Here is a 288,358-nt window from a genome sequence, read left to right on the forward strand (position 1 = left end):
TAATTTCCATGCGTTATTTCGTTTGAATTATTTTTCTCTCAATTCTATTACCTTTTCTTATTCGGCCTCAAACTAAAACCTATCACGACTTATGAAAATGTTGATTTGTCGAAAGAACGATTCAAAATACAATGGATAGAAAGCCTTTTAGGCTGCTGGTATAATGTATGGCTCACGTATAAAAAAAAACTAAAACTAAACCGACAAATAAAACATTTAATCACTAAACCTACTCACAAAATTGCACGCGAATTTATTGAATGTAGAGGAGAACATCCGGACATCATCGATAAGTAAAACTGATTCATTGACGGAACCCTCCTCGAAACAGTTAAATTTATCTTACCAAATGACCTCGGAGTCAGCTATACAACCTCGGGCGATATTACCCTGGCTAACTGTCAAAGTCACAAATAAACCTAAAGATTTTCAGCAGTTCTCCCGAAATTCTCGCAACGTTCAAACGCTTTTCACAATGTTATAATTAAAACATGTAAAATTCCACTGCAATAAAGTTTTACAACTACAATTAGGTATTCAAGTAATACTGTCAAGTAAACAAGCTTTATCTTTAAGTGATAACAGCATTCGTGGCCCCGTCTCCCAGAGGAGCGAACGTGTATTCATTTTCATTTTAATGTAGGTTTATTTAAGTTTTCAAGTGGGATAAATAGTGAAATTGTGTTGAAAATGCGGCGAGGCGGTGCGAGGCGCGACCGCGCCGCTCGAGGTTCATGAACACGAACAGATGTGTACCGATTGCCTTCGACAACGCACGTGTTTGTGAGTTCTGTGTTGTGTGTGAACTGTACCAGTGTCGCGAACCCGATCTAAAGGTACGTAACTTACTTTTATAAATGGTTTATGAATGAAGCTCTTTGTTGTAACCGTAGTGAAGTTAGTAATGTATTGATATGTTTGTTATGACGCTGATAAGCGTAATCTACGTTCAATGGGAGTCAAAGTTTAGGTACAATTTATTTTTATGTTTACACGGGTTATCCTTCGTTACAAATAAGTTACAATTGACTATGAATTACGATTGTAACAAAGTGTATAAAGATAATAACAAAGTCTTAACTTATAGAAACTTTTTAGTTTGGAAAACAGTAAATGTAATAAAAAAAACTATTCAGACTTATCGTTAAAATGCGTCAGCTTCCAGACATCCAGTCACGTTCTATATTTAAAGTAAAACGGATCTATAAATAGTATAAATACTTATAGTTAATGGAATTGCGAGAGGATCGAAGCCACGTAAGTGCCATTGCGAATGACACACAACTATTCTGTTCTTATCTCGTTGGTAATTACCAGGAAAATTGCACTTGCTTGTAAAGTTGTTTCCTTTTAATTGATCATTCAGTTACCGACGTTCGTGAGTTTTCAATATTATAAACTGAAATTAATTTACTTATTGTTTTATTTATTGAACGTTAGCGAAGTTCTTCGTTTTAACTCGAGCATTTTGCTTTCGTATGTCCGGATGTCGCAATTCTTAATTGTTTGTCGTGAAATTTTAGTGATCAGAATCTATGATTAAATAAAAAATTGTCTTCTTAAATATTTAGAAATTTTTCAAAATGCGAAAATTGGCATAAAGGACTTAAGCGCCGATAATAAAATTTAAATAGGTACAGTCGAGTCCATAAATATGTATACATTTTATCACATGTTTACATATTAGTGAATGCAATCCCGACTCGGGATTGCAAATTCGAGATCCCGCGGGATTGGAAATATCAATCCCTCGGGATCCCGGAATTTTCGGGATCCCGAGTAGATTAAAAAAAAAGTAAAATTCGAATGAATTAAAACGATAATAACGGCATGTTTGTGATGGTGACGTTAATTAAAATAACGTATTAATAGACAGAAAACAAAAACCTTTATTCTTTAATATTATTAACCAAATCATCATCAGTTATCCTTGGAAATTAACAAAGGTAATCAAAACAATAAGTATAACTGTAATAAGAATCAAATAACAAGGAATTAGAGAGTATTACTAGTGATTTTGAAAGTGACTTCTTAAAAAGCAAAGGGTATTAAGAGTGTTATCTGCTAAATGGCATCTGCAATGTACTCAGCTGCTGAGAATGCCCTCTCCGACTCAACACTGGTTGGCAACAGCGTGTCGAAGCAATTATATGCAAACTGCAAAAATCTCCCCCTTGTTCCTCCACACTCAAATAAATCCATTTCCTTTTTTATGTATGACAGACTCTAATCTGTCTAAGCTCGTGGATACACGTGTAAAGGGACTTTTAGATACTCGCAGAGTTTGTTCTAATTCCTCTTTAAGTGAAATATTAGTTTGTACAGCAGTAGCACGTAAATTCAAATCTTCTGCAATAATTGAAAGAGCCAAGTCATCTTCGTTTAATACTGCCGTATTAATCTCTGCTTAGTTCGGTTCTTTACGATATAATACGTGTGTATCATCGCTGACGACTGCCGCCCAATCCCGTCAATCCCAAACGGGATCCCGTCATATTATGCGTCGGGATTGATCCCGAAAATTTACACGGGATCTCGCGAGATCGGGATCCCGCGGGATCGGGATTGCATTCCCTATTACATATTTATGGACTCGACTGTACCTATTTTAATTCATGAAAGATTTCTAGTCGCAGACAGAACTTAGTAAACTAGTGACTCTCACTCTCAGAGCTGTAGACCTCGCGATAAGCTTCGAAAATACTTAGTTCATCGAGTCGTTATTACAGTGAACTCACTATGGCTTAAGCGCCATAGATTATCGGCGCTTAAGTCCTTTATGCCAATTTACGCATTTTGAAAAAAATTTTAGGTCCTTATTTTCGTGGTTATTGTTGCTTTTGCTAGCCTAGACTTTGTTAGTGTTATGTAAACGTCATAACTTCATTTAAAATAACATAATTTGCTTGGTCTAACTTAGTACGCAAAACCGGCTGCTGGTTAATTTTCATTCTTTTTTAGCAACCGGTATGACACAGATTATAGGTAATTTGCTTACAATAGAGTATCTATTTCCAGGTGGTGGCATTATACTTTCACCATCACTCTATAAATACTAAGTAAAAGTACTTATACTCGTACGTAGGGTTGCCATTATGGCACGTATGGGACGTATTACGTCCCGTATATACGGGACTGTCACCGTATTTAAGTATCCGTCCCATATTTTTCCCGTCCGTTTTGGGACACTCTGACAACACTGTCGAATGTGTGGCATATGCGAGCGATAAAGAGGCATGTAACGAAATTTCGATGAGCCATATGGGACACGCATTGCATGTTGCTGCCAACCACTCTCTTCACAGCATCAGACCATCTCGTGGGTGCTCTTCCTTGAGCACGCTTGCTATCCATTTGACCCAAGATAATCTGCCCTTCTAGGTCATGCTTTTTAGACCGTATGATATGACCAAAAAAGCTGAGTGCGCGTTCTTGACATATTGTAGAGAGCCGTGTGGTGATTTCCAGCTCCTCTATGGACTTATTAGTTCTCAAAGCCATCCAGGGTATGCGTAGGAGTCTTCGCCAACACTACATCTCAAATGCGTCGATTTTTGCCCAGTCGCGACTTTTCAAGCCCCATGTCTCAGCACCGTAAACAAAGATCGAGAAGACCAGAGATCAAGTCAAGCACACCTTTGTTGAACGACGAATGCTTCTGTTCCTTCAGATCTTGTCGAAGTTCCCCATAGCACTCTTGGCCATGCCAGATCTACGGCGTATTTAGTCAGTGCAGCCACCGTCACAGGTTATGATACCAGCGACCCGAGTCACTAGAAATTGCTAAATTGCAAAGCACACACACAGCACAGGCACAGGTGATATTATGGGATAAAAAGTATCCTACGTTTATAATCAAAAGGATTCCAGATTATAACCTACATGTGTGCAAAATTTCACAGCTGTTGAAAGAGGACACCATTAAATTTATTTACAGTACATATGGGGCTACTTTATTGCACTAGTGCGAGAAGTAGCATATTATGTTACTGTGTCGAACATTTAAAGGGCCATATGTACTGTAAAACGTTGTACGATACATGTGCGAATAGGTAATTCGCAACTCGTGTCGATTTAAAACACTCCCTTCGGTCGTGTTTTAATTTATCGCCACTCGTTTCGAATTTCCTATTTTTCGCACTTGTATCGTAATGTACTATTATAATTTATTTATATTTAATTTATTTATTTATTTATTTATCCTCTTCCAGTCGAATCATTTCAAAATTCAAAATTCAAAAATTTATTCTGCAAGTAGGCCTCAAGGGCTCTTTTACAAGTCAATACAACATTTATAGTAACATCATATAGTGACATGAAAAATACATAACAACATTTATAAATACAACAGCCAATACCTGTGCAAACATTACATTATAATAATCTTAAAATAAATAATTAATACAATACAATAGAGATGTATAGTCTCTATGGTTAAAACACATTAAATCTGGAGATGTAAAAGGTCCCCAATGTCAGAGTACTAATACTAATAAAATTTGGAGGTGTAAAGTCTCTCCAAGTGTCAAAATAAAATTTATACTAAATAGATAAACCGCGTTTTGTAAAGGAACTTAGGGATTCCGCCTAATGTTCTCAATTAAGGACATACATCTTCTGATTACGTGATTTCTGGGCAGAAATTACAGAAATTAAAGTATTATTCATTGAAAATTAGTAGGATGTAGTAGGATCCAACGCTGCCAGTAAACATTAGATCACGTTGTAGTACAACGTTAAAGTTTACATAATAATGTGTCAAACGATTGATAATAGATAAAGTCAACAATAACAATTTACTAAAACGTGAACAAACATAGCCACGTGCCAGGGTCACTATACTTGTCGCAAAACTAACTGGCCACTGAGATCATAATGCTATCTCCTTTACCCTTGTTAAGACCATCCAAGAGTGAAAGAGATGGCATTATGACCTGACTCGCCACTTAGTTTTGCGCCAAGTATAACGCACATTATTATATTATATTACCTTTATACACTGGGGACAATAAAAATGAGCCACATTGAATGGAGATTTCTATAAAGAGCGAAATTTTTTAATTGCTCTTCACTTGATGGGACTTGAGGACTTAATGTCTTAAAGATCATGAATACTCGTAGTATTAGTATCTGAAACACCTAGTAGTTTGTATAATACATACATCCAGCAGGCGTATTATAGATGGTTTTATCCACCACGTGATAAAATAACTGTCACTTGTTAACACCGCGGGAAACAAAGCGACAGGTATGTTTTATCACACTGTCACATAGACACGAACGACCATCATACCCGTACTGATCATTTATATTATCCATAAAGAGCTGTAATGGAAATTCGAAATAAGTAGGTATGTACGAAATTGATTAGATAATATTTAATTGCATTGATATTCGAACAATGCGACGCGACGCCGACTTAGTTACAAGTATATTTTAATAGGTACTGTAGGTAATATTTTATTCATAAGACATTTTATTTTTTATTGAAACGGTCGGCTGGAGCCATTAAAAGCCAACTATACCTATAACAACATTAACAACAAGAAAACGAGCGAGACTTACAAAAAACGTTTCTTTTATCCTTGAACTTAATGAGTGGAATTTATTATCCTATATCCTGCCGAAGATTTCAAAAACCTAACGAAGAATGCCAGTTTATATCTGTATAATTGTACATTTTGAATACTTACTGTACTATTTTTTTTAACCAGTGTGTAACCGCCATACGTTAAATAAATAAATAATTATCCTATATCTGTGTTAGTATTTGATTTATCGTTAAACTAAAAACAAAGGCGCCAAGTCTATCTGGTTATCAATCAATCTCTTAATCTGGTTATCAATCTGGACCCGGTCTTGTCCGCGACGACGGAAAGAGGCCCGACGGAATGACCCTTATTCCCTGGCGGATGGGACGGCCGCTCATTTGGGATGCCACTTGTGTGGATACTCTGGCGCCGTCCCATTTGGCCTCTACTTCATCACGGCCTGGCGGTGCGGCGGCAGCAGCTGAAGCTCTAAAGCGCCGCAAATATGGGTCTATCAAGCAACCACATATTTGCGGCGTTTGCAGTTGAGGCTTTGGGACCTTGGTGTCAGGATGCCCATAGGTTATTTAATGAAATAAAAAAGATGCTCCTCGACACCACTCGAGACCCTAGGGCTGGCTCATTCCTTGGCCAAAGAATCGGCATTGCGATTCAACGGGGGAATGTAGCCAGCATTATGGGCACCCTTCCGCAGGGAACAGACTTGGGGGACTTTTTTTGTTAGTTTTAAGTTAGTTTTTATTTATTTGTAATTTATTATATAAGTCATTCTTTTTTTAGTTTCTGTATCTATTAATTACTATTTATTTTGAATTAAATATATTATTTTCAATCTGGTTATATGGTTGAATCAATTTTTTCTTGTCACTTTTTAGGGTTCCGTAGCCAAATGGCATAAAACGGAACCCTTATAGTTTCGCCATGTCCGTCTGTCTGTCTGTCTGTCTGTCTGTCTGTCTGTCTGTCTGTCCGAGGCTTTGCTCCGTGGTCGTTAGTGCTAGAAAGCTGAAATTTGGCATGGATATATAAATCAATAAAGCCGACAAAGTCGTACAATAAAATCTAAAAATTTAATTTTTTTTAGGGTACCTCCCCTACACGTAAAGTGGGGGTGAATTTTTTTTTTCGCTTCAACCCTAGAGTGTGGGGTATCGTTGGAAAGGTCTTTCAAAACTATAGGTACGGTTAACTCACAATTTGTATGGGAGTACAATGAAATGAAATCACGGTACGTTTTCTATTCCTGAAATATCATTTCGGGAGAAATCTTAACAAATAGACTTCGATTTTGATGTCGATCGCTTTAGAATATTATGTGTGTGTGATTTATTACTTTATTTTTGCACTCGACATTGGAAGAGGGATAAATATCTATATGTTTATTAATTAAGTTATATAGGTAATCAGATTGTGAAGCGTATTGCCTCCTAGCCAGTGCTCCTAGCAAATGCAGTTTTGATTGTTGGAATAGTTAAAACATAATTATTTTTCCTACGTGTGGAGTAACATACTAAATATCATGGAGAATGGAAAATATTTGGAAGTGGAAAAACGTTTTGTTTTCTGTTAAACATAATTGAAGTATTTAAAACATTGTGTGAATGAGGCGATATTTGGGTGACTAAGCCACTGTTGCCGCCTTGACCCTACAGTTGACATCATTCTGAGTTTTGGTCACACTTTGATGGGTCCAAGTTTGGAGTCTTGCCCAAAGCGGTGAATATTTTTTTTTCTTTAATTTAAAAATTAATAGTATGTATTGTTACAATACCTACCAATTATGTATTTATTTATGTTAAAGAGAACCAACAGCTTTAAACTTATATTATGACAACAAGATTAAAACAAAAAGCCACACTCACAGACACTCACGGGTACTTAGTTACAAAGTATTCTAAAAAAAGTAATGCACTTACGCACACACACATTTTTGTTTTACTTTTCAAGAAACATTTTTTGATAAAGTGAATATATTCGGAGATAATCGCTCCGGAAGAAAAAAAAAATGTGTCCCCCCCCCCTCTAACTTTTAAACCATAGGTCCAAAAAATATGACAAAAATCGTGGAAGTAGAGCTTAAGAAAGAAATTAAATGAAAACTATAGCGGACATGATCAGTTTAGCTGTTTTTGAGTTATCGCAAAAAGTTTTCCCTTCATAGTAAAAAGACTTACTTTAATTAGGTACTGATTATGCAAATTTGCCTATTTGTTTAACTCGGGTGAAAGGTACCGTTTCATCCCTTGGTTAACAATATACTATACATTAAGCTCCAGTTTAGCTTATTGTGACGGAAGAGTAACTACGGAACCCTACACTGAGCGTGGCCCGACATGCTTTTGGCCGGTTATTTGTTATGGTTTCGCCTGGGTCACTACTTAAATCCTGGCATGGCATTAAATTAAACCCATCATGCGTTTTGTAGTAACACCCTTCCCATAATAGGCCATCTACCAAGAACGATGACATAAATTGGTAAAAGAGTTCTTCTAAACTGCTAACTATTCTCGCCTCCTTAGCCAGCTTATACCCAGAATAACAACAAAAAATTGTTGATTCACCCATCTTTCAAATCCCAATATTCATTAAAATTGCTTTTAATAAACAATTGCTTGCTTAATTGTTTGCTTGGTTTCTGGCAAATAAATAATTTTTATTTCGTATTTGTAATTTGTATAGTTGCTGTTTTCTGAATTATTTTGCTCACTGAGCATTGGATCTGAGAATTTCTGTTTTGCCCTATGGTTGGCTGGTAGAGAATGCCTTATGGCATGAAGCATATCCGCCATTTTATTTTATTTGTATGTGCTTATTTTTTATTGTGCAATAAAGTTTAAATAAATAATAAAAGAATTAATAAAATTATAACAATAATGTTATGTCTTTTGTTATTTTTTTTGATGGAATAAGTTTTTGATAGATATTGCTGATGCTTTAGATTTCACTTCTGATGACAATAACAACTAAACTAGTCTTATGTTGTAAAACTGTTTACTGATTACTCGTATATGCACTTATTATATCTAAAGTGAAAAGATAACAAGTAGGTACACATAGAATTAGCGCTTTAATGCCTTTTGGATTTGAACGATAGACAGAGACATGGAAATCACTCTTTACTGCTGATAACAAATTATATTATATGTATGTGAGGATATAAGTATTACACATATTATGTCGCGTTGCTAACTCGATTTAATAGGAGTAATTTCTGTTTCTGTCTGTTAGGGAAAACCGCTAGCAAAATTGTGATGCTTACTCATGTCTTGTTCCTTCGCAGTTTCCAGTAACATGTTTTATTTATTTATTTATGGTAACTACGGGGGTTACATATGATGAGTACCTACTCATTGTGAAATGATAAATGAAATAATACATATAATTATTTTCATGTGTAGTTATCAAATCATAACCAAAATGTTGCTCGTGCGAATACCCCACATCGTTATTCCATATCATGATTCCGCGTAAACATAATCGAAGTAAGCGTTCACTGTTGTCAAGCTAACCATATGAGAAATCATCTGTCAAGTATTCAAACAGCTGTTATTTCAAATTAACTGCCATGCTTCTTTTAAATCGTGTACCTGTGTCACATAACAATGGCATTTATGAATGACATTCAACTCATAAAAACTTGACCCTTTCATTTGCTGTTTAATCAAACAAAATTATACTTTATTCTCTAGCATTAAGAACTACTCAGGGTGTTTAATACGTTTAGGTAGCGCCATAAGAAAAGAAGACACGATGGTTCAAAGATATGCGTGCAATAGAAAACCCTACACCGCAGACATATGGTTCAAAATGCATTTCTTTAAATACTTGACTATACAAAGTGCATTTAGTATCTTTTAGTTTTATGTGGTCGGGCATGGCTTGGTACTTTTCCATTGAGTCGAGAGGCGAAAGTGAATAAGGTACCGGTTTATTTTTAAACGGGATTTTACAGGTCCGTTTACGAATTTAAACAAAAACGTGGATGGTGGTTTTTAGACTTTTTAGCCGAACAGCTGTTTGGTGAAAGGGGTTTCCTGGCATAGTTTATTGTAATAGGAAGTTAAAATTGCTTTTGTTGTCAAGTGTTTGTCCCAAAAAATGTACGTACCTAGTTTATTGTACTTGTTATGGATATAAACTGTCGCTGTTAAATGTGACGTTTCTGACGGATGAAATTTCACTTTGGACACTGACAGATCAAATCCAGACCATAATATCCAGATCCATTTCATAACGTGTTACTACAATCAGAATACGAGTAACTACGTTTATTTTATAAATAATGAATCCAAGTAATGTAGGTACTGTAATTTTTCAGGTGCTTATTTAGCTGACTTGAGCATTCACTTGTAATTAGCATTCTCGGAAACAGAAGAATGTCCTAGCGTTGTCGAAGAATTCTCCGAATCTGCTTAAAATCTACGAATACTCGATGTTCTGCTCGAGTGGATGCTCAAGTCTATCAGCACCTTAAGAGGAAAAACATATAACATGTTAATAAGTATTAATAGAAGTATTTCTTAGTCAATTAAGACCTAAGAAGGTATTTAATTTATGAATTGATTTTGTCCTGTTAGTGCCAAAGAGGGGATTTCCTTAACATTATACATTTGATGCTAATTAAAACTGTGACTTGTTATTAAAGTATGTATTATACAATTTCTTGTTTTCTTAGAAGCTAATAACGAATAGGTAAACCAAGCTATGAATATGTTTTTGTATAGTAACTAAGTAGTTTTATTGGATTTTTTCTGCCATGTACAGTAGGGTTCAATAGTGATTAGACAAGTTATGAATTAAATAAATAATAATTATATAATATCTTGTACAAAAAACTCGATCTCCTCTTGAATAAACTGTTTGCTGCGCCCTACAGAGTGTCATATTGTATACAATTCTATGTAATAGGTTTAGATACAATGTGATAATATATGCAATAAAGATTATGAGTATGAAATCATTCATAAATTGTCCATGCAAATTTGAACCTGATGGTACCTATAAACATATTTTGCAATAAAACTATATATTGTCATAATTTAAGCAATAGCCACATCTAAATAAAAATATCCGAGTTTATTTTGGACCATAATTGGCAGCTTTTGGACTAGTTTATATTAGTAGTTTCACGTTAGATATTTTTCAACCAACATGAAAAAGATTATGATGGTGGTTTTTGACCAAATTTTTTGAGGCACTGAGATAAACAGATAGACAGAAATTCAAACACAATAATGTTGTCCATTTTATGTAAAGAAGTCGCTTAAAACGTACAGAAAAAGTAATTCTGGTTATAATAGCTAATTTAAATATACCTACTTATTTATGGGTGAGGTCCAAACCAGTGTTTTGCTAATAAAATTACATGTAAAGTCCGTAAAGGTGCGTGTACACGAACGAAATTAAAGTTAACATTTGGATTGTGATATTTAATCGAGTATTTTATCGAGATAACTTAAACCATAGATGCATTATGCTACGCAAATAAATTTAAATTCCGATGGGCGGGTCACGGGGCGCGACTCGAAGATGGTAGATGGACGTCAGAAATCACCAGGTGGAGTAGCCCGCAAGGCAAGCGTCGTTGGGGTATACCATATACAAGATGGGACGAGGATATTAAAAAAACAGCTGGACCAAACTGGCTACATATAGCGAAGGATAGAGATAAGTGGAAGTCGATGGAGGAGGCCTTCACCTAGAAGGGGTCTAATGCACATAAGAACAACGTAAACCTGTAAAATTAGGTTCTAATTTTTTTTTTTTATGGTAGAGGAGGCAAACGAGCAGACGGATCACCTGATGGTAAGCGATTACCGCCGCCCATGGACACCTGCAACACCAGAATAAAAAATAAAATGGGATAAATGGGTTTAAATTATTCACAATATCATGAATTTGTTACTGATTTATGCTAAGAATAAAAGGCTTTTTTATTGTTTTTTTTTATTTATTTAATCGAAAACTAGGGTTTTTCTTCTCTACTTGACAGGCCATTGTGTACAGGGCTTTAGCTGCCGTTTCTCGCAGAGCTTGTTAGGCGGGTTCTTAGCTTAGGTCATCGAACGTTCAAAGACGTTCGTGTACACGTAGTCAGAGATCCGACGACGAGTTCCTTAGCTTGTCTGTTAATAGAATAAACAACAAAGGCATTAAAACATTAGTGTGAAGCAGCTTTAGCTGCCGTTTCCCGCGGAGCTTGTTAGGCGGGTTCGTAACTTAAGTTCAAAAACGTTCGCGTACACATAGTCAGAGATCCGACGACGAGTAGATTAGCTTGCCGGTTAATGGAATAAATGGAGGTACCGACTTTCTAAATTAATAATTAATAATTTAAACATTTCTTAGATTAAAACAGCGACCTCGACTGTTCATGCAAATACTTAATTTTAAATCATCTACCACTTTTTGCATGCTAAAGTTAGATACTTTGTACAATGAACGTCTTACATATGACATAATATTATTTTGTAAATTATAATTATGTAGGTATTTATCTTAGCTGTTGCATTTTGATACGAAAGGTTTATTTATACTGAATCTACTTCTTCCTTCACTTAGTCCCAGTTCTGTCTGGGGTCGGGCCTCTCCGTACAACGGCGCCAGGACACTATCCTGGGTTGTCATAGGGGTTAGGTTCTGGGCTTTCATCTCCCACGTATCATATTACACCGTGTTTATTAACAATAAATATTAATTGAAAATTATTCGAAAATCGATAGTTATCCCTTGGAGCCCATTCAGGGGAAGGAAATAAGGAGATTATCCTTCTGGAGATAGAGAGAATAGCAGACAATGCAGATAATCTTCTAGTCGGTTCTCTGACTTACACAAATACTTGCACCGTTGCACAGCTCCCCAGATAAACAATACCTACTATTAAGGCGACAAGGGTGGAGTGGGCGATGATCGAACGAGATGGTCTTATGTGACTTTCAGTAGGAGTAGCATAGAAAGCGCTCATGTCATACTCTCATTTCTGTCCTTAATCAAAACGCAACATAAAAGTCGCTTGGTGGGCAACAATGAACCTGACCATATTACGTAGGTTGTTTTTTGTATGGTGACAGTACTGTTATAACGTGTTTTTAATTTCGTCGCATTGAGTATTTTCTGCCACGGGCGCATGTGCCAACTCTATAGTATATGTACCTATTTGCTTTGACTGCCGTACAGTACAGTGTCATGTTTAATATCTCAGTATGCGTGCTATGTTTTGTTTCCATCGTCTCGTGTTTTGAGGGCAAGTTAGTAAACATTATGCACGGGCAGAATTTGCATGTGCAAATTGTGCAATGTCTAAAACCGTCAAGTCGATGTTATGTTTTGTAGCCACAATGTAAGGATTGTTTTCACTAATTAGTCTTGATATATTTTTAACCATACGTTTTTCAGCAAGGAAACATTGAGAGTTTTTTTTTGTAGATCGGAATACCACAGTCGCTTTGTTAAAGAACTAGTGTCTACGACATTTTTGGGACCTAGATTTGCTTAGGATGCAAGCAGAAGTGCTAATAACATGATTACAAGATGATTAGATGTTTCAAATAAATTGTCTATTACCTTCCATGATTAATTCTCACTTGATGATGATGGTCTCATCGGAAGATCAGCGCTGGAAGTCGCCAGCAACATGTTGAGATGAGGCCATTTCGTGACACTTTATTCTCACTATGTTCTCTTTTATGTATCTCTATTGACTGTTGGTGTGTTTACGAATAAAAAAGGTCTATTCTATTCTATTCTAAATAAGAGTTATAATGCATAGTGCAGGCACAACATTTGAGCAAATTACTTACTACCTTAACTTTTCATATTTACTCCAATGTAACTTAACCTTAGCGAAAAGTTTTGACAGTTTTAGAGCCTTCATATTATTGTCTATTCTAAGCGCAGCTTTATTTCAATTCATAATAACCGGCCAAGAGCATGTCGGGCCACGCTCAGTGTAGGGTTCCGTAGTTACTCTTCCGTCACAATAAGCTAAAATGAAGCTTATAGTAAATTGTTAACCAAGGGATGAAACGGTACCTTTCACCCGAGTTAAACAAATAGGCAAATTTGCATAATCAGTACCTAATTAAAGTAAGTCTTTTTACTATGAAGGGAAAACTTTTTGCGATAACTCAAAAACAGCTAAACTGATCATGTCCGCTATAGTTTTCATTTAATGTCTTTCTTAAGCTCTACTTCCACGATTTTTTTTCATATTTTTTGGCCTATGGTTCAAAAGTTAGAGGGGGGGGGACAGATTTTTTTTTTCTTTTGGAGCGATTATCTCCGAATATATTACCTTTATCAAAAAATGTTTCTTGAAAACCCCTATTAGTTTTGAAAGACCTTTCATAGGATACCCCACACTCTAGGGTTGAAGCGAAAAAAAAAATTTCACCCCCACTTTACGTGTAGGGGAGGTACCCTAAAAAAAATTAAATTTTTAGATTTTATTGTACGACTTTGTCGGCTTTATTGATTTATATATCCATGCCAAATTTCAGCTTTCTAGCACTAACGACCACGGAGCAAAGCCTCGGACAGACAGACAGACAGACAGACAGACAGACAGACAGACAGACAGACAGACGGACATGGCGAAACTATAAGGGTTCCTAGTTGACTACGGAACCCTAAAAAGGGTTATTTACTTCGGGAATACCAGGCAATCTACCTTAAGTTTGAGGCTTACTTCACTGTTTTTGCAATATACCTATGTATGTACAGGTCAAGTCTTGCATGATAAATTTGACCCACTTCCCAGTTTCCGATTAAACTGAAAATTTGCATACATACGTAAATCGGGTGACAATGCAATATTATGGTACCATCGAGCTGATCCGATGAAGGAGACGGCCATAGGAACTGTCAGCGATAAAAGCTTGTACAAAGATTTATTTGCCAAAAAATTATTATTTCTAACGTTAAATGTCGTCTCATTTTCGAGGAGGTTGAATGCACCCATATTTTCCTTTTACTGCACATTTAGTAGTTTCATTTTCTTGTTTGTGGCAACGTATATCTTGTAACGTTCATTGTCTGGAATGCCAGGAATACAAGCTATCCTGTTTTATTTCTGAAAATAAAATAGCGAAAGCTAATACTTGCAAGGAATGCGGGTTCTAGCGACCGTGTGAATGAACTTGTTGGATGAGTGCGCGACAGTTGCGCCCGCCTGGCGGCTTTAGGAGACATTAGGCCCTTTAACCCATTTAGCGTTAATCACGACACTCGTTTTTCCTCTCCGAAGCATTTCCTCTACATACCGGGAAACCTATGTTATCTGACTAGCTCAGCAGTGAATGTGTCAAGGCATTAATTCTGGCATTACAAATTTATTTATATGAAATTATCACATGATACAGAAAAAGCTTCAGTATAAAACATAAATCTAACGAGTATAATTCTAAGGAGTGTCAATAACTTTAAAGTTGTTTTTTTACCATTAGTAAAAAAGGCAAACAATCTTGAAATAGCGTTTAATTGAAAAATCCTTTTTTTAGGGTTCCGTAGCCAAATGGCAAAAAACCCTTATAGATTCGTCATGTCCGTCTGTCTGTCCATTTATGTCACAGCCACTTTTTTCCGAAACTATAAGAGCTATACTTTTCAAACTTGGTAAGTAGATGTATTCTATGAACCGCATTAAGATTTTTACAGAAAAATAGAAAAAAGTCAATAAATTTTGGGGGTTCCCCATACTTAGAACTGAAACTCAAAAAATCTTTTTTCATCAAACCCATACGTGTGGGGTATCTATGGATATGTCTTTAAAAATGATATTTAGGTTTCTAATATCATTTTTTTCTAAACTGAATAGTTTGCGCGAGATACACTTCCAAAGTGGTAAAATGTGTGTAAAATCTAAATAAAATATATGATATTCATTACCATGCCAACTTCCACCGAAAATTGGTTTGAACGAGATCTAGTACTTAAGTAGTTTTTTTTAATACGTCATAAATATGGAACCCTTCATGGGCGAGTCCGACTCGCACTTGGCCGCTTTTTTTAATCAGTAACAATTCAGTAAGAAAGCAAAATAATGTAAAAGGTCGTACATGATTTATAATTGTTACATATTTGCCGTGACTTATTTATCTAAAGTATTTTTAATGTAAAGACAAATTAAATCGCTTATCTTCTTTATAATGCTAAAAACGAACTATAATGCCAATAATGGGCCATAGTTAGTCGTAGCATAGTGGGACTATGGATGCCTGAGTCTATGGTACAAAATCAAACGTACGAAAACCATCTGTTCATTTCAATAGTATCGTGGTGTTGCTAATTTGAACCGTTATGAATTTGTTCAGCTCTTTTGTTTAAGAAGACGGTGTTGAAGGTAAGTGGGCCGTCGCGCGATAGCCGAGTGTCAAGAACGACAAACAGATGCCGCGCTAGACGCTGCGCAGACGCAAGCCACAATATGGCGTAGATATACACATTACTAGCTCCTGCCCGCGAATAAGGCTGCGTGGAATGGATGATAGTTATTCGTTTTACAAGGGGGCAAATTTATTGTTTCACTGCTCGTGCTAATATTGATGACCCGAGCAAGCGAAAGATGGCAAAATTGAAGAGGTTTGAGAAGTGGAATCTTGAGCGTTGCGAAGGTTTCAAGGCACGATGGTTACACAAACTTTGCCTTCGAGTGAAACACAAAATTTTTCACCATACCAACGCGAGAAAACTACTAACTATGCAAGACCAAAAAATCAAATTAAATCAAATTCAAACGAACGTAATAAAAAAATATCATTCAAAATCATAATTTGTAAGCCAAATATTCTAGCTAACATAAGGAAACAACTCAGAATTGGCATCTGATTACTTTTCCCCACATGTGGATAAAATGGAAAAAAAATTCAACTTTCTGATTAGTTTCTGAACAATTAATAAAAACTATTATATGCCCTTCCCCGGGCTTCAAACTATTTCCGCAACAAATTCCATCTTAATCGGTTCAGCGGGAAGTGTGAAGAGGTACCAGACAGACAGACAAATAGAGCTACTTTTGCATTTATAATATTAGTAGGGATTAGTTAGGTACTCTACTTTTTTTGGTATACAATCACCAAACTCAGTAAAACCACGGGCCCATCTCAATAGTATCGTGATGTTAATTTTAAACGTTATAATGCTCCGTTATTACTCACGTAGGGTTTGCAATCTGGATCCGAAATGTATAAAATTATTCGGATCTGAATCCCGATCTGTGGATCTACCCGTACATATCAGATCCGCCGTACAAATCCTTTTATTCAGCTCTTTTGCTTAAGTAAATCGTGTGCACGATAGCCAGGTGTCAAGAACAACTAACAGATGTGGCGCTAGACGCAGAGCTCAACGAGGGGCTCCTCTGGAGTTGCAGGCGTACATAGGCTACGGAAACTGCTTACCATCAGGCGGGCCGTATGCTTGTTTGCCACCGACGTAGTATAAAAAAAAAAACGCGGCGCAGACATCTCATGTTTGTAGATAATGGAACTGAAGGAAAACTGGAAAATCTGGGGCATTTCGCAAAAAAAATAGCTACCTACCTTATTATTTATTAACCTGCAGAATTCCGTATCATATACCGTTGAATTTAAAGCTGATTTATCAGACGTTATCATGCCAAATATCGGCTTCTTATAGTTCGTGTCATCCACGATGACGCGTAGATTTGTCAAATCTAACCTTTAATAATATGACAACACGAGTTAAGGCACGCGTCTTCGTGAATGACACGATCTAGGTATAGCTTTCCCCCTCCCAAGGGGGTCCCTAACGCCAATGACCTTCGATCTGAATCCCTTAGTTTTCTAATGCATTAACAGCAATGACTATAAGCAGTATAGTGTCCCATATTTTACTTCAAAGTTCATTAAAATTGAACAATTTTAGGCCAAAAAACTGGTTTTCTGGCCATAACGTTTTTGTTAATTACCTAATTTAAAATTAAAATCTCTGACAAATTTTTAGAGACGTCAAAGACGAACACAAATATGTAGATTTCGTATGTAAGATCCTTCATAGCAATTACTAACGAAAATAGTCTTTGTTTAGACAATGTTTATAAAAATCATAAAAAAAAAGTTTTAATTTCCTTCAAAATCCGGCAGGTAAGAATGGAGATATAAGATTAAAGAATCGATCGCCGTTTGTCTTATAATTCTATCTGTAGTGTAGGAGTAACGACTCAAAACTTGTCCAAAATCGATGAAAACCGCGGGGAGCCCCTTAAAACATAGCGTCACAAACCCGACACATTTCTGGACCAGTTTGACATTGATATTCGTTAGCGTTCGCGTGACTTACTTTCTATGCATCTCGTTCGTACTCGCAATTAGTGCGAGCGACATCACCCACAAGAAAGGGATGAGAATAATTTTCCTGGTTCATACTGACTGACAAATTGTATTTGCCAGACTATAATTACAATGAAGAAACAAAACATAAAATTCAAATTTGTCAACGAGCTATGGAGCGGAGCATCCTGAACATCAAACTTAAAGACAAGAAAAGAAACATTGATATTAGAAATAAAACAAATGTTATAGACGCTTTACAACATGCTAAACGCCTTAAATGGAAGTGGGCAGGCCACATAGCTCGCTACTCTGACAAAAGATGGACACTAAAAGCGACAACTTGGAAAGGTCCAGTAGGCAAGAGAAAACAAGGAAGGCCAAAAGAACGGTGGGCAGATGAGATATCTCAAGTAGCTGGTACAAACTGGACAGAGATAGCCAAAGACCGAAGTGTCTGGAAAAATTTGGAGGAGACCTTTACCCGAACGGGACCTTAAATAAAACACCAAATATTCATATACATACTCTTCATAGTTTCAACTATTTAAAGAAACAAATGTTTTTAATATATTGTATACTTTATTTAAGGAATAAAATGGTTTATTATTATTATAATTACGTATTGAACTTGTGGAGCATGCATATAGTTGTAGTACCGAACTGTAGTTGGGAGATTTAACGGTACTTACCTGGTTTCTGAAACATTGACGAGTTATTCTAAAAGATAACGAGCTAAGGGTTGGGTCGGCACTCCTCGCAACTGCCTCTAATGGGGTTTTGCCAGTCGAGGTTACTCGGTACATGTATGGCAGACACGGACATTGGATATTTTAAATATAGGATCACGCATACCGTGATTCATCAAAAATGGGTTGTAGGTACAAGTCAAACAAGCTGTCACTAGATTAAAATAAATAATTAAATATTATAGGACATTCTTACACAGATTAACTAAGTCCCACGGTAAGCTCGAGAAGTCTTGTGTTGTGGGTACTCTTGACTACGATATATTTGATATACAGATACATAAATACATATAAAACACTTAAGCCTCAGGAAAAAATACAGGGCGATTGGAAATTCGACCTATTCCTTGAAAGGGGTTATTCTAGAGCTTATTTAACGCTTTCAGCACACCCGCTACGAACCCAGGACCATCGTCTTCATAGGCAGGGCCACTACCCACTAGGCCAGACCGGTCGTCGCAGGGCGTAGATTTGGACTGATAAATTCTGGTAAAAAAAAAAGATATAACATTAAACAAAGATGGCTGACTAGGCCGTACTACGAATACAACCCTATTACTAAAGGAATAAGGTCTACTGATAGACAGTTAAGAGTGTTGCTGTTTGTACGATATATTATTTTAATAGCAGTACACTGGTACGTACGCTTTTCGGTGAAGGAAAACATCGCGAGGAAACCGGACTAATCCCAGCCTAGTTTACCCTCTGGGTCGGAAGGTCAGATGGCAGTCGCTTTCATAAAAACTAGTTCGCCTACGCCGGGATTAGTTGCCAAGCGGTCCTCAGGCTCCCATGGGCAGGGACAAAAGTTATAGGACGAAGAACATACGTATAATCTAATCTCGTTCGCAGTACTAACTGAAGATCGGACGACTTAGATATAAAGGGAAAGACATTTTATGTTTTAATACATAACTTTGTTACGTAAACAGTTATTGTTTTACTCTTGAACACGCAATGTTAAGTGGTTTTAATTGTAGATCCGAACAGCTGACCGAACCGTCTGGAACCCCATCATCTGACCAATTGACTCGCACTGTCCCGCACAAATATATTGTTCCAATTACAAGCAATTGGACCAGAATAAACTAATGGATATAGCGGCACGGAAATAGAAGTGCTATGGGCGCCATATTGATGCTAATTGATTGTTTTATTAGTGAAAAGGTTTTAGACCGATGGAGAATGTCGGTAAAATGGCATACACCGTGTTTTATTGAATTCCTTTAACTTCGGGGTATCGGTAAGTACGTTTAAGGAAACTAAATGGCACAGTTAATAAATTTTTTTTTTATATATATTTACTTTTATAAAAAAGTAACTAAATGTTGCATATAGCGTTGTTGTAACACGGGTATTACATTTAACTCAACCAAACAATTGAAAACTGTGACATATCAATGTCATTTCGAACATCGATCGTCCGAGTTAGTACTTATGTTTAGTAGTCAATGTATGATCTCGTACTAAACCTAATCATTAATCAATATGTAAACAGACCCTAAGGCAAGTGTACACGTTTGTAAGGGCCTTATAAGATAAAAAGTAATTATTGATTATCTCCTGAATGGAGTTAATTAGAATAACGGTGTCTTTGGGAAAGTAAGGGTCTCCCCAAACCAGTCGACGCGGAGTCGGCTTTCGCCGAGTGTTTTACACCACACTATTCGCATTTAGCCGATCGACCGTCTCCGCGGTCGGACACCTGCGTTTAGCAGTCTCATCCTCCTTGCGGCCGTAGAGACGCCCGATCGCCTGCGACTTGCTATCGCAACAGTTGTAAAGCGACGGTCGGCTCTCCCGTGCTCCGTCCTGCCGTCGAGACGTCAGACAGCACACGTACAGCCGTTGAGTCCGACGAACAGATGTAGGACAGCGGGTGATCGGCAATCGTAAATCTCATTTTTGGAGACTGGTTGTTAGTAACAAACAACCTGAGTTTGAAATTGAACAGACCTGTAAGATTATTTTCCTTGGTAATTGTTACATATTATATAATAACCTGTGATGATGGATATTTTACGTAGACGGGCATGGAAAAAAAAGGCTTACCAGCATTTTTACCGTCATCGGCTCTGTTCGGCCGTCGTCAGCTATGTTCGGCCGTCGAAGACGCTGAACGGCTTCCGCCAGCTCTGACCGGTCCATATCGTAGGTACTCGGCCGTGATCGGAGCCGTTCAACTCTTTCCGGCACCGTACGGCAGTATAAGGAGATTTACGAATGCGAACGTGTGCGGTAGGCTGCAAACAGCGTCGTACGAATGCGAACAGCTTTACGGCAAAACGCCGTTTTCCCGTCGAAAGACGTCGTTTCGCGTGGGCCGAGCCGATTTACGACTTATTCGCTCTTATTGCGTTGACATAAAGCTTTTTCCGTACGCGATTTGCCGAAACGGCGTCGACTAGTTTGGGGAGACCCTTACTTAATTTAAGCTCAGGTATGCACCCTTGAAATTAACGGATATAAAAAACACGGTGTATATGTCGGCGGCCGATCGTCAGATTAGTCAGATCGTAATGTTCTTGTGTAATGTTTTGACGGTAGTCACATTAAACCAATAGATAGGTAGGATAGGTTCGTCAGGTTGCTTCGGATGCCCGAAGGGCAAATTGTCCAGAAATAGGAGCTCCGTTTACTCCGAATATCCCGATCTGTCTGATCTTACGATCGGCCGTCGACATATATAATATTGGGTGGATAAACTTTTTGTGTTATTATACTGTGCCATTATCCAAGGGATAATAGTGGTATAGCTTGTTAGAATACCTGAATGTTGTATCACGTTCTACTAACATGCTTAGTAGGGTGTAATTCCCTTATGTCTCCTCGTGGCACAGTTGGGAATAGGTGTATGTATACATATGTATATCGTTCCCATCTGTTCCCACCTCATTTATCGGCGGCGTTCACGTGGGACGGGGACTAAGGAGAAATAGAACCTAAGTAGATGGCCCATTATTATGAAAATTGCTTGTACTTGTGACTACCTCTACCACAAAAACGGCTACTTTAAGGTATGGTATAATGTTTTGGGGAAATGCCACTGACCGTGAATTGGTTTTCAAGAGTCAAAAGGAATGTTTAAGATCAGTATGCGGTATTACAACAATGGATTCATGTAAAACTCATTTTAGAGAATTAAAAATACTGACAGTTCCTTGTTTATATGTGTATGGAATAGCAACCTATGTTAAATGTAATATGAACGAATTTACTAAATTCAATAGCCTGCGTCATCAGGGAAAAATTAATTATAAGTCATCTAGAACCGCCTTTGTGTCTAAAAACATAATCGGTATGGCCCCACGAATATTTAATAAATTACCACTAAGCATCCTAAAACAAGAAAACATTAAAGAGTTTAAAACTGCATTGTATACATTTTTAGCATCTAAGGCATATTATACCATTCAAGAATATCTCAATGACATACATTTGTAATAGAGTAGGTATAAGTAATTTATGCATGCGATACACATGACATTCTTGAATATTTGCATGTCTTTGTGACGAAACATGTAGTTCCTTTTTTATATGTATGACCTTTTGTACCATGTTTTAGCAAATAAAAATCTGATTCTGATTCTGAAAAACTGACTGGCTGACTGACACTGACTGTACGTTTCTCCAGAAACTTTCTGCCTCGCTAAACTGTGGAATGAACTATCGCCTGCGGTATTTCCGGACCGATACGACCTTCAAACCTTCAAGAAAAGAGCGTACTCCCATCTTAAATGCCGGCAATGCACTTACAACCCCTCTGGTGTTGCAGGTGTCCATGGGCGGCGGTAATCGCTTACCATCAGGTGATCCGTCTGCTCGTTTGCCTCCTCTATCATAAAAAAATGCATGTTTGATTAATTTAATTTTGAAATGACACAGGAATTAGATTTCTTGACAATACATTGCCTTCTTGAAGAATTCTGTACTGGGTGCGTAGACAAGATGCCAATCGTTAACGCTCCGTAGCGAACGAAACGCAACTGTCTTTGTCTCACTAATATGAAAGAGTGATAGAGAGAGCTCTGCGCTACGCTACGGAGCGTGAACGATTAGCATCATGTCTACGCACCCTGTAGTTTTGCAAAATCGTAAAGCTGAGGTGTTTCTTACATTTCTAGTTTTGATATTTCTTATTCAATATTAGTATCTGGGCATTCTTATACAGTCTAGTGTTTGAATAATAAACAAAATAAATAAATAAATGTTATAAGACATTCACTAAATACCCCACTCCAAAGTAAGCTCAATAAGGCTTGTTTAGTGGGTACTTAGGCTATGATATAATTATATAATAATATATAAATACTTAAAGATGTACATAGAAAACACCCATGGCTCAGAAACAATTAATATCCTTGCTCATCAGCTCATCACACAGTTAAATGCCCTTACCCGGATTTGAACCCGGGAACGTCAGCTCATAGGCAGGAACACTACCTACTATGCCAGACAGGTGGTTAAAATTAGTTTTGCTCATGTTATTCGAGACTCGTAATTAAACGTATTTGAGAATATGAATGTGAGTCACAAAATTAGTTTTAATTTTTCTTTATTAATCCTGATGGCTACTGATACTGGATCGTTGAAAGCCCACAATTATTCTATTATTAGTTGAAATTGATAAGATAAGCGTATTAATAGGCCTATTTAACGTTTTAATAGGTATATTACTTGCTTAAAATTTGGCTTAACTACATAATAGGTATTTGATAGGATGGACTCATAAACCCATTATATTACGTAAGGTTACGCAATATATTAGAGGAGGCGTTTTCTCGGAAGACGGAGGCCAAATACACGACGTTTTTCTAGAATTATATAGGACATAGAGATATAGCCCTCCTCGCCGTATCCGACGACGGCGACTCCTTCAACTGCTTTTATTCGGAAACATGGAACGCTCTAATATGACAGATATCAGAGTCTATGATAACAGATAGCGACACCATGTTTTACGCTAATCGATACGTAATAACCCATGTGACATCTGTACCCCTAGTGTAAATTTGATCGACATCAAAACGTGACGAACGCGTTTGCGTTAAGTCTCATTTTGTATAGTTTACAAAACGTCCCGCTTGGCGCGCTCTTTCTAAATCACATACAAAATGAGACTAAACGCAAACGCGTACGTCACGTTTCTAAATCGAATTTATTTACACTAGGGGTACCGATGTGGTTTTTAGTTTTGGTTGGACGTATGTACAGTCAAGATTTAATTTGTGACCCATTTCGAACCTTGTCACAGTGACAATAGTATGAGGTCTCTAGCGACTTTCATGTTGTTTGTAGTGACAAACTTTCATGTTGTTTGTAGTGACAAACTTTCATGTTGTTTGTAGTGACAAACTTTCATGTTGTTTGTAGTGACAAACTTTCATGTTGTTTGTAGTGACAAACTTTCATGTTGTTTGTAGTGACAAACTTTCATGTTGTTTGTAGTGACAAACTTTCATGTTGTTTGTAGTGATAAACTTTCATGTTGTTTGTAGTCACCGTGGTGACAGGGAACGAAATGGATCACAAATTAAATCTTTTGACGTACTAGACTAGACTATAAACATAACTTCCGTCTTTGTAATGAATTTTCCAGGTGCCAACACCTGGAGTCGTATATTACAATTATAAAAGACATTCATTAATAGATGTCACAAGTGTCCATAATGACCTCGTGAGGCGGTAACTCAAATGTTAGAGACGTGGCCAAGTCTGGAGGCGTGCTGGACGAATTCCTGAGACAGAACTTATACGCAATACCGTGTATTTCTAGATTATAAACACAAAATCACGTGAAATTAAATTGATTCACTGCGGACATTATATAAAATTTATTTACCTCATAAAAGAATTACACTGAACGTAAAATTTGTACATTATTTATTATTCTTAGGTACAGTCAGCATCATAAGCATCGGATGAGACGGCGCGTCAAAAGTGTGTACCATTTTCTAAAACACTCAACGAGGGTGCGGAGTGCGGAGTATTAGCGTCGGCAACGCGCATGTACCTCCACTGGAGTTGCAGGCGTACATAGGCTACGGACTGCTTACCATCAGGCGGGCCGTATGATTGTTTGCTACCGACGTAGTATAAAAAAAATTAAAATTAAATAATCATTTAATTCGGGCATAAACCATATAAGTGTTAGTAATAGACTTAAATAATAATGTTAAACTATAACAAAAAGAAATATATCTCTTTATCACTACACTTTATAATACGAAGTCCCTCGCCGCGTCTGTCTGTGTGTATGTACGCGATAAACTCAAAAACGACTGAACGGGTTTTCATAAGATTTTAACCTTTAAATAGAGTGATTATTGAGGAAGGTTTAGGTATTTAATTTGTTAAGGTTTTGTGTAACTTGTGCGAAGCCGGGGCGGGTCGCAAGTGTAGGATAATTAGACTGCATAAGATACTTTTTTTTTATACTACGTCAGTGGCAAACAAGCATACGGCCTGCCTGATGGTAAGCAGTCTCCGTAGCCTGTGTACACCCGCAACTCCAGAGGAGTTACATGCGCGTTGCCGACCCTAACCCCACCCCCCTCGTTGAGCTCTGGCAACCTTACTCACCGGCAGGAACACAACACTATGAGTAGGGTCAAGTGTTATTTGGCTGCGGTTTTCTGTAAGGTGGAGGGATACTTTTATAAATAAATACATAGATAATTTCAGGGTGGCAAATACTTTTGACGCGTGGTTTCATTCGCTACTGTTTATGCTGATGATACCTATTTGAAAGTTAAAAAGGCAGATGTAATTTAGTTTTTTTTACGTAGGTCCTCTGGGAGCCGATTTTTGAATTTCGAGCGCTCGATTTCGTCACTCGAAAATCTGTGGCAAACAGCGTTAGGCTGTTTTTGAAAGCGATAGAAATTGGGAATCTAGTGGTATTGACCACTCGTTTTTAGGGTTCCGTAGCCAAATGGCATAAAACGGAACCCTTATAGTTTCGCCATGTCCGTCTGTCTGTCTGTCTGTCTGTCTGTCTGTCTGTCTGTCTGTCTGTCTGTCTGTCCGAGGCTTTGCTCCGTGGTCGTTAGTGCTAGAAAACTGAAATTTGGCATGGATATATAAATCAATAAAGCCGACAAAGTCGTACAATAAAATCTAAAAATTTAATTTTTTTTAGGGTACCTCCCCTACACGTAAAGTAGGGGAGAATTTTTTTTTTCGCTTCAACCCTAGAGTGTGGGGTATCGTTGGAAAGGTCTTTCAAAACTAATAGGGGTTTTCAATAAAAAAAAAATTTGATAAAGTGAATATATTCGGAGATAATCGCTCCGAAAGAAAAAAATAATGTGTCCCCCCCCTCTAACTTTTGAACCATAGGTCCAAAAAATATGAAAAAAATCGTGGAAGTAGAGCTTAAGAAAGATATTAAATGAAAACTATAGCGGACATGATCAGTTTAGCTGTTTTTGAGTTATCGCAAAAAGTTTTCCCTTCATAGTAAAAAGACTTACTTTAATTAGGTACTGATTATGCAAATTTGCCTATTTGTTTAACTCGGGTGAAAGGTACCATTTACTACACTTTAAGCTCCAGTTTAGCTTATTGTGACGGAAGAGTAACTACGGAACCCTACACTGAGCGTGGCCCGACATGCTCTTGGCCGGTTATTAATTATATTAGTAGAATTTAAATGCCTAAAAGTGGAGATAGTATTAAACGGTGAACACGTAATCAAGCAATCGAAATTCAAATATCGGCTCCGTGGTCCTTCCGCGCGGCGGCGTGGCGGCGTTCTGTTCAGTTTACACTTTAGATATACCAAACCAAAACACCCGATCTCGTCTATGTATTCACCTCATTACCAGACGTAAAATGACGTCAGTTGGCAATAGGATCGCCAGATCCAGAGATTGCGAGGTTTATCAGCGAAATGGGTTTACGAGTGAACCAACTGATTTGTTATGACAGCTCGTCTGGCAGAACAAAAGAGTTTTCAAAATATACGACCCCGTTTGTCCTTAGTGCTACTGCGTTTGGTATATCTGTGCCCCTAGTGTAAATTTAGTCGATAGCGAAACGTGACGTACGCGTTTGCGTTAAGTCTCATTTTGTATAGGATTTTGAGTTTCCAAAACGTCCCGCTTGGCGCGCTCTTTCTAAATCCAATACAAAATGAGACTAAACGCAAACGCGTACGTCACGTTTCGAAATCGAATTTATTTACACTAGGGGTACTGGTTACTGTTTAAGAACGAAGAATTTAAATAATATCGTTTGAATTGGCCTCCTGGTTTTAATATTCTTACTGTCTAATTATAGGTATTCATATTATGTTTAGCGATGTAATAAGGAGCGTGCATGAACTGTAGGGGGCAGCACAGGAGCCGTCAGATTTTTGGCGCGAGGCGTAAATGTGATGCAGTGTTGTCACATCTACCAAATTTTCGGTAGATCTACCTATTTTGTCTGCTTTCTACCTATCTACCTCCCTCGGCCTGAAATCTACCTATTTTTCAAAATGGGACAATTGTAAGCAATTCTCAATACATGTGACGGAACATTACTTAATTTCTACCGAATTTCGATTCGATTTAATGAAAGCTTGCCAAAGAAACAGATTATACAAGCAGGTTTATTACCTACAAACAATGGAAATCCTAACTTTTGTTTCAATTTCTTTAATAAACACGTGTACTAACGTCACAATATTAAAAACTTATAAATAATTCATAACATTTTATACACATTTTTAATCATAAAAATGTACTTCTATTAAGTGGTAGATCTACCTATTTTTCATTTTAAACTCTACCCATTTCTACCTATTCTTGCACCCTGTTCTACCATTTCGCCAAAATTGTATGTGACAACACTGATGTGATGTTTTTTGTTCCGATGTAGCCCACAAGATGGCAGAACCTACTATGCACAAGAAAACACGTGACGTGTAAATGTGCATGTTTATGGTTCCGATTCAGGCCACAAGATGGCAGACCCTCCAACGCGCACTGTACCATCTGTACCTGTAGTATATATGTAGGTACAGGAAGTTTATTGGTAATTAAATAAGCTAGCTATTAGATAAGCAGCTAGGAAGGTTACCAGGCGGAATTGCCCTGAAGAAACTATTAATGGTATGTAGTAATTTTCCACGTCAGATTACTAAGTCAGTAATAAAATTTTATATTTTCCGTCCAGGACAAAATATATCAGTAATTTTATTTTATCTTACAGTCCGTTTTATCGCGGTATATATATACCTACCAAAGAGAATTTGAAATAGAGGTGGATTGTTAAAGAAAATTTTGTTGCCACAGTAAATTAACTGCCATTTTTATAAGTAGACACATGAATAAAATTTTTAGAACGCCATTTGACTTTGCTCCTTATTATTTCACTAATATGTGTTAATTTTTTTTAAACCCGACCCGGGTGCGTCCTTAAACTACGTCCAAAAGAGTGGTAAGGGCATTGTGAATGTCATCTCGCTTTGTGTGGTAGGGCACAGCCAGTGGATGTCATTCCAGATCTAGAGCAGAGCCCAACTGGGGAAGTACCTCCGCCTTACAGAAAACAGCAGCCAAATAACACTAGTCCCTACTCATAGTGTTGTGTTCCTGCCGGTGAGTAAGGTTGCCAGAGCTCAACGAGGAGGGGGGGGGGGGGTTAGGGTAGGGTAATATATGGGCTATAAAGTCGTGTATACATATTTTTGGCATTTTTTTCGTATCAATATTTTCAGACGTGACCGTACTTTATCATTGCAGAGTAAGCTTGGTTCGACTATATTCATCTCAATGAGTAACTCGTCTACATTATGGAAACAGTTTTTTATGTGTCTAGACGCTGCCGATACAGTCGCGCACAGCGGCCTTTGTGAAGTAATAAAATACAGCTGAGTGATAAAAATACGTCGGAAAATTAATGATACTTTTTACGATCCCTTACGAGACAGACGAAACACTTAACGAGCTGGTTAACGGTTTTCAGCCCTTAATGTACCTACTTAAGTTTTTTTATACTACGTCGATGGCAAATAAGCATACGGCCCGCCTGATGGTAAGCAGTTTCCGTAGCCTATGTACTCCTGCAACTCCAGAGGAGTTACATGCGCGTTGCCGACCCTAAACCCCCCTCCCCCTCGTTGAGCTCGGGCCACCTTACTCACCGGCAGGAACACAACACTATGAGTAGGGTCTAGTGTTATTTGGCTGCGGTTTTCTGTAAGGTGGAGGTACTTCCCCAGTTGGGCTCTGCTCTAGATCTGGAATAACATCCGTTGTGCTGTGCCCTACCACACAAAGCGAGATGATATTCACAATGCCCATACCTCTCTTTTGGACGTAGTTTAAGGACGTACCCGGGTCCAAGTCGTCTGAGATAAAAAATTGCAGAGTACGCATGCCTCAATTTAAGAATCTTCTAAACACATGTATACAGTTAAGAGAAGTCTATTTGTACGTAAAATGTCCATAAATATAACGAGAAATAAATGAGTATTGAAGAGATAAAGAGTCTTAACTTTTCGCCTACAAACTGTCATGTAGTTTGGCGAAGCTTTAAAGAAAGTATTGTACATTACATCCTGAGAGAACTCCGTATTAAGCAGCGCCTTTCGACTCTAGTAAAGACCCGCATACTCAGTTTTTTCGGTCACGTCTCGAGGCGAAACAACGACTCCATAGAGCGTCTAGTGGTGCAGGGAAGAGCAAACGGAAAAAGACCGCGCAAAAGGCCACCTATGCGATGGACTGACCAAATCAAATCTGCCATGAAGGGACCCCTGAACGCATTTGCCAGAATGGCCCCCTACCGCGAAAAATGGCGAGAAATCCTACGGCAAGCAACATCTGCGCCTGATGTCAGCAGTTGACCACGACGCTCTGCAACGAGTACAACGACAAAGAAGAAGAAGACATTACAATACTTTCGTTTGAGATTTGTATAAAAAAAAAAGTAGTGAGTTAATGTAAAAACTTAACAAATTTTGGGTTATTTCTGTTCAGAATCACGAGCACTATCGATTTAAGCTATAAAAGAAGTGTCCCACTTTTAATTGTCAGTTTTGTTTGTAAAGTACTTAATACAAATCAATTAAAAAAAAGAAATCAGACTAATGCCCATAAATCAATCATACATGTTGTTACAAAACTGACTAATAAATTTTGTATGGAAAATTAAGGATAATTAAGTCAAAACGGGTATTTTTTTTTTGAAAACCCCCTTATACGCGATTTAATCCATTTCCATAGTTTTACTTCATGAGTAATCGCGGTAACCGAAGACATTATTAAAATGAGTACCTACTCCTACTTTAGAAGTTATCAAAGTACAGAAGAACATACATACATACCGGTCTAATCATAATCTTCCTTATGTATCGAAGTCGGATAAAAAGTGACACGTATACCAATATACAAGACGCCTATAAATTATTCTCGTCAGGATTGTGAAAGGTTTGATTGGACGTGACATAAAATAGAGCATGGCGACGAAGATTAGTGTGGCTTGCATTGTTAATAAAAGGGTTATAGATATTTTACGCAGTAAACTGTTAATCTGGAAATCATGAAAGTTGTTTAATTTCATCAGATGCCCGGCTGTGGGTAATAGGGATATAATAGAGAGCTTTTCAGTCAAGTACCATGTTTAGGCAACGAAGCTTGCTGAGTTGCTAAAGTAAGGTACGAAATTGAAAAGCTTGATTATGTCACTATTGTATACAATACTTGTTCAACGAGTCATCTAAAATAATACTTTTTTTACTATAATAAATTATTCATGAAAATTGGTAATTTAGTAACTGATATATCAGTAGATAAAAATATAGACATAAACGCGCGACTCCCGCCCCGCGTCCCGTGTCCCGCGTCCCGCCCGTTTAGACTTTTCTATGGGCGCGCGGCGGCACCTGATTGGTCAATATTTTTTGAAAGTGGCTAGGTATACAGCGTATCGAAATGAATCTTATAGTTGAGTGGGAGCCCATACATGAAAAGTACGCAATTATAGTTTGATATACGAAATCTTAATTGAACCATTACAGTCGACGAATAGAAAAATAGATTTATAATTGAACACCGTCGTTAGTGACTGTAGGCAGGTACATGATAAGTATGCGCGAACTGCGTTAAGTCAAGTGGCCATGGACAATCTCAAGCAAAAAAACGTCAACGTCAAGTCACGAGACTGCCGCTCTAAGGAATCTGAGATGGATAATTAAAAGGTACTAACTTAAGCGAACCTAACAAGTAATTGTACAGCAAAACAGCATTCTGCTGTGTAAATAAGAATCTTTTGAAGGATGTTTTATTGAGGCACTGGAATGTGGCGGCGGATCTGCTTCTGCTTCTGCTTCTGCGTCAGTAACTGGCAGAAAGTTGCGCAGGATATAAAGGCGCTCGCAGTGCCGTCCACACGTTGACACTATCTTCTTTTGCTTTGCCTTATCCCACATTAGGTGGGGCCGGCTCTTCTTGTCCTTCGGCGCCAAGACGATCTGTCCTGAGTTGTCGGGTTGGGTAGTTAGGCTTTTTCCAATAGTTTGGCCATACTCGTCCACCATGTCAGATGGGGCCGTCCTCCTCGTTTTTTGCCTTCTGGCAGAGCCAACGCTTTTTGCACGACATGGCCGTCGTCTCTCCGCATAACATGGCCGTACCACCTTAGGCGGGTTTCTGTAAGTTTCTCGGAGATGGGGGTGACCTTGAAACTGCCTCTAATAAGTTCGTTTCGTATCTTGTCTATTCTTGTAACGCCACCTGACCATCTAAGCATTTTCATTTCAGCCACATGTAACTTTTTGACGTGCGTTTCTTTGACGGGCCAGCATTCAGCCCCATACAGCATTGCTGGTCGCACTGCAGTTTTGTATACCTTGCCCTTTGTACGTATGGCACACACACACCTTGGTACACACCTTGACACTATATCAACGAGAATTTTTAATAGAGGTGGATTGACAAAGAAAATTTTGTAGCTACAGTAAATTTACTGCCACCGTTCGATGAGGTGTTATGGTCACGTTTTGCGAAGGGACGAAAACTACACAGTGAGGAAGGCTATGAACATCCCGAGCAACCCCAAAGGAAGAGGCAGAAGACCAGCAACCTGGTGGTCCTATGTCGAAAGAGAGATGAGGGCACAAAATTTGACCACGCGGACAACCCAGGATAGACTGTCCTGGCGCCGACGTACGAGGAGGCCCGACCCAAGCTGAACTGGGAAATGGGCTGGACAAAGAAGAAGAGAGACTACCACCTTTCGACACATGATTAAAACTTTTATAACGCTATTTGACTTTGATCCTTATTCTTTCACTGCTATGTGTTAAATTTGTTAAATATCAAAAAGTGGCGATCTGATCAAACTATCATGATATTTGACAATCAAATGACAAATGGGCGCCATGGGCCATCACAACACACAGCCAATATTTTTTTTATAGTCTCGATTAATGTCTGTTATTTCAGCGGGGCCACTTGTCGTATCATAAAAAAGCGGCCAAGTGCGAGTCGGACTCGCCCATGAAGGGTTCAGTACCATTTATGACGTATTAAAAAAAACTACTTACTAGATCTCGTTCAAACCAATTTTCGGTGGAAGTTTGCATGGTAATGTATAGCATATATTTTTTTTAGATTTTTCATTCTGTTATTTTAGAAGTGAAGGAAGCGAAAGAGGTATGTCAGGATCGTAGCAAGTGGAAATCCGTGGTCTCTGCCTACCCCATCGGGAAATAGGCGTGATTATATGTATGTATGTGTTATTTTAGAAGTTACAGGGGGGAGGACACACACACATTTTACCACTTTGGAAGTGTCTCTCGCGCAAACTATTCAGTTTAGAAAAAAATGATATTAGAAACCTCAATATCATTTTTGAAGACCTATCCATAGATACCCCACACGTATGGGTTTGATGACAAAAGATTTTTTGAGTTTCAGTTCTAAGTATGGGGAACCTCCAAAATTTATTGTTTTTTTTTCTATTTTTGTGTAAAAATCTTAATGCGGTTCATAGAATACATTTAATCACCAAGTTTGAACAGTATAGTTCATATAGTTTCGGAAAAAAGTGGCTGTGACATAATCGGACAGACAGACGGACATGACGAATCTATAAATAATAATATATTGGCTACGGAACCCTAAAAAGGAATGAAAGAGCCAAGCCAATTTACTTGGAAACGCGAAACAAAATGATTTTCACGTGAAACCACACACGTGCGGTCTAGACGGGACTCTTGGCACAGGGTGAAGGCCGAATGAAGGTTAAACGAATTTACTTCAAATGAGATATTCGACGCGAGCGGCTATAATGGTCAAGCGCCGAGTTTCATAATTTGTTGAAGGATCGGTTAATTTTATTAATTATAATAAATAATAATAATAATAATAAAAAAAAAAAAAAAAAAAAAAAAAAAAAAAAAAAAAAAAAAAAAAAAAAAAAAAAAAAACCGCTCTGACAATGACAGACGTCTCGTAAACATTTTATTGCTAAAAATATATTTTTATACGTTTTTATTGTTAACCAATTGTGTATTTTACCAACAAGCGGATAATTCACCTACGCATTATGTGGAACCATGAAAAAAATGTGTCTGAAACATGTGGGACGCAAATTAATACGCACGCCACTGACGTGTCATTTGCATGACATAACGCAACACAATATATATACGGTAAATAACGTATAAAACAATGATAACGAGGAGTCGAGCACGTGCAGCGGATTCGAAAAACGCACGACCACCACCCCCGCCCGCCTCGTCCAGTTCCTCGTCCACATCGTCGTCAGGCGACGAGTTTGCAACGGCGCCTGACACAGACGGGTTCAGTGACGAGAGCGGGCCGCCGCCACCGCCGCCACGACCACCTGCGCGACGAGGGCGGCCACCGCTGCCGGCACGCTTGGGGCCTGCGGGACATCCTGCCCCGCCCACGGCTCCCGCTGCCGGTGGTATAGTGCGTCGCATGAGATGGTCTCCGTCCATTAATGAGAATGTCATGCGCGCCTATTATGGGGCTACAGAGGGGGGAACACAATTATCTGCGTATCGTTCAAGAATACTGCCTCTGTTTCAGGCTCTTGAACCTACCATCACCGTGTCGGAGCAACGACTATCGGATCAGGTGCGCGTCATTCAACGGTTAAAGCGGTTGGACGACGCGACTCTTGACCGGCTTCGCCTGGAGGCTCTCTCTGCTCGCGCGGCCTCCACCTCTGTGCGGGATCTGCCCGCCACGACGCCGGATCCGGTGCCCGCACCCGACCTGGCACCGGGGGCGCCGCGGGTCGATTTCAGTACCGACGAGGGGGACTTTGCGAGTCAGAGCATGAGCACCCCTGCTAATGAGCAACTGAGGAGGACTTTGGATGAGGCAATTAAGCAGTATCGCTCCACAACTCACTCTAGGCCACGATTACCACGTCTGCCTATGAATAGACGCAACCTAGCGCTAGTGGGAGCCCTGAACGCTTTACTAGAGCCACACATACGGACTAGTAAAGATTTAGATGATACGCACTCGATCATGTACTGCGGAGCCATCGCGGCGTGCCGTGTTGCTCGAGTCAAGTTTCCGGACGCTGAACGTGCACCTAGGACCGTCGGAGGTGTGCCTGCATGGCAAGCGCGGATCGAGCGACGTATCACCTCGTTTAGGACTCTCATTGCAAAGCTGACCTGCTTCAGGGGGGGCAACAACCGCCCGCGAGTAATGCGCTTTGTGAACCAGGCGTTCGCGGGGACGGATATCAGGCCCCGCGACTACATGGCCAATGTCACAGAGCGCATCGACTTTCTAAAGCAGAAAGTCTATGCATGGGCAAACCGTATTCGCCGCTACAGAGAGCGTGTGGACCGATTCCAGCAGAATCGTCTTTTTCAAAGTGACCAAAGGAAGGTATACAGAAGGTGGGAGGAAACCGACCCTCATGTGTCCGACGTGCGGCTGCCGGATGCTACTGCCATGACTGATTTCTGGCGTAGCATCTGGTCGGTGCCCGTTGAACACACGGAGGGCGAGTGGATAAACGTTGTCGAACGTGAGTGCGAGAATATCGAACCTATGGGGGCTATCACCATCAGCCCCGATGACGTAAGTTGTGCCATCCGTACGGTCCAGAACTGGAAAAGTCCTGGACCGGACGGATTGCACAACTTCTGGCTAAAATGGTTTCGGTGCTCGCACTCACGGTTGGCAACGCAGTTCCAACAAGCCCTCGAGCTTGGTTCCCTCCCTCCTTCCCTAACAACTGGAGTAACCTTCCTGCTCTACAAGTCCGGTAGTACCACGGAAGCGAAGAACTACAGACCCATCACGTGCTTGCCTACACTTTACAAGCTCCTTACATCCATTTTGAGAGCAAAAATTAACGCGCATATTGTCGCTAATAACATTTTGGCCACTACTCAAAATGGATGTAGGGTTGGGTCCCGTGGTACTAAAGAGCTCCTCCTCATAGACATGACCATTTGCCAACAAATCCGGCGGAACAAGAGGGCCCTCTCAGCCGCTTGGATTGACTACAAGAAGGCCTATGATTCGGTGCCTCACTCATGGCTGGGGAGGGTCTTAGAGCTGTATAAAGTTGATACAGCTTTAAGAGCCTTCCTAAGCGCGTGTATGAGGCAGTGGACCACAGTCCTTCGTCAACCAGGAGGCGGGGATGACCACCCTGGCCCGCAGGATTTTATAAGGATTGAGCGAGGAATATTCCAGGGTGATAGTCTGAGTCCCCTGTGGTTCTGCTTAGCTCTGAATCCCCTCAGCACCCTGCTGAAGGATTCGGGACTAGGTTGCCGGCTTCGGAGAGAGGGTGAAGTCGTTTCTCACCTTCTGTACATGGATGACCTCAAATTATTTGCACCAAATAGCCAAGACTTGTTGGAGCTACTGAAAACCACCGAAGTCTTCAGTAGTGCCATCAACATGGAATTTGGTGTCGATAAATGTGCGGTTATGCATGTACAGCGGGGGAAGGTTGTAAATTCAACAAATTTACAACTTTCTGAGACAATGTCTTTCAGATCTATCTCTGAATCAGAAACCTACAAATACCTTGGTATGACACAGTCGTTGGGTATTGAGGACGAGGGTATTAGACAGTCGGTGAAGGAGCGCTTTTTCAGTCGGCTCACAAAAGTCCTTAACAGTCTTTTGTCAGGAGGCAACAAAGTGCGCGCCTTCAACGCCTGGGTAATGCCCCTACTCACATACTCCTTTGGCATACTAAGGTGGACTCAGACCGAGCTGGACGCCCTGGATCGGAGGGTCCGACTACTGCTAACCACACACCGTATGCTACACCCACGCTCGTCAGTTATGAGATTGTACATCCCACGGAAGTGTGGAGGTCGCGGCTTCCTAAACACCAAAGATCTCCACAACCGCGAGGTGTGCAATCTCAGGAATTATTTCCTTAACAACGAGTGTGGGATGCATCGTGATGTGGTGGCAGTAGACAGGAACCTCACGCCGCTCTCCTTGGCAAACGAGAACTGGCGCAAACCTGTGGTACTAAGTACTGCGGATCGCAAGGCGGCATGGGAGAGTAAGGTGCTACACGGGCGGTTCTACAAGGCCCTCACGGGACCCGACGTGGACCTGCTCGCGTCGGTGAACTGGTTACGATTCGGGGACCTCTTCGGAGAAACCGAAGGTTTTGCCTGTGCAATTGCGGACGAAGTGATGATGACGAACAACTATCGGAAATATATCCTGAAGGACGGTACGGTCGACATTTGTCGGGCATGCCGCCGTCCCGGAGAGTCACTCAGGCATATAATTTCCGGTTGTTCTCATCTTGCTAACGGCGAGTACTTGCACAGACATAATCTCGTAGCCAGGATTATTTACCAGCAACTTGCTCTTCTATACGGCCTTGTGGACCGCGAAGTACCGTACTACAAGTACTCACCTGCGCCAGTTCTCGAAAATGGTCGTGCCACGCTCTATTGGGATCGATCTATTATCACTGACAGGACTATTGTAGCCAATAAGCCTGACATCGTGATAATAGATCGATCGCAACGCCGGGCCGTGCTCGTCGACATCACCATCCCCCATGATGAGAATCTCGTGAAAGCCGAGAAGGACAAGTCCAGTAAGTACCTAGACTTGGCTCACGAGATAACCGCCATGTGGGATGTTGATTCGACGATCATTGTCCCGATAGTCGTTTCAGCGAATGGTCTCATAGCGAAGAGTCTCGACCAACACCTTGAGAGACTCTCGCTAGGTGGTTGGATCAAGGGTCAGATGCAGAAGGCGGTGATCTTGGACACGGCGCGGATAGTCCGCCGGTTCCTCTCTCTGCGGCCCTGACCACCGGCAGCTTGGGCCCTGCCCCGCTGCTGGCGGCACCCTAGGTTAGGTTTTTTATAATGTGTTTATATATATTTTGTATTGTTTTGTAAGTGTTTTTATATTTTACTTTTATATTCATATTATAAATGACCTAGCCTAAGACCAAAAATAAATAAAGGAAATAATAATAAAATGATTTTATTTCGGATAAAAAATCCATAGTTGTTAGTTACATTTTTACATTTTCATTTAACTTATAAAATAGTGTTAGGGGAATAACAAAATAATTAACCTAAATACATTGTTATTTTGCTACAGAGTGGAGTTTTGTCCACCGCTGCAGCAGAGGGGAGTGCCACCTGTCCAACAACGCTATCATGATACTGTTAGCGCTGCCCCGCCAGCGGCTAAGTAAAGAGGCGCACCGCTTCCGCATGATAGCCGCAAAGCCGTCGACTTGCGCCTCCGCAAACATCCCGGAGGCGCTACAGTGTCGAGGCAGCCCCATCAGCATCCTGAAAGCGTTGTTGTACTGCACTCGTAGGTCGCTGTACGCCCGCTGCGTATAGACACCCCACTTTTATTAAACTGTGTTGATGACAGTATCCTGTTTTTCGTGTGCAACGAACTAGAATAGTAATACTCTGGAGTTGCAGGCGTACATAGGTTACCGAGACTGCTTACTAACAGGCGGCTCGTATGCTTGTTTGCCACCGACATAGTAAAAAAAAAAACTATAGATGTCTGACTAAAGCTCAATACATATGATCATTGGCCGAGGTTTTTGACAAAGGGGTAAGCTCTTAAAGGCGACTCCAGTTGTTAAATCATCCAAGATTCCGTCGCTGATTACAATAGTGTCTAGCCAAGGTGACAGTCGCTTGCGCTGCGACAACGAAACGCTTTGTGTCTCTCTATCACTCTTCCATGTTAGTATTATTAGTGCGACTGTGACAAAAGTGTAAACAATAGGGTTGTTTCCTCCTTCTTCCTCGCGTTGTCCCGGCATTTTGCCACGGCTCATGGGAGCCTGGGGTCCGCTTGACAACTAATCCCAAGATTTGGCGTAGGCACTAGTTTTTACGAAAGAGACTGCCATCTGACCTTCCAACCCAGAGGGGTAAACTAGGCCTTGTTGGGATTAGTCCGGTTTCCTCACGATGTTTTCCTTCACCGAAAAGCGACTGGTAAATATCAAATGATATTTCGTACGTAAGTTCCGAAAAACTCATTGGTACGAGCCAGGGTTTGAACCCGCGACCTCCGGATTGCAAGTCGCACGCTCTTACCGCTAGGCCACCAGCGCTTTCAACAACAATAACAACAACAACAACAACACAACAATAGGGTTGTTTCAAATTTTTTGAAACGCTTGTATTATGTTCTACAATAACTAAAAGTTGCCCTAAAATTCAACTTTTATACTAAAAACGGCTTTAAATTTGTTAAATTAACAAAATATATTTTGACCATAGATATAAGAAGTAAGGAGATTTATAACGAAGCATAATTTCAACGAGTCTCGCTGTCTCCAACTGTCCCCCACCACATCATTAAAGGCGTGGCCAGACAACTAACTGACGCGCTGTGATTGGCCAAACCGCGCGGTGTAGGAGCCTAGAGCGGCGGCACTAGAGTGAGGACAATTCGATAGAGCTATCGATATTTTACATGTTCTGAACATGACCTTAGAGTTTTGACATTTTTGTTTTAAGTAATTATTGCCATAGACTTAATTTATATTCCTTTAAATTTTTGACCTTATTTACGAGCTAAGAATTTTAAGGTACGTGTAAGGTATATTAGTTGATCCATAAGTTCTCTCACAAAAGTTTTTACTGATAAAATGTAATACAAGCTTTTAATTTAAAAAAAAAATGTACCATGATGCGAAAGCTTGTTTATGCTTAACTAATCAAATTGGTTAAAATTTTAGTCATTATTTGGTGTAATGTTTGTTTAAATTGTTTACTTTGGGATTGTCGTTAGACGCGAGCGCTTCATTAAAAAAATAGTTTCAGTTTATTATAGCATATTTCGTCACCAATTGAAAGCAATTCCAGCATGTTACATAGAGTTATGAAGAACTGCGAAAGCAAGTTATAGTAAATTATATTGTAAGTATAATGCACAATTAAATAAGCTTTTAAATCATATGTACGAATAATAAGGAAAGAGTAATCATAATTATCAGTAATAATCTTTCTGATAGAACTTTTGGATCGACTAAGTATACAATATACTATTATTTTAAACATATTTATATTCTATCGTTATATAAATGAGGCGAACTGTAACTGGAAACATTTTTCTTGAAAATGATCCGAACAAATAACACTTTTCTCGCTCGTAAACCAGTTAGGGCCTCTGCCTGTAGCATCTATCCATTTTTCTTTAATACTGGGATTTTTCGGGAAACTGAAAAAAATTGCAATCATGAACATATTTGATTATACCTAGTGCAGATATTCGAATCGTTGTTAAGAACCTGAATAAAATATACTTATAGGTATAAACTATAATGTTATAAATAAATTGTACTTAATTAAATCAGTTTATTTTTTGGCTTACCTATTCGATTTTTAATCCAAACTAATAAGTAGTAAATTAAACATTAGGTGCATATAAAATAATTGTAAAATTTTACTTGAAAAATAATTACTTTCACACACACTATATCCAAACATTTTTATCGATAACGCTCAAAGATCAATTATATGCACGAGCACCACTCTACTTCGCGGCGTCGGTTGGCGGTCGTACCAAGAAACAATAATGCCCCTGTGAATATCGTTAGCGGTTTAATGCATTGCGCCGTTGCTAAGGACACTACAAATAGTTTTACATGCCCAAGCGTCAATGTAGAATGCATAGACAAATTGTCACGCGTTTGTATGACAACATGGTCTCACTCAGAAAAATCATGTCACTGGATTTATTTGTTAAAATGTGTGGTTTTATTGACTAATACGTGAAAAAAAATGTACTCACATGTGGTATGTAACTCCATGATCCTTATAGTTTTTGGATGCACTCCTATTTCGACACAAAATAACGCTATAATTCGGCATTTCAATAAAATTGACGCGCACATTGTTCAATGACAGCTAATTTGCTACTGTCTTACGGCGAGCCGGTATGGCCACGATGTGGCCATGTCGCGGCGACACGCGCCACGCCTCCGTCAGCCATCTAGTACTTTCTATGATCTGAGATTTTGACAGATGCTTTCGCGCCCAAAACGCTCTTTGAAAATTGTGTGACGTCACAGTTTACGGTTTGACACATAACTACATACATACGTAGAAGATACGAACTGTCAACTGACATTTGTCATTTGTTGTATATCGCCTAACTGTCAACAGTGTCAATCCGAGAGTGACGTCATCAGAATCTTCATATTTTAAATTCAATATTTACAAAAATATGGTTTTTACAGGTCCCCTAATAGTAGTTTAACATGTTCTTATAATCCAAAAGAATTTATTGGGATACAATTCTGCCCTAAGATTTGTAGATGGAAACAACCCTATTGCACGTAGGCTACGCACCCAGTAGTTGTTTAGGTAGCTAGGTATGATATTATTTCCCGTCTTTTATGTTTCAAGTCAGCAGACGGTGACCGCTGTAAAAAACAAATAACCTACCTAATTATAATTATATACGTAGGCTATTTATCTGCATCCTGTTTAAGTCATATTCTGTTTTGTTTGAACCTGGTGACATTTGCTCAACAAATTGTTTTGCATACAAAAGAATTATTGTTATACTGCTTTATTAGTTTTTTCTGAAATATCTTATACCTTTAAACGAGCAATTCTTGTATATATATTTCCGGGATCTCGGAAACGGCTCTAACGATTTCGCTGAAATTTGGTATATGAGGGTTTTTGGGGGTAAACAATCGATCTAGATTAGTCTTATGTTTGGGAAAACGCGTGTTTTCGAGTTTTCATGCGTTTATCTTTCGTCGCAGAATATGGTCGCTAATTTCGTATTTCCGGCCGGACAGTGGCCGTCTGGTCGTCTGGTCCAGCGGGTTAAGACGCGGACTGCTAAACGAGTGTTACGGGTTCGAATCTCGCCCGGTGACTAACTTTTGTTTTTTTTTTATATGTTCAAGTTTATATATAATTTTTTAATTTTTATTGTTTTAGACAAGTTTAATTTAGTAAAAAAATGTAGTTAGAATTATCACCTATACACCACCATATTACAATAAATAGTTATAACCGAGCAAAGCTCGGTCGCCCAGGTACTGTTTATTTAATGCACTTGTGGCGACTTTCAGAGGTAATGTAAATCAGGTAAGCATTAGTTAATTAAACATTCTACCCCTGCCTTAACCCTGGCTCCGGAACGTGCTGCGCTATAACACGAAGGTAAAACATTAACATGGTCTACCCTAGGCACGTGCAGGCAGGCGAAGGAAGCCCTCCCGACAATCAACCCCGGTTTGTCACAGAGGCTGAGACAGCTGAAGAGGCCACAGCTCCGGCTTCTGACTGGGGCCATAACCGGCCACGCCCCATTAAACAAACACCTATTAGCCCTACGTGTTACAGCTAGCCCCCTAAGCAGGGCGTGCAAGGAGGCAGAGGAGACAGCCGCCCACGTCATTCTCGAATGCCCAGGGGTGGTAGAGTACCGGTCACAACACCTCAGTTCACTGGGGTCTCTCCCAGAAGTCGTCGGCAACATCAAGGGTCTGCTAAGCTTCTTGGTAGAGTTGGGTTGGCAAGAGTAATGCCGACAACCCACCACGCAAAATTAGCGCAATTACATGACGACGAGTTGTGGAAACCAAGTCCGCGAATACCTATAACCTATAGTTAATTATACATACAGTATACTAGCAGTATACAAAAGCTTAAACATGCCGTCTGACAAATTCAGAAATAGACGCCTGTGACGTATGTATAAACGTTATGCAAACGTTTCGTAGACTGTGTACACGTACACATTAATTCCATGAAACTAATTTGCCCGACAATGTCAATTACCTACGTCAGATGATCTCATCTTGATTAGTTCTGCATTTGTTACGCTAAACGTTTGAGTTGAGTCTAACCCGTTACCGCATATGCAATCATATATGGCAGTTATAACATTCAACCCTATTGACAGCCATTAAAGTACAAATTTAAATAAAATATTTTTTTTTGACATGCGTTAAGGGGTAGTCCGCAGCAAGCTCAGTTCTCAATACAAACGTAGTTACGCTATCATTTTAAAACGACTAGAGTCTGTTCGGAATACATTCCACGCCTCTTCTTTTTCCGCATTGACTCTATAGGGAGCGTGCAAGAAGTGTAGGAGGCAGCACAGGAGGAGACTGCACGATTGGCTCGAATTCGTGTGCGTGACACCGCTGTACTGGCCTCATTCTTATTGTCCGTAAGGCCCGTCCGTAGATATATGGCAATGGCTGCGGACTCAAAGGAGTCGAGTGTTAACCAACTCTACTTAGTTTTACGAATCGGTTGCTAAAGAATGCAAAAAGCAATGCCGCCAAGACATGACAACCGACTTATTTAGTATGATTACTCCGTATTCAGTGCGTAAACTGTCACACGCTGTTCTACCCAAACGAAATCAATCCTTATTTACATTTAGCTAGGGCTTAAGTTAGATTGTCTCAATGATTTATATGCGTCGTGCTAGCGGGTCAGTATCAGTCGAAACTGGACTTGATTCAAAGCGGATCTCTATGGGTATTTTCTTCAATTGATTCGGTGAAGGAAATTATAATTAGGCCATTGATATTGACAGGCATTTGATGCACTTGGCTGGAGCTTGACGGTAATTGGTTGAATTAAGGTTGACGAATGTGCGTTCGAGTCGGTAAATTATCATTCATTGACAATTTTATTATTAGGTTAAGGAATTGCCGCTTTCGACTTATAGGTTTGAGTCATGTTTTTACTCCTTGTTTATCATTTGTCGAGTTCATAATGTACAGCATGGGGTTCATGACAATATCGACGTAATTTAGGGAAAGCTTCACAAAAATCTGTCAAAAGAATTTGACAAGAAGACAATCATTACTTCGTCCATTTATCGCGTGAAAAAAATGTCCACACTACCGCTGGAGACATTTCCTTATAAGAGAAAAATGTCCACACTACCGGTGGAAACTTTTCCTCATAAGAGAAAAATGTCCACACTACCGCTGGAGACATTTCCTTATAAGAGAAAAATGTCCACACTACAGGTGGAAACTTTTCCTCATAAGAGAAAAATGTCCACACTACAGGTGGAAACTTTTCCTCATAAGAGAAAAATCTCCACACTACCGCTGGAGACATTTCCTTATAAGAGAAAAATGTCCATACTACAGGTGGAAACTTTTCCTCATAAGAGAAAAATGTCCACACTACCGCTGGAGACTTTTCCTAATAAGAGAAAAATGTCCACACTCTGAAAACTTTTCCTAATAAGCGAAAAATCGCATCTCGCTATACTTCGCCTGTCTGACAACCGCCCATGCATATGACGAATCACCAATGTCTAAGGTTACTGAGCACACACGTTTCCTCTGAAGTCGATTGCTCAACGGCTATATCCTCAGAAGCCATATATGTACTTACACAAGCTAAACGGCTGGAGTTCTCGGTATTATTCTTGTAATATGAAACTGAAGATTACTATTATACATATTATATTAGAATATGGATATTATGAGGAGATCCGTAGATGAACTAAAGTCACCGACATAGCCCACCGGTTTAGCAAGCTGAAGTCGCAATGGGCAGGCCACATTGCACGCAGAGAAGATGGCCGATGGGGTCGAAAAGTGCTCGAGTGGAGACCACGGACTAGCAAGCGCAGCGTAGGACGACCACCCACAAGATGGACAGACGACCTTATTCTCACAAATATCTGAACACGCCTCTATTGTCAAGGCGTTAGAGTGCGTGTTCAGATATTTTTGAGCACTTCGGCCGCTCCGATATATCTGATGGTGACAGTATATAAGTTGTGAGAATAGGTACGGGTCCTGTTTTGGACACTGAGTGAGATTAAAAGGATGAACCAACTTTTTTTGTGTTGTTATTCTGTCCCGTTGTCCAAAGGACAATACTGGCTCAGTGGATGGCCTGTTATAGAAATGGCACAAAGATACCACAAAAAATCATATTTGATACATTAAAATACCATAAAATCAGGATTTCAAGAGTGGTTGTCCAAGGGAAAGAAGCAGTAACCATGGCAACGACTGACACTAAAAGGTTTGATGATTTGATTAAACTTTGATCCACCCAAAAACACGCCTGTTAGGACACACTAAAATTATTTGACCTATTTGATAACTAATACACCTCATAGGTATCTGTAGCATCAAGTTACTTATTGTACCTACTAACAAAGTTTAACTGCCCAATTGAAACCATAACTCAACGAAATAAAGCACACCATTGTCACATAATTATATATTTGTATACTAATCTTAGCACGTATTGTACGTTTTGCTTTGCGGTCGGTAATTTGCACTTTGCATTGAGCACAATGGGCCGCCATTTATTGGCTGATGCAAGCGACAATTGTCCGAAGGGCAAAAAACTCGGCAAGTATTAAGGACTGACCTCATTGGTACTTAACGCAGCGTATACGCACGGAAGTCGCAGTGCGTAGCGTATAGAAGGCCTGCCGTGAATACCGAAGTTCACAAATTGCGGGCATCTTATACTGTTACTCTAATTATACCTTGATTGGAGTAAAAGAGAAAGTGCCCGCAATTTGCGAACTTCCGTGTTCATGGTAGGCTCTCAGATCTAGCGAATGAGTCGCGTACTGTGTGCAATGCAGTCATATTAGCTTCGGATTACGATTATTATACATATAATAAGTAAATGAATGTTACAGTTGTCATTTGTATGTTTTCTTTCCTTTTTTTAATCTTATATATACTTACACGAGAATAGCTGCGTAGGTATGTAGAATTTTATTTACACGTAGGTACGCGCGCTCTTCATATTTTTACAGTCCAGTACTGAACTTGTGTCCTTCCTACTGACGTGGTCCTTTTGTTTGTTACAGGTACTAACTACTAGTTGGTTCTTCAACAGACATAATCCGATAGACAGGTAGGGTGGCTTACTTAAGACAAAACTATGATTTCATGATAAGCTGATTTCGTACTCTCACTAACTTATCGAGTTAAAGCCATTCACCACAGAGTTGTGAATAATAATTATAAATAAATCTTTAGTTACTTGAAACCTAATACAGTATGTCTAAGAATTAGGGCTCCTGATATCCGTGATACACGCCGATCCGTAGCTACGGGTTCTTAAGCCCGGCGGTACTAAGATCACGAATTTCACGAACACGGCAAGGTACGTACCTCGTACCTACGTTCGCGTCCGGATTCACGTGACACGCCGTGACCGTGACACGCCATGATACGTAGCCCGTACCTGCGTTCGTGTGCGGAGCTTCGGGCTCGGTTCCGTTGGATAGGTACTTATCGCACGTCTCATAGGTTCGACAGGCCCGGGAGAAAAATAAATAAGGACTAGGTATTATTGAATTGAGTTACCACTTAGTATATTGAATACGGGACGTTCGTCGGACAAACATTTACGTGTGAATTAAACTTAAATTGTATTTTTTGCATCGATTTGAATATAATGGTTATATCTAAATAATTTGGGGTTGTTCTGTTTTTTGTATAACCAGCTATTGATTTTAGTCAAAACTAGCGACCTGCTAGTTGCATTGCACTAATATAATAATAATAAATAAATATTATAGGACATTATTACACAAATTGACTAAGTCCCACAGTAAGCACAATAAGGCTTGTGTTGAGGGTACTTATACAACGATATATATAATATATAAATATTTATAAATACTTAAATACATAGAAAACACCCATGACTCAGGAACAAATATCCATGCTCATCACACAAATACATGCCCTTACCAGGATTTGAACCCGAGACCATCAGCTTCGTAGTAAGTATCATAATAATTATGAACTTAAGCAACGCTGTGCTACTGGTTGTCATTATTAAATCAAAAGAAGACATTTTATTCTGTTAAGTATTAATGAAATGAATGAAACATACTTGTAAAAGCTTGCTACTATCAAAGAATATAACGTAGCCTAAATATAAACAAGGCAATCCTAATTCAAAGAAACAAAAGGGTAAATTTCTGCAAATCTTCGGTAGATATGATAAAGGTAATACAGGTAAACAAATTCAACAAAAACACATGTACGGGGCCACGGAAAAAAAAGTACGCAGCTGCAGTTCTTATCAGTTTCGGACTTTCGGCACATTAAAGAGTACTGTTTATTTCTAGATTGAAGGTAATAATGACATATTATTGTTAGAGTGTTTTATTGTATGACTAACAAGCTAAGCCAACATACCGGGTTTTTTTTGTAGATAAGACGTGCAGACAAAATGAAACAAACAATATACATAAGTAGCTGTGGGCTTTACCTTTTGTTCGTGAAGTTGAAAGAAGTGACCGCGATGTTTTGTTTTACAATTCGTGGTATTTTTTATTTAATCCCGAGGGGGCAGTTTAGAATTTTGAACTCAGTTTGTCATTAGTTACTCCTGACATCACAGTTGGTCTCCTGACACAGTGTTGTGGTATTATTTTAGCAACCCGCTTATTAAAGTAGCCTATTCATTGTAATTAATGTTTTGTTCTATTCATTTATTACTCATTAATATTTAAAAGGACTTACTATTGGAAATAAATTTTAATTCAAAAGTAATGAAACGGAATTAGAGCTATGAATAAAAAAATCACGATACATTTTTATTCGTAGCTCTTAGAGACCGCATCGTATCTTCACACAACGTCGCGGGCGGACCGAACCGGCGTGTTCTTAAGATACGTGAAGCCGTGATCACGCCTACACGGATCTACACGGATTCACGTACCCTAATTTCACGTAGCCGAATTTCACGTGTGGAACGGACCAGAAAACCGTTGCCGTGAAACACGAAACCGGGCGCACGGCTACGGGTTCACGAATCACGGACACGACCGCGAGCCCTACTAAGAATGTGTGTCTCGCGTGAACGTCAGGAAAACGGTGTGTTAAAAAGCATTGTCGTTTGTCGTCTTAGCGACCTTACCTCTGCCTATCTTTCAACTGCGTGATGGCGCGTCTATTAGCGTAACTTACCCAAGGCAAGCATAAAGCGCACAATTTATAGCAAGCATACCGTGTGTACTCGCGGTACATTCTCGCAACGCAACTTTATGGGTTTCGTTTTTATAATACACTTTGCTCCATAAATGTCGCCGTTTTTTGGGACGTGTACATACTAGCGTTTCTGCCCCGCGTTTTCTCGGCGTTTTCATACAAAATTACACGCCGTGGAGTCGAGGCGTGCCGTATAGTATGGAACCGCCGGGAAAACACCGAGCGACCGCCGCTACTGTCAAAGCTCTTGAGGAGTGGTGTGGAGTACTTAACTCCAATCTGCGTCCCTTATTTTTTGTCATCATATCAGATTAAATAAGTCTTATTATGGTACAAAGGCCATGCCTTAGGATGCCACGACTTTCATGTTGTTTGTCACTGTGACAAGGTACGAAATGGGTCACAAATTAAATCTGTTTGACTGTACCTAGTAGGTACTACCTACTGTATATGCCTAAATTAGACGGCGTATGGACAGGTGGTGGCGTTATGGACACAGAGGGCAATGGAGTCACTTAGGTATATTTTATGATTGAATGAATAAAGATTTAATGATTGATTTCTCTGAAACATATGTAAAATAACATTCCCGACACACCTAATATTTGATTAAGTATCAATTATATTAAATTTGTATATAAATATTGTAGATAATGACGACTCCATTTTCTACTCTGTTCAGATTGCTACCACATACCCGTACCACAGAATAAATAATAGTACCTACTACCGTACAGAAATGACACTTCCTACCCAAACCGAAATTTGACAGCGATTCAGGCATTGGCATTATCCCTTTTGGTCATTTAGGGTTGTCAAAATTAAAGACATTATCTTATCTGTGTTCGTGCTCGTATAGGGACATCAAGTTGTGCCAACCCTAATAATTGCTCGGAGCAATGCTGAGCCAAACGGAGCTGGGAAAAGGCGAAAGGAGGAGTGTCGCCCCACTGCCTGTACGCTAGTATAAAAGTGTGACAAAGAACTCTAATCTGTCAAAAGTTTCCATCTTTTTTGCGGCAAGCTCCCCTTAGAATAATAGTACCTATTTCATGATGCATTCCTGAGCTTAAATTAAGTAACTCACTCAAAGAAACTGGTATTCTAATTAACTCCATTTTGGAGATAATCAACAATTTATTTTTATCTGATAAGGCCCCTACGAGCGTGTACACTTGCCTTAGGGCCTATTTACATATTAATTAGTGTTTAGTAGGAGTTTAATACATTTGCTAATAAACGCATACTATCTCGAACGATCGATACTCGAAATGACATTGATATAGTTTGGTGGATTTAAATATAATGTAAAAAAAATTTCGTAAAAAATACTTTTTACGAAAAAAATAGATAAGAAAAACTATGTCATTTAACTTCCTTAAATGTACTTGGCCGTGCCCCAAAGTTAACGTAGTTAAAAAAAAAAAAACACCATGTACAGATCCTTATTGACGCACCACTGCAGAGAAACGAGAGTTGTAGTCTCAACAACATCGCTTCCCGTCATTGTCCACGTTGGCGGTGGGTTGTTTACAATTTCGCAAACACTGGCTCAATTCCGCTAACCGTACTTAGACACGTGTATGCTACACAGAGGTTCTTAAGACGATACATTGTAAATTTTGGCGTCAGGTATTTGGATTTCTCAGTAATTACAAAACTTATGAAAGTATTGTTCGGTGAACTTGTAATTCATGGCATCGGGTTCTTGTCTAGTTGCTGTTACACGATTAGGTAAGTATAATATCAGAGAAAATCGTATCAAAAATGCCTCCTTTTCAAGTATTCAAGCAGTTTATCTGCTTTCATGTTGTATAGTATCTATTAGTCTAAACACACATTTTAATTCCGTTGTTGTAAGTTTTCGATTTAATTTTTTTTTTTTTTTTTTCTTTAAACGGTGAAACCCGCCATTTTGCAGCATACGACCTTATAATAATCTAAGCGCGGGTTTCGGGAAGAAAGAAAGCAAGCGCCGCATTTTTTTATTTTATTCGTTTATTCACACACATTGGTTACTAACACAGTTGGGTGAATCAACTTTTTTTGTTTTGTTATCCTGTCCCGTTGTCCAAGGGACAACAGTGGCACAGTTTGTTTGAAGAGACGTTGTATGCCATTCTATTAACATGCTTAGTAGGGGGCCCATTATGGACATTGGTTATAACGACCACAAAAACGCAAATTTAATTAATTTAAGTACCATAAAATCAGTATTTCAATGAACTTTTGTCCCCTGGACAACTAATCGTAACCATGGCAACGAGTGACGCTAAAAAGTTGATTCTCCCAGTTATTCTAGTTATTGTTGACTTGGAAATTTGCTTTCAACTATTTTTTTTAAGTAAAATAAATACAGATCCGATGTTTATGTGGCTAGCAGCGCCCTCTCGCGTTCTGAAGAATTGATCGCGTTCTGAAAAATATTGTTTAACGATACGCATATACTGTTGCAAGAAATGCAGATTTTTAGGGTTCCGTAGCCAAATAGCAAAAAACGGAATCCTTATGGATTCGTCATGCCTGTCTGTCTGTCCGTCCGTGTGTCACAGGCACTTTTTACCGAAACTATAAGAACTATACTGTTGTAACTTGATAAGTAGATGTATTCTGTGAACTGCATTAAGATTTTCACACAAAAATAGAAAAAAAAAATCAATAAATTTTGGGAGTTCTCCATACTTAAAACTGAAACTCAAACATTTTTTTTCATCAAACCCATACGTGTGGGGTATCTATAGGGGTAGGGGGTTAGTGGGGTCTATGGATAGGTCTTCAAGAATGATATTGAGGTTTCTAATATCATTTTTTTCTAAACTAAATAGTTTGCGCGAGAGTGGCGAGAGACACTTCCAAAGTGGTAAAATGTGTGACCAACTTCTAAAATAAAAGAATGATAAAACTAAAAAAATATACGATATACATTACCATGAAAACTTCCACCTAAAATTGGTTTGAACGAGATCTAGTAAGTAGTTTTTTTTAATACGTCATAAATGGTACGGAACCCTTCATGGGCGAATCCGACTCGCACTTGGCCGCTTTTTTTATAACGTTTGTGGACAAGCTTATACGAAATTGTTGCTACTGCAGGCAAATAACGGCTAAGCGTAGCACTAGATAAAATCAGATGGAAACACTTGGAGAAGGCTTTTACCCAGAAGTACCTCTACAGTAGAAAAATTAAATGAAATTTAAACATAGGTATAAAAACCATAAAAAAATTCTGTATAATTAAGCTTAAATAAATTAATTAAACAGATATACCTAGCAGCCGAGCGCCTCAAACGGCGCAAATATGCATCCATTGATTCCGGTTGTATGTTTGAGCCGTTTGGGGTGGAGACCCTCGGACCCTGGGGACCCGGAGCCCATTGTATTTTCAGAGAGCTGGCGAAGCGTCTCATTGATGCTACGGGTGACCAGAGGGCTGGTTCTTTCCTTGCCCAGCGAATTGGCATCGCCATACAGCGCGGTAATGCCACCAGCCTTCTGGGCACCCTACCATCGGGCGACGGGCTAGCACCCATTTTTTATTTGTAGATATATGTATTTAGATATGTTTCTTTACTTTAGTTATATTCTTTTTTGTATTTTATGCGTTTAATATAAAATTATATCTGAAAAATTAAGTGACGAAATATACAGATATACCTAGGCCTACCACGATTGTACATACTATGGGCACATAATAAATAATAGTTTAATAGTACTTCCGTACATGACACTTCCTACGATACCGAAGTTTGTCAGCGATTCAGGGTTGAATTATGCTGTCCTTTTCTAATGTATGTCACTTTCCCTTTCGGCCGTTTAGGTTTGTTAAAATTGAAGTCATTATCTAATCTGTGTTCGTGCACGTATAGGGACGTCAAGTTGTGCCAACCCTAATAATTGCGCGGAGCAATGCTGAGCCGAACGGTGCCGGAAAAAGCCGAAAGGAGTGTCGCCCCACTGCTATGGGCACTTGGCGAAGATATAGATTGGTACTTAGATAGATAACATGCAAAACTCAGGAATGATTATTCATGATAAACACAAAATAAAGGCCGTTACTGGGATTTAACCCCGGGACCTGCTGCTCCGTAGGCAGGATCACTACCGACTGCCTAGGCTAATTTACTCGTTTTTAGGGTTCCGTACCCAAAGGGTTAAACGGGACCCCATTACTAAGACTCCGCTGTCCATCCGTCCGTCTGTCACCAGGCTGTATCTCATGAACCGTGATAGTTAGACACTTGAAATTTTCACAGATGATATATTTCTGTTGCCGCTATAACAACAAATATTACAAAATGGAATAAAATAAATATTTATGGAGGCTCCCATACAAAAATCTTACTCGTAACTCTAGCCGGGATCGGGGAAAATTTGTGAGGTATGAATGTCGCTATTCTTCCAGAGCTGTTTAATTCAGCGGTATCATTCCCCTCGGCTCAAGGTCATTATCAGCGAGCTAGAAAAATAATTCCAACGTATTAAGAGCATTTTATCACGCGCTGACGCAAGTCTGCCTTTGCATTTACCGTCTGATTTTTTTAGCCAGAGCCAGAGTATTTTTAGAGCGTGCCTGGTGTGTGTCCTAGCTTCTTGTAGTTTTTAGGGTTCCGTACCAAAAAGGTACAAAAGGAACCCTTATCGTGCGACTCTGTCCGTCCGTCCGTCTGTCATATCGCTAAATATCTCGACCTCGAGAACCACTTAAGCTATCGATTTGAAATTTAGAATAGTTATGAACAACGCCAACCCAGACACATTGAAAGTATTTTTTTTTTATTAACAATGGAAAATGCCCAATATGAAGAGGGGGCAAAATTTCAGTCTAGTGACTAGGTCAAGTGGGGTATCATTTGAAAGAGCTGAAATTGTACATTCCAAAACATTTTCTTTTTCATAGAGAAAAAAAATTGATTTATGAAGGAAAATGTGAAAAAAAGACCCCCCCCCCCACCCCCTATCTCCGAAGTTTACCAATGAAAAATTATAAAATTTTTACATAGTATTAACATTACTATAAATTTGACAGGAAAAATATCATCAGAGATCTATCTTGGTAACTTTTTTTCTTGATGAAGTAGTAATGACAAATCCAAGTTTTCCACCTCGAAAGCCCTTCGGATCATTGTGTGTATAATATACAGTACAGCGAGGGAAATTGTTATAACTCGTATCTCTTGTTTATCTTTGATGGACCAGGCTTGTCCTTTGGATCCACAGCACTCCTTTCGGGGCCAGCGTGTGTGCGGTGTGTGGTAGCATTTCTTCGTCAACCTGATCAGGCTGCTCGAAATTGTCATTTGATGGTGGATTATCAATGAATGGTTTCCGGAATTGACAATTGCTGTAGTTGCAAACAGCTGAGCATTTGAGTCCTGCTTTCCTGCAACCACAAGTGCTGGTACAACCTTTTTTGCAGTTACAGTTACTTAGTTCAAAATTTTGCAAACCTTTGAAAAGCCGTATCTTAGAAACTATTTGTCTTACTAAGACTAAATATAGTCAATTAATTGCAAATATCATCTTCTTAAAAGTGTGCATAGTGACTTTTGCCTTAACTCCGGTTCTTAGTAGTTTTTTTTTACAAAAACTGAAAAAAAAACCTAAAGTTTAATGGATTTTCATGTACTTTACAATGATCCCAAGGGCTTTCGAGGTCGAAAACTTGGATTTGTTATTACCATTTCATCACTACCAACATATTAAAAAAACAGAACTACCTCATTTCATGTTAGGTAAAATTTACCAATTCCATGGGCTAAGAAGAGAATGACACGTTGGCTTAATTTATTGAAATCATAAATGAAGCTTAACTAAAATATTAGCAACCATTCAACAATGTTAGTTTAGTAATTAGCGTTAACCGAATCTAATCTCTTGGTATCATCACAAAAGGCTACTGTTTGCTCGGACATGGGTGACGCAAACATTTGTTTTGCTCTTAAGATGGACATTTTTTTTTTATCTTTATTTAACGAGCTTAGTCTAAAAGACGATGCCGCTCAATAGTACACATCGAGAAGTGTTCTTACACTAAAACATTTAAAACCTAAACAGATAATTTTTTCGTCTTCGGATGCCCACCGTCACCATACTGAACAGAGCTCTAGCCTCCCTTGATTGAGGAAGATGGACATTTAAGACTTGAATGGCGTCGCCGTCGAAAATAAATGAAATCAGCTTGAACTCTGCTATTATACCGAGTAAAATATATGTATTTTAATGATGGCCATAATGTTTATTTTGTAGAATGAATTAGAATGTTTTATTTGGTACAAAGACAATACAAAAATACAGAAAAAAACATTCAATAAACTCCAAAATGGTTGCCACTCAGCTTGAGGATAACCAGAAGCTAGCTATTATTAAGTACCATGGTACATGCATGTTACATGGCATGTTACATGTAACATTACAAGCATAAGGGACTAACCCCCTTATTCATAAACGTCTACTAAAGTTGACAAGCGGCTAATAATCGTTTGTCCCTTTCCGACGAATTGGTATGATGGAAAGGGAGAAACGATTATTAGCGTCTTGTCAACTTATTCATAAACGTCTACTAAAGTTGACAAGCCGCTAATAATCGTTTGTCCCTTTCCGACGTATTGGTATGATGGAAAGGGACAAACGATTATTAGCGTCTTGTCAACTTTTGTAGACGTTTATGAATAAGTAAGGGATTACTTTCGTACGTAATTTTACTAAGAGAAGATTTTTTGCAATAACTCAAAAACGGCTGGACCGATCAAGATTGCTATAGTTTTCATTGAAAGTATTTATTAAGCTTTTGTTTTACGATTTTTTCATATTTTTGGATCCATGGTTCAAAAGTTAGAGGCGATGTGAAGTGTATGTCTCAAAAAAAAAAAAAAATTGAATAAATACAATTTTTTATACGATGTCCGAAAGGTAGGAAGAGCTCGTAAGTGATATTCCGACATCTTATTTTTATTCATTTCTCATGCTCTGAAAGCGGGTAGTTGTTGTATTAAAAAGTGTGCAGAAAATAACACGTATCTGATCTAGACTAGAGTACTATATTTTCATTTTTTACGATAAATAATTGTAATTTTGGTTTTAAATGGATTTGTTGTACAATTTTCGTTTGATAATTAACTCCCCATTCCATAAATAACCATGTTATTACCAAAATTGTTAATTAAAAGTACGCTCTAGAAATACAATTTTTATTTTATTAATTATTTAGCCGCGTTTTTTTGTAAATGCATATTGCACATGTATTTTACTTTCTTATTCGTATTCGACAGAAGAGTAGAGTGTTTAACTCGGGTGAAAGGAACCATTTCAGTCTCGGACTATTGGCGTTCTCACTGCGTTCTAGCGCCAAATAACCTCGACAGAAATGGGTGCCTTTCACCCCTTGGTTAACAATCTACTATTACTAAGCAGCACGGTTAACGAACAGCTAGGGATCTATTTCCATACGTTATTTAAGTTTCAATTGGCGTTTTATATCAAAAATTGTCACCTTGTCTAGGCCCCCAGGGCCCTGCTTCATTTGTTTGATAGAATCAGACCAAGATAAGTTGGCAGCGATTTTGACAGCCCAGACAGTGCAAGTGTTATTTTATACATACTTCTATGAAATTATGACGTTTACTTAACACTTGCACAGGCTGGGCTGTCAAAATCGCTGCCAACTTAGCTTGGTCTGACTCTAACAACGGAAAGACACAAAAGCTGTGATAATGATGATGAACTACTATCTGTTCATATGTTTATCATGTTAACAGTAAAATATTCAGTCCTCTAGGGCCTTCACCTCGTTGCGTCAGTAATCCGCAGATCCTTTGGCTTCTTCGAGGTATACGTAATGCTATTTATATTTTTTGCCACTGTCTCGCTTTGTTTCGTAGCTTTGTTATACGCTGTCCTTTTCTTAAATATTTAAGGAATCTGCTATGATATGTGTAAAATAACAACTGTTGTGTAACATTTGTTGTGATGGTATGTTGCCAAAGGTATCTATGAGACCGCTATGAAAAATTGCGTGGACTGCGATTCCCACACATTTTTTAAACTTCTCTTACATACCTCTCTAAACCGTTAGTAGTGCAATTTGCCCGTATGGATGAGCTATTCTTATTTTGTACACTTATCTCTTCAAGTAGCATAGGTCGTTTTTGAATTGTTGGAATTTTGATTTTATTTCAATTAATTAAATTTCAAAGGACCATGGGCAGAAATGTCCCCACCCACCAACAGAAACAAAACATGTCTCATTCAATAGATCTTGGCAATCTGATGATTTGTTACTATGACGAGGATCGCCCTATGTATGGGGTTTTCTTGGAAAACTGTATTTTGTTTTTATATATTTTTCGCTCATTACATTGAAAGTTGCAGGCAGAAGGTTATAGAAACATTATGTTACTGGCAATAATAAACAAACTATGTGTCTTAAAAAAAGAAAAACAAAAATTCGCTTAGGGACAGTGCCCATATAAATTTGCCCATGGTCCAAATGACAATCGGTCGGGAGCCGACGGCCTGCCACTCCAAGGGTTAAGCTGACCACTGATTAAGAAGCCGCCGGACGATATCGGCCTGTCAGTTAGAACAAAACTGTGACAGTTCCGAACAATTGACCGGCCGTTATCGTCCGGCGGACTGTTAGTCAGTGGTCGGTTTTAGTGATTTCCACGGATGTCACCACGACGGAGTTTTTTCACATACACAGAAAATATTGTGTGTAGAAAAAAGAGAATAGTTCGATAGTCTGATCTGACTTTTTCCAAAAAATTTAAGGTAGGTAATTGACAAGCAAAAATGGCTGGCCCTGTACATAACACCTGGCGGTAGCAGGTACGGTCTGAAATGTAATGTGCACAACAATTCGGTATTTAAGTACATCGTAAAGATAGTTTGGGGATTTCATGTAATCATCAGTCATCTTGCATCTGTTCGGGTTGTTTGGTCTACTGGTGCGAAGCGCCAACCCATTTACAATTTCGTGTCTCATTTATGATTAAAATCTGGAAATGTACGTAACAGCTGGACGAACGCCAATATGATACTAACCAACGAATAAATTTAATACGATATTAAACTCTGTTACAATGAAATAAAGTCAGTGTTTATTTGTATACAGCTTTTTGTAGACGTTATACAGCGTCTCGTTTTACAGAAACGCAGACTGGGCTTACGTAAATTGAAGGTTTTTTGGCTAATAATAGAGGAGACAGTTTTTTTAGACTGTGGCGAAGGTCAGCGGAGCTAAAGTTCTTGGGCAGTTTGTCATCGTACTGATTTTGAACGCACGTTTCAGCATAGATACCAGAAGGTACAATCCAGGGGGCCATCTTCACCACTTCGATGGTTGGCAGTCCTCAACTATGCGTTTTTCCGGAAACTCCCAGCCTTGCACAGCTAAACTGTGGAATGAACTGTCGCCTGTATATTTCCGGACCGATACGACCTTAGATTTGACCTTCAAGAAAAGAGCGTATTCCTATCTTAAAGGCTGGCAACGCACTTACAATCCCTCTGGTGTTGCAGGTGTCCATGGGCGGCGGTAATCGCTTACCATCAATTGGTCCGTCTGCTCGTTTGCCTCCTATATCATAAAAAAATTTGCATGATAGTTGCCTATGGATAATACAAACATCAGTTGTCTAAATCTAAAATCATGAATGTGATGAACTTTTCATTTGATCTTTGAAAAGTGTTTGCATAAAAATAGGCACAGTAAATTAAATAATAAATAAATAATATTATAGGACATTATTACACAAAATTGACTAAGTCTCACGGTAAGCTCAATAAGGCTTGTGTTGCGGGTACTTAGACAACGATATATATAATATTATACATATTTATGAATACTTAAATACATAGAAAACATCCATGACTCAGGAACAAATATCCATGCTCATCACACGAATAAATGCCCTTACCAGGATTTGAACCCGGGACCATCGGCTTTATTGGCAGGGTCACTACCTCACTACCCATTAGGCCAGACAGGTCGTCAAATTAAAAAGAATCATTTATTTTAATTATGACAAAAACAGCGTATTGCATTGATTGCAGTAAATAAGAATAAAATAAATCCTAGTATCGTTGAAGCCGGCCATTATTGTGTGATAATTAGTTGTATTAATTAAGTATTATGGGTCAGCGCGATAGCCGGGGGGTCGCGGGATCAGAGGGCCTACCGCGAACCACGTTCGACATGTTGCCTCTATGTCGCACTCGTAAATCTGTACGTCAGTGTGACAGGAAGGCAACACGTCGAACGTGAGTCGCGGTAGGTACTCAGGTCCGACGTGTGAATTTCATATATTTTGCATTGCTTACAATGTAACTGATACTGAGTCTTATTGCCAAGGAAAGATATCCAAGGTCCATCAATGGACAGTTAGGAGTCATACGAACTCACCACCAAAAAACCGCTATACACTACGCGATACAATCGGAGTTACGCTCTTATCTTATCTTAATGCATAATTTTATCTTATTTAATGCATGTTAGTTATAAGATGTAATGTTTTGAAAAGATGTGTCCCTCTGAGACAAGAATGCCGGTTCCATATTGGGATACCCTCCTACAATTGAGTGGGGATTTAATCTTCTCGGGCCAGAGGGTTAGAGCCGATGTAGCTTTATTTGATGTTCATAAGCGCATTGTAATATGCCTACTTAAATAATAAACTATCTTTATCTCATGTTAAAACGGCTTTATTTGGAAAGTAGATAGGTAATCAAGTTACCACAAACTTATGGCTTCGTGTAACGCTATGTAGCTCAACTGACAAATTTTCAATAGCAAGATTGCAGTGCAAAATCTTTACTCGTTTGAGAATTTATTTCTATGCTAATACAAAGAGAAAGATATATAGGTCAGATAAATATGTATTTCTGTAAGTAAATACATATGTTCGCGTCATCCACGACGACGCGCAGATTTGCCAAATCTAACCTTTAATAATATGACGATACGATTCAAGGCACGCGTCTTCGTGAATGACACAAACTATAAGTACCTATGAAATCACAATCTTGAACTTCTTAGTGCAATTGCCTGTTTATCTTCGGAGTAATTACGCAGATTAGATAATGTTCTCATCTAGAACGACTATCACTGTATAATGTCTATCAGCTGGTTGCCATCTTCAATTTGCAGTTTACATACTTTTTTTCGATACCCCCCGTCAGGGGGGTATGAGGGGCCGCACTAATTGCCAGTTTACCGGACGATATCGGCCTGCCAGTTATTCGCAAAAGCTGACAATAGCGAATAACTGACAGGCCGATATCGTCCGGCGAACTGGTTATCAGTGGGCTCCTTTTTCGTGACGCCAAAGCGATTATTCACTCAAAAGCAAAACTCACTGTTAAAGGTGGAAGACAGTACCTTCCTGCTAAACATTACTCACCGTGTTACTGATAAGGAAATACGACTTTTTATTACTAAGGTACTTAGGTGAAACGGCATCAGTTCAGTTCTCACTGGTTTCTAATTAGATTATGAGAAGCACCGGCTCATTACCCTGTTCAGTTGTTTACCTGGCTGCGGCAATTGTCAATGGTTCCTTTTTAGGGTTCCGTAGCCAAATGGCATAAAACGGAACCCTTATAGTTTCGCCATGTCCGTCTGTCTGTCTGTCTGTCTGTCTGTCTGTCTGTCTGTCTGTCCGAGGCTTTGCTCCGCGGTCGTTAGTGCTAGAAAGCTGAAATTTGGCATGAATATATAAATCAATAAAGCCGACAAAGTCGTACAATAAAATCTAAAAATTTAATTTTTTTTAGGGTACCTCACCTACACGTAAAGTGGGGGTGAGTTTTTTTTTCGCTTCAACCCTAGAGTGTGGGGTATCGTTGGAAAGGTCTTTCAAAACTAATGGGGGTTTTCAAGAAACATATTTTGATAAAGTGAATATATTCGGAGATAATCTCTCCGAAAGAAAAAAAATGTGTCCCCCCCCCTCTAACTTTTGAACCATAGGTCCAAAAAATATGAAAAAAATCGTGGAAGTAGAGCTTAAGAAAGACATTAAATGAAAACTATAGCGGACGTGATCAGTTTAGCTGTTTTTGAGTTATCGCAAAAAGTTTTCCCTTCATAGTAAACAGACTTACTTTAATTAGGTACTGATTATGCAAATTTGCCTATTTGTTTAACTCGGGTGAAAGGTACCGTTTCATCCCTTGGTTAACAATTTACTATACTTTAAGCTCCAGTTTAGCTTATTGTGACGAAAGAGTAACTACGGAACCCTACACTGAGCGTGGCCCGACATGCTCTTGGCCGGTTATTATTAATTTAAGATTCTGTGCGTGACTGTTTTTATTACATGTTTGTTCAGAGGCGCTACCGCGAAAAAAGAAAATCGAATTTACTTTTTCTGCATCTCTATCCCTCGAATATGCAAGAGCGGTAGAAAGGCAGATAGCGCCATATCGAGGTTCTTAGGCCACAAGCATATACATAAAATTATTATTATAAATAAAATTAATAACCTTAAATCTTTTTCTCACTTTTATTAATTGATCGATCCTTAGGTTTTTGCTACTTAATATTGGACTAATGCTATGATTATTTACAATGTTGTTATGTTTTCTTGAATATTAGTGCCACTTAATTCTAGTTTTAGTATTAGTTTTACCAGAGGGCCTAACGCGAACCACATTCGACGTGTTGCCTCCCTGTCACACTTACGTACGAATTCACAAGTGCGACAGAGAGGCAACACGTCGAACGTGGTTCACGATAGGCCCTAAGGCTTCACCGAAAATCAGCGTCACGTAGTGTGATCTAGGACTCACTTCGTAACATCAAGCCGAGTGAAGAACTATTAGCGAAATTTTTTGTTCGTTTAAATATTAATTTGTGTATTATGATCTTTTTGTGCTAGAATAATAATAATAAATAATAATTCAGCCTATATACGTCCCACTGCTGGGTACAGGCCTCCTCTCATGCGAGAGGGCTCGGGCTATAGTCCCCACGCTAGCCCAATGCGGATTGGGGACTTCACATACACCTTTGAATTTCTTCGCAGATGTATGCAGGTTTCCTCACGATGTTTTCCTTCACCGAAAAGCTAGTGGTAAATATCAAATGATATTTCGTACATAAGTTCCGAAAAACTCATTGGTACGAGCCAGGATTTGAACCCGCGACCTCCGGATTGAAAGTCGGACGTCATATCCACTCGACCACCACCGCTTTTTTTTGTGCTAATAAACAATTATTATCTTATCTGGCCAATCGCTCCTGCACTACACATCGTTGTAGCAGTTGTACATAAGTACGTAATGCACACAGTCAGCTAGCGTATCTTTCGGAAACAGACGAGATTAACAGTCTGCCCGACGGTATCAACTTTTTGTTCTAACTGACAGACCGATACCGTCCGGGGGACTGTTAATCAGTGGACCACTTAAAATCTGGACCCACCTTTATATATCTCAAGAGGTTAACAAAATACATACGTATGAAAGATAATAAGTTAGAAACTAATACACCTTCGCTATGTCTACGTCTATTCAAATGTAATGAATAATCGGGATCTATATTATCGGAAAATGGTGGAAATACTGGAATAGTACCTACCATGTTTTTTAATCATATCTTATGTTTATGGCCGATTTGGTTTTTATCTCACTGGTTTATAGCGATTTTATTCGCGTAAAAGACCTTAAAACTTTTAAATATTTTCATCCTTATAGATCCTTGTATAGATCTATCTAGATAAAATATTCTTTATTAGCACACCTCAGTAAAAGATACCTACAGTTTTGAGAAAACAATTGATTAATGATAGAGGCAAACAACAGGCGGTCTGATTGCTAAAGAGCGACCTCTTCCTGACAACTGTTGGGTAGCGGAAACAAAACAATTAATCGAAAAGAGTAGGTGTTGCAAAAACCGTTATGAAGCCTACTTTCATACACATAATTTAGGTAAATAAATATACACATAAGAAAATATAAATAGACATACATAATAAATATATAAAACACAAACCAAATATACCAACATATAACAGCAACATATTAACCACAGAGTAAAAAATAACTATTTCAAACACTAAGAGAGAGGCAATGTTCTTTAAGTAGCTTATAATTACGATGATAGGGAGCGTGCATGAACTGTAGGAGGCAGCACAGGAGCCGTCAGATTTTTGGCGCGAGGCGTAAATGTGATGTTTATTGTTCCGATGTAGCCCACAAGATGGCAGAACCTACTATGCACAATAAAACACGTGACGTGTAAATGTACATGCTTATGGTTCCGATTCAGGCCACAAGATGGCAGACCCTCCTTCAACTTCATCAACTTTCAGCAAATAGACCACAAGGGCACTTTTACACGTCAACATGGAATTTACACACAAGCAAAAACAAGCACATCAACAATTAAGTATAAAATACAATTACAAAAAGATTACTAAAATAATAATAATAATAAAAAAAAACAAACAGATACAAAAAAAATCTAAAATTATTTAGAGGTGTAAACGCGCACGGTCCCTGTTATGTATTGCATTATAAAATTTATAAATCATATCACATTCCAACAATACATTAATCACATTTGAACAATAGAAGAATCCCTAGCTTCTCATGTTTTCACACTTAACTATATACGGTTGAATGAATGACGCGAATGAAAGGCCTTGACTCAGCAGGGGGTGGAATAAAAGTGGCTGCTCCAAATTAAGCCGGGCTATAACCATAACAAAGTAGGAGGTTGTCGTTATTTCCGAGTCATCCTCATAATATTACTTGGCATGTCACGCATTTGTCATTGCCAGCGATGATAATCACTTTGATTTGAAAATTCTATCTCAATTAAAATCACATTTAGCATGTAATTTCAGTTAGCGTTTTATATATTATAAACGGTGCCCGTGAGCATTGCGAGAGATTTTAACAGTATATTCCTGATCATACCTATTTAAAGACTAAAATGTCCTATAAACCTTTTTGGGTATCGCCTAATTTCAGAGTTAAAGCCACTTACAAAAAAAAAACATCTGTTAAAACAGATGTATATTAATATTTAAATGCAAGGTAGAGGCAAGGAACAAAATCTCCATATACCAAAAAGTGTCCGACAAAAAACCATAAATAGGTGGCGCTACAATACCTAGAATACTTGAGAAAATAATCAAATCATAGACAGCGCACTACACTCCGTCAATAATGCATAGGTTCTTAGCTACTCTAGCGCTACTCTGGAGAGATTTAGAACTATTATTAATAGCTGACAGCTGGACACTTTTGCAACAATTCTGCCTAAGGAGTTTCTGTTCCTTGCCTCTACCTACCTTCCATAATTTGTTTATTGTTACTTACTATTAGTGCAAAACGCCTTTTTGGTGGCGATGATGGCACTATGGGATCTAGTTCAAATCAAATAGCATATAATCACTACGTGTTTAAATATCCTTATTGATAGATGTCAAAAAGTGACAAGTAACACACTTTGCAATAAATAGGTTTTACAAAAAAGTTTAATTTCTTTTCTAAGTTACAGTTTTACAAATAGTATCAACATTTTATGAATTAACTAATTTATTTATTTATTTTGTTGAATGTTTTATGTTGTTTGTTGTATGATCCCAGGTGGTCGAAATAAATGATAATTTAATTAACCTTTTATGTACAAATACATAGAAAAAAATAGAAAAAAAATCAACATTAAATAAATGAATAGTTTAAAAAACACTAGAAAAACACGCTTTTATAAATGCATTACGTGACCTTTCTCACAAGTCCAAACCCGACCATGATACGATATTCCATCATGGAATGCCAGTGCCTATCCTCCGGCTTCATCATCAGACCTTTAAACCTAACAAATCCAAACACAGCTATGATATGATGTTCCATCATGAAGTTCCAGTTCATATCTTCTGGCTCCATCATCAGATCAGTTGGACAGTACCATATCATTGTATTGTCATCAGACAAGTATATATGTGTTGCCAAACAAATTCACACCTGATTTATTTTATGACATTCTACGTAAATATATATTATCAATGAGAACATTACGTTACTCATATAGATAGGTATATAAAATGATTGATCGGAAAATCTTATCATCACTTATCAAATTGATAAACCGTTCATATAAAAGGCTAGCAAAATAATATTGAAGCTAGTGCATTTTTTATGCATTGCTTTACACTTCCAAACGCGATAGCTGTCGAAGAGGTATGTTTCTTGATGGTTGCGTTTCTTGAAAAACAGTGACTCTAAATACCAAACAGGTGGCTTTACTCCCACTTACAGGATATCTATAGGTAAAGTTGCGTGTGGTAGGCAATATTAAACATTTTTAAATGTTACTATAAGGTTAATACGGTCAAGTGTGACTGTGGGGTAAGTGTGGCTGCCCTTAGCATTGGAGCCTGGGCTATAACCGCGAAAATCGAAGTTCGTCAATTCCTTGCATTTTCTTTCTGATTACGTCTTAATGAGAGTAAAAGAAAAAGATCCCCGCAATTTGCGAATTTCTGTTTTCGCGGTAGGCCCCTGTTTACTCATTGATTAGTGTTTAGTGAGAGTTATTCATTCATTCATATTTGCCACTAAATGTACGATCTTGCACTAGACATTTGTGTCAGCGTGCTTAGGTACCTACACTTATCCCGAGCCACGCTTACCCGAGACATATAAATTTGTTTGTAAAAATGTCACCAACACGATATATCAATCGATAATGATAACGTTTGTTTGTTATCTTTCACGGGAACCATTAATTTTTGTGATTTATTTAACAAACATTAATGTCCACAAGACTAATGGTTCCGAAAACGAAGGGCCTTGGTTTCGTGACCTGTTTTAATAAAGTCGTGTCCCGTCCACCTCTAGGGCAGTAAACGCATAAAAATGTGTTTCTTATTTGCATCGCATTCTTCCGTTGGTAAAAATAACATTTCGGAAGATTATGAGATAGTATTTAATACAATCGTGATATAATAGAGAGCTTTTCAGCCGATTTGAGTACCGTGTTTAGGCAACGAAGCTTGCTGAGTTGCCTTTGTGAGGTACGAGATTGAAAAGTTTGATTATATCATTATTGTATACAATACTTTTTCTACGAGTCATCAAAAATAATATATATATTTTTTACTATAAAACCTCAATAAGTACGTACCTAATGAAAATTGGCAAGTATTTGAGTAGACAAAAATACATAAACGTGCGTCTTCCTTGTTTATCTTGGAGGATTTAACAGGAGAATCTCATCAGATCAGGACCAGGAGGATCAGAAGTCTGTAATTTTCTGTTCAAAATAGTCTGCCGATTTTTTGCGGGGGAAAGGCACGTCAAATGTATGGCTATTTGTACGTAACGTACAAATAACAATGTCAGATAAACGTCAGTGACCGTCAATCCAACCAATACATATGATCATTGGCCAGAGCTTTCGGCAGAGGGGTAAGCTCTTAAAGGCGACTCCAGTTGCTAAATCCTCCATGTTGTTTATTTATTTGTAACTCCTCTGGAGTTGCAGGCGTACGTAGGCTACGGAAACTGCTTGCCATTAGGCGGGCCGTATGCTTGTCGCCGACGTAGTATAAAAAAAACTTTATTGCACAATATATAAATATACAGCAATGTACAAATGGCGGATATAATTAGGCTGGTACTGACTTCTAAAGTTCAAACTGATTAACAAATTGGCGCCGGCGCTATGCTTTCAGTGTCAGGTCAGCGAACGATAAAAAACAAAAATGTTTGTATTTTTTTATTATCAACGATAGAATAAAACGTTTGTGTTGCCACAGCTAAAATACCGAATCCCCTAAGTGCCTTTTTATGATATTGTAAAAGCTACATTTATACTCTGGCACACACACTTTTTTAGTAGAAAAACGCGGCAAATTATAAAATGTAGGCGCAAAGAATTAACTTCCCATAGAAAATTTGAATTTCACGCCTTTTTCTACTAACAGTGTTTGAGTAAAAAGTACCTAGGAACTAAAATTATATAGAATACAATATTATCATCGAACCATATGTTTATAAATGTTTTTTCTTGTTTCAGATTTTAATCCTGCTGGTCGCCAAATTGAAATGTTGCACTTTTCGAAACTTTAAAGCTTCATGTCAATAAAGTTTCGACGGTTCAGGAGTAGAACGCGCGAAGCCAAAGAAAGTGACCATTTCGAAAGTGTGAAATCGAGGACTAGCCGGTCCTTGATGAACCCGACAACTTACAATCCTTGCGCCCTTACACTTTGTATCTCCAAAAGGCCTTGTCGCTACTCAGCTAGGGACCCAAGATTAAGACAATCTTCAAGAGAAATCAGGATCTCTTCGACGTAGAAAGTCTGTCCGGGTGTCAAACCCAAATTCGGTAGAAATCAACGTTCCTTAGAGGAGTTAATTAGAGCATTGAAGTACGTACTTAGACCCGTACTTAAAACAAGCTCGCGTTGAAAACTAATGGACTCGCAAAGAGCCCAGGCAAATGGAATTCCAGGGAAAGAGAAAGCATTCAAGTATGAACAAAAAGTACCGTCTGAAGAGGAGAAGACTACGTCTCCATTGCTTTACAAAGCCGACAACATTAAGTATATAGATGCAGCAGATGACGAGAAGTTGAATAATGACGACAAACGTGATAGAGATCTAAATACTGTCAATTCCATGAAAACGAATCATGTTCCAGATAGTTTGGCTGTGTCCTATACTAAGAATGAAAAAGATGAAGATGCGGTTTCCACAAATGAAGGAGTTAAGTTCTTGGGGTTGGGCGATACGGACAGTATTTGCTCGAGCAAGCCGCCCGAAGAGCAAGGCCCACAGATACCTGACGGTGGTTGGGGATGGGTAGTAGTATTTGCGTCATTCTTGATCGCGACCGTTGCTGACGGTTTAGCCTTCTCGTATGGATTAATCAACGAAAAGTGGGTGAAGCACTTTAACACGACCGAAGCCAAGGTTTCTCTGATCGGAAGTTTGTTCATATCTGTCCCACTGATAGCTGGACCTATAATGAGTGCCCTTGTAGATCGATATGGATGCAGAAAAATGACTATGTTAGGAGGCGTAGCGTCTACTATTGGATTTGTAGCTGCAGCAGTTAGTAACTCTGTGGGAGTTCTGTACGTGACTTATGGTCTCATGGCAGGTCTAGGAATGGGGCTCCTGTACGTTACCGCTGTTGTATCCATAGCATATTGGTTTGAGAAGCGAAGAAATCTGGCTGTTGGACTTGGCTCCTGCGGCGTTGGGTTCGGAACATTCGTCTACTCACCGCTGACAACGTTTTTATTAGACTACTATGGATGGAGAGGAACACTCCTGATATTGGCTGGCACAGTACTTAATGTGTGCGTATGTGGTGCTATCATGAGAGACCCTGAATGGTTAATTGAGGAACAGAAGAAAAATAGGAAATTAAGTAAAGCGAAAAGAGCGTCGAGTTCAATATCGATTTCTGCTAAATCTGCTAAATCAGGTGGTGGCGAGTCAGTATATCCTGGTGCAGAAGAGTTGAAATCATTGATGAAGAGTGGGGAGACACCGGAATATATACTAACAGCACTAGTAGCATCAATAGCGGAAGCGGAACAAGTGGAAGCGACGACCAAAATGAATGCCGATCTATCACAAGCCAACAAAGTTAGCTCTGTCATAAATTTGCCAACATTCTTACGACAGAGTGAAAAGGTATTATTATTTACACTTTATTATTCACCAATTAAATTTTATCTATTGGGATAAATGTCATAATTAGAACTTTACTTTTGTTACAGGTTCCAGTAGAAGTTCTAGATCAACTGTCAACGAATAAACGTCTTTATAACATCATACTACAAAACTATCCATCACTTCTCGCTTTAAGAAGCAACTCGGAACAAAAGCTACCAATCGAACCGGCTGCAGACGTATCTAAAAACAAGCCAATTAAAATGTCAATGAAACTGAAACTGAATAAAAAAGAAAAGAAGGACTTTGAGTCAAAACTGGATATTGTAAGGGAGAAACTATTACAACCTATTCCAGAAAATAAGCCCGCCATTATAGCTCCTAGAACTGACCGACAGGATTGGTGGAATTTAAAGACAGATAATCACTACTTAAGAGGTATCAGAGTACATCGTAATTCTATTATGCACAGAGGTGCCATGATGAACATTGCGAAATACAAGCTACGCGCGTCTTCATGCCCTGATATTTATAGGAATTCCATGTGGTCAATGGAAGAACAAGAGGTAATTATATGAAATTTAATTTAAGTAGTTAGAAAATTCACGTGAGTATAGTTAACGTCCATATAATGGACGTGGCATTAATGATGAGATGTAAATCATGAATACTGTTAAATAAGTATTTTATATGTGTTTTTAAACACTGGCAACAGTTTACCATAAATAAGGGTCAACGAGCTGCTGCTCTTTTTAAAGAAATGGCGCCTTACAGTCAATGAAGGAAAATAAGACATACTTAGTTTTAATTTGCTAATTATGCTGGAACCAATTGCTGTATCTTTCATTAAACACGTCGAAAACATGAGACATTCATTTGATTGGTCCGTTACGATTTAAGCTGTTTATCTTGCAAACAAGTCCTTTACTCTCGGTTATCCCTGTCCGTCTTTTTGGAATCTTCACACCAACGAAAAAATTTGAGCCAATTAATTCCAAAATTGTTCATTCTGATTACTTCAAAAGCAAGAATTGCTTTAAAAAATATTAACCTATGGTATTTTCAGACTGACGGCTCGTGGGGAAGGCGTTTAATCGACGCATTGAACAAAACCTTCGACTTCAACATGTTTACCGAGTTCCATTTCCTTATGATGAACATCTCCACCCTAGTGCTGTTTATCTGGTTCATCGTGCCGCTGTTCTACCTGCCTGGCTTCATGGAGGAAACTGGTTACTCCAAGTATCAGGGGCCAGTTATGCTCTCTGTGTTCGGTGTAGCCAATATTATCGGTATTGTAAGTATAATTTTAATCTTCTAAAATTATTATCTCATTCTGACCTTTCACGGATACCATACGTAACAACAAACATTGGAAAGAACTCATAAAATTTGTCAATCGTATTTGCTTGCAACTTATTTCAAATTCAATCTGGTTTTCCGTTGTTTGTTGATGTTACGGCTGTTACGCGTGGTGAGGAAGAATTTAACAATCAATTTCAATGTTCATTTATAAAAATATATATTGAATATAAAAATCTAAAACTATAGTGGCTCTGTGAGCTGTAGACCTCTCGAGCGTAACTTAAAAGGTATGACTCCGTCATTTTGAAACATATCCAAAAGATGAATCGACATTTTTTTTTATTTATCTTCGAATCTGCTCACAAAATTTCACGAGAACCGGTTGAGAAATGCGACCTGTAGACTCTGTAGAGTAGAGGCTGTAGAGGAGAACATACGAAAGCATTTTTGCTCAAGCTAACGCTTTTTATTTTAACTCTGGGTGAAGAAGATGAAAAGTACTTCTTATGAAATAAGAAACCTTTATTTTCCAGGCGGGTCTCGGCTGGATGGGTGACTTACCATGGGTAAACATCACGAAAACCTACGCGTTGTGCCTCATCCTCTGCGGCGTGTCCATCATCATGTTTCCCGTCCTTATACGCATCATGGATCCGTTGGCACCACACAGCTTCTACATAATAGCAGTAAACGTCGTGATATTCGGGCTAACGTTCTCGAGTTCCTACTCGTACACACCAAGTATTTTGGTGGAGCTGATCGCACTGGAGCGGTTTACAATGGCGTACGGTCTGGTGCTGCTGAGTCAGGGTTTGGGGCATCTTGTTGGACCACCTATGGCTGGTAAGTAATAATCGATATATGGATATATCAGAAGTACGTCTAATAACCGTACCTAATGTATCGAAACGCAGAAAAAATATCCAACCAGCCATTTCATACTAATAACGAAGTTCCTCTTTAAAATACTTTCTTTTGTTTCTACGTAACGTTTCAGTAAAAATAGTCACAGAGGGAACCACACCAATCTTTTTATATATAGGTAGATATGTATAGATCGTGTCATTCACGACAATGCGTGCCTTGATTCGTAATGTCATGTTATTATTAATAACTTATTAAAGGTTAAATTTGGCAAATCTGTTATCGCGTTATGTCAATCGCGTCAAAAAATAATTTTTACCTCAGCAGCTCGAACAAGCCTACTTTCGTCATTCCAGGGAGTGTCGAAAGTGCGACTTTCCTCACTCCAGGGAGTGAGACAAAGTAGCTTTTTTATTTTAGTGAAGGCCATGCATACAGGAATAAAAACTTTACTTGATGTTGAATTTTCTTAACCTTTAATGTGTTCTCACTACTGAGGTGAAAAATTGTATGTGTCACACGAGAGCAAAGTTATTATACATCTCGTGTTTTTGAGTCCCACGCAAGAAAAGCTAACTTTCCTATCTTGTTGCACAAATAACTTTTCTTTTATTTTTTCCTCATCAGAACACGATACCTACTGAATACCTTTACACAGATCACCACTGTTTTTGTTACATCTTGTATGGCAACGAATGAGTGATAACTAGAAAAAGATATTTCACCCATTGTAATGTTAAACATTTCGTTATTCCAGGTGGCTTGAAAGACAAGACCGGATACTGGGACGCCGCATTCTACGTGGCCGGCGTTTGGGTGATCATCTCCGGCATTTTGGTCGGCGTGATCCCTTACACCAAGAATTTCCGGATTTGCGGCAACGCTCCGCTGGCGAAGGATGTTGCTTCGGAACCTGATCCAGGTGTTAGGATCATTGTGCATTAAACGAAGAGTGAACGACCGTGTACTTTGGAGGGCCTACCATCTTGTGACCTAAATCGAAAACTTAAACTTGTCATGCCAATACACAGGTGGATAAGCTCAGTGGGAGCAGCAGGCAGCCACACGTACAGAATGGCGGGCTGCGATAAATGCTAAGATAACCGAATTTGAATCCCAGCGGCGCTTGGAGCTGGATGCCAAGCGTGACGAAATAAAAGCCAGATCACCTGCGGCGATACAATATAATTATATAAATGGTGTGCTCACATGCCCGCAATGTTCGCGAACTTTTACAAACAAGATCGGGCACACCAGCGACAGCAATGGAGTCGATAGCAGTCGCCGTGGCCGTATCGGCCGTGGACTTATTATTATTAGCAGTTTTCTCCAATAAACAGTGGATTTATGTGCTCCTCCTTGCGGTTCACGCATGCCCCCTATACTTGTGTTAAGGATTCAATGTTTCTTAGATCTTGCAAGACAAATGGCATGTGATTTTAGATACCTAATTGCCGGCTATGTAACAATAACGAATTCAAAAGATCTATGAAAAGCTGCAAGCATAATTTTTGAGCCATTGAGGGTTTACTTTACATTGGACTTTCATACCGTTAGTATTAGAAATCAAATTAGCTTGAACCCTAATCGGATCAATAACCGCTTGCTACAACCGCGAAAATCGAAGTTCGTCAATTGCGGGCATTTTTCCCTGTCACTCTAATTACGTCTTATTGAGAGTAAAAGAGAAAGATCCCCGCAATTTGAGAAATTCGGTTTTTGCGGTAGGCCCTCTGGGCTATAACCGCGAAAATCGAAGGTCGTCAATTGCGGGCATTTTTCTCTGTCCCTCTAACTACGTCTTAGTGAGAGTAAAAGAGAAAGATCCCCGCAATTTGCGAAACTCGGTTTTCGCGGTAGGCCCCCTGTGACTGTATTTACTTATCGCACATCGCATGCGATTATCGGTGACGTTTTTAGAGGTAATTTTGAGAAATTGAGGTTAAGAGTTGTATTTACCTAGCCAGAGTTATTTAAATTTGTGATGAGTGTGCCTTAGAATTATATGTCATTGGAATTATTTATGATGATCTACATACTTAATTTGTATGTTATAATTATAGCTATCATTTATGCTTAATTTAAGCACTCCGTGATTTTAGTTACTATCTATAGATAGCGTTTGGTATTGTGCCTATTATTTTAGATACTTATATATAAAGAGTCAGACCGGGCTGAGTTAGCAGCGATTTTGATAGCATAGCTTGCGCAACTGTTATTTTAAACGTCAAACTTCTATGAAATTATAATAATAATAAAAACATTTATTTCAGACAGAGCCCATACAATCTTGTTAGTTAATCTTAAAAACTAATTATTAAAGTAAAATAAAATAAATAAATAAACATAATAAGCACAACAAACGGTCAGCAGTGTTTGACAACATGCATGGACGTCCACCGGGCTAACATAGGGTTGTCCCAGCGGTTAGCAAACACGCTCCAGATGCGATTGGGACTGCCGCGCAGACGGGACATGAGCGAGGCACACCTTGAGGCCTACCGCGAAAATCGAAATTCGTCAATTGCGGGCATTTTTCTCAGTCACTCTAATTACGTCTTAGTGAGAGTAAAAGAGAAAGAACCCCGCAATTTGCGAATTTCGATTTTCCCGGTAGGCGCCCTTTTCCTCATGACGGCCGCAAAGCCGTCTGTCCAGCAGTGGCAGCATGGTTCCATTTTAATCGCTTCTCACTATGGCCGTCACTTTCGCACTTACATACTTGTTAGAACGTGACAGGCATGGTGACAAATGATAAAGAGCCGACCATCTTAGCCCTACTGGCTAATTATGACGTGTGTGTTAACACTTGCTAAGTCTGTGCTTTCAAAGTCGCTGCAAACTTAGCTTGACTCTAGGGAACTTTAAGGAATCATGATCATGTTTAAAATTCAGTTTCTGAAATTGAATGATTCCTGGATGCATATCATTGTTTTAAATTTGGCAAGTAAAACATATACCTACATTATACCTAAGTTTCGTATTAGATACATAGTTTAAAATAATGCTTGTGAAATAGAGCGATTAGTTCAAGGGCAAAGAATGAGTATTTTCATTGCAATTTTACGTATTATGTGTGTTGGTTTTGTATTTTTTAACTTTTTGTAGCAATCTTTCTAGGTATTACAATAACATAGGTTCTTCATTGTTCTTTTGAGATTGTTGTATTGAATGATTATGAATCCGAATTAACGTTAGCTATAACTATTTTTAGTTCAAGGGCGAATTACATCCAGTCTTTCCGATATCGGGCCCGAAGTTAGTCCCGAATTCCCGATGTCGCGTCGGATAATCGTCTTCCGTTTCACAGAATATCAGCACATATATTTGTACCGTGAAAAGATGGTTTATATGCAAAAATATCAAACACTGAAAATTTCTGGCAATTTACAGAAAAGTTTTTTTTATATGTAAAAAATTGTTAACGATGGTGCTGTCAATTTACTGAAACGGAAAATACTCTTGCTTGGACCCCGACGACGGGACTGAGGACCTACCGCGAAAACCGAAATTCGCAAATTGCGGGGATCTTTCTTTTACTCTCACTAAGACCTAATTAGAGGGACAGAAAAATGCCCGCAATTGACGAACTTCGATTTTCGCGGTTATAGCCCTGACATCAGTGATATCGGGCGATAGCGAGAGTGAATGTAAATTGGCCTATCAAGTTCGTCCATAGGAGATTGGTTTATTTCAATAAAATAAATAAATAAACTTGCCATTTTAAACACCGATTTTGTAAACAAAGAATTTACTTTTTATGAAAACTGCTTTTAAAGTATTTTAGATAATAGGTTTGTTGACTCTACTTACAAAATATTTACATTAGTTGTAATTTGATTAACAATTTACTACAGAATTAAAGTTTGTCTTTGCAAAAAAAATGTTTTTTGTTCCGAAAATTCCTTTTAAACTATCCCATCAAATTGACGGACAACTAAAATAATTTTAGCCGGCATTCCGTGTTGCCTCTCTCGCACTTGTAAATTCGTACGTATTAATGACAGTAAAAGAAAAATATCCCCGCAATTTACGAATTTCAGTTTTCGCGGTAGGCCCCCAGGGAGGCAACACGTTGAACGTGGTTTACGGTAAGCCCTCTGAGAGGATTTTTCGCAGCTTTTTGGGGAAATTGACCCCATCTATTTACCTTACTACTTATTTATAAAGGGCTTCACAGACCTTGCAACAAGTAAATGCAACGAATTCAATCGATTGATCCAATGACGCAATCTATCGAGGCAATGAAGCTAGCAGAATAAGGCAATTTATAAAGCGTACTTTTTTTCTACTGTGAATCTAATTGGTTTGCCAGACAAGAAGTTAGATTAAGAAAGAAAACATAAATCTAAAGGGCTGCGTTTGTGTCGTTCAACACATTGCAACGATAGTATGAATATACTATTATCGTTAAATATTTTACAGGCTTTTATTTAACTTGCAATGTACGTAAAGCAGACCAAGATAAGTTGGCAGTGATTTTGACATGCCAGATAGGGCAAGTGTGACCTGTCAAACTTTTAATAAGTTATGACGTTTATTTAACACTTGCACAGGCTGGGTTATCAAAATCGCTGCCAATTAACTCGGGCTCTATGTTTGTGCGGCCAAATCTTTCAAGTTAAATTAGACTCAAAGTCACGGTTTAGTTCGCCCATTAGTGTTATTAATTACCAGTCTGTGTATAGGTTTCTGGTTACCTGGAATAATAATAATTTGATTTTGAATGTTCCCTCGGATTTGTTTTTGACAACAGAGTGAGATATAGAAATTTGACAATAGAAAGTATAGTCAGAAATGTTAGAATGAGACAAGTTGACAGAGGAGTTGTTTCCATTAAGTAGAAGTAAAATCTTGGAAAAATCACGATCTAAGACAAATTGTTACATCTACTGAGCCCCGTTTAGCTAGGTTTAAAACAAATGAAAAACGTCTCTGCCTAGTGATCCGTCATGGCTTAAAGGACTAGCATCCAGGCCATAATTATTATAAATAAAAAGTGATCTGCCAAGGACGTCAAAGTCAATAGTCATAGTTAATAAAAAAATTCAAATCAAATGAAATTGTAATTTAGGAAAACAAAAACATACAAAATTACGTGTTTGAATATTACAATAGATATAACAAATAAATTGCTGTTCATTTTGTGTTACTAACTGTATAGAGGCTCACACAATATTTACTTGGCTATAAAAATGCACAGGTAAGTCGTCGCATAAAAACAATCAAATGAAGATCAATGTACTTATTGATAGTAGTTTAATAAACATTCTTTTGTTTTAGAATAGTACACTTGGATTTAAAAGGTGCACCGTTCAAAGTACATTATTTAGAAAAGGTACGTACGTTATTTTCTTTTGTTTTTAAGGTTTAAATTGTTCTCTATGTGTCCGTCAATTGTAGGTTCTTGCCTATCTTGCCGGCGTTTTAACTTTTAACGCATTAAAGGCGTCCGCTAGCTGGCGCGGGTGGATGGAGCGGGCATACGCACGCGGTAGCCATTGTAGGTAAAATCCGTCGCACGCGTCCGCGCCAGTTAGCGTTGCTCATACTATTTTACGTTAACCGCTCACTCGCTCCATGCAACCGCGCCAGCTTGCGGATGCCTTAAGTCCTACGGACGCGATGTCGTGTCCGCAATCACGGTTAAAATTCGATTCTAAATGTTACTGCAATTTTTCTCACTTGGTCACAGTGGCGTTGCGTGCCTTGGCGGGGCCTCGTATAAGAATTTGTTTGGGGGCCCTTGGGAAGGGTAAAGATTTCTCACAAAAACGCACGTTGGGGCCCTGGCCCGAGAGCCCCATATAATTAATACGGCAGATAAGGCGTAGCTACGCCCCTGCTTGGTCATAAAACTTTACAACCCTCAATTAGTTCATTTGTTTCATTCTTTTTTTGCAAATACATAAGTCAAATATGAAAAATTCAGACAAATGTTTAATACCTAATTAAGGCTTGTAGCGCTATTATGAATACCACCACTCTGTAACCAGTGGCGGATTTGCAACCTTGGCCACTCCATGACCCTTATTAAGTACTAGCTGCCCTTTTAAAACTGCATCGTCAAAATTATTTTTAGATTTTAAGATTTTTACTTTTGTATGTTAGTTTGTAAGGTTAATGCCTGAAAGTAAATGATATTTAATTTAATTTATTTAATTTTAATTTTCTCAGCACCTTTCTAAGTGGTGTACCGAAAAAAACTGTAAACTTCAAATGAAAAAACTGATGCGCTTGAGAACATACTAAGGTTTTTACATTAACTACAATAAAAAGCGTCTTTCCAAGTCTGTCTGACCGAAGTTTCGGTTTCGGCAGAATTCAGCAAAAATCATGTTTCGGCTGAAGGTTCAGTTTCGGCACAAAAACTGCCGAACCTTTCGGTCGCACCGAAACTTGTGACCTTGGACTTTCGTATCTATTTTTTAGTGTAAGGACTTCAATTTACTAAGCAGACACCCAAAACGGATATCTAAGTGGTCTACAAACGTTTTATTATTATAAACGGAACCCAACAATATAGAAAAGAGAATAGATTTTAAATAAATTGGTGATTCAAAATATACTCAGATGCGATGCGATATATTTTTGACATTCATTTGTTTATTGTCATTCGTTCTTCTTCTAATGTTTTAGCTTTGTTTTTATGCGATAAACACAGCATTGAACGCATGCGTCAAGGGAATGTAGCAAAACTGACAATACGCTTATCACTTCGTTTACCACGTAAAACAACCTAAGTGTCAATTGTTATAGTGTCATTAGATTATCTGATGTAAAATGGGTGAGCGGCAAACGCATTGCGTTTATCGCATGAAACAACCACGCGCTTAAGTTCTTCTTCACAATGCCTCAGTACCTACTTACCACTCATTTTTGAATTCATTAGCCCCACTGTCTGACCAGCTTAGTGTGGCGCTTTTCAAACCAGGCCAAAATCAAGTAGGCATAGCATGCTTCTGATGGATGGTAATGGTCGTTATTCGATATATTATTTTCTGTAAAAGTTGCTACCAGTAAGTTCCTGTTGCATAATAGAACGCACTTTTTAAGCCACTGGAATAAACAGGGTGACAGACAAGATCTTTTTTCCAGAAATTAATCTGTTTTTTATCGATTTCTCCTCATATGGTACATTTTCTTCTAAGACAATGTTGGGGCCTTGTTAAATTACTTAAGTCATATTTTTCGTACATTTTGTTATCCATTAAAATGCAACGAGATTATTTACAAGTTTTTATTTACTTTCACCTGACCGTTGTCTGTTTGTAATCAAATCTTGCAAGTTAAATTTGATCCACTTCCCGGTTTCCGATTGAGCTGAAAATTTGCATACATATGCAAGTCGGGTGAAAATGCAATATTATGGTACCATCGAGCTGATCTGACGATGGAGACAAGAGGTGGACATAGGAACTCTGTGATAAAACAACGCAACCTAATTGTGTTTGGGGTTTTTAGAATTTGCTCCATGAGTATTAGTTGCCTGTGGAAAGAAAAGTAGTCAGCGATAAAAGCTTGTACCAAAAATGAAATTTTTGCCAAAAACTTATTTTTTTAGTAAAATCCAGCTACCTGCCACGATTGCTGTCTGCAATTTTTATGGGATTTTTTGGACTTTTATAGGTCCCTATATTTTATATTTTTCTGATGTTTTAAAATGTGCCTACCTACGCTAACCCTTGCTTTCTTAGGAATTTCGCAATCCGATATTTTTAGATTTTAACAGCCGCATGACAATAGGTACTTCGGTTTGTGGATTGGCCGGGCCGCTTCTGGGCTGTAAAATCTTCAAGTCTAGAGGTTGTCCAATTGTTTTATATTATCAGATCAAAAGAGGTGTATGAGTGTCTGTCTGCTCAGTAAATTGAACAGGCCTTATTGAAGCTTGGTTGCTTGTGACCTTCAAAAATTTAAACTAGGGGTAGGTACATTTTTTTTTAACCCTTTACCAGGCCCCGAAGAACCAGCGTGTCTTAATACGTACTTTATATGCTGTTGCAACCGTATTGAACGCCTTGTAAAAAATGTATTTATGAAAGTCGGAGATCTTCCTTTAAACCAGAAATAAAAATGTGGGTTACGGTTATCCCATCGCCTGTCTAAGTAATGAACTGTCATACTAGATTTTGTCTTATTATATTCTTGATCAGGCCAAGGGATATATTCCACCCACATCTTATATCGGTTATAATAGTCAAGGTTTAACTCCAAATCTCCTACGAAACATTATATCAATCACTACTTACTTACGTGAGTTTTTATGACATGACAAGACAATTTACCGGGCCATGGGAAAAATAGCTCCCACACAGTTAAACTCTAATAAGGCCATGGGATAATGTCAACCCACATCCTAATTCTGGTCATACACAATAATGCATGAATATTTAGCAATGTTTACGATTACATTAGCTTTCAACACTCAAAATCTACAAAATATCGAAAAATTGTTCGACCTATGTACTTCTGTTTCATAGAAATTATGGAAAGTGTTCGAATTTCTCCGTAGTTTACTGAAATTAGCGTTCAAGTGAATTTAAACGGCTGCCGAAGATATATTACGCGATTTAGAAGCGTGTTCTGAATGAAGATCATAAAATAATATTTTCAGGGATTGACAAAATATTTTGTAGGTGGTTTGGAGTTAAAACCTGACTACGGTAACCGATATAAGATGTGGGTGGAATATATCCCTTGGCCTGGTAAAGGGTTAATAAACTCGTTTTATTTTGTACCACATATGCAATTAAATATATTATGGGTATAGGTATTTATTTTTTCATAGGTCGTTACCTATTGGACTTTTGTTGGGCCGTTGCCCAATAAAATTTTGTTTTCGGTTTCGGCTGAAACTAGAACCAAAACCGAACCGTCGGTTTAGGTTTCAGCTTTTTACGGACCCATTTTTCATATTTGCCTGCATCAGCCCATCACCTGCTGATATTGTTAATGTTTTTTGGCTGTTTCATTCTTCTCTTTTAATACACTTTTGATTTGAGCCCAATTATAGTTGAGAGAACGGCCCTGCAGGACGTTTGGTGATCTTAGGCCGGGGTCGTTTCCACCCGCCGCCCGCGGCCGACCGCGGCCCGCCGCCCGTTTTCGCCCGCCGCGTGGGCGACGCCGCACGCGGCGGGCGAAAACGACCACTCCCGAGCATTCCCGAACATACCATTCAGATGCCGCGGGCGGCGGGCCGCTGTCGGCCGCGGGCGGCGGGTGTAAATGACCCCGGCCTTACTCTGCTCTTCGTCAATTACCAAATGCGATTTTTGTACGAAGGAAATTGTACTTATGCATTTCGACTTAGCTTAGAATTATGTAACGCAAATTTTCGGTTACTTGAGCTATTCTAACCTTGGTACGAAGAACTGAACTGACTTTTGTCGTAGTTCGTTCCACTTTAGGCGCATATGTACCCCAGTTTTGACGATATATATACGACAGGCATGCTTGGTTTTCGCAAATTCTATTAGCAATCTTTCTGATGGGCCTAGGGTTACTTGTTCCTGTAATAAATAACTAATTTAGTATGTTGTCTCGAAGAGGCAGACCTCTTCGAGACAACATACTAAATTAGTTATTTATTACAAAATGCACGAACGTCGAGGTAATATCAAATGTTTCGAAATCAAGCATATAGGATGTCACAAATTTTCTTGCTATTTGGAAAAGACCAATTTTCAGTGATCTCTTCTATTTACTTTTTGTAACATCGCACAGCATAAAACCAGAATTATTTATATTGGAATATATAATATAATAATAAGACTTACTATCGCGGTAAGAAAGTTGTAGTCATCTTGCTTAGAAACAAAATAACAGCCGTTTGAAATTTACAGTTTTTTTCAATACAGGCCTGATATAGACTGCCACCCTTAATATCTAGTGGCCCTAGGCCCAGGCTTACTCGAGCCTTAGGGCAAACCCGCCACTGTGTGTAAGTATGTAGGTGCACAAACAATATACATTTAGTTTATTCAGTACATTTTCATTTACTAGGTGATACTGGCAGCAAAATCATGGGGAGCAACGGGCATACTTCTAGAGTGGGAGGACACATTTCCATACTCCGCAGCATTGGCAGACATTGGCAGCGTCCGTGGCAGCGGGGGCGATGGGATGTACAGCATAGAAGAAGTTCGGCATCTTCTAAGGTTCATTAAAGATCATGGCTTGGAGCCAGTAAGTTAGACATTCTATTTTACTTGTCCGTTCCTTTTAAAGATGTAAAAAAACTATGCTTTTAATCTAAACTTGTTATCAACCTTCTGATGCAACCATTTAGCATGTTTACACTTAGGTGCAAAACTGTCCCAATAGTAGAATCTTAGTAGAATGTGGAGGGGAGGGGCACATGATTAATACATAACAGTACTCCTTAAAATTTGGGAGAGTTTTGCACCTAAGTCGGTTTAAAGAATTTTTTATTTCTCATAAGAATTTTTTACAATTCACTTACATGAGAATTAGGAGTAAATAAGTTAACAATGTACGGGTGAGCGTCTGCATGCATATTTACATTCACACAATACTAACAAGTGCCTTAAATTACCTTAAAATATATACATATCTACAGTTTTCATTTAGTGTAACTACGCAAAAGGCAAAACATTATTTCTGCACTAAATGCGGGTCATTGACAAACAACAAACTCATTAATTTACCTTAGTAGGATTAATCTTAGGTGTAAGAAAATAAATCTAGCCATACGCGACCATATAAGTGTGCCTAGTATGTACCTAGTTGATGGGTATTTTTATTTTTTGATAAAAGAAGGACATAGGTAACTGTTAGTACAAACATGTCATAGATAAACAGACATAGTCCTTATTTATTCTTAACTTATAATATTATTTTTGTTTTTAAATCTTTATTAAAGCAGTGGGGCTAAGATGGTCGGCTCTTTATCATTTGTCACAATGCCTGGAAGTTCTAACATATATGTGAGTGCGAAAGTGGCGCATGACATAACAGGTGATAACAATGTGACCATGATACCACTGCAGGACTAGTATTTTGGGACTAGCACACAATTTGTGGTAGTAAAGTCAAGCAGGGTTGAGATAGGACATTTTTTTTATCTGATTTTTATTGAAGCTTTGGACACTCTAGGTTAATATGTCAGCCTCATGCGTGCTTTGATAGTTCTCTACTCAAGTGAGAGACCAATAAAGTGGTATACACTGATTGCTTCGTCTGATAAAGGCTCTGCCAACCAACCATTGATCTGACCATTTTGCATGGAGCCCAAACTATCAATAATTCTTTTTTCTCAAGTCCGAATTCCGGACGCAATCCAACAACACGTGAGACAATTCATCAGGCTTCTGACAGTCTACACACAGTGGTGATGGTTTAACACTCATCATACGCAGAAACTTTTTTGTAGGGATGTGTCCGGACCGGACTCGGAAAGCTGAGACTAATACTTTTCTAGCGAGTTCAGAGTATCCACAAGGGTCTAGATTGGATTGTTCTGTACCAGATTCCTACATCCCTCGACGAAGATTGGAAAATGGCTATTAATTTAGAAGAGTTTTCCACACAATTTCTATTCACATACTGATAAGTGATAAATTAAACCACAATAACAATTTCCAGATCCAGCTCGTCCAAACCATTGGACACATGGAGTTTGTGCTAAAGCACCCAGCTTACCATAGCCTGCGAGAATTAGCTCGCTCTCCGGCTGTGCTGTGTCCGTCCCGGCCTGAAGCCCTACAGCTGGTGAAAATGATGCTGGACCAGACGTTGGAAGCTCAGCCCACGGCAGAGTACCTACATATTGGGGCTGACGAGGTAAAGGACATACTATAGCCTTCGTGAATTAGCTCATTCCCCAGCCATGCAGTGTCCATCCCGGCCTGAAGCCTTAGAGCTGGTGAAGATAATGCTGGATCAGACGCTGGACGCTCAGCCCGCGGCGGAGTACTTGCACATTGGGGCAGATGGGGTGAAGGTTGGATACAACTTAGGCAGTTGGTAAGAAGTTATTTACAATAATTGATTTTTATTAAGAAAAAATTAAATATCTCAGACAATTCCCTGAGTTCATTGGTAGAATAACTTTATAAAAATTGTAACTGATTACTGGTTTTCAATAAGATATAGTTGGTGTCATCCACGATGACGCGCAGATTTGTCAAATCTAACCTTTAAAAACATGACAATACGAGTCAAGGAACGTGTCGTAGTGAATGACACGATCTATATTCTGCCATAGGATCCTCATCAACCACTAACAATGTGGTGTCTTTGGCCTGAAAATGTTAGTGATGCAATCCAGAAATGTTAGTGGTGCACTCCACAAATGTTAGTGGTGCAATCCACAAATGTTAGTGGTGCAATCCACAAATGTTAGTGGTGCAATCCACAAATGTTAGTGGTGCAATCCACAAATGTTAGTGGTGCAATCCACCAAATAGGGTAGTAAGGCTAGTTACCAGTAACTTGTCAAAACAGCTCTTTATGAAACATCAAAACGAATTTCAAGCTTGTATTTAACTTGCAATGTATGTAGGTTCAGGTCAAATCTTGTAAGATCCATTAGACCCATTTCCCATCAATTGATTGAGCTTAACACACATGTAAGGTGACAATGCAATATTATGGTACCATCAAGCTGCTCTGATGATGGACAGAGGTGGTGGCCATAGGAGCTCTGCGATTAAACAACGCAACGTAGTTTGTTAGACTTGTATCGATGAGTATTAGTTGCATATTGAAAGAAATGTACAGTCCCCTGGCATAAAAGTTTGCATCAAATATGATATTTGACAAAAAACTGACCCGGGTCTAATCTACGTCCAACAGAGAGCTAGGAAACTGGGAATGTTATCTCGCTTTGTCTGGTAGGGTATCAGCACAGCGGATGTCATTCCAGACCTAGAGCCTCTGGGCACTTCCAACTGCTGTGGAAGTACCTTACCCTACTCATAGTGTTGTGTTCCGGTAAGTAAGGTTGCTAGAGCAACGAGGGTGCGGAGTGTTAGGGTCTGCAACGCACATGTGACACCTCTGGAGTTGCAGGCGGCTACGGTGAACGCTTACCATCAGGCGGGCCGCTTTGATTGCCGTCGACGTAGTATAAAGAAAATCTTTTTTTTTTCAGGTGTGGCATACTGCAGTATGTCCTGACTGCCAGAACCGAGCTGCCAACAACATCCACAATACTGCGAGCCTGTATCTGGAGCACATACGAGAATTAGCCTTATTCCTTAAGCAGAAGAGGCCAAATTTGACTGTACTTATGTGGGATGACATGCTGCGGTCGGTTAAAGCTGATACTTTGATTGGTAAGTATAGCAAAAGCATAGACTGAGAAATAGACCGCGAGCCAGGAACAGATTTCCATGACCAATCGCCTCCCGGGCGAAAACTCTTATAGTGGTTAACGGCTATGTATGATGAACCCTCGTGGATGTCAGCAGCATAAAAGCGGCTCAGGACAACCTAAACATTAAAGGGTTAAAGTAATTGCTTCACGTTCAGATACATACTGTAGTTATATAAGCATTTCGATTATTAACTTACATCAATTGTATTAATTCGTTTCCAGCGTATCAGCTAGGAGAGCTAGTACAACCGGTTGTATGGCAATACAACGCCATAGAGCACTTCCACATAGACCCGTCACTGTGGGAGAGCTACCGACAAGTGTTCCCGCAGCTCTGGGCCGGCTCTGCTTTTAAAGGGGCCAATGGCAGTTGTCAGGTGACTACACTGTGTTTTATATCATATCAGCTAGTTCAGCCAGTAGGTTGGCAACACAACTCCATGGATTAGGTACTTCCATATAGACCTGTCACTGCGGGAGAGCTACTGGCAAGTGTTCACATCCTTCCACAAGCTCAAAATATTACCGAACATTCTCCTCTCGTCTGAAAGTTAACACCGACATTGGCGAATTCACCCTGTGCAAATTGGCAGGGAGTAAAAGCCAGAGGGAAAAAAATAAAATAAAAAAAGTGTTCCCGCAGCTCTGGGCCGGCTCTGCTTTTAAAGGGGCCAATGACAGTTGTCAGGTGAATACACTAAGATAAAGATTATCTTTATACCTACAAAGTTTATGTTTCAAGTAGGCACATTACAATGCGCTTATGAACGTCGCATACAGAGCAATGTTGGATTCGCGACTTTGAGCGTTTAAATTCAGGAATAATATGTGATTGTGTATTTTTTTGCGTTTATAAACACCAAGTATTGACGACCGGTTTGGCCTAGTGGGTAGTGACCCTGCCTACGAAGCCGATGGTCCCGGGTTCAAATCCTGGTAAGGGCATGTATTTGTGTGATGAGCATGGATATTTGTTCCTGAGTCATGGGTGTTTTCTATGTATTTAAGTATTTATATATTATATATATCGTTGTCTAATTACCCTCAACACAAGCCTTATTGAGCTTACTGTGGGACTTAGTCAATTTGTATAATAATGTCTTATAATATTTATTTATTTATATTTATTTATTTATTTAAGTATGTATCTCCCGTCTTATGGGCGGACGTCAGCGGCAGTAGCAATACGGGTTTAAATGCGGATGCGTGTTGCTGATGCAGTCCGGCTCGTTCCTGTACCTGTTAGACAAGGACAACATTAGTGAAACTCGGTGGTATATTTAACAATGTTGGAACACTAACGGGAGATTTTATTTTAACAAAAAAATTATGAAGACCATTGTGGCCAAGTTTCAAAAATTTTTTTTTTTACCCAATACAGATTCTAAAATGGTATCCAGGGCCCGTACTTTTCATGCCGTTGACAGAAAAATGACGTCACACTACATAGAGTATGATTCCAATTAGTATTTTCGTAATAATTAATCATTTATCAACCTCTATAGGTAAGTTATACATATACTTGATAATGAGTACAGAAACGTCTAACTGACTTTCATCTTATTGTCACTCAAATAAATAATAGACTATTAATTTATTAAATAATACATATTTTTGATTTTTAACAGCGTAACAAGCTTTTATTCTCGTAACAAGTATTTATTTTGATACCCGTCAATAAGTAAATTATCTAAATTTGTAGTATTGTAAAACAACTATCTGTATGTTAAATTACGTCATTTTTGCGTCAACGGCATGAAAAGTACGGGCCCTGGGTATAACGCATGCTATTTACAACTTTACAAAATATATTGCTTGATTGGTGATTAAAGCGAGATATGGTGGTAGCTATGAAAAAATAAACAAAAGTTCGATTATCTCAAAAACGACGAAACTTTTACTATACTTAGTCCGTTTTTTTTCATATTAGAAATTTTATAACCACAAAAATAGTGGTAACCCTTTCCTCCAAAATAGAATCTGAGTAACTATGCACTGCATATAGTGTCGTTTACATATTATAGTGGCGCAATATTAGATATCATAGGAACTCTAACTAATATTTCGGAAGAAATAGTACATTTCAATGCAAATGTGCAAAGTGTGTCATTATTTACGAGTCCCGAGATGTCTTTTATAAGCCGTAAGGAACAAGTAAATAATGTACACACGTACATTGAACGACGTTTTTTAATACATTTGCGAAAAAATCACAATAAAACAAATATTTGTTACGCGAGTATTACACATACAGACCTCACAGTTACGAATTTTCCCTTGAACTAATTTTCTAATTTTCTATTTTTTTTTTCATCATACTTGTGAGGAAAAAACTAAATTTTAAGCGAAATGATTCCTAAATAGTATTTAGGAATCATATTTATGGTCACCGTATTTAGTAAATACGGTGACCATATTTGTCATTGTTGACTGGTTAGGCATCGAAGGCATAGATCTATCCGGCATTCAGCCACGATTGAAAACTGTGTCAAAATACTTTAAACGGAAATTAAATTAATCAAATTAAATAATTTTAAACATACACAAAAAATAATTTAAAAGTAAAACTCTTTTATACCTCCTTGCGTAGAAATTGATCAGATGATATAAAAAATAGGCCAAGTACGAGTTGGACTCGCGCACGAAGGGTTCCATACCATTATCTAATAATAACTTTTTGTATGGGAGCCCCCTTAAATATTTATTTTATGCTGTTTTTAGTAATAGTTTTTATAGCGGCAACAGAAACACATAATCTTTAGGAATTTCAACTGGCTAACTATCACGGTTCATGAGATACAGCCTGGTGACAGATGGACGGACAGGACAGCGGAGTCTCAGTAATAGGGTCCCGTTTGACCCTTTGGGTCCGGGGTACGGAACGGTTTTAGGGGATTACGCTCGTGGGCATAATGCTATCTCAGTATGTTGGCCTACAATAACACCGTTTACGAGCAAGTGTGATGAAAAGTGACTTACGCGTTAATCCTCGAGATGCCCCTCGCGTGTATAATGAATTTATCCTCGTCAACTAGATAAGTCATAGACGCCTCGTAGATACCGTGTCCGGGGCCCACTGCTATCTGTAAACACATTAGGGGTCATCCATAAATTACGAAATACAAATTCTTTATTCGTCAACCATAGATAATATTGAATCAATTACCCGATTGTATTAGAAATGCAACTTCCACTGAAGGAGTCAAATCTAAACTAAAAAACCGGCCAAGTGCGAGTCGGACTCGCGCACCGAGGGTTTCGTACAAACCTGTAGGTATATAAGTAAAAGCTCACCCATCCCGACAATCGAGTCATATCAATTATTAAAAATATTTGCGCTGACTAGACGCCGACGTTCAAAAGACGCTAGAATGGGGTAGTCTTTACGAGTGCAAATAATGTCAGACATAATGTAAATTTTTCCTTATTATTTGCTATTAATTTCTCTTATCATTTCAATCATGTGTCGAAAGATGGCAGTAAATTTACTGTGGCTACAAAGTTTTCTTTGACAATCCACCTCTATTTCAAATTCTCTATGGTAATAAGGTCCCTTTTTATCCTTTGGGTAAGGAACCCTAAAAACGGGTGTTCTTGCCTCATGAACTCTTCCCTGTAATATTTCTTCCATTTGTACATTTTTCTTTATTTGTGCAATAAAGTTTAAATATATAAATAAAGCTGATAAGTCAGACAGTAGCATATAGTGTCGAGGAATTTTCATATGATCGTACCCATTGTATAAAAATCAGTCAGTACCATGCAGATGCTTTTGTTTTCACCAGATTGCGTTTCACCAGAGATGTACATGGATGCGTAGCGATGGTATGGAGGACCAATAGAATCGCTTCATGCTGAGGATAGGTAAATAAAGTGATTCTTATTCAAATACAAATACAAATTGTTTATTTAACAAATATAAGTTTAAACAGTGTTACATGTTATACTGACCTCCACACTAGGCATAGCCTGTCTCGTAGAGGAAATAATAAGATTAACATATTTTAAGCATATTCTTCTATTGGTTCTAAAAAACACATTCCACGCTAAGCATATCTCTGGTAAAAACGCAATTTCAAACAATGCTAGGCATCATCACACTTTGTCAGACATCCTCAATGTCAGGCATAGTACGAGTAAACCAATGTCAGCTAGCTTAAGCTGAATCGTGTGCGGGGCAGCAGCAACGGCCTTCTGAGGGAGTTGGCAGAGCGCCTCGACTCTCCTCTCACTCGCTACTGGGTGGAAGTGGCGATTGGCAGGGCCAAGTAGAGCAGGTTCTCTGCCCTGCTTGTCCCTGGCAATACTTGTACTATTTATAGTTTCTATTTTCCTCCGTGAGCTTCTACGGATTATCGTCTTATCTATTGTTTAAAAACCGTAAAGGCGCGTGCCACTATGAAAAAATGGTCAAGCCGCATAGGTAGCGTTTATTGAATTACTACTCTATTGAGCACGGAATAAGATTTATTATGAACTAATACAGAATTCTAACAGAATAGCTGTCTGATCTCTATTGGTGCGTCTAAGGTAGGCGACTAAACGCTCTCAAACCAGCTTAACTTGTGACACTGCGATCCGAAACAAAGATACGTATTCGAAGACCTCGCTTGCACTAGTAATGCGAGTGCACGGCTAGCTAGCGCCAAGGAAGCAATGTTATGTTTCTCGAGGAGCAGGTAAAAAACAGGGCCGGATTTTCACACAAATATATTTGGGTACGAGTATCTTTTTTATTTTATTTTTTGCTTTTGTTTTTGTACTGTGCCACTAACATAGTTATTAAGATACTCTGTAACTAACCCTATATGGATCAACCTGGTCTGAAATAAATGTTTTTAATTTTATTATTATTAAGTTAGTATGACTAGTATGATAAACCTACCTTGGCTTGATAGGTCTCTTTGGTTACTTGAGTTTTGGCGTCGAAGTGCCCCACATAACCGTCAGCATCACGATTCTTCTTGAACGCTAGCAGCCGACTGTTGGCGCGCTGGCGGAGCACCCACGACGTCGACTTCAGAGTTCGGGGGATACAGAGGTCCCTGGACCAATTTCATGATATTACTTTTCGATTATACCTAGAATCGGATCTAGCTAATTCTGCACAGGTTTTGCTGTGACCTAGTGAGAAAGTGTCATAGAAGCGAGACCATCTTTGGGCCAAACTGGGTTTCTTGTTTCCTATTATTGAAATCTTACTTCCCCAGTTTGACTAAATTCACCGATAGATGGCGTATAATACCTCAATATTTCAATAGACGCCTTATATAATACTACATGCAAAGTTTGATGATTTTGATATCAGTATCATAAAAAGGAGAAAACAAAAATAATTTGGTAATTTATTTTTCATATTGTGTGGAATTATAGGCATTTATTTCTTATCATAAAAAGGTAAGGCGGGTTGTTTCAAACATGTTCATGTGACCAGCTGACGGTCTTTTCACCGCGACGCTGACGGGTTTTTTATTCACGCCTTTACTAGAAGTTAGGTAGGTATGAAATTGATGAACTTACACTTACGAAAGAACTATGCACTGATTTAAACTTTAACACGGAACTTAATTGCCTATAATTATTAAACATTAAGTTTTAAAATTTACCTCCGACGTTTCGAGGATGGCGTGGTCTCGTCTTAACTATGATCTGTGCTCACTTACCCAACTGTAGCGACGAGAGAGTTGATGTAGTGGAGAAGCGCGTGCGCAGCCTTCTCGTAGAACGGGTCGTCGCTGGTGACGTTTTGCCACGCGAGGCAAGTGCACCAGTGCGGCTCGATGCCTGCCTCGCTGCAGGAGCGATTGCGAGGGATCTAATAAAATCAATTTTAATTTTTTTTCAAATTCTAATTTTAGTTCAAAAGTAAATACTATTTGTACTTATTTTTCATACTGTGTAAAACAGTTTAAATAAATAGTCCGACGTCCACCGGCCAATACGGCACAGGAACTTAAAGAAAGCAGTTTTAACATCAAGGATAAATGGAGGGAGGACTGGATTGCTAACTTGCCCAGGGCATCCCATGCCAGCTACGATCCTACCAGCAAACCGCAGGGCTTTTCGGCTCCGAGACGGCAATGGTGCCAACTAAACAGACTTCGCACTGAAAGCGGGCGATCCGGAGAATTTATGTTTAAGCGTGGGTGGCGAGATACACCGAAGTGCGACTGTGGAGCACCTGTACAGTCCATTTACCACATTGTCCATGAGTGTCCAAAAAGAAAGTACAAGGGAGATCCTCTGGAGTTACTTAAGCTAAGCGAAAACTTAGATATTAATTTGTAAATTTGTAAATTCAATCGCTCATGTTGTACGGTATTATTTTATACGGAAATTGCACAGAATCAGATAGGGTGTTTAAATTACAAAAAAAAGCCTTACGTATATTAGCAGGTGTACATCCCAGACACCCGTGTCGACAGCTCTTTAAGAAATATAACATAATGACGCACTACTCTCTCTATGTTTATGAAATTATTATGTTCACACGCCGCAATATTTATTTATTCAAACGTGTAAACATGCCTGGCAGAATAACCCGCCAGACCGGCCGATTACAGTCCGTGCCGCGGCACCTCGCGCTGCTCGACAAAAACCCACGCGTAATAGGCCCGGCGTTTTATGAACGTCTACCCGCCACTCTCAAAAATGAATCATCGGACGAATTATTTGGTCGCCGATTGAAGGAACTTTTATTGACCAAAACGCTGTATTCTGTCAAAGAATATAAAGAATAAAATGCCAATTATTTGATTTTTAATATTATTTATATTTATAAATTATTAATTAGTAAATTCTGACATTGCTCTATTCTTTTTTTGTCCCTATTATTGTATTATTAAATTTTTTGACTTTTTGACATTACCTAGGTTGTCCTAGCTGTATTTTTTATTTTTATATTCTTAATAGCTTTGACTAATATTTCTATTTATAGAAAGTGTTTTTATATTTTTTTATTTTAATTTGTTTATTGTTTTATTTTATTCCGATTCGTAGTTATTATTATTATCTTTATTCATTTAATGTCTTAGGTTAGGGTTTTTTATAATATGGATATAAAAGTAAAATATAAAAACACTTACAAAACAATGCAAAAGATATAAACACATTATAAAAAACCTAACCTAGGGTGCCGCCAGCAGCGGGGCAGGGCCCAAACTGCCGGTGGTCAGGGCCGCAGAGAGAGGAACCGACGTACTATACGCGCCGTGTCCAAAATTACTGCCTTCTGCATCTGACCCTTGATCCAGCCACCTAGCGAGAGTCTCTCTAGGTGTTGGTCGATACTCTTCGCTATGAGACCGTTCGCTGACACGACTATCGGAACAATGATCGTCGAGTCAACATCCCACATGGCAGTAATCTCGTGAGCCAAGTCTAGGTACTTACTGGACTTGTCCTTCTCGGCTTTCGCGAGATTCTCGTCATGGGGGATGGTGACGTCGACGAGCACGGTCCGGCGCTGCGATCGGTCTATCAGCACGATGTCAGGCTTATTGGCAACAATAGTCCTGTCAGTGATGATAGATCGATCCCAATAGAGCGTGGTACGGCCATTTTCGAGAACTGGCACAGGTAAGTACTTGTAATACGGCACTTCGTGGTCCACAAGGCCGTATAGGAGAGCAAGCTGCTGGTGAATAATTCTGGCTACGAGATTATGTCTGTGCAAGTACTCGCCGTTAGCAAGATGAGAACAACCGGGGATGATATGCCTGAGTGACTCTCCGGGACGGCGGCATGCCCGACAAATGTCGACCGTACCGTCCTTCAGGATATATCTCCGGTAGTTATTCGTCATGATAACTTCGTCCGCAATTGCACAGGCAAAACCCTCGGTTTCTCCGAAGAGGTCTCCGAATCGTAGCCAGTTCACCGATGCGAGCAGGTCTACATCGGGTCCCGTGAGGGCCTTGTAGAACCGCCCGCAGAGATGTGAAAAATAGTTTATAAAAAGTATTTAAATACAAAATACAAATACTTCCTTGATATACTATTTCAAATGCAAAATACAAAATAGTTTTCAAATTTGTATTTAAAATACTAAATACAAAATAGGTATTTTCAAAATGCTTTTTTAAAATACAAATACTTTGCTATAAAAGGTACTCTTAAATAGTGAATACCTAGTCTGAATTAAAAAGTTATTATTGCTCGGAATTTACAAGTTGGAAAGGCTTTCTTTATTCTTTAAAATTAGTGTGTATATCAGTCCTCTAGAGTGCAAATTTTGTGTCTCCTCATGTTTACCGGTTGAATGGACTTTTAAGTGATGGTGTTTAACGGTCAATTATTAAAAGCATTAATTTAGATTTGTAATGTTTTACAGCTAGTATATACCTCTCGTTGGTTGGTGAAAACGTCTCGTTTGTGTTTCACCAGGGCAAAAAAGTTTGTTTACCTCTCGTGCCTTGAAATCCTTGCAACGCTTAAGATTCCACATTTTTAATCTCTCGCTACGCTTGTGGTCATTTGCGGCATTACTAAACAGATTCACCAGTTCCATGTTAAAATAATAAATAAATATTATAGGACATTATTACACAAATTGACTAAGTCCCACAGTAATAAGCTCATTAAGGCTTGTGTTGTGGGTACTAGACAATGATAAATATTTATAAATACTTAAGTACATATACATAAGGTCGATATTTAAACGATAGATACAATAACAGCTTCGACAAGAAAACATAACTAAGTATGTAATAATAGTATTAAGCAAACGCGGATCGGTCCGCGCGATCTCGCCAACTATTACATAAACCCTAGAGGTTTTCAATAGTGGCTTATTGTGTTAAACCCTGTTTCAAAAAATTCATAGTGAATAAATACACAAAAAAAAAAAACAGATAACACCCATGACTCAGGAACAAATATCTGTGTTCATCACACAAATAAATGCCCTTACCAGGATTTGAACCCGGGACCATTGGCTTCATAGGCAGGGTCACTACCCACTAGGCCAGACCGGTCGCCATAAAAGAATGAGAGAGTTGCAAGGATTGTAACGTCAGAAGAGATTGTAACTTCTACTTACTTCACCTAATAAAAAGTATTTTGTATTTTGAAAATAGAAAATAAGTCTCAAAAACTATTTGAAATAAAATACAAAATAGTTTTCTTTAAAAGGTATTTGAATACAAAATACAAAATAGGTATTTTGCATTTTGTATTTGCATTTTAAATACAAGTATTTCAAATAAGTCACATCTCTGACCGCCCGTGTAGCACCTTACTCTCCCATGCCGCCTTGCGATCCGCAGTACTTAGTACCACAGGTTTGCGCCAGTTCTCGTTTGCCAAGGAGAGCGGCGTGAGGTTCCTGTCTACTGCCACCACATCACGATGCATCCCACACTCGTTGTTAAGGAAATAATTCCTGAGATTGCACACCTCGCGGTTGTGGAGATCTTTGGCGTTTAGGAAGCCTCGACCTCCACACTTCCGTGGGATGTACAATCTCATAACAGACGAGCGTGGGTGTAGCATACGATGTGTGGTGAGCAGTAGTCGGACCTTCCGATCCAGGGCGTCCAGCTCGGTCCGAGTCCACCTTAGTATGCCAATATTATTATTGTTGTTATTATGTTGTGACGATCTTTTTGTGAATGCATTTTATTTTGACATGTAAAATATAATGTATATTTCCAATAAGAAATATATGAAATTATTTAATTATTTATTTATTTAATTGTTTTTTATGTAATTATTTGATTTTTAATATTATTTATATTTATAAATTATTAATTAGTAAATTCTGACATTGCTCTATTCTTTTTTTGTCCCTATTATTGTATTATTAAATTTTTTGACTTTTTGACATTACCTAGGTTGTCCTAGCTGTATTTTTTATTTTTATATTCTTAATAACTTTGACAAATATTTCTATTTATAGAAAGTGTTTTTATATTTTTTTATTTTAATTTGTTTATTGTTTTATTTTATTCCGATTCGTAGTTATTATTATTATTCTCTTTATTCATTTAATGTCTTAGATTAGGATTTTTTATAATATGGATATAAAAGTAAAATATAAAAACACTTCCAAACAATACAAAAAATATAAACACATTATAAAAAAACCTAACCTAGGGTGCCGCCAGCAGCGGGGCAAGGCCCAAGCTGCCGGTGGTCAGGGCCGCAGAGAGAGGAACCGCCGCACTATCCGCGCCGTGCTCAAGATCACCGCCTTCTGCATCTGACCCTTGATCCAACCACCTAGCGAGAGTCTCTCAAGGTGTTGTTCGAGACTCTTCGCTATGAGACCGTTCGCTGAAACGACTATCGGGACAATGATCGTCGAATCAACATTATTATTATTATTATTATTGTATCTCCTTGGATTTCACGGGCCTATAAATCCCGGTCTTTTGATAGGCTTGCATGGGGATATAGATCCAACACGTAGAGGCCTCTTGGAGAGCTTTAATGTCATGTAGAACGCCTGCTGGAACCCGTTCACGGGCGCAACAATAGACACCAATGAACCGGTCGCAACAGGCATTGGGACTATTGTAGTAAAGTGAACAGTATAACGGTCTATGGATTGAAGTTTGGGAGGACAATGAGACTGGGTTATTGCAAAGACGTCCGGACACCTGCCATAACAATGTTTTCACTAGTTATCGAGGCAGGCGGTGACTCGCCGCCCACTAGATGGGCCCCTGAAAATGCCGTCCTGAAGACGACCAGGAGCAACACCGGTGTGAGCGGCTCAGGGGTGTCGAGAGGTGTACGCCGCTTTCTATCCAGTGGCTGATAACAGCCACTGTGCCAACTCGCGTCTTATGCAAGTTTTCACTTCCACCCCTGAAGCATTTAGCTCTAACGACTCCTCTCTGGACGGCCAATGAAGGCAAGCCAAAGCTGAGAGTCCTGCGGGTCCCCTTGGGGTCCACTCCGACCGACGAAGACACGCCGGAGACGGAGACCCTGACCGACTCTCGGGAGTACTCGGGTCCGTGGGGTCGTTACTCCCCAACAGCTCGCCACAAGCTGCCCTGCGGTTATTATTTTATTATTGTTGTTATTATGTTGTGACGATCTTTTTGTGAATGCATTTTATTTTGACATGTAAAATATAATGTATATTTCCAATAAGAAATATATGAATATAATCTAATCTAATCTAAAGCGACCAAGAATTGAAATATGCCATACGACTAAATAAATAAATAGTTATAGTTAGGGATCCAGAGAACCTTGTCGTGACATAACAAGCTAAATATAACTTTTTAACCTGTGTCATAACACTCATAACGTTGTTGATTGTCAGTGTACTGTCCTGTTTCCTAAACTTACAGAAGGGACGCTTTACAGATAAATACTCGTACATTGACCCGCTTGTTACTATCTCTTTTGCTATATCGCTAAATTATATTGCTGTCAAACTCGCACAGTGACATTGACAACCGACATCATGTGAGTGCAATAGAGATAGCAACAGCCGGGTCGATGTACAAAAACCTATCTTAAAAGCGTTTCTGCTTTGGTAATTAAATCTTAAATGTTACTAATAACTGTAGGCCTTCGTTGTTGTTGAAATAAATCGCTATATAAAATTGCAACACGAAACAAGCTCGGCTTGAAATATGTCCTGACGCCATGTGGCAGCACTAAATCGTTCACACGGCGTCTAAGCGGGAAAATCTCGTCTTCGACATATAGCCCTGTGACCGATTTTGAAAGTTGCCATACAAACAATGCTGTCATTACGATAGGTATTCGATAAAATCTCGTATACGGTATAATCTAGCCTTATATTCTTTCACACCGGCTATGTATCTGAACGAAATCGTCTGTACTAGCTCTCTCTACATTTCGGTCGTTACAAAAATTGAGTTAGTACAGACATTATTTACCTGCTTTTGACCGGTCGAACTGTCGTTTTAATATTAGGGTATAGAAACGCTTATTTAGATTTACCGGCTCCAACATAGTTAATCCTCTAGCGTAATCCGCCCCTCGGACTTTATACGGATTCCAATGCTGCTTCATATCCAACACGTCCAGTATTGTAGCATGTAGATCGTGCGCTGTGACGAGCGCGCGCGCGTTAGCTTGGAGCGCGCGTTGCGCGAGCGGCCGCGCGCGCGTAAGACGGTCGGGGAGGCGGATTGCGAGGAGGGGAAGACGCTCTTCGAGTTTGCCTTGGAGTGTGTTGCGGACGTCGGCGAATCTGGGAAAGAAAAAATAATAAAAGGAACACTTAATAACAGAAAAAACTGCGAAATAGTTATGATATAACTAGAATCACCCATTGCGTTCCCGGTTTTTTATTCATATATAAGAAACTCGTTTTTAAAACGTTTCGTTTAAGGCACGAGATACTAAATAGATTTTACTTAGTGACGCTACAAGTATATGTATTACCTAATCAGTTAATTTTAACTTGATAGACGCGAGAAAACTTCTATGTTATTATTCTGTGCTGGAAGTGGAATAAATAATGAACAATTTAACGTTAAAAGGTAGGTCCTATCAAAGAGAATTTGAAATAGAGTTGGATTGTGAAAGAAAACTTTGTAGCCACAGTAAATTTACTGCCATCTTTCGACACATGATTAACACTTTTAGAACGCCATTTGACTTTGTTAAATATCAAAAAGTGGCGCCTTCTTACCGGGCATCGGCTAGAGGTTGTGATGCCATCGCTCGAAACGATGCCGCCATACTTTTGGCCTTTGATCTATTAGATGGCGCCACTTTTTGATGTTTAACTTAACACATATCAGTGAAAGAATAAGGATCAAAGTCAAATGGCGTTCTACAAGTTTTAATCATACAACATAACATAACATAACATAACACATTCATGGTTGGGACTTCCTAGCAAGTATGTATAATACCTGTGACAGGAAGCCCCGCTCTTCTACATTTGTCTAGTACATTTGTCGAAAGATGGCTGTAAATTTTTACTGTGCCTACAAAGTTTTCTTTGACAATACAATCTCTACATTCTCTATGGTCCTACCTAGTTCCATGGTCTCCCATGACAACTATAAGCGTATCTTCCGCCTTAGACATGATGCTACGCAACAACGCAGCGGTGTCGTCATCGGCGTTATCAATAAAATTAAAGTTGTCGTGAGAAATATCCGCGATGAACGTGAAGATGAAACGCTTGCCGCCCAACTCCATGAACTAGAAGGGAAAAAAATATTAAAATTGAACATGTTAATGTCGGCTTTACCCGATTTTAATACAAACTATATTATAGGCCTGTCATATCGAACAATACAATCGCGAACTACCCGTTTTTTTCTTTCTTTCTGATTTTTTTTATGTTGTTAACCTTTTGAACGCCACGCCTAACGCACGCGGCGCGTAATCGTGAACCTTGTCGGTACGCATGAAGGTTGATATTGGGCTGTAGCCGCGCGCGTCATATGACGTCTTTGGCGGTCAAAAGGTTAATACCACTACCTGCAGTTTGCAATTTGCAGCTTCAACAAACCTGTCGATAGATTTTGTGCGGAAAGGGAAGAGTCGTGGAATGTATGAAGACCAATTCACGACTCTTCTCTTTCCGAACAAACTATACCTTCGTACTAATTACGCGGAAAATTTGATTGTAATATAGACCTTTTGTCTGTGTACTATAGTACTAATTACAACATTTTTTTTCCGTAATTAGTGCGACTGTAAACTAGGTATCGATGTGGTAACTTTGCACTACTCGAGAAGCCGCGAATATGTAATACTTGTTTTGGTTTTCTGATTATAAGTCCTAAACTATGCGATTTCATCAAAAAGCTCATAATTAGCTCTGTAGGTTCAGTACTTAGATATACAATTTTATCCAGTATAGTGAAATTTTAAGACTTGAAATATACATTTAAAACAATCATGCCACAACTGTTTAAAATTCGTGTTAAAAGTGATTTTTTCAAAATTATGTAACATTTAAAAAAAAGGTATGACACTTCGCTTAAAAAGTTCCTAAGTTCAAAAACTTTCTAAAATTCTTTACATTGTTTACCTAACATTAAACCAATGGTACGGGGAGAATTTCTTAGCGTAGCCAATTCTAGCGAAGTTTCGCCGGTGCGTGCGGTATATAACATTTTATGCTCCTTATGACCTCAGGAATGTGTGGTTAATGTCGGATTTAATTGGCCCACGGTGTAGGTATATTACTAGAAAACTTTTCGCATAGGCATTATTTAAATAATTCGTAACATCTTACCTGCTCAGTGATATTTATCATGACTTTAAACTGTGGCGTATCGCCCAGACAGTAGTACTGTCTCCCTACGAACCAATGGTAGGGGGAGGGCCTCTTGGTGAGGTCTTCCATCAAGATGGAGCGGAGGTAGTGGTCGGCGGGCTGGCGGCGGAAGCCGTTGAAGCGGTATTGGAAGGTACCAATGTTAGGCATGTCTTCGAAGTAGGCTGTGCGGTACCTGTAAAAAAAACAAGTTTACTCGTCATGCTCGCAAAATTGGAGTTTGAGTCGCATGTAAGCGGTATAATTGCTTTTTAAGCTCTAGTGCATAAAATAATCTATTACTAGGGCATAAAGTAGGAAAGTAAAAAATAATATCGACAAAGAGAATTCGAAATAGAGGTCAGAGAAAAATTTTTAGCAACGTAAATTTACTGCCATCTTTCGACACATGATTAAAACCTTTTTGAATGCCATTTGACTTTAATCCTTATCCACCAGCGATTGATAATAAACATAGATGTCGAACTAGCTCTGCAAAATGACCCCACACACATTGTGCCGAAGCGGGCGGGGCGTCAACTTTGTGCCGCGGAGCTATTTAGTTCGCAAATGGCGGCCCGTTGTGACAGTCGTCGTAAGAAGTATTCAAATTATATCTTTAATGAAAGAAATGTGCCTTATTGTGCGGATAAATGATGTGCTAGTCGTTCCAACAAACACTGGAAAAAATATGGGATTACTTTTCACGTATAGTTTAGCTAGAATCATATAATTTTGATTTCTCTTGATCACAACAGGCTTTATATGGGGATGATGTTATGCATTTTAAACAACCATTGATATTAAGAAAGTTTCATTTTTAATTTGTTCAGGTTGTTATTTTAATAATTTAAATTTGTGATAGTAAATACGAATCGCCGTTGTAGGTGGAGGTTTTTTATGTGTACTTTCTTACTTAGTCCCGGTATCTCGCTGCTATTTATAACTTTTCGTTAAGTTCGCGGACGGCTGGACCGATTTGGCTAATTTTGGTATTGGAATATTTCTAGGTCCAGGGAAGGTTGGAAAAATTGTGGAATGAATGCGAGGAAAATAGTAAAAACAATAATGCTATTTTTCTCAAACTTGTAATGAAATGTTGACATGACTTACTTCAAATTAGATCCGGAAATACTACATATCAGGTGCGATGAGTCAATATGATATATAGCCTTACACACCTAGGCCTGTAAGGCAACCTTCTTTTGTTTTTAAACGTCAAATTATAGCACATTTTTCTTTTTTCTTTCTTTTTTGTGTTTGTTAAATATTCATTCGGGGCTTCAAAGGGGAACAAAAATTTCATTATTTTTGCGCTACGACGCACGGTTTAGGAGATACAGCCCCATAAAGTTTTTTTTCAGTCATGCAGAAATCTTTATAGGGCTGTATCTCCTAAACCGTGCGTCGTAGCGTAAAAATAATCAAATATTTGTTCCACTATTAATAACCCGAAAGTAATAATAACAAACATCATAATCAATCATCATCATCAAGACTTAATTGCCTTTAAACACGTGCGACAAACGAACAAATAAAAAGCCTTTAAAATAAAATAATAAATTATCATACAAAAATATTGCATTTAAAACTAGTCTATATTGCATGAAACCGTCTACCAAGAGCTGGTTCCCATTGACATGTATTTTCAAGTGACAACGCTACAGCCAATCACAGTGCCTCATTTTATAATAGACCAATCGTAGTTCGGGTGTTTTAAATTGGCTAATCATGGTCAAATGAAGTTTCGTCGAAGAAAACAAGACCTGAACTTTGACGAGTTGCAATTGGTCCGTTATTAGTATTGCGTGTTTTAATAGTGGGACCACTTTTACGCTGATATTTTGTTTGACGTTAGTCTTCTATGTTTTTTTCGTTCGCTGTTATCCACTTTTTGATATTTAACAAATTTACCACATATCAGTGAAAGAATAAGGATCAAAGACAAAAGGCCTTCTGAAAGTTTACAGTAATGTGTCGAAAGATGGCAGTAAATTTACTGTGGCTACAAAGTTTTCTTTGTCAATCCACCTCTATTTCAAATTCTCTTTTGATATGGAGCAAATATTGGGGCAAAGTGACCATTTTACGGTATGTATTTTTGCTGTTCTTTTTTCACTTACGCTATTTTGTTATACTGAAATAAGTAATTTAAAAAAATCTATTAAGTATGTAATTTCATGCTCTATCCCATTCTAATCGTAGTGTGATACGTTTTGACATAAACTAACCCGTCCTGCTTCAACTTGTAGAATATGAAAGGGAAGGAGTCCAGAGTGCCGTTGTTCTTGCTCTTTCTAAAGTCGGGTAGTTCTAGCTCGTTCTTGCCCGTGAGGATTGGAAACAGGGCCGCCGGTGTCCCATCTCCCAAGATGTTGTATCTAGAGTAAAGTGACGTTCCCAATTAAGAGTTGGATCTGTAAAACGGCTGCTTTTCAGAAGAAACGATCAAAGTTTGCCAAAACAGAAAAATATATGAAATCTATTGTTAAATAAAATAATACTGCGAAGAGTTTCAAGTGAAAGTCGGTGTTCACCAAGGCTCGGCAATCAGTCCTCTCCTATTCAATCGCGTGATGAACCACCTAATGGCACAGTTACAACGGTCCCCACCATGGGAAATCGTTTATGCTGATGACAAAGTGCTTATAAGTGAAGACCTTACAACTTATTGTGGAGACATGGAGATACACACTGGAGAGAGCCGGACTACGAGTGAGTAAGACGAAGACGGAGAATATGCATTGCAATATCAGTAACACCAGCTATAGCGCCAGCGTATGCTTACAAAACCATGCGTTGAAAAAGTTTCCCACTTCAAATACCTTGGTTCTATTATCTGTGACGATGTGTCGTACAAACACAGGGTGGATGAAATGGAGAGAACTGACGGGTGTGCTCCTGAGACAGTAGAATGCCAGTAACCATCAAGGGCAAAGTATATAAAACAGCAGTGCGCCCAGTGATGACGTATGGGGCTGAATGCTGGCCACTCAAAAGCAGCAGGAAAATAAGATACACTGCTGAAATGAAAATGCTTAGATGGGCCGGTGGCGTTACGAGGTTTGACCATGTCAGAAAAATCTATATAAGGGGCAGTTTCAAGGTGAAACCTATCCAAGAAAAACTGGTAGAAAGCCGGCTGAGGTGGTTTGGCCATGTGATGAGACGACCGTCAGAACACATGACCAAAAAAGTCCTGTTGCAGCTCGGGGACCAGGTAGACCACATGCAACCTGGATGGCAGCTGTACGTAAAGATATGAAGCATGGAAAATTAAGACCAGAGGTGACACAGGATCGACCGACCTGGCGACGCATGATTAGAAGGGCCGACCTCAAGTAAATGGGAAGGAGCCAGGCAACAGAAGTAAAAAAAAATGTATTTTAGCACTTACGCCTCCATGACAGTAAATCCTAGCTCATTCAGCAGCCGCCAGCTTTTCTTCATCCGCCTGATGAAGCCATTTCTGGCCGTGGAGTCAAAGCCGAATAAGACGACGTTGAAGGTATCCTCTCGCCCTGGCGGGGAGGGGAGCGGCGGGACAGGGCGGAAACCTAGTGTGTTCCCAGACCAGTAGGCTTTGATGCTGAAAAAGGAACTACTCCTAGAAGGAGGGTGTTGTATATTAGAAGAATTAACTAGTGCTTAAAATAAAGTTTATTTTAAGCACTAGTTAATTATATAATAAAATATAAGCCGTTCTGTCCTTTATGCAGTGCGTTGGCTATGAAATAAATTTAAAACAAAGTACGAGATAGCCTATTTTTCTGTGATTTTGGGGGTTGGTATTATATAGTAAACGTTGCTCAGTATGACCTACATACATATCTCGCAAATGTGGGTAAAGGTAAAAGACTATGTACAAAATACATGTAGAAAAAATATACCTGTGTTTCCACGTTCCAAAACACGAGACCTTCACATGGTCACTCTCCTTCAACTCGTATATCTCATCTCCCTCTATTTTTTTAGGAGGTCCAAAAGTATATTTCTGGTCGCTCTGGTACAGAATGTCCCAGAATGTACATGTTATGTCTTTGTACTGGTCTTTTATAGCGTCTACTACTCGGCATTTCGAGTGCTGGAAAAGAAAACATAAGTTACGCGCTTTAGTCTTAAGTGTCGAGAGAGTCAGTCGGGGGTTCGAAACTCGGTAAGAGAATTTATTTACGTGAGTCCATCCTACTAGCCTAAGTGTAATAATAACTCAAAATTTACTTCGCGGCTTCAAAGGATAGCATGCAATTTTTTATCTATGTTAGAAGAAGAAGTAATCGTTGGCGTTTCACAATCTTCAAATACACTTGACTGATATATAAAGTGCTAAGTTTTGCAGGAAGTTCTATCTGGCAGTTACTTTTTTGTTTATTAGCTATCCGATACTTTACTCAGACTTTGTGAAACAGAGCCTAAAGAGAGCTATTCCTAGCTGATGTAGTAAAAATATACTGACATAGCATTTGACCCAGTCCTGCCCTTGGCACTTGATCTTCGCTAACTTTTTGTCGAACTGTGTGACCTCCTTAGAAAAAGGGTCCAGCTGCGGTATTTCGCAGCCCTTGCCCTTGTCCAGTTTCAAGGCCTCTTCTATCTGGTTCTCTATAATTCTGGAAATAGGTTTAAAAAATAGCTTCTCAATTATGGAAATGTAATGAAATATTTTTATTTATTCATAACATACAGTTATAATTCAATACAAATTGGGAAATTGAAGTACATTATATTATTGTATCGCGACAGGTAAATTGAAAAAGTCTTGATAATTATAAAAAATATTCTCTTCGAGCTACGACTTCAGTCTAATTTTAAAGGACGGATACTGCATTTCTCACTGTGCTTGGCAACCGTTTATACACGGAAGGGACTAGATCGGTGATGGAGCGGCCCTGGCAGTAGGCGTACTCACAGTCGCGCAACACGTTCCGAGGGAACCAATACTCCAATATCCTTCTGTTCAGTCCGACCTCTAAACATTTGCTAGGGCCTGGCACTAGTGAAATTGGGCGGTATGACTTCACGGTAGATTTTTGGCCTTTGCCTTTGTACAGCGTATATATATTTCCTTTTTTTAAGCCATCTGCATCACTAAATAAAATGCGAGTGTACGAAAGTAATAGCGAAACCGGCCTGTTTAAGAAGGCTAGCGGAGAGTCCGTATATGTCCGTTAGAGCCCGCCTGCCCGCTGCTTTAGAGGCAATCGCAGTTTTCAGAATGAAGTTAATTTCTGCGCGCGTAAAAGGTAGTAATCTGATCGAGGTATCGTAGCATCGTGCCACTCGGCCATGTCAGGGCAAGCGCGTCGCAACTCGCGCTTTACAGCGTGCACCAGCTGCTGTTTCGACTCGTAGGGTTTCCCCTCGGTGTCACGAAGCACGTCCGTGTAGTCAACACGCTTGCGTGGCTTCCTGGCCAAATCCATTTTTATAGCCCTCCACATCGCCTTGTATTTTGGCGTTGCTATTTATGAAAGAATTAAAAAAGTCCATCCGCTTATTGATTTATTGCTATATGAAACTTGTAGTTTGGCTACAGTTTCGCTTATAGTCAAGTTACTGGGGTTATTTTTTGTGAATTGCATATAGTCAAATAAAAGTAACTTAAGATTGTAAACTTAGGAATCTATCCATGGCCTGTTATTTGACCCTTTTCTAGGCCGCACCAATCTACAAGGTTTTCCAAAAAATCTAAATATATTCCAATTAATCCAGCTTTGATGATTCATTTGAAGACCAGTAACATTTCCTGAAAGTGTAATCTAATTTGAACCTTAAATCGAAATGCTAAAGCTGAAATTCTAATGGCGCGTATGTAGTCGATAAATAGTACTATGCCTGGAAGGGTTAAATAAATGTTGGTATTTTTTATTGGAATATATATTTAGAAGGTTGACTAGTATGCATAAAACCGTTTCAGTGAATCGTCTACAATCGCCCTTATATCTCACTCAAATACTTGCCAGCCGATTGATGCCAACGCGTTTACAAAAAAGATCTTATGAATCTTATGATTATAATTTTAAACTCGCCTTTTTATCATCAACGGTTCCGCAGGCTGTGCGACGAGACGAGGCGCGATCAGTCGCCGAGCCATATGGTTGCTCAAATTAGTAGCAGTACACACGCACGCCGCGGACACACGGACGTCGCGGATATTGGAGTATGCGTGGTCTAATAATGTGGCACTATCACTTTCGATCTTTGTAGCGTGCTCCACGTTCTGGCTGAACCCATAGACGGATAAAATATCACTCGGCTGTCTTTTAATGGTTGCTTTAGATTTAAAATCGATATTAATGTCACCCATGATAATAGCTGTTGGTTTTTCATAATTAATTTTGCTTAGGAGATCATCAAACATCCTTAAGTATTCGCTAAGACTAGTAGTTTGAATGATATATGCCTATTTACAAGAAGTACGTACGGACGTATGGCGTACACATCAAACAATTGTTTGTGGGACAACTCGCAGAAAAGGCGATAAATTTAAAATGGATCTCCCATGCAACAATTGAATTTCGCGACCTTTTTCTACTGTCAAGTTGGGTGTATTTGAGTATAGTTTAAGGCCATTACTTCAACTTATTCGTTACCTCCTAGTAATATCCAGGTCGGTAAGTACAGTGGGTGAGTCATGGAGATGGAGGTAGTACAGCGCGTACAAGGACGAGACAACGAGCAGGATGGCCGCGTAGCGGCGGCGGCGGCGCCAGCGTCTAGAGAGCAGCGCCATCTGGAACCATTCAAAATATCTAATAAAGTGTCATAAGGTTTTCTACTATTAAGAAACTACTAAGAAAAAGAGTGTATTATTGCAACATTTGTATGGCTTTTCTTTTATGCAAAACAAGATTCGTAGCGATGGATGTGAAGAGGGGTTTACAATATACCTCGTTTGTTTAGCATTGGTACACGATCGAGCAAGCAAGACTACACGATCTTGACGTGTCTTTTTATTGAAGAACGCTTTAAGAGGCTGTCAATACCGAAAGCGCGCACACTGTCTATTTGTATCGGAGTAAATGAGATAGCACTGTCGCATGTTACTGGGCCTGGGCAAGGGAATAATAATAAAAATATTTAAAAAAAAAAGTGGATTATTAGTGTAATATTTTACTCAACAGCGGTTTAGGTATAAATGTTTTGTAATTGTGATTTTAATTGCAGACCCATAAGTCAAAACAATTAAGACATAGAACCGTTTAATTGTGATTTTAAGACCAATCTTTGCAATTATTTTCTATCGAGCCGATTTCGTTCAATCATGTATCGAGTACAACCACGGTCTTTGAAATATAATTAATATGAACATATATTTTTCTTACTTGACTAAAATAAATAGTCTTTCTTAAAAAAACTGTTTAAGTAACATCAATTTCAAGGACATTGGGTGTTGACAGCCTCTTAAACAAATAATTATTACTTATGAAACCAAGACATGTAAATAAACATGTGATATTTGTTTGTGATAAGATTTATAACACTTAATGGCAATATTTGTAAATTGATAACAATACAATAAACATATATGCTATATAATCTAATCAAATGCTAGGTAATCATCATTGCGGTAGCGGCATTGATATTTTTGACCCACCACATTGCTAGGTTTAAAAAATTGCTGACATCCTCTTCTCTCACTGACTGATGACATCTGCTTTGAGTTTGTTTCATTTGTGAAGTTTAATCTTTACAATGTAAAGTTTATTACTCCCTTATATTGTAGTCTTTAGTTTAGATAGTTGCTTGTTCACTGATTTTTTTTCACTGTAGCTATGATATGGGACTGAGTTGACATATGCACCCGTAATATTAATATTATTGTATAATTTCTGCTGTTATTCTTATTCCTATTTTTGTGTTTGACATTGTCTTTTACATTATTGTTAATTGTAACCAATTTCATTGTTTTTTTATTTATTATTATTATTTTTTGTTTAATTAATGATTATAATTGTACTTATATTTGTATGACTTGTCAAAAGTGCTTATTATTAAGCCTACTTGAATAAATTATTTTGAAGTTGAAGTTGGTGATAAAATAATTTGTAACATTTCCGCTTACTTGTAAAGCATGCTGTGTACACTTGTTTTGGATCTCGTGCCAGTTTTTAAGCCATAATCTGTAATCTGTTACTCATGATATTGTATGATATCTATTTAGTGTACCTAATAAAGTAAAATAAAAACAAAAAACTACATATTTGCTGTGGTTTCTTTTTAAATAGATTTTTTAATTAAAATCGCTTACCTTCTTTCTAATGCTAAAAAAAACAAGTACATATAGTATCCGGACGAAAGTTCGGTTTCAGCATAAAATTCATGTTTATAGGCTGAAGGTTCGGTTTCGGTAAAAAATGCCATTAACCTTTCGGCCGCGCTCAAGCTTTCTATAGTGATAAATGAATTCTAATGATTTTCTCTTAAGGACAACCGGACGGTAACAATTTTTCGCCAATCTGATTCAATTGCCTGATCAAATCAGGCCGTGAGGACACAAACGACAATTTTGCTCGCATATTTCGACCGCCGATTATGACCGATGTTACCGATAAAATGGAGGTGAGGACGCAAGAATAACAATTTGTGACGCTAGTATTCGCGTTCGCGTAGAGCGCTCTAATATCACTATAAATCTAAAAGTGGTGATTAAATTGGAGATTGAGGCCAATTTATATTCTGATCAAATCGGTCGGTTTGATCATCCCGTCTGGACTGGCCTTTAATTATCAATTAATCAAACATTTATTCAGCAAATAGGCCACAGGGGCACTTTTACATGTCCAATTTTGAATCAATGAAATATTAGATACTTTATTAGAGATGTATACAGTCTCTAAATGTCGAATTACACAAAAAAACCCTGTGAAAAAAATAATACGAGTACAAACAAAAAATACAAGCAATTATCACAGTCAGACAAGCACAGCCAATTTTTAATACCACTTCCATGAATTAAAGGTGTTTTATTGTTCATATAGCTAATAATTACAGCATTGGACATTTTTGCAACGTTTCAATCATAAATAACCATAAATCATTTATTTTCGTAGTAAAAAATTACATACAGACGTATATATGTTACAAAAAAAAGGCTAACACATATTAACATTGTTTACTACGAAATGGACTCGCCTCAGCATAATGCTGACCAGAAGGTCAGCGCTGATCTTCCGGCGAGACCATTTGTGGGCCACGATCCCAACTGTACTTTTTAACACGTAACATATTAAAAATTCTAGAAATTATTTACCTGACGATGCGGAAAGATTGTCCACAACCTTTTATACGTGTTTCTCTATCACGAAGACACGTCAAAGTCAGTTAATAAGTCAGCTGTGTCACCGAGTTCTAATTTGCAGCCAGTTCTCACCACGAAAACAACGAGAAAAGAAGTGCGTCTATTGCAAGTCTAATGGTCTTGGAGGATTTAAAAACTGGAAACGCTTTGACTGTAATTTTCTGTACAAAACAGTGCCGAGTTTTGCGGGGCAGGGGCACGTCAAATGTATGGCTATTTCTACGTAATGTACAAATAGCCATGTCGGATAAACGTCTGTCCATACAATACATATTACCATTGACCGAGCTTTTCGACGGCGTCTCCAGTTGTTAAATCCTACAAAATAATAGTAGAGAAGGAGCTTAAGAGGGGATTTTCGGAGTTACAATACAATATCTTTATTTCAGAGTACCAGGTTATAAAAAATATAAAAAGAAATATTTATCCTAAATATTAAAAATAAACTTAATCTAATAAATACCCTACTCCTTTGCTTTTTGATACTCGACCGCGTCAGATTAAGATAAGGGGGTATCCTTGCATCCTGTTGAGTACCTCCACCATATATGAGTCCTTAAAACAGAGCCGTACGTCCAGGACAGAAAGTGTGCTTTTTATCATCCTAAATTTTAACCTAAATTATTTCCGTTGTCGCTTCTTCACTTATGCAACTTTAAAGATTAAATAAAAAACTGTTAGATATAGAGACCCCTTTCTTTCACTAATTTCACTAAACCTTAATATGTGCATTTAAATATATCTAAGGACGGGCCTTACGGGCAATAGGAAAAGGGCCAGTGCAGCGGTATTACGAATTCGAGCCAGCCGTGCAGTCTAATCGTGTCGTGTGGTGCGGCCTGCCATCTGGTGACCCCTACTCCATACTACAATGTTACAAGCGCTTGTTAGGTTTGGCAAAACTTTAAATAAATCAATAAATAAATATTATAGGACATTATTACACAAATTGACTAAGTCCCACAGTAAGCTCAATAAGGCTTGTGTTGAGGGTACTTAGACAACGATATATATAATATATAAATATTTATAAATACTTAAATACATAGAAAACACCCATGACTCGGGAACAAATATCCATGCTCATCACACGAATAAATGCCCTTACCAGGATTTGAACCCGGGACCATCAGCTTCGTAGGCAGGGTCACTACCCACTAGGCCAAACCGGTCGTCTTTACTTGAAATGTTTTTGGTTGGATTTATTTTTTACTATTGTTACAGATACTGTCCCCAGTTAGAAGGTACGTCAGCAATCAAGAAGCATGGAGGATGGAAGTAAAGAAATATAGTCACAGCATCAGCTTTGCTGGAATCATTCTGACTGGCTGGTCAAGGTTAGTCTTAGTGTAGTGCCTGAGTGGACGCTCGAGTTGGGCGTGCAGCGGGGCGTGCGGCGTGCATGTTAAACAAATGCAAACGTATAGGAGCGGCCTTAGTGCACTCCCGCGCCCCGCCGCCGCCGGCTATCGTCTCTTCGCGCACCGGTACCTAATTCCTCCATCAATGTACGTTGTTTAATTTGGTGTCGTCTTTATAATTTATGAACCTTCGTCAACTCCCAGTCTTTGCCTTATTAATTATAAGTTGTACATGAGGTATGTTAAAACTTTATCAACGCGTAAATCTTGGTAGCTTCGTTGGCACGCTACATGGTTTCCTGTTGTCGCGCGACAGCCCAAGAGAGTGAATTTTTACACCCAAATATTTGTTCCTGATTTATCAGTATATCGTTAGTGCCCACAACACAAGTCGTGTTGACCTTACTATGGGACTTGGTCAAGTGTAAAATTGTGCTATGATATTTTATTATTTTATTATATTTATTTTTCTATGACCTTGTTAGCTGTAAGTAATGATGTGCTGTTCCCGGATTTTTTTTCCTTGGGGGGGGGGGGGGAATTATTCCCGGAAACGTTGCCGGGATTATCTAGGGGAATTTTGAAATTGTGAATAGATATATGGCATCTTGAACTTTTTTAAAAACATTGAAAACCGTATCCAATCTGCCAAAGTAAATTCCCTATACTGCATGGAAAATTTCCCATAGTTACTGGGAATTATTCCCCGGCCAAAGTAAAATGTTATTTACAATAATACGTCTGTAATCAATAAAAACGCTACAAATGATCACAGTTAATATCAGGGTCAAAATAAGTTGAGTACTAATAAGAATAGTGGAGTTCCGTAAGCTTTTTACTAAAAACTCTTGTATATACGATTATTTAGGACGGGTTCTTGTGAAATATTTTGTATTGCATTATCAAAATATTCAACAAAACACTGTAGCCATTATTTTTTTGCTGGTCCCAAAAAAACTGTTTTTTCATTGTATTAGTATGGAGATAATTTCTAAATGGCAGGCACTTCGGGGCCTTAAAGTGATGGCGTACTAGTTTTTAGAAAAATACGTCATGTATATGTACATAATTATATGTATTAGTCTATCTTTTATACATTATATGAGTAGTAGTATTTAACTATTTATATATTTATAATATTATTTGACTTCACGTTTAATTTTTTTCCTTATTATTTGTTATTATTTTTTCCTGCACCAACATACACAAATGTTTGACCCAATAGTAGACTGGTAGAGAATGCCTTTTGGCATTAAGTTCGTCGTTCGCTTGTCGTTATAGCTAGCTTTTATTAAAATTATAATTCACTTAATCTATATTTGGGGAATATTCCCGGGAACAGGGGAAATTTCCCAGGAATTTCCCATAAGGGAATATTTCTTGTTCCGCGTTCCCACGGCACATTAGCTGTATGAGGTATCGCCAACAAACTGTCTCGCAGTTTGGCGAATATTTTGTTTTGTAGTACACATATTTTATATTTTAATGTTATAATAAAATAAATTAAAAAATGTTATCTAGGCCCCTACATATCAATAAGTTCTGTTCCAGGTTTGACCACTACGCGACGTTATGTGAACTGTTACCAGTTTCGCTGCCAAGTCTCGCGAGCTGTCTAAAGGCCTGGACTATGGATGACAGGTCTCTAGGTATATACATGTCAATAACTATTTATTACCTGGGAAATTGAGTGGAGCGCTGCAAATGTAGACTCGAGAGTTGTTAACCCAGCACGTCGTCTTGCCGGATTTGATCTTCCTAGACAGCAATGGTGCCGTTTGAACAGACTGAGAACGGGACACGGCCGAAGCAACTACTTTTTGCACAGGTGGGGATGGAAGGACTCGGCATTGTGTGAATGTGGTGAAGAGACCCAAACCATGGAACACATTATCCAGCGCTGTCCTCTGCATTCATACTCTGGACCACCGGAAGACCTACTATATCTCACAACCCATGCAGCTGCATGGCTGAACACACTGAATGTTGACATTTGACCTTATTATGTTGTAATTTTTAAATTTAATTGATTGCCCATATATTATCTACTTGTGCCATACGACTAAATAAATAAAAACTATTTATTGTACAGTCAGCTGCATCAACTGACCCCCTCTGCGTATAAATTTGTTTGCAGGGGGAGTTCAACTCTCTCTTCAGCTGACTGTACATCTTAACCCTTTGATCTACGACTACGTAACGTTGTGTGAACTGCTACTGGTATACCTGCCAAGTCTTGCGAGCTGTCTAGGTAATGGTCTGGACTGTGGACTATGAACGACATTAGACTTAAATCCTTTTATATCGTTTATGTAACTGCGTCGAAATATCGGGAGCTCATAAAAAATATAATCAAGGTTCACATTCTGGGCGATTTAAGTGTAGTGAAATTAACCGTGAATCATTTAAAACTTATGAGCGATATGTCTATAGGTATACATGTCAATAACTCTTTACTTTGTATCTTAAAGGACCTCAAACAGAGAAATAAGTAATCATAGAGTGCTCACTCCATACACAGGTTTTCTTACCAAAACGCTTATTATTTTCGGAGTCGACATCTAGCGTCGGGTAGCGGATTTATCAGTACCGCTACTTGACACTAGATGTCACGAGTGTCGCGACTGACGGAAAGTGTATCGGTCAACAATTTACAACTAATTAATTAATTTACGGTTAATCCGGTTATAATATTAGCTGAAAATTGTTGAGCATTAGACTTTACGTTCGTCGCCACATCTATTGTCAAGTAGCAGTACTGATATTTACGTTACTTGACGCTAGATGTCGACTACACAAATAATAAGCGTTTTAGTAAGAAAGCTGAGATGTCAAGTAAGCATTCTATGCGTATTTATTTCTCTATGCCTTAAATAACAACAAGGAGAGGCTACACAACAGATGGCTTTATCGGTAAAGAGCAGATTCGAATCTGTTATTTTTCTGTACTGTGTATTGATTTAAATATTTACTTAATTTCAGAGTCAGTAGTAAGCGAAGTATTACCCCCAGAGCAATGGCCGGGTTCGGATCTAGCACGGTGCGTGCACTCCTTCGTCGTGCTTCGAGACCGTGCCAACATCATAATACACGGTGATCTGTGAGTTCATTTAATACCACATTATTTACTTAACTTTTTAAGACGTCGACGCCCGGTAACGATTTTAGAGCAAAAATGTAAGATTGATATATTTAGCCGTTGAAATTGTACACCTTTTGTTACGTAATATCTAAATAACAAGTATTGGTTTCTATTAGCACGTCTTCTGATTTTAATAATGAGGTCGCAAGCGTGCGTCCCCGGTAATATGTGACAAGAAGAGACAGTTTTTAAAAATTCATCAAAAAATTATGGTGGTAAATTGTATAAAATAATGTATAAGAACAGTTTCAGCAAATGCTGTAGATTGTTTAAGTATCAAAATTACGTTGAAATTAAGTAGATTTTCAGAGATATTGTCACCCGTCTAACTTTCATTTACACTACTTCCAATTTATAATAACAAAAATGTAGTTTAGTACAGGATATATGTAATAGAAAATTAAGCATTTTTAGCAGTCCAAACTTTACGAAATTTACAATTAAGATCGACAAAAGCAGTGATCGAAAAAAAAATCATTACCTACTAATTAAGTAAAACGGTTTTCAAAAAAAAAAAAAATATTAAAATGAAAGTTGAAAAGACGTGCTAATAGACACCAGTACTTGTTATTTCTAATAGTTAACAAAAGGTGTACAATTTCATCGACTAAATCTATCAATTTAACATTTTTCCGACTAAAATCGATAACGGCCTCTTAACTGACGCGTTTGGCTTACAACGCAATATCAATCTTCTTGCATTCCGATAAAGTTCAAGATGACGCGCAGTGCACAATAGGCGTGGCGGTCAAAGGGGATTTATCGCGTATAATTTGTTGAAAATTCTTTATTTACAATGAGAATGCATATAATGGATATATACAGAGGATTACTATAACTAGCTTATATTTAAAATAGGCCATTGAGGCATTGTGCCAAGGATGCTGGTGGCATTTCCTCGTTGTATCGCAATACTGATACGTTGTGCGAGGAAGCCGCCAGCCCTTCGGTCACCCGTTACGTCAACCAGATGTTTTGCGATTTTTGCAAAAAACTTGTGCGCTGGAAGCCCATGGACCTAGAGTTTCAACGCCAAATGGTACAAAATGGTACTCTTTACCGAGGCTCTTATATTTATTACGTTTCAAAATTTCGGCGCTTTCCGCCGCTGCGCCCGCTTACAATTCAGCTTTAAAATTACCTTCGACTTTAAGGAGACGAGATTGTTCAGGAGGATAAGACAAACATCATGACAATATTCATAAAAAAAATTTTTTTTTTCTTTTTTTCTTTTTTTTTTTTTGGCATTTGCCAGTTTATTAAACATTTGTTTATTATTGTTTCAGAGTAAAAACTTGGCTGAATCCGTGGCAAATAGAAAATGGATACATAAATCCCGTCCAAGTAGAGGGCCTAGCCATGACCGTCCAGCAGTGAGTATTCTATACTACCTATACTACTCGTATTTATATCTTTCACACAATCCACAGTATTTTCAGAATTTGCAATGGGCTTTATGCATGAAAACAATTTTTCAAGTTATCTATTCGGTAATCGTACATTGTGTAACGAGGGGGGTAAGTGAACTACAGTTTTGAATTTTAACCCCTCAACTTTTAATAGCTTCAAATTGTCAGCCAATAAACGACCTTGATTAAATTTTTCCTTCATTTTTCGTAGTATTGTTAGCAGTTCTATAAATTAGACAAGCTTTGAGTTGTATAAAATTGTTTTTTTTTTGTATAGCTTTGTGTGAACTTGCGCGTAAAGTTTGTCATATTGTTTATTCCTATTCTATCCGTACTTTGGCGTTGTATTGTTACCTAAATCTGCATAATCTTTTTGTAGCTGTTGGTACTCCTTAAAATAAATAAACACGTACATATTGTTGGGCTCTACTATTAAATAAAACATCCTATTCCAGGTTACTCCTAGAGCTAACATCTCTCCAAACCGACCTAACTCGGACCCTATACGCTCTAACGGGATCCCGAAGTGCGGGTGAATGGCTGAACACGTTCCCCGCGCCCGTGCTCCGACAACTGACGGAGCTGCGCGACGTCGCCGCGGCGGCTGCGAAGGCAGATGCCAGCGTCAGTCCGAGGCCTAAGCACTGCCATTTGATGTCCCCCACTTAGGTATTACTGCCACTCTTCTAGCGTTGACCAGACTGCCATTTGATGTCCCCCACTTAGGTATTACTGCCACTCTTCTAGCGTTGACCAGACTGCCATTTGATGTCCCCCACTTAGGTATTACTGCCACTCTTCTAGCGTTGACCAGACTGCCATTTGATGTCGCCCATTTAGGTATTACTCCCACTCTTTTCTAGCGTTGACCAGACTACCATTTGATGTCGCCCACTTAGGTATTACTCCCACTCATTTCTAGCGTTGACCAGACTGCCATTTGTTGTCGCCCATTTAGGTATTACTCCCACTCTTTTCTAGCGTTGACCAGACTACCATTTGATGTCGCCTACTTAGGTATTACTCCCACTCTTTCCTAGCGCTGACCAGACTGCCATTTGATGTCGCCCACTTAGGTATTACTCCCACTCTTTTCTAGCGTTGACCAGACTACCATTTGATGTCGCCCACTTAGGTATTACTCCCACTCTTTCCTAGCGCTGACCAGACTACCATTTGATGTCGCCCACTTAGGTATTACTGCCACTTTTTTTACCGGACCAGATTTCATGGCTCTAAGGGAATTTTCGAAAAATGAATAAATGAGTAAAGAGTGAATGAAATGAACGAATAAGTTACTAAAAATGATAAAGAAATAAATGAATGATGAATAAAATAATAAAAAATGATAAATAAAAAATGAATGAATGATTGATAAATGACAAATGAATAATAAAGTTCCCGAATGATGCCCAATAAGGGTGAATGAATGAATGACGAATGAATAAAATATGAATAAACGAATTAATTAATGATAATAATTCTAAAACCCCTCCAAACCGACGACTCAACCCGAACCCTGTATGCGACAACGGGTTCCCGTAGCGTCCGCGCATGACTGGGCACGTTCCCCGCGCCCGTGCTGAGGCAGCTCACGGAGCTCACGCCGCCAAGGAAGATGCCAGCTTTAGTCAGTGGCCTCAGCACTGCCATTCGATGTCGCCCACTTAGGTATTATTGTCACTCTTTTTAGCGTAGTCACGAATTTTTCATGGCTGTTTAAAAGACCCCACACTAGTGTCCCTCGAGCGTCGGCGCTATTCGATGCAAGGTTAGCGAAACTGCGCAAACACCTTTTTCCATATCGCTGACTAGACGCAGACGCTAAGACGCTAGTGTGAGGTGTCTCTAAGGGCACCTGGGCTTGAATTGAGTGATTAATGAATGGGATTTTGTCGATACTACTCAGTAATCACCTACGGCCCTTCGTTTTGTACCGGATTGTGGGTCGGACAGCGACAGCTGCGAAGGGTGATGCCAGCGTCAGTGAGGCCGAAGCACTGCCATTTGGTAGCGCCAACTTAGGTATTACTGGCACTCTTTTTCCTAGCGGTGTCCAGATTTATTCATGGCTCTCTAAGGGAATTTGGGTCCAAACGTCAAATGAATGAATACGTGAACGATGAATGAATAATGATTGATGAGTGAAATCGAATGAATTATAAATGAACGATAAAATAATGAGTGATTGAGGGAATGAAGGTATCAACGAATAAATAACTGAACGATGAGTTGTGAATGAATGCTTTATGAACGATGAATAAATGAATGATGTGTAAAATATCGAATGAATAAATGAATGATAACCTAGTGGTTGTAGAAGCACTGCCATTTGACGAGTCATACTTAGATATACCACGGTTACTTTTTCTAGCGGGAACGTGAATATATCTGGCCTTTATGTGTTCAGTTAAGAATACAATTTAGTACTTAATAATGCAAATGCATTTTTTTTTGTTTACTATTTATTGACTACCATGCATGCGCGCGCGGCATCGGCCAGGATTGACGGTCCCTACTTGTCACACTGTGAGGGATTGCGTTCCCATCAGTGTTATTTTGTTTTTAATTTAAGTCTCGCAGTATAGGTACTGCATTTATTTCATCTAACCAAGACACGTTAGTAACACTTACAAATTAAGGGGTTAGTAGGTAGGTACTAACCCCTTAATTTGTAAGTGTTACTAACGTGTCTTGGTTAGATGAAATAAATGCATTGAATTGAATTGATACAATTTAATATGCATGTCTTTATCGGTTCACAGGCTGAGATGGAAGGCGTGCGCAGAGAAGCCAACACGTATGCCAATGAAATAGAGGTGTACCCCGAGCGGAGGCTGCCCTTGCCCGTGTCACGGGACGCACGCAGAGGCAACACCCGCCAGGTTATACCTGAAAACTATTGAGAGGTCATAGAATAATGAAATCTGTAACGTATGTATTAATCAGCATCATAAATAGCGGATCAGACTACGCGTCAAAAGTATCTCTAACAGCTTGACAAAAAAGATAATATATGTCTCTATATATACAGGAACCTAATGAGGAAGCTAATGAAGGGCGACCTTCCAATATCGCTAAAGCGTAAACCCGTTGACACGTGTATTCTGCCTGTCCTAACCTACGGTGCCCAAACATGGTCGCTCACTGAGAGTCAGAAGTACTAATGGAAGGTTTGCCAGCGAGCAATGGAGCGCAGCATTCTAGGTGTCAGAAGGCCGGATCGCATCCGGAACACTACATTGCGCTCCAGTACACGCATAGCTGACGATTGCGCTCCAAAACACGCATAGCTGACGATTACGCTCCAAAACACACATAGCTGACGATTGCGCTCCAAAACACGCGTAGCTGACGATTGCGCTCCAACACACGCATTGCTGACGATTGCGCTCCAACACACGCATTGCTGACGATTGCGCTCAAAAACACGCATAGCTGACGATTGCGCTCCAAAATACGCACAGCTGACGATGGCGCTCAAAAACACGCATAGCTGACGATTGCGCTCCAAAACACGCATAGCTGACGATTGCGCTCCAAAACACGCATAGCTGACGATTGCGCTCCAAAACACGCGTAGCTGACGATTGCGCTCCAAAACACGCATAGCTGACGATTGCGCTCCAACACACGCATTGCTGACGATTGCGCTCCAAAACACGCATAGCTGACGATTGCGCTCCAAAACACACATAGCTGACGATTGCGCTCCAAAACACGCATTGCTGATGATTGCGCTCCAAAACAAGCATAGTTGTCGTAGGGGCGAAGACCGTCAAGCTGAAGTGGGACTGGGCGGGTCACGTCTACCGCGTGCATCCGGATAGGTGGGCTAGTATAGCCACCAAGTGGATGCCGCAAGTTAAGGCCAGAAATCACTGCTAAAAGTTATGTACTTCAAGCCATTTGGATTTCCTACCTATATAAGCTTTCTGACGTATTATCTGTAAGGAGAAGAAACAATATAATTCCAACAGTTCAAATAAACACAACATATGCGAGTAGACAATTTGTTTGTAAATCCGTTAAACTATATAATTCTATTAATAAACATTTAAATATATTTCCATTGCATTATCACATTACGAAAGTAAAAGGATAATAACAAATGTAGATTTTGGACCCGGGTATGTACTACGTTCAAAAGAGAGGTATGAGCACTGTGAGTGTCATCTCGTTTTGTGTGGTTGGGCACAGCACAGCGGATGTGAGTCCAGATCTAGAGCAGAGCCCAACTGGGGTAGTACCTCCATCTTATAGAAAACTGCAGCCAAATAACACTAGACACTCATAGTGTTGTGTTCCTGCCGGTGAGTAAGGTTGCCAGGGCTCAACGAGGGTGCGGAGTGTTAAGGTACGTAACGCGCGTGTAAACTCTGGAGTTGCAAGCGTCTATAGGCTACGGAGACTGCTTATCAGGCAGGCCGTATGTTTGTTTACCGCCGACGTAGTCTATAAGAAATATTTATATCTATATGGATATTTATATTTATATGGATATTTGTTCCTGAGTCATGGGTGTTTTGTATGTATTTAAGTATTTATAAATATTTATATATTATATATATCGTTGTCTAAGTACCCTCAACACAAGCCTTATTGAGCTTACTGTGGGACTTAGTCAATTTGAGTAATAATGTCATATAATATTTATTTATTTATCTACTTTGCAGGGTAGAAAATACTTTTAGCATGTTGTTGAATCGGCTACTATTGATGCTGACTTTACTAATGGTGCTCCCACAATAGCCGTTATAAAATTTTACATAAAATCGTGTGACAGGGGCAACATAATAAATTACTATCAATACTATCATGATGTCCTTGTCACACGACGTTATATAACATTTTATAACGGCCAATGTGGGAGCACATTAGTGAAAACGACTGGATATATTATAAATAAATATGATTAAAGAAAATCTAAGATCTTCGAAGCTTTAATTAAAACTGTAAAAGGACTATTAGAGTAGTTTTAAAACTTTGCCAAAATTCGGTGCTAAGTCAAATTTAACTTTATTTAATTTTGTCGAATTTATCTACATACCTATTGTAGTTTAAATATTGTAGAAAAATGTATATTTCCTAGTAAAAATGTGTATAACGTTTGTTTAATGTTTTAACGATCAAATATACTACCGTAAACCTACACAACTATAGTCCAATACTGCAACTATGGTCCACAAGTTCGAAAGGAAATTAAGTATCTATACCAATGTTCCTTTTGGCTTACTCCTAGTTTTACCTTCCATTTATAAACATCCTTGCCTTAGAACTACAAAAATATAGTAGAATACACACCTGAACGAGAAAAAATTAGTTTATTTGTGGACCATAGTTGGGAGCTTTGGACTATAGTTGGGTGGTTTTACGGTACATATGCAATTATGCAAAATACGAGTATTGGTAGCATAGTAACTAGTGTAACTACCTACATAATTTTGTTAAAATGATGCATATACCTATTTAGACTTGTAGACAATCTCGATGCATTGCTCTAGTCTGTTTGTGTGACATGATGGGCTCGGCTAAAATCAATATTGTTGTATTTTGTTAATCTGTAAAAACAATTGGTTTACACAATCATTATTATGTTGACAAGGCGTTTAACATTTTCCAGTGAGGTCGGCCGGTCGAAGTGTTTACAGATGGCGCCAGAATTTTACCTAAAAATCCTACGAATAGTGTAATTTTTTTTTATGGAATTGCCCTTAAAGCTTCCATAGAACAAAACTAAGAGAGGAATCTATGCTGGCGCCATCTATAAAAACTTTTGACAGTTTCCAACCCCATTGCAGTGCCATCTGCATCGTTTTTTTAGGGTTCCGTAGCCAAATGGCATAAAACGGAACCCTTATAGTTTCGCCATGTCCGTCTGTCTGTCTGTCTGTCTGTCTGTCTGTCCGAGGCTTTGCTCCGTGGTCGTTAGTGCTAGAAAGCTGAAATTTGGCATGGATATATAAATCAATAAAGCCGACAAAGTCGTACAATAAAATCTAAAAATTAATTTTTTTTTAGGGTACCTCCCTAAGAAAAATAATGTGTCCCCCTCTAACTTTTGAACCATAGGTCCAAAAAATATGAAAAAAATCGTGGAAGTAGGGCTTAAGAAAGACATTAAATGAAAACTATAGCGGACATGATCAGTTTAGCTGTTTTTGAGTTATCGCAAAAAGTTTTCCCTTCATAGTAAAAAGACTTACTTTAATTAGGTACTGATTATGTAAATTTGCCTATTTGTTTAACTCGGGTGAAAGGTACCGTTTCATCCCTTGGTTAACAATTTACTATACTTTAAGCTCCAGTTTAGCTTATTGTGACGGAAGAGTAACTACGGAACCCTACACTGAGCGTGGCCCGACATGCTCTTGGCCGGTTTTTATATATGGAGTCGTAGGTATTTAGATAATTATTAGCAATTTGGTCGGACTGTACATACCAGACAATTAGTAAATTAAAGGTTACATTATGAAAGATACCGATTTTAGATTAACATTGCCCCATACATACTTATTTTGTCATAAAATAGATTTACTAACTAAACACCAATAAAGATCTTATACTATCAAAACGGTGTCCTTTAATTAACCCGGAATGAAGTAAAACCTTACTAGAAATATGATTTTTTCAAAAAAGATCAGTATCATCAATATCTGTGCCGCTATGTTTTGGTTTTTTGGTTATTTTATTTTGAAAAGACTTACAGCTCGAAAATAGCAAAACCGGCTCAATTGAATTGGCTGCAAAAAAGGCGCAGTATGCAAATATGACAACAAATATCCAAAAAATAAAAACATAGCGGCATAAATTATTTCTTCCTCTTGCATTTTCCAAAATTTCATAATGATTGGTTGCGTTTTGGAGGAGGAAACAGTAGAGAGCGAAACCTCGATAATCGAGTTTTTTGCGTGGGAATTCTAGTCCGAGCTGAAAGTTGTCCTTATCGCACGCACGCACTCCCGCCCACCGTAGCGCGACAGAGACATTATAGCTTCTAAAATTCGAGATTTGAAAAGTTGCTCAGTTAGGAATTGCTCTTAAGAGGGCAAGAGGGAGGGAAACAGAGGACGTTGAGGGTATAATAGCGTGTTTTAAACACGGGATCCGCTTACCTCATCATACATGTTGAATTATCATGTTAATTTGAAATGAATACCTGAAATGAAAGGGTCAAAGACGTTTGAAAACACCGGCGTCTTTTTAACCGACTAGAAAGGAGGAGGAAAGTTTTTGTTTGTCCCTAGCTGGTCCCGTTTTTGTCAAAACCCAGTTCTGATGATGGGATCAATGAGAAATCCAGAAATCCCAGAGAACCCATCAACAAACCAAACATTTTCATGTAATTTGATGAAGTGGAACTGCTGATGATGACCAGAACGGAACTCTTTAACAACGCATATTTCACTTTTAGCGATTTGTCCTCTTCGTTATGTTTGTTAAACAAGTAAATTCTGAAGGAACATTTCTATTAAGGTCTAGTTCTGATTCTGACGATGGGCTCCATGAGGTCTAACTCCTCAAATCTTGATGGCTTCAGACCCATCTTGAAACTTGAAACGTACCCAAAACTTAAAAATGTTTAGTGACATGACAGTACGGCCAGATAAGAACGAGTCCTGCAGAATGATGCATCACTCGTAAGAAAAATAAAAATGGAAAAATAAAATTAATCTTTAAAAAAAGCAAAACCGACTTCAAAAATAATAAAATAAAATACGAGGGTGGATTGAAAAATTCGCGGCCTGAATATTAAAAACAAAACAGAGGTTTATTAATTTATTTTTATTTTTCTACATAGTCCCCGTCGAGTTGAATGCACTTGTTCCATCTGGATTCCAGAGCCATTACACCACTTTTGAAGAAGCTTTCCTCGAGACCTTCAAAATAGGCATCCACCTCAGCTTGGACCTCGGCGTTGCTTGAAAATTTCATACCACCCATATGTTTTTTTTTAAATTGGGGAACAGATGAAAGTCCGATGGTGCTAAATCGGGTGAATAGGGTGGGTGGGGCAATAATTCAAACCCACATTTGGCAATCTCCGCCATCGATTTTAGGTGTGAACACGTGCATTGTCCTGGTGGAAGATAACTTTCTTTGTCAACATTCCAGGTCTTTTTATCTTCAGAGTCTCGCGTAATCTGCGTAATAACTCGCAATAATAGTCGGAATTTATAGTTTTACCTCTCTGGAGATAGTCAACCATTATTATTCCCTTTGCATCCCAGAAAACAGCATACATATAGTGATTTTTGTATTTTCTGTAACAAATCAAGCATTTACATTTAAAAAAGTGACATTTGATGAAGTGGAACTGCTGATGATGATCAGAATGGAACTCTTCAACGACGCATAGTACACGTTTGGCAATTTCTCGTCTTCGTTGTGTTTGTTAAGTAAATGAAATTTTAAAAACAAATTTTTGGCAAGTTCGAGTTCTGACGATGGGGTCCATGAGGAATCGAGGGAACTCTTCAAATATGAAAGGCATACATATAGTGATTTTTGTATTTTCTTTAACAAATCAATTACATTTAAAAAAGTGACATTTGATGAAGTGGAACTGCTGATGATGATCAGAATGGTACTCTTCAACGACGCATAGTACACGTTTGGCGATTTGTCCTCTTCGCTGTGTTTGTTAAGCAAATTAGATTTTCAAGACAAATTTTTGTCAAGTTCGAGTTCTGACGATGGGGTCCATGAGGACTCGAGGGAACTCCTTAAATGTTAAAGGCATATATATAGTGATCTTAGTATTTTCATTAACAAATCAAGTATTTACATTTGTAGAAGTGAGATTTGATGAAGTGGAACTGCTGATGATGAACAGAACGGAACTCTTCAATGATGCATAATTCACGTTTGGCAACTTGTTCTCTTTGCCAAGCAGTTAGGTTTTCAAGGCACATTTTTATATTTCTATCCTATTTAGTTTTTTTAATAATTATCTGGTGCTTTATTTCATGCATGCTGTGAAATAATTTATCTTAAATACAGTCGAATACCCTATTGCGGGTATCTTACCAGTCAATCAAAGGGCAAATCTGAAATGTGTCAAGGTGGGTGCAGCAGCAGTCCTTTTTTACATAATTAGGCGTAGGACGCTGTCTTTTTTATTTCATTTTATGAAATCTAAAATTAACAATAATCGTTCTTTCACCGGTCTCTCTCATTGAAGTCGGTTTTTTTTTCTTAAAAGTTATCTGTTTTATGGTTCTTTCTATACAATAAAGTGTTTTACTACTACTACAAATGGTTATAATACTGGTTCTTTCTTTTTTATCGAACTACAGCAGTAGGGCTAAGATGTTCGGTTCTTTATCATTTGTCACCATGCCTGTCACGATCTAACAAGTAAGTGTGACAGTGACAGACATAGTGACAAGCGATAAAAATGGAACCATGTTGCCACTGCTGGGTTGGTATTCGGATTGACGGCGTGTTGACGCTTTTAAGATTTGGTTTGGCACCAAATTCAAACATCAGTTGCTGGCACATATAAAACGAGATGTTATTTTTATTTTATCCTTTTTCCTTTTTTTTTTAAGCGGTGGTGGCCGAGTGGATATGACCTCCGACTTTCAATCCGGAGGTCGCGGGTTCAAATCCTGGCTCGTACCAATGAGTTTTTCGGAACTTATGTACCTACGAAATATCATTTGATATTTACCACCAGCTTTTCGGTGAAGGAAAACATCGTGAGGAAACCTGCATACATCTACGAAGAAATTCAAAGGTATATGTGAAGTCCCCAATCCGCATTGGGCTAGCGTGGGGACTATAGCCTAAGCCCTCTCGCGTATGAGGGGAGGCCTGTGCCCAGCAGTGGGACGTATATAGGCAAAATTATTATTATTATCCTTTTTGAAGTCGGTTTTACATTTTTTTAAAGATTAATCTGTGAACATTACAAAAGTGAACGATGTGGATAAAAAAATTTTTAGAACACTTTTAGTTTTATCATGTAACACTTGTATCCTTATATGTATTTGTATGTCATGTAATAAAAACTAGGTAAGAAAATCAGTTTTTAAACTCCGATTATTTTATGATGTCCACAGAAAATACGTATAACATTACTTCATCACTACTAAAAAGTTGACCCGAATATTAATAAGTAGGTAGAATAAATGTAAAGTTGTTAGCCTACTTCTCCTGACTGTTGACCCACTTCCCCAAAACTTAAAAAGTGCTAACTTCAACCTCCAAAGTTGGAAGGTATCCAGTGAAACTTGTAATTAAGCGAGTTAATCGCCGACGGCGATAGAAGTTTTTAATTGACTTTTCAGCGCTCGCGCACCTCGGCTCATTAATCTCGATCTCCGACCTGATAATTGCAGATTCAACACTCCAGTCCAAACTGGAGGGCGCAAATAGGGAGAAGTTAAACTAACGGCCGTATTCGAATAATGCTCCTAAAATGTCACAGTTACGATACTGATCTGTCAATGTCAAAAGGGATGTTTTGCTACCTCCTAGTGAGTATTATATTTTTTGTTTGCTACCTACTCGTAGACTGTAATGCTTGAATTAAGAATTCGTATAGCAAATTATAATTGCGGAATTTCAAACGGATTTCGATTGTGTAGTAGTGTTTTAGGTCGTTTGTCAATTTGTGAAACATACCGGGTGTTTCCTGTAACACGAGCAAATAATTAAACCATATATAGTACTCCTAAAATGATATAAATTTTGATTAACAACTTTAAAAAATTATGAAATCTTTAGAGTTTATCTTTTTCATACTAATTTAATATTATTTTCAATGTACGCTGACATCAGTGTGTTTGACGTTGCTTGTCACGCTTTAAACGTAACAAAATTCGTAATACATTGCGTCTTAGAATTAACTTCAATGTGTAATAAAAATTAAAACATAAGTTATTTTTAAAAGTTGCTGAACAAATGTTGGTGAGTTTGAGGAGTACAGCCTACATTTTAATTTATTGCTCTTGTTACAGGAAACACCCGGTATATTAAAGTGTATTTTTTATTACAATTATGTCCGTTTTTGATGAAATACTGTGTAAACTTAATGAAATATCTAACAGTTATGTTTGCTCCCTAAACGAAGACATAAAGGTCGCTTCCGACTGTATAGACAAGTTTGCTGAAGAATATCAGAATGGACGCGGGAAACGGGACCAATGTTATTAAAGCTTAAACGCTGTATTGTTATTTAAAAAAGATTTCTTACTTGATGGGCTGCCTCTAACGCAGGTAAAGATTGTATATATGTATTCTAGTTTAAGTTCTGCTTGTGTTTTAACCTTATCCAAGTCTTATTTGTACGTCACTGGTTCTTGTAACAGAATGAGGCTTGGGTTAGGTTCCGACCCGAAATTTAAGAACGCACGATTGTTGCAGCCCTTTCTTCTTGTTTAAAATTGAAGACTCCTTATTTCTTGACAATCGCTGCTGAAGTTTTCATCTGCTTGCGCCTGGTGGGCCCGCGTAGCCCTCAGTAGCACCTGCTGCCAGGATTCATCATTTGGCTCGATGAGGATTCAAGAACGTTAAGGCCAGTGACGATATTTTATTGTACTGACAGATATTAGTTTATTTTATTGTACATATTTTTACAATTATATTTTTACTATAAGAACCTGTTTTCATTTAGTTATTACCGCATTAGTTAGCCGGCTAGAATATATGTGAGAAGAATTCACACAACCGAAATTTGGCGCTATTGCTGAAGATATACAACAACAAGCGAAAAAAATATATATAAACAACCGGACTGGTCGAATCCGAACAGGAACTTACGAAAACTATGAAAGGGCACCTTGAGTGACGCTAACTCCGAGTCGGACGAGAACGAGGGATTGAACAATCCACGTGAGAACTACAACCAACTATTCTATAAACCTCAGAGCAATGAACGCAACTCAAATCGCAGTCAACATCCCTTCGTATTTATTTACACTAGTATCTATCTTCCTTACACTGGGCACGATGTCTGGTTCTTCTACTCCCGTCAACTTCTATCCTTGACTGCACGAGCCCCACACTCTTCACCTGTATTATTGGCTCACCGGTGTCTCGGGCAGGAGGGCCAGTTCATTCATTCAGTGATTCTAATACTTTATGGGTTTGATGTCAACGCACTTTCGAATTGGCCTGTAAGTGCCATCAAGAGGTATTGATTGACACACACACACACACACACACAGATTATTCTAGCTTTAGGTATGACTTTTTGAACCCCACGTTAAAAATATAACAGCTACTTTTCCTTAACTAGATATAATCGAATGTTTCGGGGTTCTTCCCCTACATTTCCTTCCTTAAATACAGCCTTAAGACATAGGTATACGCAACTGTATCACGGCCTCATCAAGTTGCCATTTATAAATATATAATCAGATAATAACCCACCAAGAATACCGTATCATTTCATACTTGCACACAACGACTTAACTAACACTCCTTACCACCGGCCTTCAGCCATTTTACTTTAAAACACCGCCATTGTCCCAAAGTTGTACCTAATTATCAAGCAATTTATAAATAATACCTTAGTAGAAGCTAATAAGGATGTTTTTTCATCATCAAGCCTCCCACGTTATAGACTGTGTGTGTTGTCATACATTTATCGCTTGACCGCCGCGCGCGGCGGTAGTGAGTTGTTTCTTATCATGGTCAATTTCAAGTCAATAATGTTGTCAACGTTTATATCAGTGTTTATAATTTTAACCATTTTGGCGAGTATAAGCGGAGATTGGGTGTTTAATAGTATATTAAATCATTCTGTTACATGTAAGTATCATATAATACATATTACCAGCTTTATTAGGATTATTAACAGTCAAGTTTGCTAATAGTACATTACGATACAAGTGCGAAAAATAGGAAATTCAAAACGAGCGGCGATAAATTAAAACACGACCGAAGGGAGTGTTTTAAATCGTCACGAGTTGCGAATTACCTATTCGCACATGTATCGTAGGTACAACGTTTTACAGTACATATGGCCCTTTAAATGTTCGACATAGTAACTTAATATGCTAATTTTCGCACTAGTGCGGTAAAGTAGCACCATATGTACTGTAAAGTTTATTTAGGTGTTTATTTCAGCCATCTTAGGGGATTATTAATTGTTTTCTGAGAAAAAAGTGGCATAATAACATGTTTTATCATCGTTTTTCTAGGAATCAAAAATCCAATGTTGTTTTATTTGACAGGTGTTAATCGATGAGTACTTATGATGATTAATAACGTAAACGATTAAGGTGTAGTCAAATATTTAATTAGTAGGCAAGTATTAACGATACCAATTAATCTGACATGTCCACCTGCTACATTCTCGCTTATTTATCTTCAAATATCTAAACCTTAAACTTCTATATACTTATTTAAAAAAAAATATTACTTACATTAAAGTTTGCCACAAGTAACTATAATAGAAGTAAAAAACCTGGAACTATAGGTAGTAAGCATAGGTAGTTTATACCTAAAAAAAAATATAAACAATCTGTTAAATTAAAAATGATTGTTTCGACGATTAAAAAAAAGAAACGTGCTTTAATAAAATAGGTGCGTGTGGGGAAGATTCGAGCCTTATCGGTGTATTCCCATCTGTGCTCGCCTCACGTGACCACCGCCATACAAGAGGCGGGCACAGATGGGAATGACTTGTATGTAGCACCTATTCCCATCTGTGCCCAGTGGGGCCAGATGGGAATACACCGCTTTATCGCCAAAACAAAAAAGCCAATTTTCAAACAAATAGCGTTTTAATCTGTCAAAAAAGGAAGAGCCATATTAATAAAATCCGTACTAGGATTATTGCCCATGTGAGTAGCAGAACAGTCCCAGTGCGTTGACGCACGGCGACGGGGAAAAACTGTGATCTATCTGACAATTTCTTCATACCTACTATTTGGCATCTGTCAACAAGCATAAGGCGGTGCGATAGTCATGCAAAAGCAAATATCTTGCCAAATGTTACTTGATAAGGTTAAACACAGACAACCACACCATACTTTAAGTATATTTAACACGTTCACTGCGGGTTGAGTCAAATCCGCCTCAATCTCGACTTTACGCTGGTGCGGGGCTAAAAGTTCGTGTTATCTCTCTCGTGCGGGAACTGCTGCCGTTTAACTACAAGGCGTACGACAGAGTCAAATATACATTTCTTTATGTTTTCCAAAGCCGGACTCGTTGGTACAAAAAAAAACGTTTGAGGTCTTAATAAGCCTCAACCGCACTAGATATATTTTATTTTCACTCAGTGCGGGTTGAGGTTTATTAATGTCTCAAGAAAGTGACCTCAAGGCCGCACTGAGCGGGACGCGGGCGGCGCGGGAGTTGACCGCTTCACGTTAGTGCGGCCATAGTTATCGATATTGAACCACGCGTGTTTATACGTAAATAATAGGTATAACCTAAAAACGACAACGATCGTGACCGTTGGATAGGTTAAAATAACGTACATTTGTACACACGTAACCGAGACATTCATTTAATTTAAATACTAAAATTTAGTCTTAAATTTAATCCTTGACTTTGTTAACTTTCTAACAAAATTTTAATACAATTTGAGAGATTGCAGAAAACTGAAATAATTGCGGGACATTTTATGGCCCGCATAGCATGTAGAAAGAAGTGGTTTACTTATTTGCACAGGCTTGCAGTCTGTATGTTTGATAGTTCAGAAGTTGTTTGTAAAAATGTGTGAATTCCCTCCTTATAGTGTCATCCACTGGGCCGCTAACCTTACTGGGATTCGAACTCGAAATAATAAATACAGGGTGTAACAAAAATGGTGGGGATCCGTTTAAGGGCATATTCGGTATCGTGTTCTGATCAGGAAAAAGTAGAAAAAAAAAAATTTTGACGCGAAAAATTTTTGGACTTTGCATGGAGGGTTGGCCGACTCGGACGACCTGCCCCATAGAAAAAAAATTTTATGCCCTTAAACGGATCCCCACTATTTTTGTTACACCCTGTATAGCATAAATGCATTAGATTAACTTAAAATGGCGTCTGAAATATTGTATCGAAGATGGTCGATGAGATGATGATCATCGATAGTTTAGCGATAACTGCCATTCCCTTCACTAGACTTAGATAAAATTTAGTGCGATTTGAGGCCTAAAAGACCTTAAAGATTCTTTAGGTATTTTTTCTTAAACCAAAGGTCAGAACCAAAGGCGAAGCTAAGGGTATTTTAAGCATTTAGTGACGAATGTATAGCACATAACAAAAAACACCTATTCCGAGTACAGGCAAAGTAATGAAGAATTTAATTACCTACTGAAATTCGAGGTCGATTAGGCCTCACTCGCACTGAAAAAGAGCTTAGGTTTGGGCTGATTCGATCTCAACCGCACCAGTTGAAAGTTCTTTAAGATTTGTCCCGCAGTGAACGTGTTAAGGAAATAAAAACAAGATTACCTACATATACACAAGAAGACCTCTTATTTCCTTTGGTAAAGTGCCCTTCAATTTATGCTAATACATTAAGATATAGCTTCAGTCACTGACCGTTCTTTTGATTGAGGAAGTTCTATCTATGATATCCATGATCCATGTCCGATTTGTACAGTCGCCATCAAATATATCGGAGCGGCCGAGGTGTTCATAAATATCTGAAAAGGCGTGTTCAAATATTTGTGAGTAACACTGTTTGTGAGCACTTTGACCAGGAACTGGGGTCCCAAACTTTCCTTATTTGTTGGCCACCCTTGCAAGTCTTGCAACTCATGCCATTTCATTTCTAGAAACGCAATCGGCCCCTCGGTTTGAAAATATACATAATGTAGACTGAAGTTCCGTTTCCCTATTATCTGTTCCGACGAGATTAATACAGACAACTCATTGTTTTGAAGTACTTAGGTACTTTGCACAATACAGGCATTTTGCTGTATCTAAGTAATATATAATTAGTTTCAAAAACGTGCCGTCTGTCTGGAACAGAATGTCTACACAGAACAGATGACATAATTATTTCATGCTTTTCCGTCTCAGTGCACTCAGTTACCTAGTTATAGTGTCAAGTGATATGTGACCTTCTTACATTGTGATAAGGTTTACAATGCTGACTCACGCACAGCTGCAACAGACATTGGGTTGCATGTAATTGTTTACCGTATTTTCGCGCAACAAATTCTAAATAAGCATATACTTAAATCATATTATAAACTAAACTTAATTACTATAAGTATAATATATAGGGCTGTAATTAAATAAAGGTCATTACACAAATAAAAATACAACTTAACAATAATTAAGAGTATGTAAAGCCCAGTTAAAAAGCCCCCCCTCCCCGAGTAGTCTTCGGCGTAAAAGTACCCATCACCTAGCCGCGTTACCGTGTTGAATGGCGATGCACCAGATACCCTGCGCGGGCGTCAGACCCCCTCTCCCTAATTCGACGTCCCACTTCCCCAATAAAGGCAATAGCCTCCGACCTCCAGCACCCAGTCGTCTCAAACGCAAGGGGCACAAAATAATAACTACTGCAAAATCAGTAGCGGCACCAACTGTCCGTCCTGTATACTAAATATAAGTGTAAGTATATAAGTAATTTAATATAAACTAAGCATGTATAAACATCTACCTACTGTAACCCGCCCCAGGTTATTCCCCACGCCCATCACGCTCGCTGCGTTGCCACGTTGGTTTGCATCAAGGCCCCTTTCTCGCAGGTGTCGACCCAGCTCTCCTTTCCTTCAGCGCACCAGCACCTCGAAGTCTTGACAGCGCGGGGGCACGTATAAAGAAAAATTTCAAAACCAGTTCAAAATCGTAAAGAGATGAATATGGATCAAAACCGGTTAAATAACCAAATCGTTATCATGTACTAGGGGCAAAACCTTTTAATTTCGGTTTCATTCGTAAAATCGCTATTCATAAACCGGTAGGAGAACATTTTCATAAAGTTCTTTCCAGATTAATCGGTTTAGAACAATAAAAACCAGTTTTTTCCTATACCGCCGTCTCGTCGCTCGTCGAATAAACTGGTATATTTAGGTTACAATGGAATTCTTGAAACGTTCTTATGAAAATTCGGAGTAAAACCTTGCCAAAGTAAACCGGTATTTACCTAAATTTTTAAAACCGGTCCCGTATCTTACAGTCAAAAGGATCTCACAAAAAAATTCGGGAATCAATAACAATAGACAGTTATTTCTTCTCTGATATTTTTCACTGAAGCTATGATATGGTGTTAAATTAATTTGTAACAAATCAATTTAACACCATACAAACAAATGCGTTTACTCGTAAAGCATTCTGTGTACACTTGTTTTGGATCTTGTCCTAGGTAAGCCATAATGTGCAAATTTTGTATGTTTCCCATGATATTGTACGATATCTGTTTAGTATACCTTATCTTCTTCCTCGCGTTATCCCGACACTTTGCCACGGCTCATGGGAGCCTGGGGTCCGCTTGACAACTACTCCCAAGATTTGGCGTAGGCACTAGTTTCTACAAAAGCGACTGGCATCTGACCTTCCAACCCAGAGGGTAAACTAGGCTGTTTAGTATACCTAATAAAGTAAAATAAAAATAAAATAGCTTTCTAATAAATCACGTTACCAGTATAAATTCAGTCAATTTGACTGTATAAATATATAATAATATGGCTGTAAATAATCGTATAGATACTACTCAAAGGTCGCATGTCGTAGTTGACACTGGCTGACCTTACATCGATCGGCACTGATACTCAGTTGTAGTGATTAAAAATTTGAGAGATACGCCCGATTCAGACCTAACAATTTGTTAGGTTTTAATGTTATTCTGATACGTGCGACTGTGTGCACGTTTCCCCTCGCAAAAAATGGCAGAATGATTTGTTGTAAGATAGCGCTTGGGCTCCTCCCTTCCAACGTATCGGGAGCCGGTGTTGCTCGAGCATAAAACCGATTAGAAAAGAAAATTAAACGAATAAAAACGTTTATCGTTCCAAAAACTCGTTATTTGACTGTACAGCGAATAAAAGAAAATATTTTACGGAAGAATATAAAGTGACATCACAAAAATTGTGACTCCCCCTCCCGCTTGTCACAACATGTCACATTTTCTTGACCCCCTCCCTCCCCCTAAACATGTGATGTAATTAACGTATGACTCCTTGGTGCATGCGATATGAAGTGGAAGTCGTGTGTGAGATGCGCGCCAACGCCAATCACCTAGACGATCGTCAAGGTATTATCAAAACCACTGTCGGTTGTAGTGATTAAGAGGTAAGGGGACGGCCGCTTTTGCATGCAAACGTAGTCTCCATAGAAATTATATTTTTAGATAATTTGATTAAAATACATCAAATTAAGTAAAACCATAGATGTGGTGGATATTACATGTAACTGTCATCCAAAGAGGAAAATGAGAACTGACTCACAGAATAAATAATAGTACTAACGTACAGAAAGGAAACTTTTTTTTTATGATAGAGGAGGCAAACGAGCGGACAGATCACCAGATGGTAAGCGATTACCGCCGCCCATGGACACCTGCAATACCAGAGGGGTTGTAAGTGCGTTGACGGCCTTTAAGATGAGAGTACGCTAATTTCTTAAAGGTTTGAAGGTCGTATCGATCCAACAAAACCTCAGTTTGATAGCGATTCAGGGACGAATCGTGGTTGTCCCTTTCTAACGTATGGAACTATCCCTTTCGGCTATTTAGTGTTATCAAAATTCATGTCATTATCTTATCTGTGGTTGTGCACGCAAAGGGACGTCAAGTTTTGTCAAATTGCTCGTAGCAACGCTGAACGGAACGGAGCTGAGAACGCCCGAATGCACTAGTTTCCCCTCACACACTACGTTTGTATGAAAAGGCGATTTCGCGCTGACGTTCACTTTTGTCTTAAAGATTTATGAAATATTTGATGAGCAAGTATATTATAGGGCTTCGAAAACCGAACTTTGTTTTAAGGTAGGGGAGAGTGAGGTATTGGAAACGGCGAGTAAATTGGTAAATGGGAACATCATTGACGTAATATTTAACGTTTTAACTTTGGAAATTGTTTTATATAAAAAAATAAACCTTGAGGTAAAAAAAATAACCTGAAAAGTGATACTAGATCTCGTCAAACTCCTACCTACATGTTGGTAGGGAGAGCTTTAATAAGGATAAGACTTCCCAGATGCATTCGTTCGAGTATTCTTGGGCAATATTACACAGATATGGTTTTTCCCCAGCCACTTACTGACCATAAACGGTAATACAACATGTTTTTTAAACAAACGAAATAAAAAAAAAAGCAACTCTGTACCATTTATTCATGATTCAAATTTAATTGGAGGTTATTTGGACCGCGGGACACTTGAGGTTGTTGTGATAGCTCCTTTAAACTTGTGCTACAAATATACAGTTTTATTTGGAATATACGTCAGTAATAATAAAATATAAGCTCGGACGGAAATAGCATACATAATAAATAAATGAAGCCAGTAATAGAATAGATGTCAGACAGATTTGGAATTGAGACCTTTTGTTGACCTTTTGAAAATATATCTAATTTAGATGTTGGCGGGTAGATAGCTACTGTGTAGGAGTTGGCGAGTAATTAGCTACAAAACAGCTAGAGTATTTTGATTTTAAAATCAATTAGAAATAAGAACGGAAACATCCGATACGATTTTCAAGCGTCGATTGAGACTATTTGCTGGACAATCCATTATATTCAATTAGTGATTTTTTGACATGACTTTATAATCTATTTTGCCATATTTGACATTGTTTTTTTTTTGTTTCTTATTGATTTTATTTTATTTTTATTTATTATTGTTTTTCTATACATTTTGGTTCAGCGATCCTTTTCAGGAGAAAATTTCCATTTTATAATTGTTGCTATCTGGATTATGATGTTCTTTTTAGTCATTATTAGAATTTATTTTTGACGATCACAATATAGATTCATGTAAATTGACATTAATGTAATTTGTAATGTATATAATATTGTAGTTAATGTATGTTGTGTAATAAATAAATCTGAATCTGATTAAGGTTTGGTTTGATAGTTTATTATTTGATAGTTTATTATTTGATAGTTTATTATTTTATTATTCGCGCAGATTGGTGCGCGCGAAATGCACACGGTTCAAACCCCGGCTCGTACCAATGAATTTTTCGGAAGTTTTGTACGAAATAACAGTCGACGATTTTTGATATAACCGCTAACCTAAATTAGACGTAGGTTTTAGTGCTATAAAACAATTCTGAAAGTTTTTTTTTTAAATTAGACTTAACTACCAAAGCATAATTAATTTTTGAAAATATTTCGAGTTACAATGTAACTCGTACATCATGGTCACTTGAGACAGTTGTGATTGTGACGTCGCGTCATTAAATGTGACATTTTCAGTTATAAAAAAGTAGTGATACAACATGGCTTGCTGAATTATTTTTTATGAAAAAAAATACCATTTTTTTATAAAACCTATTAAAGTGTGTTCATTAAAGCCTAAACTAACTACCCTTTGATTATGTGGTCGTATCAAAAATACACGCTGTATTTTAAAACTAAAAACACTTCAAATCACATTATGGTTGCGATGCATTTAGCAATCCCGCAGTGTCTGGGAGCCGGCCTCGGAACCGCCGAAACTTGACACCCTTCGGCCAAAACTCCTCCTTGTTGATGGTAGCTTGACGTTCAGTCGCAACGCTCACCACAAACGAATTAAAATTCGCATTGTGTCAAGATTCCAACTTCGCAACCCTCAGGACGAATCCGGACTTTACTCTTACATACTTTACGATGTCATACGATGTCATGTTTATACGTAGGTCCAAATTGAGAGTATTTGTTTCGTTTGATCCATTAAGTAGATTTAATTCTTTACTTTTTCTATTCCAGGTGATCACAACAAAACTCTAAATAGAGATGTCTCCGGAGTCCAAGTATACTTCTACGACTTCAAGAACAATTATAACAATAGCTACCCCATTGACACCGCCGCAGAAGAACTCACCAAATCTTACAATCTAGACGTCACCAGAAAACTAGTATTCTTCGTCCCTGGCTTCAAGTCAAACATAACCAGAAAAACGGAAGAACTAATCAGACAAACTTTTAAGGATGTACCAGACACCTATCTTATCATTATAGATCATTCTCCGTATACTTCCCTGGTACACGGTAAATCAGACAGCTATAGTTACGGCAGAGCAGTATCTCATGTGTACTATATCGGGAAAGCATTAGGGAAGTTCTTAGCTGATTTGAGGGGTAAAGGATTTCCATCTTCGAAAATTCATTGCGTCGGCCATAGTTTGGGAAGCCAAATCTTGGGCAACGCTGGTTATGAATTCAATATGCTGACTAAAGAAAAGGTTTGGAGGATAACTGGGATAGATCCTGCTGGGCCTTGCTTCTCGAACAGTTTTATCGAAGAGCAGATACGATCAGGGCTTGCGGAATACGTAGAGGTATATCATTGTAATGCTGGCGGATTAGGAACAACGAGTGTGTTAGCTGATGCGGATTTTTTCCTTAATAAAGGATATAAGCAGCCTGATTGTAACGAAGGACTTATACCGGTGAAAGGGGACTCTGACCAAGCGAAATGTAGTCACAAAGCTTGCGTCACGCTCTGGGCTAAGACGGTTCACCATCCCGGAGCGTATTTGGCGTGGGCGTGCGATTCGTATAAGTCTTTCTCAAAAGGAAAGTGTGCTGGAAATGAAGTTACTATTGCTGGATATTCAAACCCTGGGAACGCTACTGGAGTGTTCTATGCGTCTACTGATGGATATGGAATTTAAAATGATAATATGTGTTGGGAAACCGATTTGTCAAGAAAAAGCCGGAATATATGAAAAATATAGGCGCGTAGAAATTTGACATTTTGAATTTCACGTCTTTTTCTGCTGAGAAATTGGTTTTCCAGACTTTAGTTTATTTCTTGATTACGTAGACTTTAATCTACTAGAGACTGATTGTTGATTTCCCTTGACATTAAATACTACCGTAAAATGCTTGATTAAATTTACAACTCGTTTATTTGCATTATTTCCGTTCAAAACAATGTAAAACCTTTTAAAATGCCATTTTAGTTGCATAGTTATAACAATGTTTTTTCTCCAAACAAGTAAGGTCACGGCCATTTGGTCATTTCCTATTACTCGTAGTATTGCATTCGCGCGGCAAGCACCTCACAAAAAATCACAAATGGCTAATTTTAGTAGGTATTTCTAAATACATATTAATACCTATAGTACTGCTAGGACTAACAAAACTAAACGATAAGTTGCTAAACAATTATTTTACCCGTAATTTACTGTTTTAATTTAATAATTGTAGACTTTAATTTTCACAATATTCATTATTTTTATGTATGAAAAAGCCAACATACTTTTCACGATTTTTGGATTGGTCCCATAATACTATAAGTACGTCAGTTTAGCGAATAGAATTGAACACTATATTTATAACCTCAGCCCCGTGCTGAGGGACACGCTATATATGTCGGCGGCCGATCGTAAGATCAGGCAGATCGTGAAATTCCTAAGCATATCGTAAAACGTGAAAATCTTGGTCTTGTTCCCTGAGTCCACGGAGCCCCGCTCTTATTAGTTTCTGGATAGTTTGCCCTTGAGCCATCTGAAGTAACCTGACGAACCTATCCTACCTATCTTATATGACTACCGTCAAAATATTACACAGGAACATTACGAACTGCATGATCTTACGACCGGCCGCCGATATACATATAAGGATACAATGATATAGGAGACGTGCACGTGACTCGTGACAAATGGCGAACAAATGATTAATCGATTCAACAAAAAAATTAAAGATAGAAGAAGTTAACAGGTAGGCTATTTAATTTTATGGAATTAATTTTGATCATTAGTTAATCAGTCAGTTAATTAACGCTTTCACGTGTCTCGTCAAGTCTTTCCCTTCAAAAATAACAGATTGCTAGTACACGCCTGATTACGTTTACTTACGTACTCTTGATAAGTAAAAATACAAATGGGAAATATAGGTACAAATTGACTTATAATTCGTGAGTCAACAGCAGATTTTTCTATTAAGTTTCTGCGGAATTTACAAATAATTACAGAGAACAAAGTAGAGGGTATTACTTACAATCCATTCGCTTTTAGATTAACTGGCAGTTAAACAAGAAATTTGATTTCCATTTACCAATATTTATGATCAGAAATAATTATTAGTCAATTATGAAGGTTGAAAAAAAATTAGGATTTATATTTCACTCTATATTCCCTGTAAATGCGGCAGAAATATGGAAATGACTTGGTCGGGAATGCAATTATCGGCGGGCACTAGTCCGCGAAGCGGAAGGAATCTGAGCATTAAATTAAGACCAGGCTCTTATCGTAGATATTTGCTGTTCATTTTATAAAATAAATAGGTAGGGTATGTTATGTAGTTGCAGGATAAAATTAGTTGTTTAATGTATTACTTATAGAGAGGATAATATTCAGGTTAATTGGCTAGGGTAACTTCGTCGTATTGGCAAACAAAATAATCAGTAGAAAAAAGCACGGAATTCAAAATTAATTTGGTAGATCATTCCTTTGTGTTTATTATTTTTAAATCCTCTAAGAGCGCCAAAATGCTAGGTGGGCTGACTCCAAATAAATTGGGACAGTAACCAGGACAATGAAGATTGTTTTCTTATAACTTATCTAGATAATGCTAAGTACCTACCTACTTATTACACGATAATTTTTAATTCTAAATTTGGATTCATAATTACGCATGTAAACTAATTGACAAAATCAAATCCGCAGCGTAGGTTTCGTCAGGTGGGTACAGTCAGCATCAAAAGTAGCGGATGAAACAACGCGCCAAAAGTATCTGATATTCCGGATAACTTTTCCAAATATAGATAAATTTCTAAAACTCTCATTCAAAAGTATATCTTTTACAGTCTTAGTTGTTCAATATTGACGACATCACTTTTTGTTAAGCAATTACAGAATGGTGGATACTTATGAAGCGTTATTTGATCCGCTACTTTTGATGCTGACTGTACAACTATAAATCAGCTACCTACTTATTATGTTAGTTTTGTTGTTTAACATTTATAAGAATACACTTTTGTTTCTTTCGGACGGTCGAAGAGATAGTTCAGAGCCGGAAACCGCTACCAACGCAGGCCATCTTCAGCGGAATAACATCATCAAAATGACTCCTGCCTCATTGCGAACACTGCATATCGCACCCAAACAATTTTTTTTTGTTTAATTTTCGCTGTCGCTGAGGTATGATGTAGGCCTTATCATAATTACAAATGATAACCGTCTACAATTTTAAAATTTGATTAGTTCATAGGACGGTTCATAGTATGCTTATGCCTCTATACGATGGCCCAGCGCTGGACCAGCGAGATAACCATGCGATGGTTGAGAGCACGCACTATGGAATGGGCCACGTGTAGATGCGCGCGTACCATCGCTGGCCCACTGCCTTTGATGTGCGGACGAAAAACCCATCCCTCCGCGCCATAAGTCATCAGACACCATTAGGTAAACTTTCTACACGCTGGCGCATCTTAGTGGGGCAGTATGATGGCCTATCGTGTAGAGAATATGTAGGTTGAGACAGAAAAACATTACATAAGCCCAGGTGAGTTAGATTAAATTTGGCTTGCGTTGAAAAAGGAATCATAATGATGTAACAGAAACTATGGTCATTTGGGTTTTACAACCAAATCAAATAATACGGTAAACGTAACTAAACGAACATGATGAACATTTACGTTTTCATTTCTACTATTTTGGCAACGGATTCCTGAGATAATTCTCCATAAGTACTACAAATAAACAACAACTTTAAAATAGCTAATGACACAATAAAAGTTAAAATTCAAAAATTCTAAATTCAAAAATTTATTCTGCAAGTAGGACTCAAGGACTCTTTTACAATAAGTACATAATTTATAGTCTCATCGGAAGATCAGCGCTGGAAATCGCCAGCAACATGCTGAGTATGGAAGGTGGAGGTAGGGAATACAATTTCCATAGGTCGAACTGTTGCAAAAGTCTTCAGCTATCAGCTGAAATAATTGTTCCAAATCTCTCCAGAGTAGCGCTAGAGTAGCTAAGAACCTAGGCGTTATTGACGCAGTGAAGTGCGCTGTCTATGATTTGATTTTTAGGGTTCCGTAGCCAAATGGCAAAATACGGAACCCTTATAGATTCGTCATGTCCGTCTGTCTGTCCGATTATTTTCAAGTATTTTAGGTATTGTTTAAGGTTTTTTGACGGACACTTTTTGGTATATGGAGATTGTATTCCTTATTCCATAATGCTGAGATGAGGCCATTTCGTGTCACTTTACTCTTTATACGTTTTTCTTATATGTTCATTGTCTTGTTTGTGTGTTTACGAATAGAAATATTTTTATTTCTATTTCTAAAAGCTGAAACGCCAATGACATCCACACTTCCCGATATCAGGCCCGAAATCAGTCCCAGATTATCGTTTTATATTTCACGGAATATCAGCACATCGTTAAAAATATTTGAAATGTAAAAAATACTTTGTCCCTAATTGTCAAAAATGTTCAATGTTTGACATTTTTGCATATGAACAATTTTTTTAACATTTAAAATGTTGTTAACGATGTGCTGATATTTGGTGAAACGGAGAAATACTCTTGCTCGGGCCCGACGTCGGGCTTGGTATCAGGCCTGATAAAGTGTCGATGTAATTGGCACTTAAGCTAACGCCATTTAACAAAGCTTATCTTTTAATAATAAACAGCCACAGAAACAAATCTCAGTCGGAAAATAAATTTAATTCCAAGCAATAAACCAAGTCCAAGTTCTGTCGATTATGGTCGGCATTGTAAATAAAATAAAGCGTTTTCCTTTGTTGGCTTAATTAAGTCGGTTAGAGATTCGGGGCTGTACGGAAAAGGACCCATTACTGGATAGTCGAGAAATAGGTGCATTCCGGATTGGGCCTTTATGTAAAACTTGACAGTTAAAAGTATTTAATTAATTTTTAATGAACTCGTTTTGAATAACTATTTAACTATATAGTAAAACAGGTATTTATGATATGATATGAAGTCGCAACGAGTGGTTATAAATTTAAACACGAGTTGATTACCTATTCGCACGTATATCGTACAACGTTTTACAGTACATATGGCTTTTTAAAGTTTCGACATATGCACGGAAAGTGCTCATTCCCGCATGCGTGCGCGAAAGTAGCACCATTATGTACTGTAAATATTTATTATTTCACTATAAGTACCTGCTGCTATATTGAGACCATAGTAAATATGGAGTGTGGAATTAAGAGGAGTGACATAAGAGTATGGTAGAACTGTTGCAAAACTGTCCAGCTGTCAGCTATAAATAATAGTTCCAAATCTCTCCAGAGTAGCGCTAGAGTAGCTAAGAACCTAGGCGTTATTGACAGAGTGAGGGGCGCTGTCTATGATTTGATTTTTTTGTTCACGTAGTCTAGGTATTGTAGCGCCACCTATTTAAGGTTTTTTGATGACACTTTTTGGTACATGAAGATTTCTTTCCTTACCTCCACCTTCCGTAATAGTAAATATTGATTCTTCTTAAAATGGATCTTTTAATTAACCGGCGTGCATGAAGTGTATTTTGAGTAGAAATTAGTATCTTCAAACTCGTATGCATGAATAGTTATCAAGTTACGGTGGAACATACATACCTATTTATATTATTAGGAATACACACATATAATGATACAGAAACCTCGCACATCAGCGCATGTTGTATAGTTAAACTAACTTTAGATATGTTGTGGATAGAAGAGTGGAAATATAGTTTTTCTTAATTACCTGTTTGTTTGTTTGACGACCTATCTGGCCTAGTGGATAGTGACCCTGCCTATGAAGCCAACGGTCCCGGATTCAAATCCTGGAAAGGGCATTTATTTGTGTAATGAGCACGAATATTTGTGCCTGAGTCATGGGTGTTTTCTATGTATTTAAGTATTTATAAATATGTATGTATTCGATATATATTGCTGTCTAAGTACCCACAACACAAGTCTTATTGAGCGCACTGTGGGACTTAGTCAATTTGTGTAGTAATGTCCTATAATTTGACGACCGGTTTGGCCTAGTGGGTAGTGACCCTGCCTACGAAGCTGATGGTCCCGGGTTCAAATCCTGGTAAGGGCATTTATTCGTGTGATGAGCATGGATATTTGTTCCTGAGTCATGGGTGTTTTCTATGTTTTTAAGTATTTATAAATATCTATGTATTCTATATATATTGCTGTCTAAGTACCCACAACACAAGTCTTATTGAGCGTACTGAGGGACTTAGTCAATTTGTGTAGTAATGTCCTATAATATTTAGTTATTTATTTAAAATGGGGCAATATTTTTATGGTTTTGCGGGAAAATCAACAATTAGCAACTCTCCGTGCTTTGTCAACCAGCTGGAGGCCTATTAATTGCTAATAATGAGATTAAAACAAGATTAGGGGAGAGCGGGGACGAACGTAACGTCGGGTAAAAAATAACAATTGCTCTGTAGGTTTAGGCAAAAGTCAAAACACCATTTTGTTGCCATAGGTGATCGCCCCCCTCACTTGCATTCAGTCGAAACGCACGCGATTTTTAAAAAAGTCCCTCCGTTAATTAAGATACTAATGAACAGAACATGAACTGAATTTATATATGACTACATTTATATCATCTACTTAAATAATAACGGTTAACCAGAAACTAAGATAGAAGGTAAAGTACAAAATGTTACGTTTGATCGGGATCTCCCCTACTTAGTAAAGAAGGCCTTGATTTTCCTGCGAACCAAAAGGTTGAAAATAAAAACATTTTTTTTTTGTTTTTCTCAGACCATCCGATCCATATTTATCAGAAAAACCTACGTCCCATGTTAGTACTTATATAAAAACACTTATAACTATTAAGTACTTTGTACATAAACATCCCTGCGTGCAGAGAGGACCACGGGTAAGATTATTTAGCCCTGCCTATCACCACCTCAACCCAGTATTTTGTGAGGCGGCAATTTGCACATTCGGACAGTCCTCAGTACGTAAGTAATATTTTTATTCGAATTTTCCATATCAGACTAGAAAATCCTCCTTTCCCGCAAAGTTGTATAATGGTGTTAAATAAATAGGGTGACGGCTTATCTGCCCGAAAACAATGGCGGAAAGAAATATATTAGAGCCCCGGGACAGGCGGGGGAACAAAGGGGCAGAACAATGCTACTCGACACGCACCCAAGTCGGATGGCGATGTAGGCATACAGTTAACTTCCTGTAACCTTAATTTTACAATCGGCCCGATTCGAACATTACGATACGTCGAATATTAGGTCTAGATACGATATCTTTTTTAATTTCCTGATAAATCGGCGTTCGGTTCCCAAATTCAAATATGCCTAGTACGAGTATAGCCACAGAATAAGTAGCACTACCGTACAGAAATGACACTTACAAAACCGAAGTTTGACAGCGATTCAGGGACGAATCATGTTGTCCCTACTAATGTATCCTATCCGTTTCGGCTATTTAGGGTTGCCAAAATTGAAGTCATTAGGTTGTGCACGCAAAGGGATGTCAAGTTTTGCCAACCCTAATAATTGTCCGTAGCAACCCTGAGCCGAGAATGCCCGAACGCTGCAGTGTTCCCTTTAGGCTACTGGTATAGCGTATAGCGTAGTGGTGGATTTGCACGTTGTAACACACAAGTAAAGTTAACGCTCTTTAGGGCATACTGTCATACTTTTTACACGTGCAGTCTGTGGGCAACATTTACGCAAAGGGCCTATAACACGCTGAGAGTTCAGTACAACATTTTTTTTTATTTTTTTTTATTAAAAACTGATCGGCGATTGGCTCTAGTCACACCTGATGGAAAGTGAAGACAGGGCCTAAGATGGAGCTCACCGATTCAGTAGTAGCCTATTCACTCTTGCTTTAAAGAGACCGAGGTCATATTTATCAGGGAATACAGAGAGCGGGAGCGCATTCCATTCTTTCCATTCTTTAGCATTTTCTGAGGATGCTGTTGCAACTGCCGAAGCATTGTAGAGTTTCGGGCATGTTTGCAGATGCGTATTCACTGATGCAATTTAAAAAAGTGGTATACTTGGGTAGGTATATGGCTTGGATGCATGTCAAAGGAAAGATTTCAGCGAAGTACAAGAAAGTAAAAAAGTAAAGTAAAGGTTAACTCGACTTCAACATGGCAATTAAATACAATTTTAATTTGCTGTTTGATTTATATCAGGCGCACTAATTATTTTACTACAACTATCATCATTATATCAATCTTTAGCCTTGTCGCAAATATAAAAATAGTTTTCAATCCGATTAGTGTACAGATGCAACTAATACGAATATACATATGCGCCGAATATTAAAAAGGTATTTGTATATTTTTATCGAATTACCGAAAATGATTGAAAAATATCAAATGATAAAATATAAGTTTCAATAAACTTATCGAGCTAGGGTTCGAACCGACCTTTGGAAGTTGCAAGTCTATAAATACGCGAAGAACGGGTCTCTATAGTTTCCCATAAAGTTTTAAATCATAATGTATTGTTTGTCCGCATTTTCGTTAGTCATAATTTGTTTTTTCTCAGAAACCCTTTTCAATATTGCCATAAACCCTAACCTAACCTATCTATAGGATAACCTTAGGAAAATCCTGAGAAGTTAACGGTTTCAGAATTATGACTAAAGATAATCTGACAATCATTACATTATCAATAATTCTGTCCAACAAAGGTATCCAGCAAAAAGGAACTACCAAATTATGCCCCACCTTACTCGTCTTAGCATTCCTCTATCTATTCCTGAGACATACTGACTGAATAAGCTCAATGTCCAAGTTACCTTTCCCTAGTGCAGTTTTAAAACCACTACGAAGAATACCTTTCTGTCGCACGCAGTCGTAATTCACCCCTTCCGTGACTTATGGCCACGATTTATTCTTCTTATTCAGAATATCTTATGGAGATTCATAAATTGAGAGCAATATCTCATCTGGGACAGTGTTGCTGCGGATTTTTGTCATATTTCATTCCTTGTGATTCGAGAGATGGAATGACGTGTCATTTGAAATGTTTTTTGTCGTGCGTAGGCATAGTGCCGACGGATTCATAGCTCCCTAGCCATAAGATAAATGATAATAAAAAAGGAAAATATGATTAAATAATATGTTTGAGTATGTAATATAAATATGAAGGAGATTCTCTGATTCTGTGATTTTCTGGAGTGTAATGTTATCTGGAACGTAGAAAGTAAAGGACTCATTAAATGGTCATCTTTGTTAAGAAACTGAATTAGTCCTAATAGTTCCAGTTCCCCTATGGCGTGGCGGGAATAAGGACTTTCCGTGCCTATATCAAAAATGTAAAGGCCCATATATACTGTAAAACGTTGTACGACACATGTGCGAATATGCAACACTCTCTTCGGAAGTGTTTTAATTTATCACCACTCGTTGCGAGTTTCCTACTTTCCGCATTTGTAACGTAAATAATTATTTTGAAATAGTTTTTACCGTATTTAGATCAAATCATAAGACTAGCAAAAAGTCTTGAAGATGAGAATCAACTTGAAAGTTGAAAAATGCGTAAAAACTTAAGAAAAATGTGTCGTTTCTAAGCAAAAAGTCTTACTTTGTCGCTTGCCACTAGACTGCTTTGATGGCTCCTCTTCACGATGGCCCAGCGCTGGGCCAGCGAGATGGCCATGCGATGGCTGACACGCCACTACACGATGGCGACATTCAGTTACGATCTATTCGTTTTCCAAGATGGACGTGGGAGCATTAGCCGCTGCAGCAATTTATCATTTATTTATACGCCATGTACCAACCTTTTCTTAATCTGCACAATAATAAAGTAATTAAAAAGAAATGACGTAGAAGATTATGGTGGATGTTATCTATCCATCGCAATAAATAAATAAATAAACTACTTATTATGGGACAGTATTACACAAATTGACTAAGTCCCACAGAAAGCTCAATAAGGCTTGTGTTGTGGGTACTTAGACAACGATATACATATTATATACATATGTATAAATACTTAAATACATAGAAGACATCCATGTCTCCGGAACGAATATCCATGCTCATCACACCCGGATTTGAACCCGGGACCATCGGCTTCATAGGCAGGGTCACTACCCACTAGGCCACACAGGTTGTCACTTAAGTCAATTTAAATTTGTGCAATAAACTCTTCAAAGCTTTGAAACCCTACTAAAAATCATTACTTGTCTCTTCCTTAATGTGCCGCTGTGTAGGTATATATTATTTATGTATATTTAGATATGTAGGTATAATTTATGTATGTATATTTAGATATGTAGGTATCTAATATTAATTTCTTTTATTATTGGTAGTACCTGGGCGACCGAGCTTTGCTCGGTTATAACTTTTTTATTGTAATATGGTGGTGTATAGGTGATAATCTACATAAACTTAAAAAGTAAAATGTGAACTGACAATTATTATTATTTACAATCGATTTTAACCTTACAGCACTTGTCACAGAGTAACGCCATCTATTGTCAATTTCTCTTATTACTTACATAGGTAATTTTTTTACTAAATTAAACTTGTCTAAAACAATAAAAATTAAAAAATTATATATAAACTTGAACATATAAAAAAAAATGTTAGTCACCGGGCGAGATTCGAATCCGTAACACTCGTTTAGCAGTCCGCGTCTTAACCCGCTGGACCAGACGGACAGTAGCCGGTAACACGGTAGATTAGCGACCATATTCTGCGTCGAAAAAAACCCATGAAAACTCGAAAACACGCGTTTTCCCAAACATAAGACTAATCTACATATATTGTATACCCCCAAAAACCCCCATATACCAAATTTCAGCGAAATCGTTAGAGCCGTTTCCGAGATCACAGAAATATATATATACAAGAATTGCTCGTTTAAAGGTATAAAATATTTATTTATTTAAATTGTGAATGTACTGTATATACAGATGTCTGCGTAATGTATAAGTAATTTTCCTAATCCTCTTATTAATTCGTGCACTATTTGTTATAAAAACTATTTTTTTTAATATCCTGCTACCTTATTTCTATAGTTTTGGTCTTTATGTTTGGGGTTCCATGTTACGCTTTCTCCCCGATATAACTCTAAAAACTTTATTCTTTCGTGATGCGGCCACATACTCGTCATTTTTAATCAAAATAATACACAGCACGAACGTCCTCACTCGACCGCGTTCGAGCACGCACTGAGGGATGGGCCACGTGTAGATGCGGACAGCCATCGCTGGTCCACTGCCTTTGATGTGCGGACGAAAAACCGACACCGCGGCCATCCCATCGCCATCCCGCGCGCCATAAGCCATCCGACACCACTACCCGCTCTACACGCTGGCCCAGCTTAGTGGACCACTATGATGGTCCATCGTGTAGAGGAGCCATGACAGGTCAGGTTATTCGTATACAATGATACAAGCAAATCTCATCCTTATGGTAAGCCACAAACGACCCTTTAACTAGATTTAGACACAAATATTGATTATCTAAATAATACTATCCACTATTAGCTATACTTACATTTAATAAAATATAAATAATTTATTCCATTAATAGTTACAATGTAACGCAGGTATTCATTAAGTATATTAAATATTCAAGAAAATTAGTATGGGAAGGCCTTGGTTGGTTTTAAGGCCATCTAGCGTCATATATTGGTAGTAAAGTATAATTATTGAATTTTATATGCTGTCATTTATTTATACCGTATGTACTTTTGACGATTCTAAAGAGATTGTAAAATCCTACTTGAAAGATATTACTTTTTATTTTACTCTTTACTCTAAGTAAAGTTAACATAGAGGATAAATTGCAATTTGGGTGTAATTAGTTACAACATACACATCATATACAATAATATTTCATAGTACAAATATCTCAAGACCATTATTAGGTACACTCAATAATATGTATATCCACAGCCTCGCAGCCCATAATAATCCTTCACTTTCCAAGCACACCGTACATCCCTCGCTACGATTATTTCACACCATTAAAACCTACGAATGGGGAATTCCCGAAATTTATAGGTACAATAAGTACCGACCGAATTACTTGGTGCATAATGAATGCATCTAGCAAACACACCACAGTCCACAGTACAGGCACAGGAAGAAACTAAATAAGGAATTATAATGTAATTCCTATATGTAAAACATAATAAAACACTTAAACTAAAAACTTATAAATAAAAAATATGGTCTAAGTCGAAGCCGCTCGATAGGGTGCCCAGAAGGCTGACCGCATTGTCTCGCTGGATGGCAATACTGATCCGTTGAGCAAAATATTGGCCAGTACTCGGGTCACTATAAACCTCCATAAAGCGCTTTGACCGCTCCTCATAGAGGCGACGCGCCCTTGGCCCCCACAGCCCCAGAGTATCCACCCCAAACACCGCAGATGTAGCTACTACTTAGTGTGACTTTCGGCAGAGGATGCGGCCGCACCAGCACCAACTTTGGTGCTTGGAATATGGGATGGCGCCAGGGTATCTACGCAGGTAGCGTCCCAGACAAGTGGCCGACCCATACTCCAAGGCACCAGCGTTATTCCGTCAGGCCTCTTGCCATCGACCCTGGCCAGACCGTTGGGCTCGAGGACCGCCGATACCTTGGCACTGACAAGGGCCTTTCGGATGACGTCGTTGAGGCTAGCGTGGAGAGGGATCCTCCCAGCACTACGGGTGCATGAGAGGCCGTGGTGGCCCAGATTATCCACCATAACTCCGCATTGACACCGGTGGGGATTGTTTGTTGATGCCCCTATTCTGAGTATTTTTTTTGGATATTTATATTATTAATTTATTATATCAAAAATTCAAAAAATATTAAAGAGTACTAATGACGTCGATGAGTTATAAGTTCGCCTTTGTACTAATGACGAGTGTTTTGTATTTCCTGTTCTACCCCTAGTGTAAATTTATTCGATAACGAAATGTGACGTACGCGTTTGCGTTAAGTCTCATTTTGTATAAATAATAAATATAATCAATAATAAATATTTATAGGACATTATTACACAAATTGACTAAGTCCCATAGTAAGCTCAATAAGGCTTGTGTTGAGGGTACTTAAACAACGATATATATAATATATAAATATGTATAAATACTTAAATACATAGAAAACACCCATGACTCAGGAACAAATATCCATGCTCATCACACGAACAAATGCCCTTACCAGGATTTGAACCCGGGACCATCAGCTTCATAGGCAGGGTCACTACCCACTAGGCCAAACCGGTCGTCAAGATCGTGTATGGGATTTAGAAACAGCGCGCCAAGCGGGACGTTTTGGATACTCAAAATCCCATACAAAATGAGACTTAACGCAAACGCGTACGTCACGTTTCGCTATCGAATAAATGTACACTAGGGGTTCTGTTTTCTTTTTTATACAATAAAGTGTTTTTTACTACTTACTTCCTACTACTAAAATTAATAATTATTTTAACATTCAAGATTTACTTATTAAAGCATCATAGTCCAAAGTTTTCATCGAAACAGCAACATATTTTATTTGATGCATTGGAGGTTTCATTTGAACGCGCTTTTTGCTTTGAGATTTTTAATTTGAATTCATTTCCAAGAAGGAAATATTGAGAACTTGCAAAAACAAATGTACACGGTGAACACCCCGTTATTGGGTTTGGCTTCGGAGAAAGAAAATCATTTTACTACAATTTTTTTTTTCGTAAACAACCCTGTTTCTCGTTGTTCAATACGCCTCCGTATATAGGTACAAAATTGTATCATATTTGTTTGAGAATATCAGAATAACCTTTCCTAAATACAATTCACGTGGTTCAACTTAGGCGAGATGCATATGCATATTCGATGCATAAATTTAAGGCACAGATTACTTCGTTATTAGATGGCGCATACAATACAACGCATTTGGTATTCTGGGTAAAAACGTTTTATATTAATATTTATTTTGTAAAGTATCATTTGCATGTTTTATGTGTGATTAAGAATGGCAAATTTATTTGTGTTTGAGAATAAACATGGGGCAATATTATTACAATGTTTTCTATGCAAATAAATAACTGATAGGTACAATAAAATTCACGAATATCTTTTCAAGTCAACGTTCGAATACACGCCCCCAAGACATTTACAATAAGGTTGGGAAAATATTACCTTTGGAATGTTGGTTTATAAATGAAATGGGCTGAGGTTTTTCACCTTCCACTTTTCCGAGCAGGACCATCTTTTCCAAATTTTCATTACCTCTACGCATATGGCCAAAGTAAGAAAGGAACCGGTGTTTGCATATAGTGGACAGCCGTGTTTTGATGCCGAGCTGTGAGAAAATTGACGCATTTTTGCGCCAGGCTATCCAGGATATCCTAAGCATTCGCCTCCAGCACCACATTTCAAATGCGTCTATCCTCTGTTTTACTCCGGCGATTATTGTCCACCTCTTCGCTCTGTACATGAAAATACACATAACACATGTACATTTAACATACTTATACATATATTCATTGGAAATAGTAGCTACCTACAGTTATATAATATCCTGTATTTATGACCGAATTTAGTCCACTTTGTTGTGGAGCCTTAACTTGCTCCGGTTAACAGTCACCATTTTACACCGAAAGAAATGTTTGCATAACAGTAAAAAAGAATATTATTATAAATCACGCAACTTACGCAAAACTTGGGACTTGCGAACTACGTGTTACATCGGCCAAGAGGTCGGTTTGTAAGTACAAAATCGATTTTAAGATATTGATAAAGAAATATTTCTTTATTACTTAGGTTGGTTCAGTTTTTAACCCCTGACGCAAAGAGGGGTATGGGTATGGTATGTTTGACGCCAATGTCTGTGGCAGTATTTACGTGAAAGCGGTGATTGTTTGATAGAAATCGATCCAGCAGTTTGAAAAGTATCAGCTATATTCCAAAAAAATTGGCACATAATGTAGGTTTTATTTTTTTATTGAATAGTTATATTTTGAATTTTTCAATATGTAAGGCAATTTTTTTTTCAATGTAGGAGCTTATCGTATAAGTATTAAACCAGGGACCCGGCAGATTTCGTTGGCGAGGGCGGGATAACTTTAGACTCCTTTTTGAGAGACTGGCCAGTTGTAGCTCAAAACTGGGACGAGTGGAAAAAGAGTGGGGAGGCCTTTTTTATTATATTTTTTTTATTAGGAGAACAAGCCTTGTCCAGCAGTGGGACACAATAGGCTCGTAATAATAATAACGTATTCTGTACGAGCGAGAGCTTTTAGCTTAAGGGAGAGTAGGTTCAGAAAACGGAGATTTTGGATCACAATACGGCTGAAATAAATTTATTTAGCCATCTTAAGGCCTTTCTTGAGGGACTGTATCAATTCAAACCCTGAGTTTTTGATTTCTCGCTTTGTGACTCTCTATCACTTTTCCATATTTAACGACAGTGACAGATGCAATTCGATCGCTACGGAGCGTAATCGATTTGCATGTTGGCTACGCGGCCAGTTTTGTTTCTTTTCGTTTGCCGTTTGTCGATGTAAGATTATCATCTTGAGCCCCAGCTGCTTCACGTGGTATTTTCTATAACTAGACGAAGTTTCATACGCCTAGGCCCGGATTCGGATTTAATGCGGCATCTATCGAAGTTAATCAACGATCTAACAGAAGACGTTACCGAATGCAGGTGCATTTGTGTTAAATGTGTCCGTGAGAATGCAGTCTGCAGTCTTGAGTGCGCGGTCTATGTAATTAGAGAATCCTGGTTTGTTTACGACACTGCATTGTTTCTATTTTTTATTATTAGAAAACATTTGGGTATACATTATGGGGTTCTTCAAAAAAGGAGTGTACAGGTTTTTAAAAGGTCGGCAATGCGCAAGTAACACCTCTGGAGTTGCAGGCTACGGTGACTGCTTACCATCAGGCGGGCCGTATGCTTGTTTGCCACCGACGTGGTATAAAAAAAAACATTTATTTGACGCAACACAGGTGTATATAAAAACATCAAAGTTGTTAATTGGAGCAACCCCGAAAACGCAAACAAATTCAGCCATTTCTAAACGTTTTTTATGAAACAGCAGAGTTTTTTTTATGAAAAAGCAGAGTTTTTTTATGAAAAAGCAGAGTTTTATATGTAACAGCAGAGTTTTTTTGCGATTGCCTCATAGTTTATTTCTTTATTTGACAACGACGTGAACGTACATGAACGTTTAGTATTTTTTTTTATTTAAAACTATTTTTACACAGCTTTTTTGATGTTTTAATTATTTCCTTAGGCGAAGTTGGGCACCAACAGTAAAGTTAAGAAGTATTAGAACATAGTAAATTATTTCAGGAAATATTTTTATTTGTTTTTGTATTTCAAGTAGAAAGACTACTATATAAATTATGAAGTGAAATAAATGTCATATACTAAGAAAAAGTGACCGTGACCTCCAGTGCCCCAGGCTGGAATCGAACCAGTGTCCTCTGCTATCGCGGCAGGTGCATGAGCCACTCGGCCACCGGGGTCACGGCGGCATTGGTCGAATTTTTCCAAGTATATGCATTTCTTACTGAAGGCTTATGGCGCCCGAAGGTAGAACAGTATGGTTAGATCTTCTAATTTTACTCCGGTGACTGACGGCCCGATTCGAAGAATGAAATACGATAACGATAAGATCTGGTTTAGATAAGTTCTCATTTAGATATCGTTTGTATGTCGTATAATTGACAGAAGCAGCTCGATTCGGGCAACTAATGTCACTTTGACTTTAGAAATATCGTAGATAGATCTTATTGGGATCACAGCGGAATCGAAATAAACGTGAATTTTAACATGTCGTTTAGTTATCGATCTTTTAGAGATCTTTCCAAGATCTTAAACGTGTCTTTATCATTCTTCGAATCGGGCCGTGAGTGGCTCAGGCACCTGCCGCGATAGCAGAGGACACTGGTTTGTTCCAGCCTGGGACACTGGAGGCCTTGGTCACTTTTTCTTATTTCAGTTTTTATTTCAGTTTAGCAAAGTTAAGGTTTCTGACGGCAGATGATTCCAACGATTATTTAAATTGATAGCAGGGTTTGGACAGTTTAAAATGTAACTTCCAAATACCTACATTACATTACAGTATCAACACGATGTGCACATAATAGTTTCAGATCAACCCTCGGGGCGGGCGATGAAATGTTATCTCGAAAAAGGCTTAAGCGCCTGAGTACTGCAAAGACACTTAGTGCTTTTTGGTCGACATTGTTTGGAGTAAAGTTTAGTTTGGGTGAATATTCGATGGAACTGCTATCGAGCAGCTACATGTGGTTATTATTCGGATAGTACTACTGTTTATGGCATTATAAAACATTATATGAAAATAGATACACACAAAAGTACATTACGATACAAGTGCGAAAAGTAGGAAATTTGGAACAATTGGCGATGAATTAAAACACGACCAATGGGAGTGTTTTAAATCGACACGAGTTCCGTATTACCTTTCCGCACATGTATCGTACAACGTTTTACAGTACATATAGCCCTTTAATTTTCGACATAGCTACGTAATGTGCTAATTATCGAAATAGTGCGGTAAAGTAGCACCATATGTACTGTAAAGATATATATATATATATATATATATATATATATATGAGATAAATAAAGTCTAAAGTGGCTGATAGACGGGCGAGTAAGTTCGCGAACTTATGGCTCGACGACTTTTTTCGCTTGTAAAGTACGCGTACTTAGGCTCACACACGAGCGAAAAAGGTCGTCGAGCTGTAAGTTCGCGAACTTACTCGCACGTCTATCCGGGACTTAAGAAAAATACGTGCCTCGAAAATAGAAAAATGTGCCAAGAACAATTTATGCTTGAATAGATGGCGTTGCGATATACCTTTGGCCTGTACTCGAATATATGGCGACACCGTGACGTGGGTCAAATTTAACTTGCAAGATTTGATTAGGTACAGACAAAATTTAAAAGTGTAAAGATTACTGCCTTGGGTGTTATTTGAAGTCAGGGCCTCTGAGTAATTTTTCCACTTTTACATTTATTCTAAACTATGCTATTAAGTTCGCAAAAGTTTCTGCTTTTTAAAAATTAATTTTTACCTATAGCAAAGAGAATTTGAAACAGAGGTGTAATGTCAAAAAAAAATTGTAGCGATGTAAATTTACTGCCATCTTTCGACACATAATTAAAACTTTTAGAACGCCATTTGAACTTGATCCTTATTATTTCATTGATATATGTTCAATTTGTTAAATATCAAAAAGTGGCGCCATCGCTCGAAACGATGCTGCTTACCGTTGGCCTTTGAGAAACAACTGGACAGGTGAACCTAAACAAAAGCTTTTAAAAAGAAAATTAATAAATAAATAATAATAAATAAATATTATAGGACATTATTACACAAATTGACTAAGTCCCACAGTAAGCTCAATAAGGCTTGTGTTGCGGGTAGGTACTTACGCAAATATAATATATAAGCGGTGGTGGCCGAGTGGATATGACGTCCGACTTTCAATCCGGAGGTCGCGGGTTCAAATCCTGGCTCGTACCAATGAGTTTTTCGGAACTTATGTACGAAATATCATTTGATATTTACCACTAGCTTTTCGGTGAAGGAAAACATCGTGAGGAAACCTGCATACATTTGCGAAGAAATTCAAAGGTGTATGTGAAGTCCCCAACCCGCATTGGGCTAGCGTGGGGACTATAGCCCGAGCCCTCTCGCACATGAGAGGAGGCCTGTGCCCAGCAGTGGGACGTATATAGGCTGAATTATTATTATTATTATTATAAGTATTTATAAATACTTAAATACATAGAAAACACCCATGACTCAGGAACATTATACATGCTCATCACACGAATAAATGCCCTTACCAGGATTTGAACCCGGGGCCATCGGCTTCATAGTCAGGGTCACTACCCACTAGGCCAGACCGGTCGTCTGTACAACAACTAATAGTAGGGGATTTCGCATTCGCGTTACAAGACGGCTCGTTACACGAACAAATAGTTGCCCAACTTTATAATGAGCGGTCACTCGTATTAAAGGCGTTTGGTGTGTTTTTGCACTAATTGGACTGTTTGGACGGTTTCAACTAAGCTGGGGATTTAATTATACGCTGTTATGAATCATTAGTTTTGATCGAGTTCAGAAATTAAGCTGTGCAATTATATGTACTACCCTGTTAAAAAAAATAAAACATTTATTTCAGACCTTGGTCCATACACTGTTAGTATTAATATTAACTTAATTTTTTAATCACACTACAAAAGAAAGTTTCGTCATACAATCAATTTAATATACAGGATTTTTTTTAACTCCGTTAACTCCGGGGTATAGCTAAGTATATTAAAAAACTCTAAATGGCATTAATTAATTTTTTGGGATAATTACGTCTTGGTGAAAGTAAAAGAGAAAAATCTCCTCAATTTGCGAATTTCGAGTTGTGCGGTAATCGAATTGTAATAAATTGGAATTATCGATGTATCTTATATGTTACTGACAATTGAATAAAATCTTGAATCTCTGTATTGTTAATTTTAGGAATTTTCCATGCAGGAGGTGTGCATGGCGGGCTTGCAAAATAAACTTGTATTTCCCGTTAATTTCACGTGGGGCCATGGCAATTTGCCGCTCCGCTGTTCCCGGTATAGGCAGAGAGCTGGGTTCTGATAAATGTGACATTTGAGAGAAACACCACCCATCTATGTGAGTTTTACTCGTGTGTAAGTTAGTAAATATTCTTTATGGTGCACCATACTTACAGTTAAAAATACAGGAAATGAAAAAACACTTAAAAGCTAGGTAACAACGGGCGGTCTTATCGCTAAGAAGCTATCTCTTCCAGACAATCTTTGGGTAGTAGGAAACCATGAACGTGTGTTGTGAATACCTTCTGATATTAAGATGGCTTTATTACTTCTTAAGCTCTTAAAGTTGGTGTTTTAGTCGCGTGTAAGCGACATAAAGTATCGGCCGCACCACTGCTCAAAATACGGTGACGGTTTCATAGAGAAATAAGTAAGCATAGAGTGCTGAAAAATACATTATTTTTTTTACCAACGTGCTTATTACTTTCGTAGTCAACATCTAGCGTCAAGTAGCGGATTTATCAGTTATAACCGGATTAATCGAAACTCTATTTTTAACTCCTTCTGCATGTTATCTTCTTCCTCGCGATGTCCCGGCATTTTGCCACGGCTCATGGGAGCCTGGGGTCCGCTTGACAACTAATCCCAAGATTTGGCGTAGGCACTAGTTTTTACGAAAGCGATTGCCATCTGACCTTCCAACCCAGAGGGTAAACTAGGCCTTGTTGGGATTAGTCCTTCACCGAAAAGCGACTGGTAAATATCATATGATATTTCGTACGTTCCGAAAAAGTCATTGGTACGAGCCGGGGTTTGAAACCGCGACCTCCGTATTGCAAGTCGCACGGTCTTACCGCTAGGCCGCCAGCACTTCTGCGCGCTTCCTTCTGCATGTTATACGATACTCGTATTAGTTGTAAATTGTTGAATAATACAATTGTCAGTCGCGACTATCGTGACATCTAGTGTCAAGTAGCGGTACTGATAAATCCGCTACTCGATGCTAGATGTCGACTACGAAAGTAATAAGCGTTTTGTTCTAAAAACTAATGCATTGAGTGAGCACTCTAGGCTTACTTATTTCTCTATTATGGTACGGAATCGCAATGTCATGCCGCAATGTCATGCCGCAATGTCGTGCCGTCACGATTTTACCGCATGCCGTCCGCGCCGCTGATCAAAATACGCTGCGATTTTCCGGGGCTAGCTCTCAGTCTATTAGGCATGGGACTCTGTATTGGATATAATATACATTACTATAATGTGGAGTCACTTAATAATTTAATATTGAAGACATTCTTCGAGTCAAGTAGGCTAAATTTCTGTGCCATGCAATATTCACCCATTTGAAGTTTAGTGACTTACAAATGTATGAATCTCATTAAGTGAAATTAAAATTCTTTAACCACAAATGTAGTAACATTGCTACAATATAAACAGTAGGTATTATCTAAATACCATCTTTTGTGAAATATTATTTAGGCTATTTTTTTTATATTACATCGGTGGCAAACAAGCATACGGCCCGCCTGATGGTAAGCAGTTTCCGTAGCCTATGTACGCCTGCAACTCCAGAGGTGTTACATGCGCGTCACTCTTTTTCTAGGCATGCCTAATATTTATTCGACCATGTTAAAAATCATACTTACCCACATTCATACAACTTAATCGTTTTAGTTTTAGATGCCCTATAACAAAAATATGGAAAAATTACTCACGCAAGAACATTCCCGGTCCGGGCCGGGGCATCCGACGCTTCGTTTTCTATACAAAAGCGTCACGTGATCACCGAATACCCGTCATAGTGAAGTGTCGGAAGGCGCCTCGAAAAAGCTTTTATTACCTCTACGCATATGACCAAAGTAAGAAAGCAACTGATGTTGGCACGTGGACAGCCGTGTTTTGATGCCAAGCTGTGAGAGAATTGACGCATTTGTGCGCCAGGCCAACCAGGGTATCCTAAGCATTCACCTCCAGAACCACATTTCAAATGCGTCTATCCTCTGCCTCTCTCTGGCGATTATTGCCCACTTTTAGACTTTTGACTGTAATCAGATACTTTTCATCGCGAACTGTAGAGATTTATCTCTATTTGGAAAAGTATTCCAGGGTTGCAGATATTTTTAGCGCGTTGTTTCATCCGCTACTATTGCTGACTGTACCTATATGTCCTGTTTCTAGTCTCGTAGTCTCATTTCCTGCCGCAGTATGTCGCTGAGTCCTATTCAGGCACAGGACAAATTGAAACGTTGTCGAACTGTTTTTATGGTTGTATTCATTAACGTAGCTTTTTGGTATGTTATTACTATCACCCAAAATACTCTCGCCTCGTTTCCACAACCACGGTGTCCTAAACAGCATTTGACCTTTAAAAAATGTGTGATGTCAGAATAAGAAAAACTAAATTTGTGATATCTACCACTTAACAGGTGGTAGCCATGTAAATATAACAGTATTGATAGTGGTTCTCTAGTAAAAGGTAGTTTAATAGTTAGACGAACACAGTTTTACGCAACGAATTCTCAAAAAAACTTATGGAGGGAAATGCTTGGAACACAATTTTTGACTTCGCTTCGTAACTTTGTTTGGACTAGTTAGGAGATGAACACATAAAAAGGGTGTCCTGTCGTTTGGCCAAAAGATGTTTAGCAAATTGACACTTGGCAACCAACTACTGGCAAAATTATATTTTAGAAAATCATTTTTTTACAACAATATTTTTGACAAATTATTCTTATTACCAAATAATTAACTAATAAAATTTCATTTCATAACAGAACTTTTTGACAAATGATTATTTAACAACAAAGTTAACAAATAAATCTATCATTGGTCAAAAAATGTTTGCTAAAATGTATTATTTGACATGTGTTTCTGTACTAATAAACTGTAAGCGAGCCAGACCTGTCGGGGCAATCCGACTCGGATAGGTTAGGTTAGAAGCCTTAGGCTTCGAGGTTTTTTTATTTTATTTAACAACGCGAAAAATGTAAGCAACGATTGCTTGCTTGTCTTGCAACTAAGTAACTTACCTCAAAATAATCTGGCCCAAATGAAAATTGCAACCATGCAGAATGATTCCCTGAAAGTTTGGTGAATGTATAAATTTGCTAAACATATTACTAGGTGACATGAAAAATATAAAATTGATACTTTGTATTTTGACATATTGTAATAATGTATTATTTACTAAATGAATATTTGTCAAGTGACTTTTTGTAAAATGATACATTTGCGGAATAACATATTTGCCAAATAATACTTTGGTGAAACGTTTTTTGTAAAATGAAAATTTGCCAACATTGTTTTGGTTAAACATTAGTGAACCCATAAAAAGTTACCGGCATAAAAAGATGTCTTCGCTTAAATATAGTAACAAATCACTCACTACCTATATATTTGTGAATTCCGACCGGTTATATACTGACCAGTCGCCACGTCTTTCCCTGCGAGGACGTTTGGTGCCTTGGTGGCGTGTAATGTAAGTTATTTTAGTTTTAATTCTCAGTGACATTCTCTCACAAAGGAATTTGAGATTGATTTGGAAAACTTAACAAAAATGAGAAGTTGTACAACAATGCTTTATATGACATCCGCTTGTATGACTTGTTTGTGACTTCCCATCGATGTCATATCAAATATCAAATATCAAACATTTATTCAGCAAATAGGCCACAGGGGCACTTTTACATGTCCATTTTTACAAACAATAAATTAAAAAAAAAAAAACAATTACAAATATAGAATCTATGAAATAATAAATACTTTATTAGAGATGTATACTGTCTCTAAATGTCAAATTACACAAAAAAAAACTATGATAAAAAAATAAAACCATAAAATACTAAAATTCTTTAGAGATGTAGAGGGTCGCCAAGGCTTGAATTCTTATATAAATAATTAAAAGACAAAAAAATTAAAACAGACAAGAACCGAATGAAGTGTCTCACGTTAATGTCACTCAAAAGTAAAGTTACATACTTTAACATAACCTGTACCCCGTGTAAGCTTAAACAGACCGGTCTCCACAAACAGCACCCGTTCACGAGTATGACGTGTATCTCAGCCATCGCCTCCCTCAACCTTCATTCGGGAAAGTGGCGACCCGATCAACGACGCCACCGTAAGTAAAGACTTTTAAGCGAGCATGACATGTTCAAGCTGCCGGGTTGTATTAATATAAATATAATAAAAAAATTGTGAGATACAACATTTGTGCTTGTAAGTTACATTAAAGACGGCATAGCGCCACATAAACGCGACTACATATTATTCATAAGGAGTGCCTACCTATAAAACTAAATTATAAATTTAAATTGACTTAGAGATGTACAGGTCTCTAAGTGTCCAAATCATTAAAATAGGTATTAAAATAAAATGAAATTTAAAATAAAATAAAATCTTAGAGGTGTATAAGGTCTCTAACTGTCCAAAACTAAAATAATACAATCAAACGAGAACATGATGTTCTCTTGTGTCAGTTCTACTGGACGCTAGTATGGTTATTTCACAGGAAGAAAACGAAAACACTATTACTGACATTTTTATCATACTATCAAGATCAAGCTACTGGCTTAAAGGCATCCTTATCATCTATGAAATCATTCACAGCATAATACGCCTTACTTAACAAAGAGCTCTTAACGTGTGACTTAAATTTGTTAAGAGGCAAATTCACTATATCAGTGGGAACTTTGTTATAAAAACGTGTACAGTTCCCGACGAAAGACGTACTAACCTTACGGAGGCGGTGGGCGGGCACAGCAAGTTTATGCTTGTTTCTAGTGTTATAGTTATGGATATCACTGTTAAGCTTGAATTCGTTAATGTTTTTCCGAACATACATAATATTCTCAAGTATGTATTGAGATGCAACGGTAAGAATGCTTGCATCTTTAAATTTCTCTCTTAGGGATACTCGAGCGCCCAGTCCATAGATGGAACGTACAGCTCGCTTTTGCAGTACAAATATTGTCTGAATGTCTGCCGCTTTTCCCCACAACAGAATTCCATACGACATAACACTATGGAAGTAGTGTTAATAAGCGGATTCTAATAATTGTTTATCAGTAGGGCTAAGATGGTCGGCTCTTTATGCTGCGTGTCATGTTTATAACCAATAGGTACAGCGGTGGCAGCATGGTTCCATTTTTATTTCATGTCACTATGCCCGTCACTTTAGCGCTTACATGCTTATTAGAATGTGACAAGCATGGTGACAAATGATAAAGAGCCAACCATTTTAGCCCTACTGAATGGCAGACGCATTTGCTCGATTTACAAGAGTAATAACAAAAATGACCGCACCGTTAGGGGTACATATTAATCCGTACGATCCGTACCCACTCCTATTGAACATAGGCTTTCGTAATTGGTCATGGTACCTTTTGGCATTTTATATGATGTCTATTGAATGGCTGTAGGTAAAGCTAACAAAAGGTATAGACAAGGTTTTAAATATCGACACGGACAAAGTGCCAAAAATATGTATATACCTTTTTTTTGTTTATACTACGTCGGTGGCAAACAAGCAAACGGCCCGCCTGATGGTAAGCAGGCTCCGCAGCCTATGTACGCCTGCATCTCCAGAGGAGCCACATGCGCGTTGCCAACCCTACCCCCCCCCCCCCCCCCCCCCCTCGTTGAGCTCTGGCAACCTTACTCACCGACAGGAACACAACACTATGAGTAGGGTCTAGTGTTATAACGTTATTTGGCTGCTGTTTTCTGTAAGGTGGAGGTACTTCCCCAGTTGGGCTCTGCTCTAGATCTGGAATGACATCCACTGGCTGTGCCCTACCACACAAGGCGAGATGAAATTCACAATGCCAATAAAGAGTATTCTATCTATCTATCTAATGCCCATACCCCTCTTTTAGACGTAGTTTAAGGACGTACCCGGGTCCAAAACTTTAATGTATTGCCTATACATTAAAGTAGTGTGTACATATTTTTGGAACTTTGTGCGTGGCGATATTTAATACCTTGACTGTACCTAGTCGGTACCAAGCATTACTAGTCTTACTTTAGTAACAAAATATGGTATTACTAAAAAAAACCCGACAAGTGCGAGTCGGACTCACCCACCGAGGGTTCTGCACTTTTTAGTATTTGTTATTAGCGGTAACAGAAATACACCATCTGTGAAAATTTCAACTGTCTAATTATCACGGTTCATGAGATACATGGTGATAGACGGACAGAGGGACAGACAAACTGACAGACAGCACCAGCACCCTTTGGGTACGGAACCCTAAAAATGTTACCCCCCTTATTAAAAATTTAACCTGACCAATTAGAGTGAGTAGAAGTTTTGTAAGTATGTAAAATTAAATAACCTGTTAAAGCGAAATACACTTTTTTATGCAGCTAAGCATTTGTGCGGTTTTACTTACAACTTACAATAGACAAAGAATTAGCCGTTCGGGGCCAGCTACCAAACGAACGACTTACTAGGCGATGATAAACACGCTTAAATAAATAAATATTTTATGTAGCATATTTATAACAGATGTTTATTCAGTAACCATAATTTTATATCCGCCACATCATAAAAAAATTTATAACTCAAAAACAAATATTCCCACTAAATATAAAATGAATACCCGGACTCGACTAGTTAGACTGCTAACCTTATATGATATGTATATACTAGAATTAGGATGCCTTGTACGCAAACTTCCACTGTATTTCAAAATAACGTCTACTAATAGTAAATAATAAATATAATAATAATAAATATAAGAGCCTCGGTAGAGAGTACCATTTTGTCCCTTTTGGCGTTGAAACTCTAGGTCCATGGGGTCCCAGCGCGCACAAGTTTTTTGGAGAAATCGCGAAACGTCTGGTTGACGTAACTGGTGACCGAAGAGCTGGCGGCTTCCTCGCACAACGTATCAGTATTGCGATACAACGAGGAAATGCCGCCAGCATCCTTGGTACAATGCCTCAAGGGCCTATTTTAGATATAAGCTAGTTATAGTAATCATCTGTATATATCCATTAAGTATATTGTTATAGTAAATTAAGAGCAAGGGATGAATTTAAGCTGCAGATACCACTATGTAAGACCTCTTTGTTTAAGAAAAACTGCTATATAATGAGTATTCTTGTGTATAATAAGTTGCCATATGAGATAAGACAATTACCTGACAAATTATTTACTACCGGATTACACAAATGGTTAAAGGATAAATGCTTTTATTCCTTAAACGAGTTTCTGGATTATTCTGTTAACTAGATGTATTATATAATTCTGAATCAAGTAAAGTGACATTAAATTCATAGTTAAACTCTTTTCTGTAATGTTCGTATATAAATTTATAATGTTCGTAATATTTAACTACGCGACTTGCATGTCATGTTAATGATTTGGTATTATTTAGTTTTGACATTGTAATGAAGGGTTTATTTTTTTTCTCTAGCTTTAAGTTTGCATGCCATATTTTTTGGCTAAACATGTGATACTAAATTAATTTACTTTTGACATATGTATGCAATTACCATGTTTAAGCAAATAAATATTTCTATTCTATTCTATTCTATTCTCGAACCGAGGACCTTCAGCATAGGAGGCAATAGCAACTTTTCATTTCACTATATTCTATCTATTCGATTTAATCAAATACTACTTTCCGCTCAATAAATAATATTTCTGTTCAATCTAAAAATGGAGTCCCGAGAGTTTTCTCAGCGTCGATGAAATATACATAAACGATATTCACCCGCCATAAATGCTTAATGATGTGGCTCTATAAAATATTCGTATTTTGGTGACTGTATTTATTTCTGGAATTTATTGATTTGATTGAAAGGGCAATTAAATTACGAGTATCACATTTATGTCGGCCTAGCGAGTGCTGTCAGGAGCGGCGCGATAGTATCTCGCCGACGCCGTACGAAAGAAAGGGACGTGTAGTCCATCTCGCAGGGGAGATACTCTGTGCTAGGTAGGCGGCTAAAGGTAAAGAACATTGCTTTTAAGAATCTCGCTTAATAATGACGTCGATATCGTTTAAGAGCCCATCAACGTGCTCACTAGCGCCACTGGAAAATAATTGTGATTCTTTAAATTTAACGATAGATATTTAAAAAAGGGGGCCGCTACGTACTGTATTTTGTATTTAAGTACCTTTTGAATACATCATAATAGTTTTTACAGTACATATGGGGCTACTTTATAGCACTAGTGCGAGAAGTAGCATATTACGTTACTGTGTCGAACATTTAAAGGGCCATATGTACTGTAAAACGTTGTACGATACATGTGCGAATAGGTAATTCGCAACTCGTGTCGATTTAAAACACTCCCTTCGGTCGTGTTTTAATTTATCGCCACTCGTTTCGAATTTCCTATTTTTCGCACTTGTATCGTAATGTACTAATACGTTTTAGCGTGCTGGGCTTGTAGACACTTATTCGCCAGTTCATTGAAGTAAGCTACCAACACGTTTTCCAAGAAAGACTGGGCGTTTTTGCTGATTTTCGATTGAACAGATTTTCCAATAAAAGTTTCCCTTTGGTCCGTTTTCATAACTATGGTTTTCGTAACTGGCTGCCAAAGAAGATTAATTTTTCCTGTTTCATAATTAATTATCAAACAAGAATTCACTTACTACGAAATTCACGTGCATATTTCCATATATTATGTCGATTGGCGTTTGTCGATAAATTATTGTTATTTTGTCTACGGCCGCTTTAAGATGCAGCAGGTTCAGAAAAACGGATTTAAAAAAAAGTTGTAGCGCTTTTTTGGACCACAATACGGCTGCCATTCATTTATTTATTCAGGTAATTACAAAAACTATATCTTTACTTACTAAGTATCCATGGCAGGAGAATTTCGCTCGATGGAAAAAAATCAAGAACATAGGCGCAATAAAATGCACTTTAACGATGAGTAACAAATTATGCACAAAAGCTAATGAAAATGAAAATTACTCCTAAATATTAGCAATATCATGTTTGAGGAAACGTATCGATTTCTTTTTTATTTAAAAAAATACATGATATCCTCGTTTCCGGGTACGCACTTCAATACGCTTACTGGGCAGAAAACACGAACTTACTGGGCCTTTAATTAGTTTATACCTATATTACAGTTTACAGATGACCGGGCTTCACTATTTACTCTTAAACCATGTATTACGTATAAAACATTTTAATGAACCGCTTAATTTGAATGATGGTCAACATTTAACACAGTAATCAGAATCCTATTTGCACAAATGTTCAAATAGCGAATAATTATCAAATCGCAGAAGCTAAATAAATACAAAATCCTAAACCTCGATGTTGACTCTGAATTCTAAAGTATATTAAAGCGTAAAGTCATATAAACGCTGTTGTGAATGCCTTTATACGACTATTTGGTTCTAAACGGGCAGTATGAAAAGCTTGCTATTATTTCGGGAATCAAAAAGATTATGCAAATAATGGTTGGTTTCGTGGAAATTAATTTCGAAGCCAAATAATAATAAATTACTCTCCGCGGAACAGAGATGTAATCGCCGGATTAATGTATCTTCGCAAATAATGTTACGGCCATACAGTGTCTACTTTGCGATTTAATTAAGGGTTATATAAAACGTATTTCAAACATATTTATGGTCAATTTTACACAGATTTACCCTATACTAAGTTAACGTAAAGCTTGAATATTACGCGACATGTTGGTATTAACTTTAAGTGAGTTAATTGTAAATATTTTATGAAAATAAGTTTCTAGTTAAGGTACAGCCAAGTGTAAAAATATGGGTATCATACTCAAAACGCGTAGTACCATATTTATTCGATACTTATTTTTGCACTTGACTGTACCTACAATTGATAATACATACCGTGAACTCTAGGTAAATATGGTTGACAAAAATTGGTAAAACATATTTTATAATTCAGTTACTGAAACTGGGTCGAGCGAAACAAAGTTGTGACCAAAAAAGCGACCAAACAACGTGTGTGGCAAAACTTTGTTGAAAATGTTTTAAAATGACGATCCATTGTTATGTTTCGCTCCTTTTAGGCGAATTAGGTCACTTTCGAGGTTGGGTCACGTTCTGTGGATGTCACTTTCAAGGTAGGTCATTTTCTTAGTACGTCACTTTTTGAGGAAGTCACTTTCCACTTTTTCAAAAGGCGAGCTGTTGAAAAATGCTCCCACGGAACTGGAACTCCCGAGAGTCAGTCAGGGTGTCCGTCTTCGGCGTGTCTTGGTCGTCTCCGCTCTGGCTCCAGTCCAGAGCTGTAAGGAATACATGCTCCAGGGGTAGAAGTGTGAAGAGGAACTAAGTCGCCAGTAACTATGGAGAAAGCAATTTGCTCAATAATAAATAATCATAACCTCAAATTTTACAATTATCTACGATGAACAAGCGTGATTGTATATTGTAGGCACCTTGACTTTATTCAAGTTAATGCACAAGCTTATTTAATATGTTAGTATTTAATGGTTACAACAGAAATTTCTCTTGAAATAGCTACGATTCAGAATGTAAACAAACAAGATGGACGATCCACATTCCACAGATAAAACACAGATGACACGCGATTTAGGAATAATTCGAAAACAGTGTAGGTAGCCCGCGATTTTTCATATTTGCCGCGTTTTGCTACTGACAAGATTTGCTTGACTAAGTAAAGGCGGCAAATTTGAAAAATCGCGGGTTAGCAACACTGTTTTCGAATAATTCCAAAATCGCGTGTCATCTGTGTTTTATCTGTGGAATGTGGATAGTGAATGACAGCCATCATGTTTGTTTACATTCTGAACCGTTGCGCGTTGCAAATTTCTGCTGTCACCACTAAATACCAATATATTGTATTGTAGTGACCCTGCCTACCAAGCTGATGGTCCCGGGTTCAAATCCTGGTAAGGGCATTTATTCGTGTGATGAGCATGGATATTTGTTCCTGAGTCATGGGTGTTTTCTATGTATCTAAGTATTTGTAAATATTTATATATTATATATATCGTTGTCTAAGTGCCCTCAACACAAGCCTTATTGAGCTTACTGTGGGACTTAGTCAATTTGTGTGATAATGTCGTATAATATTTATTTTTTATTTATTTATTTATATTAAATAAGCTTTTGCATGACCTTAAGCAAAGGCAAGGTGCTTACAAATTACAATATACAATCACGCTCGTTGATCGTAAATATTTGTAAAATTTGAGGTTATGATAATACATGTTTTGTTTCGAGGTACAATGCTGCTTTTCTTTTTTTTTAATGTAATAGGCCGCAAAAGAGCAGACGAGCCGCCTGATGGGAAGCAGTCATCGCCGCCAATGGACATATGCAACATCGAAGGAGCCACTTATGCGTTGCCAACCTTTGAGAACAATACCTTTCATACCGCAATACCAACGCAATACTGCTTTTTGAGTGTTGCCCTAGTGCACTTGGGTGTACATTGCTACTGACATACTTTGCTTGAAAGACTATACAATTATCTATCGAATAATCGGGCAGGGAATGTCTGTTCGTTGTGGATATCCCTGAGAGGATGATGATGAATTATCTATTCATCCTCACTTTCTCGACACGTGGCAAACCAAGAACAAGAGGGCATCTCGCTCGTTTTTTCCCAGAACGTGCAAGTTGTGGAATGAGCTACCTTCTGAGGTGTTTCCCTTGCGCTATGACATGGGGTTCTTCAAGAAGCAGGTATTTAGGGTTCTCAAAGGTTGGCAACGCATAAGTGGCTCCTCCGATGTTGCTTATGTCTATGGGCGGCGATGACTGCTTCCCATCAGGCGGCTCGTCTGCTCGTTTGCAGCCTATTACATAAAACAAATCTATCTTCTCTTCTATACTATCTGATTCCTTCGTACTTATCAAAACTTGTGTCAGTGATCCAAACCACAAAAAGTAACCCGCTTACTTCAGCGTTCCATATTTAAGTGCTATCCCAACTTTATTATGTAAAGTGGAAACCCAGTCGCTAAATTATATCCGGCTCCGAAACACGAGCATGAATTTAAACGTAATCCTTAAAATATTCTATTATCTGTATTCTGTACCTGCATTGGGTACTAATGCAGTATCAAATTTTGCAGGCACGGTAAGGTTGGCTGGTATTGGTTGTCAGTGAAACGAAACTGTGGTAAAAGCAAGCCATTTCCAAAATTTGGAAAATAGAATCTTGAGCGTTGCGAGGGTTCTAAGGCACGACGGTTAAACAAATTTGACCACCGATTGAAACAATTTTTTTTTCGCTACACCAACGCGAGGAAAATACTAACTATGAAATACTAAAAAAAATAAACCATATCAAATGTACATGAACGGAATAAAAAAAAACATTCAAAATCATCATTTAAAAGTCAATTCTACCAGCTAAACACAAGGAAATAACTCAAAATTTACATCTGATTACTTTGCCCCACATGTGGATAAAATGCAACTTTCTCATTAGTTTTTGAACAATCAAGAGGGCCTTTACCAGTTACTGTTGTAAAAAAGATTTTTGCACACAGCTTCGTTTAAGACAGAAATTAAAACGTCACTATTTAAATCTGGGTTAAATCGCCACATTGTTATATTACAATATCATTTATTTAAATATTCTTTTGTGACCGCGCTTCGTTTGGTATTCAAATTGTATTTTGTTATTAAAATTATAACAGCTTTTGCTTTGTTTTGCAAGAAATTAGTGTATTTTTGCATATCTTTAAAAGCCCATGCCTAATCCATTTACATTAAGGGAAGTTTTAATTAATTTCGAACGGGCCTTATAAAGGAATTTATTAAACCAACAAAACAGGGGGCCTACCGCGAACCACGTTCGACGTGTTGTCTCTCTGTCGCACTTGTAAATTCGTGCATAAGTGTGATAGGGAGGCAACACGTCGAACGTGTTTCGCGGTAGGCCCTCAGTTCCCGTTGCTTGTCGTGCTGTTTTGTTTCTTTATGGTGTATTTTGTCATTAATTTAACAAAACGGGTAGCTATTGGTAAAGGATGTCTTATCATGATTTCTGAGGTTAATCTCTAATAGTTTTCCGATAGATGGCGCTGTATACAATTATACTTATTATAGGTAATTCTGATCAAATCTTTCGTTTTTATAGTTACACGAGATAATTCAAAGTTTTTACGCTTCTCTCGGTGCGTGAGTAAAACGAACTTCCACTTGACCGGTTTTTTTTAATAATTTTACTTTGTTATAATTGAAATAATGTTATCTGTTTATCTATTACATTGCTAAAAGTTGTCATACCAAGAATATAGAACATGGAGAAGTAGAAGTCTAAAGATAAATCGCAGCAAGACGAAGGTTATGATTATAGATCGAGCTAATTACCGAAAAAATACCGTTCTCGTTCACATACAAAAAACACCGGTTTCCGATCCCTGAGGGCCTACCGCGAGCCACGTTCAACGCCTCTCTGTCGCACTTGTAAATTCGTATGTACCTATGACAGGGTGGCAACACGTCGAACGTGGTTCACGGTAGGCCCTCAGGGATCGGAAACCGGTTTTTTTGTATAGGAACGAAAACGGTATTTTTTCGTTCTTCGTTAATTTATTCATCAACTGAGTCCTACATTTGGGGTATAAAAAAAACTGTAATCGATGTTTTTGCAAAAAAACTGGTTCCAATCCCTGCCAACAACAGCTCGTCCGAAGTCACTAAAATTGTGAATTACTACGTCGTTCAATCATATATCTGTGCATGAAATCAAACGGCGTATGGCTATCACCAGATCCGCCATGGATCGGCTCAGAAAAATATCCGAACAGATACATCACAAAGACTACTAAAATACGACTTGTCGGGGCATTAGTGTTTTCTATATTTCTTTATTCGTTGAGACGTGGACTTTAAGGGAAAGTGAGGATCTAATCTAATCTAAACAGCGATTTTCTTATACTGATTCAGGAGACGTGAGCAGGACTAAGCCTACACAATGAGTAAATGTTAATGAATCGTTCATCATCATATTTAAGTAAAACAATCTCGCTTTATTTCTGTTATTGACAGTTGAGACAGTCGATTTAGTTAAGCTATTCTGCCTAGGTAAAATTGAAACGGGCCTCAAATTAATGTCTTTTTCCGTAATGCGTATGTATTTTACATAACATACTTTTGATCATCCACGATGACGCGCAGATTTGTCAAATCTAATCTTTAATAGCATGACAATATGAGTTAAGTCACGCGTCTTCGTGGATGACACGATCTATAGACTGTAACATAATAATTATGTGCAATGGTTTTCCCCCGGGCCCAAAACCAGCGGTCTCCTTTGTTGTAATAGCGGTGGCAGCGGCAACGCAAGTTTACATGTAAAGTCAATCAGATACATGTCAGATGATAAACAACATTGCGTTCCACATCGTTGTCGTAGAGGGCGCCACTGGAAGTCATTCTGCAAGCTGATGCACCGTATTACCCCATCCACAAACTCGACGAGTGGCATGGGAAGGAAGGGAAGTAGGTACATACGTAGTGTGGCCACGTTACTCGTCATCCGCCACAGTACTTCCCTGCCTTCTTCCCTCGCTACTTCCCATGCCACTTGTCGAGTATGTGGCCGGGGTGTATTGTATTGTAAGCTACCCACTAAACTATTTGAGTTAAGTACCTATAGGATAGGTAAGTTTTAAGCATGCGTCAAGGCGATATAAAACAAATCATATGAGCTTGAGATTTCGAAAAATAATTTAACCGACATCTCAATAAGGAACTCTTAATGACGATTATTACCTGTAGTTGAATATTTGTCTATTGTTTAAATAATGGGAACATTTACATACTATACTGTTAGAAAAAAAAACGATATTTATGTAGTATACAATACCTACGCAGTCTTACTTATTTACTTGTCTTTGCGCTCACGTTACCGCGCTATGATGGCACGATCGAACGTAGCAGTGAAACGTTTTAGTACCCTGTCGCAGCTACTAATATGACAAATTGGAACCTCTCCCCCTTTATTAGGTTACTATGACATGGTACCAAAACATTTAGTTACTTTAAAGATTGAGTACTAAAAGACTCTTAAAGTAGTTACTGATGCAGTTTTGCAGTGACATTGCTGCCCCAAATGTCAAAATTCATGTGGCTGATTTTTGACATTTGCAGCAGCAATTCTGGGTATTTATTTAGTCACCTGCAATAATTTACGGGCTGAATATATAAGTCAAACTGAGCAACTTTTATTATGGGACAAACCCGGAATCGCGAAAAAAATGGACTCCCATTAAAAAATGTCAAGGTCATGCAGGCAGGCAAAATGTATCAATCAACCAAATTATATGCTCAGTATAACCTATATATTCATATTCATAATATAATATTACATTCCCCCCCCGTAATTTTTTTAATTTTTTTTTTATTAGCCTATTTGTGTATCCCACTGCTGGGCAAAGGCCTCTCCTCTAGCTTTCCAATCCTCCCTGTGCTGAGCAAGGTCCCGCCAGTCCCGCTGAAACGCATCCAAGTCGTCCCGCCATCTCTTTCTCGGTCTGCCTCTGCCACGACTACACCGGGGATGCCAGCTAGTGGCTATTTTAGCCCATCTGTCATCATTCATCCGGCAGACATGTCCAGCCCAGTCCCACTTAAGCCTGGCGGTCTTCATCCCAACATCGACGACACGGGTTTTGGAGCGAAGCTCTGTGTTCCTCACCCTGTCAGATCTTCCCCCGTAATTATATTCACCCGTAAATTAGTATTTAAAGATAAATTCTATTCTCCATTCACTGCACACTACCACATTAGGTAGTTTACTGTATAATAAGCTATCGATATTACACTTTAAACACTATTAATGAGCAAAAAACAAAGGAATTAATCACGAGGCGTGCCTATCAAGATGGCGCTCGAACCGGAAGCCGGGTTGATACCTGAATAAATAACATTTTTATTTAAGTATTTATTTAACACATCCCCACACAATTCCAGACGTGGAATAGAAATTTGTTTGATAGGAGCCACTTTAGTTTTGGACGTGATCAGTGACACGTGCAGCTTTCCTTCTTCATCTACAGTCCTTAAGTACACAACGGCAGCAAACGCTTCATTGGAAGCGTCGCAGAAAACCCCTAAAGACCCGCAATCCCTAAAGAATCCCTAAAGTTTTGCAGTCACATTGGATCTAGCGTTCTTCCACCTAGGCAGCTTGGATTCGGTAAGTTGGTTTAGACTTTCTCTGTAGTTTAGCCAATCAAGTGGTAGTCGTAAAGATTGTATGACTATATTTTGTGAAAGTTTTAGTATTAAATTTGATCTATGAATTATATTCATCAGTATTATATATGGAAAAACAATTACAACATCAATAAATTGCTCTGATAATTAGATTAAGATAATTATATGTAATACTATCTTACTATTTATTCATAAGTGCTTGTTGCTAGGCCTACATGAATAAAGTATATTTGAATTGAATTGAATTGATTGACCAAGCCTGTTGCGGATTACAATATTTATTTGTAAGTGACGAAGCCTGTACCTGATTTGTTTTTGTTTCCACTTGACAAAGCCTGCATTGCTGGTTACAAACTATGAATTAACGACTTGTTTCTTTTTTTAAATATCTGAATCACCCATAAACGTCGCATTGGCGCCCATACTAGGTAGAAATGAGCTGAGCACTACTGAAACAAGTCCTTAGCATTTTTTAAGGCCAACATTTCTATCCTCACCACTTAGATGGTTGGCAGTCCTCAACTGTACGTTTCTTCAGAAACTTTCTGCCTCGCACAGCTAAACTGTGGAATGAACTGTCGCCTGCGGTATTTCCGGACCGATACGACTTTCAAACCTTCAAGAAAAGAGCGTACTTCCATCTTAAAGCACGGGAACGCACTTACAACCACTATAGTGTTGTTCATGGGCGGCGGTAATCGCTTACCATCAGGTGATCCGTCTGCTCGTTTGCCTCCTATGTATTATCATTAAAAAAAGGTACGTAAGAATAAGTTTACTAAATAACGTCCAGCACTAAATGTGTTAATTATGACAACACAGGACCAGCATAACTCGCCTTATTTTGAACGTAGCGAGCCAAGTGCACTAAGGCCTCTTCACACGAGCGTGCCGTGACATTTTAATGAAGCTGTGTGGACGCCCCTTAAGTGTGTGGCTTATGATGGCTTAATAATGTAGGCTGTGCGGCAGGAGTTTTATGTTTTGTTATAAATAATTAAAAAGGGTTGTTAGCTTTAAATATTGAAATATGTTTACTGTTTGACAGTTTTGATGTAGCTTTAACTAAACTGCGGGGCCTACCACGAAAACCGAATTTCGCTAATTGCGGGGATTTTTCTCTTTTACTCTTACTAAGACGTAATTAGAGTGACAGAGAAAAATGCCCGCAATTGTCGAACTTCGATTTTAGCGGTTATAGCCCTGTTGCCCAGGTGGCAGCTGTAAATAATAGTTTTAAATCTCTCAAGGTGGCGCTAGGGTAGCACAAGGACATGACATGAGCTTAGACGTTATTGACGGAGTGAAGTGCGCTGTCAGTGATTTGATTTTTTTTATCAAAGTCAAAATTCTGTTCGCGACGTATTGTTGCGCCACCTATTGGAGGTTTTATGATGGACACTTTTCATTCTTCTCCTTACCTCTACCCTCCATAGCTTTAACCGTTGTTATGGAAAACTGTGCAAAACAGTAACTAAAAAATAATAATAAAGCATTTGACATCTTTTGTCAATTTTTGATTGGCCTTGTAAAATATGCCTAAAAATTTGATGATATCATGAATTTACGATTAGTCGACGATATACTCTATTTATGTTTTATCACATGGTTTATTCAGTTAAGCGTGCCTCCAATTAAGCTCTCACATATATTGCTTGTATATACCTTCAACCTTTGTCTTTGTATTGACACAACATTACAATGTATGAGCAACTACTCAAGACGTTACATATTGGTTGTACTAGTTATGTGTAATGCACACAGACCATAACATTGAACTAGATGTCACAAGAAAACCTCAATTGCATGAAAATAAAACGTTTTAATTTTTTAAACTTACGTAACAGAAGGAAATGAAAAATCAAATACCTTTAAATTCAGGCCTAGAGGCACATAGATAAATACACCTTAAAATTATTACACAGTCCCTACAACCACACCCTAATACCCTATACTATTATACTATACTATACTATACTATACTATACTATACTATACTATACTATACTATACTATACTATACTATACTATACTATACTATACTATACTATACTATACTATACTATACTATACTATACTATACTATACTATACTATACTATACTACTAAGTATATGACCTATTATTACTGTAACGTTACGAGAGCAATTTAAGAAAGTTTATGTTTTTATTTGCATTGTAACAACAAACAATTGAATTGGAATGCATTGTATGTGAGCTTTTGAAGTGTTCACATAGGATATATGTCCCAGAAATCAATAACAATAAAATATATATAATTGAGTCGCTTGTGAGAGAAAACAAATATACTAAATATTAGTACTAGGGAGTGCTCGCGGTACTAGTTTTCTATACAAACACATTACCGGAACCGGGAATTCCCGGTTCTCGCCAAACAAAATCAGTACCAGGAGCATTCCCTAATTAATACAGTTTATGTGGTATGAAATAATAAAATTATCCTAAAATATATCTTATTTTGATTACATAACACCAAATACGTACGATGTTTTGTTGCGTCTAGTTCAATATAGTCTGTGTTACAGCAAATAATCAGCGCTTCAGAAGTGCCTGCGGGGAGTAAGTATTCAAGCTATGCTCAAATTATGGCAATATTTGTATTTGCGGGGATTAGGGCGTCTGTTATGTTGTGGCTGGAATTAATAAAGCTTGATGAAATTACGTTTATAGCATCGTTGTGTACGTTATAAAATTTAATTTATTTATAGACTAATGTAAATGTACGTACAGACAGTTCGACTATAATTATGTAGTCGTTTATTTGCGCCGAGTTTGAGAACGTTTTTTTATTAACAAAAATCTTTATTAATAAAAACTAGGAAATTGACATGGTGCTTTTAATTGCAAGAACGATAAGTAATTTTGATGTAATTTTGCAAATTAATTAAATTTGTTACAGTTTATATGAATACAGTAACTTACACGGCTTGGCGTATATAACTTTTACAAATGTATTTTGTACAAAAATCCTGCACACAGTATTTCTTCTTCCATTGTTTATCTTATATTATTTTTACTAATATTATACATTGTCTAACGTGAAAACTGCAAGATAAAACCTGCCAATATCGAAAACTAAGCTGCAAACAATTCCACACTCCGTATCTTTCACCATAATAGTCATTGTAGTCGTTAAAATAAAACGTTAGAGCTCCATAAAACAAACCAGCAACTTGAACGAGCCACTTACCCAACAACTTAACTACTTGAGCTGCGGTTGTTCTATTCACTAACTCACATCTACTCATCTTATGATCCATCCCTAATAAAACTAGATCTGGAGCTTCATATAACATATGTGCAATCGTAGTTCTTACGTACACTGGTCCGCATGAGTATTAGTGGTCTATAAGTATTGATAGTGTGATCGTCATGAGAAAGAATACTCACTAGTGTTATTCAAGTTTTGCACAATGTTTCTCTTACGTCGGTAAGATCCTTCTATTCTATTCTTTTACAAAATTATTTAAACATTTTTGTACTTTCTGAGAAGAAAGTAAAACTAAACATTTCTTTGATGAAGTGTATTATTGTAGTCTCTTTTGACTTTAATTTAGGTTAAATAAAAATAAACATAAAATAAAAGAAATATAATTCTACCTTGCGACCTTTAGCGGTTGGATCAGTATGTCCCATTTAGCAAAAATCTCTTTAAACTGAGAAAATAGCTGAAACTTTAACCATTACAATAGCAGTTAAACTCCGAAGTAATGTTAACAAAACGTAAAACAGGACACTGGCTAATAAAGAATAATGGTTGGTGTAAAAATGCCTCTTTTAACCGAAACGTCGTAACTAAAGGTCATTACGAATTCGCTGAAATGCCTTTTGGACTACAAATCGTTTCAACACGGCAATGTTGTTAAGGTATAAAGAGTAATTAACGCAGTTAACTTGAATTATAGAGGAACTTTTTTAAGAACGGTTTGATGAGTAATGGCATAGAATTCGTTTCTTTTCATACTCGTTAGAGAGCTTGCAGTCAGCGTTTCAACGTCGTCATTAAAAGTAGACTGAGGCTGATTTTTAGCGAGCTGAAAAATCTTCGTACCTGCGCTGATCTGACATAAACGTCAGTATGTCTGAACCAAGAATTTTTTTTAAACGTTCAGGGATAATTTGCTATCTTACATAATCCGCTCATTTTCGTGAAAAAAATATGTATTTCATATGAAGAGTTTTCAGTTATTGGGCCTATTATAATATATATTAGATCAATTGAGATAGTTCGTCATTGGATATAAAAGTAAGATTTTTTTATGTTATAAAAGTAAATGAATTTTTCCATAAAACTGATGCCGGTATTGTCCGTTGCTTTGTTTGGAAATATATTGTGTTTGCCATCCAACCGGTCCCGGGTTCAAACCCCGGTAAGGGCATATTTTTTCCTGAGTCATGAGTGTTTTTTTATGTATATAAGTTTGTATTTATCTATATACGTATGTATATCGTCGCTTAGTACCCATAGTACATGCTTTGCTCGGTTTGGGGCTGGGTCGATCTGTACAAGATTGTCCCTTAATATTTATTTATTTATTTATCACAGAATGTAGAAAAATCCAGGCTTCATAATATTCCCGTTTTTTTAATACATGGGAATGACATAAACCTATACTTTATAATGCAATGCCTCCTGTCAATGTACACAATATATGCTCGTTTCTCCCGTTCTTCAAAGGCTTACAAAAACAGAATTTTTATAAAGAAATATTCAAAATTCAAAATCTCACGTTTATCATAAAGTGGTTCTATATATACGGCATATACGTAGTGCGATGTGGCGTTACTCTGTCGCACTAAGTGCTCAGTGCATTCCCTGGCGATGCATATTTCTTCTGTTTTTAAAAAATATGGCATCTTCTGTGAACAAAGGAGTGTTTTAGTGCTGCTTTAGTAATATTCTGTTGAGTGCTGCATTTTTGAGTAATTGGAAAATTATGTAAGGAAGTCACTTTAAGCGACATGTTTCAAGAGACAAGAAGGCGCCACTTTTTAATATTTAACAAATTTAACACATATCAGTGCGTTCTAAAAAATGTAATCACGTGTCGAAAGATAGCAGTAAATTTACTAAGGCTACAAAGTTTTCTTTAACAATTCACCTCTATTTCAAATTCCCATTGGTATTGCTAAAGCTATAACAGCCAAACATTTTTTATATCTTATATACCTTTGAAATTTCGAGATGCTTCAACGGCGAAGTTCTATTCCATTTCATTTGAAACCCCATCTGACTGTACGTCACGTAACCTTAAAATGTTCCTCGTTCCTTTAGTACAGTCCGCTACATAAAACTTAATAATATAATAACAATTCAGCCAAGTGAAACAGTTGGGGGAATATGATATCGGCTTGGGAATTTTTATTTCAGTTAGAGATATTACAGGAAAGTTTTCAGTCTAACTTAAGTCTTTGTGAGAACTAGAATTTTTATTTGATACTTTATTTGAGTTTTAGAAGTCGTTTTTTTTTCTTAAAAAGATTTCATATATTTCGTAGAATGTTTTAAATAATAAATACTAGGGATAGAGAAATACAAGCAATCATAATAAATAAAAAATAGTCATAATTTTTACGAGTATTATTTCATAACATCTACTACATGGCTCCTCTACACGATGGTCCAGCGTTAAACCAGTGAGATGGCCATGCGATGGTTTAGAGCACGTATTACAGAATGGGTTACATGACTTACGTGTAGATGCATACGCCCCAACGCTGGCCGGACGAAAAACCGCCATCGTGGCCATCCCATCGCCATCCCGCCGCGCCATGAGCCATCCGATACCACTACCCTCTACACGCTGGCCCATTTCAGTGGGCCAGTATGATGGCCCATAGTATAAAAGAGTCAACAGACAGATCCATCTTACTTCCATGATACAGGGAAATACGTACCTACGTTATAGTTTTTCTATCAATTAAATCCATAATGACAAATTTTGTATCCCGCAAAATGACATCGCTCGAGGTTTATCTTTTATGATAAATAAATATGTTGTAATATTTTTTAATATATTGTTGATAATTTTCATAAAACTTTGGTTTTGTTTATGATATGTTTTGTTTCAGTATTAGTAGTATTAGGTATACGCTGAGTGAAATACTGGCCAACCTTGTGATCAATTGTGGTCCTGTGTTGTCTACAAGTAAAATCATGGGCTAAACTAGCCACGGAGTGGGTGACACAACGTAAACGCCGGCATGGCCGGCCTAAGAGGAGATGGCGGGACGACCTGGACGCATTTCTCAGCAACTGGACGGATGCTGCAGTTCATCGGGAAGATTGGAAGTCTAGGGGGGAGGCTTTTGCCCAGCAGTGGGACACTTTATAGGCTCGTTAAAGAAATAAAGTGCCCTTATTTTTTGTGGTCGATTTTTGTGCCACCCTGTGACTATATACATATTTTCCAAAATTCTTTACATTTTTTGAGGCATTTGGGGCTCCGCCGTGAGGGCTAAGTGCACGTAGGCTCTACAAGAGTAGGGTAAGGGTGTAGCGACGTGCTTTGTAGACAACACAGGGCCACAGTTGACTAGAAGGTTGGCCAGTATTTCGCTCAGCGTATACCTACCTAAGCATTGCCATTCAACGTGGAAATGCGGCCAGCCTTCTGGGAACACTTATTCCCATTGACTCTTATTTTGTTCATTTTAAGTTTATTTTTATCAATATACCTAAATACCTAAATATACACTAGGTAATGTTGTTGTAGCTTATCTCCGACGGGCTCTAGATATAATGATAGGTTTATGACGCAAAGGGAAATGCCTCCAATTTTTCCGATAAGATACTATTTACATTAGCCTTGATGACTCATACAATTTATTATCAGCCGCAGATGTAGCTAAGTTGCGAGTTGTTTATTTATTAATTTGTAGCCATTTTTACTCTTATATAAGCGCTGGTGGCCTAGCGGTAAGAGCGTGCGACTTGCAATCCGGAGGTCGCGGGTTCAAACCCCGGTTCGTACCAATGAGTTTTTCGGAAGCAAATGTACGAAATATCATTTGATATTTACCAGTCGCTTTTCGGTGAAGGAAAACATCGTGAGGAACCGGACTAATACCAACAAGGCCTAGTTTACCCTTTGGGTTGGAAGGTCAGATGGCAGTCGCTTTCGTAAAAACTAGTGCCTAATACGACAAATCTTGGGATTAGTTGTCAAGCGGACCCCAGGCTCCCATGAGCCGTGGCAAAATGCCAGGACAACGCGAGGAAGAAGAAGATAAAGGATGACTCGCGCTAGAACGGCCCGGGTCCGAGCCAAGGCGTCCGAGACTCCATTTTTCTATACAAAGCATCACGTGAACACCGATCCGATCGCATCATAAAAACGAAGTGTCTAACGCCTCAGCCCGGACCCGGACTGTTCTAGCGTCAGTCTTCCGTATTCGAATCATTTTGAACACCTCGCCTCGCTTTTTATCTACCTAAAAACAGGTTTGGCTATTGACATCAAATTACTCGTATAGTATAGGAAAATATTAAAGTATAGGAAACACATGACAATGACGATTACATTATCAGTTTCCTCGTTGGGTAAACTAAATTCGTAGAACTTTGTATGGTCATTTCCTGCCATTATTTGCTTACGTTTTTGTCACATTTATTCACATGTACGAGTATTAGAGAGGCCTTAAAAGTTGCGTCAACGACATAATTTTTCATAGTTCTTCATACCAAAATTGCCAAAAACCAATAATTTATATCTACGCTAAAATAATTTGTCGGTATATTTTTCCAGACATATTGTTTTTTTTTAATACTACGTCGGTGGCAAACTAGCATACGGCCCGCCTGATGGTAAGCAGTCTCCGTAGCCTATGTACACCTGCAACTCCAGAGGAGTTACAGTTGTCGACCCTAAACCCGCCCCCCTCGTTGAGCTCTGGCATCCTTACTCACCGGCAGGAACACAACACTTGAGTAGGGTCTAGTGTTGAGTGGTACTTCCCCAGTTGAGCTCTGCTCTAGATCTGGAATGACATCCACTGGTTGTGCCCTACCACATAAAGCGAGATGACATTCACAATGACCATACCTCTCTTATGGACGTAGTTTAAGGACATACCCGTATATCCATTTAATAAACCTATCTGAGGAACTGGTAAATTTATTAACAGACAACTATCGTAAGTCAATAAATATTTTTAGGACATTTCATAAAGAAGAAACATGCTAGAAAATGATATACTGGCAAACCAATAAACAACAATAACACCACAATAACAATAACAATATTCAAACCGCGAACATAATCTTATATTAGAGATTTTGCACATCAATGTAAATAGAATAAAATAGGTATTTAATTTCTTTGACATAAACAGATATTTTCACTTCGCATGCTCGTAAAGTTGGTATTTAAGTCGCGTGTTTATGCTCTAGAGCATAAAGTAAAATAAACGATTATTGACTTATCGATAAAGTCCAAAATCTGCCATACAAACTGCCACTGCTGGCTTATTTTATTTAGTCTTGAATCTTCTTCCTCGCGTTGTTCCGGCATTTTGCCACGGCTCATGAGAGCCTGGGGTCCGCTTGACAACTAATCCCAAGATTTGGCGTAGGCACTAGTTTTTACGAAAGCGACTGCCATCTGACCTTCCAACCCAGAGGCTAAACTAGGCCTTGTTAGGATAATTCCGGTCACAATGTTTTCCTTCACCGAAAAGCGACTGGTAAATATCAAATGATATTTCGTACATAAGTTCCGAAAAACTCATTGGTACGAGCCGGGGTTTGAACCCGCGACCTCCGGATTGCAAGTCGCACGCTCTTACCGCTAGGCCACCTATATTTTCCTCACAATCGACATTTTATCCTCGACCTATCGTAAGCTGGGACCGATAAATTCCCTGGGATGACTTATAATGGGTCGCTTTATGCCCTTGTTGTATAATCTACTATTTTACGTAAGCAATAACTAGCAATAAACATTTACACCGGCCATTTATTTCATAACGTACACGTTCCCACTTAAGCCGAGTATTTCCCGGTTTATCTCCAGGAAGAATTAAAGGAAACATCACGTAGGTTTGTTTGATTTTAATTAAAAAACGCCCGAGGGGCCAGTGTAAACAGTTTTAATGCTTTCAACTTTAAGGAAACCGTTTTATGTTGTAGTTTTATAAAATATATCTTTAAAGTGGTATGAAAGGGTAATTAACGCTCTAAAACAACGCCATAAGCGCTTCCACGCAAAACAGCTTGAAGAGGGCCGTAAATCCAGGAAATTAAAAGAAAACAATAGGTAGATAGACCATAGTCATAATAGCATTGATACTTACTCTGTAGGTATAGTTTGACACGCCACTTTCGTCAGTAGAAAAAGGCGGCAAAAGGAAGTGTTGTCCCCCCATAGAAAATTTGAATTTAGCGTCGTTTCAACTGACAAAGTGATTTTGCCAGAAGACAGGTATGTAGTATCGTGTTCCTGATGGTAAGCTTCAAACCCCCAGTTTTCCCCTAGTGACGATGATGGCGCAGTTAAAAAAACCCCAGGAGGGCACCAGCTACGCTAGCGCTGGCGAATCCCTCTCTGGGCTTCCAGATTCAGGTAATATTATACCTGACCTGCTAGTATGAGTTGCGTTCTCGCGCGCGACTCCATACATCTAGCGTGACTTCAACTATGGATTGGCGCGCGAGAACGCAATTCATGGTGGCAGGTCTGAGCGTGGATGCCGAGACTAATCGGACATTGGGATCGGGAGCCTGATTCAGATTAAGCAACATAATACGGTTTTGATCTTATTTTGATTCGACCTTGAAGATTGATTGATTGGTGCATTCGATATGAAGTCAGAGTCATGCCTGAAATGCACGCTAATCACCAAGACGATTGTCAAGGTCTCATTGAAACCAGTTCAACATTGTTAAATTAGAATCGACCTCCTGGTCAGTTGTAGTTAGAAAGATGTGATCTAGAACAAATAATTACAACTTTTACAAGTTAAAAAAGCTTTTTAACCTTTTGAATGTGAAGAACACCTAAAGGCGTCATAACTTGTCGTGCCCGCAGCGCCAAGGACAACTATGGGTGTTATGGCGGACGCTGATAAAGTAACCTTCACACTTTCAAGTAAGGTTTAGGTACTCCTTTGCGCCCGGGAGCTTGGCGTTTGAATGATGTTTGTGTTTATGACATAAAGCGTTCAAAAGGTTAAAATGAAACCTACTAGTTTGGTACTTTGGTTACTTTATATAATATATTAAAGAAAGTTTAACGAGACGTTTGGGAATATCGGTCTATATTTACCTATTCTCGATGAAAGATAAACATACAATATTCAATATGCCGAAGTTACGTAATCAACAATTCAAAATTATACATATTCTACACTCTAAGCAAAGCAAGGTCATGCGTGTAACCTTATAATTGCTCTTGAACTTGTCAAATTTGCCCTTATTTTACGCTTGTCACAAGAATCTATTAACACCCTTCATCCCCTATAAATAAAGCTCAAATACCGTAACAACATGTTTGCCTCAGGGAATCCCCACGAAGCGTGATTAATCTAGTTTTACCAACACTGTGGCTGAATACAAATCATGTATTATTTACTCGAAAATCACGGTTACAGTAGACTGAGAAACGGTATATTGGAGCAATACCTACAGAATAATTATTAATGTCGAACTTGTATTTAGTTACACTGTTACTTACCTACTGTTATAACATTTATAACACTTCATCATTGGGTTTAATTTATATTTGAAATTAGAACTATTTACAGGGGGAAAATAGTGAGAGTCCTTTCTTTAAGATCCAGTACTACAACTGGGTCATTCTCTGAGAATATGTCTGCGAATGCGTCTAATTGCAACGGCTCTTTTCATACATTTTGTATGGGTCGCTTCAATTGAACCGCAAGCATATTTTTTTGAGAATGACTCCACTATGGTCCACAATACATCATTCAGTATCAATACCAATCATTATTGGTTTCTTCTGAGTTATTCCATCCATTACATACAAATATTTTGCCTTAGATGTACGAAATTCAAAAAATATTCATGCCTGATATTTAGGTTAATTTTTGGACTATATAGTAGGGAGCGTTTTGGTTACTATAACTATACTTAGTTGGTTATAGTACACTCAGGAAAAAAAGACTGTTAAAATTTCTGCTCCAAATATCTTATTCTCTAAAATTTTAACATTATGGTGCTGTAGTACTCTGCAGCAAACGTGGTTAATCTTTTAGTGGTGGATCTTATTCTTTATTTTCACTCTACTATTTTATTTGAATTATCATCGTGTCGTTTTTATCCCGGAATTTCCATCTACAAAATTCTTCTTCAGAAGAATATTTCCTCATAACTTACTATAAAGCAAGTCTTAACTACCTTGGTCTACACTAATATTTTGTATTGCTTAGTTAAAAATATTGATATATTTCCTTATTTTATTGCTTATCTAACTTTATAGATTCAAATTATACCCTTCCGTAGAGAAATAATAAATGCCAGTCGCATTACCAGGGTTCCAGAAACCAGCCTGAGTGACATCATCAGGTTGACATTCACCCTTCTTAAACTCTTTATACGAATCGCACTTCCACGCTAAGAACCAGTCACGATGCTTCACCGAGGCCGTCCATAATGTAACACATGTTTTGTGACTACATTTGGCTGCTTTTGAAGAGTCGAAAATACCTGGTATCAATGGTGTTCCACATTCCGGTTGGGACTCGCCTTTTTTGTTCACAAAGAAGTCTATATCAGCCAAAACGCTTGAAGATCCTAATCCACCAGCGTTACAATGGTATACCTCGACGTATTCAGCCACTCCGGATCTTACTTGGTCTTCAATTACGCTGTTGGAAAAGCAAGGTCCAGCGGGATCTAAAGCAGTTATTCTCCATATTTTTTCTCCAGTTATATCAATGAAGGTCTGGCCTGTATAACCAAGCATTTGTCCACCTAAGCTATGTCCTATACAGTGTATGCTTTGTGGTGATATGCCTCCTTTTCTTAAATCAGCTAGCATTTCACCTAACGCCTTTCCTATATAGTACACATACTGAACTGCTCTTTCGTAGCCTTTTAAGTATCCTGGCTTCTCATTGGTATAAGGAGAATGATCAAGAATGATTAAGTAGCTGTTCGGGAAGTCTCTGAATGTATCTCTGACGCGTTGTTCAGTGTTTTTGTTGATATTGGACTTATAGCCGCCCACGAAGATGATGAAGCGTCTCATGATGTCGAGGCCTGAGTAGTTGAGGATACCGTCGGCTGCTTCGGCAATTGGAAATGTGTTGACTTCATTTCTGCTGAAGTCGTAGAAATAGACTTTGACTAAGCTGACGTCTAGATTGGTGTGTTTATCGTGGTCGCCTGGGAACAGGTGGGGACAAATTAGTTTATGGCTAATAATATTTTGAAGAATTGTGGCGAAGATTAGACAATTGTTGATCAATCAATCGGTGTGGATATTTTTACTATGGATTTTGTGTATAATTAATTAGACTAGAATTCGAATCATAAAATAGAAAAAATTAGAATTCGGGAAAAATATTGAAAATAATTGCTAACGGGAGATAGAGAGAGAAGATCCGGAAAAAATATAATAACGAAAAGTAAGAAGTCTGTATTCAGGAATAGATACCTAAATAAAGAAAATTAGATAGATATTGAAATATACGAATGACACAGCAGATATGGTTAATGAAAAGTACATTAAAAACTGGACAACAAGTACGAGTCGGATTCGCCCACCGATGGTTCAACAGAAATACATTATCTGTGAAAATTTCAACTGTCTAGCTATCACGGTTCAAGACATACAGCCTGGTGACAGACGGACAGACAGCGGAGTCTTAGTAATAGGGTCCCGTTTCACCCTTTGGGTACGGAACCCTAAAAATCGTATCTCGTATTCGATTCATTATCAGGCTTGTCCTGAAATTAGTTACATTCTAACTGGAAAGGACTTGATGCCATGACAAGCAACACAAACATACCTGATAATAAACAAAAATCGCACGTTTGCATTTTCTGCCTTTAGATATAACTAGGGTTGCCATCTCTAAAATTTGGAAACCAGGACAAGACGCATGAAAACCTTGGAGTTTAGAGTCCAGAACCCGGACATGTCAACAGGTTTTTGAAACAGGTTGTGCGTGTGTCGCGGGCGGCTTAAGACTTTAAATTTTTAAATCCGGACTACAAATGAAGCCCCCCCGGACGCTCTCCGGATGCCCTCTAAACTAGGTCAAATCCGGGGAAACCCGGACGGATAGCAACCCTAGATATAACCAAAACATATACATATACTTACATTTGATATATTTCGAGTACAGCGCTTGATGAAAAGGCCCATACTTTTCCAAATCGCCTCTGCCTAACGCACTTGTATCACTAATATAGTTCACAAACAACACACAAAAGATGATTTTGTTCATGATTTGACAACGTTATCTGCCGGTGATCTACTTGCAACTGAAGTACAATGAGATCAACAACTGAAGAGGACAGAGAGCTAAGATATTATACAGACGCACCTCTTATAGATAACGAATGCACCTAGGAGAAGTACGTATATAACAACCAGTGATTGGGGTTTTGCCACACCGCAGTATATCAAGTTAAAATAGTCATACTACGCCTTTAAGCTCGCGATACCTTTAAAGTGATCGAAAAAAACACTTTTTTTGTAGATAACATTTTTTAGAAAATATATACAGTTATTGAGGTTATTCACCCCTAGTGGCAAGCAAAACCTTGATCACTGATATCAGCTTTTGCGTAAAGGAAACAAAAAAAAGGTAATAATTACATAAATGAGATGAACAACAGATAGAACAGACGCACCTCTTAAAAATGCGAATGCATGGATAGCGAGAGTCGCTTACGAGCGATTACCGATTACAGATCACAGATTGATTACGATCTGTGATGACAAAATGTGATTACGTTCATTAATATAAGAAAACAGTGAAGACGAATATTTCAAATATAAAATCTTAAAGATTTGGAAATAAGATTAGGTAGGGGAAGATTGGCACCATTCATACACGGGGAAGCTTCATACAGTCACTACAACCGCCTGTTAGAACGACGTATTTACTACGGCTTTGCGTGTGTGAGTAGGCTGAGGCGGCCGTCAGTTGTCAACGAAGTTAGCCGCCAGTGCGGCCATTGCGAGCAATGCGAGAGGAAGAAATGTGTTTTTGCACGCTCAGAGTAAATATTTTGTCGATGTTTCCGGGTGTTTCGTGGTTATGTGAAGTGCCAAATTCTATTGGATTATTGCTAATTGGTAAGTAACTACGATCACGATAATGATAATGTATCTTTTTTGTGGGTTTTAATACATGATTTGTGTGTGGATAAAAATCTTTCATTTTTGACCTTCGGGGCAGATTCGTACGCCTACTGATGGGCACATTCGTACGAATAACTAGCAACCACCGTACGCGTACGAATGTGCCCTGCAACTGTACGAATATACCCACACGTACATGTATTAACAGGTTTTTTTTTATTTCAGAAAATACGCAGTAATGGTGCGGAGTTACAAGAAAAAAAGAGACTAGGTCTACATTAATAAATGAAGAAAATATGTCCTCTGCAATAAAAGATGTTTTGGAAGAGAAAATGTTTTACAGAAAAGCAGCGGATAAATATAATTTTAAGGCCTCAACTTTGGAGAGTCGGGTAAATAAAATAAAAGATAAACATGATGATGCTGGCACGAGCCGCACATATCAGTCTAAATTCACCAGTTATCAAGTATTTTCTCAAGAACAAGAGTCCCAATTAAACGAATATATAGCAAAAAGTTCAAAAATGCATTAGGTAAGAGTTCACAATATTACAAGTCAGAAAGCTGGCATATGATTATGCTAAAGTTCTGAAATGTACCTATCCGCAAAAATGGGATGAAAGTGATGAAACTGGACTCTAATTATGTCTGATACAGCAAGTAACTAGAATATTGATCTCTTATTGACTGATTCGGTTTAAAAATTCGTATAGTCTACACCATGTTGTGTATTTTCTACTTATTTATTAATTTTTCTAAGAAATGAATATGTTTTGTTGATAAAAAGTTTTGTCATTTAGTTTATTACATCGTTGCTATTTTTAATGCCAATGAATACGAGTTTTGATAATTACTTTGCTATTTTATTTTACCTGTACCTACCTACCAACCTACCGGCCGAATGTTCCCCTATCTATGTACGAATGCACCCCTATAGTGGGGTAGTTTCGGACATTTGACAGCTTTTACTAAAATGCATTTCATTCATTTATTTTAAGAAATAATGACTCCATATATTTTTATTAGGAAGCTGAATATATGTAATTTGATATAATCACCGATTATGCAATTTATCTTTGATATTAGAATTTTTAAAAATCAAAATATAAAAAGTGTACGAATGGTGCCAATCTTCCCCTACTGTGTTTAGGTAAGCTTCGTAAGAACTATTATATAATAGGTCTGTCTGTGTCAAAAGGGACGGTTTTGGTTGAAGAAATGTCACTTTTGACATTGACTGATCAGATCCACATCTAACCCAAATCTAATTTGACAACCTCTTATTCAAATTGGAATACGCCAGTTAGTTACACAGTCAAGTGTCTATTTATTGCCTACGGTTGAAATAAAAGAAAGAAAAATAAGGTCGTCTATGAAATTTCCCGCAGACGGATTTAGCTGCAAAAATTTATGAGAGTTTTATTTTATTTTATTTTATTTTATTTTAGTATATGGAAAACCAACAGCGCTATATATATCTAGAACTTCCAATAGAATTACAGAGCCAATTTTTCTACAATTTTTTTCATTTCTTCATATTATTTGTTGGTTGTTGTTGTTGTCTCTTTTGTTACCTTCCGTGTATTATCTCTTGTTATGCACATACGCTGCGTAAATGTCTAACACTACATACAATCCATCATCACTACAATGACTAACATTACCTTTCCGTGAGATGACGCCGGTTAAAAACAATCATTCAATGAAGAACTGCATTTGAAATTGAAACAGCTTAAGTCTATAGAAAATTTATAGATAATACGTCTCTTGACGATTCTATATAGAACCTTGTTATGTAACTATTAGCTTATTAGATATCAAACGTCATCTGGAGGCCAATTCGAACATACATTTTGATGTCGAAATCATATAATTTTGTTGTTTTGTTGTGTCTCACTCGCGCCAAAATGTGTATACAAGTACAGTCGAGTTCACAAACATCTTTACTTGCCCACGATCCAAAAATATATTTACATGCCTTTAAGATTTGAGAGTATCTAAAGGTCGTGTAAATATATTACAGAAATTAGAAAAAAACTTGTAAATATATAAATACTAAATAAATACATATGATAGGACATTATAACACAAACTGACTAAGTTCCACAGTAAGCTCAATAAGGCTTGTGTTGTGTGTAATTAGACAACGAAATACCTATGAAATATACACATATTTATAAATAATGAAATACATAGAAAACTCCCATGACTCAGGAATAAAATATCCGTGCTCATCACAAGAATAAATGCCCTCACCAGGCTAAAGGCTTCATAGGCATGGTCACTAACCACTAGGCCAGGTCGTCGAAAAGATGTTTGAGAACACGACCATTATACTAGTGAAAAGCACGCGCGAATTTTTTTATACCACGTCGGTGGCAAACAAGCTAACGGCCCGCCTGCTGGTAAGTAGTTATCTTAGCCTATGGACGTCAGCAACTACAGAGGTGTTACATGTGCGTTGCCGACCGTTTAAAAATGTGTACACTCCTTTTTTGAAAACCATACTAGCCCCTCGAGAAAACCTCTGCAGATTGATAACAAAATGACATTATTTTTGATACTGGTTTAAGTTGGAATTGCCCTCCTACTAGTTTGGCTTGAACATGCTAATATCAGCATACTTAAGTGACTTATTGTAGTCCTTATCCCATTGTAATAAGTGCCACGAATGATCAAGTAAGTATGTCAAGGGTACAATACAGAAAGGTAACGTATAACTACATATAGTGAACTATGAGTATCGCATTTGTACTGCCTGCAATTTGACGACCGGTCTGGCCTAGTGGGTAGTGACCCGGCTTATGAAGCCGATGGTCCCGGGTTCAAATTCTGGTAAGGGCATTTATTAGTTTGATGAGCACGGGTATTTGTTCCTGAGTCATGAGTTTGACCGAACCCGTTTTTTCTAAAAACAGTATAATTTTGGGTCACCAAGCAAACCTAATCTAATCTTCTCCAGGATAGTTTTTTCAAAAGTTTGGAAAATTTAACGGTAACGCATTTTGTCAAATGAAACATCGATTAAACATATTTAGGCAGGTAATTGATTTAATGTAACATTTAAATAATTATTCCATTCCGTTCTATTTATAAGAATAACTTTAACGCACAAATTGAGAATACTGTCATAATTAAAAGTTGAAAGTATCAAATTCTCTGGCAGCAATACAGAAATTTCCACTCACCGACGAACTCTCCAATCGTTACAAGTGTAACAAGTTGGTAGACGTCTTAATAACAAAGGATCAAGACTTGTTAGGATAGTTCGAGATCCTCACTACGCTACGATAGTGCTGCGCTAAACCTGGTATCGATGAAATAAAACTATGGAAACGGATTATATCAAGCATCAATTTTACATATTCTTGATATTTCGAACCCTTTACAGCGTATTACAATGTGCAAAACATACATACAAAAATAATGAAACAAAAACTATCCATTTTAAGGCATATTGCATACATGCAAAATAGGGTCATGTCATAAGGCTAGTTATACGTTACAAATATTTTAAGTATAATACATAGACAGAGACATAGATTTTTTTTATTTAACACCACATTGCAAAATGTTTACATGCAATGCTACAAAACATTACAAGCCTTAGAATTCTTATGATGCTAAAAAGGAGCGAACCTCAGCATGTGTAACAGTATCGATATGTTTTGGAATAAAACAATGAAGCTGGCGTTCATTTAATATATAGGGTAGTGAAGATTGGACTATATTTTAGTGATGTGATAATATAGATGTTTCAGATAATTAACAGGGAAGACATAATATATTTGACACTGTCTATAACTTGATTAGCGGCTTGCCAAACGCGATGAATTGATTTAGTCACATGACTGTCTTCAAAGAAAAAATCGTAAAATCTCCTGTTTTTGAAATGGACATTTTTTTTGGTCATTAAAAAAGCTAGAAGCGTATTTATAATGAAGGCATTTTATGGCTAAGATACTTTTCTTAGCACTGGATGTCAGTGTTTTTAAATATTGTTTCCTTTTTAGCTTGATTATGATACAATTATAGAGATATGTACAGACCTACGTGTAATCAAACGAATGATGGTTTTATTGGAAGTGTAATTTTACGAAACAAAACCTCCAATTAAGTCTCGATCAAGGATCAAACCAACATATATTTGGAAGTGCAGAACTTATCGATATCAATGCCCACATCCTTATAAATGTATCAATGGTTATATCACAGCATCACCCCCTCTACATTGCTGCTTCTCACACAACTTTTACCTTATACTGCTCACAGAACGCGCAATGTATCCAATAATTTTAGGCTACGAGCTAGCCCCGGAAAATGTTTGTAATTTTTAGAACAACCGAACCCCTCTTGTAGAGGGTTAAATGTGGTATTGTGGCTAAGTAGCAGGTGTCAAAGATATTTAACACAAACCAGGGCAGTTTTCGTTACCGTAATGTCGTTGCGCGCTATTCGCAGTCCCGGTGACGAGGAACCGTGCATTATTTGGACAGCGACAGCAAACTGGACATATTCCACAGCACCGAAACTAGGTTTTTGACAGTTGTTAGTAACCTATACCTAGTCTTTAACCTATATCTATAATTACTATTTAAGATAATATATATATGATATAAAGATAGGCTAGTAAAACAAAAGTTATTAATTAAAATCTTAGTGATATATTGTCTTTCCTGTATATTTAAGATGTGTAGCCTAACCGTAAGTATATATAAATAAATAAAATAATGTTGTCATACGAGTACTTTCTGTCTCACTTAGGTCTAGTTGCACCAACCACAGTTAGTAGACTGATCAACATGACTCAGCAGTGCACTATGAAATGTTCCATTGCAACCGACCTTAAATGTATAGTAGTTGTAGTATATATATGAGTATTAAACATTCAGCCCGATACGAACAATGAGATACGATAACGATAAGTTCTGGTTTAGATAAGTTCTCATTTAGATATCGTTTGTATGTTGTATAATTAATAGAATCAGGCGTTACTTTGCGGAAATCCATGCTAATTAAAACAAGTAATATTACTTTGCTAATCCGCGAGAAAATAACGTGTTAGTCAATCAGTGCTAACCCGTTATACTTACTTGCGTATTTTTACATGCAGTTAATGTTCCCACCCTCCCACCGCAAAAATAAATACGCAAATAAATATAACAACCCACCACCAAAAGTACAAAACTCGACACGTGTTTCGCCTCTCTACGAGGCATCCTCAGGAGATGTTGACGGTATGACACCCGACAACTGACTGAGCTGTCTAGAACGGTCGGCCATATTTATACCTTGACCAGTCCCCCTACTGTGCAAGTGTGAGTGAGATGGAAAAATTCGTAATAACGGCGATGACGCAACATTCAACTGTTCGTTAAGAATCATCCCCCTATTGTTGTACCTAATTATTTCCAACTGTTCCAGAACACTCAAACGCAATCCTTTCTCGCAAACATGTAAAATATCAAAAGAATGATTCTCAGGTAAAGCATGGCCACTGTCTATCAAGTGCTTCGCAAAATTTGACTTTTCTGGATGGTTGTGTCTGTATGACGCAACATGCTCCTTATACCTGGTAGTGAAATTACGGCCTGTTTGCCCCACATACACTTTATTACAATTATCACAAGTAAGCTTATAAACTCCAGATTTTTTTCCCTTCTCAAGCTTATCTTTCCCATTGCAAAGTTTAGAGTGCAAAGTGTTGTTTGTCCTAAAAGCCACAGGAATGTCGTTAGATTTTAAAATTTTGTAAATTGCATCTGACAATTTGCCAACATAAGTTATGCTCGCTTTGTATTTCTTAATCGGCTCAGAGGATCGTGCAGCATACAACATATTGTTGACTATACTATTTCGCTTTTTTCTGATGATTCCATCCACAACAGACTTATCATAGCCATTCGAAACTGCTAAATGATAAATATTATTTAGTTCAGCTCGATAGTGTTCATCAGAAAGAGGCACAGTCAACATCCGATGCACATAACAATGAAAAGCAGCCAACTTATGTTGCCATGGATGCGTCGAAGAAGCCGGGATAACCGAATCAGTATGTGTAGGCTTACGGTAAATTTGGAAATGATGCCTATTATTCACTCTCGAAATTGTTAAATCCAGAAAATTCAATGAGTTGTCTTGCTCCAGTTCCTTTTTAAACTTGATTTTCGGATGCTTACTATTAAGTTCAGCAATAAAAGCATCCAGTTGGCCCATGCTCCCCATCCAACAAATAATCAAATCATCTACATATCTAAAATAATATAATATATTATTATTGCCTACAATGTGCTGGTTCTCAAAATGGTCCATAAAAATATCCGCCATTAAAGGACTCAGCGGAGAACCCATAGCCAAACCATCACTTTGCAAATAATACTGTCCCCCAAATCTGAAATAATTTTGTTTCATACAAATCGCAGTAAGATCTATCAACTCATCTACCTCCCCTGGATGCAACCGTTGCATTTCAAAAAGACCCCTAAGAATATCCAAAGTATCCCCATATGGCACATTCGTAAACAAACTGTCTACATCTAATGAAAGAAGGACAGCATTCTCTGGTATGTTAATATCTTTTATTTTCTCTATTAACTGCAAGCTATTCTTCAAACAATATTTCGGCTGGAACTGAGACTTCTGTCTAATAATACAATTCAACCTCTTAGCTAGATTATAAGTTGGAGCACCCAAGTAAGAGACCACTGGACGAACCGGAATATTATCCTTATGGATTTTTGGAAGTCCGTAAAGAAAAGGAGCTCGTGGATTCATAGGCACAACCATGTTCTTTTGATGCTCGGTTTCAAAAACAAACATAGAATTTTTTATTGCATGTCTGAGATCTTTCTGGAACCCTGGAGTTGGGTCCCTATGCAAGCTCGAAAAACCATCACTTTGAATAAGATCTAATACTTTCTGATTATATTGTCCCTTCCCCATGATCACAATGCAATTGCCTTTGTCCGCTTTTGAAACCACCAGATCATTGTCTTGCACTTTCTGTTGTATAGATCTCAGCACCAAAACATCAGAAACAGCACCCTCAGCCTGTGCTGGACTAGAACTCTTAATAACATTAGCTACCATGGTCTTCGTATCTACATCACCACGGCCCCGCACTATTGCAACCTCTGAATCCACTGCTAAATTCTCTAGAGTTCCCTGAGTTATTTTTGGCCGGAAATTATATTTTAATCCTTTTCCTAAAAGCCCAATTTCATTCTCAGCAAAGTCTACATTAGTTAAATTCTTTACGCGAGGATGGAAATCATGGTGTGTTGTTGGTTCCATTTCCCTCCTCCTTAAAAATGAACTAGAACTTGACTCTGTTAACCTATGCAATTTATTAAGCTGGGTGGTATACATCTCGTGTGCAAGTTCAGAAGCAAAGTACCTCGCCTTTTGATCCAGTATATCGAACTCGAGATTATGCAACTTAAACGAAAGTTCTGAATATAACACCTTAAGATGTAATTTCAAATTATCTCTCACGGAAAACCAGTGGCGAGATTCTTCGTTCAACCAAATTCTCTGAGCCCCATTAACAGCCAACCTAGCAGCCCTAGAATTACTACTACAGCGAACATGGATGTAATTAGGAACAACCTTCAAACGCTTGCACTGTTGGTTAAACCAAACATTCTGGACAGCTGCACGATGTTGTTTAGTTAGTTTAACGTAAAGTCGTGCCTGTTCGGCTACGCAAGCCGTTTTCAAATAATTAATAGAATCAGGCGTTACTTTGCGGAAATCCATGCTAATTAAAACAAGTAATATTACTTTGCTAATCCGCGAGAAAATAACGTGTTAGTCAATCAGTGCTAACCCGTTATACTTACTTGCGTATTTTTACATGCAGTTAATGTTCCCACCCTCCCACCGCAAAAATAAATACGCAAATAAATATAACAACCCACCACCAAAAGTACAAAACTCGACACGTGTTTCGCCTCTCTACGAGGCATCCTCAGGAGATGTTGACGGTATGACACCCGACAACTGACTGAGCTGTCTAGAACGGTCGGCCATATTTATACCTTGACCAGTCCCCCTACTGTGCAAGTGTGAGTGAGATGGAAAAATTCGTAATAACGGCGATGACGCAACATTCAACTGTTCGTTAAGAATCATCCCCCTATTGTTGTACCTAATTATTTCCAACTGTTCCAGAACACTCAAACGCAATCCTTTCTCGCAAACATGTAAAATATCAAAAGAATGATTCTCAGGTAAAGCATGGCCACTGTCTATCAAGTGCTTCGCAAAATTTGACTTTTCTGGATGGTTGTGTCTGTATGACGCAACATGCTCCTTATACCTGGTAGTGAAATTACGGCCTGTTTGCCCCACATACACTTTATTACAATTATCACAAGTAAGCTTATAAACTCCAGATTTTTTTCCCTTCTCAAGCTTATCTTTCCCATTGCAAAGTTTAGAGTGCAAAGTGTTGTTTGTCCTAAAAGCCACAGGAATGTCGTTAGATTTTAAAATTTTGTAAATTGCATCTGACAATTTGCCAACATAAGTTATGCTCGCTTTGTATTTCTTAATCGGCTCAGAGGATCGTGCAGCATACAACATATTGTTGACTATACTATTTCGCTTTTTTCTGATGATTCCATCCACAACAGACTTATCATAGCCATTCGAAACTGCTAAATGATAAATATTATTTAGTTCAGCTCGATAGTGTTCATCAGAAAGAGGCACAGTCAACATCCGATGCACATAACAATGAAAAGCAGCCAACTTATGTTGCCATGGATGCGTCGAAGAAGCCGGGATAACCGAATCAGTATGTGTAGGCTTACGGTAAATTTGGAAATGATGCCTATTATTCACTCTCGAAATTGTTAAATCCAGAAAATTCAATGAGTTGTCTTGCTCCAGTTCCTTTTTAAACTTGATTTTCGGATGCTTACTATTAAGTTCAGCAATAAAAGCATCCAGTTGGCCCATGCTCCCCATCCAACAAATAATCAAATCATCTACATATCTAAAATAATATAATATATTATTATTGCCTACAATGTGCTGGTTATTAGACAGAAGTCTCAGTTCCAGCCGAAATATTGTTTGAAGAATAGCTTGCAGTTAATAGAGAAAATAAAAGATATTAACATACCAGAGAATGCTGTCCTTCTTTCATTAGATGTAGACAGTTTGTTTACGAATGTGCCATATGGGGATACTTTGGATATTCTTAGGGGTCTTTTTGAAAAGCAACGGTTGCATCCAGGGGAGGTAGATGAGTTGATAGATCTTACTGCGATTTGTATGAAACAAAATTATTTCAGATTTGGGGGACAGTATTATTTGCAAAGTGATGGTTTGGCTATGGGTTCTCCGCTGAGTCCTTTAATGGCGGATATTTTTATGGACCATTTTGAGAACCAGCACATTGTAGGCAATAATAATATATTATATTATTTTAGATATGTAGATGATTTGATTATTTGTTGGATGGGGAGCATGGGCCAACTGGATGCTTTTATTGCTGAACTTAATAGTAAGCATCCGAAAATCAAGTTTAAAAAGGAACTGGAGCAAGACAACTCATTGAATTTTCTGGATTTAACAATTTCGAGAGTGAATAATAGGCATCATTTCCAAATTTACCGTAAGCCTACACATACTGATTCGGTTATCCCGGCTTCTTCGACGCATCCATGGCAACATAAGTTGGCTGCTTTTCATTGTTATGTGCATCGGATGTTGACTCTGCCTCTTTCTGATGAACACTATCGAGCTGAACTAAATAATATTTATCATTTAGCAGTTTCGAATGGCTATGATAAGTCTGTTGTGGATGGAATCATCAGAAAAAAGCGAAATAGTATAGTCAACAATATGTTGTATGCTGCACGATCCTCTGAGCCGATTAAGAAATACAAAGCGAGCATAACTTATGTTGGCAAATTGTCAGATGCAATTTACAAAATTTTAAAATCTAACGACATTCCTGTGGCTTTTAGGACAAACAACACTTTGCACTCTAAACTTTGCAATGGGAAAGATAAGCTTGAGAAGGGAAAAAAAAATCTGGAGTTTATAAGCTTACTTGTGATAATTGTAATAAAGTGTATGTGGGGCAAACAGGCCGTAATTTCACTACCAGGTATAAGGAGCATGTTGCGTCATACAGACACAACCATCCAGAAAAGTCAAATTTTGCGAAGCACTTGATAGACAGTGGCCATGCTTTACCTGAGAATCATTCTTTTGATATTTTACATGTTTGCGAGAAAGGATTGCGTTTGAGTGTTCTGGAACAGTTGGAAATAATTAGGTACAACAATAGGGGGATGATTCTTAACGAACAGTTGAATGTTGCGTCATCGCCGTTATTACGAATTTTTCCATCTCACTCACACTTGCACAGTAGGGGGACTGGTCAAGGTATAAATATGGCCGACCGTTCTAGACAGCTCAGTCAGTTGTCGGGTGTCATACCGTCAACATCTCCTGAGGATGCCTCGTAGAGAGGCGAAACACGTGTCGAGTTTTGTACTTTTGGTGGTGGGTTGTTATATTTATTTGCGTATTTATTTTTGCGGTGGGAGGGTGGGAACATTAACTGCATGTAAAAATACGCAAGTAAGTATAACGGGTTAGCACTGATTGACTAACACGTAATTTTCTCGCGGATTAGCAAAGTAATATTACTTGTTTTAATTGTTGTATAATTGACAGAAGCAGCTCGATTCGGGCAACTAATGTCACTTTGACGTTAAAAATGTCGTAGATAGGTCTTATTGGGATCACAGCGGAATCTAAATAAACGCCAATTTTGACATGTCGTTTAATTATCGATCTTTTAAAGATCTTTCCAAGATCTTAAACGTGTCTTAATCATTCTTCGAGTCGGGCCGATTATCTACCTTACTGTCCAGGACCGTCGTCGCACCTAACTGGTCGTGCTTTTGGTGCCTGTCGTACCATGCTTTCCAGTGAATTTCAAATTGTCTGTGGGACGATAACACTTCGCGCCTACATTTTTTAATGTTGCCACTTTTCTAAACGGAAATGGCTTAATAGACTTTATGTTATTTCATAATCCATATAAAATTATCTTGTTATTTTTATAAATGGAAAATTTCTGAACCTAGCTCTTTTACCATTTCGAGCACCTCCGGTGTGACAGTTTGAAGGATGCCCAGAAGTTTTAATGAGTATCGCATTTCATTACAGGTATGCGGTTGTATATATGGACCGTGTTTCTGTTGGAATAAGAACTAGTTTTGAATGACTGAATATGGAATGAAGGATATATGGAAGTTTCAAGATCGGCTGTTTTGAGTGGATGAGAGATAGCAATGTAAAAGATGCTGCAAATTAAGAGTGCTGTGTGGTTAGTGGATCTATTATTGGTAATGTACAAGTAAAGAATCGATGGGAATAGATTTTAAAATGAGAGCTATGAATTCTTATTGCTGTATTTGGGCGGTCGATCGTCCTATATTACCAAAACGTATTATCTCGAATGAGCTGTTACAAATATTTAAGCCTTAATACTATCACGATACAATTGGTTTTTAACGATTTTGTTATTTTTGCACGTGTCTAAGATGGAAGTTGACGGCTTGTCATAAAAGAAACGAAGGCTTTTGTTTAACTGATTAGGATTTGATTCGAAAAAAAATTCTCAGAAAATTTGAAAATAATTAGCTGGCTATGGATGAGGTCGTGGTGGCTCAGTTGGCAGAGCGCTGGAGTATCGATCCAGAAGCCGTGAATTATTATTCTAAGCTTAATAGCATCGTCGCAGACGGTCTGCTTGTTAAAAATTAATCTCAGAAAATGTTAATTATACAATAACTTTTAAAACAAAAAGATTCTCAATATAGGTATAACTTGAGAACTCTTCAGTAACAATTTGCTAACCCATACTTAACTTTTTTATCAAGTAGATGCGTCTGCAAGCTATACATTTTTTATTAAAAATTAAAAAATAAATAAACAATAAACGAAAAAGGAAAAATGGGAATGAAAAATTAGTGAATGAAATAAATTTTGTTACTAGTGAATTCTCAATACGACTTGGAACTTGAGACTTCCGTCTCGTTAAGACAGACTATTCTATCTGTAGATGTCGCTATTCGCCTTCCTAAAACGTTTCGCACGCTTCAGTTCAGTTGGATAAGAGCGATTGGAACAGTCTTCCAAAAAGTCGGAAATTCGAGTATGGCCGAAAGCGGTGAATTTTAAATTATTTTTTAAAACTAAAATAAAAGTTACTCAGTGCCAAAATTAGCAAGTGAGAATGATGACGTAGAAACCTTATCAAAGAGAGTGGCGTAACTGGTGACCGAAGAACTGGCGGCTTCCTCGCACAACATATCAGCATTGCGATACGACGAGGAAATGCTGCCAGCATTTCAGCTACTTATAGTAACACCATTTATACATATATTCATTATGTATAATGTTATTTGCTGTTTTTTATGTGTTTAGATTATATATATTCTCTTTTGTTTACCTGTTATTTTCGTATTATGAACAGAGATCAAATTCGATCATGTACATGTTGATAATTCTATAGGTCCTCGGGAATAGAGCCTTTGTAAGGTTGAGTAGGCTTGAGTTTCGATAACAGATTACATAATTATGAACAGATACGTTACTATAAAAACAAAAATTTCATGTTTCGTTGTCTGATTTATTCTTGGTAAATATTTTTATTTTTATTTATTTAATCTTTATTGCACAATACATGAAGGTATAAATGGCGGACTTAATGCCTTAAGGCATTCTCTACCAGTCAACCAATGGGTTAAACCAGAAAGATTAAGTAGGTGCAGTGTCTTTTAAAGTAAATGAGTTTGTAACCGAGACTATATATGAATATAAACTATATATTGATAAACTTACACATATACTTAATACAAATAAACATACATATATTAATACATACATAATTATACCAAGTGTGAATCATTAAGTTGATGAAGATGAAAGTTTGTCAAGGAAATACTTGCGCAACATGCGCTTGAATATCCATTGTAAATTATAGTTATGTTGCTAGTATTTTAATGATTCACGAAGTTAACGTTAATTAACTTTTATGTATGTATGTGGTGGTCAAAACTTGTGGGTTCAACCCTCAGTTGTCAGAATTGCTCGTTCAAAGGTATAAGATTATATGTTATTATTATTTATTTTGCGTTTTTTTTACAATGATTTTTGCTCCTCTATACAGCTATAGAGGAGCAAAAATCATTGTAAAAAAAACGCAAAATAAATAATAATAACATATAATCTTATACCTTTGAACGAGCAATTCTTGTATATATATATATATATTTCGGGGATCTCGGAAACGGCTCTAACGATATCGATGAAATTTTCTATATGGAAGTTTTCGGGGGCGAAAAATCGATCTAGCTAGGTGTTATCTCAGGGAAAACGCGCAATCCTGAGTTTTTATATGATTTCCGAGCAAAGCTCGGTTTCCCAGATATTAACATATGGGACAATCTTTCACAAATCGACCTAATCCCAGTAAGCTCAATAAGACTTGTGTTTTGGGTACTACATGACAATATACATAGTAAATAGATATAGATAAATACTTACATAAAAAACACCCCTAACTCACGAAACTGTGACAAACACACAAATAAATGCCCTTACCAGGATTTGAACCCGGAAACTCCTGCTTCGTAGTTATGATCACTACCGACTAGGTTAAGAGGCAGTTATAGATGACTAGAAGTTCAGACAGGATCCTTATCATTTAAAAACCAGGTTGAGCAGCTAGCTATGTCTAGATCGGTATATGTATATTGTTATTCTTGTAAAATTGATCTAATGGACACTCGATATCGGTCTCGTCTGTCATTGCCTTTTAGTTCGTGAAGCTATCGTATGCAGCTGTGATGTTCAGCGAAGGTATGGTTGGACCGGACCGATACAGTGTTATGTGTACGATACTTGATTTATATAAATCGTTATCATATTCTTATTTAACCATTTGATCACTCTATGTTAACTATGTCTTTCTTTTTCTTCTCTGTTACCTTTCGTGATTTTTTATTTCGTGGCACTTTATGCTTTCTATGTTTTTGTTATATTATGTAATTTGTGCTGTTTGTGTTTACGAATAAAATAATTATATTCTATTCCATGTTCCAATAAGTTTTAAGCGAGTTTCGCGAAAACTTATTTATAAGTAATAATATTCAAGCTTAATCAGTATAATTTTTTTAAGCTGGTTTAAATCATACCTCTATGAAAATTTACGTTTGCGGTGGTATGGGCACGTCATGAGGCGAGACCAGGGCCATATGACGAGAGCAGTAATGCAAATGGAGGAAATGAAGCGAGGCAGAGGCCGACCAGCCGCCACCTGGAAAAGCACCATCGAAAAAGGCCAGCTAATAATGTAGATGCAGTGACAACACAAAATAGGTTGTGACGAAAATGTACGAGGAGGGCTGACCCCAAGTGATATGGGAATATAGCCAGGAGAAAGAAGAGAAGAAGAGAAGAAAATTTACGTATGGTGTGAGCACTCTACGTTACTTATTTCTCTATGGAATGGCGTATCTTTTGTAGCACAACGTAATCTGTTATAGTGCCAACTCTTGCTGAATATCCGATTTCACTGCGAACAATGTTGTATCAAATCTCAAAAACGAAATTGATGGATTGGATGTAAGTACCCTTACGGAAATAACATAGGGGATATAAATCTATTTACCGAGGTACTTTTGTTCTGCGGAATTTATTTCTGAGTTATGGATGTTTTCTATGTATTCGAGTATATGTAAGTATTTACATACATCTATATTTTATGCGTCATTACCATAAAATGGAGTTGGGCGGGACATGTTGCTAGGCAGAGTGATGGCAGGTGGACTAAAATGTTAACGGAGTGGTGGCCGCTTTCGGATGAAAGAAGCCCCTGGCGTCCGTTGGCTCGTTGGGTGGACGACATTCGGAAGATTGCAGGTCACTTCTGGATGAGATTAGCTCAGGACCGGGATAAGTGGCATACTGGAAGAGAGGCCTATGCTCAGCAGTGGGCGATAAAGGGCTGATATGATATGATGAAGATGATATTTTATATATATCGCACACGCCTTATTGAGGTTACTGTGGACCTAGGTTAGTTTATGTAAGATTGTTCTATAAGTCATTTCACTAACTACCATTTTGTACCATTTGGCGTTAAAACTATGGACCTAGTTCCATGGGTTCCCAGCGTGCACAAGTTTTTTGCAGAAATCGCGAAGCGTCTGGTTGACGTAACTGGTTACCGAAAAGCTAGCGGCTTCCTCACACACCGTATCATATTGCGATACAACGAGGTAATGCCGCCAGCATCCTTGGTACAATGCCTCAAGGGCCTATTTTAGATTTAAGCTGGTTATATTAATACTCTATATATATACATGATGTATATATTGTTATTATAAATACAAAATATTTTTGATTATTATTTGTGTTATCTATTCAACATTTCCAAATAGATATACCCAAGGCCAAAAGTATGGAAACAAGGTTGTTTTCTTTAATATCTCATAAATACATAAATAAATAAATATTATAGGACATTATTACACAAATTGACTAAGTCCCACAGTAAGCTCAATAAGGCTTGTGTTGAGGGTACTCAGACAACGATATATAATATATAAATATTTATAAATACTTAAATACATAGAAAACACCCATGATTCAGGAACAAATATTCATGCTCATCACACGAATAAATGCCCTTACCAGGATTTGAACCCGGGACCATCAGCGTCATAGGCAGGGTCACTACCCACTAGGCCAGACCGGTCGTCGGTCGGCTCATGTTTCTGTCTTTTTTTTATAATTGTAACGTAAAATTTACATTAAGCAACCACAAAAGGTTAAAAATACTCGCTAAATATCAAAACATCCTAAAATATTGTCATCTTAAAATAATATAAAAAAATTTGAAAAATAATCATAATTATACCCTTTTACATACATACATACATACATATAATCACGCCTATTTCCCGAAGGGGTAGGCAGAGACCACGGATTTCCACTTGCTACGATCCTGACATACCTCTTTCGCTTCCTTCACTTTCATGACATTCCTCATACACGCTCGTCGGTTTAGGGTGCTCTTGACCTGGCCTTTCTTCAGGATTTCCCCGATTTGATCAGAGAAAGTCCGCCGAGGTCTACCCCTTCCAGCTCCCTCTTCTACTTCTCCCTTATACACTCTCTTTGTTAACCTTCTTTCACTCATTCTTCTTTCTTTCATTATACCCGTTTAATTTCTTTGAAAAATGTTGAACTGGTAAATATCATAGCCACAACTTGAGTAATTTGAGTAATTTACTTTTAAAATGTTCTACTATTATATTTACCATTTTGTTTCTAATGAGTTACATCCCTTAAAAATCACACTTTTCTATTAAAATATAAGCTGTAAAGCTTTTAAGGGCTAATTTAAATTAATTAATAAATATCTTGTTTCAGATTTAAGCTGAAACACGTGTAAAAAAGAAACAAAGGTTATGATTATTTTGTCTAATTAATTTGTACTTATGAAAAAAGCTTTAAAACGTATTGATCTATAATCGAAAAGTACCTTTTTTTTTCCTTTTTTTTCAATATTTTCAATGAAAATATTAGGCTATTAAGATGACACCTTGTGCTAATATGTTTATATAAATAATTTACCCTAATTATATTTTAAATCACAAATTAGATGTAAAATATATTATAAACTAAGTTAACAAAGTGGGATGAAAAGCTGATACTTAATTATTTTATTAATAAAATTCGGGTGTTATTATTGTATTTCCACGAATACATATCGGCAAATGCATTCAGAACACGTAAATAACAACAATCAGTCCACGTTCGCTTAATACTACTGTCTGCGTGCAGCGTTATATCAACAGACCGGTGGCTGCATTGATGCAGAGTAGTGCGATACAGAGAGATTGTGAGTAATATAGCGTACAGTACCCCTAGCGTAAATTTATTCGATAGCGAAACGTGACGTACGCGTTTGTGTCTCATTTAGTATGGGATTTAGAACCAGCGCGCAAGCGGAACGTTTTGGAAACTCAAAATCCCATAAAAAATGAGACTTAACGCAAACGCGTACGTCACGTTTCGCTATCGAATAAATTTACACTAGGGGTGCTGTACTCTGCATGTATTAGTACAGCTGTCATCCATGTTTCTATGTTTAGATCTGCTGCATTTTGTAGAAATGTTGATTATGTTTTATGTTTTCCTATAGATATAGGTAACAACTGTGAATTGTAATTTTTTGTATTAATAAATTGATTATGAGTATGACTATTATGATTTTTTGCTGGTTTAAATGGCTACTGCAGCTTATGAACGCTTCCAGGGGAGTCACAAGCATGTTGCCTACTTTTAAGTAAAGGTCCACTATGTCGAAGGTTACGGGAAAATACAGACTTCGAAACTTTACTTACCTATAAATAAATAAATATTATACGACATTAAATAAATAAATATTATACGACATTATTACACAAATTGACTAAGTCCCACAGTAAGCTCAATAAGGCTTGTGTTGAGGGTACTTAGACAACGATATATATAATATAATAATAATAATATATATAATAATAAAGCCATTTATTCCATATTTCGCATATATACATCTAAATTTTGTTAGTTGGTTGTAGTAGAAAGAGAAAAAAAAAGTACATAAATTAATTTGTTAGTCTTAATGCTAATGAAATATGGACCCCTTCTGGGTAAAGGCCTCCTCCATCCTCTTCCATGCCTCCCTGTCCTTGCCCAGCTTAATCCAGTCGGCTCCTGTCGCTTGTGTGATATCATCAGCCCACCGCCTTATTGGTCGGCCAACATTTCTTTTTCCCGTTGGTCCCTTCCAACGCGTGGTTTCTATGGTCCATCTTCTGTCCTTGAATCGTGAGATATGTCCAGCCCATCTCCACTTAAGTGAGAGCGCGTGCCTGAGAGCATCGGTGATTTTTGTTTTTTGTCTAATGCTTTCGCTCCTTACTTTTTGAATTCTTCTAATTTTTAATATACTTCTTTCCATTGCTGTTTGGCTACATTTGATTTTCTGTTTTATTTCGTCTGTAAATGTCCAAGTTTGGCAGGCATACAATAGGCAAGGTAGTAGACATGTGTCAAATACAGTCTTTTTTAGGTGCAAACTGTAGTTTCCTTTTAGGATTTCTTTCAATGTCCAAAATTTCCTCCAAGTTGCGTTTATTCTTCTTGTTATTTCCTCTTCATTGCTAGACTTTTTGAATGACAGCTGTTTTCCCAAATATATGTAGTCATTGACATATTCTATGTTGTTTCCCTTTATCACAATGTGTCTTTTGCGATGGTTGGTCATAATCTTAGTTTTATTCATGTTCATTTCTAAACCAATTTTTGAGCTTTCGTAGTCGAGTGAGCTCATCATTTCCTCAAGGTCTTTACCAGTTTCAGCAATTATAACTATGTCGTCAGCGAACCTGAGATGGTTCAGAAACCGTCCATTTATCCGCACTCCCTTATTTTTCCATTCTAATTTCTGAAAGATATTTTCGAGTACTGCGATAAAAAGCTTCGGAGATAGAGGGTCCCCCTGTCTGACTCCTCGTTCTATATTTATTTCATCTCCTAGTGTTTCCAGTCTAACTCTACTTTTACTGTGCGTGTAAATATATTTCAAAATGTTGATATATTTTTGGTTAATATTTGAATGTTGTAGTGCGTTCCATATTGAGCTGTGACTAATGCTATCAAAGGCTTTGCTGTAGTCTATAAAGGCCAGATACAGGGGTGTATTAAACTCTCGGTGTTTTTCAATAATTTGATCTAATGTTTGTATGTGGTCTATTGTGCTATAGCCTGATCTAAAACCCGCTTGTTCTTTTGGTTGCAGGTTATCAATGTTGTGGGATATTCTATTTAAAAGTATGGATGAGAAAAGTTTGTATATATTTGCTAAAAGGCTTATGGGTCTATAGTTCCCTATATCTAGAGGGTTTCCTTTTTTGAAAAGCAAGATTATATCCGATGTACACCATTGTTTTGGTACGGTTTCTGTATCCAATACCATATTGAAAAGTTGGCACAACTTGGGAACTAAAATAGGTGCTCCCATTTTTAGGACTTCGTTACACAATCTATCTGGTCCGGGGCTCTTGTCAGCTTTTAGCCTTTTTATATGTTTATAAACTTCGGAGTCTTCAATTGGTTTGATGCAGTTAGTATTACTTATGCGAGATGTTTGTGCCACTGTTTCAGTGTCAGTTTGGCTCTTGTATAATTCCTTATAAAAGTTAGTTGCGTGGTTGATTATATCTTCCCTTGACTTTGATTCCTTCGAATTTTGTTCCAATTTTTGTATCCATGTTCTGTGTGTTTTTAATTCTTTGTCTGCTTTTTTGGTACTTCTGAAGTTCTTGATATTTCTTGATATGATTTCGTATCTGTGGTTACTATAGTCCTTTCTGATTGATTTATTGGTTTCTTTATATAGTCTACTAAGTTCCTCTTTCATGTCTTTAGTTTTATTTTTTGTTTGGATTAGTTCAGTTCGCCTTTTTATTAGTTGAGTTGTGCCATTGCTGAAAATTTTATGTTGACCCGGTTGAGTACAGGTTTTGGGGGGCAAGCTCTCTGTTATGCCTCTTTCCAAGATGTTGTAATAGGTTTGGATATCAATGCAGTCTGGTTCTATGTTTCCAATACATGCTTGTAGATTTTTGGTGAAATTTTCGATTTCTTCTTCTGTTTTTGGGATATTAGATGGTGTTGTAAAGTTTTTTCTACTCTTTTTAAGGTGACATAGAACTAGAGTAGCTCTCACTAGTCTGTGATCAGATGGGAATTTTATATTACTTAGAATTTCAATGTTAGTTATTAGTTTATGGTTGTTTATCATTATAAAATCAATTTCGTTTTTGACATTTTGGTTGGGAGATATCCATGTCCATCTACGGCTCTCTTTCTTCCTGAAAAATGAGTTCATTATTGACAGCCTATATTGAAAAGCATAGCTTACAAGACGTTCACCTCTTTCATTGCGCACTCCATAGCCATGTTTGCCCATGACTGGGTAATGATCCGATTTGGGGCAGCCAATTTTTTTTTTTTTTTTTTATTGGGTGTTTAATGGGTGTTTTCTATGTATTTAAGTATATATAATATATAAATACTTAAATACATAGAAAACACCCATGACTCAGGAACAAATATCCATGCTCATCACACGAATAAATGCCCTTACCAGGATTTGAACCCGGGACCATCAGCTTCGTAGGCTGGGTCACTACCCACTAGGCCAAACCGGTCGTCTATACAACTTTAGATACCTTCTTACAGGACAAATAACAGTAATTATGGCTGTGGTCTTCTTTAAAATGGAGGTACTTCCTCATTGGGGAGCTTCAGATGCGAGGAAGTAGTAGATTGTGCAACGAGGGGGTATGTGAAATATTAGAAATGAGGGTGTTAATTAAAGGGAATTAAAGACCCGAGTTGGCAATGTTCTTACCCCCGGAGTACCCCCAGAGTTACATACAATATTTTTCATCACACTTGCGAAGAAAAAACTATTATGTGCAGCCTTTCGCCTCCCCTACTCTGTGCTGTCATTCTCATTGTCACAATGTGTCGAACGGGCTTCGACAGCTCTTCGTCGCCATTTCGGAGGGGAGGGGGGACCGGCCAATATTGATGGCGCTATTGTACCCCCCCGTTTTAACTAGATGCACTTTGTTCGAGCCCAACGTCCCGATTTTGCTGACGCGTGATGTGTTTCTCTTTCCCACCAATCTTACCTGACCTCTGCCTCCTCTTGAAGCTTCAGAATTCAACTCGGTTCAGGGGTACTTGTAAGGTTTATTGCGGGTCAGCAGATACTGGACATGTCAGGCGTGTTAGCTATTTTTTGTCTGCGGATGACTTGAGCGTTCCGCAGTGAAAATAAAGTTGATTTTTGTGTGGTTTGAGGGTAGTTAGAAGTTGGTACGGCTATTATTTCGTGACTATTGAGAATGAGCTGTCGACGGTGACATATTGTAGGCTTTTCACTGTTCAGTCGCAAATTGAACCCAGGAAATGCAGTGAACTGTATTTAAACCTGAAATTAATCAATGCCGGTTTGATTCATTTGCATAGTAATTTTGCCACGAATGGGAATAAATTGGGAAATTTTATATGTTGGACGGAATTCACGGATTTTTTATTTGGGATTTATAACAAAATGTTTTCATAATATTAATAAAACCGGCCAAGAGCATGTTGGGCCACGCTCAGTGTAGGGTTCCGTAGTTACTCTTCCGTCACAATAAGCTAAACTGGAACTTAAAGTATAGTAAATTGTTAACCAAGGGATGAAACGGTACCTTTCACCAGAGTTAAACAAATAGGCAAATTTGCATAATCAGTACCTAATTAAAGTAAGTCTTTTTACTATGAAGGGAAAACTTTTTGCGATAACTCAAAAACAGCTAAACTGATCATGTCCGCTATAGTTTTCATTTAATGTCTTTCTTAAGCTCTAATTCCACGATTTTTTTCATATTTTTTGGACCTATGGTTCAAAAGTTAGAGGGGGGACACACATTTTTTTTTTCTTTCGGAGCGATTATCTCCGAATATATTCACTTTATCAAAAAATGTTTCTTGAAAACCCCTATTAGTTTTGAAAGACCTTTCCAACGATACTCCACACTCTAGGGTTGAAGCGAAAAAAAAAATTCACCCCCACTTTACGTGTAGGGGAGGTACCCTAAAAAAAATTAAATTTTTAGATTTTATTGTACGACTTTGTCGGCTTTATTGATTTATATATCCATGCCAAATTTCAGCTTTCTAGCACTAATGACCACGGAGCAAAGCCTCGGACAGACAGACAGACAGACAGACAGACGGACATGGCGAAACTATAAGGGTTCCGTTTTATGCCATTTGGCTACGGAACCCTAAAAAGGGTTTAAATATTTTACAGGAAATATAATTAATTATCTGTGGTTGAGCCGCATAATATTTCATCACGAGTGGACGTTTTCGAGTGGTAAATCTCGATACGATGTCGTCATACTTGCTCCGAAGTCCTCATATTCTATACACTGTTGTTTTCCCAAATGTCCGGGACACCATTGTCCCGTATATGGGACACTGCATAAATGGGACGCGTCAAAGAACAGCTGTAATTCAAAATACCTAAAAAGTTACTCCGGCCCGTTTTTCCACAATTGAGTGTTTTTTCTCCCATTGTTTACAGCGTTTAGCCGCTTTTGATGTAACAACATTTATTCCAGATTTCATTACGCAGAGCCGGCTCGAAGTGAAAGAAATTAATTTACCGTGAGTACATTACCGAGTTTGTAATCCTCTGTTTTCTTTACAGCGATTTTGGTGTGGCGTTAGTTCAAGCGGAGATTTTTAAAGTACCTATTTTTTAATTATTTGTAGAACGTGATGGAAAATTAATAAATGCTAAAGTATAACAATACTGATCTGTTCATAATCCCCCTTTTTCATCCCATGAACTAGAAACGTCCATACGCTATTGGCTCTAGCTGCGTATACGCCTCCCAAATGTCCGGGATAACATTGTCCCGTATACGGGACACTACACAACAGAGATACGTCAAAGAACAGCTGAAATCCGAAATACTTAAAAAGTTACTTCAGTCCGTTTTCCATAAATAATTATTTTTTCTACTATTGTTTACACAATTTAGCCGCTTTTAATCTAACAACATTTATTATATATTTCATTACGCAAATCCGGCTCAAAGTGAAAGAAGTTAATTTACCGTGAGTACATTATTGAGTTTGTAATCCTCTGTTTTCTTTACAGCCCGCGTAGCCAACGTGCATATCGTTCACGCTCCGTGGCGAACGAAACGCAACTGTCACAGTCGCACAAATATAGAAGAGTGAGAGAGAGATGACTACGCTTCGCTACGGAGCGTTAACGATTATAACGTTAGCTATGCAACCAGCGGTTTTGTGTACTGCTAGTTCAAACGAAATTCAATAATTTTACTACTTTCAATCCAGGATTTGAACCCGTGACCATCGGTTTCATAGGCCCACTAGGACTGACAGGTTGTCAAATTCGTCGTAAATTATTATGATTCTAGTAGGTACGTCAAATTATCAGCCACCGTGTACAAGTATATAAACCTTAAAAAATCAGCTCGGACTTGTAGTTTATTGCGTAATGATAATCCAGTAAATAATTGAATCTCATTTGTAAATAAATAAATATTAACGCTTCAATCTCCATCTGTAAAGCGTCAAACTCTGGATAAACCAATTCTATTTTATCTAAACGACACTGTAACTCCGTTATTTGTAACTCACTTAATTTTTCACACGTTTTAGCCACATTAATGTAAGTATTAAACAAAGTTAATTTAGCCTTTAAACTGCCACGTTTCCTTAGTAACTCCTTTAACGTGTCTGCCATTTTGAATCAGACGTAAATTTAAAAATGCAATTACCTATGCGTAAGACAAGTGTGAACACTAACGAGTTAAAATGCAACTGACGAGAACAAAGAAGCGGAGTAGATAAGCAGCTGCGCGCGAAATGTGATGATTTAGCAAAAAAATTATGTTACTGAGGCGAAGATAATAAGCGATGGAGACGGCTTTTTAATATGTAGTAGGATTTTTATAACAAAGTTGATATGAAGTTAAGCTATTTTATTGCGACGAATTATGATTTTGTATGAAAATGAATTATTTGTGCATGACACGTATAGAGCTATTCTTAATTCCAAGAAAAATAGGTATAGAAGGGAAATTGAAGGAAATTGGAACGAACTCACTCTGTCTAGTCCTACGTATTCAGGTGATGCAATGTACTGGAACTGAAGTCCTTGATGTCTTGATGTGGTGGAAGTCCAACGAACGCTTTCCTTATGCCGGTAAACGCTGGGACCCCTTGTTTTCAACGTCTGTTGCGTGTTCTTCCTAAGCCGAAGAAACTGAAGACAACGAAGACTGTTGCGAAGATTGGTCAAAGTCCACTTCCACGATGAACCCGTTGTTGGTCATGTCTGCCCTTGTCTTGAAGGCTGCGAAGGACCATATGTAGCCGCCATGCAGGTCAGGATCTCGACGACTTAAATAAAACTTCGATTTATAATGAAGCGAAGTATAATCTTCCAAAGGGTACTGATTTACAAGGGTTCTTGTCAAAACGGTTCAATGTAGAAAAGTGGGTGTTGATAGTATGGAGGATGATGAAAGAGTGATTTGCAATATTTGATCAGTACAAAAGGTTTAGATTTAAATGCTTCTAATTGGCCGCGATACAGATTATGTGGAGCGCTCCTATTGGTGCTTTTAAAAAGCCTCCGAATACTAGCCGAGCCCGACGGCTGCGTTTAGCTACTGCATTGATTTTTATATAATAATAAGTTGCATTCGCAACACAGGACATTATTACACAAATTGACTAAGTCCCACAGTAAGCTCAATAAGGCTTGTGTTGACGGTACTTAGATAACGATATATATAATATATAAATATTTATACATGAGCATGGATATTTGTTCCTGAGTCATGGGTGTTTTCTCCCATGACTCAGGAACAAATATCCATGCTCATCACACGAATAAATGCCCTTACCAGGATTTGAACCCGGGACCATCGGCTTCGTAGGCAGGGACCCACTAGACCAAACCAGTCGTCAAAATTTATGCTAGAGAAATTCGAGGTGGATCAATTTAAGGCACTAAATTTTCGAGTTATAAACGCTTCCGCTTCCGCCTTCGCTGCAACAGGCGCTCCACCCTCCCCGCATACCCTTCAGCATAAACGGTATTTTTCCCGTTTTATTACAGTTTGCTTTTAGGCGCGATTTCATAGGCGCGCCTGTGGGCAATTATGTTCCGGGCTGCAAATCTCTATCTTATCTTTTGCGTGAGTAACATATAAAGGAGCTCGTTGTATATCAGCATAGCCCAGTTTTTCGGGAGAAAAACGTACAACTGCTAGAGATTTATTAATATCGACTTAAGTGTTATCGATATCGATAGCAAGCGATTTATAAATCATAATAAAAAATCGGCCAAGATCATGTCGGGCCATGGTCAGTGTAGGATTTCATAGTTACCATTCTGCCAGAACAGGTCAAACGGGGGCTATTATTAAGTATGATGTGCATTACAAGGAGTACCTTCCCAGCGCTTTCCACGTCTTTTTACGTGTGAACTGAGCCAACTAGACCTCATCCAGGAGTAAAATAATATTGATGATTAAAATCTATATTCAATATTAATTAAAATTGAAATTGTGTTAAATTTTTGCATGCTAGTATTATTATATATATTGTACTTTGTAATTGTCAAAATTACACCTGTGGACACGAAATATGTACTTACTGTATGCAAATAAAGTTATTATATGCTCCTGAATCCCAGAAGTGATGTTTTGTTTTTTAATTTGGAACCATGGTCTTGTTTAGTAAAACTTAAAAATAATGTGTGGAATTTGTCCTTTATAAAGGCCTCTGGGACTCAGGAGGCTATTATATTCTATTCTCATCCATAGCTAGCGAATTTTTCCACCATATGGGTCTAGGGGACCCTAGCGCCCTAGCGACATGTAGTTACTGTCCGAGCTAGAGTCAAAATGAATATAGAAAATAGCATAAAATATTAAAAATATCAATTTTCATAGCATAGCAAGACATTTTTTAGGGAAATATTTAGGATAGCCTAAACATTTCGCCCATTATAGCCACTGTCTTGAAAGTAGACCGAAGCACTCTGTTTTCCATTATTCCGATTTAAACTCGACACGAGAAAATTCTTTTAAGGATCCTTTCTGAGGCAATGCGGTCCATTTACTACCAACACTACGAAACAAATGGAACTGATCGAGTTGTGGCTATTCTTGCTTGCTTTTTAGGGTTCGTCATGTCCGTCTGTCTGTCCGATTCTGTCACAGCCACTTTTTTCCGAAACTATAAAAGCTATACTGTTCAAACTTGGTAAGTAGATGTATTCTATGAACCGCATTATGATGTTTACACAAAAATAGAAAAAAAAACAATAAATTTTGGGGGTTCCCCATACTTAGAACTGAAACTCAAAAAATCTTTTTTCATCAAACCCATACGTGTGGGGTATCTATGGATAGGTCTTTAAAAATGATATTGAGGTTTCTAATATCATTTTTTTCTTAACTGAATAGTTTGCGCGAGAGACACTTCCAAAGTGGTAAAAAGTGTCCCCCCCCCCCCCCCCCCCGTAACTTCTAAAATAACAGAATGAAAAATCTAAAAAAAATATATGATATACATTGCCATGCAAACTTCCACCGAAAATTGGTTCGAACAAGATCTAGTAAGTAGTTTTTTTTAATACGTCATAAAAATTAAAAAATTTTTTTTTTTTTCATCAAACCCATACGTGTGAGGTATCTAGGGATAGGTCTTCAAAAATGATATTTAGGTTTCTAATATCATTTTTTTCTAAACTGAATAGTTTGCGCGAGAGACACTTCCAAAGTGAAAAAATGTGTGTAACTGTAACTTCTAAAATAACAGAATGAAAAATCTAAAAAAATATATGATATACATTACCATGCAAACTTCCAACGAAAATTGGTTTGAACCAGATCTAGTAAGTAGTTTTTTTTTAATACGTCATAAATGGTACGGAACCCTTCATGAGCGAGTCCGACTCGCACTTGGCCGCTTTTTTTAAAAGACAATTTGCCGGTGCCCTGTTAACTGCTAATTTGTAAACCTTATTTGCAAAGACATAGATTCCGCCAGTATTAATTTAAAATAATATTTTTCTTAGCTTACACAAACTATCATGGCGGCGGCCGATCGTAAAATCAGGCATATCGTTAAATTCCTAGGCATATCTTGAAACGTGAAAATCTTTGTCTTGTTTCCTGAGTCGACGAAGCCCCGCTACGTGGGGCTCCTATTTCTAGACAGTTTGTTCTGAAGCCTAACAAACCTATCCACCTGTCTATTGGCTTAACGTGACTACCGACAAAACATAACACAGGATAATTACGCTTTGCCTGATTTTACGTTCTGCCGCCGACATTCACATAAACATCACAAGAGACAGAACAAATCTTTTTCAACTTGTCGACTTTAATGGTTGAAAAGACTTCATATACCAAACTGTAATCGCATACTGTTGACTATGGGCTCCCGATCCAACTACAATGACTTTTTACGAAGCGCTTTAGTCAACTGTAATGAATTCAACCAATCACGTCTCGCCAAAGGATAGAACAAAAGACATAAACGCGCTCCTATTTAATTAAGAAGTGCGGTGATGTCTTTTGTAAGCACTATCTTTTTATCTACTGAAATACATACCTAGTTTTGTTTAATTATTTAAGTTTTATGGTTGAAACAGTACTATTTTAGTAGACGCGTAGAAAAAGAATTGTAGATAGATAGATAGATAGATAAGATAGATAAACCATTTATTCGCTTGCCACAATACACACAAATAAACAAAATATAATACAAACAATAGTAACAGCAAAATAAAAATTAAATAAATAACAAAAAGCATCAATAAAAGGTAATGTGTGCTGTGTGCGTTGCAGCAAAACAAAAGGGTAAGGGTAAGGGTAGGGTAGGGGGGTAAGGGTAGGGGGTAGGGGCATTGTATAAAGTAATGAATCAAGCTTTTCGATCTCGTCCCTTACTTAGGCCACTTAGCAAGTTTTGTGGCCTATATACATGGTAATCGACTGCAAGTTCTGTATTATATCACGATTATAATTATATAAAATACGTTTTTGGTTAGCCCTTTAATAAGACCAATTTATCGGTATAATGAAAACTGTTTAAAATAGGTAGTTTTCAGAATATATATTTTTAGGGTTTCGTAGTCACCTAGAAACCCTTATAGTTTCGTCATGTCCATCTGTCCATCCGTCCGCGGCTTTAGTCCGAGATCGTTAGTGCTAGAAAGCTGCGATTTGGCATGGTTACGAACGGTAAAATAAAAACTTCAAAATCATCGTTTTAGGATACCTCCCATACAAACTGATATTATTTGTTTTTTTTTTGTTTTGTCCCAACAGTGTGGGGTATCGTTGGATAGGTCTGTTAATTTAAAACAAATAAGGGTCTTTCAAAACCAGTTTTTGATAAAGTTCATATTTTAAGAAATAACCGCTCCGATAGAAAAAAAGAATGTGTCCGGCCCTCTATCTTTTTAACCATGGGTCCAAAAAAATCGTGAAAAATAAGCTTAGTAAATATGTATTTTCAATGAAAATTATAGCGAACATGATCGGTCTAGCCGTTTTTGAGTTATTGCAAAAATCATCTCTTCTTAGTAAAAAGACGTACAAAAAGCTGCGAAGGTATTCTTTATGCTTGTACATTATACTTACTAATAGCCCCCGTTTGGCTTTTTTTGACAGAATGGTAACTACGAAACCCTACACTGAGCAATGCCCAACATACTTTTGGCCGATTTTTAAAAATAGGTTTGCCTTCGATGGCCGCCACGTTCAGATGTTCTAATAATGAGTTTTCTTATTTCCGTCTAATTCAGAAGCAATTAGCCGCCTGCGTATCCGGCTAATTAGGACGTTCGGGAACTTTTTTAATTGGACTTCTGCTTGTGGCACATTGGGAGCAAATTTAATGGCCATTTAATAACTTGGCTTCATTGCTGCCAAAAATTTGCATGTTCAAAGTATTCTTCATTGGATCCTACTAGCTTGATTCTGATTTAAGGACTTAAAGCCAAAAACACACAATACACTTGACATGGTCGCCATAGCGGCCAGCCGCTATAACAACCGCGTCAGGCGGCTAGCCGCACAAACGAACCGCCTAAGCGGCCAACCGCTAGTGCGTAAGAGGCCTCAGTGCGTCTCCATCTTAAAGCCACTTTTGCCGAGCCCTTGGTAATCTGGACTTATTAAAATTAATCCCAGAATGGCAGACGATTCAAACCTCAGTAGCTGGCTTAGTTTGTCAAACGACGCTAAGTTAGTCAGATTAGGGAGTTACCGATAGTAAGGGAATTATAATTTTATGTGTAAAAATTAAATTTATTATTTTTCTTTGGTCTTATTTACTTTTCGAAGCGTTGGTAGCCTAACGGTAAGAGCATGCGTTTTTCAATCCGGAGGTCGCGGGTTCAAATTCAAAACCCCGTACTACGCAACAAAGAGTTTATCGGAACTTATGTACGATATACATTATACCTATCATATGATATTTACCAGTCGCTTTTCGGTGAAGGAAAACATCGTGAAGAACCGAACTAATCTTGATAAGCCCTAGTTTCCTTTCGAGGTTGGAAGCTCAAATGGCATTTGCTTTCATGAAAACTAGTGCCTACGCCAATTTTTGGGATTAGTTGCCAAGCGGACCCCAGGTTTCGATGAGCCGTGGCAATAAGGTGGAAAAAACGCTAAGGAAGAATAAGAAAATATGTTTATTTATTAATCAGGGCACTAGCACTAATTTTATTAATTTTAGTAACATTGCAATGTCATCGAAATTTAGTAGCTTTACTAAATGTTAGCTCAATCAGACACGGCGAACTATTTCAAAAGTTAGCAAGATTGTAAAACTAAGTACAGGTAGTTCTAGAAAAATATTTTTTTTATACCACGTCGGTGACAGACAAGCATACGACATCTATGATCAAAACCCGCCATTTTTTTTGTCCAAGATATATTTGAAAAGTTCCTAATTGTTTTTAAGACAACTAACTCTATTTACAACTAAGTTTATTTCTTTCGCCCCATAATTGGGTAGCGAAATTCGTTACGGACTTTGCGGTTCCCTGCCCGCGTGTTCCCATAGCTGTCGAGACTCGAGAGAGCCGCCGCTGTTTGTTCGTGTCATCCACGACGACGCGCAAATTTGTCAAATCTAACCTTTAATAATATAACAATACGAGTCAAGGCATGCGTCGTTGTGAATGGTACGATCTATATCTGTAAATTTTGTTGATAAAACAAAACGAGTGACATTCGACGCCGCATTACTGCCGCGATTATGAGATTATGACCTTCAATCCGTCATCCATCTTTTTGCCCAAATGTTGCGTTGATGCCGCTGCCAGAACCGGCTTTATTCTGCTACCAAAAAAGTAGCTTTTTATTATAATTTTATGATTAAACATACTGTTGGTGACTGTTATATTGGTAAACCATAGTTACGAATTATTGTGTCAAGTTGCCACTTCGCCATCTGGCAAAATGATATCATGCGAAAAATTGTTTGCGAAGTGACTTTCGGCAATGATTTGATGACGTAGGCGTCGTCCGAATACTACGCGACTTCGCGATTATCGCGCGAACGCACGATCAAACATATTAAACTCGAATAGATGTCTTAATTGACAATCGCGCCACCAATTAGGACACCTATTCGAGTTCCATATGTTTGATCGCGCGTTCGCACGAGTAAAATTCGCGCGAACTTGCGATAATCTTGTAGTCGCGTTGTATTAGGACGACGCCGTAGATGGAGCTAGTACCTGTCGCAAGTGGATGCGTTCAGTTTTAAGAGGCCTTGCCGTACAGTTGCAATCGTGGCCCACAAATGCTCTTGCTGGAAGATCAGCGCTGACTTTCGGGTCAGCATTATGCTGAGGCGAGCCCATTTCGTGGTAAACAATGTCAATTTATGTTCTAGTCTTTTTTGTAATATATATACTTCTGTATGTAATTTAAGTTTTACCACGAAAATAAATGATTTAAGATGATGATTAAGATATACCTTCCCCAACTTGTACGTTTGATGCCTTGCCACTTCTAGGACCCTGGAGTCTTCAACTCGCCTGTATTTAATAAGCTGTTGAAACAGCACCTAGATGCCATCGAAGTCGATAACCGTATTACAAGAATTGGATATTTAGAGGCCACCTGTCACTTTGAGATTCCATTATTTGAAAACGGGGCTTGTTGGTAATTAAGTTTTACAGCGCTTACTTATACTTAATTTGACTCCCCTCTTAATAATAAATCTATCTAATGTTAAACATTGTTTAATTTATGTAAAAAAACATCAAATGTAATATGATTTACTTTTACATCAATGCTTAAATCATTTTATTATATATAATTCAATTGAAGCATCACTTTCCCTTAATTAGTATTTTTTATTGGTTTGAGTAAATATTGTTCTTATAATAAAATACAACGAATACGCTAGGTCAATGCGGAGAAATCCGTCATAGGGTAAATTTACACGAGCTTTCTCGAACAATAGTACAAAATTGATAATTTAATGCACAAAACAAAGATTGCTTTTAGTTTCAGCAATCAAAAGAAGATAAGCTTTTTTGTACGGTTGAAAAAGAAATAAATATACGCTCGTGAACGGAATCGTTCCTATGACGGATTTGGCCTCATTGAATTTAAATCAAAAATACAACCCTACTTTGCACACACAGAAGCTACTCTCAATAACCTATTTCTTTGGATTCTTATTTATTATATTCCGCAGAGAACGAGCTCACATGCACTTGACACTAGCCTTCCCACAATAAAGCCATATTGGATTTTAGGTTGGATCCTTTAAAACATATCGTTCATACATTGCGTCCACAGATTACCTCATGTTGGCGCAACATAAGTACCATATAAAGACCAGTTGAGGACACATGACGTCACGGATCCCTGGGCTATAACCGCGAAAATCGAAGTTTTTTCTGTCACTCTAAATATGTCTTAGTGAGAGTAAAAGAGAAATATCCCCTCAATTTGCGAATTTCGGTTTTCGCAGTAGGCCTCCTGCTCCGCGTAGCTACATTAAATTGCACCATACAGCCGAAACAGCTATACATATTTTTATATAGATTATACAAATACCTAAACGTTACCTACTTGTATCTAGTTATTATCCTGGAGTTTCTTCATTCTCATCAGAAGAGCTTAATTGAGTACATCTCAAGTACTAGATGACTGGAAGAATCGGGCACAGGACAGGAGTGGAAGATGAAGGTCTTCCTTGCCTCTTGGCCTACATTCAAGATTGGATCACCAAAAGGCCATCATGATAATGATAAATGTGACATTCGTGTGGCGACTACAGCAGCAATACTGTTGACTACTGTTGATTCCGACTACACTAGTATTACTGCTACAGTATTGCAACGTGACATTACTGCTGACTGCGTTGCTGCCGCAAATATCAAAAATCAGAACAGCATCATTTTGATATTTGCGGCAGTAATGCACTAGACAGTAATGTCACGCTGCAATACTGCTGCCGGTTGCATTACTGCACGAAACGTCAAAAAGGTAATTTATGCCGCCATTGAACAAATATTTAATTAGACACTGGATGCGGCACATCATTAGAAAGGTCTTTAAAAACAACTATAAGGTTTCAAACATTTTTTTTTGATTAACTTAAAAGTACTTGTGAAAATATTCGCTTTGAATCCAAAAAAATGCCTCCCCATCTAGATATCAAGCGGCGCAAATATCGAAAACTTATTGATACTAGGACATACTAGCCAGGATTCAAATCTACGATGAAATTTTTGTTAGGTCGCGTAAGATTTGTTTTTAAAACTTGCAATAATTTATATCAATACCGTGCATAGAAAAGGGATTTTTTCTAGCAAAATTGAAAATATGACTAAATCTTCAAACGTCGTTGAAAATTCAATATATTTCAATTCTCCTTAGGCAAATTCGAAACGTTTCCTATCAGTACACATACCACGAGTTTAACGCAGCCAAATCAGATAGCGAATCATCTCACTCGCAATGCATCACGCTCGAATTGATATATAATACTAATTTCTGCCCGCGACTTCGTCTACGTGGAATAATGATGATGAATGATAAAAACTATTCTATGTCCTTTTTCGGGCCTCAAATTGTCTCCATACCAAATTTCATCTAAATCGGTTCAGCGGTTGAAGCTTGAAGATGTTACAGACAAGCAGACAGGCAGACGAACAGAGTTACTCTTGCATTCATGACATTATATATGAATGACATTATATATGAGTGAATGTTTAAACGCTGCCTGGTTTAATTTTGATTAGAAATACACTGAAAATATTAACCATACAAAATAAATCGAATCGCAAATGTAAAGCAACACACAAGTTACGACATACTGGCCTTTTATATGTAACTGTCAACGCTTCTTGACAGTTACTATAAAAAAAAACTCGTTTCTCGTAAGGTAATGTTGTCTCGGTAAATTTTCAAAAATGAATTACGTGGTCATAATTAATTGTAACTCAAAAGACCTTCATTTATGATTACACGGTACGGTTTAGTTTATCGCCCGTATTGGATTTACACACTGTACCTATAGCAGTAGGGAGTGGTGCGAGCAAGAAGCACTGCGAATGACTTGACTCAATCGTTAGCGTTTGCGGCTTTAGCAAACTCATGGTAAGGACTCACGTATCAAACGTAACTCGAGACAAATTCGCAATATTGTGCGGTATTTCATAAATCGAAGGGTGAAACGTAACGGGGTGAAATATAGCGGGGTGAAGTATTGCCGCGTATTTCAGCTGCAAACCAAATGCAACGTCAAACGGCGATACGGGGTGTGAAATGTGGAGTATCGAGCGTTCGTAGAATACACACGTTACCTAGATGGAGCGTGGGTACTAACTAACACTAAGTAATTATAACTTTAACACTACACATTGGAAAACTTATTCAACTTTGTATTAAACTATTATGATCTTCACACATTATTATTTACGCAAACAGTACCCCTAGTGTAAATTTGATCGGAATCATAACGTGACGAACGCGTTTGCGTTAAGTCTCATTTTGTATAGGATTTTGAGTTTCCAAAACGTCCCGCTTGGCGCCCTCTTTCTAAATCCAATACAAAATGAGGCTAAACGCAAACGCGTACGTCACGTTTCGAAATCGAATTTATTTACACTAGGGGTACAGGACTGAAGTCTATACCTAAGTATATAAAATTGCCATAGTTAAATTAGAATATAGAGATGTGAATTATGATTAGATTTATACAATGCGTTGAATATTTTAATTAAATAAAATATGCAATTTGAATTAAATTAATTATAAGAACATTAAATCAAATTATATAATATAAAACTATGGAGTTGATTAATACAGATATTAGTTATTTGTTCTAACGAATACAGGATCAAAAACGAGTGCATTTTTGAACGTTTCGTAACATAATCCCGGCCTTGAAGTCTAAAAGACTTCAATTTGTTATGTCAACGGAGAGGGTAGATGTTGTTGACGACCCGTCGGAAGATCATCTCTCTTTTTATGTATATTTTTGATTGGCGTGCGGCACCATCGCTGGCAAGGATACCTGGAACGACTCAACCGAGTTGCCAGAGAAGAAGAAGAAGAAGAAGAAAAGGCTTAATCCTTCACGACAACCAGAACGTCTTTCTGGAGTTGTCCTGTGAATGAGTGCCAAAAACAATGAGTTAATGAAGTCCTAGAGGCAGTGATTTGTGGGTGAGGCATGAAATCTGTAGATCGCCCTGTGAGGAAATTGGTAGGAGTTAAGGGACTGAAGTTACTTTGGACGTCTGACATTGAAGTCCGCGGCCTAGAGATAAAAATTGGATTTGAATCAGTAGTGCAACTAGTGTAGTAATACGGCGGAGGTATAAACCGCTGAACTGTGGTGAGTACGCCGATAGGTATAGAATATAAATTAATTTCTTCGGTTACTTCCGATGACGTCGATGCATTGCCAGATAATTTTGTCTGCGGCTTACCCTGGCGCGCATCGGTGCAAGGCTGCAATATGTGACATTATCTATGAAAAGGGACCTTATTGTCGATGGCGCTTACACGCAGTGCGGTACGCTACGCAGTGCGGTAGCGCGGCGTTGTGTATAATATGGGAGCATCGTTGACAATAAGGTACCTTTTCATAGATAATGTCATATATAAGCATGTTTATATAAATCTGAATGAAGTTCTAGGTGCGCTGCTTCCATTGCTAGACACACAAATGCATAAATATTACTTTTTTGGTTGGAAATCATGACTGGACCTGCATAATCGGCACCAGTGTCAAAAAATGAATATTCTCATGCCACACGTTCCATTTATACAGTTGTCATTCGTTTAGGATTCGTTCTACAGCCGGCATGTAAGGCCTGAGTGGACGCTCGAGTCGGGCGTGCAGCGGGGCGGGGCGTGCGGCGTGCATGTTAAACAAATGAAACTCATACTGGTGTCCTGAGTCGACGCTGCTCAAAGCGAATGCCGAGCGGGCAAGTTTGCGGGCAATGCGGCGTCGAGCGGGGCGTCGCGGAGAGGTTCAAACCCGTTTGTGATTTGCAGCGGCGATAAGAGCGTGCAGTCATGTCGTGCAAACAAATAATTATTGAAATACAATATAAACCCAGCATTTTGGCTATGATTACAAAAATAGACTGTTTAAATAAATGGAAGGTAAATTAAAGTATTTATTTTCACTTTTAATCCATTGCTTCTTAAGGTTTCGTATAAAGTGGGAAATTCTCAAAACCGTCTTCTTTGCTTCACTACGACACTGGGACCTTGCTTTGTAGAAAAACGACACATTTTGAGCCATGAAGTCTCTTCTAAAAAGAAATCAAGAATGTCGTCCGACGTCGATGCCATGGTGAATGCGACCGATTCACACGAGCGGTGAGCGTGCACTGAGGCCACTCGCTGGACGCTCTATCTCACGCTCGCCCGCCCCGCTGCACGCCCCGCCGAACGCTCCGCTCCGAGCGTCCACTCAGGCCTTACACTAGTGTTGTCACGATATAGGATCTACGGGAGGTAGTCTGTCGGCTGGTATGTAATTTGAGTATTTTGTCGCGTGTGCTCAAAAAACCAGGAGAAAAATGGCTGACAGAGTAAATCGTTTGGCTAGTGGGGATGTTATTTGTAATTTTTGAATTTAGTTACTAGGTTTGACAGATGACCCAAACTAAGCAAAGCTTGTACTATGGCTAATAGACGACGATATGCATACTTAAATAGATAAATACATACTTATATACAGAAAAAACACTCATGACTCAGGAACATATCCATGCTTATCACACAAATAAATGCTTTTACTGGGATTAGAACCCGGGACCATCAGCTTCATAGGCGGGGGCTTCCAACTACGCCATACATGTCGTCAAACCAACTTTTTTGAATAGCGCCATTTTGTGTATTGGGTTACATTCAAAGTTGAAAAATTTAAACGTAAAGTCAAATAACATCAAAAATAATAAAGAGAGAAAGAGATAAAGAGAGATTTATTATTCAAGTAGGCATACTACAATGCGCTTATGAACGTCAAATGAAGATACACCGGCTCTAACCCTACACTACACCTCTGACCCGAGAAGATTTAAATCCCCCCTCAATTGGAGGAGGATATCCCAATATGGACCGGCAAGAAACTCGGCGGAACTCATCTTTTTAAAACGTACAAATAATATAAGAAAAATACAATATAGATTACTATGGAAATCATGCAATCGCATACAGTAGCTATTTTTCTTTATATAAATTTGATTAAAAATATATATGTACATCAAATTCTTACAAAAGTAAAAGAAAAGAAAATTAATAAATAAATGAGAATATACATTGCTATGAAATACCTACATAAAATATTTGAACACATGATTTACTTGCTTCTGAGCTACTCATTTTTATTACAGTTTGTACATATTTAAATACAACTAATTACATTATTTTTGTTACAACCTGTATATTCCGTCGCAGTAAAAAATAGCTTGTCCTGCCCTTAATATGACCGGCGTGATTGTACCCAAAATTTAATTTCACGAACCAGCCCATTCATTGCACGTTACTTATTCTTAAAAAATGTTACCCATTCATCTCACAGTTATTAAAAACCTCATACCAGTGACCTGGAAGTCTATATAGCCACCAGAATGAGAAGAGCTGTCTTACCCGTCTTCGGGCTTCTTGGTAATGATGTGGGCGGGGGGCACAGAGGGGTAGGTAGGGGTCTACGAGTTTTGGTCATTTTTATAGCGTGGGATTGATGATGGAGGTGGTGTGGTGTTTGGGTCAAACACATTTTAGAAAACTTCTGTGAATTTGGTTACTTCTGTGGACAAAACAACGGAAGTTAATGACCCTAGTACTTACATTATGTCTCATTTTTCTTATTTGAGTCTCAAGTACTGAAAAAATGTATCCCGCCTGTAATGATGTACCTTAAAAAATTGCTTTTGGTGTGTACAGGAAAGTCGCGAACGAGTTAAGCATACTATAAACTGGGTATGACCCATTTTCGTTGGTATTTTGAATAACATAAAGCTGTATAACTATTGTTTAATTAAATTTTTCAAGTGTGTTTATTGTGAAAAATGAAATATGTGAGAAAACTTCAACGCTTCACTGGATCTTAATGTTATGAAAAATATTTTTAAATAATTTGCTGTTATTAACCATTTCTATTCATACCGATTTTTTTATTATTGTGAAATCCTGGATCCTCCACTTTCGTCTTCGTAGAAGAATAACAGAACCGTTTTTCTTCTACGTATCGAAACAAATATGATTGTTCGTGTTTTTTTTTTTATTAAGCCACGGTAACACTGTTTAAGTAGGGACTCCTGATACAAGGATTCTGCCAAACATGCGTCTCTGACCGTACACAAAAGTCATATAAATTTTATTAAATGCTTAACTCGTTCGCGTTTTTCCCTTAGACATTACAATCTTAAGGGAATCTAAAGCAATTTTTATCCCGCAGGGAACAGGATTTTGACATTTCGTCACCGAGGTCATTGACGTTATTGACCTTTCCAAACATTGAACTGATACGCGCAAAAAACCATCTACTTAAGGAGGAATCTTGGTCTAAAAAACTCCCTGACAACCGGAATAAACATCTCTTTTGGCAACTTTGTATATGTACCAAAGTCGCTACATTTTATTGTGTTGTCCACACAAGTGACCATTTTCTAAATTACGCAAAAATAAATTTATGAGGTAGCACCTCATACAGCGACTCCACAGCTTCAGCCCGACCTCGGAACGTCATGAATAACTGAGCCATCAGTGATTGTGCTGAAATATTAAAGGCCCATCCCGCGCCTCTCGTTTTTATTCAACGTGTGTTTGATACTTTATTAGGTTTATTACAGAGCGTATCTTGCAGATATTGCAGATTACATACATAAGTAATGTCACTCTATGTTGGCATGATGTAACAGTGACGTCGCGTCACACAAATCCTGAGGGCCTACCGCGAACTACGTTCGACGTGTTGCCTCTCTGTCGCACTTGTGAATTCGTACGTAAGTGTGACAGGGAGCCAACACGTCGAACGTGGTTCGCGGTAGGCCCTCTGGGGCTTAGTAAAGTGACATTCGAACATATAACTATTATTACGTATAGACCTGACTGAGTTGTTGTTGTTTTGACATCAAACCGGAGCGTGAAGCTAGCAACCTACACGCGTAAGCGCCATGAATTTTACGGCGTTTACGAAGTTTTGGTCACGTGGTATAATAATAATAATAATAAAGTTTATTGCTTTCACATTGGTGTTCATACAGATGTTCTTAATGAATAATATAATGTTTCACAATATGACACCCTGTAAGGGTATTGCAATTTTATCTAACACTAACACATGAAACAATTATAACATACCTACAAACTACAGAATACACAAAAAAAAGTAGTTTATAGTATACCTATGCCTATTTATGGTATTTGTTATCATCTAAATATTCTTGTAAAGAATAGAAACAATTATTTATTAAATAAGTTTTCAAGCTATTTACAAATTTATCATATTTTGATTCTATCGCTATTTCTTTAGGAAGACTGTTGAAAATTCTTACAGACATGTTATAGGGACTTTTGTTACTCATTTGTAAATTACTGGCAGGAAGGGCAATCTTGTTTTGATATCTTAGGTTCAGGTTGTATAGGTTGCGATTGCGACAATTTAATTGTTTGGTATAACTCAATGCATTCAGTTTGTCAGTTATAAATAATAGTTCCAAATCTCTCCAGAGTAGCGCTATTAACGGAGTGAAGTGCGCTGTCTATGATTTGATTTTCTTCAAGTATTCTAGTTATAGTAAGCGCCACTTATTTAAGGTTTTTTGATGACACTTTTTGGTACATGGAGATTCTATTCCTTACCTCCACCTTCCATACGTTCGGGCGGGCCTTTACATAGGTTAGGGACATAGGTTAGGGAATGCAAAATAACCGATAACCGAGTATCGGTTTTGCTCTCGGTTAAACTCGAACTCGAAACCGGAAATCGGTTAAAACCGAGTAATCCGAGTAGGACCTAGCTAAACTGGTTATGCAATACTTACCCTATGGAATGACTAATTTAGCTAGAACCACTTACTAAATGGCTCGTACGTATACATTGATGACACTGAACCATTACAGAAAGATATTTAAAAGTAGTTCATGTGACTGCTACATAATAAAAAAACATTTAAACACGAGTGGAGGTTTATGAAATGAACAAAGGGAGTTCCAGAAAAAGATCACGCGAGTGTTTATTCGCTAATTATGTACAGTCATAGGTACATAATATAATTCGTGTCTGGATGACGCACAGATATGTCAAATCTAACCTTTAATAATAAGACAATACGAATCACACACGTCGTCGTGAATGATACGATCTGTATAAAAACATAACTCTCCTTCTGATACAGTCGGTTATAAAGCAGCGTGCATCTTCTTATGTAACATACATTAAAGAATAAACAAACACGTATTTCTCACGCATTGTCCACCATGTTTACGAGACGAGAATTTCTCTCTACACTACACAAACAGCCATTTAAAAGCTAGTTCAAATATGATACTTATTGTACAGGAACACGGTACACAATTGAATGTATTTTCAAATGGCACTTGCGGTTGTTATTCACGTTGTGCAGTACTATTGTCTTCTCCAAATCTGTTGATGTCAACTACAATGCGTAACAGTTTGTCAGTAACCACGATGCAATCAAGAGAGTTTGTTCTGGTGCTACTGGCTATGCAGATTGTTATTTCTGTAAGTATTTTTGTAGATGTCTTCTTCTTTTTGTCGTCTTCTTCATGACCGAGGGACATGACGGCTGTGAACACACTTCAGCCGTGCTCTCCAAGCCGCTTTCTCTTGGGCTCGGTGCATGCTAGTTTGTAATGTGGTTTTAGTGCCTGAAGGTATTATCTCCGTCCAAAGCGTAGCCATATCTCCATTCCTACGCTTCCTTGCCATGCGGCTAGTGATCATGAGCTTCTCCAGAACAACTGGACCTGTTCTGTCTATCTTGGGCCTGGTATATATTAGCCTGTAATATGGCTTTAGTCTCTTATGTTATTATGTCCGTCCTAGGCGTGGCTATATGTCCATCCCTATGCTTCCTTGCCATGTGGCCAGTGATCATGAGCTTCTCCAGAACAACTGGACCTGTTCTGTGTATCTTGGGCATAGTTATATTTTAGCCTGTAATATGGCTTTAGTCTCTTATGTTATTATGTCCGTCCTAGGCGTGGCTATATGTCCATCCCTATGCTTCCTTGCCATGTGGCCAGTGATCATGAGCTTCTCCAGAACAACTGGACCTGTTCTGTGTATCTTGGGCATAGTTATATTTTAGCCTGTAATATGGCTTTAGTCTCTGATGTTATTCTGTCCGCCCAACGCGTGGCCGTATGTCCATCCCTATGTTTCCTTGCCATGCGGCCAGTGATCATCAGCTTTTCCAGATAATTTGGTCCTGCTCTGATCAGACGGGCGAAGAAACTAAGTACACGTTGGGTGAAAACAGTTAAAAGCCTCGGTTTGAAGTTGAGTTCTTCGAAAATAGACGCATTTTGTAAACGTTTGGTCCTTTTAAAGTAAATACTTACCCTTCTAAGATGTTAATTTTCAATACTTAATTCCTTCTTTACAAATCATTTTAAGTACTTGAGTCAGACAAAGCTAAGTTGGCAGCGACTTTGTTAGCCCAGCCTATGCAAGTGCTAAGTAAATATCATCGTTTCATAGAAATTTGACGTTTAAAATAACACCTGCACAGTCTAGGTTGTCAAAAATGGCGGTTTCGTGGGAATCTGCCGAATCCCGCACCAGAACAGGTGGCGCAACCGTAAACTGCATCGTCAAAATGATATTTATATTATAAGATTTTTATTATTGTATGTATAGTCTGTAAGGTATATATGGGCCATAGTTCTGCCGTCCTATCACTAAAACCTATCTAACCCACAAATTATAGTTTTGAGATATGGGCAAAAAAACGTTCAAACCCATATCTCCAGAAAATGTGTACATTTATTCCGGATTTCTTTTATGCAAAAATTAAAACTAAATTTATCCTTACTTTGTTTGAAAACCATTTTCTCAAATATTATATTATTAATTAGAAAATCACAATTTTGTGTTTTAGTGTTGCAAATAATTACTAAAATATGTGCGATATTACTCCTAAAACATCGTTAAGTATACCTTAACCGTTCTTTAGAATTGCATAACATATAAAAAATAACTAAATAACGGCCAAGTCAATTTACGTGTTTATAGTATCGTAATTGTGAATTGTGTAATAAACAAAACATAGCTTAATAACAGCAAAGGTACTGAACAATTTTATAGTATTTTATTTGTTAAAATATTACCTATAAAACATTTGTAATAAACACGTTATTGGACTGTGACCGTTTTTTAGCTATGTAATGACTATACATATTGAAGTAATTTGTATGCATTCCTATACTAAAAGCCCGTTAAATGACGAACTAGTAATGCTCACTAGGTTTAAGTCTTGGAAATATTCACAAAAAAAGGTTTATTGTATTAACAAAATCATGTTAACCTGCATTATACTACAAGTACTAAGTTTTAAGAGAAATTCAATATGTTAAATCACATCTGTATCGTATATGTATTTATTCGCATGCAAAAATAAAACCAAAAACTTTTTTTAATGTTCGTCTCGTCTAAGGCCGTTGGAAAAGACGATGCGAGCCAAAACATGATCCTCCCTCTAATTGACCTTATTGATCATATCATCATATGTATCCTCGATAGCTCTATTCTTCTTATATTTTCCAGTCGCTTTGGTAAGATGCCGTTAGAAAGTCCAATTCCTTCTCCTTCTCAAACTACCGCTCTATTTATTTCCATTTCTTTGTTTCCTCTCTAAAGTTCTTGAGTGTCTTTTGTACATAAACAGATTACCGTTTTGAACAGACATGCGCTCACGAACCCATATTAACTCGGTTACCCTACTCGGCTTGTACAATTATCGCTCTTGTAAAAATACTGCAGATATAGTATATCACGGTGTTATCATTCTTGGATTTCAGTAATGCTTTCAACACGGGTGACTTCGACATCTTAGTAGGCATATTGCGTTCTCTTTTTGATATAAAAGATTTTTTTTGATATAAAAGCATCACTCCGCAGAGTTCGAAACATTACGCCACTAAGATTGCATTAGCTCAATCCCTCTTACTTACTATATTAGTTTATGCTGACACTTGCTACTTAGACCTTTGGAAGACCAACTCAATATGTTTGAGCAATTCCAGCAACTCTCTATTAAGTATATAGTTGCTTTTTAAATTAGATCATGTCTTCGTAGTGACCATGTTCTCGTAGAATCAACTTCATGTAGAAATCCACTACCGACGTGAATCATTGGTTTATCGTTCCCCATTTTTGTATGTAAATCGTAGCACTTACTTTCGGTTTTCGGTTTTTTTTTTTATATAAGCATGCATCCATCAGTCACCGAATAAAAAAGACAACTTACAGCGCACGGCGCATTGTTAAACTGTCTGCCTTACGTAATAAAATTCAAGGGAATATGTTTTACACTTAGCGGGGTTTTAGCGTGGCATTGTTGGTTGGCCGTGTTTAACTGTTGTATTATTATTCTTTTTCTCAAACATAATTACCCGTTAAGCACACTAAATAGGTTTTAGTGATGTATTTGCTACATGAATCGCAATTAAAGTCTTTTACACAAACGGTTAAAGAACGTTAGCCATGTTTAAGCATAGTAACTGTTTTTTTGTGTAGTATTTAATAAAAAAAATTGTACTTGATAAAACATATTAATAGTTTTTCCAGGTAAATGTGTTTTAGCTATGTATAACGTAAAAGATTAATTAAAATAAAAAACTGGCTAAGCGCTTTTATATTACTTATAGAAGAATAATGTAGGTTTGCGATTTTATAGTATTGAGAAGTATCAAATTATAATGCAGTTAGCGTGTTAGGTCGAGTCTGTATCTCCGTAACTACAACAGATAAAAATATGATTCCAAGACCAGTCGATAGAGAATTCTTTTCTCTTTTAGAATATTTGTCCAAATGAAAACTGGTATTATGCAGCTTTGAGCGGTTTTAGAGATAGGACGGCAGAGTTGCTATGACTCTATTACATTTGTGAATTCCATTTCCATTGTCCATTAAGATAGAGTTATATCCGTGGAATATAGTAATATTTTAATATAAAATTACTGCATCAATATCATGTTTTTTTAACAGAGGCAGTGGCCCGCATCAGAAGAAAGGAAGTCAGTAAAAGTTCGGAAATCAACCTCTGACAACACCAAATACTACCCACCTGGTTCTGAAAACAAAAGATGGGTATCCAGAGAGCCGGGATATCGAGAGCTACGTAAAAAGGTACTTATTACGTACAAAGGAAAACCAGTGCTGTCGACCAGTCTACTATATACTGAGTTTGGTCCCCGCGGCCAACGTGACTCAGTGAATTCAGATTACTTATTGGTCAATAATGTACGATATCCACCGCCCGGCTGGAGTGAAGTCGCACCGGAGAGAATGTTCAATATGCCTGTACGTCATGTTATATGGCAGAAGCGATGGGGTCAGTCCGGGCCGTACTCAAGTGTAATCCGACTTCAACCGCTCGGTGGGAATCGTACTGACGTTAATACTTAATGTAATGTTTGTACTGTTATCATATTTCTGTAACTATTGACAATATTTGAAAATAAAGTGATTTGAAGTTGAAGCTATGAATAAATATTTTTTTTAAATATTATAGGACTTTACATAGAGAGTCCTATTCCTAATAATTTGTGATAATCACACAAATAAATAAATGTCCTATCATATTTATGGAACCAGTGAAGCGAAGATCTCCGTTTCGGCTTGGCAAGAATGCTTTCGTATGTCCGGCTGTCCGATCTCAACAAGTCGTGTTTCTGAACCGATTCTCGTCAATTTCAGAAGTCTTATAATTAAATAATTTATTTGTTGTATCAGTTTTACACGATTTTAAAAATGGCGCGGGTAGAGGTCACACAAAGACTAGTTGGTATATGCACATATAACGTATAAGTAACATGTTTAGTAATTTAAATGTAGTAATCGGCAAACTTTCAATGAATCTATTTATAGGTATATGAAAAAAAATTGCGTGTTCAGTTTCCTTACATTTCTACTAAAACTTAAAATACATACATAATTACAGAAGGCACTGGTAACATTTTTGGCACAAAAAAATAAAAAATTTCATTGTTCTAATGTAAACTGTACAATAATTCTTATTTATATTATTAATTAAAAGATAAAACAATAAACAAATTTATACCTAAAACAACAATTAATTGATAATGTATTGTTTTATTCAGCCATCAGGACATTTAACACCACTTAGACCGGATGATATGGATACCGACGGAGTAGTCTCAGTTGCAGTTGGACCCCCACCTATAAGACCTAAATTCGACAGAAGCAAGGCCATACGCAACCAAAACAATAATAATAATACCCTCAACAAAAGAGCACCTAATAATAATGCTGTCAACTTCGTAAAAGATATCCTCACACAACTGGGAAGAGAGTTCCTGACACACCAAGTAAATGAAGACTTCGTATTTGGACAATACATCGGGAATTCCATGAAGAATTTAACAAGTGCTTTGAAACTTAGAATGCAACATGAAATTTTAGATATAATAGTTAAATATCAGAGAATCAACAATGGCGATATAGCGAAAGAAGATATCAAACCGAAAGAAGAGGATAAGAATAAAGGGCCGAAATATGATAAAACTGAGAAAAAAACGACAAATGAAACAGAAGAACCGTGGCCGGATTTTTCAAACTTAGCAAAAATTGTTGGTTAGGGGAAAGCTCTAATACTGTAATAGTATTAATAAGTAATAGTTCTTTGAATAAGAATTAAAGAAAACCCATCTCGGTACAAGGTCGAGAAGAATCTAAAACCATTATAAAGTACGCAAATTTACAAATAAGAGACAAAAATCCTGTCTTCTCTAGCAAACAAAGGACGCTAAGCACAAACAGTTTATAAATTAAAAGCGTAATTGCTGTCCCGATGACGAAAATGATCAACGCCTGTGCGAGCGAGGCAGCACTATATTTATGTACGAATAATAGAGATAAGAAATGGCATGTCAATGTACGAAATTCTTCCTAGTGATTTTAAAGTAACACAAAAATATTTAAGTACATTTTAATTTAATTAAAATGTACCTATGTAATGTTTTAGACCAACACACTTCAACTGTTCGATTTTAGTTAAGTAACTGAGCTTTACCAAAGAGAATTTGAAATAGAGGTGGATTGTCCAAGAAAACTTTGTAGCCACAGTAAATTTACTGCCAACTTTCGACACATGATTAAACTGTTAGAACGCCATTTGACTTTGATCCTTATCCTTACACTGATATGTGTTAAATTTTTTAAATATCCAAAATTCTCGCCATCTAATCGATCATAGGCCATTTTAATCATGTCTCAAAAGACGACAATAAATTTACTGTGGCTACAATGTTTACTTTGACAATCCACCTTTATTTCAAATTCTCTCTACTGAGTATTAACTTCTGTTGCTTTAAAACATTATTAAATCAATGTTACAAAGTCATAGTTTAATTGATAGTGTTAACTCGATTTAAAGTCCTAAGCAAATGCCTTTAATATCGATAATCGGATTGAAAACCTGTTATTTTAGGATGAGAAACTTTTGTCGTTTGGATACTCATCCTAATCGTATTATGTTGCGTCCATTGTGTTGATTTAGGTCCACAAACTACACAGACACCACATTAGGAAGCATTTATGAAGAGCGCATAGCTACTAGGTCACTACACATCGCGCTCCTTGAGAACCATGCACGAAAATTCGAATGTACAGTCAATCAATATATTTATTTTCTGACCCATTTCTTACCTTCGGCCCGATTCGAAGAATGAAATACGATAGCGATAAGTTCTGGTTTAGATAAATTCTCATTTAGATATCGTTTGTATGTCGTATAATGTATAATTGACACAAGACAAGCAGCTCGATTTTGGCAACCAATGTCACTTTGACGTTAGAAATATCGTAGATAGATCTTATTGGGATCACAGCGGAATCGAAATAAACGTCAATTTGGACATGTCGTTCAGCTATCGATCATTTAAAGGTCTTAATCATTCTTCGAATCGGGCCGCTTGTCACAGTGACAATAGTATGAGGTCTCTAGCGACTTTCATGTTGTTTGTCACTGTGATAAGATACGAAATGGGTCACAAATTAAATCTTTTGACTGTACACTGAAATCATAATGATATCTTAATGATGTAATTTAGTTATCGTGCGTCTCGCTCGCGCCAATACATGTACGGACAAGAATAGGTCACCCCGCCACGGCAGTATCCGTCCCAATTTCTCTCCAATAATGCCATCTTAGGAATACTAGACGTCTATGTCATTTTATGACATCAACGAAATAGTATTTTTTACAATCGTGATATAATAGAGAGCTTTTCAGTCGAGTACCGTGTTTAAGCAATGAAGCTTGCTGAGTTGCCTAAGTAAGGTACGAAATTGAAAAGCTTAATTAAATCACTATACAATATTTTTTCTGCGAGGCATCTAAAATAATACTTTTTTTACTATACTCGTACAACTTAAATAATGGAAATTGGTAAGTATGAAATGTAGACAAAAATGTAGTACAAAAGACATAAACGCAGGTATAGGTAAAAAACATAAGTAAGTCACCTGTTGTATGTAGTTGTGACGTGTTCGAATAGACATTTGTTTTGTTTGTGTGTCTCTTTTAAACATGTATTGTCTATTCGAACACGTCACAACTACATACAACAGTACCCCTAGTGTAAATAAATTCGATTTTGAAACGTGACGTACGCGTTTGCGTTTAGTCTCATTTTGTATGGGTTTTTGAACAGCGCGCCAAGCGGGACGTTTTGGAAAGTCAAAAATCTCATACAAAATGACACTTAACGCAAACGCGTACGTCACGTTTCGCTGTCGAAAATATTTACACTAGGGGTACTGGTGACTTACTTAAGTTTTTCACCTACACGTGATTGGTTAAATTCTTTATAGTTGACTACTACAGCGTATCGAAATGAATATTATAGTTGAGTTGGGAGCCCATACATGAAAAGTACGAAATTATATCATGGTATACGAAATATTAATTCAACCTTTACAGTCGACTAGTAGAAAAATAACCACAAAAATTGTACTCCTTTCAAATCTTCACGATTCATTGAGTGGGTATTTTATATTCTTTGATTTATTGCTCCGCCGTACCCAAATGAAATAACTAACAAAAAGTACCTAAGTTTCATTTTCTCAACATGAGATATTTCTCTTACATTCATTTTTTTTATTAAGAAACAAAATTTATTAAAACTGAATCATTTCACGTGCAAGAAATTTCACGGCTATTTTATTGAAGCATGCTCGTTCACTCGTATACCGCGCTTCGGTTCTCGTCTTTACGATCTTACTTTAAAAAGGACTTATATCTCACATCCCCAATATACACTTACGTCTTTTACACACTAAAGTTGACGTCAATAATATCTATACATTTATTTCCTTAATACAACGGGATAAGGTGCAAAAGAGTTGACATAATTGTGACGGCGACGTCGTGAAGTATTCGGTGTGCATATATCGCAGGTTTATGGTGGCAGATGAATTCGCTTTGAATACTTACTAGTTCTTTTGGTTTTTTACCGTGAATCTGGAATGTCATAAAAATCGTAAGTATTTCACAGCTTTTATTAAGAGGAAAGTGGAAGACCGCTTCTCTAACTAACGTAGTCCCGATTTTTCTCTTTGAATATTGAGTTGACATTATGGATAATATTTTTAACCATACAATGTGATGTAGGTACTTGTATATTTTACACAGTTATATCCCTACGCTAGACTTTTTCGATTCTTTAATTAGGTATTATAAGAGTTAGGACCGAAAAACAAAACGATCGATGAATATTTTGGAAGCTCCTAACATTGATAAAAAAAAAAAACGAAAAAGTCAAAGAAGAGGCATAGCGGCAGTGGTCAGTGAGATCAACTCAAGGGATCCTTGGAAGCCCTGGTACCCTTACATGATGATAAGTCTATAACATAAAAACAAATAAAAGGGTAGGTAGGTATCAATATGGTTAAGACCGCCTAATTATCAGGTAAGACCGTCTGTAGCCGGGCTTGCTTGTAACTCTTCTAAGAGTTAAAAGTATGAAGTATTATTATTTTTTTGCTTCTAACTCTTGCGTTTGTATCTACACATACTCCATTAACAAAAGGTTGATAGGAGAGAAGAAATGAAGCTCTTCCTTTCTGACTGTGTCTGAGTAAAGTACATAATAAAATACAAATATAAGAGTTCCTGTCCCATAATGATATAATAAACCGGTCTTCTCCGTATAAATCATTTTGTGATGCATGTAGTTTTGTTAAATTTTATGAATTTATATTATGATCGTCGTATATTTATTTAATAAATAAATGTTAATAATAATTCAGCCTATATACGTCCCACTGCTGGGCACAGGCCTCCTCTCATGTGCGAGAAGCAGGTTTTTTTTTACCAGAATGTTTTTTTTTTAAATGTGTTAAAAGAAAAAGAAGAAGAAGGTGTTGCAGAAAGAAAATTCAGAATTTGAACCTCATATGAGTGCGTGCCGCCTCTACAGTCACCAAACCCGTTGTCTAAACAGCAATGCTTAAATCGTCTGCAATAGACGCAAAGACCTGTGGTAACATGATCGTATTTTTAGGCAATTTTTGACGTACCTATCTTAAAGTTCAAATTGGGCCGGTAAGCAATGCAGGTGAACCGTTAAGTGCATAGAGATATTTACGAGGACAAAGACAGGTATAAACCGGTTTACGGCCAAGGACTGTAAAACGAGTTAACGGTGCATTAACTGAGGCCAGGAATCCAGCCATGTACTGGGTTTATGGGACGGAAGAGTTATGTCGTAGTTTTCGATCGGGATTCTTGGGTTATTTGTGAAAATATCGGAGCAAAGGTAATGTTTATACAGGTAAAATTACGGGTAATATATTTGTGTTATTTTATTGTTTAATGCAACCCAAATAGAAACATAGTATAAATCTAAAGAACAGTCCTGATATATGTTATGTTTAATGGGCGTTTTCTAAAATTTATACTACGTATTTTATATTTCTAAAATAATGATAAAAACCTGATTTTTACAAATCTAGACATTATTGGGCTCGTTCTACTTAGAATGGACAGCATTCTCCATCCTACCACAAAAAAAAATGTGTACCAAAATTATAACCGTTCCATTACGTCACGTTTTAGTGTCCATTTTTTTTCACTTTTATTGTGCGTGACGTAGTGGAAGATACAATTTCCATACAAATTATTGAGACATTTTGTTTTAGCATCAGGTTTGAATATGCTAGTGATTCGGAATTGAAAGAACACATCAGGATCTGAGATGTCTTCAATATCTTTTTTGGAAAAAGCTCAAATAGAGGTCCCGTTTTCATGTCCAGAGTATTCCAACCACATTTTATGTAGGTACGATTATTGTGGATAAAAGTGGATTTTGAATTCTTCCAAGATTCACATTAACAGATTTTTAGAGTTCCCGTACACACATATCGATTTTCATGACTTGTCGAGATCCTTTGTCCTATTTCAATTTTATTATACGAGTACTAGCGGTCGATCACGACTGCAAGAATCATTGACTATCACCACAATGAAACATATTGTTGCATTGGTCACTATTCGAGCTATGGAGGATGGCGTAGAGGTATGTTCTCTTATGGGAGAACTGTAGCTAAAGTGTCCAGCTGGCAGCTGTAAATTATAGTTCGAAATTTCTCCGGTGGAGCTTGGGTAGCACAAGGACATGTCATGAACTTAGACGTCATTGACGGAGTGAAGTGCGCTGTCAGTGATTTGATTTTTTTATCATAATCAATTTGTTCGTGATGTATTGTGGCGCCACCTATTTGAGGTTTTTTGAGGGACACTTTTCACACACATAGATTGTTTTCCTCACCTCTACCCTCCATAATTAAGCAGTGTTCTTAGGTCCTCACTGTCAACCAGATTGTTGTATTTTATTTACTCTACCTTTAAAGTGACATTCGGATCGCAACATAGAATCGTTAACCCTTTATAAGGCACAGGGAATATTCTTCCCACCAAACGTTTGAGTGTTTTTTTCTGAAACTATTGCACCGATCGGTTTTTTATCTATGGTAACAATATTTGTGGACATCCCCTTAAAATGATTGGTATACGACTTTAGAACGGTCGTTATATGTTTTTTTTAGTCTGTGGCGGTTAACGAGTTGAAAACAAGTGAATTTCGGCACCAGTTGATAAATCTTTATGCATCTCAAATTTCCGGGACTGTTTCAAGGTATGTTGCTATTTTGTTTATTTTCTAATATGTATTTTACTATTATTCACTCATATTTTTTATTTGGGATTAGAAAGTTTTTTTTTATTTGCTTTTTTTGTGGTGGTAAATATATTCCCTCTGCCGGTGTGAGCGTTACGGATGGTGGTAAAAATATTCCCTCTGCCCGTGGAGTGGGCATGTCATGCATGGTTTTTTGCGTGTTTCATAATATTCTCAGAATGAATAGAAGGAGCAAAAGAATACTCAATAATTTAGAGATAACTAATGAATATAGAAGATATTTTTGGCCTCGTTGACAATCCCGAAGTGTCCGATGATAATTTAGAATCGGATGAAGATGAGGTTCAGTACAGTACCGCGAAACTTGCAAGGAGTCTTGAAAACTATGAAGAGTCAAATGACGGGCCTATGGCACCAACACCGAATACCGTCTAGCAGCTCAATACTTGAAATCTAGCCTTGCAGTGCTTCGTCCATTCAGCTTCCACCTAATCCAGTATCCCAATCATTACATTATGATCGTCCTACGGGAGTAACAAGAGTTGACGTTTTATCTAGTACATCGGGTACTTAGCAGACCTCTCAATCAAGGAGAAGATCTCCAGTTAATGTCTAAGATGATGCGGAAACCGAAGACTGAGACGGCGATGAAGTAAGAATCTTGGAAAAAAGTAAGTGAACATCATATTGGCCAACGCCTAGTTCCAATAATGATGCTTCAACCAATGTTTACCAGCCGAATAAGACCTGTAACTTTGTTTCAAAAATCTTTACTGACGAGGTACCTATTCGAAAGAGAGAGAGAGAGAAAGAAACAGAGACAAGACAAGAGGTCTAAAGTGTCTTGCCAAAAATGGGGAGTGGTGTAAGTTGTGTTGTGTATAACACCATGCTTCGCTCCATTTCACCAGGAGTAGGGTTTTGTACCTACTGTAGCAGTGCAGAGTCAGGCAGGCAGAGGGAATATTGTTACCACCGTGTTTTTTTTATTTTTTTAAATATTTTTTTTTATTTTGTGAAAAAGAAGAAAAAAACTAATCTAGAAACATAAATAGTTTTATTGTATCACCCCTAGATGCTTATGCCTTATAAAGGGTTAAGTAAGGTGACATACCTACGGATGCCTTGATACTGCAGCAGCCCGCTGTATCAGCAACGCTGCAGCCTGCAGTCACAATCGGAATGTTACCTTTGCTGTTGCAGCATTAACGCGGTCAATATCACTGTAAATTTCCTTTTCCATTTACTTGGTCATTGCCGCATTGTTCTTGCAATTAAAATTTTCAATTTTATTTATTTCGTTTTACTTTATTAGGGACACTAATATTATAAGAAACATACAATTTCAAATCCAATTCAAATGATAGTTTTTGATCAATTTGCACTCTGGTTTTGAAGGAATAGTAAAAAAATCTAGTTCAACAATAAACAACGAATATTTGTTCTGGCTGAATTAAACTCCAGGCCACACAAATCTAGATTTATTTCTAAACAAATATAAGTATGACCTTATTTATTCTACTTTGCGATAACGTTCGCGAGATATAGGATTTTTTCGCCGGTTGGGTAAGCGCCATCTGTTAGAATATTGAGTAAACATATCAAATTAGGAATTTTTCAACACGCTTGCTCAAAACGGCGTTTTTATTCCACCGATTTTTGGCTCATAATCCTAGATATTCAACACGCGTGCTTTTTCAGTATATTATAACACTCGTGCTATATATTTATGGAAACGGAGCCTTCTTAAATTAGTCAAGTACATTTTACAACGTGGACTGGCGGGAGCCGGCGCCCCGGCCGCCGCCGGGGCGTTACACACATCGGCTTTCTAATTGCGCGGTCGCTTGCTGCTCGCGCGCACAATATCGCCTCGTGTGTAATGAACAACTTAGCACACTTTGTACGTACTATGTACTATTATACACCTTTAGTTCTACGTATTGTTATCGTTACGTTAAGGAACTGATCAAACTTCCACTGTGTTTGAACCTCCAAACTCGTTATTTAATCAGAATTCATCGCTGTGTTAATTAAATTTTAACAGTTCAGCTGTTAACTGTCTGAAAATTGTCCAAGTTCTGAAGGGCCATCGCTTCATTAAAAGTTTGCTATCATTTATTCATTATTTTAAGTACCGTCCACTTTTAAGCTTCGCTATATTTGGGTTCGGCGATGATTATGATAAAAGTGCATGGCAACTTTATCAATGAATTCATTCATAATTTTTCCATGCAATTTCGTAGCTCACTGTACATCGCAAAGTTAAGAGAATCTAAAGCTTATTTTTATGCTGAATCTTTTAAGACAGTTTTTAAGACTCGCATTTAGCTCGTTTAATAAACTCACACTCGTATTTGAATGCATTTCATTATGTAACAGACACATAAACAACAATTATATCACGTTTTTATAATCGAATGAACTCCCTTCCGAAACAATTTAATTTAAACCCTTAAGGTTGTAAGTGTTCCCGCTCAGCAAAATGTAAAACCATGAAACCCAGATGGAATTTACACAGTACGCATAAAACTTTTAAGTGGCATCATTTGTATTCGCGCGAAATTCAAGAGAAATGGATACACGCCGCTCTAGTGCCATCAATTTAGCTGGAAACGTCGTGTTCCTTGATTTCAGGAGGTTAGAGCTGTGCGCGTGTATTGTTTGGTGTACTTTGCTTTTTGGTGCTCTGACGTTTACTTACACAATAAAAGTACAAAGCGACCTGCAAGTCGACACTCCGTTGAGAAGTGTCATGGTGGACGTGTGCCTGGCAGAGTACATAATTAAAAATAGTCGTGGCACAACGGAGCCTAGACGTCACAGATGCTTTTAAACTTTTAAACCTAAAGACAAGTTTTCGCCATATTTTATACATAGCTTTTATATAAGTATGAGGTTTAAATTATGTAGAAGTAATATTGTTCGTGTCATCCAGGATGAGACGCGCGATACGAGTCAAGACACACGTCTTCGTGAATCACGCGATGTATGTTGAGACTCCCTCTGGTCGCATCGCATAACAACCTATGTCATATTTTTAATTGTCATAACACTTTATGCATAAAATTGTAAGTAAGTCATAAAAACCTTTACTCAGAATTATTCCTGAGCATAACTGGGTTTTTGTCATAAATGAGTTGTCATAATTTTTTTAGTCATAAATTTAATTCGCATAAAATTTTAGGTTAGGTTCGTTAGGTATGCACAAAAAATATGTGACAACTGCTACGTATGTCATCAAATATTATGGCTAAAAATGTATGACACAATATAATATGACTTTTCATTTGTATACGCAATGATGATTATGACACAAGTTGTTATACGTATCAAAGATATGACTTAAAGTTGTATGCAACCCAATATGGATTCGATGTACACATATATATTATCATAATGTCCGACTGTCCTTGACATGTTAAGGTAAATAAATCCCTCTAATTTTAATTGACTCTTTTAAAGATTTTCTTTTAAAGAAGAAGAAGATATAATAATATATTTTATATGATAAGCTAGATTTGACTGAATAACTTACTTAATATTATAGGTATTATTTATTTATTTTATCGTATGTCATTTCAGTTACTGGATTTAAATTAAATATTAATATAGAGATTGATGTTTGCACTCTTCAGATACTCGATGGCCCTTTCGCTGATGTTCGCGAGGGCTTCAATAAGTCCCTTGTATTTAGTGAATATTATAGGTATTTACATTTTTCATTTCTGCTCGAGTGAAGGAATACGTAGCTGATGTCAAGCAATATCGACCAAAGTCTGCAGCTTAGGATAATGTCATGCACAAAGCCAATCACTCAATAAAATTTGATAAGCCTTTGATTTTCGCAAGGAGATTGTATTGTATTCCCAGAATGTTGTGCAAGGCCATTGAGATTAAGAAATATCCAGACTTTAATAGGAAAAATTGCTTTTCTGTACCACTAGCTTAGGATTCAGTGGTCCAGTCCAATAAAGAAACAAGGAAAAGGTGTGTAATGTTACTAATGTTTAATATAATTATTTAAAAAAAAAACTATGAGGCACTTGCCATAATGCCATTTCATATATGTAGTATTACTTGTTAGAATGTCATTATTACTATACATTGATTTTGTTATATTATGATTTAATCTAAACCGTAATAGATATAATGCCCATTTTGTATAATTTTTTAAACTGGTTTAAAGACATATTGTATTTTTTTTATACCACGACGGTGGCAAGCAAGCATACGGCCCGCCTGATGGTAAGCAGTCACCGTAGCCTATGGACGTCTGCTACTCCAGAGGTGTTACATGCGCGTTGCCGACCCTTTAAAAATCTGTACACTCCTTTTTTGAAGAACCTCATACTGTAGACCCTCGGGAAAACCTCGGCAGGTAGCTCATTTCACAACCGGAGCATGCGCGGGAGGGTATAATGGCTTTTGTTATATTATATTATTTATATTAATATAACGTAATAGGTTATACTATACAAAAATTATACGATGCTAACTTAACCTAACCTACTTTTTCTGGAAATTGTCGATTTATGTCTATTGAGACCTACATATAATTATATAATGTCACTAATTAGACCAATATATTTTAGAGTATGTAATAATTATGGCAGTGTATATTAGACGAAGTCTAAATATACCCTATAATGATTATACCAAGAATAACGTTATGTATGTCGTTGATTAGGTAGTATAGTAGTATGCCTATTATTGCGATATTCAAAATGACGATATATCAAACTATAATATATGAAAAGTAATTATAAAAAATGTAGTGCACCCTAAAATATTATTAATGTAAAACTAGACTATGACATGAGCCTATTTTGCATATTCGTAAGGTGACAAGCAAAACTCACTATTTAGTACTGCAATATTACTACTAAAATAAGGTTGATTTTTGTTTAATTATTTTTTTAGTAATTAGTGACTTTTGCTTGTCACGTAACGATATTGTAGCAGAGTGTAAAGCCACCTTAATATATAGAGTGTGACGCCGCCTTAACAAAATAGTCGCTGACAGCTATGACATTGAGTCCGGCACTTTCGCTATTGACACCTACACGTACTGCATCTCGCTCTTTTCCTAAAATATGTTACTATTTTTAAGTAAAGGATTTATATAAAATACATCACCATTGAAGACTCTAGACGTTGTTTTATTCAATAATAATACAGATATAACCAACCTGAATACTCACATTTTGTATATAAGTAGCAGTTTTTGCATATTAAATAACAAACATAAAAACTAAAAACTGTCACAGTTGTTACATTACCAAAATAATATCCGCATTCTACGACAAACGCCTTGCTCTCAACATCTCATTTCCACGCGCCGTCTGGCAAACTTGCACAACTCGAAAACAGATTTAATTAGATTCCCTTAATTGAAAATATGCTCGCATTAATGTACGTAAACAAGAACAGTCAACAGGGAATAACGGCACATATTACGAGTCAGCGGGCGGTGAATTTCAATGAATGAATTAATTTGTTTTGCTGTGTAAGAGAAAATAATGCGTGTGTACGTATTTTTATTCGTATAATCCTGAACTAGACATGACAGTCTGTACCACTAGTGTAAATTTAGTCGATAGCGAAACGTGACGTTTGCGTTAAGTCTCATTTTGTATGGGTTTTTAAATAGCGCGCCAAGCGGGACGTTTTGGAAAGTCGAAAATCTCATACAAAATGACACTTAACGCAAACGCGTACGTCACGTTTCGCTGTCGAAAATATTTACACTAGGAGTACTGAACCCCTGAGGGGTAGGGGTTGAGGGGTACAGATTGTTTACTTATGGTATGGTACAGTCAGCATCAAAAGTAGCGGATCAAACAAGGTGTCAAAAGTATCTACCATTCTGTAACAGCTTAACAGATGGTTCTATATGTCGAAAAATTAAGACGGTAAAAGATATACTTTGAACGTCAATTTTAGAGATTCATCTATATTTGGTAAAGTTATTCGGAATATCAGATACTTTTGGCGCGTTGTTTCATCCGCTACTATTGATGCTGACTGTACCTAGAAGTACTGAGATATTTTTAAAAGTAATACGGCCCGATTCGAAGAATGATTAAGGCACGTTTAAGATCTTTAAAAGATCGATAACTAAACGACATGTCAAAATGGACGTTTATTTTGATTCCGCTGTAAACCCAATAACATCTATCTACTATATTTTTAGCCTCGAAGTGACATTGTGTGCACGAATTGAGCTGCTTGCCCGAATTACACGATAAACAAACGATATCTAAATAAGAACTTATCTAAACCAGAACTTATCGTTATCGTATCTCATTCGAATCGGACCTAGTTTTTTTTATAAGAATCGTCGACATCGCAAATAGTGTGTCGTTATATTACAACATTAGTTACTGACTGTTCTCATCCTTAAACATTAAGATACTAATAATTAATACATAAAGAAGTTTAAGATACTTTCTGAGCATAACAAGTTGTTCATTTTTATAACAAGTTACCTGACGAAACTTCAAGCCTACTCTTTCCAGCTTATAAGAATTACTTGAAAAGGTACTTGATGTTGAAGGCTTATAATAATAGAGCCAAGGACTACCTGACAGACAAACATGCGTGGTCCAAACTAGAAATTATAACAAAATCGAGTAGGTAGCAATTAAAACGTTGTATTATGTCTAGGATACTATACTAGGTGACATAGTTCAGGTAAATTACACAAATTATATTTTTTAAGTTAATGCTTGTTAATTATAAGATGTAATGTTTTGAAAATATGTGTCCGAGTTTCTTGCTGGTCCCGTATTGGGATAACTTTCTTCAATTTAGGCGGGATTTAAATCTTCTCGGGCTGAGGTGTAAGGTTAGAGCCGGCGTAGCTTTATTTGACGTTCATAAGCGCATATGTAAACTTGAAAAATAAAACTTTATAACGAAGCGGATATTAACTTCCTATACAAGTACCTATTATTCACCATTTCTGTATTTCTCTAGTATCAGAAAAGGATCATTGTTGACCCAGGAACACAAAGTACTAAACCCTCTTAAGTAAGGGTTCCAACCCCTTTGTCGTATAAATTAATTTGCCCACGTCACGTCTAGATACGTCATCGTGGTTGAGCCGTTGAGCTGTTTAAACATATATCGAGGGTCCCTGGCTAAGCCCTAGGTCCTCAGGTCTATAAAGGGTGAATATGGTGCTAGAATTGAGCAGTACTATTAAGTTAGTATCAGAAAATATTTGTATATATTTTGACGACCGGTCTGGGCTAGTGGATAGTGACCCTGCCTATGAAGCCGATGGTCCTGGGTTCGAATCCTGGTAAGGGCATTTATTTGCGTGATGAGCACAGATATTTGTACCTGAGTCATGGATGTTTTCTATGTATTTAAGTATTTGTATATCTTGTTGTCTGAGTACCCGTAACACAAGCCTTTTTGGCTTACGTGGGACTTAGTCAATTTTGTGTAATAATGCCCTATAATATATATATATTTTTAAACTCAACTGGTATTTTAACACTAAAATCAATGGCATCGATAAAAATAGTAGGCGAAAACATAAACAATTACCTAAAGTAAAACTACTTGTTCGTGAATAAGGTACTTATTGTGTTAAAAAAAAGTTGGTATGTCTAGGTATGTACAAATAATTTTCATATAAGTCAATTGCTTATCTATTTTAATAATTTTATCAAAAAGCGGTGATGGCCGAGTGGATATGACGTCCAACTTTCAATCCGGAGGTCGCGGGTTGAAATCCTGACTCGTACCAATGAGTTTTTCGGAACTTATGTCGGTGAAGGAAAACATCGTGAGGAAACCTGCATACATCTGCGAAGAAATTCAAAGGTGTATGTGAAGTCCCCAATCCGCATTGGGCTAGCGTGGTGACTATAGCCCGAGCCCTCTCGCACACGAGAGGAGGCCTGTGCCCAGCAGTGGGACGTATATAGGCTGAATTATTATTATTATTATATTATCAAATTGGGCTTAGGTACCGTGATAACTGTCATCTTAATACATATTTTGCGTTTTAAGGTTATAAATTGTATGAAGATTTTTTTATACCACGTCGGTGGCAAACAAGCATACGGCCTGCCTGATGGTAAGCAGTCACCGTAGCATATTGACGCCTGCAACACCAAAGATATTGCATACATACGTAGGTAAATATTTTTTGATTAATTTATGCAAAACTAATATAAACTTAATTTTACAGAGGAGATAAACACATCTTAATAAAATCATACTCGTATAAATAAACGTTCATGAGTTTAAAAAAGCGGCCAAGTGCGAGTCGGACTCGCCCATGAAGGGTTCCGTACCATTTATGACATACCTATTAAAAAAAACTACTTACTAGATCTCGTTCAAACCAAATTTCGGTGGAAGTTTGCATGGTAATGTACATTATATATTTTTTTTTAGTTTAGGGGGGTTGGGGGGGACACATTTTACCACCTTGGAAGTGTCTCTCGCGCAAACTATTCAGTTTAGAAAAAAAAGATATTAGAAACCTCAATATCATTTTTGAAGACCTATCCATAGATACCCCACACGTATGGGTTTAATGAAAAAAATTTTTTGAGTTTTAGTTCTAAATATGGGGAAACCCCAAAAAATTTTTTTTCTATTTCTGTGTGAAAATCTTAATGCGGTTCACAGAATATCATCTACTTACCAAGTTTCAACAGTATAGTTCTTGTAGTTTCAGATAAAAGTGGCTGTGACATACGGACGGACAGACAGACAGACATGACGAATCCATAAGCGTTCCGTTTTTTGCCATTTGGCTACGGATCCCTAAAATTGCTGAGATCAAGTTCTATTCTAGATAGAAGTATATGGAAAAAGAGATTTTTTTTATAATATATAACCATATAACTATGAATAAACGTTTCTAAATTTACTACCAAATCACCTTCACCGTCCCTTAGGCGGCGTTCACACGAACATTTTTATCGTTATTAAACACCGCCGGTTTAATATAATCGCTTAATCTTAGCTTTTGTTATTAAGCGTTTAACACACGCGTTAAATTGACTGCTTAATAAGCTGAGCTGTTGATTAAACCATATTACTTTGAGGGGCGACGCATACTGAGATGGCGTCTTATTATGAGATACTGTGAGAAAAGTTAGATGGCAAAGTCTTTTGATAATTTATTTCATCAGAGTGTGATCCTGCTAACGCTAGAGTCTAAAACAAGCGTACATAATATTATAACAAAGTTTTATATTATTGAACGAGCGAGCGAAGTTCTTACATTCAACATGGATGACACTGCTCGCTAGAGGCACAAACCGGCATTTCGATGTTTTTAAGCTGAACTATCAGAGGATAGTTTGATGGACAATAACTTCAGTAAATGTGTTCTAATTTAAATGATATTAGGTAAAAGTTTAGTTGAGAGTATTATATGTTAGTCATTAAATTATGAGCAGCCTTGATCGCAGGGTTATGGAGCTAGAAGAGCCCAGAAGGCCAAAAGGCTATTTTGTGAGGGGTATTGCTATTCTGGTCAATTCCTTTGCAAGAAAGTATGAGTGGACATAGTGCAGATACATTGGTAGGGACCGCGAGTTCTCAGTTCGGGGCAACTTTCATTTTAAGCTTATTGACTGAGCGCAGGTCCGGAAGTGGAAGGTCTCCATTTCAGATAAGGCGAAAAAGAATTCGTAACCCACAACCCTCCTTCTACAAAAATCGAAATTCTCAACGGATTCTCAAGAAATCTTGTGAGATTCGAAGATTCCATAGTTTTTTTTGTCCAATCAGTTTTTGGGGTCTTTTTCAAAATGGCGGAGCCATAAATTGAATAAATGAATGATTATATTACATTCGTTTATCATTCCGATTCGTGTAAATCCGTGGTCTCTGCCCACCCATCCGGGAAATATTCGTGATATGTATATTATTGTGTAATGGAGAGAAAAAAATAATCTTAGTGCAGTTTGCCGGATGGGATTTAATTTGAAGTTTAAACCCTCAAAATATACTACTAAAAATACCTAAAGAAAAGCAAATCTTCAATCCAAAATCAATTCAGCTTTGCGATTTTGCACGGTTTATGTATGAGAGTATCTACAATGAAAAGTGTCCCTTTACTGAAATTCAGTGAATATAATCTTTTAAAACGGTTTATTTACTTTTCAAGCCGATTCCAGACCACTTGTGTGTGAATGAAAAGTAGGTGCACGTTGTCCTAATCCTAACCAAGCTATAAAATAGTATTGTATACAATAGAGATATAATAGAGAGATTAAAAAGCTTGATTATATTACTATTGTATACAATTTACTTTTTTATGAGTGATGACTCATGTGTTTTTACAGTAAAAAAAGTATTATTATGCTATACTACTTTTTTTACTGTAAAACGTAAAAATTAATGATATTAAGTATCTCGGTAGACAAAAATATAGTACAAAAGACATAAACTCCGTGCCCTACGCCCCGCGCCCATTTAGTATTTTCTATGGGACCGCAGCGGCACGTGATTAGTATTTTTTTAATAGTCGACTACAGCGTATCGAAAAGAATCTTATAGTTGAGTTGGAAGCCCATACATAATAAGTACGCAATTATAGTTTTCTATACGAAATCTTAATTCAAGCATTACAGTCGACCAGTAGAAAAAACCTTTTATAGACTTAACGCTACTTAAAATGGCTTGAAGAAAAAAGCTTTGTACTCGTACTCGTAGCTAATGGGCTTAGTTTAGGGCATATGTTTTACCCTCCCTTGGATGGAAAAGTTTGCATGAGTACTTTTCAGTACATTTAACTTTTCATTTTCGTTCGAAGAATTCTTTTAGCGACTTTTAAAAACAACTTGTGTTTATTTTTATTATACTTTAATGTTTATTCTAAGATGTAATATATTGCGAATTTCGAAGTAACGTCAATAACAACGATAATACTTACATTGAAGACATTTTTTTAATGAAAAATAAGAAATCTAAAGACTTCATAATTTTTAAAAGTCATTGAACGAAAGTGTCAACGTTTGAGGAGTACAATATTTGGTTTAATTATTTGCTCGTGTTACATGAAACACCCGGTATAAGGTATTTTAATAATATTATTGTCAACATTCCTGCTACATACAGGGTGATATTTTAAGTTGTAACCACCAGCCGTACTCTGCGAAGTGTACTTTTTCTGTGGTTTTGAACAATTTTTATTATAAGACAAATGCAGAAATCACGAAAAAAAAAAATTTGGCTGTCCAATAAAAATCAGCGGCATCACATTAGCCGGAATGTGTAAAATAGTTTTTTTTTGTGATTTCGGCACTGGTCTCATAATAAAAAATGTTCAGTATGACCTATAACGTCACTACGCAAAGTATGGCTGATGGTTGAAATTTCACTCTGTTTAAAGCGGGATCTTTTTTTGCCGCAATATTGTAGGTTGCAGTTCTCCTTTTTAGGGTTCCGTAGCCAAATGGCATAAAACGGAACCCTTATAGTTTCGCCATGTCCGTCTGTCTGTCTGTCTGTCTGTCTGTCTGTCTGTCTGTCTGTCCGAGGCTTTGCTCCGTGGTCGTTAGTGCTAGAAAGCTGAAATTTGGCATGGATATATAAATCAATAAAGCCGAAAAAGTCGTACAATAAAATCTAAAAATTTAATTTTTTTTAGGGTACCTCCCCTACACGTAAAGTGGGAGTGAAATTTTTTTTTCGCTTCAACCCTAGAGTGTGGGTTATCGTTGGAAAGGTCTTTCAAAACTAATAGGGGTTTTCACGAAAAATTTTTTGATAAAGTGAATATATTCGGAGATAATCGCTCCGAAAGAAAAAAAAAATGTGTCCCCCCCTCTAACTTTTGAACCATAGGTCCAAAAAATATGAAAAAAATCGTGGAAGTAGAGCTTAAGAAAGACATTAAATGAAAACTATAGCGGACATGATCAGTTTAGCTGTTTTTGAGTTATCGCAAAAAGTTTTTCCTTCATAGTAAAAAGACTTACTTTAATTAAGTACTGATTATGCAAATTTGCCTATTTGTTTAACTCGGGTGAAAGGTACCGTTTCATCCCTTGGTTAACAATTTACTATACTTTAAGCTCCAGATTAGCTTATTGTGACGGAAGAGTAGCTACGGAACCCTACACTGAGCGTGGCCCGACATGCTCTTGGCCGGTTATTTATTTTAACCTGTAAGAGTGTTCCACTGCTGAACAAAGGAGGAGGAGAAAGAGGGGAGCTCTTTCTCCCCATTTATTTATTTATTATTATTATTATTCAAGGCTAGAGTAAATAGGTATCTCATAGGTGAGTGTGCTCCACCGTAGACCGCATCATCACTTACCGTCAGGTGTGATCGTGGTCAAACGCCTGCCTATCCTCCGTAAAAATAAAATGTATCAAGGTCGTCCCGCCATCACCGTTTCTGGTCTTCCACTGCCCCGAGATCCATCCTGTGGGACCCAGTCTGTGGCTAGTTTGGTCCAGCGCTCGGGGTGTTCGGAGTTCTCCTATTGATGAATATAAAATGTTGGACGTGGTGTACTGGGCCCGGTATGGCCTTGTGTGACGAAACATTCATTTATCGAAAGGAAAACTATAGGGTCCCAGCGCGCACAAGTTTTTTGTAGAAATCGCGAAACGTCTTATTGACGTAACTGGTGACCGAACAGCTGGCGGCTTCCTTGCCTCAAGGGCCTATTGTAGATTTAAGCTAGTTATAGTAATCCTCTGTGTATATCCATTATGTGTATTCGGACCACGCTAAGTTTTAATGCCAAGTGCTACGTCAAGTATGGAGCTTATATGGATATGTATGCATTATTACTACCAAGTTTGTGCAAAGTTAGAGCGGTCACTGTTTCGACAGTGAATATCGGTCTCCAAAAGCAAATGCTTGAGTCACCTACTATAATAATACCCAAACTCAATCACTATTGATGTGTCTATAATATTTGAAAAGTTTCCTCCAGAATCCCATCATCAGCTTATCGTTGATGGTTATGGCACCAATTGTGGCAGACTCCTCATGCCAATGTTGATACCCGAGGAAGCAAAAGATTCCAAAATTGTTCGAATTTTAAGCGTTGCGAGGGCGAACGAATGAATGAAATCCCATCACGGACCGAAAGGAACTAGTTCCTCTTAAGCGCTCTTAATCGGTCTCGGTCCTTTAGTTCAGTAGTCGGTACGTCGGTACCTAGTAACAAATGGGTCGGGAACCAATGATCGGAAAAAAAATGTGTCCATCCACACCAATGAGCAAAATAACACGTTAAGAAAATATGACGCTAGTAATTTATTATTCATAAGCGTCAAATCCATTAGGCAACAGGATGGAACAATTCAAAATTTGAATTTAATTACTTTGCCATTCATGTGGATAAAATGCAACTTTTTCATCAGTTTTTGAAGAATAAAGAAAACGTTTACGAGCTGCCCGCGTAGCCAACGTGCCTATCGTTCACGCTCCGTGGCGAACAAGACGCAACTGTCACAGTCGTGCTAATAAAGAAGAGTGATAGAGAGAGAGATGACTACGATACGCTACGGAGCGTTAACGATTGTAACGTTGGCTACGCGGCCTGGTGTGATGCAAAAAAAATCTTAGGCTAATTATCTAAACACGAGAATCATAATTATAGATCAAACAGCCTCCGAAAATTCTTTTCGCGGCTAATGAATAGTTTCTATCCCAGTGTACGTCGCACTTATCCCCCGCTACTTTCGCCACGCCATTACCCCCTGGTTAGTGCTAACCCCGACTTACGAATATCGGATATTAACCTGATACTTAATTGCGTTTTGCTATACAATGTAAGGCCGTGGGTGCTCGTAAAATGAAGGTGTAAAGTTGCATTTCGGTACTTATTAGATGAGAAACGGGTGTATGAAAGTTTAGAATTTAAGGGAATCCCCAAGGCCAATATGACCTGCGATCTGAATCCCTTAGTTTTCTAATATTTTTTGTAGCTTATCATATTAACAGCAACGGCAGCAATATAGTTTACCATATTTACTTCAAAGTTCACTGTCTTCGAGATATTTGGCATCAAAGTTGAACAAATTTAGGCCAAAAAACTGGTTTACTGGCAAGTAATGGCCAGTTGTGTTAATTAGTTTAAAATTTAAATCTCTGACCAGTTTATAGAGACGTCGATGATGAATTAAAATGTGTAGATTTCGTACATGTCAAAAACCCGAACAGCAATCGAGTAACGGAAAAAGTGTTTTTTTAGACAATGTTTAGAAATATATAAAAAAATAAGGGTTGAGATCTTTCAAAATCCAGCAGACCAGAATGGAGATAAAATATTAAAGAACCGATAACCGTTTGTCTTATAATTCTATCTATAGTGCAAATGTAGGAGTAACGACTTAAAATTAGTCAAAAGTTGATGAAACCGCGGGGAGCCCCTTAAGAGGACTTAGTGATTAGCTTTATATAGTTCGTGTCATCCACGACGACGCCCAGAATTGTCAATTCTAACCTTTTTAATAATATGACATTACGAGTCAAGGCACGCGTCTTCGTGAATGACACTATCTATATGGTATTTACTTAAGAGTCCATATGCCCTATAAAATCACTGTATGAGACTGCTTGAGTTCATATAACCAATGATCGAATGGTATGTTAATTTAATATCCGAAAAGTTTTACAATTGTTTAGCGCAGTCAACATTTCCATTTTGGTATATGTGTGAAAGTTTAGTTAAAGGTTCCACGTCGTCGACTCCCGCTCCACACACATAAAATTAGATTTTTTAATATGTTTTTATACTTTGCAAAGTAATGACTAAATCTTTTGAGTTGAATGTTTGTTTTATCGACCGTCTGAATATCGATGTTTAAAAAACCAATCCCATTGTTGCATATAAACTTCATGTTTATATGCAACAATGGGATTGATTTTTCGCCTTTTAAATATCTGCTCAATTAATCTCAATATAGCGAAACAATTAAAACTATTTGATTAAAAATAAGTAGAAGTTATCATTTCATTTTCATTTAGGCAAAATACTACGAACGTCGAACATCCCAATACAGACGTAATATTCTCAGAATAGCACCCCAATCTAACAGGCCAATTCGAATTTTAGTTATTCGATCTGTGACCGATATGATACTTATCTGTCAGTGCAAAAGTGACGTTTTTGGTTAAAGAAATGTCACTTTTGACACTAACAGATCAGTATCATATCGGAAACAGATCGTATAACTAAAACTCGAATTGGCCTGTAAGTCCAGAGTGCCATTTCGTGCAAAGGAATAAGAACGCAAGGATTATGAGTTCCGAACGTTTTTAGGGTATTTTTTCTATGCGGATGTATTGAGCCATTACCGCAATGGCGTACTACTTTTAGCGGAGATGTTTATCCGCCGTTTTCTTTTATTGAGAGCTGTAATAGGTGGTTTGCTAAAAGTTTCTTACTATAACTATTATATTATATACATCCTCCTTTTGAGGCCAGGGGCTTGTTGAATCCTGACATTTTTTGGACAGTCCTTTCTAATTGTATATAATAATAATAATAATAATTTATTAATATTTTATCCCATAGCCCAGTATTTAGTCCATCGCTTCACCCAATAGCTCAGTTCATTTTAGATTCCATCAACCCTCAAATAGTCCTTACACCCTGGCGGGTGCTGCCTCTGCGTGCGTCCCATGACACGGGCAAGGGCAGCATCCGCTAGGTGTACCCCTTACATTTCATTAAAGTGTCAAAAGGGCCTCTACGTGTTGGCTTCGGCTCCGCGCACGCCTCCCAAAGATCCGGAGCACCATTGTTCCGTGATGGGAAAGACATACAATAAATAATAATAATAATTTTGGACACGGCGCGTATAGTACGTCGGTTCCTCTCTCTGCGGCCCTGACCACCGGCAGCTTGGGCCCTGCCCCGCTGCTGGCGGCACCCTAGGTTAGGTTTTTTATAATGTGTTTATATATTTTGTATTGTTTTGTAAGTGTTTTTATATTTTACTTTTATATCCATATATTATAAAAAATCCTAACCTAAGATATTGAATGAATAAAGATAATAAATAGTAATAATAATAATAATAATTCAGCCTATATACGTCCCACTGCTGAGCACAGGCCAACGTGGATTGGGGACTTCACATACACCTTTGAATTTCTTCGCAGATGTATGCAGGTTTCCTCACGATGTTTTCCTTCACCGAAAAGCTAGTGATAAATATCAAATGACATTTCGTACCCTAATTGAATTTAATATAATAATTTTTATTTTACTGCTGGTGACTTCCAGCGCTGACCTTCCGATGATATCAAGTTCCTGACATGTCTAGGAAAGTCCTGACGTATTGGAAACCCTACCTGAGGCAGTCTATGGTTGCCTGATATAGAGACCACTGTACAAGTACATAGGGTACATACTCGTAATTGTATAAAATGTAAGGGTACCTTTTTTATGATATAGGAGGCAAACGAGCAGACGGATCGCCTGCTGGTTTTTTTTTTTTATACTACGTCGGTGGCAAACAAGCATACGGCCTGCCTGATGGTAAGCAGTATCCGTAGCCTATGTACGCCTGCAACTCCAGAGGAGTTACATGCGCGTTGCCGACCCTAACCCCCTCCCACCCTCGTTGAGCTCTAGCAACCTTACTCACCGGCAGGAACACAACACTATGAGTAGGGTCTAGTGTTATTTGGCTGCGATTACCGTCGCCCATGGACACCCGCAACAGTAGATGGGTTGTAAGTGCGATTTAAGATGGGAGTACGCTCTTTTCTTGAAGGTTTGAAGGTCGTATATGTCCGGAAATACCTCAGCCACAGAGCTGAAAATTTATGGAACAGCGTGTAATTATGTGTTATTTTGAAATATTTATAGACCTATTTCAAAAGGCACTGTATTTGCAATACATAGACCAGTTAGTGGAGCTTCGATAATCCGGCAATCCCTTAAAATCGGCTAAAGAAAACGACTGATACTGCCGAAATTATGTTTCTTTCACGACAAAGAGATCGTGTACCTATTCAAAATTAAGTAAGTACGAAGTTATCAAGCAGAAGAGTTCTTTAACATTATTTTACATTATTTTATTACATCATTACATACATACAATCACGTCACGCCTATTTCCCGGAGGGGTAGGCAGAGACCACGGATTTCCTCTAGCTATGATCCTGACATACCTTTCGCTTCCACCGCTTTAATAACATTCCTCAAGCACAAGTTTAGGGTGCTCTTTTCGATTTGATCAGAGAAAGTCCAGTGAGGTCTGCCCCTTCCAGCTCCCTCTCCTACTTCTCCCTTATACACTCTCTTTATTCTTTCCACATGCTATCATTAAAGTGATTTAACACCATATTTTGCAGATGATATTTTAGATCCTCTGTAATCCGTCAACGGCTGGTTTATTGCCCGTCCGCTTGAGCGAGGTTCTACTATACAATATTTTATTGTAAATGTATATGTATAGTGGAGCCGTTAACCACGTATAATAAGATGAATTTCATCGACAAATCACCCCCATACCTATGTTTTTTCTCACTGGACGTCGATCTCGATACCTCCCTCGCGGGAGGTATGAGTGGCCGCCTCCGCCTTTCAGCTGCGGCGGCTGTCGCGGGTCGCTCCCCACCGACCGGTGGGGAGGTCTATTGGCCGTCATTTGGGGGACGGTGTGTGCTGCTGGTGTTTATCTCAACCATTTTAAAAATGCACCCCTTCAAAGTTTTATGGAGCCAAATACGACTGCACTTGGTTGATATATAGCATGATCTGTCCATAACCTGTCACACATAAAAAATAATTCGATAGCTTATGAATTATTATTAATAATTTGTATCTCCTTGGATATCACGGGCTTATAAATGCCGGTCTATTGATAGGCTTGCGCGGGGACATAGATCCAACACGTAGAGGCCCCTCGGAGAGCTTTATTGTCTTATTAATTTCAAGCATAACAACAACTATTAAACATTAATTAATTTTCTTTGAGTTTAATAAGCTCGGAGTGAATGGAACAAGACAAAAGTTCCACAGCTTTATACTTGGAAGAGCTTTTTAATAGAGTCCCCGTAAGTCTCAAGTCCTGTTAAATTTTTCAGAAACCTGTACAGCTTAGAAATAATTTTAATACTTTCAGTTCCAAGAACCAGTCGGGGCTCATTTTGTATTTGAAATGGGGCGCTTGGCACTGAAACTATTAAGTAATTTGTAGAATATTTTCTTATAGGTGTTCTTCAGGGCCCGTTTTCCGATACTTATATTACTTAGTAACACTTTGAGCTTAAATGCACTCGGAACCGCCATGGAAATTTGCCTTCGTTTTCGTCTTTCTGGTACCTATTGTACATTTTGCTGCACTTGTCACCCTCTTTTATATATTAAAATATTTAAAGTGTACTCATTCCGATTCCGAGGCCTCGTAAGAGTCCCGTATCGTTATTTTTCGTCACTACCTCACCGTGCCGTGAGTGGGTAATTTGCGCGCCTGCTGCCTTCCTTGGATGTGGTAGCCGATTCTCAGGCTTCCTCTCAGGAATTGAACCCTGTTTCCCCGTTACCCGTGACTCTTATCTACTCAAAGGTTAACTGGAAGAAATCCCTCAAAGCGATAAGTTCGTCTGTGTACTTCTTACTAATTGTATGTTACTTTTAATATGTATTTTTGTACATTAAAGAGTTTACTATTAATACTACTGAAATTATTACTAAAGATTACCGTACGGTGATAAAGGGAACGTGCATTAACTGTAGGAGGCAGCACAGGAGCCGTCAGATTTTTGGCGCGAGGCGTAAATGTGACGTTTGTGGTTCCGATATAACCCACAAGATGGCAGAACCTACTATGCACAAGAAAATACGTGACGTGTAAATGTACATGTTTATGATTCCGATTCAGCCCACAAGATGGAAGACCCTCCAACGTGCACGGTCCCTATAGTAGGATTTTTAGAGATGATTTTTCATCTCGGGGCCTTATTTGTTAAATAAAAGCCTTTGTTTCTTTTATGCAGAGCCGTCTTCGGCTCGTGCCAAAGCAACAATGTCGTTTAAAAAGCAACTATCATGATGGTGTTAAGAGGCTGTCAATACCTAAAGCGCGCACACTGTCTATTTGTATCGGAGTAAATGAGATAGCACTGTCGCATGTTATTGGGCCTGGGCAAGGGAATAATAAGAAAAATATTAAAAAATAAAAAATAAAGTGGATTATTAGTGTAATATTTAACTCGACCACGGTTTAGATATAAATGTTTTGAAATTGTGATTTTAATTGCAGACCCATAAGTCAAAACAATAAAGACATAAAACCGTTTAATTGTGATTTTAAGACCAATCTTTGCAATTATTTCCTATCGAGCCGATTTCGTTCAATCGTGTATCGAGTACAAGCACGGTCTTTGAAATATAATTAATATGAACATATATTTTTCTGACTTGAGTAAAACAAATAGTCTTTCTTAAAAAATTGTTTAAGTAACATCAATTTCAAGGACATTGGGTGTTGACAGCCTCTTAAGATTCATATTTATGTAACACCTTAATCGGAGAACGATCTTCTCGGGGATGCATGTAATGTGACATTTTTTGGAGATAACGGAACGTGTGTTCTAAATGGGCTGTTTTATGAATTTGAACCATATAAGTAGGATGGTAAAACTCATTTTTAAACGGACTTTGTTCCGTTCAATTAATTATGACGGGGTTGTATAAGTATCGCACCAGAATTAACTAACATGCACGAATTTTTGGAAGATGCCAATCGATTTTAATTCCCGTGAGTTCAAACGTTTCTAATCCCTAAACCTGCTATCTACTGCACAGTCGCCATAAAATATATGGGAGCATGTAAGACGCTCAGAAATATCTGAACACGCCTCTATTGTCAAGGCGTTAGAATGCGTGTTCAGATATTTTGAGCAACTCGTGCGCTCCGGTCCACTTTTCTTAAAACTTCTTAAGGTTTTTTTGTCAAAATGTAAAGATAAAAACATAGTTAAAACGCATTTTGGCAGAATTTAATAAAGTAAATTACTTAAGGTAAGAGAAACATAGTTTATTCTGTTTGAGATATAAAAAAAAACAGTTTAGACAGTTTAGTAGCTACAGTAGTCTACAGCGGCATACTTTTTTTTCTCTTTATTAGGGTAAACAGACAGCCACTACAAGTAATACTTACAAAAATAATTACTATATTGTTTACAATACGTGTGACCCACAGCGATTACCACTGATTGATATAAATTATATTAATTCAGAGCGAAAGCTAAACACCGACAGTCTTAAGGACTCTTGGTGTCAACAACAATATAGAATAGTTGGTTATGTATTTGGTAGGTACATGAAATACGGTACAAGAAACTAGAAGAAGTACTTAGTTTATACTTACTTCACTTCCAATTATACGCGAACAAAATCGCCGGAAAATAATTTTCCAGCATCATCTCAATAGGATATAGGTATGTGTCTGAAGCAATACCAAATTCAATCACTGAAAAAAATAAATAGCCGAACTGGTTTTGTAACTTTACTAAATAACTAAACTACGGTTATAAGAAAATAAACTTTGCATAAATTTACAAAACTTATTTTGTAGTGTATAATAAATACCTGAACACTGATAGCCAAACACGGTTTTGTAACATATAACACATAGTTCGCAAGTCCCAATTTTTGTGTAAACAGTAACCAAAATGTTTGTTACAGTTATGCAAACATTTCTTTCAGTGATACTGCGTAGTGCGTGGAATGATTGAATCCAGTACATCCAGCTGTGGTGACTGTTATTAATTAGTCCGCTTGCTATGCATGACCAATCATATGCTTGGGTGGTTGCGGGATTGGTTATTCCGTAGTCAACGAAGCAATTAAATACCTAGAAACGGACTAAGAATTCTGCATGACAAAGTGAAGGCTCATCATTACTGTCAAATTTTTATGAAATTATGACGTTTTAATGATATTCCCTTACGTTGTTCTATTCAGATCGGTACGAAGAACGCAAAGTTAGCTTAGATGGGCTCTATGGATATATTATTTCAAATTCTCTTTGTTATTACTAAGCATCACTGAAAAGTACTCTACTCAGCTAATGATATTAACGATCATGATTTAAATGTTTTGTTTATTATAACACAGAAAACGCGAAGCCAGCGTTATCGCGCGATAATGGCGTCGTCGCTGTTTAGTTTACTGCCTCAGTAAATCACTTGAATTGTTGAATGTGCGTGGAAAGACGCGGGCGGGAGCAAGTGAGAGGTGACAGGCGGTAAAGGCCACAGCGGGAAGTAAAACTGGCCGTGTAGCCAACATGCAAATCGCTTACGCGAACTGTCGCACTAATATCAGAATAAATAATAGTACTGCCGTACAGAAAGGTAACTTCCTCTTCTTCCTCGCGTTGTCCCGGCATTTTGCCACGGCTTATGGGAGCCTGGGGTCCGCTTAGCAACTAATCCCAAGATTTGGCGTAGGCACTAATTTTTACGAAAGCGACTGCCATCTGCCCTTCCAACCCAGAGGGTAAACTAGGCCTTATTGGGATTAGTCCGGTTTCCTCACGATGTTTTCCTTCACCGAAAAGCGACTGGTAAATATCAAATGATCGTACATAAGTTCCGAAAAACTCATTGGTACGAGCCGAGGTTTGAACCCGCGACCTCCGGATTGCAAGTCGCACGCTCTTACCGCTAGGCCACCAGCGCTTCGAAGAAAGAAAGAAAGGTAACTTCCTACAAAACCGAAGTTTGACAGCGATTCATTCATCACTTCATCAGTGATTGTCACCTTGGCTAGGCCGGCTGGAATGAACACATGAAAGAAAAACTTAGGTTATTTAGGGGACCATTCAGAGGAATATCCTCCCGCGGACGCTCTGGCTGTGGAATAAGCTCCGTGCCAAGGTTTTCTCGAGGGGCAGTATGGGGTTCTTCAAAGAAAGAGTTTATAGGTTTTTGAATGGTCGGCAACGAGCATGTACCGCCCCCAGTGTTTCAGCCGTTCATAGGCTACGGTGACCGCTTACCAATAGGCGAGCCGGGTGCTAGTTGTCACCTACGTAGTATGAAAAAACTTACCAGGCGTTTAGTATTATTAGGTCAGCTTGAAATGTAAAAAGATGGATATTTTTTAACCTTTTGAACGCCAAGAGCCACTAAAGTGGTCGTGTGCTGTCGTGCCTACCACGCCAACGACCACTAAAGAGGTCATGGCAGACGCTGTCAAAGCAATTTTACTGTTGACAGATAAGGTTTAAATTCGTTTCTCAATAGTTGACATATTGGCGTGTATGCCACATTTTGATGCGAGGGAGAAAGCGTTGAAAAGGTTAAAAAAGAAGTAAGGAATAAAGTATAGGAACGACACTTGAAGAGTTCTCTTTTGAAATCGAAAGCGCTCTAGTGGTCTAATGAATACAAGAAATCATTATTTTCTAATCCATCACTTGGACCACAGGCTCCCGGCAACGCGATGCAGGCCGCGGCCGGAGCCATTTGTTAACTTTGCGTTTAACTATTTGGACAGCCCCCGCCAGATCTTGCGAGCCTGCAAAAACACTGGCCGAGAGCCTGGTATCACTTTACATTAAGTATACGAGAGACCACGCCAAGTAGGTACCTACTTTAAAAATACTGTTTGACAGAATAGAGTTATTAAAACATTTTTGCGACATTTTAAAAAGGTACTGTGTGCTTGTACAATGTTATAATATTACGACAAACACAAATAAATGTCCGCACCGCCTGATGGTAAGCGACCATCTCAGCCAAGGAACGCTTGCAATTTCGTAGAAAACAAAATTTTTGTAACACGAGAGTGCGTTATCAACCCTTTAAATAAATATAAAAGTACCTATTCATTGAATTATTGTGTAAGCGCAATTTTTTTGTTGATTTGTATTTAACTTACAATAACATTATAAATAATGGATTTATACAAAGGATTACTATATCTAGCTTATGAGCTCATAGTCATCCTTCTAAAATAGGCCCTCGAGGTATAGTATCAAGGATGCTGGCGGCATTTCCTCGTTGTTTCGCAATACTGATACGTTGTGCGTGGAAGCCGCCAGCTCTTCGGTCACCAGTTACGTCAACCAGACGTTTCGTGATTTCGCCAAAAAACTTGTGCGCGCTGGGACCCCATAGATCTAGATTTTCAACGCCAAATTGTACAAAATGGTACTCTAATACCGAGGCTCTTAATTTATTAGGTACGTTTCAATATTTCGGCGCTTTCCGCCGCTGCGCCCGCTTTTACATTAGCCCGTTGAAAGTGGGAAGGTGCCAGTGTGTCTACTACTATCCCACATCCCACACTAACATCCGACTTAAGTTCCAAGGAACTAAGGACCCCCCCATCAGGCCTCTTGCCATCATCCCTGATAATGCCAGTCGGCACAAGAAGAGCAGGCACATTGATGGTGGCAAGAGACCGACGGATTATGTCATTAAGCGACGCATGGTCTTGATAATTTAACTTTTGATCAACCCACGTCTTTTGAACTGCAAAAATAGTAGGTTCCTAATTAGGTATACAAATAATCATAACAAAGGAAAGTTGGAAAAAAGTTCGAGTTCATAAATTCCATTCGACATAATTCGGTGTTTAAAGTTTTTAATTACTTACCCCCTTATTCATAAACGTCTACTAAAGTTACGATGCCGCTAATAATCGTTTGTCCCTTTCCATCATACGAATACGTCGGAAAGGGACAAACGGTTATTAGCGGCATTGTAACTTTAATAGACGTTTATGAATAAGGGGGTTATTGATTAGCTTATATTTTGTGAATTCTATAGGGCGTGACTCAATGCGCGAAAAAGAGCATTAATTCCAGTAAGATAAAAAGACTTCAAAATCATGGAATTAGTTTGTCAAGTAATTGTTATTTTTTTAACTTGGTCTTTATTTTGAACAGTCAAGGTTCCAAATTATATGTTTGTATAATAGGACAAATTTTATGATATCTTTAGATGAATCTGAATATATGACTTGTAAGGTTTTCATATTAGTTATAGAATTTCTAGTAGTTTGTATGAAATTCTGTGTTCACCTTACCCAGCGATGGAAATTGGCAATATCATAATAATGTATGTAGGTACCTACCAGCAGCAGTCGAGATTTTACATAAATATACCTATATTTATGTAAAATATCGACTGCTACTCAACACCCATCAAACAAATGTGAAATTCATATCCATTTCGATTTATTGGTGACATTTCTGTGTATGAACTTTTTGCTCGTGTACATTGTAGGAACATTAACTACCGATGATAAATTGCGACTGGGCCTGAGGGCACATCTGGGTGCCGTGACCAGGATATCTTGGACCCTGAATTAAATAAGGACAAATTAGTAAAAGGGTCCAGTTTAAAATAGGCGGTTTGTTACAAATTTAATAATAACAAGCTTGTATTAGTGATATGCATTGAAGCGTTTTTTATTTGCCATCGATAATATCGATGATTTTAGCTGTAAATATTTCATATTGAAACGATCGTTGTCAAATATTTAATATATATACACAGAGTAAACTCAAAATAATAAAGTTTTAGTATGGGTTCTGATTATTATTAATTATTTATTCTGTGAAATAGTGATTAAAGATAGAGGCAGACACCGCCTGTAGGTCTTATCGATAAAGAGCGATCTCTTCCAGACAATCTTTGGGTGGCGGAAACAAAAGCAAAAAGAGTAGGTGTTATCAAAAAGGAAGTTCAGTGCCATTTCATCTGATGGATAAATATCAAGCTTTGCCATAGTCAAAAATAGACTTAATACAATTACCTACTTATATTTCAAAAATATAATTATAAACAATTTATTTCAATTAAACTTCTAAAATTTATTTATCTTACATTAAAGGATTAGTAACTTGCCAGCCAAACAATTCTAAAGTTACAAAATTAATTAAATTACATAAATTCAACCTAACTATACAATAAGGTAAATTGTAGCATCCAGTAATTACAACTAACACAAAATTATTTTGCAGTTAAAACGGGCAACACTCAAATCAATTTCAAGTAAATTTGTATACAAAAATGTTAGTGCAAAAGTTAGCCAGCGGTAAATGTAAGTTTGGTTTGTAATAAATATGCGGTCATTTTAACTGTTCGTGTTAATGCAAAATGCACCTTTTAATTAACCGTTGTAGTGATAAGTTATGTATGAAACCTGAAAATTACTCGCAGCTCGTTAATTATGATACAGGCTGTTAACACGTTTTTAGGGCAATCATGATGTAATTAGTTTGTAGTAAATGTGGACACTGATATGTTTGACTCCTTTAATTTATAACAACGTATTTTCATGATACTTATAAGTATACAGGATGATTCAGGAGACGTGAGTAGGATCAAGCCTGCATATTCAGTAAATTATCAGCAACTGTTTCGTACCAGTATTTGTGAGATTAACGTTAATTTAATTTTTACTGTTAAAAAAAATGAGTTTTATTTTATTTACGATATTTATGGTCACCCTCTTTGTTTTATCCATAATAGGTGATACATTGAATGTCATCGAAGAGTGTGATTACTTTTATAAAATCGTATCTCACTCAATCAAAGTGCTGTCATAACGGTTAAAGAGGTTTTATCTTTGTTAATTAAGTGTTGTAGGGTGTCCATGATTGTAGATAATCAAATTTGTCCTTAACAAAAAGTTAAATAACAGATAAAAAGCGTAATTGTTTTACTTAAATATGATGGTGAACGAATCATTAACATTTACTGATTGTGTAGGCTTAGTCCTGCTCACGTCTCATGAATCACCCTGTATATTAAAATTTAACATAACATTGCATAAATAGTTCATTAAGTCACCAATGATAATAATATATAAGTAGGTAGTTATACTTATATATTGCGAGTATTATCTTTGTTATAACAGATTAAAAATAATAGTAACAACTAGATCACCTTTTTTTTCTTAATTAATGCATGTTAATTATAAGATGTAATGTTTTGAAAAAATGTGTCCCGCCGAGTTTCTTGCCGGCCCATATTGGGATACCCTCCTCCAATTGAAGGGGGATTTAAATCTTCTCGGGTCAGAATTGTAGGGTTAGAGCCGGTGTAGCTTTATTTGACCTTCATAACCGCATTGTAATATGCCTACTTGAATAATAAAATATCTTTATCTTTAGACATCAACATGCATGTGCATTGTGCATTAAAAAAACATGACTAAGTAAAACACTTTTATAGTATTTCTTGAGGGTACTTTCAATACCCTCAAGAAATACTTTCAATTAACAATTTCGGTAAATGTATCGTTATTCATGTATTGGGGAGTTAAATAATAGAATAGAAACTGTACAACAAGTCCATCAAGTATCAAATTTTAATTATCTGTCGTAGTATAAATTAAACAAACGTACTGGGAAAGTAAAATGCTTTAGTGCAGAAACGTATCATTTTCTGCACACAATTTTGAAAAACAACGACTCACTTTCAGGGTATGAGAAATGAAATAGTACATTGTGCAACGAGGGGGGTAAGTGAACTTTTGGATACGAGGGTGGTAATTCCCGACAGCCGGAGGCTGAAGGGAATTAAAGACCCGAGTTTGCAATATTCTTACCCCCGGAGTTACACACAATGTTTTTCATCACACTAGGGAAGAAATAACTAAATTTTAAGCGAAATAATTTTTAAATACGGTGATATATCAAACATTCGTCCGCCATTTTGTAATTTCTTGGCAGGTGAGGCATCGAAGGCACAGACATTTTCGGCATTCAGCCACGATTGAAAATTATGTAAAAATATTTTAAACGGCTGTTAAAGTAATCAAATTAAATAATTTTAAACGTAAACAAAAATATTAAATTATAAACGTCAGTATTTTAAAAGTAAAACTCATTTATGCTACTTGGTTTGTATGAATAAGTGACATCATTTAAAAAAAAGCTATAGCTGCTATAGCTTTTTCTTTCACAATCTCTAACTCCCGCGGGAACAAAATAGGCCTTTGTCCTTCAGCACACTTGCATGAAATAAGATATTTATCGAGCAAGTGTGATGAAATAGTTATTTGTACAACGAGAGAGCAAAGTTTGATATTTCTTCGAGTGCTTGTTTTGAGTCCCGTGCAAGCGAAAGATTCTATTATCTAATTTAGAATCTTGAGCTCTAAGGGACTCAAAAGCGCACGAGATGTAAATAACTTTGATCTCGTGTAGTACACAAAATTGTTTCACGTCAGTCAGCCATCAAAAGATACAACCTGAAAAAATGTAATCCGTCTTCATCACTATTTCACTCATGTTTTCTGAAGGTATTCTAACAATTAACTTTAATTACCGCAATAAAACAAAACGAAAGAAATTTCAATAAAATGATACGAAAATAATGAATTAACGAACATCAATTGACACTTCAATCGTCAACTTTTTTTTGTTAAAAAAAAACTTTGTAGGATACGGTCCGAATTGCGGATACTACTATTTGTCAACTATAGTAGAGATCGTTAAAAGTCGTTAAGTAGAATTATTTACTGCGTAACAATTGCGTAAATTTGTATAAGTATATTGTTTTGATTGTATAATAAAATACGTAAAATATGGTATTTTTATTAAATTTTAAACTTTTATTTCATTAATTAATTATTACGAATGAAGACTCGTAGGGTGTATTGGAACGTTGCGGTCTGACTTATTTCGGGGGTCTATTATAAACCGTCAATATATCGTTGAATTACGTATGCACTTTTTTGTCTCTTTCTTTTTGCTAATGATGTGAAAGGGACAACAACATAGAATCCTAATACTTCGAACTTGTATTAGACCCCGCACGTTGAAATGACATTCGAATATGAAGGTCACTTGAATGTTATTTTGTCTCACTCAGTGAGCAAAATGCGATTTTGCTCACTGTTTTTAAGCAGCAGATTACCCTTGTTCCAGCTGCTGACGTGAAAAGGTATTTTAACTTAGACTTGATATGATAATATTTTACAATTGCATTAGCTAACATACAAAAGTACCACATTTTCTAAATGCTTAATTAACTCGGTGTGAGAACCTCGAAAGATTTTACATTTCCGTGTTTCAAAATGTTCCTGAAACTATTTACAGTGACGAAATATCGACACACTCCATATAAAAACAGTAAGGCAAAAAAGTATATCACCCTCGGTAGTAGTAACATATTTGCGGCGTTTGGGTTGAAACCCTGGGGCCGTTGGGGCTTAGCACGCGTCGTTCTATGAGGAGTTGTCAAAGCGCCTTATTGAGGCATCTGGTAACCAGAGAACTGGCCTATATTTCGCTCAGCGGATCAGCATTGCTATCCAGCGGGGCATGCGGTCAACTTTCTAGGTGCTCTACCGAGCGACCAGGATTTAGGGCATTTTTTTATTTGTAAGTTTTTAGTTTAAGTGTTTTTTAGGGTTCCGTAGTCAACTAGGAACCCTTATAGTTTCGCCATGTCCGTCTGTCTGTCAGTCTGTCCGAGGCTTTGCTCCGTGGTCGTTAGTGCTAGAAAGCTGAAATTTGGCATGGATATATAAATCAATAAAGCCGACAAAGTCGTACAATAAAATATAAAATTTTTTTTTTTTAGGGTACCTCCCCAACACGTAAATTTTTTTTTCGCTTCAACCCTACAGTGTGGGGTATCGTTGGAAAGGTCTTTCAAAACTAATAGGGGTCTTCAACAAACATTTTTTGAGAAAGTGAATATATTCGGAGATAATCGCCCCGAAAAAAAAAATGGGTCCCCCCCCTCTAAATTTTGAACCATAGGTCAAAAAAATATGAAAAAAATTGTGGAAGTAGAGCTTAAGAAATACATTAAATGAAAACTAAGACTTACTTTAATTAGGTACTGATTATGCAAATTTGCCTATTTGTTTAACTCGGGTGAAAGGTACCATTTCATTCAATATATTCGGAGATAATCGCCCCGAAAAAAAAAATGGGTCCCCCCCCCTCTAAATTTTGAACCATAGGTCAAAAAAATATGAAAAAAATTGTGGAAGTAGAGCTTAAGAAATACATTAAATGAAAACTAAGACTTACTTTAATTAGGTACTGATTATGCAAATTTGCCTATTTGTTTAACTCGGGTGAAAGGTACCATTTCATCCCTTGGTTAACAATTGACTATACTTTAAGCTCCAGTTTAGCTTATTGTGACGGAAGAGTAACTACGGAACCCTACACTGAGCGTGGCCCGACATGCTCTTGGCCGGTTTTTTTATTAAATACTTTGGCAAAAATACATATAGAGTGATCAAATCAATTTAAATACGAAACTTCCGTAAGACACAGACATATTCAATATATGTATTTAAAGAGTCACTAACGTGTTTCAAGACGAAGAATCTAGGACTTAAAATACGTGAGAATCGAAATCCGTCAAATCAATATACAGCTTTCGATTGTAAATCCATTCAATATGTAAGCGAATAGACTATCACACACGTACACGTAGTCACGGTGTTTATAATTACTTAATTTGATTAATTTAATAGCCGTTTAAAATATGATTATACAATTTTCAACCGTAGCTAAATGCTTGATGGGTTGTGCCTTCGATGTCTAACCTGTCAACAATGACAAATATGACGGAGGGATGTTTGAAATGTCACCGTTACTCCGGGGAAAGAATATTGCAAACTCGGAACTATAATTACCCCCTCGTTACACAATGTACGGTAGTACCCTGGACTTGAGGACTATATGAAAGTAAGGTGTGATAAGAAAGATCTTTTTCTCAAACTTGCTATGAAATGATGACATGACTTACGTCAAATTAGGTCCGGAAATACTACATATCAGGTGCGATGAGTGAAGATGATATGTAAAGGAATTTCATACTGCCTTACACACCTAGGACTGTAAAGCAACCTTCTTTTGTTTTTTAACGTCAAATTATGACACAACGTCTTGACATCCAACCATCAAATAGCTTCAGTTAGCTTAATACGGTGATTTGTTGTGCATATTCGTGCTGGTAGAGTGGCGAGCCGAGTAGGTCGCCACAAAACAAATTGACTATAATTTTTTGTTTTAATTGCAAGTTTGAGAAAAGCACTATACATATCTCGGCGAGAAACTGCAACCCTACGTTTCCCGGCCTCTATACTCGTAGTAATGTACTATTATTTCAATAGTTACAGGTCTCTTTTATTTCCGCTCGCGTAGAAATTTTTACTGCCACAGCTTGTGAAGTTTTTATTGTAATTTTATATTCTTAGATTATTTATTTTGAACTGTTAGCGGCTGTTTTAATACAAAAAAGTCCTTAATATCCCAAAAGTCCTAGAGGCTTAATTGCAAAATATAATTTTGAATTATGTATTTAAAATGTTTAACATTTTTTTAAAGTAGGACTACTGTTCTAATATGTCTCCTATTCGTAACAAGATATCTCGACCCCAGATGAAAGGGTATCAGATTTACGTGAAAAGGTATGATGTGAAGCCGTTGGCTGAATAGGCTTACTCCTTTTCAATTTCTATTTCAATGTACGTTTTCAGAGAGCCGTAACTAAATGCCGCCAACGGTCTATTACCTATTTACGGACAACACTACGTAGGTACTAAAATGTAACTTGAACGCCTTTTAAGTAAGTATATAACACAAGCTTTAGCCAGTGACTTCGTTTGAGTGAGATGATGATGATTAAAATAAAAACTCTCATATGTCCTACCTCCGGGCTCATGGAGATATTTCCATATTAAATTTCATCTAAATTGGTTCAGGGGTTTCATCGTCATCATATCAGGCCTCTCTTCTAGTACGCCACTTATCCCGGTCCCGAGCCAATCTCATCCAGAAGTGACCCGCAGTCTTCCGAATGTCGTCCACCCAACGAGCCAACGGACGCCAGGCACTCCTTTCGTCTGAAAGCGGCCACTACTCCGTTAGCACTTTGCCCCACCTGCCATCACTCTGCCTGGCAACATGTCCCGCCCAGCTCCATTTTAATTTGGTAATGACGTGTCCGACGTCTTGCATCTCGACATTCCTCACTCGGTCTTGAAGTTTGATGCCGAGTATGGCGCGCTCCATGGCTCTCTGTGCCACTCGAATTTTATGCACAGTCTCCTTAGTGAGCGTCCATGTCTCGGCACCGTAGGTCATGGTGGGCAGGACACATTGGATAAAGAGGCGAGTTTTCAGGCATTGTGGAATGTTAACGGGTTTGAGGATGTCCGCCAGTTTATTGAATGCCGCCCAACCCAGCTGGATCCTCCTGGAGATCTCCTTCCGTTGGTGTGTTTTGTCAAAAGATAGAATATGTCCAAGATACACGTATTGCTCGACCACCTCCAGTACTTCGTTCCCAACTATAATAGTTGGAATCGATTCACCAGAGATGTTCGTCATAACTTTAGTCTTGGACATATTCATCTTAAGACCAATCGTCAAAGAAGCATGGTAAAGGCTTTCAACCATGACTTGAAGCTCTTCCAGGGTCTCGGCGAACAATACAATGTCATCGGCAAATCTGAGATGCGACAAGAAGACACCATGGATATTGATACCAGTTCTGTCCCATGCAAGCGTTTTTATCACGTCTTCTAGTACCGCCGTAAAAAGCTTGGGTGAAATGGTATCCCCTTGACGCATTCCCTTTTTGATGGATATTGGGTTGCTGAGTTTGTGAAGCCGGACTTGCATTGTTGCCGAGCTATATAGCTCCCGGAGCACATCCACGTAGCGATTGTCGATTGAGCAGCAGGGGTTTATGCGTCAAGAAGTAACAGACAGACAGAGAGATAGATGCAATTTCGTATTTATAATAACAGGGATAGGTGTTATAAACAGTAGGTATATAGGCTTTATAAATTACCATTCTCGCCCGTGCAGTGAGATTTAATTTATTGGAAGAAAGTGGGTCGTTGTTGTTCTAAAAAGTGTACAGAAAATTATACGTTTCTGCTCTAGAGAACTGTACTTTTTTAGTACGTTTTTTCTCTTTTTTTACTAACTAAAAACTAATACGAAATGAAATTAAAATACGTCTAAAAGGGCCCTTTGATCGCATTATTTAAAATGATTGAGATGATGATAAATACTAGAGATAACGTATACATAACTCCTACACAGGATTAAATATACTTATTTTACATAAACTTCGTTGTTAAAAACCGCTTCCATTCTCACCCGCCATTTTCCAACAAATATTTGCTCACAATTTCCAATAACGGATCAATTTTTCATTGTTTAGTTCCATATCCAGCTCAAACAAGTTTGTTCTCGTAACTTTACAAAAACATCTGCCATGGAAGGGAAACCAATCAATTTTTGGCAATGTTTATGTTTTGAAATAACGAAGTTGTTGAGTACCCTATAAGTTATTTATCTATAAATTAGTTGTTTGTCGGTTTAACTTACGTAGTAACATCATCATCATTAACAACATTATCTTTAATATTCATAAAGATAAAAGGTACTTATTCTTGACGATCATAAAACGTATACGTACTACTGTTTCTGTTTAGCCTGATGGTTGACTGGTAGAGAATGCCTTTAGGCATTAAGTTCGCCATTTGTACTTTATTTGTTATATTGTGCAATAAAGTTTAAATAAATAAATAAAATAAAATACGAACATGTAAAGATGACATAAGCAAGAGAAGAGGAAATCATTGTACAAATGGACCCAGCATCTTCTTCTTTGCCTAGCCTTTTCCCATGTCGTTTAGGGTGCTCAGTTCAGCATAATGGCCCATTCGATGATATCATGACAGATATATTGCAGATGACTGTTGCAGCCTCAGGTAGAATCAGGATGAATATTGTGGGGAGGTCGATCGCAACATCTGCGATGCCTGAAAATTCCTATACCAGAGGGCCTTTTCGCTATCTGCCTATCGCTCTAGCATATTCTAGTGATAGAGAGGCAGATGACGAAATTATGTATATCGATTTTCGCGATAGGCACTCGTAGCACGTATTATGAGCGTCCGAAATAGGAGGTCTGGCAGTGCAAAGTCTTGGCCTAAGTTCATTATTCCATTATTCTCTAGGGACACCTTCTTTGAGTCCTCGACGCCACTCCCGGGGTCTACCACATAGATGGGATCGTGTCTTGCAACAGTGCTTGAATCTAAGCTTAGGGCGTCCAACCTGCATCCTGGCGTTTACGATTTGGTCCATAGGTATAGAGTCAGTGCGGAAAGAGATGAGTCATAGAATGTATGGGGTCCAATACAATCTACGACTTTTTCTCTATTGGGAATAGACTCTAGTGGTTTTATTATTAACACGCTTATATCACTTATATTAACAACAGTCCCTTGACGTGAAACATGTATTTCATACACTTTTTTTTTTGTTCTTTGAGACTTGGAGAGCCTTATTAATGGGTATTATTATCTTTCTCAGACCGTGGGGACCTTACACATCTCCAAACTTAATGTATTAACCGTGGAGACTATTACGTCTCTGTAATATTGTATAGTATACTTGACTTGTTGGATACATACTAGTTATGTGTTAAGTAAACGTCATAATTTCATAGATGTTTGACGTTTAGAATAACACTTGCACTATCTGGGCTATCAAAATCGATGCCAACTCATCTTCGAAGATGTATTTCAGACTACAGTTACATATATTCAAATTAATCTATGGTATTATGGCAAGGTTCTAAAACCAAATATAAAATAATATAAGGTGTTTTAAAAAGTCAAAATATAAGTTATTTAAAAAAAATTGCTGAACAAATGTTGGTCAGTTTGAGGAGGCCGTATGCTTGTTTGCCTCCTTTTTGTAACGTAGAGCAGAATACGTCACACTAACTTCTCCCAATAATAGTAGTGTCGATGTCTAAAACGCTTTTCTGGTATGTCGGCGACTTTTTATCCAATTTGTTGTCTAGACATTTGTCGGGAAGTGAATACAGACTCTGTAAAAAAGAAAAACGACTGCGAAAACTTTCCGTATACTTTTTATTTTTATAGTAAACATTTTTTCTTGGCTCAATACTGAAGGGAAATTCCTTTAATTGAATCTTCATCGACAGAACGTCAGCTGGTGTTTTCTCTGGTTATTTTGTCACAATTTTATTTGTACATATACGAGTATGTATTATAATATTTTAAGGTACATTGGTATATACGTGCAATACGTTGTCATGCTCATACAACGGAGCGTCATGTGCACGCATGAATCTATTTAATATGGATTGGGCATGAGTGGTGGGGGAACTGACAGAACGGGATAGTCTTATGTATCTTTCAGTAGGAGTAGCAGAGAAAGCGCTATTATTCTTTGTCCTTGTCATAGTCTCACTTTTCCTTTCTGTCTACTTCAAAACGTCCTAAGTGACGTAGAAATTTTTTTTGCCCACCGTTTTTATGGTGGGCAACAAATAACCCGACCAAATTACGTAGGTTGTTTTTGGTATGTTGTCCGGAATGTTAAAACATGTTTTTAATTTTTGTCGCATTGCATATATTCTATCCCTCACGGGCGCACGCGGTATAGCACATTTATACAATCCTATCATCTATGTGTGCGCGTCATCGTCATGGTGGATCTGCATCAGTGTGATGGATGATAACCGCGTATGTATTCCCGCAAAAAACCAATACTTATAATGACAGACTTCTATATTCGAATGATTATCTATTCCGCACTGTCACGTAAGGCCGGCCACACATCATCCTAATCCAATGAAAGTAAGCCGGTCGCACACGCATCAATTATTCGCGCCACTTAATGCCGCGAGTCTCGCTTAAATAAATAATGGAGCCGACCGAGTGAAACACCTGACGTTTTTGCACGACGCCCCAGGATAGCAACGAGCAGTAGAGCAAGAAAATGGAGAAGGCAATAAGGAAATATTACGTATCAGTACTATCAGTATTGCGATACGAGGAAATGCCGCCAGCATGCTTGGTACAATGCTTCAAGTGCCTATTTTAGATTTAAGCTAGTCATAGTAATCCTCTGTATATATTCATTATGTATATTGTTATTGTAAATAATGAATTTAAGGAAGACAACTGTCAAACTTACATTGTCCATTACAGAAGGCTCACTGTGCAACTAATTCCCTGTTTAGGTATACCGATTTTTGATGATTTAAAATCAAATTAATATATATTTATTTCTAATTAGAAATTCACAAAGAGATCGTCAAGTTTAGTGTATACAAAATAATAAAGATGATAAGCAACAAACGATATTTTTTTTAACCGTAGTGGGCACTGTGGCCTATGAACGTTTTTGCTCTACCCACCACCCGCTTTGCACGCAACGAAATTTTGTCAAGTGATTTACTTTGGCTCGGTTAATTTCGATCGTAAGCTCTTCTACTGTTTCTTTTCTATAATGTGCGTTGGAAACAAAACTTTTTATTGTAAAGCGCGAACGTTGCGCAAATAGTTGTCCACCCTGTAACTGCATCACATTGGGAGTAATCCTCTCTGTCAAGCTTTTATCTGGATGTAATATTGAAAGAGAGTTGACGGCAGGAAAATAGTTATTTCTTATTTGTTTTAGCAAAGTTGTTGTTTAACCGCTCGTGCTAATATTGATACCCGAGCATGCGAAATATTCCAAAATTGAACCACGAGCGTTCCGAGTAGTTCGAAAAGTGGAATCTTAAGCATCGCGAGGGTTTCAAGGCATGACGGCGAAACAAATTTTGTCACCGAGTAAAACACAAGATTTTATATCACACCAACACGAAGAAAATACATACTAACTGTAAAATATCAAACAAAATTAAACCAAATCTAATCCAAATGAAGCTTATTGAATATTTATCATTCTAATTTAAAAGTCGTTTCAACCAGCCAACATAAGGAAATATAAGACCACCACCGGGTTGACGATGAAAACGAATACTTGTACCAATATTTTAACTTTATTCATTTATTACAAACGTAATAAGAACCAATTTACAATAAATATTCCAAATTCCAAGACGTCTTCACTATAGCTGGTCCGTACTCGAACTGGCCGCTTGTCACTGCGTTACCGTTATTTTATAACAATTCAAAATGGTTGGAACCAGTGACAAGTAAGAGTCAATTCATAGTTTTTTATATGGTTTTCATAGATAAAAGTAAGAATAGTCATAATAATGATAATATAAGCTATTTATAAACAATGTTCCTTACATAAACTTCCTTACAAAAAAAAAATATCTTTAACCCGAAAATTTGCATCATATTACTTTGCCACACGTGTGGATAAAATGCTACTTTCTCGTCAGTTTTTGAACAATCAAGAGAGCCTTTACCAGCTGGTGTGGTGAAAAATATATGTCTATATTGTATGATGGTATGGACATCCATACTAACAACATTATAAAATGTCTGTCCAATTTAAATGAAGTTTTATTTGAAAATTGTTTGCGTTCTAAGGAAAAGCATGGGATAGTTTCATGCCAGACAATGTTTAGCATGGTAGGAAATGTTGAACAAGTTTACAGTACCAGCTTTACTATCTAATTTTGCGCGGATGAAGTCGCGGGCAAAAGTTAGTTTCCAATAAGTCCAGTAATGCAAATCATGAATAAATATAATTATCAGAAATCGAACGAAGTTGAAAAAGACGAAGTAATATTGAAATATAAATTTAGGAATTTTTTTATCTATTGTTAAGCATCAATACCTACTTAAAACTGAACTTAAGAAGCTCCAAGTACTTACTATAGAAATTTCTCTATTCAACTGCGAAAACTAATAACTGCTTAAGTATGGCCCAGTCATCTATAGACTTAAAAGGGAAACCTGAAGGGAAGGGAAAGGGAAGGGAAGGGGAAGGGACCTTGAAAAGATAAATAATAAGCTAGAAATTGGAATACCCTTCTTTATGGTGTTTTAAAAGTTGCCTTAAGAGGATACGGGAGCTGAGATTTAAATATTTAAGATGAATATATCCGTCTTGCTAACAGAAGCGGCTCCTAAAACTGGTGCGATAAGGACAACGCCAGGTTAGGCGAAGAATTCTGCGTAAAAATCTCAAGAAACGATGTTTTGTACTCGACTTCAAAACTTAACCAATTGTAACGAAATTTTGAGATCTACATGGTTATGGGTATGGTGGTCTGTGACGGACTGTTTTGCTTTTAAGGCTAATTAATGTCAGTGTTGAATACCATGCTTCTCTTTGCGGCCTACTAAATTAGGCCATTTTTGCGAATATTTGAAGTACACTAGCGTCGTAAGAAAAAAAATATATCAAAAAAGCAAAACAGTCTGGCACAGATATTAATAATAATCTGTGTTGAAAAAATAATTGCTCTAGCTTCAAAAACCACAGAGGAAACAGTCAAGTACGTTTGCATGGAGAAGTTACCACTCCTGTTGCCTCTTAAAAGTCACAGAAAATAAAACTATTTTTATTAAATATTTCGTTTATTACATCTTCTAATTCATGGTTTGGAAACCTCTCTGTGTTGAGTGCCTTCTTCTTCCTCGCGTTGTTCCGGCATTTTTGCCACGGGTCATGGGAGCCTGGGGTCCGCTTGACAACTAATTACCAGAATTGGTACTAGTTTTTACGAAAGCGACTGCCATCTAACTTTCCAACCTAGAGGGTAAACTAGGCCTACTATTAGGATTAGTCCGGTTTCCTCACGATGTTTTCCTTCACCGAAAGGCAACTGGTAAATATCAAATGATATTTAAATAATAAATAAATATTATAGGACATTCTTACACAGATTGACTAAGTGCCACGGTAAGCTCAAGAAGACCCCAATATACATAGAAAACACCCATGACTCAGGAACAAATATATGTGCTTATCACACAAATAAATGCCCTTACCGGAATTCGAACCCAGGACCATCGGCTTCATAGGCAGGGTGAATACCCACTAGGCCAGGCCCGTCGTCTAACAACATACATAAATTCCGAAAAACTCATTGGTACGAGCCGGGGTTTGAACCCGCGATCTCCGGATTGAAAGACTCACGCTTTTACCGCTAGGCCACCAGCACTTCTTTTGCTGTTGAGTGCCTTAATGCAACAAAATGACCTTAGCAGTTTACGCCCACCTTGGGGTCTTGCTACCTAAGACAGTTTCCCACAGATTAGGAACTTCTGCTCTATTGAATATTTTATCAATCTACCCCTCATTTCCATCCAACTTGTATCAATTTGCTCAAAAGACAAAGCTAACTGAATCAGTACAAACGTACATTAGTACACTTCACAAGTTCCCGCCCAACGTCAAACTTTGCTGAATCCTCAGAAACCCAACATTTACAAAACAAAATGAAGCCGATTCTGGTTATAATTTGATATGGTTTTCATCTTATTTTGATACGACATTGATGAAAAAAGGAATAGGAAAAGCATATGATACGACCTTGAGTCGTGTCCTCAGGCATTTCACGCGAAATAATAAATGCGAGCGAAATGCCTTATGAGACCACTCTAATCTTGCATGCATTTCGTCAACGTGAGCCATTGAAGATGCATCAACATCGCAGTTATCTTTTGTGAATCAACTGTGGAGCACTACCTATATAGGTAGTGCAACAGTAAGCAACTGGGTAAATTATACTGGACGGAAAATAAATAAATAAATAAAATAAATATTATAGGACATTATTACACAAATTGACTAAGTCCCACAGTAAGCTCAATAAGGCTTGTGTTGAGGGTACTTAGACAACGATATATATAATATATAAATATTTATAAATACTTAAATACATAGAAAACACCCAAGACTCAGGAACAAATATCCATGCTCATCACACGAATAAATGCCCTTACCAGGATTTGAACCCGGGACCATCGGCTTCATAGGCAGGGTCACTATCCACGAGGCCAGACAAAATAAAATAAATATCAAATAAAATAAATGTAAATATATAATAATAATAATAATAAATTGGCCTATATACGTCCCACTGCTGGGCACAGGCCTCCTCTCATGCGCGAGAGGGAAGAAGAGGGTAAGAACGGCTTAAGCATGTACCATGCATTTAGTAGGAATAACACAAATACTACTATTCTATGCTCTGAGAGGAATAACTAGTTATGATACTTTGAGTTTCTGGAAGAATATGGACTAAAACTTTCGTATTTACTAGAAAAGTAATATTTATTTTATTTAAATGCTACAACAGAATATGAATTGAAGTTGATGCTGGAATCATCGTCAAAATCAAAAGTGCGTGCTGATTCTTTAATACCCTATTGTACCTACTGTATTAATTCCTCTACTATACCAGTATGTTACTATTTTGCACAGTATTGCTCCACAAAATATAAATTGCGGTGTAGATGCAACTTAACGCTGAGTCAATTATCAAAACAAGATGAAAATGATATCAAATTGTAAATGAAGAATCGGCCCCCAACATTTTCAAACAAAATGTCGCTTAAAACATTAAACGGTGATTTACAAGCCAAACTAATTGTGAAAATCAAATACTAATTTGTGTCTCAGATTATTGTTCTGTTTAATATTTAATTAATGCTTTTGAATGAAGATGGATGGGTTGGAGCAAAGCGCTTGAACGCTTCGAAATGATTATGTAAATTTTGAAATGAATGGGTTTTCAATTGGCAAAATTTCCTCGTTTTGGGTCTCAAGTATCTACAAAATAAATGATGGTTGTAAAACTCGATCAAAATAAGCTTGGGTGTTATCGTTATTATTTACTAATAATCGACTCAGAAGAAACTATTATAGAATTTAACTAGTATAGAATAACTAGTATAGAATTTGGAGTTACCTACTTATACAAAAAAGGGTCGTACTATATATATATATATATATATATATATATATATATATATATATATATATATATATTTCTTATATCAACCTGGTATAACCGGTATAGTAAAAAACCGGCCAAATGCGAGTCGGACTCGCACAGGAAGGGTTCCGCACCATTATCTATAAAAACGGTCACCCATCCAAGTACTGACCCTTTTTTTTTTCTAGGGGGAAAATGCATTACGCATACCACCCGGGTGCGGAGGGTGACCCGAGTGGTTATGTGGGACTCCCGTCTAGGCTAATGAGGCCGACGGTATACCCACTAAAAACCCCCCATATGCCACCTCGCCGCCTTATTGGTGGGGTTACGGGAACACTTGCGTACTCATCCGCGACCCCACCGGCGGCAGCCGCCCGCGAGCGGCTCCTTCGCGGATGCCCGAAGGCCCTTCACGCTAGGCGCGCCAGATGGATCGACGCGCCTTCCTCCTCGGCCTCCGTCCTGCAGTGTAGCGGACCCCCCCGAGCCCGCCACAAGGAGGCCACGGGCGCCAGAAAACTCCCAGCGCCCGGCGGCAGATGAGGTCCATGGTTCTGCCGCAAACCACAACTCGGCTGCAGAGGACAGGGAGAACGGCACACCGTAACACCGACACTCCTCTTCCTCTGCAGCCCCACCAACGCCGTTACTGCGGAACGGCCCCGCCAAGGTCGCAGGGGATAGGGAGAGTGGCGCATCGTGATACCATCACGCCTCTTCCCCTGCGATCCCACCTCGGCCGTCGAGGATAGGGAGAAAGGCTCACCGCAATACCGACACTCCTCTTCCTCGACGGTCCACCTCCAACGCGTCACAAGCGGGCTCACCAAGCCCACTTGGAGCGTCCTCCTCGGGCCAGCCCGCACCTCAAACAGGCCGGCCCTGGTTGCCTCTTCGCTTCACCGTGGGTGACCAAGCCACGGCTACTAAGCCCCTCCACCACGACAAGGTGGGCAACCCGCGGGGGGATCCAAGTACTGACCCCGCCCGACGTTGCTTAACTTCGGTGATTGAATGAGAACCTCGAGATTGGAAATAAATATTTATTTTATTCTGTTTTTAGTATTTGTTGTTATAGCGGCAACAGAAATACATAATCTGTAGACATTTCAACTGGCTAATTATCACGGTTTATGAGATACAGTCTGGTGACAGACGGACGAACGGACGGACGGACGGACAGCGGAGTCTCAATAATAGGGTCCCGTTTAACCCTTTGGGTACGGAACCCTAAAAATTACCGGTTGGAATTATCATGTATTACCACTGTACCATAACGCAAGCGAAGCGCATAAAGTATGGTTATGGCACGGTTCGCCTTCTTCAGGTCCTGTATATGATGATATGTGCAATAAACGCAAATTATTTAAGAATAAGTAAATAAAGTTGGTGCCAACGGAACCAAGAAATTATTAAAATGGACAATTTAGCATCCCATAGGTCGGCAGGAAATTTCGTTCAGTTCTGGAAGGATACTAATAAACAAAGCTATAAACAAAGTAGAGCTTTATCAGTAAATGGAATTCAAAATGAAAAAGATATAGTTAATTTGTTTATTAAGCAATTTAAAGTCGATAACTCACTTCAAAACTCATCGAGTTCTCACTTGTTTGATAAAACGCGGGGCTGTGGTGACCCGTCGACAGGTTCCGAGTTACTCATTACGCAAGATATGATATGGTATTGTGTTAGAAAAATGAAACGCGGAAAGTCGCCGGGCCACGATGGTCTAAGTATTGAATTAATTTTGTATGGGCCCTTTATTGCATGTAAAGATGGCGCAATTATTTATAGAAGTCTTCTTTGGAGACCTAAGCACACAAACTGACAAGTAAATGCTTGAATTTTTCATTATAATCGAGTTTTTGATTTATTCATGCATATCCTGAAACTAGATTTTAAATCGTAGTTATTGTCCGCTGTAACCTTGGCAACTGCCCAAAAGTTATAAATATAAAAAAGCGTAAAAAATATTTTATTCTGTTACAAATAAAAAAGTCCGGCGGGTAAAAATGGTCCGCCCGATTATGAATAAATGAGCCGGCCGGTGATTGGGCCTGAATAATTCAGAAAGTATCAAATATTTAAAGGGCCGGAATTCCGGACGAGAAATAATGTACGTTTTTAAATGGTATAATATTGTAAAAGGATACTAAAAAAGAGTACTACGCACAAAAAAAAAATTACATTATGAAACACGACAGTATTTTTTCTTAGCAGATAAAGAAATGACTGCAAGCTTTCTGAAGTTCGTATCTTCCAGTACAGATATCATTTCCGATATAATGAATGTGTTTATGTGCGTGTATGTGTGTGTGGCATAAAGAACACATAATAACACTGACATAAATGTACTAGACATGCTATCGAGAACAAATTGTGTCCGCCATTTTCGACGTTTGACGTCTGTCCGAGTTACTCGTATTTATGAAAATATTTTGCTATTGCTGGTAATTTAAAACATCCTGTATTTTGGCAATGATATGAAAAGATTTCTTTCACAGCAAATCACATTCAATAATTGACTTCCTGTATGTCTGTTAAAGTTAATTTAAATAAATTCCCGGACCGTTATTAAGGCGCGCTAGGTCACGTCCGCCCGCCATCTTGTAATCAATAACAGCTAAGATGGATTCCTGCACGGCTGTTTTCCATTCGCAACGGCATCCGACAGGAATGCTCTCTTGTTTAATTTTTCTTGGAATTTTTCGCTACCCCACTTAAGAGGATGTTCTTTAATATTATAATTACGTTGAATCTCGTATAAATATAAATTTATTAATCACACAAATTATGTTTTTTCTACTGCTCAGCTTTAAAGACAAAGATTTTTATTCTTCAGTTCAGGCGTACTATCTTATACCTTTAAACGAGCAATTCTTGTATATATATATATATATATATTTCCGGGATCCCGGAAACGGCTCTAACGATTTTGCTGAAATTTGGTATATGGGGGTTTTTGGGGGTAAACAATCGATCTAGATTAGTCTTATGTTTGGGAAAACGCGTGTTTTCGAGTTTTCATGCGTTTTTCTTTCGACGCAGAATATGGTCGCTAATTTCGTGTTGTCGGCCACTGTCCGTCTGGTCCAGCGGGTTAAGACGCGGACTGCTAAACGAGTGTTACGGGTTCGAATCTCGCCCGGTGACTACTTTTTTTTTATATGTTCAAGTTTATATACAATTTTTTAATTTTTATTGTTTTAGACAAGTTTAATTTAGTAAAAAAAATTAGTTAAGATTATCACCTATACACCACCATATTACAATAAATAGTTATAACCGAGCAAAGCTCGGTCGCCCAGGTACTGCCTTATGAAATCCTTTAAGGAAATGGCGATGGATCGGACACACGCTCCGTAAACCGGTAAACCATCTGTGTCCAAGCAGGGTCTCCGCTAGCAATCGACTGGCAGTAGTGGCAGTAGACGGTCGGGACGGCCTCGTACAGTCAGCATCAATAGTAGCGGATGAAACAACGTGCCAAAAGTATCTGATATTCTGGATAACTTTTCCAAATATAGATAAGTCTAGGAATAATATACTTTTAGGTACAGTACTTATCATTATTGTATGTTTGGTACATTATTATTATAATTGTTCACTGGCTCAGTGACCCAAACAGGATCTTGGCCTCTGACACAAGAGTGCGCCACCCTGCCCTATCCTGCGCCACTTGGGTTGGGTTGGGTGCCAGTTGGGTATTCCGAGGGTCTTGTAGACACGAATCTTAGTTGGTCTACTGATCAGCTTGGACACTAAAACTCGATGGAGCGCTGCCGAGCATCTTAAAGCGTTTTGAATTCGTAGATCTATCTCTTCCTCCCTTCGGTTGGTATCAGTTACTTTGTAACCAAGGTACCTAAAATGATCCACAGCTTTGTGTGTTTGTGTGGTTGCTCCGACTACTAGGTATTCTCTTTCAACTCTGGTGTTCTTGTACCTTTTCATTTGGAGATGTTCTGTTTTCTGGTGGTTGATTCTGAGACCTATCTTCTCCCCTTCCTGCTCCAAAATTCTAGCCATGGCCTCCATATTCCTTTTGTTTCAGGTCATCAGCATACTCAATGATCTTATGTCTTCCGTTCAACTCTATACCCCCATCATGCACAAGTAATTTTCGGACGACGTATTCGAGTACGAAGTTGAACAGCATTGGCGAAAGGGCATCTCCCTGTTTCAGGTCTGTGACAACTTCAAATTTGGCTGTCAGTTCTCCGCAAGCTCTTACCCTCATCTTGCTGACTTTGGTAGCGACAATAATAATTTTCACCAATTTTTGTGGCACTTTGAAGTACCGCAAAAACTTATATAGTGTCTCTCTGTCAACACTGTCGTATGCTTTGGCAAAATCAACAAATAACATGTGGATGTTTTGTGCGAACTCCCATTTCTTTTCCATCAGCTGTTTCAACTGCTGCGGTTCTGACGGAAGCCACACTAGTAGACACCGAGTATGTTTTCGGCATAAGGCTGGAAGTCGACCCAATAAGACATATGAGAGGACTTTATATACCGTTGGCAGCAATGCAATGCCCCTGTAGTTGTTACTCTTTTCTGGGAACCTTTTTTGTGGATGGGGCATATAACTCCAGTGTTCCATGTTTGGTACATAGTAGGTAATTTTTTTTTTCCTTCCTTGGTGTCCCACTGCTTTTTCCACTCGACCCCGTCGTTGGCATTGCTCCACCATTACGGGTAGAATACATCCAATATACCTATTTATGTATGTTTTCCCCAAAAAAATGTTTCATACGGAATAACTTGGCCTTAATAGTGGATTCCGCACAATTTGTTCTGAATTTACAACAAAAAACAACAATCTCTGTTCCCAACAATGTAACTTCAATTGCACGGAGGAAAATCCGTGTAAAAATAACTGTTTATTTCATTAAATAAAGCTGGGATCGAGTAAACACAAATAATTTTACAACCAAAAACAAAACGGTAACAAAACCTCTGGAGTTGCAGGCGTACATAGGCTACGGAGACTGCTTACCATCAAGCGGGCCGTATGCTTGTTTGCCACCGACTTAGTATAAAAAAAACCATCAACTTAATATTGGCTGGCATTTACTGGCGTGCCCCGCATGTCTACAACACTGCTCGGAGCTGGACCTGGACGCGACAGCCAGGGTTGTCAACACCGTTGCCTTCTGGTCATCCATGTATGAAAAAGGAACCTCGACACGAAAAGAAGAATATCGGCTGAAAGATGTTCACAGCAAGGTAAAAGTTTTCCCCAAGGATATCCACAACATCCGCTCGGACTTTGCTTGTATCCTTTGGTTAGGTATCTGCGATCATAATCAGATCGTTGGTGCACCTTGATGGGAGCGATTCTATACCAGATCCTGTTTTTTAAATAACAAACGGTGGCAGACAAATATACGAACCGCCTGATGCTAACAATGTATCAACAACAACTCCAGAAGCATGCACACAAACAACACAACACATGAAACATGCGCGTTGCCAACCCTTTAGAGACCTGTAAACTTTACTCCTGTTTTAAAGAACCCCATATTGTAGTTTCTTGAGAAAACCTTCCCATCACAGCTGTAGCGTCCTTCTTCTTTGTCCTCGCCTTTGTCCCGCTACACGGGGTCGGCTTTCTTAACCATGCCACGCCATTTGTTGCGGTCATATACGTCATTGCATCCTAATGAGAGAATTTTCATGTCCCTTTGGACAGTCGTTAGCCATGTGGCTAGCGGTCTACCACTTCCCCTTTTGCATGTTGCGATGGAAAGGCACAGCTGTAGCGTCCGCGGGAGGAAATTCCTCTTAAACCACACAGTGCGCGAACAAGTTCTAGGGTGTGAGGATGAACAACCTGCCGTCGGTGAGCAGTCAATTTACTCCACATACTGTCTTTAGTCTGCATTTTTCTGTTCTGCTTTATGCTTTTAGGCAGCTTGATGTCGACGACGTCGATTTTCATTTCTTTCCAAATTAGAATCCTTTGTTTGCCTCCTCTGGTAACTTTTCTATTTCAACATGACCGCAGTGACGCTTTATATTTTCACCGTACATCCCAAAAATAAATATACTTAAGTAGGGATTAAAACTTTTGACGGTCAGCTATAGCGAACGCGTGTACCAGCTACTTCAAAACATGTTGTACATTTCGATTTTGAAAATGTGAGACACCTGCCTTTTAATATAATTAAATACAGTCTATACGTTGCTGTGTAATTTGTTTGTTGGTACTTAGCTACTTGTATAATGTACAAAGCTTTCCTTTTATATAAATCCCGAGAAATATTGAGTTCGAGAGCCACAAACAAAGTATTCGGTAATCTGGGAATGGATAGTGCGGTCACAGTACAAGCGAAAACAGCAGCGAAATCCTCAGGCTAGGTCAATTAAGCAAATATGTATTTTTATGCGGTGTTGGCCGAGTGGATCTGATGTCTGACTTTCAATTTGCTGGTCGTGAGTTCAAATCCTATAAATTTTCGCAAATTTTGATTTTTACCACCAGCTTTTCGGCGACGGAAAACGTGAGGAAAACTGCATACATATATGTGAAGGGGACTATGGCCCAAGCCCTCTCGTATATGAGGGTCTGTGCCCAGCAGGGGGACGTAAATAGGCTAAATTATTCTTATATGTATTTTAATTTGTATGAGTTTAATTACATTCGTTTTACGGCTCACATTCATAATTCTTTTCACAATACTTAAAGTTTAATTGTTCTCAGTTATGATTGTAGTCTTTTTGTTAAGTAAATTTGATATTTCGCGTTCTTATGATATATGTTTACAAGTGTTTTTTTTTTAATATTGCACAGTACATAAAAGTACAAACGGCGGACTTAATGCCACAGGGAACCCTCTACCAGTCGATCATGGGCTAAACCAAAAGATGGTACAGGGTCAACAGATTAAAATTAAAAAGAATCTAATACGTAACCATATTAGATTAACCTGTTTGATGTCGAGGAACGATGACTTTGAGGCTTCGGGAAGTACGGAGATCAGATCACAGAGCAAGATCATTCTACAAAAAGTTCTATTTTGTCTGGTATGGTAGCTACCGTAAAAACCTGCAGAAATGTTTATTATATACCGTTGAATCTAAGGCTAAGTTATCAAACGTCATCATGCCAAATATCGGCTTCTTAGCTTTATCAGAAGTGTTAAAAAAATTATCCTCCTTCTGTCGCATTCGGGTAAAAAAATAAGGCCACGCATTCATTTTTTTTTGAAATGCCCAAATCTTCGCGTTTTCGCTTGCACTCGTACCCCACCTTTCTAGTATTGAGTGTAGAGACCGCAAAGTCCGGGTAAAACCCGTCTCCACCCGGCTTATGACCACGTGCCACGAACCGGATAAAAAATATAAAAATTTTGAGTTTTATCTTGCTTACAAGCGACTGTGATTATAGGGTTTAACTGTCATTTTTACTGACCCCTTCTTTCCTTCATCGTAACAATTATTTTATATTTTTTAGAAAAATTCTCTATTATTTTCTGGTGCCATATAATATTTTTTGGACTTTCATTTTTGGAATTTATGGAACTCTTCAAATATGAAGAAAATAATATGAGATTGAAAGGATTTTGTGTAAGTGTTTGCTAACAAACAGGCTAAGTTAAGAAGATTCATTAGCAAACATGTTAAAAAAGTTTTTCTTATCAGTCATCATCATTTATAAATGATCACGTGACTTTCCGTTTGTATCTGTCCGATTTAATTTTAGTTTTCAAGTTGCATTTCTTGATAAATTTGTCATCTTGGCTACGGCCCGCTGCTAAATGTAGTGCTCGGATTGAAACAATAGGTACTTATTAGACCACAAATGACACATTTAATATAAACTACTCGATAAAACGTTCTTCTTGGCGTTTATGCAGTCGGCTGTATTACTGCAATAGTATTGCAGCGCGACATTACTGATACACCATAAACACTGATACACCCACAAATAAATAAATAAAGAAGTTTAAATACGACCTAAGTTTTTCCAAATACGTCACTGCAAAAAACACAAAACAATTCACAATCAACATTCAATTGCGTTCTAATTTCGGATGCAGAAATTCAAAATAAAACACCATCGCATCGGGCGCCATCGAATGCCGATTCCTCGAAGGTTAATTCTTTATTTTCCAGTCGTATAATTGCCTGAGATGCTGAAGCGTTGGGGGGAATGGGTGGAATTGTCCTAGATTGAATTTCTCATCTCGGGCTGTGGAAATTATTATGTCGCGTGCAGTGCCTGCCGTCTTCCCAGTCGATTGCTCAATTTATCAATACAGCCCGGATTGTAAAGAGTACCTTTTTCCTGTAGAGGCAACGGTGTATTGATATTTTTATTTATGTTATCCTGTATATAGACAAAGATAACCAGTACTTAGTGGTAGTTGTTTAGTTTTTTGACTTACAAATACCACGGCTTCAAAAGTCGGACTCAAAATTTATAGTTGTATATTGACCAGTAGTAGTTTGATATTGACGACTATAGTTGAAGTCCTTGGGAGCTCCAAGTATGTTCCCGTCTGGCAGAGAGCAAGAAACTTGTCATGAATGTAGCTGTTTTCGGTAAAAAAAGTATGAGTTATTAGACCATTTACGAACAATAGAAAAAAAGGAGCCAAATAAGGAGCCCAGTGGGACTCTAAGAGCCATCGTCACTCTTTAGCATGACTTTTTAGTGTCGTCCACAATTGCACTTGGCTCCCTTAATTGTCAAGTACGCTCTAAATATTTTGAAATTACTATGTTTAACGACTTGTACTCGAGTTTCTGTAACAAAATAATGCAATCTACAGTATCAAAGGCTTTTGACTGTGCGGTACCTATATAATACTTAAGTTAGTGACCGAAATCGTTAGTCGCTTCTGGGCTGATCGTCTATGCCACCGCCCGTCGATTTATTTCGAGCCCGCTGTATCACTTACGTGGGACACCCCCGAGCCGTGAAGATATTGGCTCGAGATTAAGGCATGCTACTTACGAGCTATTTTAAACTTGCGTTTAGTGATCATAGTTTGAACTTTGATAACAAAAATGATTAAGTTCTTTTTGGTCCTATTTATATATGTACTAGCTAATAAATACTATCAAGATCAATCGTTTAGGTATGAAGTGGAGACATTCATTCGGATTACGTATACAGCAGATAAATTACGTGTTGTCGTGGTCGCAATTTGAACGGTCGCTATCCGTCACTCATTTTATAAAGGAAATTGACAGTGTTATCTTCAGCATCATCGCCGCAGCATTAACGCTGTAACAGTAAAAGTGATGTTCGGATGGCAACTCAAGCTGCATTACTGTTGCGACATTGCTGCTGCCGGATGATGAGAACCGGATTGGAAGGTTTAATTGCTGTAAAGCAGCTACGAACGTCACTCATTTTAATCAAAGAAATTGTCCGTGACAGCACCCGTGTCAACGCTGCAGCAGTAACGCCGCAACAGTAATAACGCTACATTTGCTATCTGACCCCCTAGTGTAAATTTATTCGATTTCGAAACGTGACGTATGCGTTTGCGTTAAGTCCCATTTAGTATGGGATTTAGACACAGTGCGCCAAGCGGAACGTTTTGGAAACTCAAATCCCATAGAAAATGAGACTTAACGCAAACGCGTACGTCACGTTACTCCATCGAATAAATTTATACTAGGGGTACAGAACGTCGCCTTTACGCTGCTGCAATCGTCATATGATTGTCACTTTTATAAGTAGTCATGTCAATGTGTTATTAGATTTATTACTATTTGTACTTAATCCATCAAATTTATGGAGTTAGGAGGTGCATACGCATAGTGGAACCCTTCAGAAAGTTAAAGGAAATCTCTCGATTCGTTTTGACGAGTCAACGTTTCATTGTTTTCGACTACTTATTTCGTAAACAAGCCCTAGTAACGGAATGAAGTAATTAGTAAAATCTGTTTGTAACAACACAGTAATTTGCAGTCATAATTAATTGTAATTGAGATAATGGAAGCATTGCATCACACTAGTTAACTCATCAACTGAATTATTTTCAGCTTAAAATACAATTAGATTTACATTTACGTAAAATATATTTAAACAAACCTCCTGGCTCGTACCAGTGAGTTTTTCGGAACTTATGTACGAAATATCATTTGATATTTTACCACTAGCTTTTCGGTGAAGGAAAACATCGTGAGGAAACCTGCATACATCTGCGAAGAAATTCAAAGGTGTATGTGAAGTCCCCAATCCGCATTGGGCTAGCGTGGGGACTATAGCCCGAGCCCTCTCGCACATGAGAGGAGGCCTGTGCTCAGCAGTGGGACGTATATAGGCTGAATTATTATTATTATATATATTTAAACAAATGCTCTTTTGGAAATTAATAAAAATTATTATACATATACGATTTTTTATTGTTAATGAGGATTCAAATAAACCTTAAATGAATCTTTTTTGATAAATAGAGGAAGCTTGAATATCAATTAACAGGAAAACAAATAGATGAACAGACACTAACAAAAATCTGCGTAATTATTCCCATACATAATTATTATTTTTTACTCTTGTTAATGAGTGACGAAATAAATATTATCACCTTGGGTTCAACGTGTCTAATAGAAATGGTTAAATTTTATTATCAGTTATTCCGTAACTGTATATTTAAGTTTCTAAGCTTACCTTAAAATATAGCAGTCAGTTCACCACGTAAATACATTCTTAATCAGTTAAAAGGTATGACGATATAGAACTATTCAACCCATATTCTCACAGATCACTTACAGCTAGACGGATTATATTGGTAGCGTGCGTGACACATGTCGAATAGTACAGTCAAGTGTAAAAATATGGGTGTACACATCTTACTCAAAAATATGTCCCATAGCATTTATTCCAGTGTAATAAGAGCGTAGTACCATATTTATGAGACGATTCTTTCGATACATATTTTTGCACTTGACTGTACCTACGAAGATTTGGGTTTACAACATTTCACACATTGTGACATTATACGTTTCTTGGCGCTTCCTTGATACATCAAATACAAGCTTTTTTTATACTACGTCGGTGGCAAACAAGCATGCGGCCCGCCTGATGGTAAGCAGTCTCCGTAGCCTATGTACGCCTGCAACTCCAGAGGAATTACATGCGCGTTGCCGACCCTAAACCCGCCCCCCCTCGTTGAGCTCTGGCAACCTTACTCACCGGCAGGAACACAACACTATGAGTAGGGTCTAGTGTTATTTGGCTGCGGTTTTCTGTAGAAGAGAGAAGATGGAGGTACTTCCCCAGTTGGGCTCTGCTCTAGATCTGGAATGACATCCACTGGCTGTGCCCTACCACACAAAGCGAGATGAAATTCACAATGCGCATACCTCTCTTTTGGACGTAGTTTAAGGACGTACCCGGGTCCAAAAAGCTATATGAAAACGGTACTAATTATACTAAATTAAATACCACACCCTAAGGACAGATAAAAATTATCAATTAAAGGTAATAACATTTCAGATACCCACTGTAACATACTCAGTTTAAACTGTCAACAAAGTTTTAAGTATAATAATAGGTCATTCATTGAATTGAAAAACAAGGCTGACACATAATGTACTTCTGACATAATGGATGTATCAAAAGGTCTCAATACCTTCCATATTGTACTACGTCAGGTTGAATGTTAATCGCTGTGGGTCTTAATTGAAAATCTTCTTTAGAAATGCCTGCACCGATTATTTTGTCTTAAGCGTCAGGCGTTGCCACCGTAGCTCGGCTAGATTTTCGATAACGCGGAGTCTAAGGAGGGTAGTCTACCCACATACCCTTAATAGATTTCCCGGCTATCACATCCCCTTGCGGTCACCGTGGGTCCCATTACCGAGGGTAAATTAAGCCCGTGAAAGCCTTCGGTTCCACATATGGGATTTGGCCGATTGATGGCTTTAAAGCAATTTGAATGCGTTTTAACTAATTAACTATAAATGGACTGATCCTATTTTAGGGGTCAGAACTGACCCTTAATGCGAAACCGCAGTAACATTTAATTATTTTTAAGACTGTAGTGGACCTTTAAAATAAATACGTTGGTAGCCTAGCGGTACGAAGTGCGCGACTTTCGAATACGGAGGTTCTGACCCCGGCTCGTACCAATGAGTTTTTCGGAACATATGTACCAACTTACGATACATCATTTTGATATTTACCAATCGCTTTTCGATGAAGAAACATCGCGAGGAAACCGGACTAATCCCAATAAGGTCTAGTTTCCCCTTGGGGAAGGCGGTGTTGCCATTGCCAAGCGGACCCCAGGCTCCCATGAGCCGTGGCAATAAGCCGGGACAAACGCTAGGAAGAAGACTGGCATTAAGTTCGCATTTTGTACATTAAGTTTTTCTTTTGTGCAATAAAGTTTTAAATAAATAAATAAAATTAAGACTGTAGCGAATTTTCTCTGTTTGTAATTAAGACGTTCTTTTCACTAGCTCATTATAATATTAAAGAATAGGACAAAGGTACCTATTCACAAAATTAATTCTTTAAAAAAATGGTTCATCAAATTTACGATGACTTCGCCAATATCAAAAGTATGATCGTAGAGCATGACGTTTGTTTGGCGGTTGCTTTTAGCTAAGAGAATTTGAAATAGAGGTGGTTTATCAAAGAAAACTTTGTAGCTACAGTAAATTTACTGCCATCTTTCTACATATAAGGATAAGTTCGCCTTTGTTGTATTTAATTTACTCTGTAACTGTGTTTTTCCTGTTTTTATTTCTATGTACAATAAAGTATATACACACATACATACATACATACATATGGTTAAAACTTTTAGGACGCCTTTTGACTTTGATCCTTATTCTTACACTAATTATATATATTATTATATTATATATTATAGGACATTATTACACAAATTGACTAAGTCCCACAGTAAGCTCAATATGATTTGTGTCAAGGGTACTTAGACAACGATATATATATTATAATATATAAATATTTATAAATACTTAAATACATAGAAAACACCCATGCCTCAGGAACAAATATCCATGCTTATCACACGAATAAATGCCTAACTAATATGTGTTAAATTTGTTAAATATCAGAAAGTGGCACCATCTAATAGACCAAAGGGAAAAGGTGTGGCGGTATCGTTTAGAGCGATGGCGCCACAACCTTTGGGTTATGCCCGGTAAATAGCCACGATGGATTGCCGGGTGTCAACACGTGTATAAACAATGGTTAAACGCATTTCAAGACAATTGCTTGCATGCTTCCACGTTAGTTAACTGCATAAGCCATCAATATTACACTTTAAACAACATGAATGAGCTAAAAAACAAAAAAAAAATCTAGATGCTTGAAACGACTCAGCCATTTTAATGCTTTACTGGAAATCCTTCATAGACTTTCTAAGGACCACCAGGCGTATTCTAATTTTAATTATATGATATTAATACGATATGGATCGGATTAGTCGGTGTTAAAAGTGACGTTTTAGGTTAGGTAGGTAGGTAGGTGTTTTAGGTATCCAATTGAGGGAGATCGGATTCACATCCTATAATTAAAATTTGAACGTTCGAAAGTGTAAAAGTACCAACATATGAAAATGTGACGACAGATCTGGCCTAGTGCGTAGTGACCCTGCCTATAAAGCCGATGGTCCCGGTTTCGAATCCTGGTAAATGCATTTATTTGTGTGATTAACACAGATATTTGTTTCTGGTGTTTTCAATGTATATAAGTATGTATTTATCTATATACGTATATATATATCGTCGGCTAGTACCCATAGAGCAAGCTTTGCTTAGTATACCACGTCGGTGGCAAACAAACATACGGCTTGCCTGATGGTAAGCATTGTCCTCTAATATTTATATATTTATAAAACTTACATATTAAGTCAAATATTTATAGTGAAATATTTCCTAAAGGCTCCTCTACACGATGGCCCATCGTAGGCCAGCCTAAGGGACGCAGCTATGTGGAATGAGATAGCAATATCACTTGCTCCCTCTAACGCATAAATGCGTCCCTTGGACTGGCCTTCGCTGGGTCATCGTGTAGAGGACCCATAACATTTTGCTTATTTTTGTATCATTGCATAACCAACCACAGTGACCCTGTATTCGTCATACTGATTCGTTCGCTAAGGGAAGATATTGCTATAGAGTAACATGTCGATTTATTGGGCCCCTTTAGATCCCCAAAAGGGTCCGGAGCCAATTTGCAGTGCTGTCGCTCATCTGTCGCTCCGACTATAAATCTGTCTCCTCCTTTACCTTACTAGTATTGGAATGTCGTATGTCTAAATGAGCGTCGTGATGACATACGATTGTTTAAAATGATAGTTGAAATTAGGTACCTACCTGGAGTACCTTACATACAGTAGTGTGCAAAATGACTTCTTGAGTAAATAATTTCTAAGAACTGATTATAGATAGTCCTGGTTTTTCGTGGGCGCCTATCACCTGAGCCTCAAGCAAGCAAACAAACTGAGTAGGTAGGTATGACGTAGTGAGTGTTGTGTGCAACCCATTATTTGACAATAATGCCGTAGACGAGGGTAGTTTCTCGCCTCCCTTGCCGCCCGCGCCGAGTCATAGGGCGCTGAGACTGCGGCCCGCAGTCTGCGCCGGTCCGTCAACGCAAGTTCATTACGACACTTCTCGGTACGGAGTGAAACATGTGGAACGTTTTCGATTTAAAATACGCGAGTGATCCGTTTTAACATATTGAATATGTCTGTGTCTCACTGAAGTTTTGTTATTAAAATTCAAGTACATAGGTAGTCGGTCAAAAATTTGCAACAAATTCCGGATGATAGGCAATTATGTAGTATGCTCTGCGATGAACATTGTCTAAAGAAGTATATTTTTACAAAAAGTGGCTTAGGAGATCAAATCCATACGTTGCTGTAAATAATACCCTATTTATTAAAGGCATATTTGTTATATTTAAAGAGCTCAAATTCTCCAGGTGTTCTTAGTTAGATTCTGACCCAATGTCGTACGCTATGGAAATTAAACCTTTTTGTCAAAACGGGTCAACTACCTTCGGCGGATTATTTAATAATATTTCTAGGTACTAATAGTTTTAAATGATTCTCGGTTAGTTTCAATTACTTTTATCTTACTCCAAGTTCTTACTTCAACACTCTTCAACAATCTTTAACTAACAGTAGCCTTCGTACTAAATGTTACTGGTTCAAGCGCCATAGCGAGAATGAATCTTCCACCCCATGGGACGTTATATTTATACTTTCTCATGATTAGAATTGGCGGGTACGAAGGAAGGGTAATTTTCGCGAGTACTGACAAACTAATGAACAAATATTCGGGTAAACATAATCACATTTTGTTATCACTACTCACTAAATGCCATTAGTTTTACATTTCTCAACACTAAATAATTATAATTTATTCTCGAAATCTTATGAAATATTACACTAGACTTAAATCGACCGGGATATGAACCGT

General features: G+C 37.8%; 5 protein-coding genes across 8 annotated transcripts; 3 read left to right on the forward strand and 2 right to left on the reverse strand.

Moving 5' to 3' along the window:
• The first annotated feature begins 430 nt into the window (after nucleotides 1-430).
• Nucleotides 431-72,740, forward strand: LOC133521834 (uncharacterized). Of its 2 annotated transcripts, none has more exons than XM_061856925.1 (6): nucleotides 431-836; nucleotides 65,078-66,708; nucleotides 66,795-67,253; nucleotides 67,754-67,984; nucleotides 68,526-68,835; nucleotides 69,614-72,740. In XM_061856925.1, the coding sequence occupies exons 2-6, from the start codon at nucleotides 65,479-65,481 to the stop codon at nucleotides 69,799-69,801; spliced, it is 2,418 nt and encodes an 805-aa protein (XP_061712909.1). In that variant the 5' UTR covers nucleotides 431-836; nucleotides 65,078-65,478; the 3' UTR covers nucleotides 69,802-72,740. The 2 variants fall into 2 exon arrangements, with proteins under 2 accessions (XP_061712909.1, XP_061712910.1); XM_061856926.1 differs by lacking the exon at nucleotides 431-836 and adding an exon at nucleotides 44,927-44,953.
• A 903-nt stretch (nucleotides 72,741-73,643) lies between these two features.
• Nucleotides 73,644-118,200, forward strand: LOC133521840 (hexosaminidase D-like). 2 transcript variants are annotated; one of them, XM_061856932.1, is made up of 12 exons: nucleotides 73,644-74,059; nucleotides 74,140-74,194; nucleotides 78,865-79,047; nucleotides 80,467-80,664; nucleotides 81,977-82,160; nucleotides 82,424-82,578; nucleotides 106,939-107,051; nucleotides 108,627-108,724; nucleotides 110,058-110,175; nucleotides 111,504-111,590; nucleotides 112,082-112,295; nucleotides 114,392-118,200. In XM_061856932.1, exons 1-11 carry the CDS (start codon nucleotides 74,052-74,054, stop codon nucleotides 112,293-112,295), a joined length of 1,413 nt encoding a protein of 470 aa, XP_061712916.1. In that variant the 5' UTR covers nucleotides 73,644-74,051; the 3' UTR covers nucleotides 114,392-118,200. The 2 variants fall into 2 exon arrangements, with proteins under 2 accessions (XP_061712916.1, XP_061712917.1); XM_061856933.1 differs by having other exon boundaries at nucleotides 78,865-79,019.
• Nucleotides 82,479-106,926, reverse strand: LOC133521836 (uncharacterized). Of its 2 annotated transcripts, XM_061856929.1 has the most exons (13): nucleotides 105,667-106,926; nucleotides 103,007-103,146; nucleotides 100,870-101,023; nucleotides 100,304-100,497; nucleotides 99,811-100,020; nucleotides 98,645-98,794; nucleotides 96,393-96,609; nucleotides 95,178-95,347; nucleotides 94,130-94,382; nucleotides 87,865-88,016; nucleotides 87,087-87,246; nucleotides 85,181-85,284; nucleotides 82,479-83,440 (listed from the first exon to the last, which is right to left on the reverse strand). In XM_061856929.1, exons 2-13 carry the CDS (start codon nucleotides 103,144-103,146, stop codon nucleotides 83,371-83,373), a joined length of 1,974 nt encoding a protein of 657 aa, XP_061712913.1. In that variant the 5' UTR covers nucleotides 105,667-106,926; the 3' UTR covers nucleotides 82,479-83,370. The 2 variants fall into 2 exon arrangements, with proteins under 2 accessions (XP_061712913.1, XP_061712912.1); XM_061856928.1 differs by lacking the exon at nucleotides 105,667-106,926 and having other exon boundaries at nucleotides 103,007-103,956.
• Nucleotides 118,201-178,598: 60,398 nt separating the features above from the next.
• On the reverse strand, nucleotides 178,599-181,832 carry LOC133521843 (phospholipase A1 VesT1.02-like). Its single transcript, XM_061856939.1, has 2 exons — nucleotides 181,649-181,832; nucleotides 178,599-180,705 (listed from the first exon to the last, which is right to left on the reverse strand). The coding sequence occupies exons 1-2, from the start codon at nucleotides 181,770-181,772 to the stop codon at nucleotides 179,792-179,794; spliced, it is 1,038 nt and encodes a 345-aa protein (XP_061712923.1). The 5' UTR covers nucleotides 181,773-181,832; the 3' UTR covers nucleotides 178,599-179,791.
• Nucleotides 181,833-222,125: 40,293 nt separating this feature from the next.
• On the forward strand, nucleotides 222,126-228,663 carry LOC133521829 (uncharacterized). Its single transcript, XM_061856914.1, has 3 exons — nucleotides 222,126-222,607; nucleotides 226,097-226,237; nucleotides 227,212-228,663. Exons 1-3 carry the CDS (start codon nucleotides 222,407-222,409, stop codon nucleotides 227,707-227,709), a joined length of 840 nt encoding a protein of 279 aa, XP_061712898.1. The 5' UTR covers nucleotides 222,126-222,406; the 3' UTR covers nucleotides 227,710-228,663.
• Nucleotides 228,664-288,358: the final 59,695 nt, after the last annotated feature.

This window comes from Cydia pomonella, chromosome 10 (genome assembly GCF_033807575.1).
Source record: "Cydia pomonella isolate Wapato2018A chromosome 10, ilCydPomo1, whole genome shotgun sequence".
In the NCBI taxonomy this organism is placed as follows: domain Eukaryota; kingdom Metazoa; phylum Arthropoda; class Insecta; order Lepidoptera; family Tortricidae; genus Cydia; species Cydia pomonella.

Coding starts and splice junctions, on each gene's coding strand:
- LOC133521840 (XM_061856932.1), top strand. Junction 107,052..108,626: donor ATTCTGACTGGCTGGTCAAG/GTTAGTCTTAGT, acceptor GTTCTGTTCCAG/GTTTGACCACTACGCGACGT. Junction 108,725..110,057: donor TATGGATGACAGGTCTCTAG/GTATATACATGT, acceptor ACTTAATTTCAG/AGTCAGTAGTAAGCGAAGTA.
- LOC133521829 (XM_061856914.1), top strand. CDS start 222,407: ATGATACTTATTGTACAGGAACACGGTACACAATTGAATGTATTTTCA. Junction 222,608..226,096: donor CTATGCAGATTGTTATTTCT/GTAAGTATTTTT, acceptor TTTTTTTAACAG/AGGCAGTGGCCCGCATCAGA. Junction 226,238..227,211: donor ATCGAGAGCTACGTAAAAAG/GTACTTATTACG, acceptor TGTTTTATTCAG/CCATCAGGACATTTAACACC.
- LOC133521836 (XM_061856929.1), bottom strand. CDS start 103,146: ATGGCGCTGCTCTCTAGACGCTGGCGCCGCCGCCGCCGCTACGCGGCC. Junction 100,021..100,303: donor TTTGGAACGTGGAAACACAG/GTATATTTTTTC, acceptor CCCTCCTTCTAG/GAGTAGTTCCTTTTTCAGCA. Junction 98,795..99,810: donor GGATTTACTGTCATGGAGGC/GTAAGTGCTAAA, acceptor ACTTTACTCTAG/ATACAACATCTTGGGAGATG.
- LOC133521843 (XM_061856939.1), bottom strand. CDS start 181,772: ATGAACAAAATCATCTTTTGTGTGTTGTTTGTGAACTATATTAGTGAT. Junction 180,706..181,648: donor GTACTCGAAATATATCAAAT/GTAAGTATATGT, acceptor ACCTGTTCCCAG/GCGACCACGATAAACACACC.
- LOC133521834 (XM_061856925.1), top strand. CDS start 65,479: ATGGACTCGCAAAGAGCCCAGGCAAATGGAATTCCAGGGAAAGAGAAA. Junction 67,985..68,525: donor TAGCCAATATTATCGGTATT/GTAAGTATAATT, acceptor TTTATTTTCCAG/GCGGGTCTCGGCTGGATGGG. Junction 68,836..69,613: donor TGTTGGACCACCTATGGCTG/GTAAGTAATAAT, acceptor TCGTTATTCCAG/GTGGCTTGAAAGACAAGACC.